This window comes from Jaculus jaculus, chromosome 5 (genome assembly GCF_020740685.1).
Source record: "Jaculus jaculus isolate mJacJac1 chromosome 5, mJacJac1.mat.Y.cur, whole genome shotgun sequence".
NCBI classification, from domain to species: Eukaryota; Metazoa; Chordata; class Mammalia; order Rodentia; family Dipodidae; genus Jaculus; species Jaculus jaculus.
In genome coordinates this window covers 83,262,816-83,542,805 of record NC_059106.1, presented here as the reverse complement: position 1 = coordinate 83,542,805, position 279,990 = coordinate 83,262,816, and the positions used below count along the sequence as shown (strand labels likewise).

Genomic DNA, 279,990 nt, shown 5'->3' with positions numbered 1-279,990 from the left:
GCAAGTGCCTTAATGGCTAATCCATCTCCCCATCCTGCAAAAGCAATTTTAGTATGAGAACACCCTCAGATCTGGCCTAAGCATCTCATCCACATTAGCCTTAGATGCTTTTGCAAGAACTTGGAGAGAAACTTCTACCTTGGGTCCCCATCCTTCATTTAACCTCTTCACCAGTGTCAGGCCCTGGACTGGTGGAATTCCCCAGTAGCCCAAATGGCACTATCTCCCCCAGCCCGTGTCCTCAAGCTCAGACAGCTACTTTCTCATTACTGGAGAGTATGTTTGGAGGCAGCTGTGGGGGGTGGAGGATGGTGATGTCGGGCCTTGAAGCTTCTGGTCTGATTCTAGCTGAGATGTGTTTTTATTTTATTTTTTGAGGTAGGGTCTCACTCTAGCTCAGGCTGACCTGGAATTCACTATGTAGTCTCAGGGTGGCCTTGAACTCACAACAATCCTCCTACCTCTGCCTCCTGAGTGCTGGGATTAAAGGCGTGTGCCACCACACTCTGCTGGACTCCTTTATTTATTTATTTATTTTTGAGGTAGGGTCTCACTCTGGTCCATGGTCCAGGCTGGCCTGGAATTAACTATGTAGTCTCAGGGTGGCTTCAAACTTTTGGCAATCCTCCTACCTCTGTCTCCTGACTCCTGGGATTAAAGGTGTGTGCCACCATGCCTGGTTTGGACTCCTGTTTTGCAATGCAAGAGTGTGTGAGAGAGAATTGGCACACTAGGGCCTCCAGTCATTGCAATCGAATCCCAGATGCGTGTGCCCCCTTGTGTGCATGTGCTACCTTGCACGCTTACATCACCGTGCATTTGGTTACATTGGACCTGGAGAGTCGAACATGAGTCAAGATTTTCAGGCAAGTGCTTTAACTGCTAAACAATCTCTCCAGCCCATGAATTCTTGTTAGCTACCATAAATTTAAATTGTTCAAAGGAATCTTCCCTGTTGCAGTTTCAGAAGAGGGAAATGTAACATCGATTATTTCACTGAAAAAGGTCCTAGGTACATTTATATTTGTTGTAGATACAGTGATTATAGTTCATCTAAACTAGAAACTTGAAACATTATAAATATGTATTTCTTCAATACACCTAGGTGGTATGCTGTACTATGGCCAGCAGGGGGCACTGTGGCTGTTGTGTATAAATCTAGATCAGACACATTCCTGCCAAGAGTTTCATTCCAGCCAAGGTGGAAAGGCATCTTCTGGTTTTCTTTGGGCTCCTGTTCCTAACTGAAACTTCCTCAAAGAAGCTACCTTTCTCCAGAGTCTCTTACACTGAAATTAAAGGTGTGCACCAGCATGACTGGCTTGAATATTACTTTTGAAGGGGGAAACAAATGGGGTCCTTACAGTGTATCTGTGCAGGAATAACAGTGACAGGTGGCCCATAGCTTCTGTTACTCAAGGATCTACATTGTCTTCTATCAAAGAAAAACACAGATCACCCGGTGGAGGTAAAAATCATATCTACTTAGCATTTAAAAGGTTTTATTTAGGGCTGGAGAGATGGCTTAGCGGTTAAGCGCTTGCCTGTGAAGCCTAAGGACCCCGGTTCGAGGTTCGGTTCCCCAGGTCCCACGTTAGCCAGATGCACAAGGGGGCGCACGCGTCTGGAGTTCGTTTGCAGAGGCTGGAAGCCCTGGCGCGCCCATTCTCTCTCTCTCCCTCTATCTGTCTTTCTCTCTGTGTCTGTCGTTCTCAAATAAATAAATAAATAAATAAATAAAATTAAAATTAAAATTAAAATTAAAAAAAAAAAGGTTTTATTTAGAGAGAGAGAGAGAGAGAATATGGGCATGCCAAGGCCTTTTGCCACTGTAAATGAACTCCAGACACATTTACAACTTTGTGCATCTGGCTTTATGTGAATCAAACCCAGATTGTCAGGTTCTAGAAGCAAGTGCCTTTAACCACTTAACCATCCCTTCAGCTTCTGAGAAAGGAGATTTGTTCAGTGGGGCCACACTGGGAAGAGGAGCAAATAAAGGTGTTCAGTAACTGTCTTCACCCCCCTACCCCCACCCAAGTCCATATATTTTATTTTATTATTATTATTATTATTAACTTTTTTTGTTTTTAGTTTTTGAGGAAGGTTTCACTCTAGTCCCGGCTGACCTGGAATTCACTATGTACTCTCAGGGTAGCCTCAAACTCATGGTGATCCTCCTACCTCTGCCTCCTGAGCGCTGGGATTAAAGGTGTAAGATAACATGCCTGGCTCCAAGTCCATCTAAAGATGTGCTGACCTAAAGTATTGTTCTATGAAACTTATTTCCTGGGATATGCAAACACATTTCTATTCATCCCAGATAAGATTCAGATGACAGACCAAAACACAATTGCACCAAAGTCAAATTTGGGTGAATTGACTTCAGGTTAAGATGGTGGCAAAGAAACCACGCCAAAGCAGCCTAAGGGTGAAAAAGCCAAAAAAAAAAAAAAAACAAAAAAAACCCCCACAACCATATACTCTTCTACTAAAAAGTGAGGTGTATAAGAAATTACCAAATGCAGCAGAGAAGTAGGAGAGATCCAGAGTGTCTAGAGCCCACCGAGGCAGGCAGAAGCGGCTCCAGCAGTGGTGGCACCAGGTCTGTGTGGCTCCAGTCCTAAGGCTTGGCCTGAGCTGCAGGAAAAGCCAGATGAGGAGACTCTCAGTCACACAGGAGCTCCTCACAAACTCAAGAGATGTGAAGGGAGGACGGCAGGGAAGAATGGAGGAGTAGCTCATGAGGAAGACGATTGCGAGGACCAGCAGGAAAACATCAGCCACCATCCTCAGCCTTCCCTCCCCCACCGCCAGCATATGCGTTAGCAAGCACCAGAGACCTGGGGAAGGAAGCTCACCTACAAAGCACCCAACAGGCGATCAGAGCAGCGATCCAGTGACCCAGCCAGCCTATGTGAACCCACAGCATAACAAAGAGGGACCCAAGTAGGAGCGCAGCATAATTGAGACCAGAATCATCCCAAAAGGTAAAGGATTACACCAGGGAAGGGTCTTACATGGTCAAAAGCTGGCTTGGAACCTTCAACAGACTAGAAATCTTAGCTTCCTAGTTGACAGGATTAAGGATGTGAGGCAACACACATCATAAGGGACTATGATTTTGTTTAAGGATCTGGTAGTCATAATATCTACTTTTGCATAAATACTCTATGCTGTTTTTCATTGAATGTGTACATTGTTTAGTTAAATTTTAGAATCTACTTGTATTTTGTTCCACTCAGCCTTCTTGAATACTCTCATAGCAGGCAAACCCAACACCTAAGGTCATTTTGTAGTCACTCTGAGAGTCTTGAGAGCAACACCTAGCACCTAAAGCTCCTACCCTGAAGATATATAACATCAGATTGATTGTTACATCTAATAATACTGCAGCTAACTAGAAAATCCAAGCATTAAATTAACCCAAGAAGCAAAAATATGTACATTATAACACAAGAAACACAAAAAATCAAGACAGTATAAATCCACCAAAAACTATTAATGCATCAGAAATGACTTCCAGTGAGACTGATTTAGAGGAAATGCCTGAGAAAGATTTCAAAAGAATGATTATAAATATGTTCAAAGAAATTAAGGAGGAAATCAAAGGAATGAAAGAAGACACAGGAAACCAATTTAAGGAAATGAAAAAGTCAATACAAGACATAAATATGGAAATGGAAATAATAAAAAAAAAATTAGTCAGAATTACTAGCAATGAAGAACACAGTCTGTTGGGCTCTGAAAGGCCCAGGCACGAGGCCTAGTGGAACTTCCTGAGCCTACCTAAAGTTTGGCGACCTGTCTCTGGCCAGCTAGGACTCAGCAAGATGCCTAATGGTTTCTTGCCTACCACCTCCATGTGGAAGTTGAAAATTATCATTTCAATAGTTACAGTTTACTATTGGCCCTTACCTCTCCCCCTCATCCTAGAATCCCCGCCTTTGTCCCCAACATTACATAGGTAGCTGCTCAGAGCAATAAAGCAAGTTCCTGCATTGACAAGACTCCTGACTGTGGTTTTACTCTAGTAGCCAGGAGAGGTCTGGATCGTCTAACGCTCATCATCCCCTCAACCTCTAGGGAGGAACCAGCAGGCCTGGTCCTTCCCTCAGCATTACCTGCCCCTGCCGTTGGGGCCCAGCAACAGTCAATGAAGTAAAAAAACTCTGTAGAAAGCCAGGCGTGGTGGCCCATGCCTTTAATCCCAGCACTTGGGAGGCAGAGGTAGGAGGATTGCTGTGAGTTTGAGGCCACCTTGATACTACATAGTTAATTTAATTTCAGAGTGAGACCCTACCTTGAAAAACAAAAAACAAAACAAAACAAAAAAACAAACAAAAATCAAAAAACTGTACAATATCTCACTGGTAGAATGGATGAAGGAGAGGACAGAATATCTAAACTTAAAGATCAGGTGGCAGATCTAATACAGCCCAAAAAGAGAAAGACAAACTAATAGGAAAGTATTAATGGGAATTTCAATATATTTGGGACTTTATGAAAAGATCAAACATAAGGCTTTAGTGTATAGTAGAAGGAGAAGAATTTCACTCCAAAGGCATAGTAGGTGTTTCAACAAAATAGAAGAAAACTTGCCCCAAATTGGGAAAGAGATGCCAATGCAGATACAGGAAGCCTTTAGGACACCAAACAGACAAACACTGGAAAACCCTGGAAAGAACCTCTCCTTGCCATATTATAATTGAACTATCAAACATACAAACCAGAGAAAACATATTAAGAGAAGTTAGACAGAAAAATCAAGTCACATGCAAAGGCTGGCCCATCAGAATCACAGTAGATTACTCTACACAAATTTTCAAAAGCCAGAAGGGCTTGGAATGATGTATTCAAGTTCTGAAAGATAACAACTGTCAACCAAGGTTACTTTATTCTGCAAAGCTATCCATCCAAATAGATGGAGAAACAAGGACATTCCACAACAAAAGCAGGCTAAAGGGATATTTGAAGAGAAAACCAGCTCTACAGAAAATACTTGAAGGATCCTCCACGCTGAAGGGAAAGAAAAATACACATATAAGGAACCTGGAAAAAAAAACCCATACTCAAATACTAGTTAATACAAGAAAGCAAAGGTAAAACTGGAAGAACAAACAAACAAAAAACAAGAAAAATGGCAAAAATAAATACACCTTTCAATAATAACACTTCTTTTTTTTAAATTAGGGGAGATCTAAGATAGCCAGGGTGTGACACCAGACCAGTAACCAGGTGACCTGGGAGACTGGGGTGGGGGGAGGAAAGATACACCTGGAGGCATTGTTAGGCAAGGAAGGGATAATGACTGGGAGGTTCATTGAAGAATGTGGATGATCCACTCCCTGCTGTGTCTTTCCTGACTTCATTTTGGGGAAGCCCATCTTGACCTAATATTCTAGCCTTTTGCTAATGACAAGGGACCATGGTTTTTCTTCTGTAGTGTCTTCATGCTGACCATAGGGGACAAGGAGCTTTCATGGGGAGGCTGGATAATGTAGTCAATAGGTGTTCCTTCAGGGCAGGTGATAAGGAGTCTGTTTTTTGGTGGCTGGAGGCTGGTAGGAGATAGAGAAGGGACAGGTCAGTGAAAGTTGGTTGAATTTTTGGTGGGTGAATTGGTCCACCTGATTTTGGATGCATCTCAGAAGACAGGGGGCTGGAGCAAGAAGCAAGAATAGTCCAGATATAGGCCCTAAGAGTGGCAAAAGCCAGGACCAGACTATCCCAAAGATGTTCCATGACTCAGAGGGAACTGGTGTTTGTACCTGAAGTTGGTCAGCCAGATATTTTAGTTTTTTTTTTTTTATGCTTGTTTGTTAATTTTTTTTAAAATTTATTTATTTTGAGAGCGACAGACACAGAGAGAATGACAGATAGAGGGAGAGAGAGAGAATGGGTGCGCCAGGGCTTCCAGCCTCTGCAAACGAACTCCAGACGCGTGCGCCCCCTTGTGCATCTGGCTAACGTGGGGCCTGGGGAATCGAGCCTCGAACCGGAGTCCTTAGGCTTCACAGGCAAGCGCTTAACTGCTAAGCCATCTCTCCAGCCCATATTTTAGTTTTTTTAATTTCAACCTCTACTTTGCCTGACTGGTTAATGTAGTTATAGCATTCCTCATTCAGAAAAAGGCAGGTCTCTCCTTTGTCCACTGTCAAGAGGTCTAGGGCTCAGCGGTTCTGTAGCACAACTAAGGCCAGAGAAGTAAGCTGCTCATGTAGTAGTTGCAAGTTGCAGGGCCTCAGTGGATCCCCAGACTGTGATGCTCAGTTCTGAAGAAAGCCTTTCATAGGAGATTAGGCTGTGTCTCAGGCCTCCTGTAGCCTGTCCTGTGGCAGCTATAGAGGCTGCCAGGCTTACCCCTACCATCACAGGCAAGTGGACAGCTCGTTTGTAATGATGAGACCGCTTAGGAAGAAGGACTATGAGCTCTCCCTCTGTATACAAAGTGAGACTATGTACAAAAGTGACAAGGGCCCAAGTGTGTTCTCAAAGAGATGCAAGTATACAGCATGGAGTCACACCAAAAGTAAATTTCCTTAGGTAAGGTGGAGCAATAATAACTCTTCATATCAATGGCCTCAATACCCCAACCAAAAGACATAGCTCTGCAGACTGGGTTAAAAACCAGGATCCTTCATTTTGTTGTCTCCAAGTAACTCACCTTTCTACAAAGGATGGACACTATGTTTGGATGTAAGGTTGGAAAATGGTGTTTCAAGCAAATGGGCCTAGAAACCAAGCAGGGGATGCTATCCTAATAACTGACAAGGTAGACTTCAGTCCAACATTAATTAGGAAAGATAAGGAAGGTCACTTTATATTCATTAAGGGCACACTCCAACAGGAGGACATTACAATCCAAAACATATATACACCAACATGGGGCTACCAGCTTCATCAAACAAACACTATTAGAACTAAGGTCACAGATAACACCAAACACAGTGGTAGTGGGGGACTTCAACACCCCACTCTCATCAATTGACAAGTCATCCTGGCAAAAATTAAACAGAGATGTATCTGGATTAAATGAGATCATAGAAAAAGTGGACCTAACAGATATCTACATTCCATCCAAATGCTGCAGAATGCATATTCTTTTCAGCAGCACATGGAACATTCTCTAAAATAGACCATATATTAGGACACAAAACAAATCCTAGCAAATGTAGGAAAATTGAAATAATTCCTTGCACTCTATCTGATCACAATGGGATCAAACTACAAATCAATAGCAAGGAAAGCTATAGAGCATAACAAAGTCATAGAAACTAAATAATACACTACTAAATGATGAATGGGTCAATGAAGGAAATCAAAAAATTCATAGAGTCAAATAATAATGAGAACACAACATACCAAAACCTTTGGGACACAATGAAGGCAGTCCTAAGAGTGAAATTTATAACTTTAAGTGCCTATATTAAGAAATTAGAAAGGCTGCAAGTAAACAATTTAATACTTCACCTTAAAGCCTTGGAAAAAGAAGAACAAGGGAAACTGAAAATTAGTAGACTGGAAGAAATAATAAAGATTAGGACAGAAATTAATGAAATAGAAACCAGCTGGGTGTGGTGGCACATGCCTTTAATCCCAGCACTTGGGAGGCAGAGTGGGAGGATTGTCATGAGTTCGAGGCCACCCTGAGACTCTATTGTGAATTCCAGGTCAGCCTGGGTTAGAGTGAGGCCCTACCTCGAAAAACAAAACAAAACAAAAAACAAACAAACAAACAAACAAACAAACAAACAAAAAAACAAAGAATCAATGAAACAAAGAGTTGATCCTTAGAAAGGATAAACAAGATTGATAAACCTTTTGTCAATCTGACCAAAAGAAAGAGAGAAGAGACACAAATTAATAAAATTATAGATGAAAAAGGCACTATTACAATAGATACCAGAGACCTATAACAAGTATGGAGATCCAAGTGGTTATCAAAAATCTCCCAACTAGGGCTGGAGAGATGGCTTGGTGGTTAAGCACTTGCTTGTGAAGCCTAAGGACCCCGGTTTGAGGCTCAATTCCCCAGGACCCACGTTAGCCAGATGCACGAGGGGGTGTACGCGTCTGGAGTTTGTTCGCAGTGGCTGGAGGCCCTGGCGTGCCCATTCTCTCTCTCTCTCTCTGCCTCTTTCTCTGTCATTCTAAAATAAATAAATAAACATTAACAAAAAAATGTTTTTAAAAAAAATCTCCCAACTAGTCAGGTGTGGTGGCACACACCTTTAATCCCAGCACTTGGGAGGCAGAGGTATGAGGATTGCTGTGAGTTTGAGGCTACCCTGAGACTCCATAGTGAATTACAGGTCGGCCTGACCTATAGTGAGACCCTACCTCAAAAAACCAAAAGAAATCTCCCAACTAAAAAAAGTCCAGGCCCAGATAGATTCATTGGTGAATTTTGCCAGACCTTCAGGGAAGAACTGACACCAATGCTTCTTAAACTTGTCCATATAATAGAAAAAGAAGGAATCCTACCAAACCCCTTCTATGAAGCCAGCAACACCCTGATACCAAAACCAGACAAATATAAAACAAAAAGAGAAAATTACAGACAAATCTCCTTCATGAACAAAGATGCAAAAATTCTCAACAAAATATTGGCAGAATACAAGAATATATCAAAAAGATCATTCACCCTGACCAAGTAGGCCTTATCCTAGATCTGCAAGGATGGTTCAACATATGCAAATCGATAAATGTAATACATTATATAAATGGGCTGAAGGACAAAAATCACATGATCATCTCATTAGATGCAGAGAAAGCATTTGACAAAATCCAACATCCCTTCATGATAAAAGTACTACAGAGACTGGGAATAGAAAAAACGTATCTCAATATAATAAAGGCTATTTATGACAAGCCTACAGCCAACATAATACTAAATGGAGAAAACTTGAAGCTTTTCCACTAAAATCAGGAATAAGACAAGGGTGTCCATTGTCCCCACTTTTATTTACTATAATACTAGAAGTCTTAGCCATAGCAATAAGGCAAGAGACACACATAAAAGGGAAACAGATTGGACAGGAAGAGGTCAAGTTATCATTATTTGCAGATTATATGGTTCTATATACAAAGGACCCTAAAGACTCTACCAGCAAACTGTTAGAGCTGATAAACACTTATAGTCATGTAGTAGGATACAAAATAAGCATATAGAAATCAGTAGCCTTCCTATATGCTAACAACAAACACATAGAGGATGAAATCAGAGAATCACTCCCATTCACAATTGCATCAAAAAATATAAAGTACCTTGGAATAAATCTAACCAAAGAAGTGAAGGAGCTCTACAATGAAAACTTTAAAACACTCAAGCAAGAAATTGCAGAAGACCCTAGGAAATGGAAAGACAACCCTTGTTCTTGGGTTGGAAGAATCAATATTGTGAAAATGGCAATTTTGCCAAAAGCAATCTGCACATTTAATGCAATCCCCATCAAAATTCCAATGGCATTCTTCACACAAACAGAAAAAAAAAAATCCAAAAATTCATTTGGAAGCATAAAAAACCTTTAATATCTAAAACAATTTTGAGCAACAAAAATAAACCTGATGGTATCACCATACTTGATTTTAACCTCTACTACATAGCCATAGTAACAAAAACAGCATGGTACTGGCACAAAAGCAGACATGTAGATCAATGGAACAGAATAGAGGACCCAGATGTAAGTCCAGGTAGCTATAGCCACCTGATCTTTGACAAAAATGCCAAATATATTCACTGGAGAAAAGACAGCCTCTTCAGCAAATGGTGCTGGGAAAACTGGATATGTATCTGTAAAAGGATGAAAATAGATTCTTATCTTTCTCCATGCATAAGAACTAAGTCCAAAAGGATCAAAGACCTAATATCAGACCTGAAACTCTGAAACTGCTAGAGGAAGAAGTTGGCATAACCCTTCAACATATTGGTCTTGGTAAGAATTTTCTGAATATAACCCCAATTGCTCAGGCAATAAAACCACAGATTAATTGCTGGGGCCCAAAGAAATTACAAAGCTTTTGTATGGCAAAATACACTGTGAATAGAGGAAAGAGGCACCTACAGAATGGGAAAAAATCTTTGCCAGGGGCTGGAGAGATGGCTTAGCGGTTAAGCGCTTGCCTGTGAAGCCTAAGGACCTCGGTTCGAGGCTCGGTTCCCCAGGTCCCACGTTAGGCAGATACACAAGGGGGCGCACGCGTCTGGAGTTCGTTTGCAGAGGCTGGAAGCCCTGGTGCGCCCATTCTCTCTCTCTCCCTCTATCTGTCTTTCTCTCTGTGTCTGTCGCTCTCAAATAAATAAATAAAAAATTAAAAAAAAAATCTTTGCCAGCTATATATCTGATAGAGGATTAATATCTAGGATATATAAAGAAGCCAAAATATTAAATAAGAAGAAATAAAACAAGCCAATTAAAAATGGGGTATGGAACTAAATAGAAAGTTCTCAAAAGAAAAAACACAGATGACATATAAAAATCTAAAGAAATATTCTACATCCTTAGTCATCAGGGAAATGCAGGTTAAAACTATGCTGAGATTCCATCTCACTCCTGTCAGATTGGCTACCATCATGAAAACAAATGACCATGAATGCTGGTGAGGATGCATAAAGAGGAACACTGTTGGTGGGAATGCAATCTGGTCCAGCCATTGTGGAAGTCAGTGTGGAGGTTCCTAAGACAGCTAAAAATAGATCCACCACATGACCAAGCTATAGCACTCCTAGGCATGTATCCTAAGGACTTGTCTCACTACCTTAGAGATACTTGCTCAACCATGTTTATTGCTGCTCTATTCACAATAGCTAGGAAATGAAACCAGCCTAGATGTCTTGCAACTGATGAGTGGATAATGAAGATGTGGCACATTTATACAATGGAGTTCTACTCAGTGGTAAAGAAAAATGAAGTTATGAAATTTTCAGGAAAATGGATGGATCTGGAAAGGATTATACTAAGTGAGGGAATCCAGGCCCAGAGAACCAAACATCACATGTTCTCTCTCATATGTGGATCCTAGCTACAAATAACTGGAGCTCTGTGTAAATTGGAAGAAAATTCAGTAGCACAGGCCACTAAGCTAGAAAGGACATATAAAGGGAATACAAAGGGAGGGAGGGGGACCTAATAGGATGGTATTGTATGTATGTAGGTAGAATGGGGGTGAAAAGGTCTAAGTGAGGTCAGGGGAAGAGATTGAATAAGGAAAGGTGGGAGGAGGGCTAAACAAAATCTAAGAAGATATAAATAAGTCATATGGAAACCTATTTTTTTTTTGACAATGGAACCCACAGGAGCCATAGATTGTTACTAGAAAATTTTTAGTGGCAGGGATAGGATACCTTCCAGTGAGTTGTTGGCCAGGGAGGTCCTTAATGCCCCCAAACATTACAGGCCATTGCTGATGCCCTTGGTTTCCTACCAGGAATAGATGGTAAGACCCTATTTCTGAAGACTCCACATACTTGGGCTTCAAGGTCACTGAGAAACCCTGCTGGAGCTGAGCTGAAAACCTCCTCCATGTAGACCAGCTGACAGCTGGAAAAAAGGCATGCTGCATGCAGTTCAATGTGAGACAGAGAAATCGCCAGTGAAGAAACACAACACTGGACACTGCAAGCCTTATATTTTGCCAGCCAGGACAAATGAGCTAGTGGGTACAATAGTGGCAAGTCTGTTATGGGAAAAACAATGGCCCTCTAATTTGACTGGAGGCCCACTCCATGGGAGGGAATATATCTCTGATACTGGAAACCTACAACAGAGGTAGTCATGAGCCCTAGGAGTGTAATATCTGCTGCTGTCTGGCTAAATGTATATACTATGTTCACCAAACTGCCCAGTAAGCACTTCTCTTAACCCATATATTAATGTTACTCTCACTCTTGGTTAGAGAAGCTTTTCTTTTCAGATGGCAGTGACCTTGGGATGACTCACAAGGCACCATGGTGCTGAGAAGAAGTGACAGAAGAGTGCTCAGTACTGAAATATCTCAATCACACCTTCCATCGCTCAGGGTCCATTGTAGAAGAGGTGGCAGAAAGAATATAAGAGCCAAAGGAAGGGTAGGACTCCCCACAGTGTGCTCCTCTAGACACAAAATGGCCTGGATATTTATGACCTCACAGTGCCTGACACTACCTACATAAGACCATCATAATAGCAGGAAAAGATCATGACATCAAAATTAAAGAGAGAGTGATTGGAGGAGGAGGGGATATGATGGAGAGTAGAGTTTCAAAGGGGAAAGTGGGAGAGGGAGGGAATTACTATGGGATATTGTTTGTAAGTATGGAATTTGTCAATAAAAATTATTAAAAATAATAAAAAATTAAAATTAAAAATAAAAAAAGGGTGAATCAATGAGTTTTATTGGAGTTACTTACAGAGCATGGATACAGCTGCATCACCACAAAGTCCCATGCTATGATGGATGGTGAGTCATGGAAATGGAATCATGGAGTTACCATTCATATTAACTTTCTACTTCCTACATAATCAAGATTCTCCTAAGATCACTTGCATCTGGGGAGGGCAGGAGGGAAGAATAGCTGGAATTCCAGGTGTGGATCTTGTGATCTACTAAGGAGTTGTCAATAGCTTCATTGCCATTAACATAGACCTGGTAGCATGGTGTTTGACTCTAAAGTTGCCATGGTTACCTGAGCAAAGCATGTTTTACTTTAAGATGGCATCAACTTAACCCTGGAAGAAAACAAGGCGGGAACTTCTGGGTAAGATGGCAGCATACTAGCCACACCAAAGTAGGCTAGGGAGGAAAATAAACAGAAACACAGCAAAATACACTCTTCTACTGAAAAGTGAAGATGAACAAGTTATTATCAACCACAGCAGAGAAGCAGGAGAGACCAAGATCTTCCAGAAAGGAGAAAACTGGCCAGAATTCTGCCAAGGCTCCAGCAGCCCCAATCTTTGTGCCAGCCTGCCGGCCTGGTCAGCTGGTGGCACAATGAAGTAGGAGTAGAAATAAGGTAAGAGGATTTTCCACTCGCCTCAGCCTTCTCACAAAGACAAGAAACCTGAAGACGTCAGCAGAGGCAAACTGATCAACTGCTGAAGGAGATACAAATGTGACCAGCTGAGCAGCTCTGGTATGACTCCAAGCACACTGCAAAGTCTCCCATCCTCCGACTGTTAGGGCTGTGAACATCCAGATAATTCATTCACCCCTGGTTCCCTAGCATCGAGTGGGGTCAAGGTGAGCACTCAGCTTTGGTCAGATTGGCAGCCATCCCAAAAGTTGAATTTTAGAATTTGCCAGTAATTTGCTTCATCCAGTCTACTACAATACTTGATTCACAGGCAAAGTCAATACCTAGGTCACTTCTGCTAAGCCATCTCTCCAGCCTTATTTTTTAAAAAAATTATAAATCCATCAGAAATGACCTCCAGTGAGATTGCTTTAGATAAAATGCCTGACAAAGATTTAAAAAAAAAATGATTATATCTATTCTCAAAGGAATCAAAGAAAACCAACTCCTGAAGGAATCCCAAGGTAACACAGGAAATCAACCATAAGTAGGTCAATTCAAAACATGAGTAAGGAAATAGGAATAATGAAAAAAATACCAGTCAGAAATATTAGAAATGAAAAAGAGAGTAAGTTAAATAAAAAAAAAAAACAAAACTGTAGAGTCTCACCAATAGAATGGATCAAGGAGAGGGCAAAATATCTAAACTAGACCAGTTGGCAGATCTAATACAGTCCAACAAAGAGAAAGACAAACTAATAGGAAGGCATGAATGGGAATTTCGAGATATTTGGGACACTATGAATAGATCAAACATAAGAACTTAGGGCATAGTAGAAGGAGAAGAAGTTCACTCCAAAGGAATTACAGGTATTTTCAACAAAATCATAGAAGAAAACTTCCCTCAAGTAGGGAAAATGATACCAATACAGATACCGGAAGTCTATAGAATGCCAAACAAACAAAATCAAGAAAGAGCTTCTCATCGTCATATAATTAAACTATAAAACACACAAAGCAAAGAAAATATATTGAAAGCAGTTGGAGAGAGAAATCAAATCACATACAAAGGCAAGCCCATCAGGATAACAACAGATTATTAAACACAAACTTTAAAAGCCAGAAAGGCTTGGAATGGTGGATTCAAGGTTCTGAAAGATAACACCTGTCAACCAAGATTACTTTCTCCTGCAAAGCTGTCCATTCAAATAGACATAGAAATAAGAAAATTCCACAACAAAAGCAGGCTAACTGGATATCCATGACCTCACAGTGCCTGACACTACCTACACATAACCATCATAATAGGAGGAAAAGTTCATGACATCAAAATAAAAGGAAGATTGATTGAGAGGGGGAAGGGATATGATGGAGAATGCAGTTTCAAAGGGAAAAGTGGGGTGAGGGAGAGCATTACCATGGGATATTTTTTTTTTTCCCATGGGATATTTTTTATAATCATGGAAGTTAATAATAATAATCATAATAATAATAAAGCAGGCTATAGCTGGGCATGGTGGTGCACACCTTTCATCCCAGCATTCAGGAGGCAGAGGTAGAAGGATCGTCATGAGTTCAAGGCCACCTTGAGACTCCACAGTGAATTCCAGGTCAGCCTGGATTAGAGTGAGACCCCACCTCGAAAAAGAAAAAACAAAAAACAAACAACAAAAAAAAAAAAACAGGCTAAAAGAATATATGAAGATCAAACCAGCTCTACAGAAAATATTTGAAAGGATCCTCCATGCTGAAGAGAAAGAAAAGCTCACACATAAGGAACCTGGAAAAAAACAAACCATACTCAAGGCAAAAATAAATACACACTTTTTTTTTTTTTGGTAAGGTCTCACTCTAGTCCAGGCTGACCTGGAATTCACTCTTAGGGTGGCTTCAAATTCATGGAGATCCTCTTACCACTGCCTCCTGAGTGCTGGGATTAAAGGTGTGTACCAACACACCCAATAACTTTTCTTTCTTTCTTTCTTTTTTTTTTTTTGTTTTTTTGAGGTAGGGTCTCACTTTAGCCCAGGCTGACCTGGAATTCACTATCGAGTCTCAGGGTGGTCTTGAACTCATGGCAATCCTCCTACCTCTGCCTCCCAAGTGCTGGGATTAAAGGAGTGCGCCACCATGCCTAGCTAATAATAACTCTTAACATCAATGGCCTCAATGCCCCAACCAAAAGACACAAGTTTGCAGACTGGATATAAAAGCAGGGTTCTTCACTTTGTTGCCTCCAAGGAACTCACCTTTCCACAAAAGATGATCTTAATTTGAAAGTTTGGAAAATGGTATTTCAAGCAAGTGGGCCTAGTAAGCAATCAGGTGTCCCTATCCTAATATCTGACAGGGTAGACTTCAGACCAACATTAGTTAGGAAAGATAAGGAAGGTCACTTTATATTGATTAAAGGAACACTTCAAAAGGAGGACATTGCAATCCTAAACATATATGCATCTAACACGGGGGCTCCCAACTTCATCAAACAAACATAGTTGTAGTGGGTGACTTCAGCAACACCCCCCCTTCTCTTTTTTCAAGGTAGTATCTCACTCTAGCCCAGGCTGACCTGTAATTCACTATGTAATCTCAGGGTGGCCTCGAACTCACAGTGATTCTCCTACCTCTGCCTCCAGAGTGCTGGGATTAAAGGTGTGCACCACCACTCCTGGCGCCCACTCTCATCAAGTGACAGGTCGTCTCAACAAAAAATAAACAGTGATGCATCTGGAGTAAATGAGGTCAACAAATGGACCTAACAAAGATCTACAGAACATTTCGCCCAAATGCTGCAGAATACACATTCTTTTCAGCAGCACAGAAAACATTCTCTAAAATCAGCCATATTGGACTGGAGGGACGGCTTAGCCACCCTGAGATTACAGTGAATTCCAGGTCAGCCTAAGATAGAGTAAGACCCTACCTTGAAAAACAAAAACAAACAAACAAAATATTCCCAACTAAAAATGTCCAGGACCAGAAAGATTCACTGGTGAATTTTACCAGAGCTTCATGGAAAAACTAAACCAATGCTTTTCAAACTTTTCCATAAAATAGAAAAGAAAGGGATCCTACCAAACTCCTACTACAAAGCCAGCATTACCCTGATACTCAAACCAAAAAGACAGGACAAAAAAGAAAGAAAGAAGGAAAGAAAGGAAGGAAGGATGCAAAAGTTGTCAACAAAATATTGGAGATAGGGCTGGAGAGATGGCTTAGTGATTAAGGCCTGTAAAGCTAAAGGATCCCGGTTCAAAGAGATGTATGTGTTTGGAGTTCGTTTGCAGTGACTGGAGGCCCAGATGCACCCATTCTTTCTTCCTTTCTCTGCCTCTTTCTCTCTTTTTCTCAAATAAATAAATAAAAATAATTTTTTTAAAAGGAAAACAAATAAGTAAACTATAGCTTGGCATGGTGGCACACACCTTTAATCCCAGCACTCAGGAAGCAGAAAACTTCAATAATTGTAAATAATACCCCATGGTAATTCCCTCCCCCACCCCACCCCCAACTTTCCCCTTTGAAATTCCACTTTCTATCATATCCCCTCCCCCTCTCAATCACTTTCTCTTTTATTTTGATGTCATGATCTTTTCCTCTTATTATGATGGTCTTATGCAGGTAGTGTCAGGTACTGTGAGGTCATGGATATCCAGGCCATTTTGTTTCTGGAGGAGCCCATTGTAAGGAGTCCTACCCTTCCTTTGGCTCTTACATTCTTGACGCCAGCTCTTCCACAATGGACCCTGAGCCATGGAAGGTGTGATTGAGATATTTCAGTACTGAGCACTCCTCTGTCACTTCTTCTCAACACCATGGTGCCTTCTGAGTCATCCCAAGGTCACTGCCGCCTGAAAAGAGAAGATTGTCTAACCAAAAGTGAAAGTAGTGTTAAAATATGGGTATGAACATTAAGAAAAGTGCTTACTGGGAAGTTTGGTGAGCATAGTACATACATTTAGCCAAATAGCAGCAGACGTTACACCCCTAGGGCTCGTGACTACCCTTGTTGTAGGTTTTCAGTAACAGGGATATATTCCCTCCCATGGAGCAGGCCTCCAGTCCAATTAGAGGGCAGTTGGTTTCCCCCATAACAGATGTGCCCCTATTGCACCCATTGGCTCATTTGTCCTGGCTGGCCAAATATAAGGCTTGCAGTGTACACTACTGGGTATCTTCACTGTTGATTTTTTTTTCCCCTGGTGATTTCTCTCTCTCCCACTGAATGGTATGCATGCAGCATGGCTTTTTATAGCTTTCTGTCAGCTGGTCTACATGGAGGAGGTTTTCAGCTCAGCTCTTGCAGTGTTTCTCAAAGAACTTGCAGCTCAAGTATGTGGAGTCTTTAGCAATAGAGTATTGCCATCTATTCCTGGTGGGAAACCAAGGGTCTCGGCAATGGACTGTAATGTTTTGGGGGTATCAGGGATCTCCCTGGCCAACAACTCACTGGAAGATATCCCATCCCTGGCACTGGAAATTTTCTAGCAACAATCTATGGCTCCTGTGTGTTCTATTGTCCAAAGAGCAAGTTTCCATATGATTTATTTATATCCTCTTAGATTTTTATTTATTTATTTTTATTTTTTTTAGGTAGGGTCTCACTCTAGCCTAGGCTGACCTGGAATTCACTATGTATTCTCAGGGTAGCCTCAAACTCATGGCGATCCTCCTACCTCTGCCTCCTGAGTGCTGGGATTAAAGGCGTGTGCCACCACATCTGGCTTCCTCTTAGATTTTGATTAGGCCTCCTTCCACCTTTCCTTACTCCATCTCTTCCCCTGACCTCACTTAGGCCTTCCCCTGCCCCATAAATCTGTTTTTCTACTTACATATATACAATACCATCCTATTAAGTCTCCCCTCCCTCCCTTTCTATTATCTTATTGGCCTATGCTACTGAGTTTTCTTCCTACTCACACCGAAGTTCAGTCATTTGTAGCTAGGATCCACACATGAAAGAGAATGTGTGACATTTGGCTGGTGCACGCCTTTAATTCCAGCACTCAGGAGCCAAAGGTAGAAGGATGGCCCTGAGTTTGAGGCCAACCTGAGACTACATAGTGAATTCCAGGTCAGCCTGAGCTATAGTGAGACCCTACCTTGGAAAAAAAAAAAAAAAAAAAAGAATACATCAGAAAGATCATTCACCCCGACCAATTAGGCTTTATCCCACAGATGCAGGGATGGTTCAACATATGCAAATTGATAAATGTACTACATTATATAAATGGACTGAAGGACAAAAATCACATGATCTTCAGATGCAGAAAAGCATGTGACAAAATCCAACATCCCTTCATGATAAAAATCCTACAGAAAGCCAGGTGTAGTGGCACATGCCTTTATTCTCAGCACTTGGGAGGCAGAGAGGTAGGAGAATTGCCATGAGCTTGAGGCCATCCTGAGACTACATAGTGAGTTCCAGGTCAGCCTGGGCTAGTGTGAAACCCCACCTCGAAAAACCAAAAAAAGGGCTGGAGGGGTTTGCCTGCAAAGCCAAAGGATCCTAGTTTGATTCTCCAGGACCCACAGAAGCCAGATGCACAAGGGGCAACATATATCTGGAGTTCATTTGCAGTGGCTGGAGGCCCTCACATGCTGCCCATTCTCTCTCTCTCTCTGTCTGTTTGCCTCTTTTCCTCTTTCACCCTCTCAAAACTTAATAAATAAATAAAAATAATTTAAAATATATTTTAAAAGACCCCCCCCAAAAAAAAATGTCCTACAGAAACTGGGAATAGAAGGAACATATCTCAACATAATAAAGGCTATTTATGGCAAGCCTATAGCCAACACAATACTAACTGGACAAAAACTTGAAGCTTTTCCACTAAAATCAGGAGCCAGACAAGGGTGTCCACTATCCCCACTTTTATTTAACTCACACTTTTTTTTTTTTTGGTTTTTCAAGGTAGAATTTCACTGTAGTCCAGGCTGACCTGGAATTCACTATGTAATCTCAGGGTGGCCTCGAACTCACGGTGATCCTCCTACCTCTGCTTCCTGAGTGCTGGGATTAAAGGCTTGCACCACCATGCCCAGCTCCCACTATTTTAAAAAAATATATTTAATATTTCATGAAAATTGTTTCAGATACCTTATCTTACAAATTTCCAGGAGCTCTTTGTTAGGATGTGTCCTGGAAGGGTGTAATTTTAGCACACTCCTGACTTTCTTTCTGTTCTCTCTTGGCTTGGTGTAGTACTCCAAGTATGGATTTCAAGTTTCAGGGCTTGCAATTTGTGCTAACGGGACCATAATGAACATGAAATTGGAAAGCAGCTTTTACTATGTGGAAGATAGAGCTTATTGAGGAAATCCACCAGTCCTGGACTAGTGTGCACTGAGTCACAAAGAAAAGCAGCTTGGTTTTTCTGAAAACTCAGCAGATTTTAAAGATGGGAGGGAGGGAGGGTCATAAGGACATCCCCAGCACACACAAGAGGGATGTGCTTGGCTTAGCGGGGACACAGTGACTCACCTCACTGTGGTGCTTGCCCAGCTTAGCAATGTACACAGTTGTCTCAGTTTGCTTCTAAATGAAAACTCTTTTTTTTTTAATTTTTTTTAATTTATTTATTTGAGAGCGACAGACACAGAGAGAAAGACAGATAGAGGAATAGAGAGAGAATGGGCGTGCCAGGGCTACCATCCTCTGCCAACGAACTCCAGATGCGTGAGCCCCCTTGTGCATCTGGCTAACGTGGGACCTGGGGAACTGAGCCTCGAACTGGGGTCCTTAGGCTTCACAGGCAAGCGCTTAACCGCTAAGCCATCTCTCCAGCCCTGTTTTTGTTTTTTGAGGTATGGTCTCACTCTAGCTCAGGCTGACCTAGAACTCACTATGGAGTTTCAGGGTGGCCTTAAGCTCATGGCAATCCTCCTACCTCTGCCCCCAAGTGCTGGGATTAACAGTGTGCTCCACCACCCCAGCAATGAAAACATTTTTGTCTTTTCTCAATTTTTATTAACACCTTCCATGATTATAAAAAATATCCCATGGTAATACCCTCCCTCCCAAAACTTTTGGTATCAAGTAGATATGACCTGTTTTTCATAAATTTCTCCAACAGAAACTTTAAATTCAACAATTTGAGAAAATGCTGTTCTCCTTTGTCTGAACACAGTATATCACCACACACACATTGCATGTGAACACACACAAAATGCAGCACTGTAACTGTACAGAAGGGTTGGCCTGGTATGGATCCTGACTTGGGTGCAGCCACAGAGCAAGTGGTCATGGTTTTGATTCAGTGGACTGAGCCGGGGAACCATCCCAACAACTACTTATAACTTACACATGACCACTATACCGTGTTACATCAACCCTTCTTCCATGGAGAACCTGCTTGTGAGTTCTGGGTGTTGTACAGGTAGCATTTGTGAGTCAGTGGTGTGTAGTGGTATATGCAAATGTAACCAAAGCCTGAGGAACACGAGGAAAAAGAAGAGCTTCACCACTCAGCACTTGTTCCCATCTCGCGGCACCACAGAGCACAGAGAATCCAGAGAGACTTGAAAACCATGGTTTAAAAAAGTGAGTGTGCAAGCTGGGCATGTTGGTGTATGCCTTTAATCCATGCACTGGGGAGGCAGAGGCAGAGGCAGGAGGATCTCCATGAGTTCAAGGCACACTGAGATTACATAGTGGAATCTAGGTCAGCCTGGGCTAGAGCAGGACCCTACCTTGAAAAACCAAAAAAAAAAAAAAAAAAAAAAACAAGTGAGTGTACATATGGCCTGTAAGGCAAAGTCTAAGTCACAAGTGTGCTTATTGGCAACTGTGCTATGGGAGGTAATCCAGGTACACACACACACACACACACACACACAGCCCACCACAGCTTACCACACTGTGCAGGCTCAGGGTTTCTCCCTTAGCTCAAAGTCTAATGGCAGTTCTATAACATGCTTTTGGTTTTTTAAAGGAAATTTTAAAATGTAATTTGCAATGAATGTGGCCGTTTCTATGAGTGAAAACCACCCTTTCTAAAGAGGCTTCATGCAGTACAAGGGTGACCTTCAGTCAGGTTTCCACGTGTATAACAAAACTCCTCCTGCTTCAAACAAAGCATTAGAAAGTCTCCCAGTTCACCACTTCTCACACTGCCACCTTAGTGAGACCATTTAATGTGGATAATTATTTGCTGATGAGCAACACATCTGCAGAAAAATATGCTTTTCTATCTCTATGAATCTTCATTTAACAGGATCTGAGGAAATTAAAACTAAAAAATACAATCAGCATAACGGTCTTCAATGGGCTATGAAAAGTGACCCCTGTAGATAGGTAGATAGGCACAGGCTCTAACCACCAGCCTGTCAATCCGTGTGAAAATGCTCTGTGTGACAGCAATGTCAAGAGTTTGGAGTCCTGAGGCTCTTCTGCAGAACAGTGCTGAACCAAGAGAGTCTCACAGCACTTTCTGGTGCCCATTTGCAGAAGGTTTTGTAGTTTCTGAATCTCTTGGAGTAGCTGATAAGTGAAGTTTATGAAGCCCTAGAGCCTTGAAAAGTTCTCGTGCAGCAGAGGTGAAGTTTCTGACCAAACACAATGTTGTCACAGTGGCAAAGAGCAGGTTGTAGGATAACACAGTGTAGAAATTCCCCAGCCAATTAAACCTTCCAAAATCTCCCAGTAGATGGAATCTAGTGATTCCCACAGTTCTGGACATTATAGGCAGAGCAGAGCTCAGGACAAAGATTGACACACAATTTCCAACGATCTTTGTCATAGTTGTGTCATCCTTCTTAGGAGTAAAGTTTCCAAAAAAACAAAAAATATCTGAGGCTATAGAACTAACAACAGATGATACCATGAGATAGAAAAATCAAAATGATTTCAAGTGCAGCTCCCACAAAACTAAATGTGGAGAGAGAGGCATTTCCTATTCCAGGCCTCCTTGTTCCCTTGGGCATTGCCATCTCATCAACCAGCAGACATAGACTATTACAAGCCACCAAGAGTACCGAGATGGATGTCTCAATAAAAAGTAGAACCATTATAGCAGGATACACCAAGTTTCTTTCCCATGCCGAAGCCCTTTTTTTTTTTTTTTTTTGCTTCTCTAATTTTGTCTTAAGAATCTTCATATTTTCAAGTTCTTGCTCTAATTCCATTACATTGTACCCCACTGATGAAGATAGTCCACTTAGTTGTCTCTGGAGGGCTTCTTCTTCTAGCATATTTATGTAAATTTGTTCATCCACTTTTTCAAGAAGTGTTGCTTCATCAGCAAGTGGCCCATCACTGTGAACATACGGGAGAGGCCAGCTGGGGTGCACAAGAGAAGCAGCAAGCATCCCATCAGTGAGATGCAGGAATATAGTAGGGTAGGTAGAGCTCCCAGAGGCCGGCATCATTGCGGATCAGGGCTGAAGCCACCTACACCATGCTGAGGATCAGCAGCACAAAGAGCAGCAGCATGACCAGTTTCTAACACATGGGCCAGATTCCCTTTTTCAGGCCAGCAAAGCCTTCTGATTCCAGAAAGAAAAAAAGCAAAGGGCATCAACACAAATAAGCAAAGGTTGGGAAAAAAGAGAAGCGAGGTTCCACAAACTTTAAAGAAAACCCAAGACCGAATTGCCAGGTCACCATAGCATTCACTGGCTTCTAGCTCCACCTGCACGAATGAGGGAGCCATTCAGCCCCTGGAGTTTTGAGGGAAAGCAAGCAGGATTGCATTGCTGATGATTGAGAAGGGTAAAATCAAAACAGCCCCAGCTGAAGCAGCTAGAGTGAACGTGCTCAGAAACGACGAAATCCTGTTGACTATGCCGTCTTCATCTTGTTATCTGATTTCCTCTTGTATCTTGTGATGATGAAGTAGGAGACAATGTAGAGGACCGCAAAAAGAAGAAAACGAACATATCATGGACTCCCGCACTTGGCTATGGAAGTGCTGCTCCTGGTCCGACACTTCCTCCTGCCCTTCCATCCAACTTCATGCCCATCACCAGGCCGCCAACTGCGCGCACCACTCCACCATGGCCCGCTGACGCTGGGCTGCACCGCTGCTCTGGGGCCGCTGCTCAGGAGCCCCACCTTTACCACAGCGAGATGGGGAACCCCCACTTCTATTTAATATAGTGCTAGAAGTCTTAGCCATAGCAATAAGGCAAGAGATGCACATAAAAGGGATACAAATTGGAAAGGAAGAGATCAAGTTATCATTATTTGCAAATGATATGATTCTATATACATAAAAACTCTAAAGACTCTACCAGCAAACTGTTTGAGCTGATAAACACTTATACCAATGTAGCAAGATACAAAATAAACACAATTAGTAGCCTTCCTATATGCTAATAACAAACACACAGAGGATGAAATCAGAGAATCGAATCACTTCCATTCACAAATGCATCAAAAAAAAAAAAAAAAAAGTACCTCAGAATAGACCTAACCTAGGATGTGAAGGATCTCTACAATGGACTTTAAAACACTCAAACAAATTGCAGAAGACACTAGGAAATGGAAAGACATCCCTTATTTTTGGATTGGAAGAATCAATATTGTGAAAATGGCAATCTTACCAAAAACAATCTACACATTTAATATAATCCCCATCAAAATTCCAATGGCATTCCTCATGGAACTAATTATTGGAGTTGTCAATAAAAAATAAAATTAAAAATTAAAAAAAATAATAAATTAAAAGTCATGCCTGGAGGAAAAATAGCATTAGAATAGGTTAATTTTTTTTTTTTTTTTTTTGAGGCAGGCTCTCATCCTAGCCCAGACTAACCTGAAACTCACTCTGTAGTTCCAGACAGGCCTCAAAATCACAGCAATCCTCCTACCTCTGCCTCCAGAGTGATGAGGTTAAAGGTTTGTACCATTATGCCTTTCTTCTACCTTCTTTTGAGACATGTTTTCTCTCTCTGCTTCTCCTTTTCCAGCTTCCAGGTCCTCATGCTCTGTCTTCTATGGCCACAGGCACACAGGAACTATAGACACATATGCCATGTTGTGTCATTTACAGGGGCTGGAGGCCCTGGTGCACCCATTTTCTTTCTTTCTTCTCTCTCTGCTTGAAAATAAATAAATGAAAAATATTTTTTAAAAAGAAGGGCCAAGCGTGGTTGCACATGCCTTTAATCCCAGCACTCAGGAGGCAGAGGTAGGAGGATTGCCCAGAGTTCAAGGCCACCCTGAGACTACATAGTGAATTCCAGGTCATCCTGGGCCAGAGTAAGACCCTACTTGGAAAAACCAAAAAAAAAAGAAAAGAAAAGAAAAGAAAAGAAAAGAAAAGAAAAGAAAGAAAGAAGGGGCTGGAGAGATGGCTTAGCAGTTGTAGGAAAAAACCCCTGTAGGGGCCCCCCACTCTCTGCCCGGATAAGGCAACACCCCAAATCACTCACGAGAAGCGGTCTTGATGCAAACTGCAAGAGGATTTTATTCCAAGCGCGCTGGGGCCCACAGTCGTACACCTCACAGGGGTAGAGGACTGCAGAGCCCCGAATGCAAGAACGGGGCAGTTTTTATAGGGTTTCTAACAAAGCCTGTGCATTAGATCAATCATTATTTAATATCAGGAGCCCCGCAGGGTGTTAGCCAGTCAGTTTGTGCCACCCCATAGTTTCTAAGCCAATTAGTTTACTTTGTTTAAGCCCCTCATGGACCAATCATTCTCTTGTGACCTTGGTGGTCAGCATTTGCGCAGGTCCTTGGGTGGGAGTAGCAGAGTGTGGTACCAGTCTCCTATGACCTTGGAGGTCAGCATTTGCGCAGGTCCTTAGGTGGGGGTAGCAGAGTGTGGTATCAGCCTCCTATGACCTTGGTGGTCTGAGGCAGGCTGCTACAGCTTATGGTGCGAGCTACTAAGGCTTACAGTGTGGGCTATTAAGGCTTATGGTGTGGGCTATTTACAGAAACCAAATAAGTGGTTCACTTCATTACTCATTTCCCATCCTTGAGGGCTATCTCATGCCCTTTTTACCTAGTTTTATATTAGGAGCGGGCTCTGATATAATGAGAAGAGGGATTCTTTACTTGCTTCTAACAGAGAGTAAAGCCTGGAGTTTGAGGTATGCAGGGGGCCCGCTTAAGCTCCCTTTGGAGCGTGGTAGTATTTCTGAGCTTCTGAATTCTTGGGCCTTTCACAGTTAGGGTGTATTGTGAAGCCTAAGGACCTAGGTTTGATTTTCCAGGTCCTATGTAAACCAGATGCACATGGTGGTGCATGTGTCTTGGAGTAGTTTGCTTGCAGTGGCTAGAGGCCCTGGCATGCCCATTCTATATCTCTCTCTCTCCCTCTCTCTGTCTCTAATAAATAAATTAAATAAAAAAATTTTTTTTTATTTATTTATTTGAGAGTGACAGACACAGAGAGAAGGACAGATAGAGGGAGAGAGAGAGAATGGGCGCGCCAGGGCCTCCAGCCTCTGCAAACGAACTCCAGACGTGTGCGCCCCCTTGTGCATCTGGCTAACGTGGGACCTGGGGAACCGAGCCTCGAACCGGGGTCCTTAGGCTTCACAGGCAAGCGTTTAAACGCTAAACCATCTCTCCAGCCCAAATTAAATAAATAAATTTTTTTAAAAAAAGAAAGATAGAAGATGAAAAGAAAGAAAGAAGGAAAGAAGTTGGGTTTGGTGCTGCATGTCTTTAATCCCAGCACTTGGGAGGCAGAGGTAGGAGGATCCCTGTGAGTTTGAGTCCACCCTGAGACTACATAGTGAATTCCAGACCACTCCCTGGACTAGAGCAAGACTCTACATTAAAAAATAAACAAACAGAAATAAATAAATAAAAGGAAGGAAATGTTGGGTTTGCTGGCCCAGTTTTTAATCCCAACACTCAGGAGGCAGAGGTCAGAGTATCACCTTGAATTTGAGGCTAGCCTGGACTAGAATAAGACCCTACCTGGACAAAGAAAAAGGAAGGAAGAAAGACAAAACTCTTTCCAAGGAGTTAAAAGGGGGGTTGAGAAGCCAATTTAAGATTCAGATTGGAAGCTGGGTGTGGTGGTGCATGCATTAATCCCAGCACTCAGGAGGCAGAGGTAGGAGGAATGGTGTGAGTTTGAGGCCACCCTGAGACTACGTAGGGAATTCCAGGTCAGCCTGGGCTAGAGTGAGACCCTACCTCGAAAAACTAAAAACAAACAAACAACAACAACAAAAAACTCAGATTGAGGACTTTTCTCTCTCTCTCTTTTTTTTTTTTTTTTGAGGTAGGGTCTCACTGTAGCTCAAGCTAACCTAGAATTCACTCTGTAGTCCCAGGCTGGCGTCAAACTCACAGAGATCCTCCTACCTCTGCCTCCCAAGTGCGGACACTAAAAGTGTGCTCTACCATGCTCAGCCTCAGGTTGAGGTCCTTTATGTGAGTCTCCTGGATATCCTGGATAGGTGGCTAGTCTAGTCAGTCTAGTGTTTTTTTTTTTTTCGAGACAGGGTCTCACTCTGGCCCAGGCTGACTTGGAATTCACTATGTAGTCTAAGGGTGGCCTTGAACTCATGGTAATCCTCCTGCCTGTGCCTCCTGAGTGCTGGGATTAAAGGCATGGGCCACCATGCCTGGCAAGATTTAATTTTATATTGAGAGCAAGGTCCCAGTCAAGGAATGATCCTGCCCATTGCTGACTCATCATTAGCTCAGCTCAAGTTTGATCTATCTTGTAAGGTGAACTCATAAGTTGTCAGAACTGTGTGAAATCTCTTCTTGGGAGCAAGTCCTTTTCTGGCTGCCACCAGGGATTCCACCTTCCTCTTCTCTAAGCATTACTTCAGGGTTTCTTTTCTTTTTCTTTTTCTTTTTTTTTTTTTTTTTTTTGAGGTAAGGTCTCACTGTAGCTCAGGCTGACCTGAAAATCACTCTGTAGTCTCAGGGTGGCTTCGAACTCATGGCCATCCTCCTACCTCTGCCTTCCAAGTGCTGGGATTAAAGGTGTGTGCCACGACGTCCGGCTACTTCAGGGTTTCTTGAGGTAGTTTCAATTTTTTTGTTTCAACAGTCCGACAGCCAAAGGGGGAGGCACAAGTATCTCACTTTAAAATCTCTCAGTTCCAGGGACAGCAAGGCATTTCCCTGCAACTGGGCAAACCAGTGAAGAAGTCAGATCCCCTGTCTGAATACCCTCTGTGTCCGCCAACATCCTGGAACCAAAGCAACTAGTTCCTTAACTATAGTTACATAGTTACAATGTATTTCTCCACTGGAACCCACCAATCCTGTTAAAGGTCACCCCACTCCTCCCCTGGCTGTACATTGTTAGCCTAGTACCTGGTTGTGATTTTTCTTTTAAAAAGCCTGTAAGCCACTCCTTTGGGGGTCGTAGTACCAGCTCCCCAGTCTGGCTGCGTCCCTGATGGATCAGCTGTGTCTTGCCTTGGTTGTAATAAACTTTTTCTGTTTTTGAGCTGGAGCAGTCCCTGCCTCATTATTTGTGTGGTGGGCAGAGGTAGGAGGATCACTGAGTTTGAGGCCAGCCTGGGCTAGAGAGAAACAACCAAAATAAATAAATTTCCCAGAGGGAGAAAAAAAAAAGCCTTTAGCAGCAGAGTGCGGTGGTGCATGCCCTTAATTTTAGCATTTGGGATGCATAGGTAGGAGGAGCACCATGAGTTCAAAAGGATCACCATGAGTTCAAAGCCTGACAGTGAATTCCAGGTAAGCCTGAGCTAGAGTGAGACCTTACCTTGAAATAAAGCCTAAATAAATAAATAAGTAAATAAATAAAATTGAGGCAGCTGGAGAGATGGCTCAACAGTTTAGGTGCTTACTTACAAAGCCTAAGGACCCAAATTCAATTCTCCATCCACATAAAACCAGATTCACAAAGCTGTGCATGCATCTGGAGTTTGTTTGCAGCAGCTGGAGGCCCTGGTGTGCCCATTCTCTCTATCTGTCTCTTTTCTATCTTTCTGTTTGCAAATGAATGAATAAATAATAATGATATATAAAGTAGAAAAAAAGGAAAAAATAATGCTGCAGTGAGGTGTTGGAAAGGAGACTGTAGTCAAATGAAACCACTGGACTGGGGCTGGAAAGTGCAGGGAAAGGAGAGGGGATGGCTGGGGAGAGCTGGCAAATCAAGGAAAAAATCACAGAAGGAAGCTGACAGCCTCAGTCATGTGGCAGTACTGACTTCCCCTGTCATAACTTCACTCTCTAATTTTAGATCCTTCTATTGTGTATGTCACCCATAGACATTGCTCTGTTAAAAGTGGGTAGAAGTGGGCTGGAGGGATGGCTTAGCAGTTAAGGCATTTGTCTGCAAAGCCAAAGGACCCAGGACTCACGTAAGTCAGATGGATAATGTGGCGCATGGGTCTGAAGTTTGTTTGCAGTGGCTGGAGGTCCTGGCATGCCCGTTCTTTCTCTCCTTCTATCTCTTTATCAAGTAAATAAAAATAAAATATTTTTAAAAATGGTGGTGCCTGACGTGGTGGCACATGCCTTTTAATCCCAGCACTCAGGAGACACAAGTAGGAAGATTATTATAAGTTTGAGGCCACCCTGAGACTGCATAATGAATTCTAGGTCAGCCTGAGCTAGAGTGAAATCCTACCTCCATAAACCAAAAAAAGAAAAAGAAAAAAAAAAAGTGAGTAGTAGTGATAGTTAGCCAGGCATGGTGGCACATGCTTGTAATCCCAGGAAATAATCTTGAGGATTGTAAAGGCAAATCCAGGGTGGGCTATATAGCCAGACCCTGAAGACCCTGTCAAACACAAGAAAGAGAAGGAGGAGGAGAGGAAGAGAAGAAGATTGATTTATTCAGTTCACATAGGGCTCTTCCTTAATTGCTGTGTTTCACTGTTTATGCCATCCAGTAATATTTGTATAAATGTGAAATGAACACATGTGGTGGTTTGATTCAGGTGTCCTCCATAAATTTAGGTGTTCTGCATGTTAGGTCACCAGCTGGTGCCATTGTTTCTCCCCTTTGGGTCTGTAAACCAAAATAAACTCCTTTTTACCCCACAAGCTGCTCTTGGTTGGGTGTTTTAGGCCAGCAATGCGAACCTAACTGCAACAATACACAACACATAAAATATGATTTAAAGGAGGGTCAAGGGGTTTCCTAGAGAGAGAACACATACTGACTGTACTCACAGCTTTTATTTGGGATTCATCAATAGAAAACTAGAGGAGCTATAGCCAAATTGAAAGAATGTTTGTAATTACTGACATATGACAAATCACCAGTTGACTGACTCCTGTATGTCCTCATAGACCAAGAGTTGCTTGTCTCATTCTTTTTTGTTGTTGTTGTTTACATTTTATTTTTATTCATTTACTTATTTGGTAGAGAAAGAGAGAGAGAAAATGGGTGCGCCAGGGCCTCCAGCACTGCAAATGAACTCCAGACACGTGCACTCCTTTGTGTATCTGGTTAACATGGGTCCTGGGGAATCGCATCTGGGTCCTCCAGCCCACTTGTCTCATTCTTATCACTTCATATCACAAGTACAAGTTGTTTGGTTCGTGATCATTTCATCAGAAAATCTTTGGAAAAGCTGTGAGCTCCTGCCTTCAAGGTATTCCACCCAAGGTGCCCAGCCCTCCATGTCCTCAGGTGCCTTGCACAAAGATTACCCTATTGTGAGTTACTTGGTGTCCACATCGCCCCAAGTTAGCTTGATATACACATTGCAGCTAGCTAGCTTTTTTTTTTTTTTTTTTTTTTAAATTTTCTTCAAAGTAGGGTTTCACTGTAGTCCAGGCTGACCTGGAACTCACTCTATAGTCCCAGACTAGCCTAGATCCTCCTATCTCTACCCCTGAGTGCTGGGAGCCTTGTACTTGGCTTTTTTTTTTTTTCTTTTTTTTTTTTGAGGTAGGATCCCACTCTAGCGCAGGCTGACCTGGAATTCACCATATAGTCTCAGGGTGGCCTCCTACTCACAATGATCCTCCAACCTCTCCCTCCCAAGTGCTAGGATTAAAGGTGTGTGCCACCATGCCCGGCTGTACTTGGCTTTTATATGGGTACTGGGGATCCAAACTCCGGTCCTCTTGTGTGTGCAAGTCTTTTACCAATTGAGCCATATCCCCAGCCAGCCCAGGTTTTGTTTGGATGGTCTTGAACTCCTGATCCTCCTGCCTTTCCACCTGTTGGGATTAAAGGAATGCACCACTTGGTCATACAACTTATTAATATGTTTTAGCATCTTAGCATCTTTCTTTTTTTCCCCCCCATGTTAGGGTTTCACTCTAGCCCAGGCTAACCTGGAATTCATGGCCTTGAATTCACATTGATCCTCTTGGGATAAAGGCATGCCTTGGTTATTAATATGTTTAAACTTTTTGTTTATTTTTATTTATTTCTTTGAGAGAGACAGACAGAGAGAAAGAGGCAGATAGACAGAAAGCATAGGTGTGCCAGGGCCTCCAGTCACTGCAAACAAACTCCAGATGCATACGCCCCGTTGTCCATCTGGCTTACATGGGTCCTGGGGAATTGAGCCTCGAACTGAGGTCCTTAGGTTTCATAGGCAAGTGCTTAACCACTAAGCCATTTCTCCAGCCCTGGTTATTAATATGTTTAAATAACTGATTTAGAGGGGAGAGAACTATCTACTTTCTCATACAACTGTGGAAGTTATTAGAATGAAAATGGAGTTATGACAAATTGGAATACACACACAAATAAAGATAAGCACTTGGGAGGCTTGGCTGGGTGTGGGGGCTTAGGCCATTAATCCCAGCACTTGGGAGGCCAAGGTAAAAGGATTGCTATGAGCTCAAGGCCAGCCCGAGACTACATAGTGATTTCAGGTTAGCCTGAGCTAGAGTGAGACCTTACCTCAAAAAGGGAGGGGGGAGCTGAAGAGATGACATACCAGTTAAGGCACTTGCCTACAAAGCCAAAGTACCTTGGTTCCATTCCCCAGGACCTATGTAAGCCTGATGCACAAGGTGGCACATGTGTCTGGAGTTCGTTTGCAGTTGCTGGAGGACCTGGTGTGCCCACTCTCTCTCTCTCATCCTATGTCTTTCTCTCTCTCTCAAATAAATAAATAAAAATAATAAAACAAGATGGAGCCGGGAGTGGTGAGACACACTTTTAATCTCAGCACTTGGGAGGCAGAGGTAGGAGGATTGCCTTGAGTTTGAGGCCTCCTTGAAACTACATAGTAAATTCCAGATCAGTCTGGAGTAGAGTGAGACCCTACCTCGAAAAACCATAACAACAACAACAACAAAAATAAACCATATCAAGATAATGAAGCTGGGAGGTTATGAGGAAGTAGGTATCATGCTTTCATGCTTATACTTGATAGTGATGCAGGACTTTGGGGTTCTGGAGGGGTGTCCCAAACTGACAAACTCCAATTTTGGGTCCTTATCCTATTAATAGAGAATGGATAAAAAAATGGGCTCAAGGAGGATAAATTATGAATTAATGAGTTTATTTAGGGAGAAATCATAAACTGTGAAGTACATTTAAGGGAAATTGGGGTCTAAGAAAAGGCTGGAACAGAGTCACAAGCATGTGGAGGGCAGGATCTAGGAGCTCATGTAAAGAGATTTAGAAGAAATACACTTGTGTGGAAGGTCCATGGAAGAAAGTTAAGAGAGTAAGTGGTGATGACTTAAGGAAAGATGGCAGAGGGAAAGTATCAAAACAAAGAACAGGAAATTCAGATGAGAAATGAGTAGTAAAGAGAGTTACACCCATGGTTACCCCAAGTGTAGAGAAAGTGCACATGTAGCAGGCCCAGACTGAGAAAATATAAGTGGTAGGTTCACAGATTGGGATTACTTGAGCAGAGCGTGGTGTAAATCTCAAGTCAGCCTGAGCTAGAGTGAAGAGTGAAACCCTACCTCAAAAAAAAAAAAAAAAGGATTCCTCCAGAGGATATCCAGGAAAGTCATCCCAGGGTTGGAAGAAACTTCCTAAATTGAGAGTGGGCAGTTCTTGTCATGAAGTGCTGGGATTAAAGGCATGTGCCACCACACCTGGCTTCTTCTTACCCCCCCCTTTTTTTTTTTGAGGTAGGGTCTCACTGTAGCCCAGGCTGACCTGGAATTCACTATGTCTTCCAGGGTGGTCTTGAACTCACAGTGACCCTCCTGCCTCTGCCTCTGCCTCCTGAGTGCTCAGATTAAAGGCATGTACCACCACATTCAATATTAAATATTTTATTTATTTATTTTAGTTTTTCAGAGTAGGGTCTCACTCTAGCCCAAGTTGACCTGGAATTCACTATGTTGTTTCAGGCTGGCCTTGAACTCATGGTGATCCTCCTACCTCTGCCTATGGAGTGTTGGAATTAAAGGTATGTGTCACCATGCCCTACCTAAATATTTTATTTTTATTTATTTATTTGAGAAAAAAAAAAAAGGAAAGAGAGAGAGAGGGAGAGGGACAGTGGCCAATACAGAATGAGATGCTAGGGTCTCCAGCCACTGCAAACAAGCTCCAGATGCATGTGCTACTTTGTGCATCTGGGTTATGTGGGACCTGGGGAAGGGAACCTAGGTCCAAGGAAGGAAGAAAGGAAAGAGGAGGAAGAGAGGAAGGCAAAGAGGGAGGGAGGAAGGAAAGGAAGGAAAGAAGGAAGGAAGAAAGGAAAAGAATGATGTTGGGTTGCCAGGTGTGGTGGCACACGCCTTTAATCCCAGCACATGGGAGGCAGAGGTAGGAGGATTGCCATGAGGTCAAGGCCACCCTGAGACTACATAGCGAATTCCAGGTCAGCCTGGGCTAGAGTGAGACCCTATCTTGAAAAAAACAAAAAACAGAACAAAGCAAACAAACAAAAAGAATGATGTTGGGGGCTATGGAGATGGCTCAGTGGTTAAAGGTGCTTGTTTGCAAAGTCTGTCTGCTAGGGTTTAATTGCCTATCTTCTCATATAGAGCTGGACAGGCTTTGTTTGCCACTCCGAGAATGCACACACACATGTGTAAATATTTTTTTTTTTAAGTGAATAGTCTGGCATGACACACACTAATCCCAGTACTTGGGATGCTGAGGTAGGACGATCACTGTGAGTTCAAGGCCAACCTGGTATTACAGAGTGAGTTCAAGGCCAGCAAAAGGCAAAATATTGTGCATCTATATGATAAGAACCATAAAGAAACAAAGACTGAGAATAACATCCATAATAAAGTGCAGAGGAAAAAAAAATTATGGGGTTACCAAAGGTAGGTAGATTTGTTATTATCTATTCAGGTTATTCAGCTCCAGAGATCAAAGTCCTTAAGTTTCAAAAGGCCAGGGTTTCAGTTTTTGCCTCTGGATTGTTGTGCAAGATGTGGGAGGAGGCTTGCTCTGAGCTGGAGAGTAAGTGTGGGGATTTCTTCTCTAGCTCTGATTGGGAAATCAGCGTAAAACCCAGAAGCCTGCATTTCCTCCATCAGAAAGATTGTGGGTAAAATTAGTTAAAGCCCCACTCCCGACCTATTGTGTGTGTGTGTGTGTTTTAAATTTTGCAAGCAGAGAAGAGAAGAGAGATTCAAAATTTGAGGAACATTAAATTAAATTTATTTATTTAAGAGAGAGAGAGAGAGAGGCTGATAGAGTTAGCATGCCAGGGCATCTAGCCATTGCAAAAGAACTCCAAATGGATGCACCTCCTTGTGCATCTGGCTTTATGTGAGTACGATGGGATTGAACCTGGGTCTTTTAGCTTTGCAGCACAGGTGCCTTAACCGCTAAGCCATTTCTTCAGCCCAGGAGTTTTTTTTTTTGTTTTTTTTTTTTTGAGGTAGGGTTTCCCTCTAGCCTAGGCCGACCTGGAATTCACTATGTAGTCTCAGGGTGGTCTTGAACCTGCAGCTATGCTCCTACCTAGGTCTCCCAAGTGCTGTGATTAAAGGTGTGTGCCACGATGCTCAGCCCTGTTATTTTATTTATTTATTTGTATTTTTTTTTTAATTTTAATTTTAATTTTTATTTTTTTGTGGGATTTCATATCGTACTTGCTACACATGTACACATGCAATGATGACAAAATATTACTTACCTACACTATGCAATGGCCTCTGACATTTTCTACCTTATTCTACTTAACTTATTTTAAATTTCCTGGCTATATTCCATCAAAAGATTCCCACCTACAGCTTGAAAAATACTTCTTTAGGGGCACAAGAAAGTATAATGGGCAGGACATATGATCAAAACACATTATAAAATTTGTTTTCAAAATATCAGGGCTGTCCTATCACTTGGAACGCAGAGATAGAAGGATCACTGAGTTTGAGGCCAGACTGGGGCTACAGGGTCAGTTCCAAGTTATCCTGGACAAGAGTGAGACCTTACCCTGGAAAAGCCAAAAAAATAAAAAAATAATAGCCACTCTGAAACTACATAGTGAATCCCAGGTCAGCCTGGGCCACAGTGAGGCCCTACCTTGAACCCCCCCCCAAAATAATAATAATAAAAATAAAAATAAAGAAAATAATAATAAAGAAAGAAAATAAAAGTCAGGGCAGGCTGCTCAGTAGGAACAGGGCTTACCTAGCACACACAAAGCCCAGAGTTTGATTCCCAGCACTGTATTAAGCTGGGTGTGGCAGTCCTTGCCTGTAATCTTAGCACTCAGTAGGGGTGCGTGCCTCTGGAGCCCGTTTGCAGTGGCTGGAGGCCCTGGTGCGTCAATTCTCCCTGTCTTAAGTACATAAACTAAAATGTTAAGAAAATCTTTTGGGGGCTTTACCTTCTTCCACCTTCTGACAGGCAGCTCTCTCCACTTTCTCATCTTTCCTTCTCTTAACCTAAGAAAGTTTCTCTAAGCCTTAAGTACAGCTGGCATTCTGTTCCTGAAATAATTACCGTGTCAATGGCCAGGCATGGTAGGGGGAAGAGGGCATTCAGCATGCGGGAAGCCCTTACCTCTGAGGCTCCCTCATGCCTGAAGCCTGGTCTGCTTACAGGAGCTGGGCCATATGCAAAACATCTGTCACTTGTTCCACAACCAAGTGATAGGCAAGGCATAGGGCCTGGGTGATCAGCAGTACGGCTTGAACCTTGTGAACCCAGTAAGGTCCATGAGGCAATGGGCAGAGGGTCAACTAATCTCTTCATTCACCCAAGACCCGAGGTCTGTAAGATCATGGTCACCCAAGGGTCACCACCACACCTGTACACTCAGAATTAAGCCCTGCCTCTCTAACGGACATTCCCTGTCTTGCCAAAAGCATGAGTCCCGCAGGGTAGGGAGAGGGCTGAGAAGGATCCTTCACCAGCTAAGGAGCCGAGCCAGCTAGGTGGGGTCCTGGAGGCTCGAGGGAGCACAGTGTGGCGGCTGATCCGGACGGTAGAGAGTCTGATGCAGCAGGGCACAGGCTGCGGGGAGATCATCAGGATCTGAGGGCCAAAGAGGGGCTGGTGAGAAGCTGCGGGACCCGGGCCCTAGGTGGCTGGCTCTGCGGGACTCACCCAGGCCCAGCTCCTGCAGCAGGCTGCGGTACTCCGGCTCGTCCTGCAGCAGTTTCAGCAGGTTCGTGGACTCCATCCGCTCCAGCTGCACCTCCCAGTACACGTAGATTTTCTGGTTGAAAGTGATGTACACGAGGCAGGGGCTGTTGCGGCCCTCTTTGCAGGCATACAGGCCTGCACAGAAGGCGCGGATATTTTCATCCACTTGGAAGCGGACAACAGTGCGGTTGTGATTGATAATGTAGGTTTGTCCGTCCCAGGCACATGCAACCACCTCTTTGTGTCCATTGCCCGTGACATCTAACTTCTCCAGAGCAAACAGTTGGTGATCCACCTGCTCCGACCATAGCAGCTTGTCTGCTTCCTCCATAAGCTTCAGGGTCCCATCCAGCGTGCACAGGGCAAAGAGGCCTGAGCCACCACTCTCAGGGTTGTGGCCTTGCTTGATGTTGCCAATGAGGTGAGTGGACACGTTCTTGTTGTGGATCCTCCCGGACGTCTGGTGGAGCACCACGTCTCGGGCAGCAGGGCTTTCCCTGCTGCCCGCCGTGGCCTCCTCAGAGGCAGGAGGGGGGCTAGTGTCCTTGTTCCAGGCGCACAAGAGAACAGCATAAGCACACCCTGGCTGAGACACCACCAACTCAGGCCTGCCCAGTGGCCCCGGGGTCACTGAGAGACTGTCCACCTGACCCTCCAGCATCCACTTCTTGAGGGAGACCAGCTGCCCTGTCAGGTGATCTGTGCCCTCTGCCTCTCCCAGCGGAAGGTCCTCACCACACGGTCTGTGTATCCCACCACCAGTTCACAACAGCCATCTCCATTTTTCCTTTGCTGCACACATCTCCAACCCCAACACAAGTCAACATTCCTTGGCAGGTGCAGGTGAGCCATGGCCGGCTGTCATCGTTCTTGTACACAGATAGCTTCCCGCTGGTCTCTCCCACCACCAGCTCGTTTAAGGCGTCGTTGTCAACGTCCCCGAGGCAGATGGCGTGTGGGAACAGGCTCCCGGTAAAGTCCAGCGCCACGCGCTGCACGTAGCTCACCGACCGCAAGGCCCTGCCCGGGGCTGGGGGACCTATTTATTTGTATTTTAGAGAGAGACAAAGTTGGCCTCAGCCACTGAAATCAAACTCCAAGTGCTTACATAGCTTAGTGGGCATGTGCAACCTTGCACTTGCCTCACCTTTGTGTGGTTTACATGGGATCTGGAGAGTCAAATACGGATCCTTGGGCTTTGCAGGCAAGCATTTTAACCACCAATCCAACTCTCCAGGTCTGTTTTTGTTTTAAATTATTATTTATTTAACTTAAAAATTTATTTAGTTTATAGAGAGAGAATATGAGTGTGCCAGGGCTTCTTGCCATTACAGATGACCTCCAGATGTGCCACTTTGTGCATCTGGCTTTACATGGATACTGGGGAATCAAACCCTGGGGCCTTAGGCTTTGCAAGCAAGCACCTTTAACTGAGTCATCTCTCCAGCCCTAAAGCTGTTCTTTTAAAGAACAACCAACTATAGCCAAGCTTCTGTGTTCTTGTCCAATTGAATTTCCTTCCAACATTTGAGTCCATAAAATTTCAGAGACCCAAAAAGTAAAACAGTAGCTATTTGGTAAACATTAATTGAGTTTCACATAAGCCTGGGCCTCCAGTAACATTTTCAATATCTAAATAGCTTCTTCATTAGATTAAACCTTTGGGGATCTGAGTTTTGGACAGAAAAGATATTGCTACTAAATGGCCAATTAGTAGCTAATTAGAGCTCTGGAACTCCCTGGTCAGGTCCTGCTCAGAAACCCTTTGGATATTAAAACAGTAATCCAAGGGGAAGGAAGCGGTGCACACCTGTACCCTCAGCCCTTGGAAAATTGAGGCAGAAGAATCATGAGTTTTAGGGCAGCTGTAGTCCCTGTCTTAAAGAAATAAATTAAAAAAAAAAAAAACAAAAAACAATTAAGGAGGGAGGGAAAGGTGGGAGAGAGGGAGGGAAGGAAAAAGAAAGAGAGGGAAGAATAAGGATTACGAGTAAACTAGCCCCTATTTTATAGGTAGTTAGTCAAGGTTCTAGGCCCAAAAAGAATAAGCAGATATGTATCAGCAGAGATTTTATAAGAAGTCCCGAAAGAAGGATTTGGAAACTAAAATCCAAGAAGCTTGACTTCCAGAAGTCAAAAGCCCTGATTTATGCTGACTCACCAGGAGGTCAGCTGACCCATAAATACAAAGTAAATAATCCTTTGTCTAACTCATCTGCCTCATTGGGAGCCCTTCCACATTCATTCACAGTAACTGGTACAATGTATTCCAATTTGATAATTTATATTCTCAAGGGTATAAAAAGCCCAATCCTAAACACTGGGTGGCTACCAGCTTGGAACCTTCCCAGCTCTGCAGCTTTCTTGCTGTATTTTCATTTCCTGCCTGCCATTCACTTTCTCCTTCTCCTCTTCTTCCTCCTTTTCCTTCTTTTTACCTATTCTTTTGTTGTTGTTTTCGAGGTAGAGTCTAATTGTAGCCCAGGCTGACATGAAACTCACTCTGTAGTCCCAGGCTGGCTTTTAAACACACATCTATCCTTCCCAACTTTGTCTCCTGAGTGCTGGGATCAAAATTGTGAGCCACCAAGCTTGGCTATCTTTTTTTAAAATATTTTATTTATTTATGCCATTGATGCCCCCAAAACATTACAGGCCATTGCCAATGCCCTTGGTTTCCCACCAGGAATAGATGGTAAGACCCTATTGCTGAAGACTCCACATACTTGGGCTGCAAGGTCACTGAGAAATCCTGCTGGAGCTGAGCTAAAAACCTCCTCCATGCAGACCAGCTGACAGAAAACTGGAAAAAGCCACGTGATATGCAGTTCAATGGGAGAGAGAGATATCACCAGTGAAGATACCCAACAGTGGACACTGCAAGCCTGGCCAGCCAGGCTGAATGAGCCAATGGGTGCAATAGTGGCATGTCTGTTATGTGGGAAACAAACTGCCCTCTAATTTGACTGGCGGCCGGCTCCATGAGAGGGAATATATCCCTGATACTGCCAACCTACAACAGGGGTAGTCATGAGCCCTAAGGGTGTAAGGTCTGCTGTTGTCTGGCTAAATGAATATACCATGCTCACCAAACTGCCCAGTAAGCACTTCTCTTAATGTTCATATGCATGTATTTTAATCCCAGCACTTGGAAGGCAGAGGTAGGTGGATCGCTGTGAGTTCGAGGCTACCCTGAGACTACAGAAAGTCATGTTGAGCTAGAGTGAGACCCTAACTTGTTAGTTTTCAGGGAAGGCTATTTTAACTCTTCAGTGACAGAGGCTGGTGTAGTGGTAGGAGGATTACCATGAGTTCGAGGCCAGCCTGAGACAACACAGCCTGGTAGTGTAGTGTAGTGAGATCAGCCTGGGCTAGAGCAAAACCCTACCTCAAAAAAAAAAAAAAAAAAAATTGACAGAGGACAGAATAGCATGCTCTGTCATGTTCTGTTCCACCTCCAGATTCTGCCAGCAAGAAGGTCATCTTCTGTATATGATACAGCTGAGGGAGATTCTCACAGGAGTGTGCACCAAAATGGTAAATTAAATAAATCTGTTGTTAATTGAGCTGGATGTGGTGTCACACACCTTTAATCCCAGTACGTGGGAGGCAGAGGTAGGAGGATTATCATAAATTCAAGGTCACCCTGAGACTACATAGTGAAGTCCAGTTCAGCCTGGGCTCGAGCAAGACCCTACCTCGAAGAACAAAAAACAAACAAACAAAGAAACAAAGAAATGATAATTACAGGATGATGGGATAAGTGCTATGTTATAGATATATATAGGACAAATACAGAAAATGCTCTACAAGGCAGAATGGGAAAGGTGGGGCTATCAGTAAAGGTGTTCAAGAACTGAATGTCACTTAGTTCAGTTTTGAGAGATAAGCAAGAGTTAAGCACAGGGCTGAAGGGATGACTTAGCAGTTATGGCACTTGCCTACAAAGCCAAAGGTCCCAGCTTTGATTCCCCAGGACACATGTAAGCCAGATACAGAAGGTGGCTCATGCATTTGGAGCTTGTTCGCAGCAGCTGGAAGCCCTGGCCCACCCATTCTCTCTCTCTCTCTCTCTTGCTCTTAAATAAATAAAATATTTTAAAAAGTCGGGCATGGTGGTTTTACCTTTAATCCCAGCACTTAGGAGGCAGAGGTAGGAGGATTGCTGTGAGTTTGAGGCCCGCCTGAGACTACACAGTGAATTCCAGGTCAGCCGAGACTACAGCAAAATCCTATCTTGAAAAACCAAAATAATGGGCTGGAGAGTTGGCTTAGCAGTTAAGCGCTTGCCTGTGAAGCCTAAGGACCCCGGTTCGAGGCTCAATTACTCAGGACCCACGTTGGCCAGATGCACAAGGGGGCGCACATGTCTGGAGTTCGTTTGCAGTGGCTGGAAGCCCTGGTGCGCCCATTCTCTCTCTATCTGCCTCTTTCTCTCTCTCTGTCTGTTGCTCTCAAATAAATAAATAAAAGTAAATAAACATAATAATAAAGGCGTGTGCCACCAGGCCTGGCCAATTTAAAAACAAAAAACAAAATAATAAGTAAATAAATAAAGAGTTAAGCATAGTGAGTGAACAGGATGTGGGAAAGCAGAGAGGTCTACAGCATCACAGCATACTGTGGGAATTGCCTATAGTGCTTTATGGCCATAACTGCATGAGGTGTACATGAGGGCACAGAGACAAGGGGTCAGTGGAGTGAGGGCCTGGTGTGTCAAGCTGAGGAAGAAGTTTGAACTTTATGCTAAGTTAAATACCATAAGGAATTATCAGCAGGGATTTGTATATCATGTCCCAGAGTTGGGGCATTGAAGGGTTAATAGCCTTGTCTGAAAACTAAAGGGAACTAAAGAGTTAATAACTATCCCTAAGGCTTGCAGGCAATAAAGAAGTTTGGCACCTTTCCCTGACTGATATACTCCCCTTAGCCTAGATGGCCTTGAAGGACCAGACACCATCTGAGTATCCTCCCTTAGACATTCCTGCACCTGGTCCAGGGTGTTTTTCTTAGGATCCTCCTTGTAAGCATACACCCCAATCTGGTCCAGTGCTTCAGCCCTCATCCTGCAGGAAAGCTGAAGCCCCTTGCTATTTTCTCTAATAAACAGCAGTCTATCTGTAGAGATCAAGTCCAGTATTTTCAATTTTTTTTTTATTAACAACTTCCATGATTATAAAAAATATCCCATGGTAATGCCTCACCCCCACTTTCCCCTTTGAAGCTCCATTCTCCATCATATCCCCTCCCCATATCAATCAGTCTCTCTCTCTCTCTCTCTTTTTTTTTTTTTTTGGTTTTTCAAGGTAGGGTCTCACTCTAGCCCAGGCTGACCTGAAATTCACTATGTTGTTTCAGGGTGGCCTCGAACTCACTGCAATCTTCCTACCTCCGCCTCCCAAGTGCTGAGATTAAAGGCATGTGCCACCATTCCCAGCTAACCAGTCTCTTTTTTATTTTTTATTTTGATGTCATGATCTTTTCCTCCTCTTATGATGGTCTTGTGTAGGTAGTGTCAGGCACTGTGAGGTCATGGATATCCAGGCCATTTTGTGTCTGGAGGAGCACATTCTAAGGAGTCCTACCTGTCCTTTGGTTCTTACATTCTTTCTGCCACCTCTTCTGCAATAGACCCTGAGCCTTGGAAGGTGTGATACAGATATTGCAGTGCTGAGCACTCCTGTCATTTCTTTCTACCACCATGATGCCTTCTGAGTCATCCCAAGGTCACTGCCATCTGAAAAGAGAAGATTCTCTACCAAAAATGAGAGTAGCATTAATATATGGGTATGAACATTAAGAGAAGTGCTTACTGGGCAGTTTGATAAGCATAGTGTATACATTTAGCCAGACAACAGCAGACATTACACCCCTAGGGCTCATAACTACCCCTGTTTTAAGTTTTCAGTATCAGGGATGTATTCCCTCCAAGTCCTAGTAGAGGGCAGTTGGTTTCCACCATGACAGACATGCCCCTATTGCACCTGTTAGCTCATTTGGCCTGGCTAGCCAAATATAAGACTTGTAGTGTCCACTGTTGAGTACCTTCACTGGTGATTTCTCTCTCTACCATTGAACTGCATGCAGCATGGCTTCTTCCAGCTTTCTGTCAGCTGGTCTACATGGAGGAGGTTATCAGCTCAGTTCCAGCAGGATTTCTCAGTGGCCTTGAGGCCCAAGTATATAGAGTCTTCAGCAATAGGGTCTTACCATCTATTCCTGGTGGGAAACCAGGGGCCTCAGCAAAGGCCTATGTTTTGGGGGCATCAGGGACCTCCCTGGCCAACAACTCACTGGAAGGTATCGCATCCCTGGCACTAAAAATTTTCTTGCAACAATCTATGGCTCCTGAGTGGTTCATTCTCCAAAAAAGTAGGTTTCCATATGATTTATTTATATCCTCTTAGATTTTGATTAGCCCTCCCTCCACCTTTCTTTTATTCAATCTCTTCCCCTGACCTTACTTTTGGCCTTTCACCCCCATTAATCTATTCTTCTAATTACATATATACAATACCATCCTATTAAGTACCCCTTCCCTTCCTTTCTCTTCCCTTTATATTTCTTTTCTAGCTTACTGGCCTTTGCTACTGAGTTTTCTTCCTACTTACACAGAATCATCTGTAGCTAGGATCCACATATGGGAGAGAACACATCACACTTGGCTTTCTGGGCCTGGGTTCCCTCACTTAGTATAATCCTTTCCAGATCCATCTATTTTCCTGCAAATTTCATAACTTCATTTTTCTTTACTGCTGAGTAGAACTCCATTGTATAAATGTGCCATATTTTCATTATCCACTCATCAGTTGAGGGACATCTAGGCTGGTTCCATTTCCCAGCTATTGCGAATTGAGCAGCAATAAGCCTGGTTGAGCAAGTATCTGTAAGGTAATGAGATCAGTCCTTAGAATATATGATTTGCAGTGCTATAGATGGGTCATATGGTAGATCTATTTTTAGCTGTTTTAGGAACCTCCACACTGATTTCCACAATGGCTGGACCAGATTGCATTCCCACCAACAGTGTAGAAAGGTTTCTCTTTTTCTACATCCTCTCCAGCATTTATGGTCATTTGTTTGCATGATGGTAGCCAATCTGACAGGAGTGAGATGGAATCTCAACGTATGCATTTCCTTGATGATTAGGGATGTAGATCATTTTTTAGATGTAATATGCCATCTGTATTTCTTCTTTTGAGAATTCGCTATTTAGTTCCATAGCCCATTTTATAATTGGCTTCCTTGATTTCTTGTTATTTAATTTTTTGAGTTCGTTGTATATCCTAGATATTAATCCTCTATTTAATGTAGAGCTGGCAAAGATTTTTTTTCCCCATTCTGTAGGTTGCCTCTTTGCTTTATTCATAGTGTCCTTTGCTGTACAAAATCTTTGTAATTTCTTTGGGTCCCAGCAATTAATCTGTGGCTTTATTGCCTGAGCAATTGAGGTTTATATTCAGAAAGTCTTAGTCAAGACCAATATGTTGAAGGCTTTCCCCTACTTTTTCTTCTAGCAGTTTCAGAGTTTCAGGTCAGATACTAAGGTTCTTAATCCACTTGGACTTTATTCTTGTGCATGGAGAGAGAGAAGAGTCTATTTTCATCCTTCTACAGATACATATCCAGTTTTCCCAGCACCATGTGCTGAAGAGGCTGTCTTTTCTCCAGTGAGTATTTTTGGCATTTTTATCAAATATCAGGTGGCTATAGGGTCCTCTATTCTGTTCCATTGATCTACATGTCTGCTTTTGTGGCAGTACCATGCTGCTTTTTTTTTTTTTTTTTTACTATGGCTCTGTAGTATAGGTTAAAATCAGGTATGGTGATACCACCAGCCTTATGTTTGTTGCTCAGTATTATTTTAGATATTCGAGACTTTTTGTGATTCCAAATGAATTTTTGGATTGTTTTTTCTATATCTGTGAAGAATGCCATTGGAATTTTGATGGGAATTGCATTAAATGTGTAGATTGCTTTTGGTAAGATTGCTAATTTCACAATATTGATTCTTTTGATCCAGGAACAAGGGATGTTTTCCCATTCCTAGTGTCTTCTGCAATTTCTTGCTTGAGTGTTTTAAAGTTTTCTTTGTAGAGATTCTTCTCTTCTTTGGTTAGGTTTATTCCAAGGTACTTTATTATTATTATTTTTTTGATGCAATTTTGAATGGGAGTGATTCTATGATTTCATCTTCTGTGTGTTTTTTGTTATTATATATGAAGGCTACTGATTTGTGTGTATTTATTTTGTACCCTGCTACATGGCTATAGGTGTTTATCAGCTCTAACAGTTTGCTGGTATAGTCTTTAGAGTTTTTTATGTATAGAATCTGTGGTGGTTTGATTCAGGTGTCCCCCATAAACTTAGGTGTTCTGAATGCTAGGTTCCCAGCTGATGGAGATTTGGGAATTAATGCCTCCTGGAGGGAGTGTATTGTTGGGGGTGGGCTTATGGGCTTTATAGCCAGTTTCCCCATGCCAGTGTTTGGCACACCCTCCTGTTGCTGTGTTCCACCTTATGTTGGCCAGGGGGTGATGTCCACCCTCTGCTCATGCCATCGTTTTCCCCTGCCATCGTGAAGCTTCCCCTTGAGCCTGTAAGCCAAATAAACCTCTTTTTCCCAGAAGATGCTCTTGGTTAGGTGATTTCTAACAGCAATGCGACCCAGACTGCAACAGAATCATATCATTTGCAAATAATGATAAATTTTCCTTTCCAATTTGTATCCCTTTTATGTATGTCTCTTGCCTTATTGCTATGGCTAAGACTTTCAGTACTATATTAAATAAAAGTGCAGACAGTGGACACCCTTGTCTTGCTTCTGATTTTAGTGGAAAAGATTCCAGTTTTACCCCATTTAGTAATATGTTGGGTGTAGGCTTATCATAAATAGCCTTTATTATATTGAGATATGTTCCTTCTATTCCTAGTCTCCGTAGGACTTTATCATGGAGATGTTGGATTTTGTCAAATGCTTTCTCTGCATCTAATGAGATGTTCATGTGATTTTTGTCCTTCAGTCCATTCATATAATGTATTAAATTTATCGATTTGCATATGTTGAACCATCCCTGCATCTCTGGGATAAAGCCTACTTGGTTGGGATGAATGATCCTTCTGATATATTCTTGTATTCTGTTTGCCAGTATTTTGTTGAGAATTTTTGCATCTATGTTCATGAGGGAGATTGGTCTGTAATTTTCTTTTTCTGGTCTTTCTTTGCCTGGTTTTGGTATTAGGGTGATGCTCACTTTGTAGAAGCAGTTTGGTAGGATTCCTTCTTTTTCTGTTATATGGACAAGTTTAAGAAGTAATGGTGTTAGTTTTTCCCTGAAGGTCTGGTAAAATTCACCAGTGTATCCATCTGGGCCGGGACATTTTTTAGTTGGGAGATTTTTGATTACTGCTTTGATCTCCATACTTGTTACAGGTCTATTTAAGTGATTAATCTCATCTTGATTTAATTTAGGTAGATCATATAAATCAAGGAAATCATCCATTTCTTTCAGATTTTCATACTTAGTGAAGTATATGTTTTTAGAGTATGTCCCTGTGATTTTTTGACTTTCTCTGGTATCTGTTGTGATGTTGCCTTATTCATCTCCAATTTTATTAATTTGTGTCTCTTTTCTCTTTCTTTTGGTCAGATTTGCTAAGGGTTTATCAATCTTATTTATCCTTTCAAAGAACCAACTCTTTTTTTCACTGATTCTTTGGATTTTTTTTTTTTCTTGGTTTCTATTTCATTAGTTTCTACCTTAATTTTTATTATTTCTTCCCATCTACTGATTTTTGGTTTGCCTTATTCTTCTTTTACCAAGGCTTTAATGTGAAGCATTTTACTTGAGATCTTTCTAATTTCTTAATATAGACACTTAAAGCTATAAATTTACCTCTTAGGACTGCCTTCATTGTGTCTTAAGGTTTGGTATGTTGTGTTCTCATTATCAGTTGACTCTATGAATTTTTTTATTTCCTTCTTGATTTCTTTATTGACCTATTCATCATTTTCTAATGTATTGTTTAGTTTCCTTTATTTTATGTATGCTCTATAGCTTTTCTTGCTATTGTTTTGTAGTTTGATCCCATTGTGGTCAGATAGAATGCAAGGAATTATTTCAATTTTCCTTTAGTTGTTAAGATTTGTTTTGTGTCCTAATATATGGTCTATTTTAGAGAATGTTCCATATGCTGCTGAAAAGAATGTATATTTTGCAGCATTTAGATGAAATGTCCTAATATATATATATATATATATATATATGGACACATATATATTAGGTCCATTTCTTCTATGACATCATTTAATCCAGATGCCTCTCTGTTTATTTTTTTGCCAGGAAATTGATGAGAGTGGGGTGTTGAAGTCACCCACTACCACTGTGTTTGGTGTTATCTATGACCTTAGTCAAATAGTATTTGTTTGATAAAATTGGGAGCCCCCATGTTAGATGCATATATGTTTAAGATTGCAATGTCCTCCTGTTGGAGTGTGCCTTTAATCAATATAAAGTGACCTTCCTTATCTTTCCTAACTAATGGACAGAAGTCTACCTTGTCAGATATTAGGGCAATAACCCCTGCTTGTGTTCTAGGCCCATTTTCTAGCCTTTTACCCTAAGATAGTGTCCATCCTTTGTAGAAAGGTGAGTTTCTTGGAGGCAACAAATTGAAGGATCCTGCTTTTTAAAAAATATTTATTTATTTATTTATTTGAGAAGGAGGGTGAGGGGGAGAGAGAGAATGGGCATGCCAGGGCCTCTAGCCATTGCAAACGAACTCCACATGCATGTGCCCCCTTGTGCATCTGGCTTGAGTCCAGTCACTGCAAAGAAACTCCAGACAGGATCCTGCTTTTTAACCCAGTCTGCAAATCTATGTTTTTTGGTTGGGGCATTGAGGCCGTTGATATTATTGAAAGGTGTGCATTTATTTTTGCCATTTTTTTTTGTAGTTCTTCTGGTTTAACCTTTGCTCTCTTGTGTTAACTAGTATTTAAGTATTGTTTGTTTTTTTCAGGTTCCTATATGTGTGTTTCTCTTTCTCTTTAGCATGGAGGATTCTTTCAAGTATTTTCTGTAGAGCTGATTTTTGTCTTCAAATATTCCTTTAGCCTGCTTTTGTTGTGGAATGTCCTTATTTCTCTGTATTTGGATAGATAGCTTTGCAGGATAAAGTAACCTTGGTTGGCAGTTGTTATCTTTCAGAACTTGGAATACATCACTTCAAGCCCTTCTGGCTTTTGAATTTTGTGTTGAGTAATCTGATGTGATCCTGTTGGGCTTGCCTTTGTAGGTAACCTGATTTTTCTTTCTAACTGTCTTCAATATATTTTCTTTGGTTTGTATGTTTGGTAGTTTAATTATAATATGGTGAGCAGTGGTCCTTTCCAGGGAAGTTTTCTTCTATGATTTTGTTGAAAATACCTACTATGCCTTTGGAGTGAAATTCTTCTCCTTCTACTATACACTGAATTCTCTTTTTTTTTTTTTTTTTTTTTTCGAGGTAAGGTCTCACTCTGGTCCAGGCTGACCTGGAATTAACTCTGTAGTCTCAGGGTGGCCTTGAACTCACGGCGTCCTCCTACCTCTGCCTCCCGAGTGCTGGGATTAAAGGCGTGCGCCACCACGCCCGGCTTATACCCTGAATTCTTATGTTTGATTTTTTCATAGTGTTCTGAATATCTTGAAATTCCCATTTATACTTTCCTATTAGTTTGTCTTTCTCTTTGTTGGACTGTATTAGATCTGCCACCTGGTCTTCTAGTTTAGATATCCTGTCCTCTCCTTCATCCATTCTACTGGTAAGATTTTCTACAGAGCTTTTTATTTCATTGACTTATATTGCTAGTAATTCTGACTGGTTTTTCTTTATTATTTCTATTTCCTTATTTATGTCTTGTATTGGCCTCTTTATTTCATTAAATTGTTTTCCTGTGTCTTCTTTGAGTCCTTTGATTTCCTCTTTCATTCCTTTGATTTCCTCTTTGACTTCTTTGAGCATATTTATAAACATTCTTTGGAAATCTTTCTCAGGCATTTCCTCTAACTCATTCTCACCGGTGGTCATTTCTGATGCATTAATACTTTTTGGTGGATCTATATTGTCTTGATTTTTAGTGTTTCTTGTGTTATAATGTCTGTATATATTTTTGCATGTTGGATTAATTTAATTCTTGGATTTTCTACTTAGCTGCAGTGTTATTAGTTGTATCAATCAAGCTGATGTTATATATCTTCAGGGTAGGAAATTAAGGTGTTAGGTGTGGTTCCCAAGATTCTCAGAGTATCTACAAAAATGACCCAAGGTATTGGGTTTGCCTGCTATGAGAGCAAGTAGGCTGAGTGGAACAAAATACAGGCAGATTCTAATATTTAACTAAATAATGTACATATTCAATGAAAAACAGCAGAGAGTATTTATGCAAGAGTAGGTTTTATGACAACCAGATTTTCTAACAAAGTCACTGTCCCTTAGGGTGTGTGGTTCCCTGCACCATTAATCCTGTCAACAAGGAGGTTAAGATTTCTGGTCTGTTGAGGGTTCCAAGTGAGCTTGTGACCAAGTGAGACCCTTCCCTAATGTACAACAGAAGAGGAAACAAAGCCACTATAAATCAGGAAGAAACAAATAACAAGCCCAAATATAGCTTATTTAAGAATGGCCAATCCGCCCTTGGTTTCCCACCAGGAATCAATGGTAAGACCCTATTGCTGCAAGGCCACTGAGAAATCCTGCTGGAACTGAGCTGATAACCTCCTCCACATAGACCAGCTGACAGAAAGCTGGAAGAAGCCATTCTGCATGCTGTTCAATGGGAGAAAGAGATACCACCAGTGAAGATACTCAACAGTGGACACTGCAAGCCTTATAATTGGCCAGCCAGGCCAAATGAGCTAACAGATGCAATAGTGGCATGTCTGTCATGGTGGAAACCAACTGCTCTCCAATTGGATTGGAGGTCCACTCCAAGGGAGGGAATACGTCCGTGATACTGAAAATTTAAAACAGGGGTAGTCATGAGCCCTAGGGGTGTAACATCTACTGATGTCTGGATAAGTGTATATACTATACTTATCAAACTGCCCAGTAAGCACCCTTATGTTAATGCTACTCTCACTTTTGGTAGAGAATCTTCTCTTTTCAGATGGCAGCGACCTTGGGATGACTTAGAAGGCATCATGGTGCTGGAAAGAAGTGACCAGAGTACTGAGTAACATCTAGATCACACCTTCCAAGGCTCAGGGTAGCAGAAAGAATGTAAGAGCCAAAGGAGGGGTTGGACTACTTACAACATGCTCCCTCCAGACACAAAATGGCCTTTGAGATCCATGACCTCATAGTGCCTGACACTACCTACACAAGGCCATTATAAGAGGAGGGAAAGATCATGACATCAAAATAAAAGAGAGACTTATTGATATGGGGAGGGGATATGATGGAGAATGGAATTTCAAAGGGGAATGTAGGGGGAGGGAGTGTATTACCATGGGATATTTTTTATAATCATGGAAAATGTTTTAAAAAATTGAGAAAAAAATAAAATAAGATTAAACAAAAAGAATGGCCAATCCGACCATCCATCAGATTTAACATATAATTTATCCTCATATGGAAGGTGCAATTAGCGCTTCTGGTTCAGGCATATATACCAGTCTTATCTGGTGGGTACTGACCTGGTATAATCCCAGTTACCTTTTGGGATGATTTTGGTCTCAGTTATGCTGCGCTCATGCTTCGGGCTCTCTTTGGTGCACTGTGGGTTCAAGTAGGCTGGTCAGGTCTTTGGATTGCTGCTCTGGTTGCCAGTGTTGGGTGTGTGATCTCCCTTCCCCTAGTCTCTGGTGCTTGCTGGCATTTGTGCTGGTGGTCAGGGAGGGGAGGCTGTGGATGGTGGCTCTAGTTCTCCTGCTGGTCCACATGATGCTCTACCTTGTGATCTGCTCCTCTGTTGTTCACTGTGGTTCTCCACATTTCTTGAGTTTGTGAAGAGCTCCGGTGTGAGTGGAAAATCCCCTCACCTGGCTTCTCCTGTGGCTCAAGCCAAGCCTGGCAGCTGTGGTCCCATGGACCAGGTGCTGCCACCATTAGAGCCACTTCTGCCTGCCTATGCGGGCTCTGAATGCTCTGGATCTCTCCTACTTCTCTGCTGCCTTTGATAATTTCTTATACACCTCACTTTTTAGTAGAAGAGTCTATTTTTCTGGTTTTTGTTTTTTGTTTTTTTTTTTTGGCTTTTTCTCCCTTAGGCTGCTGTGGTGTGGTTCCTATGCCTGCCACCATTTTAACTGGAAATCCTCCAGTGTTTTCTTTTGCTTTTCTCTTACACTTTCCTTACAAGCAATGGGAATGTTTATTTGAGAGGGAGAGAGAGAAGCAGAGAGAGAGAGAGAGAGAGAGAGAGAGAGAGAGAGAGACAGACAGAGAGAGAGAGACAGACAGAGAGACATAGAGAGACGGAGAGAGAATGGGCACACCAGGGCCTCTAGATACTACAGACAAACTAACTCCAGACACATGTGCCACCTGGTTTATGTCGGTACTGGAGAATTGAACCTGGGTCCTTAAGATTTGCAGGTAAGTTCTTTCTTTCTTTCTTTCTTTCTTTCTTTCTTTCTTTCTTTCTTTCTTTCTTTCTTTCTTTTGAAATAGGGTCTCACTCTAGCCCAGGCTGACTTCGAATTCACTATGTAGTCTCAGGCTGACCTTGAACTCACAGAGGTCCTTCTACCTCTGCCTCTTGAGTGCTGGGATTAAAGGCATAAATCATCACACTGGGGAAGAGAGAAAGAGAGAGAGAAAGAAACTGAGAATGGGCATGACACAGCCTCTAGCCACTGCAAATGATCTCCAGATGCCTGTGTCACTTTGTGCATCTTGCTTTACTGAGGGTACTGGAGATCAAACTCAGGCCATTAGGCTTTGCAGGCAAGTGTCTTGACCACTGCATCATCTCTCCAGTCCTTCTAGCCTACTTCAGAACTAGAAATGGTGAATCTCTTTCCTGATGAGCAGGTTACCAGACAGAAACAGGGTATCAGATTTCCACTAGCCTCTTGTGAGTTATCCCAACTGTTCCCATGAGATGATTCTGCTTTGAGCCCTCTCTGATTTTAGAGTTCTCAGATTAAGATCTTCATAGATAAAAGAAGAGAAAGGGGAGCTGGAGAGATGGTTGAGCAGATAAAGATAAATTTGCAAAGCCTAATAGTCGGGGTTCAATTCCCAAGTACCCAAGTAACGCCAGATACACAAAGTAGTGTATACATCTGATGTTTATTTGCAGTGGCAAGAGGTCCTGGCACACCCATTCTCTCTCTCTCTCTCTCTCTCTCTCCTTACAAGGAAATAAAAGTTTTAAAAAAGAAGGGGGCTGGAGAGATGGCTGAGTGGTTAAGGTGCTTGCCTGTGAAGCCTAAGGATACAGGTTTGATTTCCCAGTACTCAGTTGCACAAAGTGGCACATGTGTCTGGAGTTCATTTGCAGAGGCATCTATTTGGAGTTTATCTGCAGTGGCTGTAGGCACTGGCACATCCATTTTGTCCCTCTCTTTCTGCCTCCTTCTCTCTCTCTCTCTCTCTCAAATAAAAAAAATATTAAAAACAACAACAATAAAATAAGAACAACAAAGAAGTCTTCTAGTCCTTCAAGGTCTCTAAAGTGGGTATTGGTTGTGTGTAGAGGGTTGGGTTAATCCACCTGGTTTGTTCTCAAGCAGTAGAGTGACTCTTAAGGTGACTACCTTTATGTCCTAACTAGTCTGTGATAGTGAATCTTGTCAACTTGATGGGATTTAGAATCACCATGGAGGCAAACCTCTGGGCTTGTCTGTGAGGTGATTTCTAGATCATGTTAATTGTGGTGGAGCACCTACCTTACTGTGAGTGGCACCATCCCATGGGCTGGGGTCCCTGGATTGTACAAAAAGGATAAAGTGAGCTGAACAGCAACATTCATCACTGTGCTTCCTGATACCTGACATGGTTTATCCAACTACCTCAAGCTGCCATGATGAACTATAACCTTGAACTAATTATAAGCTGAAATAAGCCCTCTAGTTGCTTCTTATGTAGGTATTTGGTCAAAGCAATAAGAAAGGAACTTAAACTACGGTAATTTGTCAACCCTGATATTCCTTGGGGTAGGTAGGAGAGGAAAATACAGAGATGACTTTAGATGCAGAATTATGGCCTGCAGTATACCATGGGACACTAAGGGTGTCAAGAAAGGTGGGCAGGGATCCTAGCTTATGGTTAGAGGTGTGGTGGGGCGAAGGATGAATCAGAGTGAAGGCTTTTTTGCCCAAAGGTAAAGGTCTCTGCTCAACCGTATGCTTTCTCAGTCTTGTGATTTTTCTGGTCCCTCCCTCTCCCATCTGTCAATGGCAGAGTGGTTGGCCTTTAATAGCAGGCCAAAGAGACATCACAGTGAGTATGACACTAGTTTCAACAACATCATTTTCCTAATTGCAATGTTTTCCATTGATGAGTCAGATTACTGTCTCCTTAGCAAATTAGGGCCTGAGGCAACTACTCACTGGTCATATGAAGACCTAGTGGTGTCAAGGAACACTATGAACAAAGCTTTTATGTTTCTTTACACAGAAAAAAAAAAAAATGGTAGGAAAACTGAGTCACCATCCCAGGTATAGGCAAAAATAGGTATGCAGAGCTCCAAGGAGTCCCACTTTAGCATTCAGAATAATTTTCATGGAGCATATTGTAATGGAGTGCTAGGGGTTCAGGGAAGTCTTTGCACCCCAACCCCTAGATTCATGTCTAATTTTAATCAAATAATTGAATAAAACAAGACTGTGAAGGGGGAAAAAAAGACTGAGGAGCTGGAGGGATGGCTCAGCAGTTAAGGCATTATCCTGCAAAGCCAAAGGACCCAGGTCCGATTCCCCAGGACCCATGTAAGCCAGAAGCACAAGATGATACATGTATTTGGAGTTCGTTTGAGAGAAAAAAGCAGAGAGAGAGAATAGGCACGCTAGGGCCTTTAGCCACTGTAAATGAACTCCAGACACAAGTACCACCATGCGCATCTGGCTTACGTGGGTCCTGGAGAATCAAACCTGAGTCCTTTGGCTTCACAGGCAAACACCTTAACTGCTAAGTCATCTCTCCAGCCCCTGATCAGACTTTTTATTTCTTCTCTAGCTGTTTTCCACAAACAACCTTAGCTCCAGGGCATGGTGGCACACTCTAACCCCAGCACTCAGGAGGCTGAAGATCTCTGTGAGTTTTAGACCACCCTGAGACTACATAGTGAATTCCAGGTCAGTCTGGGCTAGAGTGAGACCCTACCTCGGAAAAAAAAAAAAAAAGACATATTAGCCAGGCATGGTGGCACATGCTTTTCATCCTAGCATTCAGGAGGTAGAGGTAGGAGGATCACCATTAGTTTGAGTCCACCCTGAGACTCCATAGTGAAATCCAGGTCAGCCTGAGCTAGAGTGAGACCCTACCTCAAAAAGAAAAAGAAAGAAAGAAAGAAAAGAAAAAAAAACACATTATGCAAACTGGACAATGATAACAATAAAGCTCTTATTTATTGTAGAAAGCACTGATTACTGATTCCCAGCCCAGTTCTACAAAGCCATATATATAGAGAGAGTGTGCCACAACCACCTGCTCTCTTTTCTTCCTATTATGAGGGTCTTGCGTAGGTAGAGTAAGGCACTGTGAGGCCATGAATATCAAGGCCATTTTATGTCTGGAAGATTGCATTGTAAACAGTCCTACCTTCCCTTTGGCTCTTACATTCTTTTTTGGGGTGGGGTGGGGTGGGTAGAGTCTCTGACTTGGATGGGATTCACTGTGTAGCCTCAGGGTGCAGTAATCCTACCTCAGCCTCTTGAGTGCTGGGATTAAAGGTGTGCACCACCACCTCCATTTTGGCCCTTACATTCTTTCTACCATCTCCTCCACAATGGACCCTGAGCCTTGGAAGGTGTCAGAGTGATGTCTCAGTGCTGAACACTCCACTGTCACTTCTCAGCACTATGGTAACTTATTATTAAGTGAGCATGGTTGGTAAGGTATGAGCAGCAGAAGCCCTCATGAGTGCAGAGCTCGCCACTTGTCCGGGGTCCCACGACAGGGGTATATTTGACCCCACAGCCATCAGGAATGATCAGCTTCTCATATCTTTAAATTCATCTGAATTAAACTTGGTGAAGCCCTACTTCTTTGAGATGTGGATATTCTAGTGGCCAGGAAACTTGAACTTGGCTCTGTGCAGGTTCTTAATCACATGCTCTTTTTAAAAATAAATATATATTTTTAAAATTTTTATGGGAAGGTAATATGATGGAGAATGGAATTTCAAAGGGGAAAGTGTGGAGGGGGAGAGGGAGGGAATTACCATGGGATTTTTTTAATAATCATGGAAAATGCTAATAAAAACTAAAAAAAAACAAAAATAAATAAAAATAAAATTTTTATTTATTTGAGGGAGAGAGAGAGGCAGATAGAGAGAATGGCATGCCAGGGCCTCCAGCCACTGCAAATGGACTTCAGGCATATGTACCACCTTGTGCATCTGGCTTACATGGGTCCTGGGGAATTGAATCTGGGTCCTTTGGCTTTGCAGGCAAGTGTCTTAGCTGCTAAGCCATCTCTCCAGCCCTCACATGCTCTTTATTCTTCAGCTTGGTGTGGATGGACATGATAAACTGGCCGATATGAACCCTGTCCACCATGCCCTAGGGCTTCCCAAAAGCTCCCCACATACCTGTCTGGAGCATAGATTGGAATAGAATAGACCAGAAATATGGATATCCACCAGAAAACTGTCTCCAAGGTCCTTTTCAGCAACCTGTACAAGCAACAGGTTATGTATACTACCAAGGAGGCTGCTATGTGCAGCCATGGCACACCAGGACCCCATGAGGAAATGAACCTGATCAGCTTAAGTGGCTACAGAGAGAACAGACAGAATTTTAAATAGAGGCATATATTATACAAAATTATAATTTCTTCTCAAATATTCTTTGATATGTGTTTTTTTCTTTTCTTCTTTATTATTTTTTTTCATTTTTTCAAGGTAGTATCTTGTCTCCCTTTAGTCCAGACTGACCTGGGATTCACTAGGTAGTCTCAAGGTGGCACCCATTCTCTCCCTCTTTCTCTGTAACTCTCTGCTTATAAATAAATAAATAAATAAATAAAATATTTAAAATTTATTTATTATTTGAGAGAGAGAAGGAGAATGGAAGTGCCAGGGCCTCTAGCCACTGCAAACAAACTCCACACACATACACCACCTTGTGCAGCTGGCTTTATGTGGGTATTGGGGAACTGAACCTAGGTCCTTTGGCTTTGCTGGCAAGTGCCTTAATTGCTAAGCCATTTCTCCAGTCCTTAAATCTGTTTTTTAAAATATTTTTATTCATTTATTTGCAAGCAGAGAGAGACAAAAGAGAAACAGAGAATTGGTGTGCTAGGACTGCAAACTCCAGATGCATGCCATCTGTGTGCCACCATGCCCAGCCAAAAGATCTCTATTATCAGGACAGATAAAAGCAGAAAAAAAGCTGGGTGTGGTGGTACATGCCTTTAATTCCAGCCTTCTAAAAGCAGAAGTATGAGGATCTCCATTAGTTCATGGCCACCCTGAGAATTTATTTATTTGTTTATTTGAGAAAGAAAGAGAGAGAGGGAGGGAGAGAGAGAGGCAGTTAGAGAGAGACTGGGCGCTCCACGGGCCTTTAGCCACTGCAAATGAACTCCAGATGCATGTGCCACCTTGTGCATCTGGCTTACGTGTGTACTAGGGAATTAAACCTGGGTCCTTTGCTTTGTAGGCAAGTGCCTTAACCACAAAGCCATTCTCCAGCCCCCTTATTTTATTTTATTTTTTATTTTATTTTATTTTATTTTATTTTATTTTATTTTTAAGGAGAGAATGAAAGGGAGCAATAGAATTGGCACTCCAGGGCCTCCAGCCACCGTAATCGAAGTCCAGATGCATGTGCCACCTAGTTTCCATGTGCAACCTTGCACTTGAATCAACTTCTGTGTCTGGCTTATGGGGGATCTGAAGAGTTGAACATGGGTTCTTAGGCTTCACAGGCAAGTGCCTTAACGGTTAAGCCATCTCTCCAGCCTGAGTTTCTGTTTTAAAATATATATTTTTCGGGGCTGGAGTGATAGCTCAGTGGCTAAGGCACTTGTCTGCAAAGACTTATGACCTGGGTTCGATTCCCCAGTATCTGTGTAAAGCCAGATACACAGGGTGGTATATGCATCTGCAGTTTGTTTGCAACAGCTTAAGGCCCTGGCATGACCATTTTCTCTGTTTCACTTCTTTTTATGCTTCCAAATAAACAAATAAAAATTCTTCTTCTTCTTTTTCTTTTTTTTTTTTTTTTTTTTGGTTATTCAAAGTAGGGTCTCACTCTAGCCCAGGCTGACCTGGAATTCACTATGTAGCCTCAGAGTGGCCTCTAACTCTCAGCAATTCTCCTACCTCTGCCTCCCAAATACTGGAATCAAAGACGTGTGCCACTACGCCCGGCTAATAAAAACTTTTTTGTGTATGAATTTGTTTTTATTGGGGTTAGGACATGGGAGGTAAAAGGTCACTTTTGGGGCATGCCTCTTACCCCCACGGAATGTCCAGTCTGCTCCGGGGATGCTTTCTGTGGCTTTTTCTTCTTTTGGGCGCTGCTCTTGCTGCCAGGAGCCTCTTCAGGCCCACTGCTGACGAGTTCCTCTGTGGAAGAGAATTTTCTCTTCTTGGAGACACTCTTTTTTTTAAAAAATTATTTTTATTATTTATTTATTTGTGTGTGTGTGAGAGAGAGAGAGAGAGAGAAAGAATAGGCATGCCAGAATCTCTAGCCACTGAAAATGAACTCCAGACACATGTACCACCTGTGTATCTGGCTTATGTGGGTCATGGAGAATTGAACTGGGTCCTTTGGCTTTGCAGGCAAGCATCTTAACCGCTAAGCCATCTCTAGCCCTGGAGACACTCTTTTTGCCTACCTTCTGGTTCATCTACCATTTCCTCCTTAGATGACCTTTTCCTCTTGGGAAGACTGGTGTTGCCACTAGCCTCCTCCACAAGGTCACTAACCAACTCCTCCTTGGAAAACCCTTTTATTTTTCTTGGGTTTAGGGAGAGCGACAGGTGAGGCTTCCATTCCATTTTCCTGAGGAAACTCCTGGGGTTTTTGTTTCTTTTTCTTTCTGGGTTTTTCACATGTCTCCTCACACTCTTTTGGAGTACTACTGTTGTTTTCTGAAGATGCCAGGGCCAGCACAGCCAATCACTTTTTTTCCCTTCTTTAAGTGTTTCTTCTCCCATTTCTCCAGTTTCCTTGTGATTTCAGCAGCTGCTTCCTCTTTTTTTTGTTGTTTTGTTTGTTTGTTTGCTTTTTAGGTAGGGTTTCACTGTAGTCCAGGCTGACCTGGAATTCACTATGTAGTCTCAAGGTGGCCTCGGACTCACAATAATAAATGCAAACAAAACCCCACTAAACTAAGAATGAAGATTTCAATGGAAACAAATAAGTAAAATATGGAATAGAAATTAATTTAATGTTGGACACTGAAAGGCCCAGGCGTGAGGCCTAGTGGAACTTCCTGAGCCTAGCTAAAGTTTGGCGACCTGTCTCTGGCCAGCTAGGACTCAGCAAGATGCCTAATGGCTTCTGGCCTGCTACCTCCTTGGCAATTGTAATTACCATTTCAATAGTTAAAGTTTACTATTGGCCCTTACCTCTTCCCCCATCCTAAAATCCCCGCCTTCGTCCCCAACATGATATAGGCAACTGCTCAGAGTAATAAAGCGAGTTGTTTCTGAGTGCCTGCATTGAAAAGACTCCCGACTCAGTGTGGTTTCTCCAGTGGCCAGGAGAGGTTTCTGACCCTAGGGAGAAACCAGCAGGCCTGGTTCTTCCCTCGGCACTACCTGACCAGGAAGGAGCCCTGCAATTAAAGGGCTGGAGAGATGGCTTAGCAATTAAGCGCTTGCCTGTGAAGCCTAAGGACCCCGGTTCGAGGCTGGATTCCCCAGGACCCACGTTAGCCAGATGCACAAGGGTCGCATGTGTCTGGAATTCATCTGCAGTGGCTGGAGGCCCTGGCGCGCCCATTCTCTCTCTCTCTCTGCCTCTTTCTCTGTCTGTTGCTCTCAAATAAATAAATAAAAATAAACCAAAAAAAAATTTTTTAAAAGTAATTAATTTAAGAAGACAAAACAAAAATATTCACAAACATGTGGCAAAACTGATTCAAGAGATACAGGAAATTCTATGACACTAGAGCCTGATTCTTGGATAACTCATCAATCTTTTTTGGAGTGGGGGTTTCGAGGTAGGGTCTCTAGCTCAGGCTGATCTGGAATTCACTATGTAGTCTCGGGGTGGCCTTGAACTCATGGCAATCCTCCTACCTCTGCCTCTCAAGTGCTGGGATTAAAGGCGTGCACCACTGTGTGAGGCTCAATAAAAACATTTTTTAAAAAAAGTATTAAGCTGGAGCTGGGGAAATGGCTTAGGGGCTAAGGCATTTGTCTCCGAAGCCTAAGGACATGGTTCAATTCCCCAGGACTCACCTAAACCAGATGCACAAGGGGGCGCATGTGTCTGGAGTTTGTTTCCAGTGGCTGGAGGCCCTGGCATTCCCATTCTCTCTCTCTCTCTCTCTCTCTCTCTCTCTCTGTCAAATAAATAGATAAAATATTTCAAAATATATTTTAAAAAGAAGTTAAAAAAAAAGTATTAAGCTAGGTGTGATGGCTATCACCTTTAATCTCAGCATTTGGGAGGCAGAGGTACACTGAAATGGATGTGATTCAAATCTTGTCCTCCAGAAAGTCATTCTAGCAGGCAGAATCAAATAAGCCATACCTCAAAGACTTTTTTTTTTTTGGCTATACAGGTTATTATGTGGGCATAAAGGCCTGTAATGTAAATCAAGGGATGAATAGAAGTCTGGAAATAAGAGGGATTTTGAGTGTAAACCAAGGCCAGTCATTAGCAGTTTTACAGACAATAATGCTTAGCTGAGTCTTTGTTTTCTCAAGGACAACTAGAGGTAGGGATGGTTTCCTTGGTTCCAACAATAAAACAGACTTTAAGCAGTTCAAAATCTTATTAGGTGAGGAAGATGGAAAAATTAAAATAATAATAATAGTTAACATCTCTAGTGAATTTTATAAGAGCTAGGTATTATGTGCTAGGAGTGGTGGTATATGGCTGTAATCCTAGCACTCAAGAGGCTGAGGAAAGAGCATCATGAGTTGGAGACCAGTTTGGGCTACAAAGGGAGACTGATGCTATATCTCAAAAAACAGAAACAATGGCTGGAGAGATGATTTAGCAGTTAAGGCACTTGCCTGTGAAGCCTAAGGACCTAGGTTTGACTCCCCAGAACCCACATAAGCCAGCTGCATATGGTGGTGCATGTAGAGAGGAGTTCATTTGCAGTGGCTGGAGGCCCTGGTGCACCCATTCTCTCTGTCTAATAAATAAATAATTTTAAAAAATTGTTAAAAAAAAAAAAACCCAGAAACTGCCAGGAGTGGTGGTTTACACCTTTAATCCCGGCACTCAGGAAGCAGAGGTAGGAGGATCGCTGTGAGTTCGAGGCCACCCTGAGACGATATAGTGAATTCCAGGTCAGCCTGAGCTAGAGTGAGGCCCTACCTCGAAAAAAACAAACAGAAAAAAACCCAGAAACTAACCTACCAGCACCAAACCCAGGTCTTGTGCTCAATAAACCACAAACTTATTTCAATGTGATATTAGGATTATTTCCCCTTCACAGGGAGAAATGTAAATTTTAATGGGATTAATATTTACCTAAAGTTATGTATAAGATGATCCTGAGAAGTTCTAACTCAGGAAGCTGACTACAGAGCCCTAGTTTTTAAAACCACAAATCAGAGAAGTGACAAGATCAGATTCAGAAAGATTTCTTTTAAGATACTGGAAGAAAAAACGGGGGTAGGGGACAAAATGGTTCTGGAAATCAAAGACCAAGGGAGGTGGCTGCCTGGGCAGGGAAGGTCACTGAGAAGCAGTCTGTTGCAGGGCCCACGGGTCCAGGGTGGGCTTGAGACATACTTGGGTGAGCAGTTACAACGTGGTGTAACTGAAACTAGAGGTGCTCTTTCGTGGGCAGCAGCGAGGGTCGTTTTCCTGTGGTCAGGGTCTTGAAGGGACAGCACAGAGCAGTCCTGGAAGTAGAGGCCAGGTTCCCAGCAGGGATCCCAGATTAATGGAGGGGGCGGTCAAGAGGAAGGAATCCTCCCTGCAACCTCTGCCAACAGCAGTTTGGAAGTTGGAAGTCCTTTTGGGACCACTGAGCCCCAGCAAAGGAAAGCGCTGAGTCATCGGCGCGGGGCGGCCAGGGTTAGGCGGGGCTTGGCCAGAACCCCCCCTGCCCCCCCTTCCCTCCTCCGCCCCCCAGGTCGCCCGTGAGTCTCGCGAGAGCCTCGCGGGCTATAAAGGCAGCGCCACACGCGCCCGCGCCTGTCGTCTTCCTGCCTCGCTGCCCCGTGTTTCGTCTGGGGAAGTTTTCCCTCCGGGTGAGTGTGTGGCGCGGGAACGAGGTGCCACGCAGCGCCTTGCGCCCCGGGCTCCCCTCTTCCTCCTCCTGGCGCGGACCCGCCCGCGCTCCGCTGGGGGCTGAGGCGGCGGGGCGAAGCCTGCCCCCCACGAGTGCTCCGGGGTCTCCCGTGCGCCCTGCGCGCTCCCCGGGGACAGCTCGAGGCCAACGACGAGTTCCCGGTCGCGCAGTCGGAGCGGAGCGCGTAGTTGGGACGCGCACTCGGGAGCTCGGGTCTCGGGCGAGCGCGGCCGTCGAGCACCTGGAGCGGGCCTTGGGGCGTGGCTCTGGCGCGCCGTCCGCTCGGGTCCCCTGAGCTCGCAGCCGCGGCCCGCCGGAGGTGGACTTTTCTGGGACTGGTTTTGGGCTCGGGACGTGCCGGCCCACCTTGCAAAACAAGTTTGGACCAGGAGGCCTTGCGTGCTGGAGCCATCACTGTAGTGGCCGCTAATTTCCTGTACGATTTCTTATTTATTTATTTATTTTTATGTTTTTTTTTATTTTTTATGTTTTATTATTCATTTATTTATTTGAGAGCGACAGACACAGAGAGAAAGACAGATAGAGGGAGAGAGAGAGAATGGGCGCGCCAGGGCTTCCAGCCTCTGCAAACGAACTCCAGACGCGTGAGCCCCCTTGTGCATCTGGCTAACGTGGGACCTGGGGAACCGAGCCTCGAACCGGGGTCCTTAGGCTTCACAGGCAAGCGCTTAACCGCTAAGCCATCTCTCCAGCCCCTGCACGATTTCTTTTAAACCGTAAAAAAATTGTGATGATCGATGCTTCAAACGTTTCACGAAGAACTGAAGCATTAACTTAAGTGTTTTAATTTTGTTTTGTTTTTTAGAGCTAGTGTCTGGCTACGCCATCCTTTTTTTTTCCCCCATTTTTGCGAGATAGGGTCTCACTCTAGGTCATGTTGACCTGGAATTCACTATGTAGTCTCAGGTGGCCTCAAACTCATGGCGATCCTCCTACCGCCGCCTCCCGAGTGCTGGGATTAAAGGCGTGCGCCACCACGTCCTGCTTAATTATTATTTATTTGAGAGAGAGAATGGGTGCACCAGGTCCTCCAGCCACTGCAAACTCCAGACATATGTGCCACATTGTGCGTCTGGCTTACTTGGGTCCCGGGGAATCGAACCGAGTTCCTTTGGCTTTGCAGGCAAGTACCTTAACCGCTAAGCCATCTCTCCATCCCCTTCCTTCCTTCCTTCCTTCCTTCCTTCCTTCCTTCCTTCCTTCCTTCCTTCCTTCCTTCCTTCCTTCCTTCCTTCCTTCCTTCCTTTTCTGTCTTTCTGTCTGTCTTTCTTTCTGTCTTTCTTTCTTTCTTTGAGACAAGTCTTTCTCTTTCATCTTGACCTAGGCTGGCTACACTTTGTAGCCAACACATCACTATCCCTTTCCTTCTCAGCCTCCCAAGTGTTTTTTCCATGTGTGTGTTTACTTGCTGAAGCCAAGTCTTCCTCAGTTGCTTTCCACTTTATTTTTTGCGACAGTCGTTGAGCCCCAGGTGGATCTCTGTTCTGATTGCCTGAGAAATAGGCAGGCTGGCATTATATGAGGGTACTGCAGTCTGAACTCACATCTCTTCACTCACTAGCTGCAAGCATTTTACCCACTGAACCATCTCCCATCCCTTAGAAACCGATTTATTTTCTTTCTGTTTTTGTTTGTTTCTTGTCGCTCTAGCCCAGGCAGAGCTGGAATTCTCTATGTAGTCTCAGGCTGGCCTTAAACTCACAGCGATTCTCCTACCTCGGCCTCATAAAATGCTAGGACTAAAAGCTTGCACCATCACACTCGCTGGGTTGCATACTTTTTAATACCTGCCCTGGGGAGGCCAAGGTAGGCCTCTTGAGCTCGAGGCCAGCCTGAGACTATATAGTAAATTCCAGCTCTGCCTAGGCTAGAGCGACAAGAAACAAAACAAATCTAATTCAGCCTGGCCTTAAATTCTATGTATCTCAGGCTGGCCTCAAGTTCACACCAGGGGTTGGGGCGGGGAACCCTAAGTTTTGAACTGAGTAGATGCCAAATTGGCATAGTTTCGCTAGTATTCATGAGTCTCCATCCCCTGCCTTTTCTGCTTCTATTTAATATGCAAAATAGAATGCCATTGCACAGACTGGTTCAGAAATGGTTATGGGGTGACATCACTTCAAAAACTGGATCCATTTATAAGTGAAAACAAAGGTTGATATTCAGAAGTTTTTTTGGTCTAAAAGTTGGATAGCTTGGATTGTGACTGTTGACTGACAGCTTGTTTTTCAATTTCCTACTATAAAACCTTTGGCGGGGGTTGGGGGGGGGGGAACCTTTCAGGCCAGAGAGATGGCTTAATGGTTAAGATAAGACATTTGCCCACAAAGCCAATGGACCCAGGTTCAGTTCTCCAGGACCTACATTAGTCAACAAGGTTGCTCATGTGTTTGGAGTTTGCAATGGCTGAAGGCCCTGGCACATCCATTCTCTTTCAAATAAATAAAATATTTAAAAAAACAAAGCACAAAACCTTTGGTTTTCAGGGCCAGCAGACAAGTCCTTGATTCCTAAAAAGAAGTTGTTCCCAATTCTGTTATGTTACTTTTCTAGCTGATAGCAAGATGTCTTCAGGAAATGCCAAAATTGGGCATCCTGCCCCCAGCTTCAAAGCCACAGCTGTTATGCCAGATGGTCAGTTCAAAGATATCAGCCTGGCTGACTACAAAGGTAAGAATAATTACATTACTCTGTTGTCTTCATGTTGAAATGATGATTACTAACAGTGATCATAGAAAAATAGGTACCCAAGGTATGAACCATTTTAGAGAGAGCATGCTTTATTATGTCTGATATAATAGTCCAGTTACCTTTTTTCTTTTTTCAAGTTTTAGTAGTACTTCCCAATTATGTTACTGGAGAAATTCTCATTGCTTGTTTTCAGTTTTTAGTTTTAAGTTTGTGTGCATCTGTGTGTATGGGTGCACCAGGTTCTCCGACTGCATTCCTACCGGATGGTTTATGTGAAAAGCTGGGGAGTTAAACTAGAGTCTTCAAGCTTTGCAAGCTATCACCTCCATCTCCAGCCCCAGTTTGGTTCCCCCACCCCAGGTTGGCCTGGAATTCACTATGTTGTCTCTTGAACTCATGGCAATCCTCCTATCTCTGCCTCCTGAGTGCTGGGATTAAAGGCATGTGCCACCACGCCTGGCTTTTTTTTTTTTTAATATATTTTATTTGTTTGAGAAAGGAACAGAGGGAGAGTGGGCATGCCAGCGCCTCCAGCCACTGCAGATGAACCCCAGATGAATGTGCCCCCTTGTGTATCTGGCTTATGTGGGTTTTGAAGAATCAAACCAGGATTCTTTGGCTTTGCAGACAAGCTGGCCTTAGACTAATAGAGACCCTCCTACCTCTGCCTCTTCTGCTGGGATTTAAGGCAGGTGTCTCTATGTTTGCTCCAGTTTTTTTTTCTTGTTATGTTATGCATCTTTTTAATTAAAGGTTAAAAATTTTTTTTTTTGTTGTCCATTTTTATTCATTTAGTTGAGAGTGACAGAAAAAGGCAGAGAGATTGAGAGAGAAAATGCACGCCAGGGCCTTCAGCCACTGTAAACAAACTCCAGACGCATGTGCCCTCTTGTGCATCTGGCTAACGTGGGTCCTGGGGAATCAAGCCTCAAACTGGGGTCCTTAGGCTTCACAGGCAAGTGCTTAACTGCTAAGCCATCTCTCCAGCCCTAAAGTTTTTTTTTTTTATTAACAACTTCCATGATTATAAACAATGTCCCATGGTAATGCCCTCCCTCCCCCTACTTTCCCCTTTGAAACTCCCATTCTCCATCATATCCCCTCCTCATCTCAGTCTCTCTTTTAATATGATGTCATGATCTTTTCCTCCTCTTGTGATGGTCTTGTGTACGTAGTGTCAGGCACTGTGAGGTCATTTTGTGTCTGGAGGATCACATTGGAAGGTGTGATAGAGATATTGCAGTGCTGAGCACTCCTGTCACTTCTTCCTAGCACTATGATGCCTTCTGAGTCATCCCAAGGTCACTGCCCTCTGAAAAGAGAAGGTTCTTAACCAAAAGTGAGAGTATTGCTCCCAGTTTTATTTTATTTTATTTTTTTGTGGTATTGGAAATTGAACCCAGGGCCTCACATGCTAGGTAAACACTACCTCTCCAGCCTCATCTCTTATTGTATGGAGAATCCAGTCCAGTCTTTAGGGCTGTTGCTTTAATTGGTTTGTGAGATCACAGTTCTTACATCTTTATGTAAAGTTGCTTAGGCACATTTTCTTTGCTCTTTTTTTCTAGAGTAGTGTTGATACAATTCCCTGTTAACACTGTCATCATTTCCAAGCAGACACTTGGCAAGTTCTTTTTTATTTATTTGTTTTTTGTTTTGTTTTCCAAGGTAAGGTCCCACTCTAGCCCAGGCTGACCTGGAATTCACTATGTGTCTAAGGATGGCCTTGAACTCTCAGTGATCTTCCTACCTCTGACTCCCAAGTGCTGGGATTAAAGGTATGTGCCACCACGCCCAGTTTTTTTTTTAAGCCAGGTGTGGTAGTGCATGCCTTTAATCCCAGCACTTTTTATTTTATTTGCAAGCACAGAGATAGAAGAGAGACAGAGAGAGTGGGTGCTCCAGGGCTTCTAGCCACTGCAAAGGAACTCCAGATGCATGTGCCCTCTTGTGCATCTGGCTTACATGGGTCCTGGGGAGTCGAACCTGGGTCTTCTGGCTTTGCAGGAAAGTGCCTTAACCACTAAGACATCTCTATCCCATGGGAAGTTCTATTCTTATTTTCTCCTCTTAATATTCCCAGAGTAGCTAAGTATCTTGGAATAATTGGGAATAAGTTTCCTTAGAAACTTAGAAATTCAGGTGTTGGTGTACATTTTTTAGTGGTGTAATACTGCTTTCTGGAGTTATATTTTGGGGGGGGGGCAATGCAGGGTCTCACTCTAACCCAGGCTGACCTTGAACTCATGGCTATCCTCTTACCTCTGCTTCCCTAGTGCTGGCATTAAGGTTATGTGCCACAATGCCTGGCTTGGAGTTAACTTTTAGGTAAAACATTCAATAAGGTTTCACACTTGGAGTGAGAGCAGATATTATGGCCTATATGGAGAGACTTTCTTATTGGCAAACAATTGAGGTAGCACCCCTAGGGAGTTAACCTTGGCCCAAAAGTTTAGACACATGATTCAGGAGTAGCTGCTCTCTGCCCTCTAGGGCTTAACCTGTTGAGGCTTCTAAGTACTTGCTAGGCAAAGATTAGAGATTATTTAAATTAGTTGAGGGGTGCTTTTGAATTTGAAACATTGCTGTTACTAGAAGTAAGTGGATATGTGGAAGTTTTCCAGTTAGCATAACCATTTGGTGAGAGTCTGTGTGCCAGTTTGAAGATCTGCTTGAGAGCTAATTGGAGTGACTAATAAAAAGTTGGAGCTAGAAATCCTTTTATATACCAGTACTTTGAGAACCTTTTGCTACATTTTTCTTGTCCTGTCCTGTCAGGTTTGTTAGGAACATACTGTGATTCACAAAGTTATTTAGTCCCTATGAGGTCACTTAAATATTTTACTGTGCAAGGGCTCTGATTTCTTTCTAAATTTTCTTTTTTGTTTTGGTTTTTACTCACTTTAGCCCTGGCTGACCTATATCTCCCTCTGTAGTGCTAGGGTGGCCTCAGACTCAGTAGGCTTACCTGGAACTCAGTCTATACTCCCAGTTAGGACTTGAACTCAAAGCAGTCCTCCTACCTCTGCCCCCAAAGTGCTGGGATTAAAGGTGTATATCACCACATCCAGCTCTGACTTATTCTGTATGAAGCAAAAGGAAAAAATGGGGTTTTCTTTATTATTATTTGATTGAGAGAATGAATGAATACGTATGGGCATCCTAGGGCCTCTTGCTGCACACAAACTTTAGACACGTGCACCACTTTGTGCATCTGGTTTTAAGTGGGTGCTGGAGAATTGTACCTGAGCCATTAGACTTTGCAAAGCAAGTGCCTTTAACCATTTAGCCCTCTCTCTAGCCCCTTCATTGATTTTTGTTTATTTTAAGACAAGTTCTCTTTCTAACTTTGGCTGGCCTGGCAATTGCAAGCTTGGCCTAAAGTTACCACTACCTCTGGCTCCGCATATACTAGTTTAGAAGTCTGTTTCAAGCCTAACCTGACTGCTGTTTTCCTTTCCAGGAAAATACGTTGTATTCTTCTTTTACCCTCTTGACTTCACTTTTGTGTGCCCCACGGAAATCATTGCTTTCAGTGATAGGGCAGAAGAATTTAAGAAACTCAACTGCCAAGTGATTGGTGCTTCTGTGGATTCTCACTTCTGTCATCTGGCATGGTAAAGTTCTTGGTCCATTTGACATGAATTTTTTTAAACTTGCAAAAAAAATTTATTTATTTATTTTATATATGAAATGAATGAATGAGAATGGGTGGGCCCCATTAGCCTCTTAATTATTTGATGGACAGAATGGGCATGCCAGAGCCTCCAGCTACTGCAAACTCCAAATGCATGCCCCACCTTGTGCATCTGGTTTATGTGGGTAATGGGGAATTGAACCTGGGTTCTTAGGCTTCACAGGTGAACACCTTAACCACACTAAGTCATATCTTTGGCCCCAACCTTAGCCTCTTGAGTAGGTGGGATAACACTTGGCAGTGTGTTGTAATTTTATTTTTTTTCCGGGTGTAGGGTTTCACACTATTTCAGACTGACTGGAAACCCTGGCCTCAAACTCCTGAGAGATCCTCCTACTTCTGCCTCCCAAGTGCTGGGGTTAAAGCGCATGTGTCTGGAGTGGTTTTGAGAGTTTGTCACCACACATGGCATAAGACTTTTTTCTTGTTCTTTTTTTTTTTTTTTTTTTTGGTTGACCTGGAATTCACTGTAGTCTCAGGGTGGCCTTGAACTCATAGTGAATGAACTTACTGCCTCTGCCTCTCAAGTACTGGGATTAAAGGTGTGTGCCACCACACCTGGCAGCATAGGGTTGTTTTGGGGTCGCATTAAAAATATATTTCCCCTGCTTTATGTCTTGGCACTAGTAATACAGCAGCATAGATTTCTTAAGCAGTAATTTGGGAGGCTTTTTTTAAAGGTGTGTATGTGGGGGGTGCCACATATGCGGAGGCCATAGAAAGATGGGTGTCCTCTGTCCCTCTTCTGCCTTATTTCCTGAGACAGAGTCCATCACTAAACCTAGAGCTCCTAATATTTTGGTTTGACTAGCTGACCAGGGTGCCCCAGCTATCGTCCTGGCTTCACATCTGTCAGAAGTTTGGCAGTTGACTTTATTGGTTTTCAGGCCTTGACTTCCTCTTGCTCTCATTACTTGGCAGCAGAGGAGAAACAGTTTGAATTACAGTTAAGTTAAAAAAATTATTTATTTGTTTATTTGAGAGCAACAGAGGGAGAGGGAATGAGAATAAGAATATGGGCGTGACAGGACCTCCAGCAACTGCAAATGAACTCCAGATGCGTGCATCCCCTTGTGCATCTGGCTAACGTGGGGCCTGGGGAATCGAGCCTCGAACCGGGGTCCTTAGGCTTCACAGGGAAATGCTTAACCACTAAGCCATTTCTCCAGCCTAAGTATTCTGATTTAATCATTACTTTGTTGGAAAACCTTTGAAGTTTCTGGGAGAAATTAGATAACACATACAGGGAAAGTTGGTAGGTGCAGCAATCTTGCTACACAGGAATTTGAATGAATCTGATTATAAGAATGTCTTGCTGTAGGATCAACACTCCCAAGAAACAAGGAGGATTGGGACCCATGAACATTCCCTTGATATCTGATCCCAAGCGAACCATTGCTCAGGATTATGGCGTCTTGAAGGCTGATGAAGGTATCTCCTTCAGGTATGTATTTCAGGATCAGAGGTAGCATTTCATTGTGAGAACTTTCCTGGTTGCTGAAAACCATGTATGTATTTATCTTTTTTTTTTTTTTTTTTTGAGGTAGAGTGTTCTATCCCAGGCTGACCTGGAATTCACTAGGTAGTCCCAGGGTGCCCTCGAACTCACAGTCAGCCTGGACTAGAGTAAGACCCTACTTTAAAAAATAAATTCCCCCTGTCCCCTCATAGGACTTCACTCTACTCTGGGCTGACCTGGAATTCACTGTGTAATTTCAGGGTGGCCTTGAACTCATGGCGATCCTCCTACCTTTGCCTCCCAAGTGCTAGGATTAAAGGTGTGCACCACCACGCCCGGCTAAATTTTTATATTTTAACAAAGCAAAAATATAATTTCTCTTCATCCTTGATCTCTTCTTCCCAGGGGCCTCTTTATCATTGATGATAAAGGTATTCTTCGGCAGATCACTATTAATGACCTTCCTGTTGGCCGCTCTGTGGATGAAATTCTGAGACTAGTTCAGGCCTTCCAATTCACTGACAAACATGGGGAAGGTAAGCCATTTGTCTACTAAAGGGATGATGTGGTGATGGGTGGGAAAGAGGGTAAGAACATTAGGCTATGAAACAGGTCTAGAAATTATAAGCCTAAAGTAAGCCCTTTTATTTATTTTGCCCCCCTCCCCCCCGTTTGTTTTTCTAGGTAGGGTCTCTCTTTAGTCCTCACTGACCTGGAATTCACTATGTAGTCTCAGGGTGGCCTCGAACTCACAGCAGTCCTCCTACCTCTGCCTCCCAAGTGCTGGGATTAAAGGTGTGTGCCACCACACCCAGCTAAAGTTGTTGTTGCTGGTTTTTTTTTTTTTTTTTTTTTTTTTTTTTTAAGATCAAGGGCTAGAGAGATGGCTTTACTGGTTAAGGTACTTGCCTGCAAAGCCAAAGGCCCTAGGTTTGATGACCTAGGACGCATGTAAGCCAGATGAACAAGGTGTGCTGCATGTGTCCAGAGTTGGTTGGCAGTGATTTTTTAAATGAACTTTTAAAAATTTTATTTTTTTATTTTTCTTGTTTATTTGAAAGCTACAGAGAAAGAGGCAGAAAGGGAATGGATGTGCCAAGGCTTCAGCTACTGCAAGTGAACTCCAGATGTGTGCATCTGGCTAATGTGGGTCCTGGGGAATAGAGCCAAGAACTGGGGTCCTTAGGCTTCACAGGCAAGCACTTAACCACTGAGCTCTCTCTCCAGCCCTAGTCCCCCTATTTTATGTAGAACTTATTCTGTAGCCTATGCTGGCCTTGAACTCCATGGCCATCTTCCTACCTCAGCCTTCTGAGTGCTGGGATTTAATATATGCACTACCACACCTGGCTTCCAGCACTCTTTTTATACTCAGTTTCCCAAATAGGGACTTAAGTTTTTTTTGTTTTTGCTTTTTTTTTAATTTTCATTAACATTTTCCATGATTATAAAATATATCCCATGGTAAGCTTTTTTTTTTTTTTTTTTTGAGGCAGGGTCTCTAGTCCAGACTGGCCTTGGATTTGTAGTAGTCCTGCTGCCTCTGCCTCCTGTGTGCTGCAGTCAAAGGTTAAGCCACTGCATAGTTTAAATCTAGTTTTGAGACGATGTCTTATGCAAGGGGGAGGAGAGTACATGCTATCAAGCAGATTATTAATTAGTGGTTCTTTTCTCTTGCAGTGTGCCCGGCTGGTTGGAAACCTGGCAGTGATACCATCAAGCCTGATGTCCAAAAGAGCAAGGAATATTTTTCTAAGCAGAAGTGAGCACTGGGCCATTTTAGTGCTCTTTTTTTTTTCTTTTTTAGTACTCCCCCTCCCAGGTTAAAAACAACAAGAATGTGGTGTGGTTGGAGAAAAGCCTTCTCTGATGGGTTGGTGAGGTCAGTTTGTTCTTCCACTGGTGGGAATGGCCTGAGCTGTGTTGTAGGGCAGACTGTCTAATGTATATTATGTATCAGCAGTCCCAGTGACTTTTGTAGTGTTTATTAAAGTTGAATTGAGATCTTGGTGATTCTTCATTTAATTATGTTTTTTAAATTTTATATTTATTTATTTAATTGACAGAGAAAGGGGGAGAGAGAGAATGGGTACACCAGGGCCTCCAGTCACTGCAAACAAACTCCAGGCTAACATGTCCTGGGAAATTGAACCTGGGTCCTTTGGCCTTGCAGACAAATGCCTTAATCCCTCCAGCCTGATTCTTCATTTTAGATAACATTAATCTTTGAAAGGAATTTACTTTTCTTTTTTCCTAAAATATCTTATTTTTATTTGTTTTTATTATTTATTTGAGGGGGGGGGAGAAGGGAGAGGATAGGAATGCCAGGGCCTCCAGCTGGCTTTGCAGGCAAGTGTCAATTACCACTAAGCCATCACTCTAGCCCAGGCTGCAGGTTGACCTGGGATTCACTATGGAGTCTCAGGGTGGCCTTGAACTCACCTCACGGTGATCCTCCTGCCTTTGCCTCCCAAGTGCTGGGGTTAAAGGCCACTAAGCCTGGCTACTTTTCTTAAGGAGAAAAATGAGATTATAAAGAACTGCCTCAAAATCTGGTACAATGAAGAAGGGAAATACATGTACACACAGGCAACAGACAAAGTTCAAGGCAAATGCCTTAACCACTAAGCCATCCTTCCAGCCTCCCCCTTTTTTTCAGTTTTGGTTTTTTTAAGATAGAGTCTCACTCTAGGCTAGGCTGTCCTGGAATTCACTCAGGCTGGCCTCAAACTCAGGGTGGTTCTCCTACCTCTTCCTCTCAAGTGCTGGGATTAAAGGTGTGTGCCACCATGCCCAGTCCCCTTTTTTTCTTAAAGATTTTTACTTTATTAGAGAGAATGGGAGCGCCAGGGCCTCTAGCCACTGCAAACGAACTCCAGATGCATGTACCACCTTGTGCATCTGGCTTAGGTGGGACCTGGAAAATTGAACTTGGATCCTTAGGCTTTGCTGGCAAGTGCTGTAACTGCTAAGCAATCTCTCCAGCCCTATTTCTCTCTCTCTCTCTCTTTTTTTTTTTTTTCAAGGTAGAGTCTCATTCTAGTCCAAGGTGACCTGGAATGCACTATGTAGTCTTAGGGTGGCCTCGAACTTAGGATCCTCCTACCTCTGCCTCCCAAGTGTTGGGATTAAAAGCGTGTGCCACCATGTCCGGCCCTATTTCTTTATTTTTAAAAAAAGACTTATTTTTGACATTTTCTTTAGCAGTTGTTTGAGTCATGTTCCCAGCTAATGGAGATTTGGAAATTAAATGCCTCCTGGAGGCAGTGTATTGTTGGGGTGGGCTTATGGGTGTTAAAGCCAGTTTTCCTTTGCTAGTGTTTGGCACATTCTCCTGTTGGCTATGGCCCACCTTATGTTGGCCAGGGTCCAACCCTTTGCTCATGTCATCATTTACCCTGCCACAGTGTAGCTTCTTCCTTGAGCCTGTAAGCCAAAATAAGCCTCTTTTTTTTTCCCCCCACAAGCTGCTCATGGTAAATTGATTTCTACCAGCAACGCAAATTTGACTGCAACAGTGGTACAGCATGAAACACATGGGGTCATCCCCCCAAAAAAAGGAACTGCCCCATGAATGTATTAGGGAGCACTGGAGATGGCTTGGTGTTAAACGTGCTTGCTTACATGGCCTGCTAGCCCAGATCTGATTCCCCAGTACCCACATAGAGCTATATGTATAGTGTACATACTGAGTTTTAGGCTAAATTTAACTACAGAGCAAGACGTTATGCAAAAATACCAAACGGAGCTGGGCATGGTCGTACACGCCCTAATCTCAGCACTTGGGAGGCAGAAGTGGGAGGATCATGAGTTTGAGGCCATCCTGAGAATACAGAGTGAATTCTATGTCAGCCTGGACTAGAATGAGACTCTACCTTCAAAAACAAAACAAAAATGGCTTAACGGTAAAGGCGCTTGCCTGCAAAGACAAAGTACCCATGTTCAGTTCCCCAGGACCCATGTAAGCCACATTCACGAGGTGGCACATGCATCTAAAGTTAATTGGTAGTGGCCGGATGCCCTGGTATACCCATTCTCTGTGCCTTTCCCTCTTTAAAACAACAACAACAAAAAAACAGCCTCCCACCAAATGACTTGTTAGTCACAGTTCTGTATTAGAAAGTAGGGAATGCCAGGGCCTCTTGTTGCTACAAATGAACTCCACACAGATGTGTTCAAGTCTGGCTATATGAAGTTACAGGGGAGTCAGATCTGGCCCAGCATAAGTGCTGAGCCATCTTCCCAGCCCTGTTTTGAGATGAGGTCTCTTGTAGATCAGGATAGTGATCCTCTGCTTCTCAAGTGTTGAGATAGGCATGTACCACCATGTCCAGCTCATCACTTAAAAAAAAAAAAAAAGATTCTTTAAATTCTATTTATTTGTAAGCAGAGAGATAGAAGAGAGACAGAATGGGCAGGCTAGGGCCTCTAGCCACTGCAGAAGAACTCCAGATGATTCCCCCCTCCCCAAGGTAGAGTCTGACTCTAACCCAGGCTGACCTGGAATTCACTATGTAGTCTCAGGGTGGCCTCAAACCACACCTGGCTTCTCTCAGTGTCATTTTAAAATTAATCTTTTCCAATAACTGTTGACCTCATTACACTGTAACAATGGATGAGATGACCAAAAACAATGTAAATCAAAAGATAGTTTGCAATTTGAATTGCACAAATACATGACATACATGTGACTATAGAAATGATTCAAAAGCTTATTCTCATAAGCAGATACTATCTACTCCAGCTGGGGAGAGGAGAGGAGAGGAGAAGTTACTTGAGCCAGGTGTGGAAATAGATAACCTTGAATCAAAACCCTGCTTCATGTGGGATGTGGTGGCACATGCCTTTAATCCTAGCACAGGAGAGGCAGAGGTAGGTGGATCACTATGCGTTTGGATCCATCTTGAGACTACATAGTGGCTTCCAGGTCAGCTTTGGCTAGAGAGTGAGATCCTGTCTCAGAAAGTTACTTGGTCATTGCTATTTTCTGGGAGGGTTGCATGGGACCAGAATTTTGGCATCTTAGGATAATCTAGTTTCTGTAAAAGAACTGAAATGTCTAGTTGTAATGGTGCATCAGTAATAAAACACTACAAGTGGCCATTCCAGTTCTATGAGCAGTATGATCCTTAGACATTCAGTAGGAAGTACATAGTATCACCTAAGTATTAGGTATTTCAGCCTTATGTGGTGGGCACTACTTCTGGTCCTCTAATAAATAGTACCTTAGAGTACTTCAAATGCTAACAGGCAAGAAGTCCAATATTCTACTGGGCGTGGCACATGCCTTTAATCCCAGCATTTGGGAGGCTAAGGTAAAAGGATCTACTGTGAGTTCAAGGCCAGAAAAGTCTAATATGCCAAGACAAATGATGATTTCTGGATCTTCCTTTGTATTTGACTTGTCTTGACAAATGCAATATAAGACTTATGCTCATAGAAGATCTTAGTTTTGGGCTTTTTTTTTTTTGAGGGTAGGGTCTCACTCTAGCCCAGGCTGACCTGGAATTCACTATGGAGTCTCAGGGTGGTCTCGAATTCACGGTGATCCTCCTATCTCTTCCTCCCGATTGCTGGGATTAAAGGCGTGTGCCACCGCCCGGCTTCATTGAAGATCTATTATCAAGGAGTTGTACCCAAAATAAAACTTGCTTTGTCAAAACCAGTTATTCCTACCACCATAAGTTGGATTCCATAAGGATGAGAAGGTATCAAGGGCTAGGGGACACAGGTGGTGAGACACTGGGGCTGAGCCAGCCTTGTGCTTTGCTGGGATTCTCAGGGTTGTTGAGTGTGGTAAGAGGATGCTCAGAGGATGTGCTTGGTGTGTCTGAGGGTTGGGTTAAGCCTAACAGGGCCAAACGTTGGGCAGGTGGTGTGGAAAAATAGGCCTTCTGTTCCTCTGAGTAACGCTCCTCAGCTGTCACAGCATCCCTGTAGGTCCAGTCACGCCAATGGAAATTGAAGCCTTCGAGCAGAGTGATGCGATCAGCTCTTGTAGGTACACAGTCAGGGGGCTTTCTTTGTGGCAGATCTGGCACTTCAATTCCTGGCAGCAACATCACTCCTCGAATGGCAAACCAGCCCCCAAATCGGGGATGTATGCATACACCTGCTATGCGCTGGGATAAAGAAAAGCAAGGTCACGTAGGATCTTTGGGCACTAGGTCCAACTGTTGTCATTGCAGGCAAGCTGCCTTTGTTCACTGATTTACCATTCAGTGTATACAGGCTCCACACAGAAACCTGCCCCTTTTTTCTGTACCTTTTTCTTTTTTGGTTTTTGAGGCAGAGTTTCACTCTAGCTCAGGCTGACCTGGAATTCACTATGTAGTCTTAGGGTAGCCTCAAACTCGTGATCCACCTACCTCTGCCTTCCAAGCACTAGAATTAAAGGTGTGAGCCACCATTACCCGCTTGGACCTTTTCTTTCATAAACTCAATCTGAGCATGAGGAAAGGGCTAACTTGAGCCTTGCCCTCAGGCACCTAACTGGTATCAATACTGGTCTGCTTTCACAAATCCTTCAGCCTGTAACAGTGTTTTTAAGAACAGGACAGGGGGCTGGAGAGATGGCTTAGCGGTTAAGCGCTTGCCTGTGAAGCCTAAGGACCCCGGTTCGAGGCTCGATTCCCCAGGACCCATGTTAGCCAAATGCACAAGGGGGCGCACGCAACTGGAGTTTGTTGCAGTGGCTTGAAGCCCTGGCATGCCCATTCTCTCTCACTCTCTGTCTGTTGCTCTCAAATAAAAAAAAAAAAGAACAGGATAGGGCTGGAGAGATAGCTTAGCTTAGAGGTTAAGGTGCTTGCCTGCAAAGCCTACAGACCCAGGTTAGATTCTCCAGGTCCAAGATAGTGGCACATGCATCTGGAGTCTGTTTGCACTGGCTAGAGACCATGGTGTGCCCATTCTCACTCCTCCCTCTCTGTCTCTAATTTTATTTTTTTAAGGGCTGGAAAGCTGGTGGTGGTAGAACTCACCTTTAGTCCCAGCACTTAGGAGACAGAGGTAGGAGGATTGCTATGAGTTTGAGGCCACCCTAAGAATACAAAATGAATTCCAGGTCAGACTGGGCTAGAGTGAGACCTTACCTTAAAAATCAAAACAAAAGAGCTGGAGAGATGGCTTAGTGACTAAGGCACTTGCCTACAAAGCCAAAGGACTCAGGTTGATTCCCCAGGACCCACGTAGGCTAGATGCACAAGGTAGTGCATGCGTCTACAGTTCATTTGCAGTGGCTGAAGGCTCTGGCACACCGATTCTCTCTGCCTTTCTGTCTCTCTGAAAAAAAGGGGGGACTGGAGAGATGACTCGGTGGTTAAGGTGCTTGCCTTCAAAGCCTAATGACCTGAGTTCAGCCCCCCAGTACCCATATAAAGGCAGATGCAAAAAATGGTGCATTGTATCTGGAGTCCATTTGCAGTGGCTAGAGGTCTTGGCATTCCTATTCTCTCTGTATTTCTTCTTTTTGTCTCTCTCTGCTTGCAAATAAATAAATTAGTTAAAAAAAAAAAAAAAAAAAAAAAGAACAGACCAGTTGTTTTGTTTTGAGGTAGGGTCTCACTCTAGCCTAGGTTGACCTGGCACTTACTCTACTCCTAGCCTGTCCTTGAAATCACAGTACTCCTTCTATCTTGGTTTCCTGATTGCTGTAGGAAAACTAGAAAACAGACTGTAGAGGTCCAGAGGTTTTTGTTTCACCATTTTTCCCCCCTAACAATCCCCATTCATTCATTCACATTTGTCCTCTGACCTGGGTTCCCCATGGGTCAGCCTCCACATCTTTTCGTTGATAGTAGTAAGCAGCCCCTGCCACATGGGCTGCAGTCTGGGCAAGTATCTTAGGGCGCCGGTTGGGGTGTACCTCATAGTCAGCAATGAATTCAATTTGCAGCTCTGGAAACTTCTGGAATGAAAGAAGTACATATTAGCTTGAGGGGAGTTAAGACTTTGTTCTTAGGAGGCCTAATTTGTGTGTTTAACATGGACCTATCCGCAGATGTCCTCCCCTCATCCCAAATTCAGAATGGTTAATGTAGCTTAGGCTGTCCAGGAACTTATATTTACCCAGAAATGAGTTTTTGAACTCTTATTTTATTTTTTTTAATTGACAACTTACATAATTGTAGACAATAATGCATGCTAATTCCCTCCCCGCACTTTCCCCTTTGAAATTCCACTCTCCATCATTTCCCCTTCCCAGCTCAATCAGTCTCTCTTATTTTGATGTCATGATCTTTTCCTCTTATTATGATAGTCTTGTGTAGGTAGTGTCAGGCACTGTGAGGTCATGGATACCCAGGCCATTTTGTGTCTGGAGGAGCACATCGTAAGGAGTCCTACCCTTCCTTTGGCTCTTACATTCTTTCCCCCACCTCTCCCACAATGGACCCTGAGCCTTGGAAGATGTGATAGAGGTATTTCAGTGCAAAGCACTCTTCTGTCTCTTCTCAGCACTATGGTGCTTTCTGAGTCATACCAAGGTCATTGCCATCTAAAAAGAGAAGCTTCTCTAACCAAGAGTGAGAGTAGCATTAATATATAGGTATGAACATTAAGAGAAGTGCTTACTGGGCAGTTTGATAAGCATAGTATATATGTTTAGCCAGACAGCAGCAGATATTATACCCCTAGGGCTCATGACTACCCCTGTTGTAGGTTTCCAGTATCAGGGGTGGATGTTATCTCTCCCATGAAGTGGGCCTCCAGTCCAATTAGAGAGTGGTTGGTTTCCCCTATAACAGACATGCCACTATTGCACCCATTGGTTCATTTGGCATGGCTGGCCAAATTTAAGTCTTGTAGTGTTGAATATCTCCACTGGTAATTTCTTTCTCTCCCATTGAACTGTATGCAGTGTGGCTTTTTATAGCTTTCTGTCAGCTGGTCTACATGGAGGAGGCTTTCAGCTCAGTATAAGCAGGATTTCTCAGTGACCCTGCATCTCAAGTATGTGGAGTCTTCAGCAAAAAGGTCTTACCATCTATTTCTGGTAGGAAACCAAGGGCCTCAGCATTGGCCTGTAATGTTTTGGGGGTATAAATGACCTCCCTGGCCAACAACTCACTGGAAGGAATCCCATCCCTGGCACTGCAAATTTTCTAGTAACAATCTATGGCTTCTGAGTGTTTCATTGTCCAAAAAAGTAGGTTTCAATATGATTTATTCATATCCTCTTAGATTTTGATTAGCCCTCCCCTCACCTTTCCTTTACTCAGTCTCTTCTGCTGACCTCTCTTAGGCCTTTTCACCCCTATTAATCTGTTCTTCTACTTACATATATACAATACCATCCTATTAAGTCCCCCCTCCCTCCCTTTCTATTTCCTTTATATCCCCTTTCTAGCTTATGGGCCTCTGGTACTGAGTTGTATTCCTGCCTACATGGAAGTCCAATCATTTGTAGCTAGGATCCACATATGAAAGAGAACATGCGACATTGGGCTTTCTGGGCCTGGGTTACCTCACGAAGATGTATTATTATCCTTTCTAGATTCATCCATTTTTCTGCAAATTTCATACTTTTAATTCTTTACCGCTGAGTAGAACTCATTGTGTAGATGTACCACATCTTCATTTTATCCGCTCATCTGTGGATGGATATCTAAGCTTGTTCCATTTCCCAGCTACTGTGTATATACAGTGGCAGTAAACATGGTTGAGACAAGTCCTTAGGATATATGCCTAGGAGTGGTATAGCTGGGTCCTATGTTAAATCTTTCTTTAGCTGTCTCAGGAACCTCCACACTGATTTCCACAATGGCTAGACCAGATTGCATTCCCCCCAACAGTGTAGAAGGGTTCCTCTTTTTCCGCATCCTCACCAGCATTTATGGTCATTTGTTTTCATGATGGTAGCCAATTTGATAGGAGTGAGATGGAATCTCAATGTAGTTTTAATCTGCATTTCCCTGGTGGCTAGGGATGTAGAACATTTTTTAAGATGTTTATATGCCATCTGTATTTCTTCTTTTGAGAACTCTATTTAGTTGTGTGTGTGTGTGTGTGTGTGTGTATAATTTTATTTTAGTTTTGTTTTTTTGAGGTAGGGTTTCAGTCTAGTTCAGGCTGACCTGGAATTCACTGATCCTCCTACCTCTGCCTCCCGAGTACTAGGATTAATGGCATGCACCATCATGCCCAAACCATAGCCCATTTTTTAATTGGATTGTTTGATTTCTTATTATATAGTTTTCTGAGTTCTTCATATATCTGAGATATTAATCCTTTGTCAGTCAATATAATTGGCAAAGATTTTCTCCCCTTCTGTAGGTTGCCTCTTTGCTCTATTCAGTGTCCTTTGCTGTACAAAAGCTTTATAATTTTATGAGGTCCCAGCAGTTGATCTGTGGTTTTATTTCCTGAGCAATTGGGGTTATATTCAAAAAGTCTTTGCCAGACCAATATGTTGAATGATTTCTCCCACTGTTTCCTCTAGCAGTTTCAGAGTCTCAGGTCTGATATTAAGGTCTTTGATCCATTTGGCCTTAATTCTTTTTTTTTTTTAATTTTATTTATTTATTTATTTGAGAGCAACAGACACAGAGAGAAAGACAGACAGAGGGAGAGAGAGAGAATGGGCGCGCCAGGGCTTCCAGCCTCTGCAAACGAACTCCAGACGCGTGCGCCCCCTTGTGCATCTGGCTAACGTGGGACCTGGGGAACCGAGCCTCGAACTGGGGTCCTTAGGCTTCACAGGCAAGCGCTTAACCGCTAAGCCATCTCTCCAGCCCATTTGGCCTTAATTCTTATGCATGGAGAGAGATAAGGATCTATTTTCCTCCTTCTACAGATACATATCCAGTTTTCCCAGCACCATTTGCTGAAGAGGATATCTTCTCCCTCACACACTCTCTCTCTTTTTTTTTTTTTTCAAGGTAGGGTCTCACTCTAGCTCAGGCTGATCTGGAGTTCACTATGTAGTCTCAGGGTGGCCTCAAACTCACTGTGATCCTCCTACCTCTGCCTCTCAAGTGCTGGGATTAAAGGCATGCGCCACCACACTGGACTCAAGGCTTTTTTCTCTAATGAGTAATTTTACCATTTTTGTGGAAGATCAGGTGGCTATAGCTTCCAGGACTTACATCTGGGTCCTCTATTCTGTTCCATTGATCTACATGTATGTTTTTGTGTCAGTACCATGCTGTTTTTGTTACTATGGCTCTGTAATATAGGTTAAAATCATGTATGTTGATACCAGCAGCCTTATTTTTGTTGCTCAAAAATGTTTTAGATGGGCTGGAAATATAGCTTAGTGGTTAAGTGCTTGCCTGTGAAGCCTAAGGACCCTGGTTCGAGGCTTGATTCCTCAGGACCCATGTTAGCCAGATGCACAAGGGGGCGTATGTGTCTGGAGTTCATTTGCAGTGGCTGGAAGCCCTGGCGCGTCCATTCTCTCTCTCTCTCTGCCTCTTTCTCTCTCTGTCACTCTCAAATAAATAAGAATAAGCAAAAAAAATGTTTTAGATATTTGAGGTTTTTTGTGCTTCCAAATGAATTTTGGATTTATCTTTTCTTTTGAGGTAGAGTTTCTGGTAGAATTCACTATGTTGTCTCAGGTTGGCCTTGAACTCATGGGGATCCTCCTACCCTGCCTCTTGAGTGCTGGGATTAAAGGCATGCTTGGTAAGATTGCCATTTTCACAATATTGATTCTTCCAATCCAAGAACAAGGGATATCTTTCCATTTTCTAGTGTCTTCTGCAATTTATTGTTTTTTTTTTTTTTTTTTTTTTTTTGAGGTAGGATCTCACTATAGCCCAAGCTGACCTAGAATTCACTACATACTGTCAGAGTAGCCTTGAACTCCTGGGAGTTCTCCTACTTCTGCCTTCCAGGTGCTGGGATTAAAGACATGTGCCACCATGCCTGGCCTGACTCTGAATCTGATCATTTGGGCCTCAACCTCCCAAGTGCTTAGATTTACAGGTATGTGCCACCATGCCCAGCTTAGAACCCAACTTTGAAAAGAAAACATAACTTTAACTTGAGAGGCTCCAAAGTGAAGAAATTTATAGTTTTCTTCCCCTCCCCCCCTTACCAAAAGGGCCTATGCTTGCAGGGAAATCTCTATTATAGGGTGATTTAATCTTGCCCTTTACAATTCTAGGGTGGGAAGACCTAGTTTATGTGACTCTGTCATTGGTGGCTGGAGAGATGGCTTAGCGGTTAAGGCAACTAATTGCCTGCAAAGCTTAAGAACCCAGATTCAATTCCCCAGTACCCATGCTCAAGGTAGTGCATATATCTGGAGTTTGCAAAGACTACAGGCCCTGGCGTGCTCATTCTCTCTCTCAAATAAATAAAATTTTTAAAAAGGAAAGCAAAAGAATCTGTCATTGGGAAATATTCTGTCATCAAAAGGCAACAAAGACTCACAAATAATTCTAAGTCTAGGGCAGAGGCTAATGAGAAATGCCGGGAGGATGTTGGGCTCACCCTATTTCACTTGGAGACCAAGACTGGCTTGAGGTTCATATAGTTGTCTATCAGTGTTGGGTGAGAGAATGATTTTTCACTGGCAGTGTGCCTAATGAAAGTGGTAAAGCCTGGGTGTGAGAAGGCTGAATACAGAGAAGTCACACAATGTCAAGGTTGGCTTTAGAGTACCATTTCACTTGCAAAGTGGGTCCTCGCCCTAGGTCTAGATCCTGCAGTGAGTTTAGGACAAGGAATCAGATGTAGGTTTAGGAGCTGAAAGTTGAGCCATACTCACCTCTGTAACACGCTTCAGGTGGTAGGACACACATTGATCCACAGGGTCTGTCAGAGGTTGTATGTGGCAGCTCTGCAAGAAGGGCTTGAGGGCTTGGTCAAACATGGCAGGTGTACTAAGTACAAGGAAGGCCAGGGTAGGTCCTGGGAGGGGCAAATGGAAGGCTGGAGGCACGAGTTCATTGTACCATGCCACCTGGAACACAGACGAAGTTTGGGTCAGGCTGTAAAGCAGGTTAGGTCTTGGCTGGGCTTATACCTTAGCCCAGTATTTAAAGCTTTATACATTTGCCTCAGCTTTCCAACTCATTCGTTAAATGAATTTTCTATGATGCTAAATAATGTATGCATATTATGTTGTATGGGCAACTGATCTGCATTTTACAGAAATTTAGAGCAGTGAAATAAGCTAATGGCATATACCACCACACTTGGCTTATTCCTTTAAAAAGCTTAAAACATGTATATTGATGGGCTGGAGGGATGGCTTAGCAGTTAAGGCATTTCTCTCAAAGCCAAAGGATCCAGGTTCAATTCCCCAGGACCCATGTAAGCCAGATTCACAAGGGGGCACACACATGTAGAGTTCATTTGCAGTAGCTGGAGGCCCTGGCACACATTCCCCCTCTCTCTTTCTCTGTCAAATAAAATAAAATAATTGTTTATTTATTTATGGGCTGGAGAGATGGCTTAGTGGTTAAGGTGTTTGTCTGCAAAGCCAAAAGACCTCGGTTTGATTCCCCAGGACCCACATAAGCCAGATGTACAAGGTGACACTGAATCTGGAGTTCTTTTGCCATGGCTGGAGGCCCTGGTGTGCCCATTCTCTCTCTGTCTCTATCTTCCTCTTTCTCTAACATCAATAAATAAAAATAAAATATAAAAAATATTAAAAGGAATGGAATTTCAAAGGGGAAAGTGTGTTGGGGAGGGGAAGGAGGGTATTACCATGGGATATTTTTTTATAATCATGGAAAATGTTAATAAAAATTGAATAAATTTAAAAAATTAAAATAAAAAAATATTAAAAGGCCAGGTATAGTGGCTCATTCTTTCTCTCAGCATTCAGGAGGCAGAGGTAGGATAGCCATAAATTCGAGACCACCCTGAGACTACATAGTGAATTCCAGGTCAGCCTGGGCTAGAGTGAGAGCCTACCTTGAAAAACCAAGTAAAATAAAAGAAATAAATGTATATGTATGTATACACATATATATACATATATATACATACATACATACATATATATATATATATATATATATATATATATATATATATATATATATAATGTATTTATTTATTTGGTGGGCATGGTGACACATGCCTTTAATCCCAGCACTCTGGAGGCAGAGGTAGGAGGATTACTTTGAGTGTGAGGCCACCCTGAGACTACATAGTGAATTCCAGGTCAGCCTGGATGAGACCCTGCCTTGAAAAAACTAAAAATCAAACAAACAACAAACATGTATTTATTTGAGGGGTGGAGGAAGAGATTGACTCCAGATACATGTGCTACTTCAGGCATCTGGCTTTACATGAATACTGGGGAACTGAACCTGGGCTGGCAGGCTTTGTAAGCCACTGCCTTTACTGAATTATCTCTCTAGCAACCCCCCTCCCTTTTTTTTTTCTTCGATTTTTTGAGGTAGGGATTCACTGTAGCCCAGGCTGACCTGAATTCACTATGTAGTCTCAGGCTGGCCTCAAACTCAAGAGTGATCCTCCTATCTCTGCCTCCCAGGTGCTAGGATTAAAGGCATATGCCACCATGCTTGGCCCAGCCCTAATTTTTCATCCATTATTATTACTATTTTGGGCCTGGATAGATGCCTCGGTGTTTAAAGCACATGCCTATGAAGCCTAAGGATCTAGGTTCTATTCTCCAGTATCCACATAAGCCAGATGCACAAGGTGGCTCATGCATGTGGAGTTTGGCCCTGGCATTCCTATTCTCTCTATATATATCTGCCTCTTTGCCTCCCTCTCTCTCAAATAAAATAAATATTACTTTTTTTTTTTCCCCAAGGTAGGGTCTTGCTCTAGCCCATGCTGACCTGGAATTCACTATGTAGTCTCAGGGTGGCCTTGCACTCATGGAGATTCTTCTACCTCTGCCTCCCAAGTGATGAGATTAAAGGTGTGTGCCATCATGTCCAGCTATATATATGTTTGTTTGTTTGCTTTTTCGTTTGTTTTTTGATGTAGGGGCTCACTCTAGTGCAGGGTGACCTGGAATTCATTCTATATGTAGTCTCAGGGTGGCCTTGAACTCACAGTGATCCTCCTACTTCTGCCTCCCAAGTGCTGGGATTGAAGGTATGTACCACCACACCTGGCTTTCAGCCCTAATGAAATAAATTTTTTTAAGTTTATTTATTTATTTGAGAGAGTGTATGAGAGAGAGAGAGAATGGGTGCACCAGGGCCCCCAGCCACTGCAAACGAACTCCAGACACATGTGCTATCTTGTGCATCTGGCTTATGTGGGTCCGAGGAATCGAACCTGGGTCCTTTGGCTTTGCAGGCAAATGCCTTTACTGCTAAGCCCTTTTAAAATGTTTTTTAAAAAATTTTATTCATTTTATTTATCTGATAGACAGAAGGAAAATAAAATTTTTTAAACTGTTTATTTATTTGTGTATGTATATGGGCATAGTAGGGCTTTATGTGGGTACTAGGGAATCCTAGGACAACAAGCTTTTCAAGCAAGTACCTTTTTAACCACTGTGCAATCTCCCTAGTTGTCTCTCTTATTTTTTATTTTTATTTTTCAAGGTAGGGTCTCACTGTAGCTCAGGCTGACCTGGAATTCACTATGTAGTCTCACGGTGGCCTCCAACTCACGGTGATCCTCCTACCTCTGCATCCCAAGTGCTGGGATTAAAGGTGCGTGCCACAACACCCGGCCCTCTCTCTCTCTTTTTTTAATTTAATTTTTATTTATTTATTTGACAGAGGAAGAGAGAGAGAAAGAGAATGAGCACGCCAGGGCCTCCAGCCACTACAAACGACCTCCTTATGTGTGCTCCCCCTTGTACATCTGGCTAACATGGGTCCTGGGGAATTGAACCTGGGTCCTTTGTTTTTGCAGGTAAATGCCTAAAGTGCTAAGTCACCCCTCCAGCCCCCTCTGTCTGTTTTTAAAAATTATTTTATTTCCGGGCTGGAGAGATGACTCAGTGGTTAAGGCGCTTGCCTGCAAAATCAAAGGACCCAGGTTAGATTCCCCAGGACCCACATAAGCCAGATGCACAAGGGGGCACACACGTCTAGAATTTGTTTGCAGTGGCTGGAGGCCCTCAGGCACCTATTCTCCCTCTCTTTCTCTCTACCTGCCTACTTCTGAATCTCTCTTAATAAATAAAAATAAAATATTAAAAAATATTTTCTGCTGGGCGTGGTGGCGCACGCCTTTAATCCCAGCACTCGGGAGGCAGAGGTAGGAGGCTTGCTGTGAGTTCGAGGCCACCCTAAGACTACATAGTTAATTCCAGGTCAGCCTGAGCTAGAGTGAGACTCTACCTTGAAAAACCAAAAAAAGGGCTGGAGAGATGGCTTAGCGGTAAAGCGCTTGCCTGTGAAGCCTAAGGACCCCGGTTCGAGGCTCGATTCCCCAGGATCCACGTTAGCCAGATGCACAAGGGGGCACACGCGCCTGGAGTTCGTTTGCAGTGGCTAGAAGCCCTGGCACGCCTATTCTCTCTCTCTCTCCCCCTCTTTCTCTCTGTCTGTTGTTCTCAAATAAAAAATAATAAATTATTTAAAAAAATTATTTTTTTGAGAAGGAGAAAGAAGGGGAGGGAGAGAGGGAGAATGTGCTTGCCAGGGCCTTCAGCCACTGCAAACTCCAGATGCATGCACCACCTTGTGCATCTGCCTTCCATGGGTCCTGGGGAATCAAATCTGGGTTCTTAGGCTTTGTAGACAAGTGCCTCAACTGCTATGCCATCTCTCCAACCCTGGTTTTTTGTTGTTTTTTTTTTCCCCTGGGTAGAGTTTCATTGTAGCTCAGGCTTATCAGGAATTTACTATGCAGTCTCAGGCTGGCCTGGAACTCATAGTGATCCTCCTACCTCTGCTTCCTTTGTACTGGGATTAAAGGTGTTTGCCACTATGCCTGGCCTCTCCAATCCTCCTGTTTTGAGGGCTAGAGCAAGATCCTACCTTGAAAAGCCACAACAAGAGAGTAAACTGATGGGCTGGAGAGATGGCTTAGTGCTCTTGCCTGCAAAGCTAAAGGACCCAGGTTCAATTCCCAAGGATCCACGGAAGCAGGTCTGTCTGGAGTTTGTTTGTGGCGGCTGAAGAACTTACATGCCCATTTTCTGTATCTGCTTCTTTCTCTGTCTCTCTGTCAAATTAAAAAAAAAAAAAATCCGGGTGTGGTGGCACATGCCTTTAATCCTGGCACTTGGGAGGCAGAGGTAGGAGGATTGCCTTGAGTTTGAGGCCATCCTGAGACTACAGAGTGAATTCAGGCCAGCCTGAGCTACAGTGAGACCTTACCTCAAAAAATAAAATAAAAAATAAAAAAAGTAAATGAAATGAAGGAGTAAACTGATAGGATAGTTTTTGGAAAGATCTGTCTACAATGAAGAAAATGGATTGAAAAATCAGGAATGGTGACATATGCCCTTAACTCCACATGGCAGGATTGTTGTGAGTTTGAGGCCAGCCTGAGCTAGAAGGAGACCTTGCCTTAAGCCCCTTCTCCCTCCCAAAAAAGAAAAATGGATTGGAGGCAAGAGGGCAGTAAGGAGGTTATTATAGTAATCCTAATGAGAAATTGTCTGGATTAGAGCTTAGATTGGTGGGCTGGAAAACAATGGAGTTGGGAGATGTCAGGAGATAGTTTTGATGGTGGACAGGATATAGGACTGGGAAGCTTAGTGGTAGGACCTTAAGATTACTGGTAGAGCTATAGCTAGTTCAGTACATAGTTCCCATTACCCAGATATGCCACATAGGCATTCTCCCTTTCTCAAACACCTGCCATCCATCACTACCTCTACACTACTCAGGCTGATTTTTGTGATGTACATAATCCTCCTCCCAATCTTTTTGTATACAGCTGTATTTTTGGGGGGGGCGTGTCCTTGAGATTGAACCAGAGTATTACATTGACTAGACTCTACTACTGTAATATCCTTTGATCTCAATTTTAATTTAATTTATTTATTTGAAAGAAAGGCAGATATATAGAGAGAATAGGCACATCAGGGCCTCCAGTCACCGCAAATGACCACCAGACACATGTGCCACCTTCTGCATCTGGGTTACATGGGACTGGGGAATCAAACCTCAGTCCTTAGGCTCCTCAGGCAAGTGCTTTAATCGCTAAGCCATCTCTACAGCCCTTCAATTTTAATTTTAATTTTCCTGTAAGTGCTCTTAAGAGTGATTTCTATTTTCCCAAAATGCTTCCCTCTTCATTGCTGTGGGCCTTTCAGTGGCATGAATAGGATGTAAGCTGTTGTTTAAACATAGGCAAAGGGCTCAAAGCTGAATTTGATTGTTTTTTTTTTTTCGAGGTAGGTTCTCACTCTAGCTCAGGCTGACCTGGAATTCACTATGTAGTCTCAGGGTGGTCTCGAACTCACGATTATCCTACTTTTGCCTCCCGATTGCTGGCATTAAAGGTGTGCGCCACCACGTCTGGCTAGCTTTGTGTTTTAAACATATCCTGTTGCACTCAGTACTGATGTGGGAGAAACATAAAAGTGGCGAAGGGTGGGATGGATAGGGAAGGTGTTACAGAGACTTTAGCACCAGGCCGGTGCACAGAATTTCTGTATCCAGCTCTGTATTACGTTAGCAGCAGCATGAATAATCATTCTGTGGAAGATGTAACAAACTAAGCAATTGTTTCTTGTTTAACACAGGAATGAATGCTCTTCTCTCCTCAGCTGACCTAAATTATAACCAGGCCAACCTTCCACGCTTTGCCCATTTCTAAACTATTTCGGAAGCTTTCAAGGTGAGCCGGGAGTGGTGGCACTCACCAAGGTGATTCCTTTTCTTCCGGTCAGTTATGTAGAAGGCAGAGCCACACAGCTTAAGTTGTATCCTGTCCACTAACTTAACATAACAGAAGAGTGAAAAGACAAACGGGACCGTTTGGACCCCAGCCCCAGCTAACACACTGTCCCAGCAGTTAGGTGGCCACCGGGAGGTAGAAGCTTGGGGGGTGGGGGTGACAAAGCACCTGGGGCCTCACACCGGTGTCACGGAGGCCAATCATACAGGTCGCCCTAGGACCACAGGAGGGACAAACCAACCTGGAAGGGGTAAACTTCGAAACCAAAAGGACACAATGCGTCCTCAATCTTCTCCTTCAGCTCTGCGACGTGAAGCTCCATAGTACACGCTGAACACCGAGCCTGCTGGGAAACAGAGTGTCAGGGATAACTGGGCTGGTAGAGGGCAAGATGATCTGGACTACATTTCCCCGGAGGCCCTGCGACCAGCACGCGACACAGTGGGCCCCGCGCGGTGCATCTTGGTACAAGTAGTTCGTTTGGTCCTTGGAAGCCCAAGCGTAACGGAACCTGAAAGACTCCGTTATCCCGACAAGCTTCACGGCCGGGGTGTGGCCCCAAGACTCTTCCCGAGAAACGCACTTCCTGCGGGCTGTTCCCGGGAGGGATGGACTGCGTTTCCCGGGTGGCGCCGCGGCACGCCGTCGGAGGTCGTACAGGCTCCTGCCAGGGAAGGGCTTGAACGTCGCGGCGGCGCTCGCTCGCTCGCGCGGTCTGGCGTGATGGTGCCGGCGGCCTGCGGGTGCGGCGGTCTCCGCTACGATTCCGCGTGTTCTCCTCTCCCTGATAACCGCATATAAGAGGAAACACAGGCTTCAGCCGGGTCACCCGCTTCCCCAGTTCACCGAGAACGTCCTTCCCGTGACCCACATTCACAGTTTTGGTCTGCATCCCTACCTCTAGTATTCCTTCATCCCCACTTCCACTTTCCTCTGTCCATCTGGGCTGTTCCTCGGGTAGCTAGGCCAGTGAGGGAGCCACACCCCACAGCCACAGGACATGAGTAGAAGCCCGAGCTGGTCTGAGCAGCTCGATGAGCTTCTTAATGCAACTGATGGAAATATGGCCCGGATTAAGGTGACAAGGCGCCAGAGCCGCCCAGCTTTTTTTTTTTTTTTTTTTTTTTTGAGGAGATGGGTAGGTTGGGGTGGTTGGTTAGGATATTCGGAGCTCATTGGCTTGTGGAACTGTTTGTTTTGTAGCAGAGTTTGTATCCTCTTGGAGTTTCCAGTACAGGTTAGTATTGTTCCTTTCTTCTCCCATCTTTTCGTCTTTCCAAGGTCAGCTTTCTTCTAGTGCTTACTGTTTCGTCTAAAGTCCTATTCTTTTCTATCTGGAACTCTTTTCTCTCACACAGGCAGACTCTGTTCTTGTCCCTTCCTTATTTTCTCTGCAGGGGACCTAGCTGAAAAGTGCATTTCCTCTCACCACTTGCCTCCCAAATCATGCCACCAAGCTGAACAGCCTTGGGCCCCAAAGACTCCCACGTCCAGAGAGAAACTGAGCTGCAATGAGACCTACAGCCTATCCTCTCTGTGGGTCGAAGTTACTAATCTCCAGTCCTATCTTAAATCTCAGGCTCAGGTGAGGCATGGTATCTAAGGTGTGTATGTGAGATTGGAATAGTAGGGTTTAGAAAGCCTGTTAGAAAGTAGCTTCAGTTTTTTTGTTTTTTTTTCCTGTCTGGGTAGGTTACTGAGACTCTAAGGCAAGTTGTGCAGGGCTTGCTGGAGGAACGAGAGGAGCAGATGCACAAGATCAGTACCCTGGAAGGTATTAGGCCATTTCTTCTCTCCGTATGTACAGAATTATTTTATCATTATTATTCTCTTTGTGCGTGTGTGTGTGTGGCACATGCATGTATATGTGTCCGTCTAGGGAGTACTTGTCTGCTCCATAGGTCTTTGGCCCATGCTACCATGCCAGGCCCGTTCCAGCCTATTTTTATTTTTCTTTTTTTTGGTTTTTCGAGGTAGGGTCTCACTCTAGCCCAGGGTGACCTGTAATTCACTATGGAGTCTCAGGGTGGCCTCGAACTCATGGCAATCCTCCTACCTCTGCCTCCTGAGTGCTGGGATTAAAGGCATGCACCACCACACCCGGCTTCCAGCCTATTTTTAATATATTTTATGTATTTAGTTATTTGAGAGAGAGAGAGAGAATGGGTGTGTCAGGGCCTCTAGCCACAGCAAACAAACTCCAGATGCATGTGCCACCTTGTGCATCTGGCTTATGTGGGTCCTGGGATATCGAATCTGAATCCTTAGGCTTTGCAGGCAAGCGACCTAACTGCTAAGCTTCTCTCCAGCTCATCCAACCCATTTTAAAAATTAAAACTGGAGGCCTGGAGAGATGGCTTAGTGGTTAAGTGCTTGCCTGTGAAGCCTAAGGACCCCGGTTCGAGGCTCGGTTCCCCAGGTCCCACGTTAGCCAGATGCACAAGGGGGCGCACGCATCTGGAGTTCGTTTGCAGAGGCTGGAAGCCCTGGCGCGCCCATTCTCTCTATCTATCTGTCTTTCTCTCTGTGTCTGTCGCTCTCAAATAAATAAATAAATAATTTAAAAAAAATTAAAACTGGAGTTAGGCATACTAAGATGTGTGCTACTACTGAGCTACACCCTCTTCCCTCACTCATTTAACACACACACACTCACAAATACGTTACATAACTTTATATATGTTTATAGATACCTGCTGCTGTGTGCATGTGTTTTAATTTGTGAAAAGTATCTGGGCTCATGTGAACCTTTTTTTGGTCTAGCTCAGTCTGACCTGGAATTCACTTTGTAGTCTCAGGGTGGCCTCATACTTATGGTGATCCTCCTACCTCTGCCTCCCAAGTGCTGGGATTAAAGGAGTGTGCCACTATACCTGGCTTCATGTGAAACTTTTGGAGAGGCTGATTTTCACTTTGTCTTATTACAGCATCACTAAGATTGCTGCAGAGGACTCCAGAAATGGGAGCCCTTCTGGAGCAATGCCTGGAGGGGCTGAAAAAAGAAATTCAGGGCCTTCGGAGCCAAGTGCAGGATCTAGCCCAAGGCCAAATGGAAAGGAGACCAGGAAAGTACAGTAGTACTAGTGGCTTTCACCAGAAGCTAGAAACTGAGTAAGTGATGGACAAGACCTCATCATGTGGAGGCTTCTCATCAACCATTGCCATTCTGGAAGGCAGATGACCTCTTTGCTTTGTGTGTGTGTGGGGGGGGTGGGGGCTGGGGGATTGTACCTAGAGCTTTGTGTATGCTAGGCTTACACTTTACCATTGAGCTGTATTCCCCAGCTTCTTTGAGTTTGCTGTTTGACTCCAAAGTAACATTGCTGTCACTTGTGTAGGCCCCAGCTCTTGTGGGAAGAGTTAGAAAACCAGCGGGAGGAACTGAAGTTCCTACAGGATCAGCTAAGTAAGTAAAAGATTGAGAGTATGTGTTCCCTTCTTCCATTTTTGGGAACACCTTCTTTGTAAAAAATATTTCTTAGCTGGGTATGGTGGCACATGCCTTTAATCCCAGCACTTGGGAGACAAGATAGGAGGATCACCATGAGTTCAAGGCCACCCTGAGACTTCATAGTGAATGCCAGGTCAGCCTGGACTTTAGCAAGGCCCTACTTTGAAAAACAAACAAAAAAAAGTTCTTCAGGTGGGTGTGTGGTGGTACATGCCTTTAATCACTAGCACACCCTAGCTCTTGTGAGGCTGAGGTAGGAGGATAGCTATGAGTTCCAGGCCAACCTGAGAGAGACTACATAGTGAATTCTGGGTTAGCCTGGGCTAAAGCAAAACCCTACCTAAAAAAAAAAAAAAAAGCCGGGCCTAGTGGCCCATGCCTTTAGTCAGCCCTTGGGTGGCAGAGGTAGGAGGAATGCCATGAGTTCGAGTCTTCCCTGAGACTTCATAGTGAATTCCAGGTCAGCTTGGGCTATAGTGAGACCCTATCTTGAAAAACTAAAAACAAACAAACAAAAAAAGCCTGGCCTGGTGATATACACCGTGAATCCCAGAACTGGGAAGGCAGAGACAGGAGGATCACCATGAGTTTGAGGCCACCCTGAGAACAACAACAAAATAAGTAAATAGAGAATTAATTACAAAGCCTGAAGGCCCAGGTTTGATTCCATAACCGCCAGATGCACAAAGTGATACATATATCTGAAGTTTGTTTACAGTGGCAGGAGGCTTTCGTATGCCTGTTCTCATTCTCTCTCTCACGCACACATAAAGAAAAAAAAATTTTTTTGATGTAGTGTCTCACTCTAGCCCAGGCTGACCTGGAATTCTCTATGTATTCTCAAGGTGGCCTCGAACTCATGGTGATCCTCCTACCTCTGCCTCCCAGGTGCTGGGATTAAAGGTGTGGCCACCACGCTCCGCTTTTTTTTTTTTTTTCCAAGTTAGGGTCTCACTCTAGCCCAGGCTGACCTGGAATTCACTATATAGGCTCAGGGTGGCCCCAAACTCATGTGTTCCTACCTTTGCTTCCCAAGTGCTGGGATTAAAGGCGTGCCTCCGTTTCTGGCCTAATTCTTTAACTGATGAGCAGTCTCTTCAGCCCCAGGAATATCTTTTTGTTTCCCCCCAAGGTAGGTAGCCCAGGCTGACCTGGAACTCACTTTGTAGTTCCTGGTTGACTTCTGACTCAGTGATCCTTTTACCTCTGCTTCCTGAGTGCTGGGATTAAGGAGGTGCATCACCACACCTGGCCAGAAATAACTTCTTGCACTCCTAGTAAGTGGTCATACCTCTATCTGTTGGAGCTATTGAGATATTGGGCAATGTATCATTATATTATTTGTGCTGGGGATCAAATCCAGGACCTTGCACATGTTAAGCACATGCTCTACCACTAACCTATACCCCAACCTTTGAGAAAGCATTTTATCTCTTTGTTCTTGCTGTGTGAGTTTAGTCTCCTGTCAGGTTAGAAGCATTCTAACAGCTGAACCAGGATGTGCATGTCTTAGTTTTTAGCACCAGGCTGGTCCCATGGTGAGGAAGGAGAAGGAATGAAGCTGGAGAATAGCCCATTCATATTCTGTCTCATCTTTAGGCCAGCACCAGGAGTTGCTGAAACAAAAGGCTCAGGGGCCCCAGGCTCAGGCCTGCAGCTGGAAGGTAGGATGGAATTAGATTTGTCTCCACATATTTCCTCATGGAGTCCCTATCCCTTCTTTTGCCTTTCTTACCTGTGCTCAGTTCACCTTCCTCCAAAGCCTTTTCCCAAACTCTTTGCTGTAGGCCATGAGTCATTGTCCTTTCCAATATGAAGATTCCAAATGTGCTTTGGAGACCCATTTTGGGGAGAGGGTTTCTTTCCACTTGGGAAGGGGGAGAGATTTGATCCTACCTGGGTCCCATGGTCTGGCAGGTGTTGGAGCACCCACAAGAGGGCAAGGTTCACATCCCGGAGGTTGCCAGGACAGAGGCCCAGGATGCCCAGCAGGAGGAGCACAACCTCCTCAGGTCAGAAGGTGTGGACAACTGTTCTAATGGAAGGGATTTGGGTCACAGAGGTCAGACACTGAGGACCAAAGCCCATGTATCCTAAATATGGCTACAGCTGGTAGGGGCAGCTCATGAGAACAGAATCGTTTCTGTCATTCATACCCCCACCCCTGCCCAGGTAAGATCCCACTATATTCCAGGCTGACCTGGGACTCACTATGTAGCCCCTGGTTAGCCTTGAACTCACAGCAATTGTCCTACCTCTGCCTCTTTTTTTTTTTTCCTGGTGGTTTTTAAATTTTTTATTGACAACTTCCATAATTGTATACAATAACCCAAGGTAATTTTCTCTCTTTCCCCACGTTCCCCTTTGCAACTCTACTCAGTCTCTCTTTTATTTTGATGTCATCGTCTTTTCCTATTATTATGGTCTTGTGTAGGTAGTATCAGGCACTGTAAAGTTGTTGATATCTAGGCCATTTTGTGTCTGTCTGGAGGAGCATGTTGTAAGGAGTCCTACCCTTCCTTTAGCATATACTTACTTACTTACTTACATACATACATATATATATATAATTTATTACTTTTGGTTTTTCAAGGTAGGGTCTCACTCTAGCCCAGGCTGACCTGGAATTCACTATGTAATATCAGGGTGGCCTTGAACTCATAGCAATCCACCTATCTCTGCCTCCCAAGTGCAGGGATTAAAGGTGTGCACCACCACGCCTGGCTTAGCTCTTACATTTTTTCCACCACCTCTTCTGCAATGGACCTTGGAAGGTGTGATAGAGATATTTCAGTGTTGAGCACTCTTCTGTCATTTCTTCTCAGCACCATGGTACCTTTTGAGTCATCCTAAGGTCACTGCTATCTGAAATCCAATGTCATGGCTTTGATCACCTTGAGGAGGAACATTTATCACTTATCTGATGTCTGGATACCTGGAGCCATGGCTACCTTGAAGAAACAGCCTACTAGTTACATCCACAAGGTAGCCATAGATCATCTGTCTCCTTGGTTTATTTCTCTACGACCTGAGCCATTCAAGATCAGATTCCATCATGAATGTTGTAAAAACTTCCACTCAGAAAATGGAAATGTTCTTCATCCAGTTGGTGAACAGTATTATCTCAAGTACATGACTGGAACTGGCTTGAACAAAGCTTTCAGAAGGAGAGTGAGCAGGTATTTTGCAGGAGACTGAACGATTTCACCTCATCTGAAGAAGTGTTAAGTTTGCTTTCAATTTGAACAAACATGGGTTTGGTGACTGCTCTGCAGGCTCTGAGTATGCTGCACCTGGATCTTCAGCCCAATGCCAGAATTGTCTCAAAAGAGGAGGCCTATGAGTCCATCATCTTTGTGTTTTTGGGGAAAGTCTGGTGAGACTACAGGTTCCAGGTTGTATGACATTAGAACTGATTATACATCAGTTGTAAAGTGCAAGGCCGGAAACACTCCAGAGGACATTGTGGCCCTTTATAAAATTCTCTAGGCATGCCCTGAAAAAGTAGACCAACACCAATCATTTTGAAATAGGATAAACAACATTTCCCTACCTCAGTCCTAACTCGATCAGCAAAGTGCTCAGTGCATTAGTGGTTCTGGATCAAACTCAGGTACTTCCTCTTGTCTTAAAACTGGGCAGATATGCTGTGAGGCATGTTCCTCATTTTACTAGTGAAGAGCTCAGGAATGTTCTGGAAGCTTTCATGTATTTTGGATATAATGATAGGTTTCTCACAAAAGCCCTGGAGCAGCACATAGCTGGGCACCGTCTCACCTTGGACTCAGAAGTGACCAGCAGATTGTAGCAAGAGATTCTTTTGAAGCCCATCCTTGATGTAGCAGCAGAGACTTTTGTTTGCCACTTGGAAAAATTTTCACCTGGTCAGATTTATGAATTAATTGAACCATTTAGAAAACTCATTTATTTGCCACCAAATGCCCCTGCTGTATTTAGGAAGCTAGGAAATGTGCTATTCACTTATTTCAATTATTTCCCACCCAAAACACTATTGAGACTTCTCCATACATGATCACTTATTGGATACCATCCAGTCAACTTCATGGCAAAAATATTCAGCCCTTTTTCCTTCAGCAGTTGCAAGGTGAAGAGCCATATTTGGACAGATTGAGTCTGGCACAACTGACCCAACTTTTCCTAACCTCGGTTCTAGAATGCCCTTTGTACAAGGGCCCAAAACTTCCTATAAATACCAAGTGAAATCATTTTTAACTCCATGCTGTTTTTCTGGAGATTCCTGTGGATTTTTGCCTTTATAGGTTTCTGGTGGTTGGACTGCTTGACCTTTTAGGAGCAAGATGGTTGTTTTTTTTTTTCCAAGGTAGGGTTTCACTCTAGCCCAGGCTGACCTGGAATTCACTCTGTCATCTCAGGGTGGCCTTGAACTCACAGTGATCCTCCTAGCTCTGCTGGTATTTTGCTTCTAAAGTGCTAACGCCCTATTGTTACACCATCAATACTGAGATTAAGTTAGATGAAGAAGGATTTGTATTGCCATTTACAGCAGAGGATGTCCATAGAAGGGTAGCACTGTGCATTGGTGGCCCCAAAAGGTTTTGCTATGAGAGCAACCACTTACTTGGGAAAGAAGCAGTTAAACGAAGACACCTCCAGTTACTGGATTATCAAGTTGTTCAGGTGCCCTATCATGAGATCATGGTGCTTCAGTCAAGACTCGAATTGGTGGAATATCTAGAGAGAAATCTTTTCTCAAAACTCCATTGTTTGTTGGTAACAAGAAGGAAAACTGGCTTCAGGATTTGAATAGTGACAGAACTGGTTCAAAGGGACACAGTTTAACCTGCAAGTTTGCCACTATATGGTATTGTGCTTATAGACTTAAAGACTTAGGGTCTGAAAAGGGCATAATATATACTGAATAAAATGTTAATTAAAAAAGAAAAAAGATTTAATAGAAGTATGTTTTTATTCTTTGGGGGGTAGAGTTTTGAGGTAGGGTCTCACTCTATAGCCCAGGCTGACCTGGAATTCACTATGTAGTCTCAGGGTGGCATTGAACTCACAGTGATCCTCATATAGCCTCTTGAGTTCTGGGATTAAAGGTGCGGGCCATCATACCTGGCTTTTCTTTATATTTTTAAAAATATTTATTTGATAGAGAGCAAGAGAGAAAAGAAGCAGATAGAGAGAGAATGGGTGCTCCAGGGCCTCCAGCTGCTGCAAACAAACTTCAGATGCATGGGCTACCTTGTGCATCTGGCTTATGTGGATACTGGAGAATCAAACCTGTTTCCTTAGGCTTTGTAGGCAAGTGCCTTAACTGCTAAGTTGTTTCTCTGGCCCTTATTTATTTATTTTTTCTTCTTCTTTTGGTTTTTCGAGGTAGGGTCTCACTCTAGCCCAGGCTGACCTGGAATTCACTATGTAGTTTCAGGGTGGCCTCAAACTCATGGCAATCCTCCTACCTCTGCCTTCCAAGTGCTGGGATTAAAGGCATGCGCCACCACACCTGGCCTATTTATTTATTTTCAAGGAAAGACGGAGTGAGTATGGGTGGGCCAGGGCCTCCAGCTGCTGCAAATGTATTCCAGATGCATGTGCCACTTTGTGCATTTGGCTTTATGTTGGTACTGGACAACTGAACTTGGGTCGTTAAGCTTTGCAAGCAAGTACCTTAACTGCTAAGCCATCTTTCTAGCCCAATATTGCCTTTTTCTTAAAAAAAAATTTGTTCATATTTATTTATTTATTTCAGAGAGAGAGAATGGGTATAGCAGGGCTCCAGCTACTGAAAATTAACTGCAGATGCATGCACCACCTTGTACATCTGGCTTATGTGGTCCTGGGGAATCAAACCTGGGTCCTTTGGCTTTGTGAGCAAGCACCTTAACTGCTAAGCCATCCCTCCAGCCCTTTTTTTCCCCTTTGGTTTTTCAAGGCAGCGTTTTGCTCTAATCCAGGTGACCTGGAATTCACTATATAATCTCAGGCAGCAATCCTCCTACTTCTGCCTCCTAAATGCAGGGGCCACCAAGACTGGCCTTTATTTTTAAAACTTTTTTAAGACAGGTGTGGTGGTGCACATCTTTGATCCAAACATTTGGGAGGCAGAGGTAGGAGGATCACTGTGAGTTTAAGGGGAGCCCGGGACTAAAGAGTGAATTCCAGGTTAGTCTGGGCTACAGTGAGACCCTACCTTGGGGGAAAAAAAAAAAACCACAAAAAAACTTTTTTAGCTGGGTGTTGTGGTGCATGCCTTTAATTCCAGCGTTCAGGAGGCAGAGGTAGGAGGATTCCTGTGAGTTCAGTTGCCTGTGACTCTGGGTCAGCCTGACCTAGAGTGAGACCCTACTTTGAAAAAAATAAAATATAAAAAATAGTGACTGGAGAGATGGCTTAGCAGTTAAGGCACTTGCTTGTGAAGCCTAATGACCCAGGTTTGATTCCCCAGTACCCATGTAAGCCAGATGCACAAGGTGACTCATGTGTCTGGAGTACATTTGTATCAGCTGGTGCACCCATTCTCTGTAGATCTCTCTCTCAAATAAATAACTTAAAAACAACTTTAAAAGTTTGTTCATTTTTATTTATTTATTTGAGAGCAACAGACAGAGAAAGAAACAGGCAGAGAGAGAGAGAGAATGTGAATGTGAATGTGCATGGGCATGCCAAGGTCTCCAGCCACTGCAAACGAACCTTGGATGCATGCGCCCCCTTGTCCATCTGGCTAACGTGGGTCCTGGGGAATCAAGCCTCAAATTGGGGTCCTTAGGCTTCACAGGCAAGTGCTTAACCGTTAAGCCATCTCTTCAGCCCCCCAATTTTTTTTGTTTCTTTTTTTGTTTTTTGAGGTAGGATCTCACTCTAGCCCAGGCTGAGACACAACTGCACACTCTCCTGTTGCTATGGTCCACCTTATGTGGGCCATGGGTTGATGTCCACCCTCTGCTCATGCCATTTTTTCCCCTTGCCATCATGGAGCTCCCCCTTAAGCCTGTAAGCCAAAATAGGCTTCTTTTTCCCACAAGCTGCTCTTGGTTGGGGATTTCTACCAGCAATGTGAACCTGACTGCAACAAGGCAGTGTAGAGGGGGCTTTGAGGGGTCCTAGCTTTAGTTCCAGCTGTGTAGCCTCTCAGGACATGTGGAGGCTGAAACAGTAACAGATCCTATGCAATTCCTGATGGTTTTTTCCTGGTCTGATATTTGCTCTCTACTGAGCTTGCATATTAATCTGTTGGCTAGTAGTTTTTTTCTTTTTTAATTTTGAGGGATGTTGAAGACATTTTTGTTACTACTTTTGTTGCCATTTGGAGAAAACTACTTCTCATTTTAGTTTAACATAGAAAGATCTTATGACTATAACTGTGTCTGAATCTTTGCTTGGCATTGAATGTATAATACAAAATAAAAAAAATATATATTTATTGAGGGAAGTAGAACCAAGGAAAGGTACCCCCATGGCTAGAGATCTTATGTGGAGGGCCTGGAAAAAAGCGTGGAAAGAGAGAAAAAAGAATGTTCAAGGAGTGCCTGCCATGTGGGGAGCTGGAGGGGATGGATAAAGAACCCATGGGGAGAGTAAGGGCTGGGGGGCCTCCTGGCCAGGGAAGAGCCAGGCCCAGCTGAGGGAAAAATTCACCCATAGCTGCAAGTTTCCAAGTGATCGGAGAGCCTACCCTGCCCTTGCAAAGGTATTTATAACCTTATAGTGCTGGGCCGTCTTCTGGCTCAGGTGAACCAGAGGGCCAGCTGGTTGGTTAGGGCTAGGGGCTGTCTCAGGAAGAGATTAGCTGTGATACCCAGTTCTGGGAGTAGAATTTGACCAGCCACAATATTTAAGTCCTATGAAAGACCTCCCTTCTGGGAGGGGTCCTGACTGTTTGTAGAAAAATAGGTCTGGGGCACTAGGCAAGAGATAAGAAGTCAGGTCATCTTGGATTTCTAGCAAGTGTAAACTTAACTGTCTTTCACCTTCAGGGGTCCAGTCACCCTAACTCTACCCCCTTCTCATTATGATTTTCTGAATTTCATTGGTATCTGTTGGAATGGTGCCTTTTTCTTTTTTCAATCATGTATTCATCTGTATGAACAACTTTAATGTTTAAAACAGTTTTACTCGGGCTGGAGAGATGGCTTAGCGGTTAAGCGCTTGCCTGTGAAACCTAAGAACCCCGGTTCGAGGCTCGGTTCCCCAGGTCCCACGTTAGCCAGATGCACAAGGGGGCGCACGCGTCTGGAGTTCGTTTGCAGAGGCTGGAAGCCCTGGCGCGCCCATTCTCTCTCTCTCCCTCTATCTGTCTTTCTCTCTGTCGCTCTCAAGTAAATAAATAAAAAATTAAAAAAAAACAAAACAGTTTTAATCTGAAATTACTATTTACAGAATATTTCTGTTTCTACACAATCCATACAGACCTACTTCTTATTTCACACTATACAGAATCCCATAATAGGATTTTTTCTGCCGTCTATCATCCATAATTTATATTATTTGACCTCTTGGCAATCAACTTTTTACCTAAACATCTTTGGGTAAGTGACCTAACTTTGCAATATCCATTCACAGAAGTAAAATTATTGGCATTACCTCCCCATCAACAGCAAGAATGTGGACTGAGCATACCCTAGGCTCTAGGTTCAATGTCCATAAAGGGGTGTGGCGTAGTCCATTTGCTATTGGTTGGGGAAATGCAGTAGGGAACAAGGCATTTTTCTACCCTTCAAATCAAACAGAAGAGAAGAAAGTTTTCCATTAATTTTATATTTTGCTAATTTTGACTTTTATCCTGAACTTTCTACTCACAGTTTCAGCAGAAAACAAAACAAAACAAAACAAAACAAAACAAAACAAAACAAAACAAAACAGAAGCTGGTTTGTACTCTAATGACATGCTGGCTGTACTTTAAACAAGAGGATGCATATACAGTACTTAGAGCACTAGACAACAAATGTTGTCACTTTGAGTTAGATACTATTTATCATTTCTCCATATTTTAGATTTAATATCAACAAAATATAATATAGTGACAAGTTATTCAGTAACAAAGCCAACATTCTGGATGCAGTACAAAAATTAAATTAGTCATTGATACGTAACTCAAACACAAATTGTTACTTTATTTTTTCTCATTTTTAAAAAAATTTTTATTTATTTATTTGAGAGTGACAGAGAGAGAAAGAGGCAGAGAGAAAGAGAGAGAGAGAATGGGCATGCCAGGGCTTCCAGCCACTGCAAACGAATTCCAGACGCGTGCACCCCCTTGGGCATCTGGCTAATGTGGGTCCTGGATAATCGAACCTTGAACCGGGGTCCTTGGGCTTCACAGGCAAGCGCTTAACCGCTAAGCCATCTCTCCAACCTATTTACTTTATTTTTAACAACAAAATATTAGCAGTACCAAGTTTAGCCATCAGCAGAGCAAAACAAGAACAAAACTAATGAACAGGCATTAATCAGCTCAAATTAGTCATCACCTTTTTTTTTTGTTTGTTTATTTATTTGAGAGCGACAGACAGAGAAAGAGGGGGAGAGACAGAGAGAGAGAGAGAGAATGGGTGCGCCAGGGCTTCCAGCCACTGCAAATGAACTCCAGATGCCTGCGCACCCTTATGAATTTGCTAACATGGGTCCTGGGGAATTGAGCCTCGAACCTGGGTCCTTTGGCTTCACAGGCAAGCACTTAACCGCTAAGCTATCTCTCCAGCCCTAGTCATCACCTTTAAGTAGGAAAAGCTATCATTGTGCTAGTGGTTCTCAACCCTGTCTGCACATTAAAGAAATGAAGGGGAGGACTGGTGTGTAAAGTATCAACATGTAAGGCCCACTTCCAAAAGATTAAAGGAAATGTCTTGAATGGGGCTCATGTAAAGACTTCTAAAGTGCTGTCAGTGTTGAGAACTACAGTTCTAAAGTAATAACAAAAATGCCCTCAAAGTAATTAAAGTCAATAAACTGACTATAAAATAGATTATTTTCCTTTTATCTTAGATGGGGGAGGGGCAGGCACCCACTTCCCATTGTTTTGATTGCCATAGCAGTTTAACAGACATCAAATATCAAAAGTTAAATTGCTCCCCAAATTGAAATTCTCACGAGTTCAATTTACAAAGTTCTTTTAGAACATTATCATCTTTCAGAAAGTATCTCCCACATGTAATTTTGCATAGATATTCAAGTCACCGATTTGTTCAGCTGAGTCAGTAGATGTACTAGAAAATATTTTAATACTAGTTCTATAAAATGATATTCACTACATATTCCACAAACTTTTTTTTTTAAATTTTTTATTTATTTATTTGAGAGCGATAGACACAGAGAGAAAGACAGATAGAGGGGGAGAGAGAGAATGGGCGCGCCAGGGCTTCCAGCCTCTGTAAATGAACTCCAGATGCGTGCGCCCCTTGTGCATCTGGCTAACGTGGGACCTGGGGAACCGAGCCTCGAACCAGGGTTCTTAGGCTTCACAGGCAAGCGCTTAACCGCTAAGCCATCTCTCCAGCCCTACATATTCCACAAACTTTTATCAGTGCAAAGATTTGACAGAGGGAGACAGGTGTGCTTCCCATCTATTTCTACAACTGCCAGACTTCTTTCTGTAAGACTAGTGTATCTTCACAGTTAGATCCTGAACAAAACCATCTTCATTAAAAAACATGTACAGAAAATATTTCACCTATAACTCTAACATGTCCTTGATAAATCCCCGCTGGGAGTTCCATAGTAACTATAGTTACTTATTGTCAAAATAGTTTTTCCTTATTTTTCAGGTCCAGAAACAATGTCAAGTATGGAAAGTCACTTTTTCTTTAGGTCTCTGCAAATTTAGTGAATTCTATTTCCTCAGCTGTTCTTGTCAAGACTCCATGTCAATCTCAGCCACTCCATTCTTGTCCTGAAGTGTCTCTGTCAGGCTGTCTTCACTCACTCCTTGGATATCTGCTGGGTCTATAGGTGGTAAAGGATTCCTCCAGTACTGGAATGTATTACACTACCAAAACTCTTCATTGTACTGGCACGCCAGGCTTTCTGGCGGGAAGGGGGGCGGGGGAGACCTGCCCCCCATCGTGGACCCCACCTGTGGGCGGCAGAGTGCAGAGCAGCGGCGGCTCTAGGAAGCTGCAGAGGAGAAGCTGCTTCCAGAGCATGTGGAGCACCAGCGGCTCGGCCATGGGCCTGGAGCTCAGGCCGGCTGAGCTTGCGGATGCCTGCCTTTTTCTTTATTTTATTATTTATTTATTTATTTGAGAAAGGGAGAGAGAATAAGTACACCAGGGTCTCTAGCTCTAGCCACTGCAAATAAACTCCAGACGCATGTGCCCCTTGTGTATCTGGCTTTACATGGGTACTGGGGAGTCAAACGTGGATCACTAGACTCTGTAGGCAAACACCACTAAGTCCCAATGAGAAGTTTTTTGTTTTGAGGTATGATTTTACACTAGCCCAGACTGACCTGGATTTCACTATGTAGTCTCAGGGTGGTCCTGAACTCATGGCGATCTTCCTACTTCTACTTCCCAAGCGCTGGGATTAAAGATGTGCACCACTATGCCTGACCTTAATGAGAATTTTGTTTTGTTTTTTTTCTCAGTAAGGTCTTACTGTAGCTCAGGCTAACCTGGAGTTCACTATGTTGTCTCATGTGGCCTTAAACTCACAGTAGATAGAAAATGGGCGTCTCAGGGCCTCTAGCCACTGCAAAGGCACTCCAGATATGTGTTCCCCCTTGTGCACCTTGGCTTAGGTGGGTCTTGGGGAGTCAAACCTGTGTCCTTTGACTTTGCAGGCAAGTGTCTTAACTGCTAAGCTATCTCTCTAGTCCCCTCCCCCTTTTTTTAATTTGCAAGGGGAGGGAGGGAGAGCGAGCGAGCTATTAGGCACACCAGAGCCTCCAGCTGTACATGTGCCACTCTGTGTATCTGGCTTACGTGGGTACTGGAGAATGGACCCTGGGTCCTTAGGCTTTGCAGGCAAACTCCTTAGTCACTAAGCTGTCTCTCCAGCCTTTTTGTTTGATTTTGTTTAGTGTTTTGTCTTTTATGGAGAGGTGAGTTTTTTGGAGGCAAGGAACAGAAGGATTTTTTTTTTTTTTTTTTTTTTGTGGTAGGTTTTCACATTAGCTTAGGCTGACCTGGAATTCACTATATAGTCTCAGAGTAACCCTAAACTCATGATGGTCCTCCTTCCTCTTCCTCCACGTCTGGCTGGATCCTGCCTTTTAATCCAGTCTACAAGTCTGTATCTTTTGGTTGGAGTCTTGAGGCGATTGATGTTGAGTTATTAATAAAAGGTGTGTAGCCAGGTATGATGGTACACACCTTTAATCCCAGCACCCGGGAAGCAGAGATAGGAGGCTCAACGCTCTCCTGAGACTTCATAGTGAAGTTCAGGTCAGCTTGGGCTAGAATGAGACTCTACTTAAAAAAAAAAAAGGTATATATATATATATATATATATATATATATACATACATACATACACACACACACACACACACATACACACACACACACACACATACATATATATTTATTCTTGACATTCTTTTTGATTTACTTGAGAGCAAGCTAGAGAGAGAATGGGCATGCCAGGGATTCTAGCCATTGCAAGCCTTGTACATCTGGCTTACATGGGTACTGGAGAATTGGACCTGTGTCCTTAGGCTTTGCAGGCAAGTACCTTAACCGGTAAGCTATCTCTTCAGCCCTCTATTCCTCTTTTGCACTATTATTTGAACATTATTATTTCCCCCATTTTCTCATGTATGTGCTTTTCTTTCTCTCTAGTCTGAAGGATCCCTTCAAGTATTTTCTCTTGAGCTAGCTTAGGGGTCATATATTCTTTTAACTTGTTTTTATTAAGGAAAGATTTTGTTCTGCAATTATGATGCATGGCTTTGCTGGATATACTCATCCTGGTTGGCAGTTGTTGTCTTTCAGAACTTGTAATACATCATACAAGCCCTAGGGCAGTTTTCATAGTGTAGAGGTTATCACGTTTGCCTCACACATCATACAAGCCCTTCTGGCTTTAAAAGTTTCTGCTGAGTAATCTGCTGTTACCTGATGGATCTGCCTTAATGGGTGACTAGGTGCTTCTGTTATTGCTGTCAATATATCTTCTTTGATCTCTGTGTTTAGGAGTTTTATTATAATATGGTAAGGGAGGTTCTTTTCTCATCTTGTCTGTTTAGTGTTCTAAATACCTCCTGTATCGGCATCTCTTTCCCTATTTGGGGAAAATCTATGATTTTGTTGAAAATATTTACTATGTCTGTAGATTGAAATTCTTTTCCTTCTATATTTTGAATTCTTAATTTTGATCTCTCTATAGTGTTCTGAATGTCTTGAGATTTTCACTTATATCTTCCTATTAGTTTGTTTGTCTTTGTTGGAATGTTGTAGATCTACCACCTTGTTTTCTAGTCAGATATTCTTTTTTTTTTGTTTTTGAGGAGGGGTGGTCTCAAGATAGTATCTTGCTGTAGCGCAGGCTGACCTGGAATCCACTATGTAGTGTCAGGGTGGCCATGTCTTCATGGTAATCCTCCTACCTCAGCCTTCTGTACAGCACCACATACAGCTGTAGCTCAAATATTCTGGCCTCTCCTTGATCCATTCTATTGGTGAGGCTTTCTAGAATTTATTTGACTTACTGTGTTTTTCATTTGTAGTATTTCTGATTGGTGTTTCTTCAGAATTTCTATTTACTCATATCTTGTTTTGGCCCTCCCTCCCTTCTCTCCTTCTTGCCTGCCTTCCTTCCCACCCTCCCGCCCTCCCGCCCTCCTTCCTTCCTGTAGCCCAGGCTGCTGTAACCCAGTCTCTCTATCCCAGGCTGACCCAGAAAATTCACTATGTAGTCTCAGGGTATCCTTGAGCTCACAGAAATCCTCCTACCTCTGCCTTCCAAGTGCTGGGATTAAAGGCTTGGCCCACCACACCCTGTTTTCTCTCTCTCTCTCTCTCTCTCTCTCCCCCTCTACACACACACACACACACACACACACACACACACACACACATTCATTTATATAAGAGAGATTGGGTGCACCAGGGCCTCCTGTCACTGCAAATGAACTCCATATGCATGTGCAACCTTGTACATCTGACTTATGTAGGTACTGGGGAATTGAACCTGGATCTTTAGGTTTGTGGGCAGGTGCTTTAACCGTTAAGCCATCTCTCCAGCCCTACTTCAATTTTTAATCTTTATTTATTTAGAATCAGGTCTTTGCTTTTGAACTTAGGCTATCCCAGGAGCCCAGGCTGACCTCAAACTCATGATCCTCCTGTCTCAGTTGCCTGAGTACTGGGATTGTAGGCATGTGCCACTATGTCCTATATTAAGCCACTTTATTCAGGGATAGTGATAAGCAGGCAGTAAGAACCCTCAGTAGAGAGGGCACATACAGGGGCTGGGGAGATGGCTCAATGGTTAATGGTGCTTGCTTGCAAAACTTGGTGGCTTGGGTCTGATTCCCCAGCACTCATATAAAGCTGGACCCAAAGTAGCATACACATCTGTTATTTATCTGCAGTAGACCCTTGCATGTTCATATGCACACACCCATACACACACATACATGCACTGTCTCCTTCTGCATAAAAACAAATAATTTTTTAAAAAGGGGGGAGGGAGGGAATTACCATGGGTTATTGTCTATAATTATGGAAATTGCCAATAAAAAAATAAATAAATGTGTGCACTAAAAACAAATTAAAGGAGGATGTGGTGGCATACTCCTTTAATCCCAGCACTTGGGAGGCAGAGGTAGAAGGATCAGTAGGGGTTTGAGACCACCCTGAGACTACATAGTGAGTTCCAGGTCAGCCTGGGCTAGAGTGAAAACCTACCTCAAAATAAATAAACAAACAAACAAACAAACAAACAAACATTAAGAAAAAGAGGGCTGGCAGGCACGGTGACACTTGCCTTTAATCTCAGCACTTGGGAGGCAGAGGTAGGAGGATCTCCATGAGTTCAAGGTCCCCTGAGACTACAAAGTTAATTCCAGGTCAGCCTGTGCTAGAGTGAGACCCTACCTCATAAAACAAACAAAAAGGCTGGAGAGATGGTTTAGTGGTTAAGGTGCTTGCCTACAAAGCCTAAGAACTCTTGTACATATCTCATGTTCCAATCTCCAGGTCCCATGTAGCCAGATGCACAAGGGGTGCACACATTTGGAGTTCGTTCACATAGGCTGAAGGTCCTGGTGGACCCATTCTTTCTCTTTCTCTCTTCCTGTCTCTCAAAAATAAAAGTAATTTTAAAAAGAGGGCTGGAGGGATGGTCTAGTGGTTAAGGCACTTGCCTGTAAAGCCAAAGGACCTAGGTTTGGTTCCCTAGGACTCATGTAAGCCAGATGCACAAGGTGGCACATGCCTTTGGAGTTTGTTTGCAGTGGCTGGAGGCCCTGGCATACCCAATCTCTGTCTCTCTCTCAAATAAATACGTAAAAATTAAGAAAAAGATCCAGGCATCCCTTTAATCTCAGCACCTGGGAGGCAGAGGTAGGATTGCCTTGAGTTTGAGGCCACCCTGAGACTACATAGTGAATTCCAGATCAGCCTGGAATAGAGCAAGAAACTACCCCAAAAAAAACAAAAAAGGAAAAAAAAAAAAAAAAAACAGGGTGGGGGGGTAGTGTGCATGCGCACATATAAGACAGACTTGATTGTCCTTTCCCATCAGATAGGCCCAAGGGCTGTACATAGCACAGCGTTTGCTGATGATTTGTTTTCTTTCACCTTTCCTTCCTCCTAGATCTCCAGAGGAAGATCAAGTCTAACCTTGAATCCAGTAGTTCTCAGCTCCATGCCCAAAGTTTTGAGCAAGAGGACCTGTTCCTTTAGGACCTCAAGATGTTTCTAAGTGACTTGGAAGACACAGAAGGATAAAGCCTTCTTAGCCTACACTCTCCTCCAAGGCCTGTTTCTGGGGAGCCTTCTCATTCCTGGTCTTTTCTACAGGAGCATCGTACTGCTCTCCCACCCCTACCCCTCAAATAAAATAAAATAAAATAAAGTAAAATAAAATATAACGTGGTTTTACTCTCAAATATGAGAGACTGAGCTAAAGCTTTTTTTTTTTTTTTTTGAGGTAGAGTCTCACTTTAGCCCAGGCTGATCTGGAATTTACTATGTTTTCTCATGGTGCCCTCAAACTCATGGTAATCCTCCTACCTCTGCCTCCTGAGTGCTGGGATTAAAGGTGTGCATCACAATGCCCAGCTTCATAGACATTTTTGCCTATACCTTTGAATATAAGCTCAGATAAGCTTGCAAGTTTTGAATCTGGGCTGTGGAGATAGCCCAGCAGTTCAAGGCCCTTGCTAGCAAAGGTTGTTGGTTCCAGTTCAACTTCCCAATAGCCATGTAAAGTTAGATTCACAAAGTGGCACATGCATCTAGAGTTTATTTGCAGCGGGAAGAGGACCTGGCATACATGCTCATATTCTCTTGTCTGTGAAATAAAAATATTAAGAAAAGAGGGCCGGGTGTGGTGGTGCATGCTTTTAATCCCAGCATTTGGGAGGCAGAGGTAGGAGGATTGCTGTGAGTTTGAGGCCACCCTGAGACTACATAGTGAATTCCAGGTCAGCCTGAGCTAGAGTGAGACCCTACCTTGAAGAACCAAAAAAAAAAAAAAGAGAGAGAGAGAGAGAGAGCTGAGGTGATGGCTTAGCAGTTAAGGTGCTTGCTTTCTTGTAAAGCCAAAGGACCCAAATTCAATTTCCCAGAACCCACCTAAGTCAGATGCACAGGTGGTGCATGTGTCTGGAGTTCATTTGCAGAGGCTAGAGGCTCTGGCATGCCCATTCTTCTCTCTCTGCCTCTCTCTCTCTCATATAAATAAATCTTAAAAAAGAAATAGAACTTTCCAATCTGATGAGTAGAATGAATTAGTTTACTGCTTAGGCATTAGTGCTATCAGGTTGCAGAGGTGTGTGAGATATTTTGTGGACTGCACCTGTGCAGTCATGTGCTTTTCTTCATCTCCAGCTTCATTTATTTATCTTTGTTGTTGTTGTTGTTGTTTTGAGGTAGGGTCTCACTCTAGCACGGGCTGACCTGGAATTCACTGTGTAGTTTCAGGGTGGCCTGGAACTCATGGCCATCCTCCTACCTCTCCTGTTCAACTGCTGGGATTAAAGGTGTGTGCCACCATGCCCGGCTATTATCTTTTGTTTGAGAGAGAGAGAGAATTGTCATACCAGGGCCTCAGCCACTGAAATCGAACTCCAGACACATGTGCCACCTTGTGTGCATGTGTGACTTTGTGCTTGTGTAACCTTATGTATCTGGCTTACATGGGATCTGGAGAGTTGAACATGGGTCTTAAGCTTCACAGGCAAATACTTTAACCACTAGCCCATCTCTCTAGCCATTAAAAAAATTATATATATGTAATATTATATATAATATTAATATATGTATATAAATATAAAAAATTATGAAAGAGGCAGAGAGAGAGAGAGTGTGTGTGTGAGAATTGAATGGGTATACCAGGGCCTCTAGCCACTGCAAACCCCAGACACACATGCCACCATTTGCATCTGGCTTACGTGGGTCCTGGTTATTTGAACCTGGGTCCTTTGGCTTTGCAGGCAAGCACCTACACCATTAAGCCATCGCTCCAGCTTCTTAATTTTAATTAAAAATATATATCTCATTTAGGTCTGGAGTGATGGCTTAGCAGTTAAGGTGCTTGCCTACAAAGCCTAAGGACCCATGTTTGACTCTCTAGATCCCCCGTAAGCCAAACACACAAAGGTGAGGCAAGCGCAAGGTGGCACATTTCCACTATTTGGCACAACATCTGGAGATTGATTTCAGTGGCTGAGGCCCTGGTGTGCCAATTCTCTCTCCCTCTTTCTCTAAAATAAAAAAATTTGGCCTGGTGTGGTGGTGCACACTTTTAATCCCAGCACTTGGGAGGCAGAGGTAGGAGGATCACCCTGAGACTACATATGAGTTCCAGGTCAACCTGAGCTAGAGTGAGACCATACCTTGAAAAACAAAAAGAAATAATAATTATTCTAAATAAATAAAATTATTTGCAAGGAGAGAGAATGGGCATACCAGATCCTCTAGTGCTTCACACAAACCAGGTGAATGCACCATTTTGTGCATCTGCCCCTATGTGGGTACTGGGGAATTGAATCTGATATATTAAGGCTTTGTAGGCAAGGGCCATAACTTGAGTTATCTTTCCAGCCCCTTTTTCCTTTTCTTTCTTTTTAGACGTAAACCCAACAGACTGTTTTTTTTTTTTTTAATGCGAAAGAGTGAGAATTGGTGTGCCATAGCCTCCAGCCATTATAATCGAACTCTATAGACATGTGAGCCTCCTTGTGCACGTGTGTGATCTTGCATGCTTGTTTTGTGTGTCTGGCTTGAGTGGGACCTGGAGATTTGAACATGAGTCTTTAAGCCTTGCAGGTGAGCGCTTTAACTGCTGAGCCTTCTCTCCAGTCCTGTTTTTTTTTTTTTTGTCACAGCTGAATATTTATTCTATAAAGACTTTTTTTTTCTATAAAGAATATAGAAAAAGTAGGTTTCACAAATACAAAAATACTGTACTAATTAATCCCAGGTAAAGGCAGATGTACACATTGTACAGTCAGCCCTCCATGCATTCAGGGAAGCAGTCAGTTCTAAGTATAAACTTCAAAACTGTACAAAAATAAGGTTTTGATTTTATTTTATTCTTCATACATTCAATACAATTGCAAGTCCGGAAGCCTGAGTAATAATAGGTGTCTGAAGTCAGGATCAGTCACCACTCTAAGGGGCACACGTGGACACTTTATTGTGCTCAGCATATGGTGCAGACATAGAAGCAGAGCCAGGAATATTAAATGTCAGATATAAGGTAACTCTTATTTGACTTTTTTCAACTATTTATTTATTTTGTTTTTTTGAGGTAGGGTCTTGCTGTAGCCCAAGCTGACCTGGAATTTACTATGTTTTCTCAGGATGGTTTTGAACTCACTGCGATCCTCCTACCTCTGCCTCCCAAGTGCTGGGATTAAAGTTGTGGGACACCACACCTGGCTTTTTTTTTTTTTTTTTAGGGAGAGAATTGCATCAGGCCCTCAGCCATTGAAATCGAACTTCAGATGCTTGTACCACCTAGGGCACGTGTACGACCTTGTGCTTGCATTTCCTTTGGGTCTGCCTTACTTGGGATCTGGAGAGAGATTGAGCACGTATCTTTAGGCTTTGCAGACAAGCACCTTAAACGCTCAGCCATCTCCATCTCCTCAGCCCCTGGCTCCTATTTTGTAAAAAAAAAAAAAAAAATTTGCAAGCATAGAAGACAGAAACAGTTGGTGCACCAGGGCCTCTAAGAAGCTGAAATCCAACTATAGGCACATGTGCCACTTTGTGCATCTGGCTTTCTATGGGTACTGGAGAATTTGAGCCAGGGTTGTTAGGCTTTGCAGGCAAGTGCCTTAACTGAGCCATCTCTCTTTTTTTTTTTTCTTTAGGATCTTGCTCTACCCAGACTGACCTGGAATTCACTATGTAGTCTCAGGGTGGCCTGATATGGTGATCCTACTATCTCAGCCTCCCAAATGTTGGGATTAAAGGCTTGTGCCATGGGCTGGAGGGATGGCTTAGTGATTAAGGCATTTGCCTGCCAAGTCAAAGGACCCAGTTTTGATTCCAAGGACCCACTTTAGCCAGATGCACAAGGTGGCACATGCATCTTGTGGTGGTTTGAATAGAATAGATGGTCCCCAATATATTCAGTTTTTTGTTTGTAGTTTGCATTTGCAGCCACCTGGCTGGAGGCAGTGTCACTGGGTGGATCTTAAGGTGTGGTGATGGGTTTCAGATTTTAATCTAAAGATATGCAAAGTGTGCCTAGCCTAGCTGAAGTGTGCTGTGGCTTTTGGCTTTTGGCTTGTGCTTCTTTCTCTCTGGTTGGTCCTGTGAAGGCAGGCCAGCTTCTTCTGCCATTTATGAAACTTCCCCTGGATCTGTAGGCTTCAATAAATATCCCTTCCTCCCTAACTGTGCCTGGTCTGGAAGTCCATCTCAATGAACCTGAAGCTGTCTGCTACACATCTGGAGTTCATTTGCAGTGGCTGGAGGCCCTGGTGCCCCCATTGTGTTTCTTTCTCCTTTCTCCTTTCTCTCTTCTCTTTCTCAAACAAATGTGAATAAAAAAAGAAAAAGGATCATATGCAGTCACTTTGAGAAATACTAATAAGCTTGCTTTCCTTGACACAACTTTGGAATTCAGCCCCAAGAATTCACACCGTTTTCCAAGAGCAAGCCCATAACCTATGCAAGGAGTTGGAGAATCATCAATCAGTACAGTGAATGAGTTGTTGAACTCATGAGTTATGAAATCAGAACCCTTGAAGAGCAGCGATGCTGCTGTGGAGAGTTTTACACTTCAGAGAGCTATTAATTACTATCCAGTATGCATCCCTTGGGGCACTCCAGTTTAATCTTCGCAAAGACACTGCTCCCCTGCAACGAATTAATACCTTTTGGATATCAGTGTTGATCTCTGTATTTCTTCTGCTTCATCTTACCCTCTGGCTGAGATGGTGGTGGCTTTTCCTGACAACATGCGAGTATATCATCAAGTAGATAACCCTCATGTTATGAGGAAGTAGAATGACAGTCATGATGGTAATGTTCCAGAATAGTGCTACCATGTGATGTGAGAATTGACAGGGCATAACATGTTGTCTTCACCTTCTAGCCACCAGCAGATTTGCTTGAGGCCTTTTCTCTCCCAGCTTTTGCTGCCTGAGGTTCATTCCACCCTCTTCACACGTCTTCATTCTCAGCATCCAACGTTATATTTCTATACCAGTTTTTCTAAATAATCTAGTGGGCTTTTTTTAAAATACATATTTGCATGTTTTTGTTTTTGGCTTTTTCAAGATAGGGTCTTGCTCTTTAGCCCAGGCTGACCTGGAATTCACTCTGTAGTCTGTGTTGGTCTGAACTCAGTGGTCTCTTACCTGTTCCTTCCAAGTGCTGAGATTACAGGCATGAGCCACCAAGCAAGCATGCCAAACTTAAACCCAGTTTTGCAAAAAACCACCTTTCCCACTGATGTAGGTACTAAGAACCTTTTTATTTTACATCTTTTACAGGGCAGGTGACTCACCTGACATGGTGGTGTAACTCTGACTGCAAATAGTACTGTACTTGCTTATGAAATCTTGTAGACACTTGCAGATGTTCAATCCTTTTTCAAAAAAAAATTATCCATTTTGAGCGTGGGAGAGAGGCAGAGAGAGAGAATGGGCACAACAGGGCACCTAGCCACTGCAAATGAACTCCAGACGCATGCACCCCCATGTGCATTTGGCTTACGTGGGTCCTGGGGAATTGAACCTGGGTCCTTAGGTTTTGCAGGCAGTCATCTTAACTGCTAAGCCATCCCTCCAGCCCAGAAATTTTTTTTTTGTTGTTGTTATTTATTTGAGTGAGAGAAGCTGTGTGTGTTGACACACGCCTTAAATCTCAGTATTCAAGAGGCAGAGGTAGGTGGATTGTCATGAGTTGGAGGCTACCCTGAGACTACATAGTGAATTCTAGGTCAGCCTGGGATAGAGCAAGGCCCTACCTCGAAAAACCAAAAAAAGAGAGAGAAAATGCACATGAGAGAGAGAATGGGCACACCAGGGCCTCCTGACACTACAAATGAATTCCAGACACATATGCTACTTTGTGCATCTGGCTTTACAAGGGCACTGAGAAATCAGATCAAGGCCATCAGGCTTTGTAAGAAAGTACCTTTAACTGCTGAGCCATCCCTCCAGCCCCTTAAATAGAAATATTAAAGAGGAGTTGGGGATATGACTGTGGTTAAATTAGGTAATGTCCTGGTTCTATTCCCCAGTACCTACATAAAAGCCAAGAGCACAAAGTAGCACCTACAGTAGCAGAAGTTCCTGGCATACATGTACTTCTCCCTCTGTCTCTTAGATAATAATAAATAAATATATAAAAAATATATTTTAATAAATAAAATATAAAGAAATACTAAAGACTGAAGTGGTGCTTGAACTGTCACCAGGTGGCAGCACGTGATTTGTTGCCTTCATAGTTCTGGAAAGACTTTGGGCCAGAGAACTGTACTAGAAGTGATACCCTTTTCTTTCTCTTTTTAGCGATTCTATAAGCTCCTAACTAATCTTCCTTAAACAGTGCCTTGTTTAGATTATGCTACTGTTCAAAAACAACTCACAGCATAAAAAACTAGATTTCAGCCAGCCACGGTGGCACACACCTTTTATCCCAGCACTTAAGAGGCAGAGGTAGGAGGATCACTGTGAGTTCGAGGCCACCCTGAGAGTACATAATGAATTCCAGGCCAGCCTGAGCTAGAGTGATACCCTACCTCGAAAAAACAAAACAGAACAAAACCAGAACTAGATTTGGCATTTAAGTGAAAACCACATTCAGCCTCTTCTGTCCCCAATTTCCTCCTCTCATTTCCTTCCATACTTTCTCTTTTTTCTTTCTGTGTAGTTTTTTAATTTTAATTTTTACTTTTTACTCCTACCTCTGCCTTCCAAGTGCTGGGATTAAAGGCATATGCCACCATGCCCAGCTCCATTTTTACTTCTTTTTTTAATTTTTAAAATTTTTATTAGCATTTCCATGATTATATATATAAAAAAAATCCCATGGTAATTCCCTCCCTCCCCACCCCCCCCACTTTCCCCTTTGAAATTCCATTCTCCATCATATTACCTCCCCATCACAATCATTGTACTTACATATATACAATATCAACCTATTAAGTACCCTCCTCCCTTCCTTTCATTTTTACTTTTTTGAAGCAGGGTTTCACTCTAGCCCAGGTTGATAAGGAACTCATTCTGTAGCCCTGCCTGGCCTCTAACTCATGGTGATCCTCTTACTTCAGCCTCCTCAGTGCTACGATTATAGGCATGAACCACCACACCTAGCTTCATAATCTTTCTTTTTAAAAATATTTATTATTTATTTATTTTGTTTTTTGAGGTAGGGTCTCACTGTAGCCCAGGCTGATCTGGAATTCACTACGTAGTCTCAGGGTGGCCTCAAACTCACAGGTGATCCTCCTACCTCTGTCTCCCAAAGGCATGTGTCCAGCTTAAAATATTTTATTTATTTATTTGAGAGAGAAAGAGGCTGACAGAAAAGAATATGGGCATGCTAGACCCTCCTGCTATTGCACATGAACTCCAGACACATGCGTCACTTTGTGTATCTGTCGTTATGTGGGTACTGGGGAATTGTACCCTGGCTGTCATGCTTTGCAAGCAAGTGTTTGAGGTGTGTGGGGGGGGGGTGGAGGGAGAACTGGCAAACCAGGGCCTCTAAGCCACGGCAAACTTCAGACACATGCACCACTTTGTGCAGCTAGCTTTATGTGGGTACTGAGGAGTCATGGCTTTGCTGGCATGCACCTTAGCCACTAAACCATCTCTCCAGCCTTCCCATGTCTTTTTTTTTTTCCCGAGGTAGGGTCTCACTCTAGCCCAGGCTGACCTGGAATTCACTATGTAGTCTCAGGGTGGCCTCGAACTCACGGCGACCTCCTACCTCTGTCTCCCGAGTGCTGGGATTAAAGGCGTGCGCCACCACGCCTGGCTCCATGTCTTTTTTTTTTTTTAATATTTATTTGAGAGAGAGGTAAATAGAGAATGGGCAGGTCAGGGCCTCTAGCCACTGCAAACGAACTCCAGACACATGTGCCACCTTGTGCATCTGGCTTAGTGGGTACTGGGGAATCAAATCTGGGTCCTTAGCTTTTGCAGGCAAGTGCCTTAACTGTTAAGTCATCTCTCCAGCCCATCCATACGTCGTTTTTAAACATCACTGCCATCAGAATCACCTATATTCAATTGTTATTTGCACTGCTGGGGATGGAACCCACGTTGACACATGGCACGTGCTCTACCACGAGCCAATATCTCTAGTCCTATTCCAATTGTGTACCATACATCTGCCAAGATTCCCTGCTTCCAGAAGGAACAAAGTCTAAAGATTTCTGAAGTCAGCTCTCTCTACCCAGGGAGTAAGGTCCATATTCCAGTGTATCTGCCTGCTACTGTTGCAGTCCGCCTAGGCATGATTGTGAACTCCAAGGATCCACGCATGACGAAATAAGTACTCGAGGAACAGTTGGGTAGAATTCGTACTACCCCACAGTCCTTTGAAAATCTCCTTTTCAAATCAGCGCGGCTTTTGAACGAAATCTTCACGGAATCCAATGTCCTAGCCTACTTAACGCTTTATCAAGTCGCTAGCAATTATGAGTCATTTTCCCCTCTGGCTATGTCAGAGATCTGCAGCTTTCAAAAGCCGCGCCAGTTTAATCCATTTCCAATTGGTATTATCAATTACCAAATACTTATGTTTAAGGCATTTTTGATTGGTCCACGGTGTGTTTACCGTCCCGCTCTCGGCGCGGCTCCCTGTGCTAGGATCTCCCACAGGTGTATTCTCCGCCTAGGTTCCGCTTTTCCAGCACACTGCCTACTCTGTTTTTACCTCCGCCTCCTTCCTATTGGTTGCCTTCATGTTCCAAAGGTTGGCGCCCTACGTTGTTGATTGGCTTCTCTGGACGCCTATTGTGCCCACCCTCACACCACGTGGCCTTGCCGACGCTCATTGGGCAATCCTACTGGCTCCCTTATCAAAGCCTGGCGATTGATTGGCTGCTCTGAGGGAGGGGGAGAGGGGCGTGGCCTGAGGCGGCCCCTCCCCACCCCTGACCCCCCCCCCCCAGGCGTTTCAGGCTGTGGCCGCTGGGGATCCCAGAGTTTCCAGCTGCCCGCTGGGTCTGGTCCGTGGTCGTGCTCTCCTGGCCCCTCCAGACCGTCGGCCGGGGGCGGGGGAGCAGCCCCGACGGCAGGGCCATGGCAGTAGCCTCCCGGTCGCCCGTCGCCGCCAGCCGAGCTGAGCCGCCGCCTTCTGCTCCAGGGACCCACACCTCCGCAGGCTAGAGAGTCGCTGCGGCCCCGACGCGGCCACTGCTACTATGCTCGCGGTGGGCCGCCGCGTCTCTAGCCCTCCAGCCGGCCCGCGCCCACAGCCCGCCGGCGGCTCCGTCCCGCCTCAGGTAACGTCAAGGAGAGGGAGAGCTCGCGGGCTGCGAACCCGGGGCATCCCGGCCGCGCGCGCGCGCGCAGCTGCTACATCTCCACGGTCCCCAAGCGCTTGGGTCGTTTAGCACTAGACGGTCCTGTGGCTTCCCAGCCAGCGGCCGGGGACAGTTCCTCCAGGTCCTTTTCCACTTCCCTTCTCACTTGCCTCAGGGTCCTGGGACACTAACCCAACCCCCTCTCCCCCCAGCCTTGTCTTAAAAGTCTGGAAACACAGTAGAAAGTTACCTAGTATCAGGGATCTGGTATCTGACTGCCGTCAAAGGGACCTTCCTCATTTAAGAGATTCTAGAATTCTTCGTTTCTTTGGAAAACTTGTTTCATAAATCTCCAGCTCCCCAGTGAGTGGACGTCTGTCGTCTCAGTACCCTTCCGTACCTGCACCTCGCTCAGAAATCTGGATTCTTCCACTCCCATCAGCCCTTCAGAACACCTTGAAAGAAACTTCTTTCTTCCCTTTCCTCTTCGTTTGCCCTTCGTTTTGAATACTCTGGATTATTCATTTAGCCAGAAATGAAACCCAGAATTGTCTGATTTGAAGATTTTCGTCGGAGAAAAACTTGCTAAAGAATTTGGACTTAATTCTCTGGGCATGGGAATCCATTGAGGGCTTGTAAGCAGGAGCTTGACATAATTGGATTATTTCTGGTGAAAATGTGGAGGCAGAAGGCCTAGGTAGGCATAAAACTAGTATGCTAATAGAATGAACTAGGATAGTTGTAGGAAAAGAGAAGAGAATGGCAGGCAATTCCAAGTTTTCAAAATAGAGAGGGCGTTTTGTTAAAGTAAGGGATTTCTGACTTAAAATATTATTGGTTGTTGGTGTTAATGGAAACAATGTAAAGAAACAGTTTTTTTTGAGGTAGGGTCTCACTATAGCCCAGGCTGACCTGGCATTTATTATGTAGTGTCAGGGTGGCCTTGAACTCACAGCGATCCTCCTACCTCTGCCTCCCAAGTGCTGGGATTAAAGGCGTGCGCCACCACACCCGGTTTAAAGAAGTAGGTTTTTTTTTTTTTTTTTTTCAAGGTAGGGTTTCACTCTGGCCCAGGCTGACCTTTAATTCACTATATAATCTCAGGGTGGCCTCAAACTCATGGTAATCCTCCTACCTCTCTCTGCCTCCTGAGTACTAGTATTAAAGGAGTGCACCACCACGCCCGGCAAGTAGTAGTTTTTAAGGATGATAATAAATTTGGTTTTGGACATGTTCAGTTGCAGGTTTTCTTTTTCAGATACAACTGGGAAATGCGGTATAAAAGTTAAGAGAAAAAAATGGAACTGAACACATAAATTTGAGAGTCAAATATATGGGGGATATTTGAAATCCTGGTGTGGAATGGTAATACTGAAAGAAGAGAAAAGAGCTTTGGAATAGAAGCAGCATCATTGAAGAACCACAGACATTGAAAAAGAGAGGTTAAAGGAATGGGACAAGAACTAGAACAGAATGGCATTATTTTATTGTTCATTTTTATTTATTTATTTATTTGAGAGCGACAGACATAGAGAGAAAGACAGATAGAGGGAGAGAGAGAGAATGGGCGCGCCAGGGCTTCCAGCCTCTGCAAATGAACTCCAGACGCGTGCGCCCCCTTGTGCATCTGGCTAACGTGGGACCTGGGGAACCGAGCCTCGAACCGGGATCCTTAGGCTTCACAGGCAAGTGCTTAACCACTAAGCCATCTCTTCAGCCCCAGAATGGCATTATTTTAAAAGCCAAAGGAATTTTCCAGGGGGATGGGAGTCACTATCAGTGTCAGGTGCTCCAGAAGTCTATTAGAATTAGAAAGAAGCCTGTGAAATTTGCAATTAAGAAGTTAATCACCTCCCAAGGTAGTTTTGATAATCTGATGGCAAGGAAGATAGGAGTAAATGGAAGTCAGTAATGTAAAATTTTTCTTTTTTGGGAGGGGGGTTGGAGGTAGCGGCTCACTCTAGTCCAGGTTGACCTGGAATTCACCCTGAGCTGCCTACCTCTGCCTCCCAAGTGCTGGGATTAAAGACATGCACCACCACTCCAACAAAATTTTTCTTTATTTACTTTGTCTTGCCACCAGCAAAGTTTTCCTGTCTTTTTTTTTTTTTTTTTTTTTGAGGTAGGGTCTCACTCTAGCCCAGGCTGACCTGGAATTCACTATATAGTCTCAGGGTGGCCTTGAACTCAAGGCAGTTCTCCTACCTCTGCCTCCTGAGTGCTGGGATTAAAGGCGTGTGCCACCACACCCGGCTCCTTTCTCTTTTTTTAAAAAAAATTTTATTTTATTTTTAATTATTTGTGAGCGACAGAGGCAGATAGAATGTGCCTCTACCCATTGCAAATGAACTCCAGACGCATGCATGTGCCACTTGTATATCTGGCTTTAGCTGGGTTCTGGGGAATTGAACCTGAGTCCTTTGGCTTTGCTGGCAAGCACCTTTACAGCTAAGCCATTTCTCCAGCTCTGTGTGTGTGTGTGTGTGTGTGTGTACACGCATGCCTGCCTCATGTAGCACACACAGGCTGTCTGTGAACTCTGATCATTCTGCCGTGGCCTCCCAAGTATGGAGTTACAAGTATGTACCACCACACCTGGCTGGTCTTTTTAAAAAAATATTTTGTCTATTTATTTTTTTATTTGAGAGGAGGGGGAAAAAACAGAGAGAGGGGGAGAATGTCTGTGCCAGTGCCTCCAGCCACTGCAAAGGAACTCTAGATGTGTGCACCTTGTGTGTCTGGTTTATGTGGGTCCTGGAGAATTGAACCTGGGTCCTTAGGCTTTGTAGGGAAGTGCTTTAACTGCTGAACTATCTCTCTAGCCCTTTAAAATATTTTTATTTATTTGTAAGCAGAGAGAGAAGAGGTAGGCAGAGAGTATGGGTGCGCTTGCTAGGGCCTCCAGCCACGGCATGTCAGCCTTTACATGGGTTTTGGAGAATTGAACCAGAGTTGGTTAGGCTTTGTAGGCAAGCCTTAACTGCTAAGCCATCTCTCCAGCCCTTCTTTTTTTTTTTTTTTTTTTTTGTTTGTTTGTTTGGCTTTTCATGGTAGGATCTCCTGCTCTAGGCTGACCTGGAATTCACTATGCAATCTCAAACTGGTCTCAAACTCACAGTGATCCTCCTACTTCTGCCTCCCAAGTGTTGGGAGTAAAGACGCCACCACGCCCAGTTTAGCTCTTTTTTAAAATGTAAATAGTTTAGCCGGGCGTGGTGGCGCACGCCTTTAATCCCAGCACAGGCAGAGGTAGGAGGTAGGAGGATCGCCATGAGTTCAAGGCCACCCTGAGATGACAGAGTTAATTCCAGGTCAGCCTGGACCAGAGTGAGACCCTACCTCAAAAAACCAAAAAAAAAAAAAAAAAAAAAAAGAGAATAAAATGTAAATAGTTTAAAAAAATGTAAATACTTAAGATTTTTCTGGGAATTGGAACTATGGTGAATTTCTGACTTGAATATTATTGCCATGGGAACGATCAGTGGAAAATGAAAGAGAAATTGATTAAGGATTTTTTAAAAAAGTTATTGCTGTTGGGGTCCAGTGAGTTAGTAATAGTTTACTTGCAAGGGATCCCAATAACATGGGTTTAACATTTTTTTAAAATTTTTTGTTTTTTTTGAGGTAGGGTCTCTCTCTAGCCCAGGCTGACCTGGAATTCACTATGTAGTCTCAGAGTGGTCTTGAACTTCTGGTGATCCTCTTACCTCTGCCTCCTGGGTGCTGGGAATAAAAGCGTGCTCCATGCCCAGCTGTGTTTTATGTTTTCTTTTTTCGTTTTTAAATGTTCACAATAGGGCCTCTAGCCACTGCAAACAAACTCAGATGCATGTGACACCTTGTGCATCCGGTTTATGTGGGTCCTGGGGAATCACACCTCGGCCCTTGGCTTTCCAGGCAGGTGTTTTAACCACTAAGCCATCTCTCTAGTCTCCCATTTTATGTTTTTCCCAACAGCCTAAGTGGAGGGCAAAAAAGATGTTTGGGTTGATTCAGATTGGAATTTGCAAAACATTTTACAGTGCTAATGATTGTGTGGGAGATATGATTGGCTCTGAGGGTCTAATTTTTTAAATTATTATTTATTTATAATCAGTGGGGGGAACGGGGGGGGGGGAGACAGAGAGAAAGAGAATGGGCATGCCAGGGCTTCCAGTCCCTGCAAACGAACTCCAGATGCATGTGCCACTGTGCATCTGACTTTATGTGGGTATTGGGGAGTTGGACTCTGGTTTTTAGGCTTTGGAGGCAAGTGCCTTAACTGAGTTCGAGCCCCTAGCATCTGCATAAATGCTGGGAGGACATGACCTGTCTAGAATTCTAGTGTTTAGGGTAAACTGTAACTAGACTGGTGAGTTGTGGGGGGGGGGGCCCTGGGTTCAAATAAAAACCCTGTGTCGTAAATATGATGGAATTAAATTGAGGAAGACATCTGATGTCACCCTCTGGCCTCCATATACACACACACACACATGCCTGCACATATATGAACATGTATACATACTTAAACACTCAAAGAAATACACAGTTGCAAAGCTCAGAGAACAATAGTTTAAGGCAAAGACAAAAATGGTATGTTTCAGTGATGTTGATGGGAAATAGAATTGTAAGTAATTGAAGTAGTGAGAAGCTAAGGACTAGTGAATAGTAATCCGTATGGATGTCATAGTTACCCAGTATGAGTATGGATATCTCATACCCAGTATGAGATATTAGGGCCCATAGGTGCAAAGGAGGGACTTGGGTTTGCATGGGAGTTTGCTTGGCACTTGTTAAAAAGCAATACCTGGGGCTGGAGAGATGGCTTAGTGGTTAGGCACTTGCCTGTGAAGCCTAAGGACCCCAGTTTGAGGCTCGATTCCCCAGGACCCATGTAAGCCAGGTGCACAAGGTGGTTCATGGATCCAGAGTTCATTTGCAGTGGCTGGAGGCCCTGGAGTGCCCATTCTCTGTCTATCTGCCTCTTTCTCTGTCACTCTCAAATAAATAAATTACAAAAAAAAAGTAGTACCTGCTAGGTGTGGTGGCACACATCTTTATCCCAGCACTTGGGAGGCAGAGGTAGTAGAATTTCTGTGGGTTTGAGGTCAGCCTGGGTTAGAGTGAGAGACCTTAGCTTGCAAAAAACAAAAAACAAAAAACAACAAAACAGTGGTGGTGGTAGTATCTTACACTTTATTTCATTCTGCAAAATGAACATTATAATGGAACTTGAAATCTATGATAAGGGTTCTTATGGGAATTCTCTTTCTTTCTGGTAGATGAAGCCCAATTATTACATTGTACTGTGTGGGTGATGGTTAAAGTTTTGGACTAACAATGGGTATTATGCTATTTTCCAAGTCATCAAATGGGGATGACTTCAGTCTGGTCTCATTAGTGTTATTTTGCTGAGCACTCAGAGGGGTGGTTGTTAAAGAGAAAAAAGGCCTGCTTGTGATGATCTGTGAGCCTTCTATTCCTGAACATTTCAGAAAGAGAGTGTGATAAAAGAAAAAAATAAGCCAAGCACAGTGGCACATGTCTTTAATCTCAGCACTTGGGAGGCAGAGGTAGTAGGAAGAGAATCTACATGAGTTCAAGACCACTCTGAGACTATATAGTGTATTCCAGGTCAAAAAAAAAAAAAGGTCAGGTGTGGTGGTGCATGCCTTTAATTCTAGCACTAGGGAGGTGAGGTTAAGAGGATTCCCATGAGTTTGAGGCTACCTTGAGACTACATAGCAAATTCCAGGACAGCCTGGGCTAGAGTAAGATCCTACTTAAAAAAAAAAAAAAAAATTGGGCTTGGTGGTGCATGCCTTTAATCCTAGCACTTGGGAGACAGAGGTGGAAGGCTCCCTGTGACTTAGAGGCCACCCTGAGACTACTTAGGGAATTCAAGGTCAGCCTGGGCTAGAGTAAGACCCTATGGGAGGGGTGGGTGGGAGTGCGGGGAGGAGAAAGGGTGAAGAAAAAACAAAACAAAAAACCTTTAAGTACTCAAGGAATTCAAAGCAAGAGGATCAGGAGATCAAGGACATCCTTGGCTACATAGAATTCCAGGCCTGGGGTATATGAGAGTCTATAAATATATATATATATATATATATATATATCCATAGAGTCAGGCGTAATAGTGTGTGCTTTTAATCCCAGCACTCACTTAGGGAGGCAGAGGTAGGAGGATCACTTTGAGTTTAAGACCAGTCTGAGACTACAAAATGAGTCCCAGGTTAGCCTGGGCTAGAGTGAGACCCTGCATTGAAACAAACAAACAAACAATATATATATATGTATATGTTTTCTTCTTTTTTTTCCCCTTTAATGTGTGTGCCAGGGCCTCTAGCCACTACAAATGAACTCCAGACACTTGCAACCCATGTATATCTGGCTTACATGGGGAATCGAACCTGGGTCCTTAGAATTTACAAGCAAGTGCCTTAACTGCTAAGCCATCTCTCCATCCCTGGTTTCTTTTTTCTAAATTAAATTAAATTTTTTTAAATTTGTGTGTGTGAGTGAGAGAGAGAGAGGGATGGAAACAGAGGGAGAGAATGAGCACGCCAGAGCCTCCAGCCACTGTAAACAAATTCAAGATGCATGTACCACTTTGTGCATCTGGCTTATGTGGGTCCTGGGGAATTGAACCTGGGTCCTTTGGCTTTGAAGGCAAGCACCTTAACCACTGTAGCAGACAGCTTCAGGTTCACTGAGATGAACTTCCATACCAGGTACAGTTATGGAGGAAGGGATTTATTGAAGCTTACAGATCCAGGGGAAGTTCCATAATGGCAGAAGAAGCTGGCCTGCCTTCACAAGATCAAGCAGAGAGTGAAGCACAAGCTTTAAAGTATAGCACACTTCATTGCATATGGTTAGGTTGACATCTCAAACCCACTACCACACCTTAAGATCCACCCAGTGACACTGCCTCAGCCAGGTGGCTGCAGATGCAAACTACAAACTAACAAAACACTGAATATATTGGGGGCCATCTATTCAAACTACCACATTCTGCCCCTGGCCCTCAATAGATTCATAACCATCACACATGGTAAATTGTACTCAGTTCAATTTCAAAGGTCCTCACAGTATTGACTAATTTAAGATAGTAAGTCCTATAAAATCAAACAAGTTCAATACTTCCAACATATAAAGGCGCAGAGTAAACATTTTTAACTGGTATAATGCATAGCAAGGAGAAACTAAAACAATGCAAACTCAACCACCATCAAACTTCTGCAGTTCAAGTTCAATATAACCACAGACTGCCAGTCTCCAGATTTTCCAATTCTGCCCCTCCAGCTGGGCAAAGTAGCCAGGGAACACTTCCATCCTAGGCTAACATTGCACTCCTTTGGCTTTGAAGGCAAGCACCTTAACCACCAAGCCATATCTCTAGCCCTGTTTTCTTTTTTAAAAAAATATTTATTTGCAAGGAAAGAGAGAGAGAGCAAATGGATGCACCAGGGCCTCTAGCTGCTGCAAATTGAACTCAGGTCACTACGTTTTTGCAGACAAGAGCTTTAACCATGAGCTCTCTACAGCTCAGATTTTTTCTAAATAATATAAACCTTTGCACCTTTTTAAACTTTTATAAACAATATCTCAATCCTATACTAGTCCTTTATCTACCTAGCTGTATGCCCTCCCAGTCATACTTTTTACTTTTTTGTCAGCATCAGAGATGAACCCAGACCTTCATGTATGCTAGGCAAGTGCTTTTTTATTTTTTTACAGGGAGACATGGGGAGAGAGAGAGGGAGGGAGGGAGAGAGAATTGGCACACCAGGGCCTCAGTCACTGAAATTGAACTCCAGGCACTTGTGCCATGTAGTGGGCATGTGCGATCTTGTGCTTGCCTCACCTTTGTGGCTTAAGTGGGATCTGGAGAGTTGAATGTGGGTCCTTAGGCTTTGCAGGCAAATGCCTTAAGTGCTAAGCCATCTCACCAGATCATGCTTGTGCTCTCTCTCTCTCTCTCTTTTTCTTTCTTTCTTTCTTTCTTTCTTTCTTTCTTTCTTTCTATCTATCTATCTATCTATCTATCTATCTATCTATCTATCTATCTATTTATCTACCTACCTACCTACCTACCTACCTACTTATTTATTTATTTTAAGCTGGGCATGGTGGCACATGCCTGTAATCCCAGTATTCAGGAGGCACAGGTAGGAGGATCACCATGAGTTCGAGCTACCCAATATATATATTTGCAAGGAGAGAGAGAGAAAAAAAAGTGAATGAGCATGCCAGGGCCTCCTGTACCTACAAATGAACTGCAGATGTATGCACCATTTTGTGCATCTGACTTTACATGGGTACTGGGGATTCAAACCTGGTCCACTGGGCTTTGCAAGCAAGCACCTTTAACCACTGACCATCTCTTCAGCCTTTTTTTTTTTTCGAAGTAGGGTTTCACTCTGGTCCAGGCTGACCTGGAATTCACTATGTAGTCTCAAGGTGGTCTCAACTCACAGCGATCTATCTACCTCTGCCTCCTGAGTACTGGGATTAAAGGTGAGCACCACCATGATGCCTGGCATGATTTTTTTGGGGGGGGGCTTTTTAAATGTGTAATTAAAAATATATTTAATTTATTTATTTATGAGAGAGAAAGAGATAGTTAGAGAGAATGGGCACGCCAGGACCTTTCAGCCACTGCATACGAACTCCAGACACATGCACCTCCTTGTGCATTTGGCTTATGTGGGTTCTGGAGTATTGAACCTCCGTCCTTAGGCTTCACAGGCAAATTCTGTAACCACAAAGACATTTCCCTAGTCCTCAATGTATAATTTTTTTTATTGACAACTTCCATACTTACAAACAAAAAACCATGATACACAGCCAGGTGTGGTGGTGCACGCCTTTAATCCCAGCACTTGGGAGGCAGAAGTAGGAGGATCACTATGAGTTCGAGGCCACCCTGAGACTCCATAGTGAATTCCAGGTCAGCCTGTGCTAGAGTGAGACCCTACCTTGAAAGATCCCCCCCAAAAAAACAAACCCCAAAACCCATGATAACTCCCTCCCCAACTTTCCCCCTTTTCTTTGAGGGGGGTTTGATGTAGAGTATTGCTCTAGCCCTGGCTGATTTGAAATCACTGTGTAGTCTCAGGGTAGCCTCCAACTCAAGGTGATTCTCCTAGCTCTGCTTCCCAAGTGCTGGGATTAAAGGTGTACACCACCACGCCCAGCTCAATAGCAGGATTTCTAAGTTACATTTATCCCTATGAGTTGCAAAATTTGCCTTTCTTAGGAGTTGTTCCCATATACATTCCCTATTTCCTCATTAGCATTGGCTGTATCAAACTTATATTATGTACTAGGAGTGTTATTCTGAATGCTTCCTATACATTGTCTCATTTAATTTTAGTAAACTTCTCGAGGTAGTTTCTTATGGTATGTTTTTCAGATGAATACATTAAGGAATGATTTAATGTCTTTCCCAAATCAATTGGTAATAAGTTGTAGATATTCAGGTGAAGTATTCCAACTCTAGTATCAGTATTGTTAATAAGCCTTGCTGTTGTCAGTCTTGGATTTTTGCCAATATGATAGTGAGAATTGATATATCACAGGAGTTTTACCTATTTTTCAAATTAATGCTGAGGTTAAGTGGCTTCTTTTCTTTCTCTCTTCTTATCCTAGTCCAGGCTGACCTGAAATTACCTGTGTAGTCTCTCAGGGTGGCCTCTGAGTCATTGTGATCCTCCTACCTCTGCCTTCCTGAGTGCTAGGATTAAAGGTGTGAGCCACCATGACCAGCTAAGTGTGTTTTTATTGCATGTTTGAATCACTCTTTCTGTTCTATAAAAAGTTTTTTTTTTTAATAGGATTTTTAAATTTATTTACTGTGAGAGTGAGAGTGAACATGAATGGGTGCATCAGGGCTTCTTGCCATTGTAAATAAACTCCAGACACTTGTGGATCTGGCTTTTATGTGGGTCTCACTCTAACCCAGGCTGACCTGGAATTCACTGTGTATTCTCAGGGTGGCCTCGAACTCACGGTGATCCTCCTACCTCTGCCTCCTGAGTACTGGGATTAAAGGTGTGCACCACCACATCCAGCTTTTTCTTTTTTCTTTTTTTTATTTTGTTTTATGATGCTGGGTATTGAATCTAGTACTCATGCATGCTAAACAACTGATTTTCCCATTGAATCCCACTCAGACCCATTTTGATACTTGTCTTCTGACTTTTTAAGTTATTCCCATGTAGAAGTTGTAGACTTTTATGCAGGTAAACTTCTCAATCTTTTTTTATGGCTTTTGGATTTTGAATTATAGTAAGAAAGGTCTTCTGAATTACTATCCTTAGTTTTTTTTTTTTTTTCTCCAGTTGCCACAGGCCACACCTCTGGCCTGTGGCTTACAATAAATCCTTAGTTTTAAAAATCAATCTGGTGGGAACAACAAGAATATACCTTTAATCTCAGCACTCAGACAGATGTAGGAAGATCATTGTGAATTTGAGGCCAGTATGGGGCCATGGAGTGAGATCCAGGTCAGCCTGGGCTAGAGCAAGACCCTATCCCAGAAAAAAAAAAAAAAAAAGAATATTAAATTATTGTGAAGGTCAAAGTGCTTTGTGAACTGTAAACTGTAAATCATTATACAGGTGAAATTCAGTGTTATTTATTAATTTGTCTTCTGAACAATGTGTACAGACTGTTATCTCTTCCCCTGCGTTAAGTACAATAGAGGGACATAATTTTCTTTCTACAATGAAGAAAACTAGAATGATATTTATCTTGTATTAATGTTTTCCTAGAGTAATTTACATGAGATCTTTTGGTTTTTCAAGGTAGAGTCTCGCTGTAGCCCAGGCTGACCTGGAATTCACAGTGTAGACTCAAGGTGTCCTTAAACTCATAGCAATCTTCCTACCTCTGCCACCTGACTGCTGGGATTAAAGGCATGTGCCACCACGCCTGGCTGTGTGGGATCTTGAAATAATTTTGCATATTTTCTTCATGTCAGTTCTTGTATTAGAATCAGACTAAAAGTTCTAAGTTGTTTTGGTCCCATATTAACTATGATGCACAAATTTATATGCTATTGACTTTGAGTACCATACTGATTGGTCAGAATTTATAATTTGGGGAGACTCAAAAATTGTGACTATTGGGCTGAAGAGATGGCTTAGCTGTTAAGTGCTTGCCTGTGAAACCTAAGGACCCCGGTTCAGGCTTGATTCCCCAGGACCCATGTTAGCCAGATGCACAAGGGGGCGCATGTATCTGGAGTTCGTTTGCAGTGGCTAGAAGCCCTGGCGCGCCCACTCTGCTCTCTCTCTGCCTCTTTCTCTATCTGTCGCTCTCAAATAAATAAAATTAAACAAAAAAATTTGTGACTATTAGTTTTTCAAGGTAGGGTCTCACTCTAGCCCAGGGATAGAGTGAGATCCTACCTTGGAAAAGAAAAACGAAGAAGAAGAAAACACCAAAAAGAAGAAAAAGAATGTCAGATGGCCGGGCGTGGTGGCGCACGCCTTTAATCCCAGCACTCAGGAGGCAGAGGTAGGAGGATCGCCATGAGTTCGAGGCCACCCTGAGACTACATAGTGAATTCCAGGTCAGCCTGAGCTAGAGTGAGACTCTACCTTGAAAAAACCAAAAAAGAAAAAAAAAAAAAGAATGTCAGATGCATAGGCACTGAAGTGTGAACAGGGCTCTAGAAATAATTTTCTGTGTCTGGAAGAGATTGTGTCTGAGTAGAAGAATAAAGATAGGTGGGGCTTCAGAGGTGGACAGGGACAAGTAAAGAAGGGTCATACATATTAAGGATTTTCAAATTCTTTATTTTTTTATGTCTATGTTAAAACAAAATGTTTTTATGTGGATGCTGGGAATCCAGTCCACATCTTTGGGCTTGCAAAACAAATGCTCTTACACATTGAACCATCATTCTAATCTCTTGTATTTATTTATTTATTTATAAGAGTTGGGGGGAGGGAGAGAAAATGAATGAGAATGGGCATGCCAGGGCTTCCAGCCACTGCAAACGAACTCCAGACGCAGGTGTACCCCCTTGTGCATCTGGCTAATGTGGGTCCTGGAGAATTGAACCTGGGTCCTCTGGCTTTGCAGGCAAGCACCTTAACTGCTAAGCCATCCCTCTAGCCCTCTAATCCCTCTTTTTTATTTTATTGTGTATAGTATATAGTGTGTGTGTGGTCCTGGAATTTCTTAATCCCAGATAACTACTTAACTACTGGTATGGCAAAGCTCTTAATATTTTGAGGCCTCACAAGTTCAGGGCAGTCACATTAAAAACTTGCTCCAAGGTCCATAATTAGGGCCCAACATGGTGATGTAGATCTATAATATAATCATAATATAATGGTAGTAACACTTAGGAGGCAGATGTGAAGGATAAGGAGTTTGGGATCTTGTTGAGTTATATAATAAATTCAAGGCCAGCTTGAGCTAAGTAAGACCCTGTTTAAAAAATAAACAGAAGCTCTGTGCAATGGTACATGCCTTTAATCCTAGAACTTGGAAGGTAGAGGTAGGAAGATTGTAGTGAGTTCAAGACCAGCCTGAGACTACATAGTGAATTCCAGGTCAGCCTGGGCTACAGCAAGAGCCTACCTTGAAAAACCAATAAATAAATAAAAATAAATAAAAACCAAACCAAACAAGCATAGTCAGGGAAGGAGTTATAGCTCAGTGGTAGTGTGTGCTTTCCTCACATTTTCCTAGCACCACAAACAGAAGCAATCCTCCATAATTATATTATGCCTAATTTGGAACTGTGTTTTCCTAGAACTTGTTTTTGTTGTTTTCAAGGTTGAGTCTCACTCTAGCCTAGGCTGACTGGGAACTCACTCTGCAGCCCCAAGCTGGCCTTGAAGTTATGGTGATCCTCCTGCCTCAGCCTCCTAAGTGCTGAGATTAAAGGTATGTGCTGTCATGCTCTTCCTGAAAATTTTTTTATTATTAAAATATTTTGGGGGCTAGAGACATGGCTTAGCATTTAAGACATTGGCCTGGAAAGCCAAAGGATCCCTGTTGGTCTCTCCAGGACCCACGTAAGCCAGATACACAAGGGGGTGCATGCATCTGGAGTTTGTTTGCAGTGGCTGGAGGCTCTGGCCTGCCATTCTCTCTCTTTTTTTTCTCTCTCTCTCCCTCATTCTTTGTCAAATAAGTAAATAAAAATAAAGTATTAAAAATATTTTGTATGGGTGCATCATGTGTTGGTACCCCTTTTTTCCCTCATCCCTGACCCTATTCCACTGGTGATCCTCCTCAGTGGGCTTGCGGGTGTTCCCCATGGGGTGATGGGTTATGTGTTGTGGGAGCAGCAGTCAGTTTTGTGGGGGAGGGAATGCCTCTGGGCAGGATGTTTCAACCTGTGGCTCTTATAATCTTTCTGCCCCCTCTTCCACAAAATTTCCTGAGCCATGTTGGGTGAGTTTTAAGTCTACTTCAGTGATGAGCTCTTAGGAGCCTCTGGACCTCTGCTTTGGTAGGTGTTGAGTATCTTCAGTATCCTCTGTCTCCTTCACCCTGTCACTGATTGTCAGGTTTGCCATGGAAGCAGCATTCTTTATCTCTCCAATTTCTTTGTGGTTTCAGCTACAGCTTGGCTGAAGTATGAGGGGTTTATCTCCTTATGTCTTGCTTCCCTCTGAAAAAGAAAAAAAAAATCTTTAACAGGGAGTGAAGTCAGCATAGTTTAAATTATTAATTTAGGGAGAAGTTGTTTTTTTTTTTTTCAAGGTAGGGTCTTACTCTAGCTCAGGCTGACCTGGAATTCACTATGTAGTCTCAGGGTGTCCTTGAACTCATGGTGATCCTCCTACCTCTGCCTCCTGAGTGCTGGGGTTAAAGGTGTGCGCCACCATGCCTGGCAGGAGAATTTGATGTATGAAACCCCTCTTTTAGCCAAAGACTACTGAGAACTTGACACTGGAGAATATAATCTTTGTCTCCATAGGATTCTGATCTAGTTCCCAATTCCAGAAATGAGTTCCTATACTGAGCAAATCTCTTAACCATTCAGAAGCTATTGGTTATCCATCACGGCTGTGTGCCACTATTGTCAGGGTGTTTGCTTCTGACTAGCTTAGACCTCTGGTGGCTCAGGCCATTGTTGGCCACTCCCCCAGTAGCTCATGTAGTATTTTTCAGCACTAGACAGGCTAACTGTCTGGGGACTGGCTCTCTTTTCCAGGTTCCAGCCAGGTGTCTGCATGTTTTGTGTTGGCAGCATATGGTGTCTTCAGCAGTAAGGTCTGACCTTTTGCCTCAGGTGAGAGTAATCAAGTGCTTTGACAAAAGCCTGTTTTGTTTTGGGGACCTCATAGGACTCTCCAGTCAACAACTCATTGTGGGTAGCAACTGATGTCTAGTGCTGGGAATTACAAACCAAAGACAAAAAAAAAAAAATTTTTAAGGTTAGGCTTCATCTCACGCTTTCCAGGGTCCTTTTTTTTCAGGTGCTCCCCCCTTATTCCTGTTGAGGGTTATATCTTTTAGTCTGTCTTCAAGGATAAAAGTTTCTATGGTACCAGTTCATTTTGGATTTAGTTTTGTTTGTTTTCCCCCACCCTCCCTTCTCCTCTCCCCAAACCTTTCTTTTCTTTTTTAACTTTTTTTTTTTTTTTTTTGATTTTTTTGAGAGGGTTTTACTCTATCTCAGGCTGACCTGGATTTCACTATGTAGTTTCAGGATGGTCTTGAACTCATGGCGATCCTACTACCTCTGCCTCCTAAATGCTGGGATTAAAGGCATGCGCCACCATGCCAGGTTTCCCCAAACCTTTCTATCCCTGTTGTCTGAGCCTTGAATTGCCTATCAGGTGTGTTAACAACATGAGCTGGTCCAGGTTAGGAACGATAAATGAGTGAGACCATGTGTTGTTTGTCTTTCTGTGATTGTGAGTTCACTAATTATGATCTAAGTCTGTTCATTTTTCTACAAATCATTTTTTTCTTATTGCTGAGTAGAATTCCATTCTGTAAATGTACCACAACTGCAATCAACCTAGGTGCCTATCATTGGATAAATGGATAAAGAAGTTGTGTTACATTTACTTTCTATGAAAAATTGAGCAGTAAGCTGGGCGTGGTGGTGCATGCTTTTAATCCCAGCACTCAGCACTGGGGAGGCAGAAGTAGGAGGATTTCCGTGAGTTCGAGGCCACCCTGAGCCTACATAGTAAATCCCACGTCAGTCTTGGCTAGAGTGAGACCTTACCTTGAAGGAAAAAAAAAAAAAAAAAAAAGAAAAAAGAAAAAAGAAAAAGAAAAGGATTGAGCAGCTATAAACACAGTTGAACAAATATCTCTGTAGTGAAGCATGGAGCATTTAGGATAAATGCCCAGTAAGGGAATAACTGGGTTTGTTGGTAGCTCTATATTCATCCTTTTTAGGAATCTTCATATTGATTTCCATAGTGGTTGTACAAGTTTACATTTCCACCAACAGTGAATGAGGGTTCTTCTTTGCATCCTGCCAACATTTATTGTTGCTTGATTTTTTTTTTTAATTATTTATTTATTTATTTGTTTATTTATTTATTTGAGAGTGACAGACACAGAGAGAAAGACAGATAGAGGGAGAGAGAGAGAATGGGCGCTCCAGGGCTTCCAGCCTCTGCAAACGAACTCCAGACGCGTGCGCCCCCTTGTGCATCTGGCTAACGTGGGACCTGGGGAACCGAGCCTCGAACCAGGGTCCTTAGGCTTCACAGGCAAGCGCTTAACCACTAAGCCATCTCTCCAGCCCTTGATTTTTTTTTTGTCTTGGTTTTTTAGTGTTGTTTGAATTATTTTTTCTAAATTTATTTACAAGAGAGAGAAAGAGAGAGAGAGAGAGAGGGAGAATGGGTGTGCCAGAACCTCTAGCCACTGCAGATGAACTACAGATGCATGGGATAGAGTGAAACCCTACATTGAAAAACCAAAAGAAGCCGGGCGTGGTGGCGCACGCCTTTAATCCCAGCACTCGGGAGGCAGAGGTAGGAGGATCGCCGTGAGTTCAAGGCCACCCTGAGACTACAGAGTTAATTCCAGGTCAGCCTGGACCAGAGTGAGACCCTACCTCGAAAAACCAAAGAAAAAAAGAAAAACCAAAAGAGAGCAAAACAAAACACAGAAATATAGACCAATGGAACAGAATTGAAGACCCAGACCTTAGGTCAAGTAACTACAGCTACTTGATTTTTGACAAAGGTACCAATAACATAGACTGGAGAAAAGAAAGTATCTTCAATAAATGGTGCTGGACAAATTGGATAACCATATGTAGAAACATGAAACTAAGCCAGGCATGGTGGCGCACACCTTTAATCCCAGCACTTGGGAGGCAGAGGTAGGAGGATCACCCTAAGATTACGTAGTGAATTCCATGTCAGCCTGAGCTAGAGTGAGACCCTACCTCAAAAAACAGTTTAAAAAAAAGGGGGCTGGAGAGATGGCTTAGTGGTTAAGCTCTTGCCTGTGAAGCCTAAGGACCCCGGCTTGAGGCTTGATTCCCCAGGACCCACGTTAGCCAGATGCACAAGGGGGCACATGCATCTGGAGTTTGTTTGCAGTGGCTGGAGGCCCTGGCGTGCCCATTTTCTCTTTCTCTCCCTCTTTCTCTCTCTGATGCTCTCAAATAAATAAATAAAAATAAAAAAATTAAAAAGAAAGAAAGAAAGAAAAAAAAGACAAAACTAGACCCACTCATCTCACTCTACATAGAAATCAAATCCAAGGGTGTGGTGGCACATGCCTTTAATCCCAGCATTTAGGATGCAGAGATAGAATGATCGCCATGATTTTGAGACCACCCTGAGATTACATAGTGAATTCCAGGTAAGTCTAGACTAGAGTGAGATCCTACCCCGAAAAAAAAAAAAAATCAGTATATTGCTTTTGGTAGAATTGCCATCTTCACAATATTAATTCTACCTATCCAGGAGCATGGGAGGTCTTTCCATCTTCTCAAGTCCTCCTCAATTTTGTTCTTGACTTTTTTTTTTTCTCCTTTTCCTTTTTCTCTTATGTTTTCATTATATAGGTCTTTCACATCCTTGGTTAGTGTTATTCCAAGGTATTTAATTTATTTTTGTTGCTATTGAAAATGGGACAGCCTTGCTGATTTCTTTCTCTGTATATCTGTCCTTTGCATATAGAAAGGCTACTGATTTTTGTATGTTGATTTTGTACCCTGCCACTTTACTGAAGGAATTAATCGCCTTTAGAAATTTTGAGATGGAGACTTTCAGATCACTTATGTATAGGATCATGTCATATGCAAATAGAGCTACTTGAATTCTTCTTTTCCAGTTTGTATCTCTTTTATTTCTTTCTCCTGTCTTATTGCTTGGGCTAGGGCTTTTAGTACTATGTTGAAGAGCAGTGGTAAGAGAGGACACCCCTGTTTTGTTCTCAGTCTCAATGGGAACTCCTTGAGTCTTTCTCCAATAAATATTATTTGGGCTTTAGATGCTTTATATGTAGCCTTTATTGTGTTGAGATATAAGTCCTTCATGCCTATTCTCTCCAATGTTTTGATCATGAAGTGATGTTATATTTTGTCAGAGGCCTTCTCTGCATCAATTGAGATGATCATTTTTTAATTTATTGCATTTAAATATTATTTATGTGGTATATTACATTGACCAATTTCCATATATTGAACCATCCCCTGCATCCCTGGGATTAAGCCTTAAGTTTTATTTTTTTATTATTATTATTGTTTGTTTGTTTTCCTCTGTAGGGTTTTGTTTTAGCTCAGGCTGACCTGAAATTCACTGTGTAGTCTCAGGATGGTCTCAAACTTATGATGACCCTCCTACCTCTGCCTCCCAAGTCCTGGGATTAAAGGCGTGCACCACTATACCCAGCAAGTTTTATTTATTTGAGAGAGTCAGAGAGAGAGAAAGAGACAGAGACAGATAGAAAGAATGAGCGCACTAGGGCCTCCAGCCACTGCCAGGATTAAACCGTTTTGATCAAGGTGGATAATGTGTTTGATGTATTGTTGAATTTGGTTAGTGGGGATTTTGTTCAGGAACTTTGCATCTAAATTTGTCAGGGATGTAGGCCTAAAGTTCTCTTTTCTTGTTTATCTCTGTCTTGTTTTGGGATCAGGGTGATGCTAATAAAAGGAAGTGTCATAAAAGGAGTTGGGGAATATTGGTTTCAGTTCTTTCATGACGGTTTGATAGAATTTGGCTGAGAAGGGCTGGAGAGATGGCTTAGTGGTTAAGGCCTTTGCCTGCGAAGCCAAAGGACCTCTGTTCAATTCCCCAGGACCCACATAAGCCATATGCACAAGGGGGCACATGTGTTGAGTTCACTTGCAGTGGCTGGAGGCCCTAGCGCACCCATTCTCTCTCTCCCTCGCTCTGCCTCTTTCTCTCTTTGTCAAATAAATAAATAAAAACAAATTCTTTAAAGAAAGCTAAAGCAAAAATAAAATGAAGCAAAAATAACTTACAGGGCTGGAGAGATAGATGGCTCAGTGGTTAAGGTGCTTGCCTCAAAGTCTAAAGACTCGAATTTGATTCTCCAGTTCCTAAAGCCAGGTTCACAAAGCGACACATGCATCTGGAGTCCCTTTGCAGCTGCAGTTGGCCCTGGTGTGCCCATTCTCTCTGCCTCTCTTCTATCTCTCTTCACTTGCAAATAAGGAATGAATTTCCACTATATAAGTTTGAGCCCAGCCTTGGTTACATGAGACTGTGCCTTTAAAAACAAAACAAAACAACAACAAAACTCTAAACAACAGGCGATTCTGAGTTATTCAAGAGATTGAACTAGTTCACCTCTAAATGCACTTTCACCCCAAATTCTCCTATATTGTGATCCAATCTGTGTCCTGGCCTAGTGTTCTAGATACTTAGCTAATATGATGGTTATGCAAAAGAGCTAATGCACTATCTTTTGATCTGTCTGGCTAATTAAGTAGAGGAGGCCAGTTTTTATGCTTGAATGCCCTTGGTTTGAATGGAAATCACAATTTACTGTTTTGCAGCAGGATGGCTAGCTCAGCAATGTTGCTTTTATTTAGAATTAGGCAGTCATCCTGAAGTGTGCCTGTATTTGCTGTGTGGGTTCATAGAAAGGATAACAGCTGAGCAGATTTGTCATGCCTTTGGTCTTCATGCCCTGCTAATCTACTTGTCAGTATTCTTCTTGAAAATTAATGGCCGGAGCCAGGTGTGGTGGCACATGCCTTTAATCCCAGCACTTGGGAGGCAATGGTAGGAGGATCACTGTGAGTTTGAGGCCACCCTGAGACTACATAGTGAATTCCAGGTCAGCCTGGGCCAGAATAAGACCCTACCTTGAAACCCCTACCCCCCAAAAAATTAATGGCCGATTTTCTGGGTTACAGATCACTCATAATGAATCTTTACTTTGTTTTTGAGTCAATTGGAGAAGTTTAAAATTTTTTTTTTTGTTGGGCTGGAGAGATGGCTAAGTGCTTAAGGTACCTGCCTGCAAAGCCAAAGAACCTCAGTTTGATTCCCCAGGACCCACGTAAGCCAGATGCACAAGGAGGCCCATGCCTCTGGAATTCGTTTACAGTAGCTGGAGGCCCTGGCATGCCTATTCTCTCTCTCTCTCTCTCTCTCTGTCTCTTTCTCTCAAATAAATAAATAAATAAAAAGAAATAAAATAAAAAAGTTAAAAATTTATTTATTTGCATGTGTTTGTGCCTATGAGCATTTCAGGGTCTCTTCTTCAAATGAACAACAGATACCTATGCTGCCTTTTGTGCCTGGCTGTTTGTGGGTGCTGGGGAATTGAACCCAGTCTGGCAGGGTTTGCAAACAAGTGTCTTTAACTGTTGAGTTATCTCCCCAGCCAGTCATTAGGGAATTTTTTTATGATTATAGAAAGAAAAAAATTATTAGCATATTTGCATTTTCTATTCTTTTAGTTTTTTTTAAATTATTTATTTTATTTTGACACAGAGAGAGAGAGAGAAGAGAGAGAAAAGGAGAGGGAAAGAGGGAGAGTATGGGTGTGCCAGGGCCTCTAGTCACTGCAAAGGAACTCCAGATGCATACAGCACCTTGTGCATCTGGCTTACATGGGACCTGAAGAATCAACCCTGGGTCCTTTGGCTTCATAGGCAAGTGCCTTAACTGCTAAGCCATTTATTGGGTCCCCCCTTTTTTTTTTTGATGTAAGGTCTCACTGTAGCCCAGGCAGACCAGAAGCTTGCTCTATAGTCCTAGGCTGGCCTGAAACTCATAGTGATCCTCTGCCTTCCAAGTGCTGGGATTAAAGGCAAGCACAACTATACTTAACTTTTTTTTTTAATTCTTTTAAAAAAATATTTCATTAGCTGGGCATGGTGGTACACGCCTTTAATACCAGCACTCAGGAGGCAGAGGTAGGAGGATTGTGAGAGTTCGAGGCCACCCTGAGACTACGTAGTAAATTCCAGGTCAGTCTGGGCTACAGCAAGACCCTACCTCCAAAAACCAAAAAAAAAAAATTTTTTTTATTTGCCGGGTGTGGTGGCGCTCACCTTTAATCCCAGTACTCAGGAGGCAGAGGTTGGAGGATCACCATGAGTTTGAGGCCACCCTGAGACGACATAGTGAGTTCCAGGTCAGCCTGGGCTAGAGTGAGAACCTACCTCGAAAACAACAGCAACAAAATAATAATAATAATAATAATAATAATAATAATTATTTATTTAGAGAGAGAGAAAGAGGCAGATAGATTGTGTGTGTCAGGGTTTCTAGCCACTGCAAACAAATTCCAGATGCTTATGTGGGTACCGGGGAACTGAACCTGGGTCTTTAGGCTTCATAAGCAAGCGCCTTGACCACAAAGACATCTCTCCAGCCCTCTATTCTTTATATATCTAGATTGTGAAAGTCTCGTGTTCTCCTCACTATTGTGATGTTTCAGCTACCTTACCTTTGTGAAGCCAATGGGTAAGAAAATGGGTCTGGGGAAGTAGCTTCCTTTGTAGAGTATTAGCCAAGCACTCCACAAGGCCCAGATTCAAATCCCACCACTGTATAAACCAAATAGTGGCACATTCTTTTTTTTTCCCCCCCATAGTGGCACATTCCTGTAATCCAAGCAGTTGAGAGGATTTTTTCTGTCTGCCTGTCTCTCTGTCTCAATTCAAATAAGAAAGATAAATCTGGTAGGGGCTAGCAAGACTCTATCTTGAAAATCCACGAAACAAAAATCTTATTAATTTATTATTATTATTAATCTTGTGAAGCAGTAATTTGAAAATGTTGGCTTGATTAATTTTCATACTTTTGCCAGTCATGGTGGCACACATCGTTAATCCTAGCATTTGGGATACAGAGGTAGAAGGATCCGAGATTTTGGATCCAGCCTGGGGCTATACAGTGAGTCCTAGGTCAGCTTGGAACTGCTAGAAGGAGATGTGTTACAGTGGGAAATGGTTTGGGAACTACCAGATTTGAACCTGTCTGTCACTCATTGTTTGCATTTGAACAAATCTTAATTCCCCCGAGCTTCTTTTTACTTTTTTTTTAAACATTGTTTTATTTATTTATTTGAGAATGACAGAGAGAGAGAAAGAGGCAGATAGAGAGAGAGAATGGGCATGCCAGGGCCTCCAGCTACTGCAAATGAACTCCAGACACGTGCGCCCCCTTGTGCATCTGGCTTATGTGGGTCCTGGGGAATTGAGCCTTGAACCAGGGTCCTTAGGCTTCACAGGCAAGTGCTAAACTGCTAAGCAATCTCTCCAGCCCTCTTTTTACTTCTTTACATTAGAGATAGTACCTACTTTGCAAAGTTGTCACAAAGACTATAGGAACTGATATTAAACAATTGGTAGGGCTGGAGAGGTAGCTTCCTTGGTGGAGTGGTTCCTTCCATGATGTCCTAGGTTCAGTTCCCAGCACTACATAAACTGGTTTTGGTGATGCATGTCTGTAATCCCAGCACTCAAGAGCTGAGGCAGGATCAGAAGTTGTAGGAGTTATTAGAGCGTGTGGACTCAGATAAGCGTATGATCTTAGTCTTAAATGTTTCCTTGATTCTCTAGAGAATGCTTTATAGAATTCCCACCTTGGAAAGATAAAATACATAATATTGAGAAGAGATTTAGACTAGCTTGTTTTGTTTGTTTTGTTTTTCCAGGTAGGATCTCACTCTCACCCAGGCTGACCTGGAATTTGCTATGTCATCTCAGGGTGGCCTTGAACTCATGGCACTCCTCCTACCTGTGCCTCCTGTGTGCTGGGATTAAAGTTGTGAGCCACCATGTCCAGCGCACAAAGCTTTTTCCAGCTTTCTTTCAGCTGGTCTACATGGAGGAGCTTTTCAGCTCAGTTCCAACAGGATTTCTCAGTGACCTTGCAACCCAAGTCTATGGAGTCTTCAGCAATAGGCTCTTACCATTTATTCCTGGTGGGAAACCAAGGACCTCAGCAATGGCCTGTAATGTTTTGAGAGTATCACGGACCTGTTTTGGTCAAACAGGACTGTAACCAGTGAGAAGCAGAGACTGGAGAGTCACTGAGGCTCTGTGACCTGTGGGGTAGAGTGAGAGACTCATCTCATGGAAGTAAGCCTTGAGCAATAGAGAAGGGTTCTCAGTGGGTGGTGTCTTGCCCACAAGGCACCTTACTTACTGTCCTAGTACAAAGTCTGAAGTTTCTTCTTAATGGTACTAATCTCTAAATGTTGGAGCCACTTTGTCTGAAACCACCCAGTCTTCATCTTTAAGTAGGTCCAAACTCCTTTCTTCTCTAAACTGTATATTTCTGTTTATAACTTTTTGGTTTTATAAATCTTAATGGCTTTGTTTTGAGTACTTTAAATTTTTGGTATGGTGGTCCTGATATTGTTTTTAGGCAATCCTCCTTCCTCTGCTTCTTGAGTGCTGGGATTAAAGGTGTGTGCTACCATACCTGGGTCTTCTTTTTTTTAATGTATAGTTTTTTTTTTTGTTTGTTTGTTTTGTTTTTTGCTTTTTTGAGGGAGTGTCTTGCTCTAGCTCAGGCTGACCTGGAATTCGCTCTGTACTCTCAGGGTAGCCTCGAACTCACGGCAGTTCTACCTCTGCTTCCCGAGTGCTGGGATTAAAGGCATGTGCCACCACACCCGGCTTTATGTATAGTTTTTTTTTTTTTTTTAACTGACAACTTCTATATTTATGGGCAATAAATCATAATAATTTCCTTCCCTCCCCCACTTTCCCCTTAGCAACTTCACTCTCCATCTTATCCCCCCTCCATTAGTCTCTCCTTTATTTTGATGTCATTGCCTTTTTCTCCTATTATTAGGATCTTGTGAAGGTGTTGCTAGGCACTGTGATGTCATGGATATCAAGGCTAATTTCTGTCTAGACAGTTGTGTTGTAAGGAGTGGTACCCTTCCTGTGGTTCTCTCTGCCACCTCTTTCACAATGAACCCTGAGCCTTGGAGGGTATGATAGAGATATCTCACTGCTGAGCACTCCTCCATCACTTCTCAGCACTATGTTGCCTTTGGGTCATCCCAGTGGCTACCACCATCTGTAAAGAGAACCTTTTCTGACCAAAAGTGAGAGTAGCATTAATATATGAATATGAACATTAAGGGTAGTGCTTACAGGGCAGTTTGGTGAGAGTAATATATGCATTTATCCAGACAAGAGCAGGCTTTATACCCCTAAGGCTCATGACCTCCCCTGCCATAGGCTTTTGCTTTGGTGTTCAGTTCCAGGCATATATTCCCTCCCATAGAGTGGGCCTCAAGTCCAATTAGAGAGCAGTTGGTTCCCCCAGAGCAGACATGCCGCTATTGCACCCATTTGATCATTTGGCCTGTCTGGCCAAACTTGAGGATTCCAGTGTCCACTGTTTTCAGCTGATGACTTCTGTCTCCCATAGGGCTGCATGCAGTGCAGCTTTTTCCATCTTACAGTCAGTTGGTCTACAAGGAGGTTTTCAGCTGAGCAGCAGCTTGATTTCTCAGTGACCTTACTGTCAAGACATGTGAAGTCTCCAGCAATAGGGTCTTACCATCTGTTTTTCATGGGAAACCAAGGGCCTTGGCAAAAGCCTGTAATATTTTGGAGGCAACAGGGACCTCCCTGGCCAACAACTCATTAGAAGGTATCCCATTCCTGTTACTGAAATTTTTCTCATAATAATATATGGCTTCTGGATATGCCATTATCCAAAAAAGTAGGCTTTCATATGTCTTATTCAGAATATCTTGAATTTTTATTCATCTTCCTCCCATCATTCTTTTACCCAATCTCTTCCCCTGGCCTCACTTAGGACATTTCATTCCCTGTAATCTGTTCTTCTACTTACATATATACAATACCATCCTCATATGTCCTTTCCTCTCCCTCCCTTATAACCTTTTTCTAGTTTACTGACCTCTGCTACTGATTTTTGGTTCCAGCTCACATACAAGTCTAAACATTTGTAACTAGGATCCACATATGAGAGAGCATATGTGACATTTGGCTTTCTGGGCCTGAATTACCTCAGCTAGTATAATCCTTTTTAGATGCATCCATTTCCCTGCAAATTTCATAATTTCATTTTTCTTTACCACTGAATAGAACTCCATTGTGTAAATGTACCACATCTTTATTATCCATTCATCTGTTGAGGGACATCTAGGCTGGTTCCATTTCCTAGCTATTGTGGATAGAGCAGCAATAAATATGGTTGTTCAAGTATCTCTAAGGTAGTGAGAAGAGTCATTAGGATATGTGCCTAAGAGTGCTATAGCTGGATCATATAGTAAATCCATTTTTAGCTGTCTCAAGAATCTCCACACTGGGCTGGAGAGATGGCTTAGTGGGTAAGGTGTTTGTCTGCAAAGCCAAAGGATCCAGATTCGATTCTCCAGGAACCATGTAAGACAGATGCACAAGGGGGCACATGCATCTGGAGTTTATTCGCAGTGGCTGGAGGCCCTGACAAGCACATTCTCTCTCTCTCTCTCTCTCAACTAACTAAATCATATGTATGTGTGTGTGTGTGTGTGTGTGTGTGTGTGTGTGTGTGTGTGTATGTATGTATGTATGTATATATATATAAAAATTTTTTACTTATTTTATTTATTTGAGAGAGAGAGGGAGGGAGTCAGATAGAGAATGGGTGCTCTAGGACCTCCAGCCACTCCAGGACCCACGTTAGCCAGGTGCGCAAGGGGCGCATGCATCTGGAGTTCGTTTGCAGTGGCTGGAGGCCCTGGTGTGCCCATTCCCTCTCTCTCCAGCTTTCTCTGTCAAATAAATAAATAAAAATAAAATATTAAAAAAAACACCTAACCCTAACCTCCATGCGGATTTCCACAACAGCAATAACAGACTGCATTCCCACCAACATAGAAGGGTTCCCCTTTTTCCGTATCCTTGCCAACATTTATTGTCATTTGTTTTCTTGATGATTGCTATTCTGACAGGAGTGAGATAGAATCTCAAAGTACTTTTAATTTGCATTTCCCTGATGGCTAAGGATGTAGAACATTTTTTTAGATGTTTGTATGCCATCTGCATTTCTTCTTTAGAGAACTCTCTATTTAATTCCATAGGCCATTTTTTACTTGGGTTGTTTTATTTCTTATTATTTAATTTTTTGAGTTTTTTATATATCCTAGATATTAATCCTCTGTCATATGTATAGCTGGCAAAAATTTTCTTCCATTCTGTAGGTTGTCTCTTTTTTCTAATCACAGCGTCATTTTCTGTACAAAAGCTTTGTAATTTCATGAGGTCCCAGTGGTTGACCAGTGGTTTTATTTCCTGAGCAATTGGGTTATATTCAGAAAGTCATTGCCTATGCCAGTATGTTGAAGGGTTTCCTTTACTTTTTTTCTCTAGCAGTTTCAGAGTTTCAGGTCTGATATTAAGGACCCTGATCCATTTGGACTTGATTCTTATGCATGGAGAAAGACAAGGATCTATTTTTATCCTTCAGCATATAGTATCCAGTTTTCCCAGAACTACTTGTTGAAGAGGCTCTCTTTTTTCCATTGAATGATTTTGCCATTTTTGTCAAAAATCAGATGGCTGGGCTGGAGAGATGGCTTAGTGGTTAAGGCACTTGCCTGCAAAGTCTAAGAACCCTGGTTTGATTCCCCAGTACCCATGTAAGCCAGATGCACAAGGTGGCGCATGCATCTGGAGTTCATTTGCAATGGCTAGAGACTTTGGCATGCCCATTCTCTCTCTCTCTCTGTCTCTAATAATTGAATAAAATATTTAAAAAAAATTAGATGGCTGTAGCTGCCTGGATTAACATCTGGGTCCTCTATTCTGTTCCATTGATCTACATGTCTGTCCTTGTGCCAGTACCATGCTGTTTTTGTTACTATTGCTTTGCAATATAGCTTAAAATTGGGTTTGATGATACCATCAGGCTTGTTTTTGTTTGGATTTGAGGTTTTATGTGCTTCCAAATGAATTTTAGGATTTTTTTTTTCCTATTTCCATGAAGAATGCCATTGGAATTTTAATGGGGATTACATTCAGGGTATAGATTGCTTTTGGTAAGATTGACATTTTCGGAATATTGATTCTTCTAATCCAAGAACATAGGATGTCTTTTCATTTCCTAGTGTCTTCTTGTGGTGGTTTGATTCAGGTGTCCTCCATAAGTTTAGGTGTTCTGAATGCTAGGTTCCCAGCTGATAGAGATTTGGGAATTAACACCTCTTAGAGGCAGTGTATTGTTGGGGGTGGGCTTATGGGTATTATAGCCAGTTTCCCCTTGCCATTGTTTGGCACACTCTTCTGTTTCTGTTGTACAACTTATGTTGGCCAGGGTGTGATATCCACCCTCTGCTTATGCCATCGTTTTCCCCTGCCATCATGGAGCTTCCCCTCGAGTTTGTAAGTCAAAATAAATCTTTTTTTTTCCCCAAAAGCTTCTCTTGGTTAGATAATTTCTGCCAGCAATGTGAACCTGACTGCAACACTTCTACAATTTCTTGCTGGAGTGTTTTATAGTTCTCATTGTAGAGATCCTTCACTTCCTTGGTTAGGTTTATTCCAAGGTACTTTATTTACTTATTTATTTTGAGGCAATTGTGAGTGGAAGAGATTCCCTCATTTCATACTCTGGATGTTTGTTGTTAGTATATAGGAAGGCCACTGATTTCTTTGTGTTTATTTTGTATCCTGCTAAATTGCTAAAAGAGGTTGTCAGCTCTAACAGTTTGCTGGTAGAGACTTTAAGGTTTTTTATGAATGGAATCATATCAGCTGCAAATAAGGATAATTTGATCTCTTCCTTTCCATTGTGTGTCCCTTTTATTTATTGCCTTATTGCTATAGCTAAGACTTCCAGAACTATATTAAATAAAAGTTGGAACAGTGGATACCCTTGTCTTGTTCCTGAATTTAGTGGAAGTGCTTCAAGTTTTTCCCCATTTAGTATTATGTTGGCTATAAGTTTATTATAAGTAACCTTCATTATGTTGAGATATGTTCCTTCTATTCCTGATTTCTGAAGGACTTTTACCATGAGGGAATGTTGGATTTTGTTGAATGCCTCTTCTGCATCTAATGAGATGATCATATGATTTTTGATCTTCAGACCATTCATATAATGTATTACATTTATTGATTTGCATATGTTGAACCATCCCTGCATCTCTGGGATAAAGCCTACTTGGTTGGGGTGAATGATCTTTCTGATATATTCTTGTATTTTTTGCCAATATTTTGTTCAGAATTTTTGCATCTGTTCATGAGGTAGATTGGTCTATAATTTTCTATTTTTGCTCCGTCTTTGTCTGGTTTTGGTATCAGGGTGACGCTGGCTTTGTAGAAGTAGTTTGGTAAGATTCCTTCCTTTTCTATTTTATGGAAAAGCTTGAGAAGCAGTAGTATTCTTTCATGAAGGTTTGGTAAAGTTCACCAGTGAATCCATCTGGGCCTGGACTTTTCTTAGTTGGGAGAGTTTTTATAACTGCTTGAATCTCCATACTTTTTATAAGTCTAATTAAATGGTTTATCTCATCTTGATTTAATTTTGGTAGGTCATGTGAATCAAGAAAATCATCCATTTCTTTCAGATTTTCCAACTTAGAGGCATATATATTCCTAAAGTATGTCCTTATGATTTTCTGAATTTCTTTGGTATCTGTTGTAATGGTGCCTTTTTCATCTCTAATATTATTAATTTTTGTGCCTTCTCTCTTCTGATCAGATTTGCTAAGGGTTTATCAATCTTGTTTATCCTTATAAAGAACAAACTCTTTGTTTCATTGATTCTTTGGATTGCCTTTTTGGTTTCTATTTCATCAATTCTGCCCTAAGCTTTATTATTTCTTCCTATCTTCCTATTTTTTGGTTTGTCTTGTTCTTCTTTTTCCAAGACCTTAAGGTGAAGCATTAAATTATTTACTTGAAAACTCTCTAATTTCTTTTTTTTTTTTAAAGAAAACGCATATTCAAGTATGGACATTCTTTCTTTTAAAATTTTTTGTTTTTTATTTATTTATTTGAGAGTGACAGACACAGAGAGAAAGAGGCAGATAGATAGATAGAGAATGGGCATGCCAGGGCCTCTAGCCACTGCAAAGGACCTCCAGACGCGTGTGCCACTTGTGCATCTGGCTAACGTGGGTCCTGGGGAATTGAGCCTCGAACCGGGGTCCACTAAGCCATCTCTCCAGCCCTCTAATTTCTTAATGTAGGTACTTAGAGCTATAAAATTCCTTCTTAGGACTGCCTTCATTGTGTCCCAAAGGTTTTGGTATGTTGTATTTTCATCATCATTTGATTTCCATGAATTTATTGATTTCCTTTTTGATTTCTTCAGTGACCTGTTCATCATTCAGTAGTGTACTGTTTAAGGGGCTGGAGAGATGGCTTAGCAGTTAAGGTGTTTGCCTACAAGCCAAAGGATCCAGATGTGACTCTTCTGGTTCCACATAAGCCAGATGCACAAGAGGGCGCATACATCTGGAGTTTGTTTGCAGTGGCTGGAGGCCCTGGCATCCCATTATTTTTATCTCACTCTCTCAAATAAATAAATAAAAGATATTTTAAAAAATAGTGTACTGTTTAGTCTCCATGAATTTCTGTATGCTCTGTAGTTTTTCTTGTTGCTGATTTGTAATTTAATCCCATTGTGGTCAGATAGATTACAAGGGATTATTTCAATTTTCCTGTATTTGTTAAGATTTGCTTTGTGTCTTAATATATGGTCTATTTTGGAGGATGTTCCATGTGCTGTTGAGAAAAATGTATATTTTGCATCATTTGGATGGAATGTTCTGTAGATAAATGTTAAATTCATTTGTTCCATGACATCATTTAATCCAGATGTTTCTCTGTTTATTTTTTGCCACAATGATCTGTCAGTTGATGAGAGTGGGGTATTGGAAGTCACCCACTACAATTGTGCTTGGTGTTATCTGTGACCTTAAGTTTAACAGTGTGTGTTTGATAAAATTGGGAGCCCCCATGATAGGCACATATACATTTGGGATTGTTATGTACCCCTGTTGGAGTGTTCCTTTAATTAGTATAAGGTCATCATTACTTTATCTTTCCTCACTAATGTTGGTTTGAAGTCTATCCTGTCAGAATTAGGCTAGCAATCCCTGCTTGTTTCCTAGGTCCATTTGCTTGAAATACCATTTTCTATCCTTTCACCCTAAGACAGTGTCTAGCTTTTATTGAGGGAAGTTTTTCCTGCAGGCAACAAACAGCAGGATCCTGCCTTTTAATGAAGTCTGCAAACCTGTGTCTTTTGGTTGGGGCATTGAGGCCATTGATATTAAGAGTTGCTATTGAAAGGTATGTGTTTATTTTCGCTATTCTTCTGGTTTTGTAGTGCTTCCTGAATTCCCTTTACTCTCTTGTTTTTTATTTTTTATTTTTATTTATTTATTTGAGAGCGACAGACAGAGAAAGAGGCAGAGAGAGAGAGAGAGAGAGAGAATGGGAGCACCAGGGCCTCCAGCCACTGCAGAGGAATTCCAGACGCATGCACCCCCTTGTGCATCTGGCTAACATGGGTCCTGGGGAATCGAGCCTTGAACTGGGGTCCTTAGGCTTCACAGGCAAGCGCTTAACCGCAAAACCATCTCTCCAGCCCATCTCTCTTGTTTTTAATTTAATTTAATTTATTTATTTGACAGAGAGAGAGAGAAAGAGAGAGACAGACAGACAGAAATGGGTGTGATGGGTATGTCAGGGTCTCCAGCCACTGAAAACAAACTCCAGACTTATGTTCCACCTTGTGCATCTGGCTAATGTGAGTCCTGGGGAATTGAACCTGGTTCTTTGGCTTTGGAGGCAAGTGCCTTAACTGCTAAGCCATCCCCCAGCCTTCTTCTCTTGTTTTAACTATAATTTGAGTATTGTTTACTTTTTCCTGTTTCCTCATGTGTGTGCTTTGCTTTCTCTTCAGTGTGAAGGATTCCTACAAGGTATTTTCTGTAGATCTGGCTTAGTTGTCATAAATTCCTTTAGCCTGTTTTTGTTGTGGAATGTCCTTATTTCTCCTTCAATTTAGATACATAGCTTTGCAAAATAAAATAATCTAGGTTGATAGTTGTTATCTTTCATAACTTGGGATACATCATTCCAAGCCCTTCTGGCTTTTAAAGTTTGTGTTGAGTATCTGCAGTTATCCTGATGGGCTTGCCTTTATAGGTGACTTGCTTTTTCTCTCTATCTGCTTTTAATATATTTTATTTAGTTTGCATGTTTAGTAGTTTTAATTATTACATGGCAAGAAGAGGTTATTTTCAGGTTTTGTCTGGTGTTCTAATAGCTTCTGTATCTGCATTGGCATTTCTTTCCCAATTTGGGAAAATTTTTCTTCTATGATTTTGTTGAAAACACCTACCATGCCTTTGGATTGAAATTCTTCTTCTATTGTACCCTGAATTATTATTATTATTATTTTTTTGAGGTAGGGTTTCACTCTAGCACAGGCTGACCTGGAATTTGCTATGTAGTCTCAGGGTGGCCTTGAACTCATGGCGATCCTCCTACCTCTGCCTTCCAAGTCCTGGGATTAAAGGTGCATGCCACCACACCCAGCTACCCTGAATTTTTATATTTGATCTTTTCATAGTGTCCTGAATATCTTGACATTCCCATTCATACCTTCCTATTAGTTTGTCTTTCTCTTTGTTGGACTGTATTAGTTCTGCTACCGGGTCTTCTAGTTTAGATATTCTGTTCTCTCCTTCATCCATACTACTGATGAGATTTTTCACAGAGTTTTTTATTTGACTTATATTTTTCAGTGCTAGTATTTCTGCCTGGTTTTTCTTCATTATTTCTATTTCCTTACTCATGTCTTGTAATGTCCTTATTTCATTAAGCTGGTTTTCTGTGTTCTTTTTTAATTCCTTCAGGAGTCTGTTTTCTTCTTTGATTCCTTTGATTTCTTTGAGTATAAATAAAATCATTTTTTGAACTCTCTGTCAGGTATTTCATCTAAACAGTCTCATTGGGGGTCATTTCTGATGGATTTATTATTTTTTGGTGGGATTGTATTGTCTTGATTCTTTGTGTTTCATGTATTGTAATGTAGCTATTTATGTATACTGAGTTGATTTGATGCTTGGGTTTTCTCATTATCTGAGGTGTTTTTAGAGTTGGAAATCCAACTAGGTACCTTCAGAGTAGGAGTTAAAGGTGCCAAGTATAGATCTTGTACTCCAATCCAATCACAGAAGTAGTCCTAGGTGTTGAGTTTGCCTGCTGCTCAAGTAGTCTAGTGGCCTGGGTGGAGCAACTTACTAGAAAAATTCTAAAATTCAACTGAGCAATGTGCACATTCAATAAAAAGCAGCACAGAGTATGTAAGTGTGGGGTTTGAAACAGATAAGCCAAAATCCCTAAGGGTGTGTGTTGCTCTACACCCTTAATCCTGTCAGTGGGGGAAGTTGAGATTTCTGTTCTGAAATGGCTTCCAGGTCAGCCTGGGTCTGAATCAGACCTTGCCCCCAATAATGACAGAAGAAAAGACAAAGGCCCTATGAATCTGAAAGCAGCAAAGGCAAAAATAGTCACCCCCAAATACAGTTTACTTGAGGATGGTAAAGCCAATCTTGAATATGGAACCTATAACTTGTCCTGACATGTAAGGGGCGATTAGCATATCCAATGCAGGCCTATATGTACCTGCTTTTTTGTCATTCAGCCTCGTTACCTTTTGGGATGGCTTCCAATCTCATCAGTGCTGGGTGCTCACTTGGATCCTTCTGTGTTGCTCTGTGGATCTGGTGTTCTGATCATCTGTGCTGGGTGCCCTGCCACTGGGATCTGAGTATGTTCTTAGGAGGTTTGTGGTTTTGACGGTTGGGGGATGGGAGAGATTGCAGGAAGCCTGGAGTTGTACTGGAATTGCTCATCTGATCCTATCCGAATCCCCTTCAGCTGGTCTCTGCTGTCTCTCCTAGAGGTTTTTTGATTTTGCGAGGAAGCTAATGAGGTTGGAGAATCCCCTTGTTTGTTCTCTGCTCCTGCAGCTCAGCGCTACAAGCGTCTCTGTGGGATTCTGCCATTTTCCTCCTTTCTAGTAGATCTTGGTCTCTCCTGTTTCTCCACTGGGGCTGACAAAAACCTTATACACGTTCACTTTTCAGAAGAAGAGTGTATTTTGCTGTGATTTTGCTTAAATCCCTCCCTTAGCTGGTTTGATGCGACGCCTATGCTGCCATTTCACCCAGAAGTCCAGAACTTACTCCTTAGTTCCAGGTTGGCCTTGAACTCACAGAGATTCTCCTACCTCTGCCTCCTATAGTGCTGGGATTAAAAGTTTATATCATCATGCCTGTCTTAAATCTCATTTACTATTTATTTATTTTCTTTTTTAAAAAAAGAGATTGTTACTAAGTTGTCCAAAGTGTTCTTGAACTCACTTTGTAGCCAAGGCTGGTATGGAATTTATCATTTTTCTGCATCAGTCCCCTGATCTGGCATTGCAGTCCTCCACTTCCAGCTGGATTTTAAGTCTTTAATCTTTTTAAATTTATTTTTATTTGAAACAGAGAGAAAGAAAGAGAGAGAAACAGAGAGAGAATGGGTGCGCCAGGGCCTCTAGTCATTGCAAACGAACTCCAGATGCATGTGTTTCCTTGTGCATCTGGACTACTGGGGATCTAGAGAATCAAACTTTGGTCCTTAGGCTTCGCAGACAAGCACCTTAACTGCTCGCTCCAACCCTATTTTTATTTTTATTTTATTTTAGTTTTTTTGAGGTAGGGTCTCACTCTAGCTCAGGCTGACCTGGAATTCACTGTGTCGTCTCAGGGTGGCCTGGAACTCATGGTGATCCTCTTACCTCTGCTTCCTGAGTGCTGGGATTAAAGGCGTGTGCCACCATGTGTGGATTCCAAAACTAATTTTTAATTTTGGATATTTAAAAAATTATTTTGGTAGGTTATTCAGTGTAGAGTCTTGCCCTAGCCCAGGTTGACCAGGAATTCACTATGTAGTCTCCGGCTGGCCTCGAACTCATGGCAGTCCTCCTACCTCTGGTTCCCATGTGCTGGGATTAAAGGTGTGCACCACCATGCTGGGCTTCACTTAATTTTTATCTGAGCAACATTCTCAAAATAAGAAAAAAAAAAAATCAATGGTCTTTTTATTGTATTGTCTTCTTTATTAAAAAAAAAAAAAAAAGCTTTTTTTTTTTTTTTTTTTTTTTGGTTTTTTGAGGTAGGGTCTCACTCTGGTCCAGGCTGACCTGGAATTAACTCTGTAGTCTCAGGGTGGCCTTGAACTCACGGCGATCCTCCTACCTCTACCTCCCGAGTGCTAGGATTAAAGGCGTGCGCCACCACACCCGGCAAAACAAGCTATTTTTAAGCAAGGTATCTTAGCATATCTTTAAACTCAGGACTCTGGAGACAGAGGTTAGGAGGATCACTTTGAATTCTAGACCAGCCTGGTACTACAGAGTGAGTTGTAGTTCAGAGTGAGTTGTAGTTCAGCCTGAGTTAGGGTGACAGTATACCTTGAAAAATAAAACATCTTAAATAATATTCCTAAACTATCCAGGGTCCCTAAGCCTTGGAGGATGTGAGAGAGATGTTTCACTTAGTGCTGAATGCTCCACTTTTTAAAAAATGTTTTTTGTTTATTTTTATTTATTTATTTGTGAGTGACAGACAAAGAGGCAGATAGATAGAGAATGGGTGTGCCAGGGCCTCCATCCACTGCAAACTTACTCCATATGCATGTGCCACCTTGTGCATCTGGCTTATGTGGGTCCTGGGGAATTGAGCCTTGAACCGGGATCCTTAGGCTTCACAGGCAAGTGCTTAATCGCTAAACCATCTCTCCAGCCCTGAACATTCCACTTTTACTTTTCAGCACTATTGTGACTTTTGAGTTACCCCATGGTCACTGACATCTGATAACAGGGGAATAAAAGTGAGAGCAGCATTAATATATGAGCATCATGGATAGAGAGATGGCTTAGTGGTTAAGGTGCTTTCCTGCAAAACCTAAGGACCCAGGTTAGATTCCCCAGTACTCACATAAAGCCAGATGCACAAAGTGGTGCATGCATCCGAAGTTCATTTTCAGTGGCTAGAGGCCCTGGTGTGCCCACTCTCTATCTCTCTCTCCCACCCCTCTGCTTGTAAATAAATTAAAAAAATATATATAAGCTGGGCTGGAGAGATGGCTTAGTGTTTAAGCGCTTGCCTGTGAAGCCCAAGGACCCCAGTTCAAGGCTTGATTCCCCAGGACCCACGTTAGCCAGATGCACAAGGGGGCACACGCGTCTGGAGTTCCTTTGCAGTGGCTGGAGGCCCTAGCATGCCCATTCTCTCTCTCTCTCTAACTGCCTCTTTCTCTCTCTGTCACTCTCAAATAAATAAATGAAAATAAACAAAAAAAATTATATATATATATGCATAAGTGCCTAGGGGGCAGTTTAATGGGCATAATGTATGAATTTAGCCAGACAACAGTAGTGATTTCTCTCCTAGGGTTTATGATCTCGCCAGCCATAGACATTTGACTATATTTTCAGCACCAGGCATATATTTCTTCCCATGGAGAGGTCCTCTAGTCTGGTCAGTGCAGTTAGTTTCCCCCATAGCAGACATGCCACTATTGTACCTGTTGGCACATTTAGCATGGCTGGCCAGGGCTGACCTGGAATTCACTATGCAGTCTCAGGGTGGCCTCAAACTCATGGCAATCCTATCTCTGCCTCCCAAGTGCTGGGATTAAAGGCTTGCACTACCATGCCCTACTTTTAAGCGTATGTATGTGTGTGTGTGTGTGTGTGTGTATATATATATATATATATATATATATATATATATATATATATATATATATATATAATTTTTTTTTTGAGACAAGTCCAAAGGACTGGCTTGCTTTATTCATTTATTTATTTTTTTAATGAGAGAAAGTATGGGTGAGAGAGGAGGAATGGGCATGTCAGGGGTTCCAGTCACTGTAATTGAACTCCAGATGCTTGTGCTTATGTGTGACCTTGCACGTGTGTCACATTGTGCATCTGGCTTATGTGGGAGAGTCGAACATGGGTCCTTAGGCTTTGTTGGCAAGTGCCTTAACTGCTAACCCTCTCCAGCCCCTGCCAATTTTTGGATATTTTTCTTCATTTGCAAGCATAGAGAGAGGGAGGGAGAGGGAATGAATGCACCACGGTCTCTTGCCTTTGCAAATGAAACTCCATAGACCTATACCACTTGTGTATCTGGGTTTATGTAGGTACTGGGGAATTAAACCCGTCTTGACAGGTTTTCCAAGAAACTCCCTGTCCCCGCCCCCCCCCCCCCCCCCCCCGTAGGGTTTCACTCTAGCCCAGGCTGACCTAGAATTCACTATGTAGTCTCAGGCAGGGTAGTCTTGAACTCATAGCAATCCTCCTACCTCTGCCTCCCAAGTGCTGGGGTTAAAGGCATGTGCCACCACGCCCGGCTAAGCTAGCACCTGTAACTGCTGAGCCATCTCTTTAGCCCCATGAAGTTTCTCTTAAAACTGCCTGAAGCAATAAACAATTTAGGGCTGTGGGTGGTGTTACCCACTTCTAATTCCAACACTTGGGAGGGAGAGGTAGGAGGATTGCTGTGAGTGCAAGGCCAGCCTGGGACTACAGAATGAGTTCCAGATCAGCCTGGGCTAGAGTGAAACCCTTTCTCAAAAAAAAAAAAAAAAAAAAAAGAAAAAGAAAAGAAAAAAGAAAAAGAAAAAGAGAGAGAGAAAGAAAAGAAAAGTAAAAATCAGGTGTAGGTAGCTCATACCTTTAATCTCAGTACTCTCAGAGGTAGAGGTAGGAGGATTGTTGTGAGTTTAAGACCATCCTGAGAGTACAAAGTGAATTCAGATCAGCCTGGGCTACAGTGAGACTGTATTTCTCAGGAAAAAAGGGGGAACACATTGGGTCTTCCAGCTGCTGCAAATGAACTCCAGATGTATGAACCACTTTGTGCTTTTGGCTTTATGTGGGTACTGGGGAGTTAAGCTAGGGGTTTACAGGGAAGCACCCTAACTGCTGAGCCATCCTTATCATGGATGATTTGAGAATCATAAGACTAAGAACATTATCTGCTACTGAGCTTATGTTTTCAAATTATGTTTCCTAAAAAGTTGGTGGTGGTGCTGGAGAGATGGCTTAGCATTTAAGGTGCTTGCTTGCCTTGATTTCCCCAAGACCCATAGAAGCCAGATGTACAAGGCGACAGATGTGTTTGGGTGTTTGGAGTTTGTTTGCAGAGGCTAAGGCCCTGGCGTGCCCATTCTCTCTCTCTTCACCTTTCTCTCCCTCTCAAGTAAATAAATCAATAAATAAAAGTTGGGGGGAAAAAGTAGGTGGTGAATGAATTATGGATACTATCATTGTTATTTTGTTATTTCAAATATAATTAATGATCTTCCTTATGGTCTCGTTATATTAAAGATGGACTACCTTTTGGATTTTGTGTATATCACTATTTTTTGAATGTGAAGACATAAAAATATCATTTAGATCTGGAAATCAGAGGTAAAACATGAAAGGAAATATTTTTACTTTGATTGTTCATTAATTTACATGTATTTGTTCATTAATGGTTTTGATGACATGTATTTTTTGTCTCTTTAGTGAACAATTGGAAGAGAAAATTCAACAAAATTTATTATGTGTGGAGTTCCTTCTTAAAGGAAGAATTGATTTGTTAAGATGGATCGGAGCAAACGGAATTCAATTGCAGGATTTCCCCCTCGTGTAGAGCGTCTGGAAGAATTTGAAGGAGGTGGTGGAGGGGATGGGAACATAACCCAGACTGGAAGAGTGTGGCCATCTTCATATCGAGCTCTTATAAGTGCCTTTTCCAGGCTGACACGTTTGGATGACTTCACCTGTGAAAAAATAGGGTCTGGTTTCTTCTCTGAAGTATTCAAGGTGAGTGATGCTTTAATTAACTTCATATTGTGTTGCTGATGGTTAGATTCACTGCAGGGTTAGCCAGGTGGCTACAGATGCAGTATAAAGTACTGAATATATTGGGGGCCATCTATTCAAACGACCACACTGATGGTTAGATTCACTGCAGGGTTAATAGTTGTGTCCCGCCCTGGCACGAGGTAGGATCTCCCTGTAGCCCAGGCTGACCTGGAATTCACTATGTAGTTAAAGGGTGGCCTAGAACTCACAGCTATCTTCCTATCTCAGCCTAATAGTTGTGGTTAAGAAGGACATAGGTGGGCTGGAGAGATGGCTTAGTGGTTAAAGTGTTTGCTTGCAAAGCTTGATGGCCCTAGTCTGATTCCCCAGTAAACATACATGTAAAGCCGGATGCACAAAGTTGCATGCATCTGGAGTCGTTTACAGTGGCAGGGGGGCATGGTATGCCTATACTTACTCTCTTTCTGCCTCTTTCTCTTTTCTGTTTTTAAAATAAATAATTTTTTTTGGTTTTTCAAATATGACTTGAAATTCAGCTCCAGAAATTACAATTTCTTGAGGTCCACTGTCTCAGTAGTCTGATAGCCAAAGGGATGGGCACAAGTGTGTCTTTAGAATATCTCAGGCTGGACTCAAACTCATAGCAATCCTACCTTTGCTGGAATTAAAGGCCTGTACCACCATGTCCTGCTGACCTTCAACTCTTTATTCTGAGGTCTCCCATCTCCCAAATGCTGGGATTGCAGGTATGCAGCACCACACCCAGCTTATTTTTTTTTTAAACAATCATTTATGAGGCACTTGTTCATTATTTATATATACATAAAAGAAACATTGCACACTTGTGTTTTCTGTTTTCTCTTTCATAACATGATTATAAAGAGAGAGTCTAAACATTTATAAATGAAAACACAACTGAGTCACACATGAAATATAAAGAGAAATAAATCGATATATTATTCTGCTATAACAGTAAAGGTAATATTAGCTCATATTTTGATTGTCAAAGCAATTTAACCCATCTCACAGGAAACAAAAGTCAGTGCTGAATCATGAAAACCTCAGTGAGTTATTTTTAGCATGTCCCTTAGTTTTTTTTCCCCCTGGTTTCTTATGTGTAATTGTGCTTGAGTCTTGAAGATATAGCTACTTGAGTGGATGTTGGCAATATGTGGGCCACAGAGAAAGTATCACTGCATTAAAAAAGAATAAGAGGGCTGGACAGATGACTTAGCAAGTTAAAGTGCTTGCCTAGAAAGCCTAAGGACCCAGGTTAAATTCCCTAGGACTCACATAAGCCAGATGAACAAGGTGGCACATGTATCTGGAGTTTGTTTGCAGTGGTTGGAGGCCCTTGTGCACTTATTCTCTCTCTGCTTCTCTCTCTCTCCCCAATTAAAAAAAAAAAAAAAGATTCCTATCCAGGTGTGGTGGCATACACCTTTAATCCCCCACCTGGGAGGTGGGTGGTAGTGACCTGGACATTCGAACATGAGTTCTTAGGCTTCCCAGGCAAGCCAATAAGTCATCTCTCCAGCCATTTTTTTTGTTTTGTTTTGTTTTGAGTGCTGGGGTTAAAGGCGTGCTCTAATTTTATTTACTTATTTATTTTGTTTTTTTGTTTTTTTTTCTTTTTTGTTTTTCAAGGTAGGGTCTCACTCTGGCCCATACTGATTTGGAACTCATTATGGAGTCTCAGGGTGGCCTTGAACTCATGGTGATCCTCCTACCTCTGCCTCCCGAGTGCTGGGATTAAAGGAGTGCCCCACCACGCCTGGCTTAATGGTTTTGGTTTTTTGAGGTAGTGTCTTACTTTTACTTAGGCTGACCTGGAATTCATTGTATAGTCTCAAAGTGGCCTTGAACTCAAGGTGATTCTCCTATTTCTGCCTCCTGAGTGCTGGAATTAAAGGCGTGCACCATCAAGCCTGGCTATTTCATTTTTTTTTTTTTTAAATAAGGTCTCACTCTATCCCAGGCTGACCTGGAATTCACTGTGTGGTCTCAGGTTGGCCTTTGAATTCATAGCTTCTTGAGTGCTTGGATTAAAGGCATGCGCCACCACACCTGGCTCATTTATTTATTTATTTATTATGGGTGTGTCAGGGTCTCTAGCCATTGCTAACGAATTCCAAGTGTGTATGCCACCTTGTGTACCTGGCTTTTGTGGGTCGTTATGCTTGGTGAGCAAGCACCTTAACCACTAAGCAGCTCTTCAGCTCCAGAAATTACAGTTTCTTGAGGTCCACTATCTCAATAGTCTGATAGCCAAAGGGATGGGCACAAGTGTGTCTTTAGAATATCTCCATTCCTACCAGGACAGTTACAATATGAGGAGCTAGAAAAGCACATGCATGCATAGTTTATTGTTCATGGGTATTAACAAAGATCTCTTTCCCTCTCTCTGTTTTGTGTGTGTGTGTGTGTGTGTGTGTGTGTGTACAGAAGTTGTTATTTTCTTTTTAGGTGGGCAGGTCAGGATCTCACTCTAGGCCAGGTTGACTTGGAACTCATTCTGTAATCTGGGCTGTGCTCAAGTTCACGGAGATCCTCCTTCCTTAGCCTCCTGAGTAATGGATTAGCTACCATTATGGCTTGGAAATGCCAACTTTTAAAAGACATTAAACCTGTCAACTAAAAGAGAACAGTATTTGCCATCTGTTTGATACTGAAAAATTGATCTATTCATGCCCCTAGTTATACATGTATTATTTAGTACAAATGCTGTTTTTCATGCAAGGCCTAAATCCATAGCAGTATCAACAGTTATGGTTAAAGGAAAATAAGGGGAACATATGAGCAAGCAAATATTATTTTTGTTATAGGATGTTTACTTATGTGCTTGGGGAAGTGAAGCTGGAGGTTTTATATTCCTATTTAGTAGGTTTGATAATTTAGATGCTGGATTTTTAGAAGCGCTAGTGTTAGAATAGGGATGTAGCTCAGTTAGTAAGCAGAGTGTCTATACAAGACCTTGGATTTGATTACCAGCACATGCAGATTGGACGTTTTGGCACATTTCTGTAATCTCAGGATTTGGGAGGAAGGAGGATTAGAAATTGAAGGTCATTTTTTGGTTACATATTGAATTTAAGGCCAGACTTGGCTACAAACATTCTGGGCTGGTGAAATAAATCAGTGGAGAGAGCATGAGTACTTGAGTTCAGATCCCCAGCACCCATGTAGTGCTAGACACTCTAGTGCTGAGCCTGTGATCCCAGCAGGTCTTAGATAAGAAGGGAGGCAGAGACAGGAGAAGCTCGTGGGCTACCTATCTTGGCCTTGGAAGTAGTGAGAGACCCTGCCTCAAATAAGGTAGAAAGTGAGAACTGACACCTCACGTAGTCCTTTGACCTCTTTGCATGTCATGGCCCACATGTTTATATTCACACATATGAACATGCACACATATGTATATATCATACACATATACCAGCCCCTTATGCCCCCCCCCCGCCAAAAAAGTACTGCTGCATTGTCCCCTTTGTACCCAAACCTCATTGCCCAGGCTGGCCTGGAATTCTTGCCCTAAAGTGATCCTCTTGTTTCAGCCTCCCATGTAGCTGGAAGTAAGGTGTGTTCCACCACATCTTGCATCAATAATATATATTGTTTACTGTAACTTAAGTAATTTGCAAGAGACTAAATCTTTGTGTTTTTTTTATTTTTAAAATATTATTTATTTTGGGTTTTCCAAGATAGTGTTTTGCTGTAGCCCAGGCTGACCTGGAGTTCCCTATGTGATCTCAGGGTGGCCTCGAACTCATGGCAATCCTCCTACCTCTGCCTCCCAAATTCTGGGATAACAAATCTTTCTTTTAAATGTGATCATTGTTGCAAACTGAATATTCAAATATGGAAGGATTTTTCTTAATTTGTGATTAATTGCAAGCTTGTATTTTGCTTCTTTATGTGTTTTCCTAAGTGCTGTAATCAACAATGTATGTACTAGTATTCTGTCGAGATGAAGTGCTTTCATGTTTTATTTATTTATTTTTACTTTTTTGGTTTTTTTTTTTTTTTGAGCTAGGGTCTCACTCTAGCCCAGGCTTACCTGGAATTTACTATGGAGTCTCAGAGCAGCCTCAAACTCATGGAGATTCTCCTACCTCTGCCTCCCGAGTGCTGGGATTAAAGGCTTGCGCCACCATGCCTGGCTATGTTTTATTTTTAATTAAAAAAGTTAATTTATTGACAACTTCTATAATTATAGACAATAACCCATGGTAATTCCTTCCCTCCTCCCACTGTCCCCTTTGCAACTCCACTCTCCATCATACATTCTCCCCTCTCAATCAGTCTATCATTTATTTATTTTATTATTATTATTTTTGGTTTTTTAAGGCAGGGTCTCACTCTAGCTCAGGCTGACCTAGAATTTACTATGTAGTCTCTGGCTGACCTTGAACTCACTGCCATCCTCCTACTTCTGCCTCCCAAGTGCTGGGATTAAAAGTGTGTGCCGCCATGCCTGGCCTCTCTCTTTTATTTTAATATCATCTTTTCCTATTATGATGGTCTTGTGTAGGTAGTGTATGATATGGTGAGATCATGGATATCCAGGCCATTTTCTGTCTGGAGGAGTGCCTTGGAAAGTATGATAGAGATATTTCAGTGCTGAGCACTCCTTTGTCACTTCTTCTCAGCACTATGGTGCCTTCTGAGTCATCCCAAGCTCATTACCATCTGAAAAGAGAAGCTTCTCTAACCAAAAGTGAGAGTTGCATTAATATATGGATATGAACATTAAAAGAAGTGCTTCCTGGGCAGTTTGGTGAGCATAGTATATACATTTAGCCAGACACCGGCAGACTTTACACTTCTAGAACTCATGACTGCCCCTGTCATAGGTTTTTAGTATCAAGCATGTATTCCCTCCCATGGAGTGAACCTCCAGTCCAATGAGAGAGCAGTTGGTTTCCCCTATATCAGACATGCCACTATTGCACCTGTTGGCTCATTTGGCCTGGCTGGCCAAATTTATGGCTTGCAGTGTCCACTGTTGAGTATCTCTACTGGTGATTCTCTCTCTCCCCCACCGAGCTGCATGCAGTGTAACTTTTTCCAGCTTTCTGTCAGCTGGTCTACATGGAGGAGGTTTTCAGCTCAGCTCCCGCAGGATTTCTCAGTGACCTTGCAGCCCAACTATATGGAGTCTTCAGCAGTAGGGTTTTACCATCTATTCCTGGTGGGAAACTAAAAGCCTCAGCAATAACCTGTAATGTTTTGGGGGCATCAGGGACCTCCCTGGTCAACAACTCACTGAAAGGTATACTATCTGTGGTTTCTGGGTATTCCATTGTCAAAAAAATTTGGTTTTGGCCAGGCGTGGTGGTACATGCCTTTAATCCCACCACTTGGAAGGCAGAGGTAGGAGGATCACCATGAGTTTGAGCCCTCCCTGAGCTACATAGTGAATTGAAGCTAGAATGGAACCCTACCTCAAAAAAAAAATAGTTTTCCATATGACTTATTCATAAGATTTTATTTGGTCTCGCTCTAGCTCAGGCTGACCTGGAATTCATTCTGTAGTCTCAGGGTAGCCTCAAACTCACGGCGATCCTCCTACCTATGCTTCCCGAGTGCTGGGATTAAGGGCTACCATGCCTGGCATTAAAAAATATTTTTTTTTTTAATTTATTTATTTATTTATTTGAGAGCGACAGACACAGAGAGAAAGACAGATAGAGGGAGAGAGAGAGAATGGGCGCGCCAGGGCTTCCAGCCTCTGCAAACGAACTCCAGACGCGTGCGCCCCCTTGTGCATCTGGCTAACGTGGGACCTGGGGAACCGAGCCTCGAACCGGGGTCCTTAGGCTTCACAGGCAAGCGCTTAACCGCTAAGCCATCTCTCCAGCCCAAAAAATATTTTTATTAATAGAGAAAGAGGGGGAGAGAGAGAGAGAGCATGAATGGGCTTCCAGACAGTGCAAACGAACTCCAGATGTGTGCGCCCCTTGTGCATCTGGCTAACTTGGGTCCTGGGGAGTCGAACCTGGGTCCTTTGGCTTGGCAGGCAAACACCTTAACCACTAAGCTATCCCTCCAGACCCCTCTTAGAGTTTTATTAACCCTCCCCCATCTTTCCTTTATTCAGTCTCTTCCCCTGACCTCACTTAGGTCATTCCTCCCCCCCCATTAAGCTTGTTTTCTATTTCCATATATACAATAGCATCTCCCTTAGTTCCCTACCTCTCCCCCTTCCCTTATATCCCCTTTCTAGCTTACTGGTCTCTGCTACTGAGTTATATTCCAACTCACATACAAGTCCAAACATTTGTAGCTAGGATTTACATGAGAGAGAACATGCAGCACTTGGCTTTCTGGGCCAGGGTTGCCTTACTAAGTGTTTTTTGGTCTTTCAAGGTAGGGTTTCACTCTAACCCAGGCTGACCTGGAATTCACTGTGTGGTCTCAGGGTGGCCTTGAACTCACGATGATACTCCTCTCTCTCTCTAGCCCCAGTAAGATAATAAAGAGGAAAGAACAAAAAGAATTTACCTGCCCCCCCCCCCCATTCCCCTCTTTTCTCATCAGCCATGCTCAGACTAGGCCTGTTAAGGATTGTTGACTACATCTGAGCTGAGAAGAGAGAATGCCACCCTCACCCCTTCCCACTTCAGTCACATCATGTAAGGCCCCTCCCTTCCTCCGGTAGTCCTTAAAACTCCCTCTCTCTCCCTCCTTAACCAGTAGTCTAGATTCTTTATCTTTCTTCCTTCAGATCCTGCCTCTATCTCCTGTCTAAATAAAAGTCTGAGGCCCTGCTGGGCTTGGTGGCTCATGGCTTTTAATCTCAGATGAGACAGGAAGGTCAGCCTGGCCTGCAAAATGAGTTTTAAGTCCGCCTGGGCTGAGTAAGACCCTGCTTCAAACAAAAACAAAGCAAATAGGGCTGGAGAGATGGCTTAATGGCTAAGATGTTTTCCTGCTCCCCAGAACCCATGTGAGCCAGATGCACATGGCGGCACATGTGTCTGAAGTTGATTTGCAGTGCACACCTTTAATCCCAGCACTTGGGAGGCAGAGGTAGGAGGATTGCTGTGAATTTAAGGCCAGCCTGGAACTACAGTGTGAGTTCCAGGTCAACTTGGGCTGGAAAGATGACTAAGTGGTTAAGGTACTTGCCTGGATAGCCTAAGGACCCAGGTTTAATTCCTCAGTATATACATAAGCCAGATACATAAGGTAGTACATGTGTCTGGAGTTTGTTTGCAGTGGTTGGAGGTCCTGGTGTGCCCATTCTCTTTCTCTCTCCCTCCTCCTCCTCTTTCTCTCTCTATGCTTGCAATAAATAAATAAAATACTAAAAAAAAAAAAAAAAAAAAAAGAAAGAAAATACCAAAAAAAAAAAAAAAAAGAAATAATTGGGTGGGAAGGATGGCTTAGCAGTTTGCCTGCAAAGTCAAAGGACTCAAGTTCGATTCCCCAGGACCCATGTTAGCCAGATGCACAAGGGGGCACATGTGGCTGGAGTTTGTTTGCAGTGGCTGTAGGCCTTAGCATGCCCATTCTCTCTCTCTCTCCCTCTTTTTCTGTCAAATAATTAAATCTTTCTCTGTCAGATAAATAAATAAAAATAAAATATTTAAAGAAAAAGAAATAATCTTTGTTGGGCTGGAGAGATGACTTAGTGGCTAAGTTACTTTGAAGGACTCATGTTCAACGCTCTAGGTCCCATGTAAACCAGATGCACAGTGACACAAGTGCACAGTGTTGCACATGCGGATAAGTTGCTCATGCATCTGGAGTTCGATTGCAGTGGCTGGAGGCCCTGGTGCACCAATCCCTGCTCTCTCTCTTTGATTAAAAATAAAAGGGCCAAGGCCAGGTGTGGTGGCACACACCTTTAATCCCAGCAGAGGTAGGAGGATCACCGTGAGTTCGAGGTCACCCTGAGACTACATAGTGAATTTCAGGTCAGCCTGTGCTAGAGTGAGACCCTGCCTTGAAAAAACAAAAACAAAACAAAAATAAAAGAGTCAAAGCCAGGTGCATGCCTTTAATCTCAGCACTTGGGAAGCAGAGGTAGGAAGATTGCCAAGAGTTTGAGGCTACCCTGAGGCTACATAGTAAATTCCATCCAGGTCAGCCTGAGCTAGAATGATAGAATGAGACCCTAACTTGGAAAACCAAAAAACAAAACAAAAACAAACAAACAAAAAACTTTGTTGCAAGTTCTTCTTTTTTTTTTTCTTTTGGTTTTTTCAAGGTAGGGTCTCACTCTAGCTCAGGCTGATCTGGAAATAACTCTGTAGCCTCAGGGTGGCCTCAAACTCATGGCAATCCTCCTACCTCTGCCTCCGGAGTGCTGGGATTAAAGGCGTGTGCTGCCATGCCTGGGTCAAGTTCTTATTTTTTAAAATTTATTTATGAACACACACAAAGCACAGGTGTGCCAGGGCCTCTTGCCACTTAAAATGAACTTGAGATGCATGTGCTACTTTGTATATCTGGCTTTATATAGGTACTGGGGAATTTAGCCTAGGCTGGCAGGCTTTGCAAGTAAGCACATTTAACAGCTGAGCCATCTCCCCTAGCCCTATTGCAAATTATTACTTCTCAAAGCTGCTTGTTGCTAAATTTCCTATGGTTTCTCCTAGTGTATTTATTGTGTTTTGCAACTCCTTTTTGGGTATGTAGGTTTCTGAGAGAGAACTCTCCTGTGGAAAACAGTGTACTAGGGTATGTAAATTGAGGTGTTTGAAATAAGACCTCTGTATTTGTAGCCACAGATATTTAAAGGTTTTCATGTCATGGTGTGTAGTTCTAGCTTTTTGTGATCTTCACTGCATTGAACATTAGCTTCATTTTTGATGTGGAATGCAGCAGCCAAGGATGGTGGCACTTGGGAGGCTGAGATAGGCTGGCCCTCTGAGTTTGAAGCCAGCTTGGACTAGAATGAGAGCATGCTTCAAAATAAAGCCAAATGTAAACTAACAAGGAAGTGTAGGTGATATGAAGGGGTAGTTTATCTGGCAGCTAAGTTTATTGTGTGTATTTTGTTTCCATCTTACTAAATATTTAGCTAGAAGAACAAAACTCTGAGCACACCAAGTTCTATGTAAATTCCGATGCTGTCAATGCATTGAAAAAAAATACATACATAAAATTTGTTTTTGTGGTACCGGAGCCCCAGGGCCCTGCTAATGTTAAGCAAGTGCTCTACCACTGAACCACACCCCAGCTTCTAGAGTAAAGTGTTTTGAAGTGAGAACAGTTAAAAAGTCGGTTACTTTCCCGTGTGGTCTCATAGCACTGTGCTTCTGTTTCAGTGTGTAGTACACATTGTCATATTTGCTCTGCTATTCTTTTGTTTACTCAGTATCTATATTTAGTCAATGCTCATTAGGTATACTATATTGAAGTAACATGCTAGGGAAATAAATAAGATAAAATCTTACCCTGAGCTGGGTGTGGTGGCACATGCCTTTAATACCAGCACTCAGGAGGCAGAGGTAGGAGGATCTCTGTGAGTTCTAGGCCAGGCTGAGACTACATAGTGAGTTCCAGGTCAGCCTGGGCTAGAGTGAGACCCTACCTCAAAAAAAAAAACAAAAAAACACAAAAAATCTTACTCTGAAAAAGTACCTTGCTAGGGTAAAGTAGGAAATATATTTAAAATGCAGTATGTGCTAGAACAGCATTTAGCAAGGACTTGAAATCTCTCAGTATGTGGTTGTGAAGTATGTGAATATATGCATAGTGTGCTAGGGACTGCAGCTCTGATCACCAGTACAGATCTTGTTATAGAGGTTGGAGGAGGCTTCCCAGAGATCACCCTTCTTTCTTGAGCTTAAGATGAGAGCGCTTGTCTGGCAGAACATGCAGGGAAAGGAGCATACCAAGTAGGTGTTAGGACGTGTGCAGAAGCATAGAACAGTAAGAGCATGGAAGATTCTAGGTATTTGGGAAACTGGATTTGGGTCAAGTCTGATGAGTGGTGTCCAACCTTTTGGCTCATGGGAGAATTAGACAAGAGGCTACTCAGGGTATGTTGGCTAGCTATACTGGCAGAATCAGTGGCTCCATGTTCAGTGAGAGACCCTTTTTCAACTAAGATTGAGAGTGATTGAGGAAGATACCTGACATCAACCTTTGTCTCCACATGTATGCTCACACATGTGCACATATACCCACACACATAGAAAAACACAACAAGAAATGTGGGCATGATGGCACACTTTTTTTTTTTTTTTTTTTTTTTTTTTTACGTAGGGTCTTGCTCTAGTCCAGGCTGACCTAGGATTAACTATGTAGTCTCAGAGTGACCTTGAACTGGCAATCCTCCTACCTCTGCCTCCTGAGTGCTGGGATTAAAGGTGAGCGCCACTATGCCCAGCAATGGTACACATTTGTTTTTTTTTTTTTTTAATTTTATTTATTTATTTGAGAGCGACAGACACAGAGAGAAAGACAGGTAGAGGGAGAGAGAGAGAATGGGTGCGCCAGGGCTTCCAGCCTCTGCAAACGAACTCCAGACGCGTGTGCCCCCTTGTGCATCTGGCTAACGTGGGACCTGGGAAACCGAGCCTCGAACCGGGGTCCTTAGGCTTCACAGGCAAGCGCTTAACCGCTACGCCATCTCTCCAGCCCAATGGTACACATTTGTAATGCTAGCACTGAGGAAAGGCAGAAGGATTGTCATAATATCAAGGCCATCTGGGCTGCAAAATGGGTGCCAGGCCATCCAGGGCTGTGTAACAAGACCCTATCTCAAAAACAAACAAACAGGACTAGAGAGATGGCCTAGCGATTAAGGTGCTTGCCTGTAAAGCCAAAAGACTCAGGTTCAAGTTCCCAGTATCCATGTAAGCCAGATGCACATGGTAGTGCATGCATCTAGAGTTTATTTACAGTGGCTAGAGTCCCTGGCATGCCCATTCTCTTTCTCTCTCTTAAATAAATAAGTAAAAATAAAATATTAAAACAAAACAAATGGGCTGGAGAGATGGCTCAGCAGCAGTTCAAGGGTGGTTACAATCCTGGTGACCCAGGTTGAAAACCCTAGAATCCACGTAAAGCATTTGGAGTTTATGTGCAGTGGTGGGAGACCCTGACACACCCATTCCCTACTCCTCTGCTTACAAATAAATAAAATATGTAAAAGCAAACAACAACCACCACAAAAACAGAAAAATTAAGCAAATCTCAGAATGATAGTCCTAAGATGATGGATGAGGAAAAAATGATGACTTTCAATTGGAGAATGCTACTAAAACACGGATGCTCTCTGGAAGTGAAATTGGAAAAATACTATGAGTTCTTTGTACATAAATTTTTTTTTTAGCCTTTAATCCCAGCACTCTTGGGAAGCAGAGGTAGGAGGAACAATGTGAGTGCCAGGTCATCCTGTGCTACAGTGAGACCCTATCTTGAATACACAAACACACACACACACACACACACACAAAAAATTGCACTTATCCATGCAAGATCTGAAAGAAAAGCCACTTCTCTTTCATCAATCATGACACTGATGCTTTGAGCAGAGAATGTGTTCCATATCTCTTGCAGTGATCTAGAAGGGGAAGAGGCTGCCAGGGTTCTGCCTCAGCTCTCCTGACTTGGATTCTGTGACTCTAAGTGTTTTATTGCTAACTTTCCTCTTCTCATTGGCACTATGAAATGCCAGAATGACAACCCTTTAAAATTTTAAAAAATATTTTATTTTTATTTATTTATTTGACAGAGGGAGAGAGAGTGAGAAAATGGGTGCACCAGGGCCTACAGCCACTGCAAACGAACTCGACACGTGTACCCTGTTCTGCATCTGGCTAACGTGGGTCCTGGGGAATCGAACCTGGGTCCTTTGGCTTTGCAGGCAAATGCCTTAATCGCTAAGCCATCCCTCCAGCCCTATTTTTTTTTGAGGTAGGGTCTCACTCTAGAACCAGGATGACCTAGAACTCACTCTATAGCCCCAGGATGGCTTTAAACTCACAGTGATCCTCCTACATTAGCCTCCTTAGTGGGGGGAGGGGCAGGCTAGAATGACAATACTTTTGCCAGGTAGGAATTACAATACTTTTGCATAGTAAGTCTGTTTTTTCAAGTTCTGAAATGAATTTTTAAAAAATATTTATTTATTAGAGAGAGAGAGACAGAGACAGAGACACACATACAAAGAGAGAGAATGGGTGTGCCAGGGCCTCCAGCACTTCAAACAAATTCCAGATGCATGTGCCACCTTGTGCATCTGATGTATGTGGGTCCTGGGGAATCGAACCAAGGTCCTTTGACTTTGCAGGCAAGTGCCTTAACTGCTAAGCCATTTCTGCAGCCCCTGAAATGAATTTTTATTATTTATTTATTTATTTATTTTTGAGGTAGGGTCTTGCTCTAGCCCAGGCTTACATGGAATTTACTATGCAGTCTCAGGCTGTCCTTGAACTCACAGTAACCCTCCTACCCCTGCCTTCCAAGTGCTGGGATTAAAGGCATGTGCTACCATGCTTGACTTTGAAATTAATTTTTTTCAAGCAGATAATTTGGAGGTCTTTGGGACTTTATGATTTTTTTTAAATTAAAAATTTTTATTAACATTTTCCTTTTTTTTTTTTTTTTTTTGAGGTAGGGTCTTGATCTAGCCCAGGCTGACCTGGAATTCACTATGTAGTCTTGAGGTGGCCTCAAACTCATGGTAATCCTTTTACCTCTGCCTTCCCAAATGCTGGGATTAAAGGTGTGCACCACCATGCCCAGCTTAACCTTATGATTTTTTTTTTTTAAAGAAATCAGCTTTTTTTTTAAAATTTTTTTTGTTCATTTTTTATTTATTTATTTGAGAGCGGCAGACATAGAGAGAAAGACAGATAGAGGGAGAGAGAGAGAATGGGCATGCCAGGGCTTCCAGCCACTGCAAACGAACTCCAGACGCGTGCACCCCCTTGTGCATCTGGCTAACGTGGGACCTGGGGAACCGAGCCTCGAACCGGGGTTCTTAGGCTTCACAGGCAAGCGCTTAACCGCTAAGCCATCTCTCCAGCCCAACCTTATGATTTTTGTGCTTCCTTATTCGTAACTCCTCAGCAGGAAACTCAGAAATCTTTGGCTACAAATATGGTATTACTTTGTTTTTTTGAAGTAAGGTCTTGCACTAACCCTGGCTGACCTGGAATTCACTGTGTAGTTTCAGGGTGGCTTTAAACTCCTGGCAGCCCTTCTACCTCTGCCTACCAAGTGCTGGGATTAAAGGTGTGCACCACCCCTGGTTTATGGTATTACTTTAAAAAATAGTTTTATTTATTTATTTATTGGACAGAGAAAGAGGGAGGGAGGGAGGGAGGGGAGGAATGAGTGGGTGTGCCAGGGCCTCCAGCCCAGTATTACTTTTTTTTTTTTAATTATTTATTTATTTATTTATTTGAGAGCGACAGACACAGAGAGAAAGACAGATAGAGGGAGAGAGAGAGAATGGGCGTGCCAGGGCTTCCAGCCTCTGCAAACGAACTCCAGACGCGTGTGCCCCCTTGTGCATCTGGCTAACGTGGGACCTGGGGAACCGAGCCTCGAACCGGGGTCCTTAGGCTTCACAGGCAAGCGCTTAACTGCTAAGCCATCTCTCCAGCCCCAGTATTACTTTTTAAAAAAAGTTTTTTTTTTTTTTGTTGTTGTTAGTTTTATTTATTTGAGAGTGACAGCAGAGAGAGAAAGAGGCAGAGACAGAGAGAGAGAAAGAGAGAGAGAGAGAGAAAATGGGCATGCCAGGGCCTCCAGCCACTGCAAACAAACTCCAGACGCGTGCGCCCCCTTGTGCATCTGGCTAACATGGGTCCTGGGGAATCGAGCCTCGAACTGGGGTCCTTAGGCAAGCGCTTAACCACTAAGCCATTTCTCCAGCCCCCACTATTACTTTTTTTTAAATTTTTTTTATTTTTTGTTCATTTTTTATTTATTTATTTGAGAGTGACAGACACAGGGAGAAAGACAGATAGAGGGAGAGAGAGAGGATGGGCGCGCCAGGGCTTCCAGCCACTGCAAACAAACTCCAGACGCGTGCGCCCCCTTGTGCATCTGGCTAACGTGGGACCTGGGGAACCGAGCCTTGAACCGGGGTCCTTAGGCTTCATAGGCAAGCGCTTAACAGCTAAGCCATCTCTCCAGCCCTTACTTTTTAAGTAAAGTTTGTAAAGCTTACTTTGAAATGAGAAAATATCTACATGAGTCAAATAGATTGAAATCTATAGAAGGTGAATAATGCTAGAAATAGATTATGTAGACCCATGAATTGTATTCAACTTGAGTGTGTTTAAATAAAGTGGTTTATGGGCTGAGGATGTAGCTCAGTTGGTAGAGTGTTTGCCTAGCATGTAGGAAGTTCTGGATTTGATTCCCAGCACCACATAAACTAGACATGATGGCCAGTGCCTGTAGTCCCAGCACTTGTGATACATAGCCAGGAGGATCAAAAGTTATCCTCTGCTACATAGTGAAGTTGGCCTGTGCTACATGAGACTCTGCCTTCAAAAAATGAAATAAATAGCTGGGCATGGTAGCACACGCCTTTAATCCCAGCACTCGGGAGGCAGAGGTAGGAAGATCACCGTGAGGTCAAGGCCACCCTGAGACTCCATAGTGAAATCCAGGTCAGCCTGGGTTAGAGTGAGACCCCTAACTCGAAAAACCAAAAAAAATTTTAAAAAATGAAATAAATGAGCCAGGCGTGGTGGCATATGCCGTTCATCCCAGTACTTGAGAGGCAGAGGTAGGAGGATAACTGTAAGTCTGAAGTCAGCCTGAAACTACATAGTGAATTCTGGGTCTGCCAGGGCTAGAGTGAGAGCCTACCTTGAAAAATAAAAATAATAAAAAAAAATAAAGTGCTTTGGTTTGGGTCACTACAGTATAAGCTGTTAAAGATTCATTGACCTCTATGTTTAATGTATGTTATTTTCCTCCCCCTCTACCCTGTACTTGGGATGGAACCTAAGCTTTTGTGCATGACAGGCAAATATTTTACTACTGATCTATACTTCAACTCCTTTCTGTTTCTTAGAGACATACTTTTATGGTGCTTAGTAGAAGCTACAAGCATTTGTATTTAGTACCTTATAAAGACAGTTCATTGTTCCATAAGGCTGTTCCATAAGGCTTATGTGTATATCATTTTTACATACTTAAATTCCACAGAAGGTACTTTTTACTCCAAGTATCCTGACTCACCAATGTTGGTCATAAGGAACTAGCCAAAATATTTCCCTCATTAGCCAGGTGTGGTGGCTCACACCTGCAATCTTAGATTTTAGAAAGCTGAGTCATGAGGATTTATATGGATTTAAGGCCTGCTTAGGGGACTTCATAGTATGTTTCAGACCAGCCAGAAATACATAGCAAGACCCTATCTCAAACAAACAAACAAACAACAACAAAAAAAAAAAAAAAAACAGAAGAAAATTTCACTCATTTAGGATATTAGAAAAAGAAAGGCCATGTCTAGGGGTACACACTTATAATTTCAGTACTCTAGATGCAGAGGGAGAAGGACCTCCAATTTGAGGTCAGCTTAGGCTACATAATGAGATAAGCTACATAATGAGATCCTGTAACAAACAACTTGGAGAGGCTGAAGCAGAGGGACAAGAAGGAGTTCAAAGTCATCCTCAGCAGCACAGCAAGTTCAAGACCAGCCTGGGATATATGAGACTCTGTCTCAACCTCATCCTTAGAAAAACTGGGCTGGAGAGATGGCTTAGCAGTTAAACCGCTTGCCTGTGAAGCGTTAAGGACCCATGTTTGATTCTCCAGGTCCCATGTAAGTCAGACACACAAGGTGATGTAAGTATGCAAGGTCACACATGCACACAAGGTGGTGCATGTGTCTGGAGTTTGCTTACAGTAGCTGGAGGCCCTGGCATGCCAATTCTGACTCATCGAAAAGTTGAGAAAAAAAAACCCAAAGATATAATTTCTTAAATACTATTAACATTGTTTTCCTCTGGCTAGCTCAAAGCGGAATAGTTTAGTCTTGAATGAAATAAAGCCATGTTTACTAATGAAAGTGGGACTAATATTACTGGATATTTATTTGTGGGTTTTTTTTTTTGTTTGTTTGTTTGTTTTTTTGAGATAAGGTCTTTCTCTAGCCCAGGCTGACCTGAAGTTTACTATGTAGTCTTAGGGTGGCCTTGAACTCACAGGAATCCTCCTACCTCTGCCTCCCAAGTGCTGGGATTAAAGGCGTGTGCCACCATGCCCTGCTATTTGGTTTTTTTGAGGCAAGGTCTCACTGTAGCCCAGGCTGACTCTGGAACTCACTGTGTAGGCCAAGGCTGGCCTCGAGTGCACAGCCTCCTTAAGTGCTGGGACTAAAGAAATGCACCAACCAATACACCTAGCTTTAGCTTGCTTTTAAAATATTTTATTTTTATTTAGTTAGTTAGTTGACAGAGAAAGAGGGAGACACAGAGAGAGAATGGGCATGCCAGGTCCTCCAGCCACTGTAAACAAACTCCAGACATATGTGCCCCTTTATGCATCTGGTTAACGTGGGTCCTGGGAAATCCAACCAGGGTCCTTTGGCTTTGCAGACAAATGCCTTAACTGCTAAGCCATCCCTCCAGCCCTGCAATGTTTATTTTATTTAAACTGGGACTGACGCACTGTGGTATGTTCTACGTGAGGAGACTTTGATCTCATATAAGCTGCTGCCCTTGACCCTGTATTCAATTTTCTAGGTCCGGCACCGAGCTTCTGGTCAGGTGATGGCTCTTAAGATGAACACGTTGAGCAGTAACCGGGCAAACATGCTGAAAGAAGTGCAGCTCATGAATAGACTCTCCCATCCCAACATCCTTAGGTAATGGGTTCTCCTACCATTAGAGATCACTGAGAAATGGGAATCATTATTAGTGGCTTGCTAGAATAACCATGACAGCTAAAAAGAGAGATTCTGGATTTATGTTGCAGAATCTGTCTTAGCCATGTGCCAGGTATTTTTCACCTCATTGAGGTTTAACTTCCTGCTAATTACCAGTATTTAATAAGGCAGCTTCTTATCTCATGTTGCTTTATTCTCATTAGAACATTAATAGTAGCTTATTAGAATAGTTGTCTCCTGTGATTAATTTGTCAAAGATGAAAGACTGGTCCTTATGTGGTTAATTTTCCTAATTATTTGTGAGGTATTATAATGAAATCAGTGAACAAAAATAAATGTACAATTATGTCCTAAAGCTGTCCACCCTAATCATGAGTAGTCACTTGAGGGGAGGTAGTTTCTTGTTGAGAATTATTTTTATATATGGTAAGGATATGTAATTACAACTTTGTAACTAATATCTGAATATTTCTCACTTGAATTATCTTAATATTTCAGTAAATATATTTCCAAATGAAACCAAGCAAGGCCATTTAGGTTTTTTTATTTTTTTTTTTTTTATTTTTGTTTATTTTCATTTATTTGAAAGTGACAGAGAGACAAAGAGGCAGATAGAAAGAGAGAGAATGGGCGCGCCAGGGCTTCCAGCCACTGCAAACGAACTCCAGACACGTGCGCCCCCTTGCACATCTGGCTAACGTGGGTCCTGGGGAATAGAGCCTCGAACCGGGGTCCTTAGGCTTCACAGGCAAGCGCTTAACCGCTAAGCCACCTCTCCAGCCCAGGTTTTTTTTTTTTTTTTTTTTTTGTTTATTAGAGAGAGAGAGAATGGCAGATAGAGGGAGACTGGGTGTACCAGGCCTCCAGCCACTGCAAACAAACTCAAGACCCATATGCCACTATTTGCATCTAGCTTATGTGAGTTGTGGGAAATCAAATGTGCATCCTTAGGCTTCGCAGGCATGTGCCTTAACTGCTAAGCCATCTCTCTAGCCCAGCAAGACCATTTAATTCAAAATGTATATGTATGTGTGTATGTATGTATGCATGCATGTATGTATATGTGTGTATACATATATATATAAATATATATATGTATATATATATATTTATATATATATATGTATGTATATATAGAGAGAGTGAGAGAGCTTCTTTATTTAAATTTTTATTTATTTGAGGGACAGAAAGAGAAAGAGGAAGATAGAGAATGGGTGTGCCGGGGCCTTCAGTTGCTGCAGAAGAACTCCAGACCTTGTACATACGGCTTACATGGGTCCTGGGGAATCAAAACTGGGTCCTTTGGTTTTGAAAGAAGTGCTTTAACTGCTAAGCTATCTCTCCAGCCATATATATATAATTTTAAAAATATTTATTTGCAAGAGAGAGAATGGCATGCTAGGAACTCTAGCCACTGCAACTGAACTCCAGATACATGTATCACCTTGTGCATCTGGCTTTATGTGGGTACTAGGGAATCAAACCCTGGTCCTTAGGTTTTGTAGGCAATTGTCTTACCTGCTAAGCCATCTCTTCAGCCCAACTTTTTATTTCATAATTAAAAAAATATATATTTACTTGAGAGAGAGGAAGAAGCAAATAGATAGAGAGTGGGCATGCCAGGGTCTTTAGCCACTGCAAACGAATTTCAGACACATGTGCCATCTTGTGTATCTGGCTTACGTGGATTCTAGGGAATCGAACCTAGGTCCTTTGGCTTTGCAGGCAAGCGCCTTAACTGTTAAGCCATCTCTCCAACCCCTGATTTTTATTTATTTTTATTCATTTGCAAGGAGAGAGTGAGAGAGAGAGAGAATGGGCATGCCAGGGCCTCTTGCCATTGCAAAGGATCTTCAGATTCATGTGCCAATTTGTGCATCTGTCTTATGTGGGTATTGGGGATTTGAACCCAGGTCATCAGAATTTTCAAGCATGTGGTTTAACTGTTGGGTCATCTCTACAGTCTTCCCTCCCTGCCCTTTTTTTTTTTTTTTTTGAGGAAGAATCTCACTCTAGCTGACTGACCTGGAATTCACTATGTAGTCTCAGGATGGCCTCAAACTCAAAGTGATCCTCCTACCTCTGCCTCCCGAATGATGGGATTGAAGGCGTGCGCCACCATGCTGGCTCTCCAGCTCCCCACTTTTTAAAAAATTATTCATTTATTTATAAGCAGAGAGCGATAGACAAAAGAGAGACAGAATGGGCATGCCAGGGCATCTAGCTGTTGCAAATAAATTCCACATGCATGTGTCACTTTGTGCATCTGGCTTTACATGAGTACTAGGGGATCAAACCTGGGTCATTAGGATTTGTAGGAAAGTACCTCAACCTTGGAGCCATCTCTCTAGTGCCCCTCATTTTTTTAGGAGAGAAGAAGAGAGAGAATTGGCATACTAGGGCCTTGAGCCACTACTGCATTTGAATTCCAGATGCATACGCCACCTTGTGTGCATGTGTCACCTTGTTTGTCTTGCTAACAAGCGTTCTGGGGAGTCAAATTTGGGTCCTTAGGCTTTGCAGGCAAGCACCTTAAGGCTAATGCATTTCTCCAGCCCTGTTTTGGATTTTACTCATCCCAGGCAGACCTTGAATTCACTGTATAATCTCAGGGTGGCCTCCAACTCACAGGGATTCTCCTACCTCTTCCTCTGTGCACCACCATACCTGGCTAGATTGAAAGATTGAAGTGTTTATTTACTTATTTTTTTCTTCAAGGCAGGGTCTCAACTCAAGCCCAGGCTGACCTGGAACTCATTCTGTAGCCCCAAGCTGCCTTCAACTTGTGGTGATCCTCTTAGTTCAGCATCCCTAGTGCAATCCTGCCAGGTGTAAACCCTAGCTTTCTTTTTCTTTACATTTTGTTCTCTTTGGAATGAGAAGAAAAAAATCATTGTGAGAGTGTTTTGTTTTTTTCCCCCCCAGAAGTATGCTCACATAAATAGAAGGCACACCCTTAATCCCAGCACTTGAGAGGCAGAGGTGGGAGGATTGCCAAGAGTTTGAGGCCAGCCTGAGAGTACATAGTGAACTTCAGGTCAGCCTGGGCTACAGCAAGACCCTACCCTCCACCCCCGGGGGAAAAAACAAAAAAAACAAAAAAACCTCAAAACAAAAATAGTGGGCTGAAGAGATGGCTTAGAGGTTAAGGTGCTTGCCTTCAAAGCCTAAGGACCCTTGTTCGACTCTACAGGTCCCAGGTAAACCAGACACACGAGGTGATGTAAATGTGTACATGTGTTTAAGGTGGCAAAGTGTTTGGGGTTCAATTGCAATGGCTGGAGGCCCTGATGTGCCAATTCTCCCTTGCCCATTAAAAAATAAAATAGGGCTGGAGAGATGGCTTAGCGGTTAAGCGCTTGCCTGTGAAGCCTAAGGACCCCAGTTCGAGGCTCGGTTCCCCAGATCCCACGTTAGCCAGATGTGCAAGGGGGCGCACGTGTCTGGATTTCGTTTGCAGAGGCTGGAAGCCCTGGCCCGCCCATTCTCTCTCTCCCTCTATCTGTCTTTCTCTCTGTGTCTGTCGCTCTCAAATAAATAAATAAAAAATTAAAAAAATAAAATAAACCTGAAAACAATTTTGAGGTAGAAGCAGGAGTGTCAAAAACAAAAACAGGCCAGGTATGGTGGTGCATGCCTTTAATCCCAGCACTCAGGAGGCAGAGGTAGGAGGATCACCATGAATTAGAGACCACCCTGGGACTCCATAGTGAATTCCTGGTCAGCCTGGACTAGAGTGAGACCCTACCTCGAAAATAAAACAAAACAAAAAATTTTTTAAAAAATTAAAAAATAAATTAATAAAACCAAAAAAATCCACCAGTGGTGGTTCACAACTTTAATTTCAACACTCAGGAGATAGCGGTAGAAGGACCACTGTGAGTTTGAGGTGAGCCTTGGACTAGAATGAGTACTAGATCAGCCTGGGCTAGTGAGACCTGGTAAAAACAAAAACAACAACAAGAAGAACAAAAATTGCTGCTTGAGAGATGGCTCAGCAATTTAAGGCATTTGCTTGCAAAGCCTAAAGTCCTGGGTTTGATTCCTCACTACCCATGTAAAGCTAGATGCACAGTGACCCATGCATCTGGTGTTTGTTTGGAACAGCTAGAGGTCCTGGTATGCCCATATTCATATTCTTTCTCTCCTTACAAATAAAACTATAAGAGAAAAAAATTGAGGTAGTGATTTCTCACTGTGTAGTCAAGGATGGCCTTGAATTTGTGATCTTGCTGCCTTTGCCTCCAGACTGTTGAGATTATAGGCAAGGAGCCAGTTGTGGTGGTGCATGCCTTTAATCCCAGCACTTGGGAAGCAGAGGTAGGAAGATTGCCTTGAGTTGGAGGCCACCCTGAGACTGCATATTGAATTATAGGTCAGCCTGGGCTAGATAGAGTTAGACCCTACCTTGAAAAAAACGAAACAAACAAACAATCACAAACAGGGCTGGAGGGATGGTTTATAGATTAAGGCGCTAGCCTGCAAAGCTAAAAGACCCCGGTTTGATTCCTTAGTACCCACATAAGCCAGATGCACAAGGTGGCACGTGCTTCTGGAGTTCATTTGCAGCAGCTGAAGGCCCTGGTGTACCCTTTCTTCTCTTCCTGTCTATCTGCCTCTCTCTTTGCCTCTTCCTCAAATATGAATTAAAAAAACAAAAACGACAACTACAACAAAAAACAGCCTGGGCATGGTGGCACACACACCGTTAACCCCAGCACCAGGACCGCTGTGGCGAGAGTGAGATTCTACCTTGAAAAACCAAAGAGAGATAGAGAAAGAGATTACGGGCATGCACCGTGCACCAACCATGCCTGGCTGTGTAACTTTAATTCATTCTCCTTGCTTTGTAACATTTACAGTTTCTAGGGATTAGGGCCTGGATATCTCTTGAGGCACCATTAGTCATCCTACCACAGTATCTCATTAGGAAAACATTTTGAGCATGTCTTAGTGTGATACTGTTAACTTATAATTAAATATTAGTGAAGCCAAAGTATTCTCTCTTTTCTCTTTCTCTCTCTTTTTTTTTGTATTGTCTCCCTCTAGCCCAGGCTGACCTGGAATTATTATCTCAGGGTGGCCTTGAACTCTCAGTGATCCTAAATCTGCCTCCCAAGTGCTGAGATTAAAGGTGTGTACCACCAGGTCTCCCTTTCTCCTCTCTTATTATGTAAAATTTCTCTCTTTCTTTCTTTCTTTCTTTCTTTCTTTCTTTCTTTCTTTCTTTCTTTCTTTCTTTCTTTCTTTTTTTTTTTTTTTTTGCTTTTTTGAGGTAGGGTTTCACTGTAGTCCAGGTTGACCTGTAATTCACTATGTAGTCTCAGGGTGGCCTCCAACTCATGGTGCTTCTCCTACCTTTGCCTCCCCAGTGCTGGGATTAAAGGTATGCATCATCACGCCCAGCTAAAATCTCTAATTTTTTTCTTAAACTCCAGCAGAAAATCTTAGGCACTTCCCGTCTTGGAGGCTTGTAGGGCTTAGGAAAGGTCTGTCTTAGAACAAGAATTTTTTATGTGTATGTGTGTGTATGGGTGGGAGTGAATTTCAAGATAGGGTTTTGCTCTCACCCAGGCTGACCTGGAATTAATTATGTTGTCTCAGGCTGGCTTCAAACTCACTATGATCCTCCTCCCTATCTCTCTGGAGTGATGGGATTAAAGCCGTGTGCCACCGTGGCCTGCATCATGCTTTTTTTTTTTAATGTTTAAATTTTTTTTAAAAAATTTATTTGAGAGAATGAGAGGGAAAGAAGTAGAGAGAGGAAGAGGGCATGCCCGGGCCTCCAGCTGCTATAAATGAACTGTAGACCATGTGCTACTTGGTGCATTTGGTTTACGTGGGTCCTGGGGAATTGAACTAATGTTCTTTGGCTTTGCAGGCAAATGGCTTAACCACTAAACCAGCCCCATCAGCCTTTCTTCTTCTTTTTTTTTTTTTGTAGTTAAAACAAAAAAACAAAAAAACAAAAAAAAAAACAACAAACTTGAGCCAGGTGTGGTGGTGCACGCCTTTAATCCCAGCACTGGGGAGGCAGAGGTATGAGGATTGCCATGAGTTCGAGGCCACCCTGAGACTCTATAGTGAATTCCAGGTCAGCCTGGGCTAGAGTGAGACCCTACCTCGAAATACCAAAAAACAAAACAAAACAAAAAACACAAAAAAAACTTATTTATTTATTTATTTATTTATTTGACAGAGAGAGGGAGGGAGGGAGGGGGAGAGAACATGAATGAATGGGCACACCAGGGCCTCCAGCTGCTGCAAATGAACTCCAGATGTGTGTGCTTCCTTGTGCATCTGGCTAATGTGGGTCCTGGGGAATCGAATATGGGTCCTTTGGCTTTTCAGGGAAATGCCTTAACCACTAAGCCATCCCCCCAGCCCCTTTTTTGTAGTTTTTTTGAGGTAGGGTTTCACTCTAGCCCAGGCTGACCTGGAATTCACTACGTAGCCTCAAACTCTCTGCCATCTTCCTACTTCTGTCTCCTGAGTGCTAGGATTAAAGGGCGTACCACCAAGTCTGGCCCCCATCATGCTATTTATTTATTTAACAGAGAAAGAGGGAGGGACAGGGAGAGAGAGAGAATGGGCATGCCAGGGCTTCCAGCCACTGCAGATGAACTCCAGATGTGTGCGCCCCCTTGTGCATCTAGCTAATGTGGGTCCTGGGAAACTGAAGGCAAATGCCTTTACTGCTAAGCATCCCTCCAGCACCCCCCCCCTTTTTTTTTTCTGAGGTAGGATTTCACTCTAGTTCAGTCCGACCTGGAATTCACTATGTAATCTCGGGGTGGTCTCGAACTCAACGAGATCCTTCTTCTTCTGCTTCCCAAGTGCTGGGATTAAGGGCGTGTGCCACTATAGTTACTGCTATTTTTTTAAATTATTTATTTTATTTATTTGAGAGTGACAGACAGAAAGAGAGAGAGGCAGATAGAGATAGATAATGGGCGCACCAGGGCTTCCAGCCACTCCAAATGAACTGCAGATGCTTGCGCCCCCCTGTTCATCTGGTAAATGTGGGTCTTGGGGAGTCCAGCCTCAAATCGGGGTCCTTAGGCTTCACAGGCAAACGCTTAACCACTAAGCCATCTCTCCAGCCCCATCACTGCTATTTTTAAGGCTTACTATTCCCCTTCTTTTTTCACCATTGTTTGTGCCATTGCTTTTACCACTAGGTATGGCTACAATCAGATGCTTCATGGGTAATTTAGAAATTTATCAGTCTTAATAAAAAAAGAAATGTATCAGTCCTGTATCATAGTCAAGATTAATAAGGTACATATTTGTATAGGAATCCCAGGTTCTCACAAGTATTCCATTATTTCTAATGCCTGGGTACCTTAACTAGCTGCCTTATATGGAATTATATTTATGTCCTATTGATTTTAATTTTTTGTTTGTTTGTTTTTTCAGGTTTATGGGGGTGTGTGTACATCAAGGACAATTGCATGCCCTTACAGAGGTAAGCCTTCAGTAGGATGATTTGCCTTAGTTTCAGCACTTACGATTCCATTGTGTTACTTTTGTAAGTAAAATATATATGCATTTATATTTATACCAAAGGGATAGTGTTAGTAATGCTTTTTTCTGTTACCCTGGGACAATAGCCGTAACATTTTGTTCAGTTTATTGTATTTTCCTTTTTTTTTTTTTTTTTTTGAGGTAGGGTCTCACTCTAGTCCATACTGACCGACCTGGAATTCACTATGTCGTCTCAGGGTGGCCTTGAACTCACAGTGATCCTCCTGCCTCTGCCTCCAAGTGCTGGGATTAAAGGCATGCGCCACCACGCCCGGCCTTACTGTATTTGTCTTAAGCAGAGTCTCACTCTGTAGCTAAGGCTGGCCAGCAGTGCACAGTGATTCTTCTACGTAAGCCTTCTGAATGCTGGTAGTAAAGGCATGTGCCTCCACACCCAATATCATATCTTATGTACTCTGAGAATATGAGTGTAGAAGTGTAAAGCTGGTTCTGGCTCTCTGAATTTCTCCCTTCCAATTGAGATGGTATAATTTAACTGTAAGCTCTCTCCTGGTAGTAAATTCTCAGATCACCTGGGAATTGTTTGGTGTCCTGATCTAGAATTCCACACTCACTGTTCTAGTTTCCTAATTGGCCTTATTACTTATTGGAATCAGTTTACATGTTCCTTCTCACTTCATTTCCATCCTCTGCTAGGCAGATAGATATGTGATAGGCTCTAGTCAGGCATAGTGGCACACACATTTAATACCAGTAGAGATAGCTGGGTGTGGTGGCACATACCTTCAATCCCAGCACTCGGGAGGCAGTGGTAGGAGGATTGCTGTGAGTTTGAGGCTACCCTGAGACTCCATAGTGAATTCTAGGTCAGCCTGGGCTAGAGTGAGACCCTACCTCGACCCCCCACCCCCATAAAATGTGATAGGCTGTGAGAACCAAATAATTCTCTCCTAAGGCCTCCCCAGTTCAGGTACCAAATAATAAACTTCAGAACCCACTTGAGTTCTTCCTGGAAATAGATTCCTGGAAGGTAGGGTTAACTGGTTTGCGTTTGGTTTGGTTTGGTTGAAACAGGGTCTGGCTGTGTAGCTCAGGCTAGCGTTGAACTGCAGATCTTTCTGCTTCAGCCTCCTGAGTGCTTGGATTGCAGGTATCCACCATCGCACCTACTCCACCTTTCCTATTCTAAAAACTCCCTGATGAGAGATGGAGAGATGGCTCAGCAGTTAAGGTGCTTGCTTGCAAAGTCTAAGGACCCAAGTTCAACAGAGAGAGAATGGGTGCATCAGGGCCTCCTGCCACTGCAAATGAGCACCAGACTCATGTGCCACTTTGTGCATCTGGCTTTACGTGGGTACTGAAGAATGGAACCCAGGCTGCCAGGCTTTGTAAGCAAGTATTTTTAACCACTGAGTCATCTCTCCACCCCATGATTCACTTTTCCAATGTAGGCTTCACTACATTAAATTAATTAATTGATTGATTGATTGATTTTTCATTTTTTTAAAAGATTTTTATTTATTTATTTGATTATTTGAGAGTGACAGAGAGAGAAAGAGGCAGATAGAGAGGGAGAGAGAGAATGGGCACGCCAGGGCTTCCAGCCACTGCAAACGAACTCCAGACGCGTGCGCCCCCTTGTGCATCTGGCTAACGTGGGACCTGGGGAACCGAGCCTCGAACCAGGGTCCATAGGCTTCACAGGCAAGCGCTTAACCGCTATGCCATTTCTCCAGCCCTGATTTTTCATTTTTAAAGGTAGGGTCTCGCTCTAGCCCAGTCTGACCTGTAATTCACTATGTAGTCTCAGGGTGGCCTAGAACTCATGGTGAGTCTCCTGCCTCTGCCTGCTGAGTGATGGGATTCAAGGCGTGCACTACCATGCCTGGCTGGCTACATTTTAATTCCCTATAGATAGATGGAGGAGTGGATGGTAGAAGAAAACCAGGAGATCTTGCTGGTGTGGAATGGAAAAGGAAGAGGTGAGAGTAATTAAGTGATAAAATGGATGACCAAACAAGGATGTGGTGAGCGTGCAATGTAAAAATACTCTCCAAGCACAGTGCCTGGCATATAGGAATTGCTTAATACATGTTAACTGTTGCAACTTTCATTGTGACTAGTCCCTTTGAATTTTGATCTGTCAGTATTTCCCCATACTGTAGTTAAAATCATTAATTTTATTTTATTTATTTATTTATTTGAGAGAGAAAGAGGCAGAGAGTGAGAGAGAGAATGGGCATGCCAGGGCCTCCAGCCATTGCAAACAAACCCCAGATGCATGTGCCCCCTTGTGCATCTGGCTCATGTGGGTCCTGGAGAATCGAACTGGAATCCTTTGGCTTTGCAGGCAAATGCCTTAACTGCTAAGCCATCTTTCCAGCCCAGAATCATTACATTTTTAAAACATTTCTTAAATGTTTTATTTATTTATTATTTAAGTGAGAGAGAGAGAGAAAAATGGGTGTCTGCCAGGGCTTCTAGCCACTGTAAACATAGCCCATGTGCATGCACCACCTTGTGTATCTGGCTTGGGTCCTGGGGAATTGAACCTGGGTTCTTAGGCTTCACTTGCTAGTGCCTTAACTGTTAAGCCATCTCTCCAGCCTCCCCCACATCATTAATTTTTTAAAAAAGCTTTTCACTCAACCATACCAGAAAATACACATCTGTAATTAACACCCTAGATCTGGAAAGATTTTTTGTATATTTCGGTTCTGAAAAGTAAACCTACAAATCTTTACTTATTTAATTAATGTATTTATCTTTGATTTTTTTTGAGGGAGGGTCTTACTCTAGCTCAGGCTAACCTGGAATTTACTATGTATTCTCAGGGTGGCCTTGAACTCATGGTGATTCTCCTACCTCTGCCTCCCGATTGCTGTGCACCACCACACCTGGCTAATTTTTTTTTAAATTTGTTAATTTTATTTATTTATTTGAGAGTGACAGACAGAAAGAAAGAGGCAGATAGGGAGAGAGAATGTGTATGCCAGGACCACCAGCCACTGCAAACGAACTCCAGATGCATGCACCCTCTTGTGCATCTGGCTAACGTGGATCTTGGGGAATTGAGCCTCGAACTGGGTCCTTAGACTTCACAGGCAAGTGCTTAACCGCTAAGCCACCTCTCCAGCCCCCCCTTTTTTTTTTTTACTGTATTGATTAGAGAGTTAGAGAGAGAGAGAATAGGTGAGCTAGGGCATCCAGCCACTGCAAATGAACTCCAGATGCATGTGCCATTTTGTGTATCTGGCTACCTGGAGAATCTTACCTGAGTCCATAGGTTTCACAGGCAAGCAAGTGCCTTAACTGCCAAGCCCTTGGCTAAATCTTTTAAAGAAAAAAATTCATCAAGCATAGTGGGGCATATACTTGTAAGCACAGCACTTAGGAAGTACAGGTGGGAGGATTAGGAGTTAGAGGTTATTTTCAGGTAAACCACAAATTTGAGGCCAGCTCAAAAAAAAGGGGGGTGGGGAGGGAAGCTGGGCATTTTGGCGTATGCCTTTAATCCCAGCACTTGGGAGGCAGAAGTAGGAGGATCACTGTGAGTTAGAGGGCATCCTGTGACTACAAAGTGAATTCCAGGTCAGCCTGGGCTAGAGTAAGATCCTACTTTGAACCCCGCCCCTTGCAAAAAAAAAAAAAGAAAGAAAGAAAATACATGGTAAAGGAACACAAAACATTTTTTCTCTCGCACCAAGAAATGGGTGGCTCATGCTTTTAATCCTAATACTGGGGAGGCTTGGGTAGGAGGATCACTATGAGTTTCTATAGAATGAATTCCAGGTCTGCCTGGAGCAAAATGAGACCCTACCTAAAAAAAAAAAAAAAAAAAAAAAGTAAGGCTGGAGAGGTGGCTTAGGCTAAGGCAGTGACCCAAATAAGCCAAATGCACAAGGTGGTGCATGTGTCTGGAGTTTATTTGCAGTGAGTGGAGGCCTTGGTGCGCTCAGTCTCTTTTTCTTTGTCTGCCTCTTTCTCTCTCTCTCAACTAAATAACTAACTAAATATTTTTAAAAAGTGGAAATGAATAATCATAATGCAATGTTCTCTTACCACATTGTACAATAAATAATATGTATGTCTACTGCATATTTGCTTGTCAATGGCCATATACAAAATGCAGTATGTTCTTTGTGAAAGAGTGTTTATTGCTAGTGTTTCCAGTATCATTAATCAGATGTCTGCTTAGTTTATGACATTACTAAGTTTATTTATTAAAAAAATCAGTTTACAGCAGGCGTGGTGGCACATGCCTTTAATTCTAGCACTTGGGAAGCAGAGGTAGGAGGATTACTGTAAGTTTGAGGCCAGCCTGAGACTACGTAGTGAATTCCAGGTCAGTCTGGTCTAGAGCGAGACCCTACCTTGAACCCCCCCACAAAATAAAAAACCCAAAAAACAAAAAAATCAGTTTACATGGGTCCTGGGGAACTGAACCTGGTCCTTGGGCTTCACATAGCACCTTAACTGCTAAACCATCTCTCCAGCCCTGTTATAGCCTTTGATTATATTCTCTTTGGAAACAATCAACAGCATGTAAATATTTGGATTTCACCACAATCACCCTATTAAATTAAAAAAACTAGGCTGGTGAGATGGCTAAGAAGTTAAAGGTGGTTGCTGGCAAAACCTGTAGGCTTGGGTTCCCCAGTATCCATGATGTAAAGTCAGGTGCACAAAGTGGCACATGCTTCTGGAATTTGCAGCATGCAAAGATTGTAGCAGGTCCATACTTTTTCATTCTCTCTTTGCTAATATATGTATAATTTTGAGTTTTCCAAGGTAAAATCTTGCTTCAGCCCAGGCTGACCTGGAATTCACTGTGTAGTTTCAGGGTGGTCTCAGCTCACAGTGATCCTCCTACCTCTGCCTCCCTAGTGCTGGAATTAGTGAGACCCAACCTTAAAAAACCAAACCAAAACAAAACAAAATAAAAACAAACAAACTAAAAAAAACAAGTGTTGGGATTAAAGGTGGGTGTCACCACGCCTGGCTGGCTGAATTCCTTCCTCCCTCCCTCCTGTTTTGTTTTGTTTTCAAGGCAGCATCTCAGATCTCCTTCTAGCTCAGGCTGACCTGAAACCCACTCTGTAGCCCGGTTGGTCTCGAACTCACTGTTTTCCTTCTACCTGAGCAGAGTTTTCCTTTCTTTCTATTCTGCTTCAGGTTATTTTGAGGGAGGAAGGTAAGTAGGGAGGGAGGAGGTTTCTTGCCTTTTTTGTCACTGAGGAACTATTTTTTCTACTGTGGCTATGAAAGTCAGTCTGCTAATTCTGACATTGCAGAATATTCCTTTGGTCTGATGAGGTTTTTCCATCTCTTTATAGGAAAACTACCTTAGTCAAGCAGATATTTGATACTGAAAGAAATGCTTTTAGTTCATGAGGGAAGAAATCAACTCTGTTGGCTGCTGCACTACAGAGGTTTCTTTTATATTTTTTATTTTCACATAGGCTCATCCTCCTCTTAATGCCCATTTGTACCCCACCATATACCTTTCTTTATTAGGGTAGATACTTTGGGATTGTTTATTTATGCAGGTTGCTTCTGAGGTGGTTTTGTCAGACTTATAAGAAGCCTTATAAAACCAGAGGGCTTACAGTGAAAGGAAACTCTATGGATTGGGTGACCAAACTCATGCATTATTTATAAAACTGAGCAGCCAGACCTCGATTCTAGTTTCTTGGTGTGCTGTGATATTGCCAGTTGTTGTGTCTCTTACAAAATATGCTTCTGGCCTAATTTACTTTGAGGTGGCAACAAAGTTACCTGGTTGCCCTGTGTTGGGTTTGTTTATCTATTTATTTGAGAGAGAGGGAATGAGGCCGATACAGAGAGAGAGAATGGGCACAGCAGGGCCTCTAGCCACTGCAGATGAGCTCCAGATGCATGTGCCATTATTTGCATCTGGCTTACATGTGCATCTGGCTTACGTGGGTACTGGGGAATCAAATCTAGGTCCTCCGGCTTTTCAGGAAAGTGCCTTAATTGTTTAGCCATCTCTCTAGCACCCACAAGAAATTTCTCGCTGTGTTCCTCTTTAGAATCTTGTTTTTGAGATGAGGGGGAATAAGTTCTATATCTCAGGCTGGCCCAAACCCTTGGAAGTCTTCCTTTTTGAGCTTTCCCACCTGGGACTGCAGACATATGCCACCACCCTGCTTTAGAAACTAACTATTCTTTGGAGGCTGGAAAATGGCTCCAAGGCAAGGTGGAAGCAGAGGTAGGAGGATTACTGTGGTTCTAGGCCAGCCTGGGACTATAGAGGGAATACCAGTTCAGGCTGGGCTAGAGTGAAACCTGTAAGGTTCAGGAGTGACCAAGACCACGGAGACCACTCTGAGGCAAAGATGAAAGCTTTTATTTGGGAAAAACACGAGCTGCAAGGACTGACTCTTTAGAGCAGTTGATTTGGGATTACAGATTAGAGTTCTTCAGTTGGGGAAAGGTGAGGAAAGGGGAAATAAAGAAAAGGTTTCTTTAGGGGGGATCTAAGATAGCCAAGGTGGGACACCAGAATAGTAACCTGGAGTCCTGAGAGATAGGGGGGCAAGGAAGGAATAATGGCTGGATGGTTCCTTGAGGAATGTGGATGACCCACTTCCTTGTGTCTCTGTTGCCCTCCTGCTGTCCTTGGTGACTCCATTTTGTCCTGATCTAACAAAACCCTACCTCAGAAAAACAACAATGAGGAAAAAAAACAAAAACAAAAACCTGGGCTGGAGAGATGCCTTAGTGGTTATGGCACTTACCTGCAAAGCCTAGTGAGTTTGATTTCCCATTGCTTACCATAATGCCAGATGCACAAGGTGGTACCTGTATCCTGAGTTCATCTGCAATAGCTGGAGGCTTTGGCATGCCCATTCTTTTTGTCTGTCTCTCTTCTATCTCTCTCTATAATTAGGGGCTGGAGAGATGGCTTAGCTCTTAAGGCATTTGCCTGCAAAGCCAAAGGATCCTGGTTCAATTCTCTAGAACCCACATAAGCCAGGTGCACAAGGGGGAACATGCATGTGGAGTTCTTTTGTAGTGGCTGGAGGCCCTGGCTACCCATTTTCTCTGTCTCTTTGTCTTTCTGTCTCTCTGCCTCTTTCTCTCTCTCAAATAAATAAATAAATTTTTAAAAAATCACAAGCACTGCCGGGTGTGGTGGCTTATGCCTTTAATCCCAGTGCTTGGGAGACAGAGGAAGAAGAGTTGCTGTGAGTTCAAGGCCACTCTGATTCCATAGTGAATTCCAGGTCAGCCTGGGCTAGAGTGAGAACCTACCTCAAAAAAACCAAAAAACAAACAACAACAAAAAAAATCATAAGCAATGTGATATATCAAAAGTAGTGCATCAGTAATCAACTTTAAGAGAAAGAAATCAGTAAAAATATACCATTCATAATAGTTGCAACAACAAAAAAATCAAATAACTAGGAAATAAACCTTAGCCAACAATGTGAAAGACCTTTACAATGAAGATTTCAAGACACTATTAAAGAGAAATCAAAGTGGATGCTAAGATAATGGGAAGACCTTCTGTTCTCCTGGATTAACAACTGTGAAAACAAGGAGGCTATATCACTGTTTTAGTTTGAATAGATGACCCATAATATATTCAGTGTTTTATTACAGTTTGTAATTTAGATCTGCAGCCACCTGGCTGGAAGAGGTATCACTGGGCTGGATCCAGTCCTAAGGGGTGGTGGTGGATTTGAAATTCCAGTCTAAAGATATGCAAAGTGTGCCTAGCTGGAGCTCCTGAAGTGTGTGCTGTGTGGCTTGTGGCTTCTCTTTTTCTGCTTGGACCTGTGAAAGAAAGCAGCTCTACTTCTACTGCCATTATGGAACTTCCCCTGGATCTGTAAACTTCAATAAATCCCTTCCTCCATAGAGGTTCAATTCTCCAGTACCCACATAGAGCCAGATGCAAAGTAGCACATGTATCTGGCATTTATTTGCAGCAAGAATCCCTGTTGTGCCCTCCCAACACAAGTGTGTGCGCACACACAACTAAATTAATTAATTTTAATTTTAAAAGACTAGTATTACAAAGCAGTCTGTGAGCCCTGTAAAATCAAAACACAAGTGGTAGCTGGGCGTGGTGGTGCATGCCTTTAATCCCAGCTCTGGGGAGGGGAACCAAAACCAAAACAAAACAAAAATAACCTTCTCAAATGGTGTACTTCCAAAATACAGTGGCACAAAATAAACATTTCTATTCCAAAAGGAAGGAATGAGGGCTTAGCAAGGAAAGATTGGACCAAAGCAAGACTGAAACCCAGCAGGGCAAATATTCAGTCCTACAGCAGCTCTGTCTCAGGTATCTGGGCTCATGATATCCTTAGGGCTCCAAAAGGTTTGTGTAGCTCTGCCCTTTCAGCTGTGCTGCCAGTACCTCTCATGGTCGGGATGTGCCTGAGGCCACAGCTTTTCTTGGCGGATCTCTGGCATCCTAAGGTGTCCATTGCTGTGTAGGGTTCACCCTCACAGCTTTGTGCAGTACCCTCACAGGAGGGACTTTGACCCTGCCTCACACAGCTTAGTCTCAGTGGCTGCCTGAACTGTGATGCGACCTTCCATGACCTCCATTTTGCACCTTTATTTTTTTTGTTTTTTTTGAAGGTAGGGCCTTTCATCCCAATACCCAGGAGGCTGAGGTAGGAGGATCACTGAGTTTGAACTCATGGAGTGAGTTCCAGGTCAGACAGAGCTAGAGTGAGACCTTGCCTCAAAAAATGAAAAATCTAAGCCGGGTGTAGTGGTGCCTCTGCCTCCAAGGTTTGGGGTGTGCTACCATGCCTGGCTTTGCAATAAGTAATAAAAAAAACAAAACAAAACAAAACCACCTTTATGGAATCCCAGCAAGGGGTGGGTGGGGGTTGGGGGTGAGGTAGAAGGATCATTGTGAGTTCAAGGCCACCCTGAGACTACATAGTGAATTCCAGGTCAGCCTGAGCTAGAGTGAGACCCTACCTGGCAGGGGTGGGGGGGACAAAACAAAACAACAAAAAACTTAAAAAGAGCAGGGGTGTGATAGCGCACCACTTCTTTCCTCCTTATAAAGCTACTCTGGGTAATAAAAGCTGTTTTACTTGGGATGAGGTTTAAGATAGGGCTTTCCAGGCTGTTAAAAAGCACTTTCTCTTTAAAAAAAAAAAAAGGGCGTGATGACACATGCCTTTAATCCCAGCACTCAGGAGGCAGAGGTAGGAGGATCACTGTGAGTTTGAGGCCACCCTGAGACTACATAGTAAATACCTGGGCTAGAGTGAGACCCTACCTTGAAAAACCAAAAATATATAAAATAAAAATACTTCTAGTATTTCAGGTATGTTATACAAACATGGTAAATGGGTTTTTATACTCAGTATCCATGTGTGAGAATAAACAGTAAAGGGGAAGTGTCACTATGTCTGTCTTCCACTTAGCTTTTAGGGGGTAATAAAAGAAAGAAATGCCTTCTGTAGTTTAGGAGATCTCAGTTATATTATCTGGAAAAGTCCATACAATTCTGATTATAGCGGGAGAGTAGGAACTGGAAAGAGGCATCAAGGTTAACATAGGTAATAAGCCAACTGGGATAGGATCTGTAAAACTCACTAGGCCACATACAGCATTTGGGAATGCAGAGGAGGCAGACACGACGTAAAGGTTCCAGACTCTCCTGACAGCGGGCTCACTGGCTCACTTCTGTTCTTGGGAGTGACTTTCTCTTCTTCATGAACTGTCTCCATTCCTGCTTACTAACTATGTGTCACTAGTCCAGTTTATTATTCTGGAAAACAAGAATCTGGAAATCTCAGCAGTTATGCCCTGGACTCTGATCCCAACCTATAATATGACCATTTTGAGGAATCTGCTGATAGGATGATAATAAAAGTGTCTTTCAGAGCCTTATATCGGGGAGTGGCCAAACAGTGTTTTGATTATCACTTTATAGATAATGCTTACCATAGTGTTTGTCATATTGTAAGTATTATTAAGTATTTTTGTGTGATTATTTATCAGAATATTGCTTAAAGAGCATACCTTTTTTTTTTTGCTTTTTCAAGGTAGGGTTTCACTCTAGTCCAGGCTGACCTGGAACTCACTATGTAGTCTCAGGGTGGCCTCAAACTCACAGTGATCCTCCTTCCTCTGCCATCCGAGTGCTGGGATTAAAGGCATTTGCCACCACACCCTGGACTTTGTCTCTTTTTTAAAATCTTAATTGTTTTGTTTTGTTTTTGAGACAGTGTGTTTATGTAGCCTAGATTAGCCCAAATTAATATGTAGCCCAGGCTGGCCTTGAATTTATAGCAGCCCTTCATATTCAGCCTCCCAGGTATGTAGCACCACATCTAGTTTGTTTTGTTTTCAGGAGGCGTCTAACTCTAACACAGGCTAACCTGGGTCTTGCTCTGTAGTCCCCCATTGGCTTTGAACCATGGCAATCTTTTTACGTTTGCCTCTTGAGTTTTAGGATTAAAGCTGCGCACGACCAGCTTTTTATTTTATTTTATTTTATTATTATTATTTTTTTCTTCAAATTTTTATTAGCATTTTCCATGATTATAAAAAAAATCCCATGTTAATTCCCTCCCCCTCCACTTTCTCCTTTGAAATTCCATTCTCCATCATATTACCTCTCCATCACAATCATTGTACTTACATATATATAATATCAACCTATTAAGTACCCTCCTCCCTTCCTTTCTGTTCCCTTTATGTCTCCTTTTTAACTTACTGGCCTCTGCTACCAAGTATTTTCCTTCTCACGCCGAAGCCCAATCATCTGTAGCTAGGATCCACATATGAGGGAGAACATGTGGCGCTTGGCTTTCTGGGCCTGGGTTACCTCACTTAGTATAATCCTTTCCAGGTCCATCCATTTTTCTGCAAATTTCATAACTTCATTTTTCTTTACCGCTGAGTAGAACTCCATTGTATAAATGTGCCACATCTTCATTATCCACTCATCAGTTGAGGGACATCTAGGCTGGTTCCATTTCCCAGCTATTATAAATTGAGCAGCAATAAACATGGTTGAGCACGTACTTCTAAGGAAATGAGATGATTCCTTTGGATATATGCCTAGGAGTGCTATAGCTGGGTCATATGGTAGATCAATCTTTAGCTGTTTTAGGAACCTCCACACTGATTTTCACAATTGCTGGACCAGATTGCATTCCCACCAGCAGTGTAGAAGGGTTCCTCTTTTTCCACATCCCCGTCAACATTTATGATCATTTGTTTTCATGATGGTGGCCAATCTGACAGGAGTGAGATGGAATCTCAATGTAGTTTTAATCTGCATTTCCCTGATTACTAGTGATGTAGAACATTTTTTTAGATGCTTATATGCCATTTGTATTTCTTCCTTTGAGAATGCTCTATTTAGCTCCATAGCCCATTTTTTGATTGGCTTGTTTGATTCCTTATTATTTAACTTTTTGAGTTCTTTGTATATCCTAGATATTAATCCTCTATCAGATATATAGCTGGCGAAGACTTTTTCCCATTCTGTAGGTTGCCTCTGCTTTTTTCACTGTGTCCTTTGCAGTGCGAAATCTTTATAATTTCATGAGGTCCCAGTGATTAATCTGTGGTTTTATTGCCTGAGCAATTGGGGTTGTATTCAGAAAGTCTTTGCGAAGACCTATATGTTGGAGGGTTTCCCCTACTTTTTCCTCTAGCACTTTCAGAGTTTCAGGTCTGATGTTAAGGTCTTTAATCCATTTGGACTTAATTCTTGTGCATGGAGAGAGAGAAGAATCTATTTTCATCCTTCTGCAGATATCTATCCAGTTTTCCCAACACCATTTGCTGAAGAGGTTGTCTTTTCTCCAATGAGTATTTTTGGCATTTTTATCGAATATCAGGTGGCTATAGCTACTTGGGCTTACATCTGGGTCCTTTATTCTGTTCCACTGATTTACATGTCTGTTTTTGTGCCAGTACCACGCTGTTTTTGTTACTGTCGCTCTGTAGTATAGGTTAAAATCAGGTATGGTGATACCACCAGCCTTATTTTTGTTGCTCAGTATTATTTTAGAAATTCGAGGGTTTTTGTGATTCCAAATGAAGTTTTGGATTGTTTTTTATATTTTCATGAAGAATGCTTTTGGAATTTTGATAGGGATTGCATTAAATGTGTAGATTGCTTTTGGTAAGATTGCCATTTTCACAATATTGATTCTTCCAATCCAGGAACAGGGGATGTTTCTCCACTTTCTAGTGTCTTCTGCAATTTCTCGCTTGAGTGTTTTAAAGTTCTCATTGTAGAGATTCTTTACTTCCTTGGTTAGGTTTATTCCAAGGTACTTTATTTATTTATTTTTTTTTTGTTGCAATTGTGAATGGGAGAGATTTTCTGATTTCATCTTCTGTGTGTTTGTTGTTAGCATATATGAAGGCTACTGATTTCTGTGTATTTATTTTGTATCCTGCTACATGGCTGTAGGTTTTGATCAGCTCTAACAGTTTGCTAGTAGAGTTTTTAGGGTCCTTTATGTATAGAACCATGTCATCTGCAAATAATGATAACTTGATCTCTTCCTTTCCAATTTGTATCCCTTTTATGTGTGTCTCTTGCCTTATTGCTATGGCTAAGACTTCCAAAACTATATTAAATAAAAGTGGGGACAGTGGACACCCTTGTCTTGTTCCTGATTTTATTGGAAAAGCTTCCAGTTTTTCCCCATTCAGTAATATGTTGGCTGTAGGCTTGTCATAAATAGCTTTTATTATTTTGAGACATGTTCCTTCTATTTCTAGTCTCTGAAGGGATATTGGATTTTGTCAAATGCTTTCTCTGCGTCTAAGGAGATGATCATGTGACTTTTGTCCTTCAACCCGTTTATGTAATGTATTACATTTATAGATTTGCGTATGTTGAACCATCCCTGCATCTCTGGTCATATCTTGGTCAGGGTGAATGATCTTTCTGATATACTCTTGTATTCTGTTTGTCAATATTTTGTTGAGAATTTTAGCATCTATGTTCATGAGGGAGATTTGGTCTGTAATTTTCTTTTTTTGTTCTATCTTTACCTGCTTTTGGTATCAGGGTGATGCTGGCCTCATAGAAGGAGTTTGGTAGAATTCCTTCTTTTTCTATTTCCTGTAGAAGCTTAAGAAGCAATGGTGTTAGCTCTTCCTTGAAGGTCTGATAAAATTCAGCAGTGAATCCATCTGGGCCTGGGCTTTTTTTAGTTGGGAGATGATAGATAACTGTGGATCTCCATGTTTGTTAAGTGATTAATCTCATTTTGATTTAATTTAGGTAGGTCATATAAATCAAGGAAATCATCCATTTCTTTCAGATTTTCATACTTTGTGGAGTATATGCTTTTATAGTATGTCCCTATGATTTTTTGAATTTCTCTGGAATCTGTTGTGATGTTACCTTTTTTCATCTCTGATTTTATTAATTTGTGTTTCTTCTCTCTTTTGGTCAGATTTGCTAAGGGTTTATCAATCTTGTTTATCTTTTCAAAGAACCAACTCTTTGTTTCATTAATTCTTTGGATTTTTTTTTTTTTTTGTATCTGTTTCATTAATTTCTGCCCTAATCTTTATTATTTCTTCCTGCCTACTGATTTTTGGTTTGCCTTGTTCTTCTTTTTCCAAGGCTTTAAGGTGAAGCATTAGGTCATTTACTTGCGACCTTTCTAATTTTTTAATATAGGCACTTAAGGCTATAAATTTACCTCTTAGAACTGCCTTCATTGTGTCCCAGAGATTTTGATATGTTGTATTCTCATTATCGTTTGACTCTATAAATTTTTTGATTTCCTTCTTGATTTCTTCATTGACCCATTCATCATTTAGTAGTGTATTGTTTAGTTTCCATGATTTTGTGTATGCTCTATAGCCTTTCTTGCTACTGCTTTGTAGTTTAATTCCATTGTGGTCAGATAGAATGCAAGGAATTATTTCAATTTTCCTGAATTTGTTAAGATTTGTTTTGTGTCCTAATACATGGTCTATTTTAGAGAATGTTCCATGTGCTGCTGAAAAGCATGTATATTCTGCAGCCTTTGGATGAAATGTCCTGTATATATCTGTTAGGTCCATTCCTTCTATGACTTCATTTAGTCCAGATGCCTCTCTGTATTTTATTTTTTATTTTAAATAGTTTTTTTTGGTAGTGGTAACTTTTTGCAGTTTTCAGTATTGAGTCCAGGGTCTTGTGGATGCTAGGCCAGAGCTACACTACTGAGCTTTATACCTCCAGCCCTTGTTTTATTTTTATATTTCTTTATTTTTTGTTTTTTTTGAGGCAGGGTCTCACTCTAGTACAGACTGACCTGGAATTCACTATGGAGTCTCTGGGTGCCCTCAAACTCATGGCAGTCCTCCTGCCTTTGCCTCCCGAATGCCGGGATTAAAGGCGTGTGCCACCACGCCCAGCTTATTTTTTTAAATATATTTTTTATTGACAACTTCCATAATTGTAAGCAATATACCATGATAATCTCCCCCCCTTTCCCCTTGTAACTCTACTCTCTATCATATCCCTTCCCCCTCTCTATCAGTCTCTCTTTTATTTTGATGTCATCATCTTTTCCTCCTATTATGATGGTCTTGTGTAGGTAGTGTCAGGCACTGTGAGGTCATGAATATCCAGGCCATTTTGTGTCTGGAAGAGCACAATGAAAGTAGTTCTGCTCACCCTTTGGCTCTTATTCTTTCTGCCACCTCTTCTGCAATCAGCCCTTGTTTTATAAATGTATGTTTTCTGGGGGGAAGGCAATTTCAAGGTAGTGTCTTGCTCTATTCTAGGCTGACCTGGAGTTCACTATGTAGTCCCAGAGTGGCTTCAAACTCATGGCAATCCTCCTATCTTGCCTCCTGAGTGCTGGGTTAAAGGCATGTGTCACCATACCCAACTTCTGTGTGAGGGCAATCTGGTTGGCTAGGTGGGTGTCCCCTTCCTTCCTCACCGCTCCATGTGCGTCCTTCCAGAAGCTGTGCGCTCGGTCAAAGGGGACGCCCTTCCCAGAATAGAGGAGGACTGGTCTTCTGTCAAGGCTATACAAGTAGCTGTGTTCCTCTGTTAGAACGGCCAAACAAGCTCTCAAGGTCCGTTTGTAGAACATAGGGTAGTCAAGCTTCCAAGACTCCAGGCACATCCAAATGAGGGGCTGCACGTGACAGTCTGCCTTTCTAGAAAAAAAAAAAAAAGTATAAGTTTTGTGTCAAGATATAATTGAGGGCTGGGTGTGGTGACGCACACCTTTAATCCCAGCACTCTGGAGGCAGAGGTAGGAGGATCGCCATGAGTTCAAGGCCATCGTGAGACTACATAGGTGAATTCTAGGTTAGCCTGGGCTAGAGCAAAACCCTACCTTGAAAAACAAAAACAAAACAACAACAAAAATATAATTGAGGGGTCATTGGACCTCTTCCCAGTGTGGCCATGTTGTATACATTTCCTTTCCCTTCTTTTTATTGTGATTTGTCTCTTATAATTGGCCTGTTGAGGCTAGATGACTGGGCCTAGGTAGCTAAGATTGCCAGGATCCAGGTTCTGATACTAATATCTCTATGAGTTAAGAGGCCAGCCTGGGTAGGTTGTGAATTCTAGGCCAGCCGAGGCTCTAGAATGAGATTTTGTTTCAAAAACAATGACTGGTGTACTAGTTCCCACCTTAATCCCAGAACCCCAGAGGCTGAAGTAGGAGGATTGCTGTGAATTCGAGGAGCTACACATTGAGTTCTAGGTCACCCTGGCTACAGTGAGACCCTGCCTCAAGAAGCAAAAATTACAATAAAAATGCATTGTTCACTTGCCCAAATACTGGGCTTACAAAGTTGAGAAAGACCTACCTGGTCCCTACCATCAGGCACTGTACAGTGTGGCACAGCAACAGTTGCAGTATGTGCAGAATACAAAATTGGCACAAAAGTATGGGATATAATGTCAGAAAATGATTCCCAAAATAAAAGGTTCTGGTTGGGTTCAGAAGAATGAATAAGAATTAGCTAAACTGTGAAGGAGAATAAGAGTAAACTGGGCAGTAGGTAAGCAGTTGAGAAAACAGTATATGAAACATTTAAACAGTCTGAAATGTATTTCAGGTTAGTGAAAGTCTTATTTTGTAACCAGGACTAGAGCCCCCTCTTTTTTTTTTTTTTTGTAAAATTATCATTTTATTAGCAAAATGTTCACACCTTTTTAAAAATTTTGTTCATTTTTATTTAGTTGAGAGTAACAGAGAAGAAAGAGGCAGATAGAGAGAGAGAATGGGTGCGCCAGGGCTTCCAGCCACTGCAAACGAACTCCAGATGCGTGTGCCCCCTTCTGCATCTGGCTAATGTGGGTCCTGGGGAATCGAGCCTCGAACCGGGGTCTTTTGGTTTCACACGCAAGAGCTTAACCGCTAAGCCATCTTTCCAGCCCTAAAATGTTCACACCTTTACCATAAACTTTATATATAGTGACTTTGCATGTTATACTCTATAAAAAGTGTATGTTAGAATGCTCAAGCTAAAACAGTATTGTTGAAGAGTATGCCAGACCTACTTCTACTTGCAACAATCTACAGCCAGCATCAGTACACAAACAAAATCGAAACAAAAAACTGAAGGTCTAGTTTTCTTTTGTCAGCATCTACAAACAAGACAGACAGCATGATTCGGTTTACATAAATTTAGGTCCAGCCTAAGGTCATGACTGCAAAAATAAAGTCTTTAGACATCCACAGAAGCTTGGCAAATCATTACAGAATTTCATGACAGGTAACCAGGCCATATGTCATGCACCGTGAAGCCACAGCTATAAATTTGGGCTGTTTATAGGGCTATAAAAGTGAGCCCCCTCTTTTCTGACTCAGCTCAAGCAGCCCCAGTGAATCTCCTGGAGGAGAGGCTGTACTATGGCAAACTTGAGCCTTGGCGGATGTACAGATGCACGCTTGCAATGGCTGTGGACCCTGGAGCTGAGAACAGGAGGCTCCTTTGGAGCACAAGCCTCCCACAGGGCGCTCTTGGGATGCCTGTCCTGGAATTACCCAGAGCAGTAACAAAGCTTTCTTTTCTTCTTCAAGTCAAGCCAGCAGGATGGGGTGTCTGCTAGCCTTTGTGTTTAGCGCTGACCAACAAACATACACTGGCCAGCACAAAGGCATTGTTGGACTAATGTGAAAAGTAGGACAGGACCCAGGCCTGTTTCTTTAGAGATTCAACCAAAGAGCAGGGATCCAACAAGCCATTGCTTTGGCTGTTTGACATTGATACTGTTTTCTGACTTACTGATTACGGTAAGTCTGATGAGATTCTGGGATCTCGTCTCATTGCTGCTCTGAACATCTCAATTTGGAGATTTCCAAGTTGCCATTGACTCTTTTTCCTCACTCAGTAGCCATGTGGCTTGGGCCAGAAAGACCCAGCTAAATGCTGAGCCTATAGCAGCCTGAGTTCTTTTCTGAGACTTCCACTCATGTGACGCTGGGATTCTTTTTTTTTTAATTTTTAATTTAAATTTATTTGAGAGTGACAGAGAAGGAGGCAGAGAGAGAAAGGGGGGGAGATAGAGAGAGAGGGAGGGAGAGAGAGAGGGAATATGGGTGCACCAGGGCCTTCAGCCACTGCAAACAAACTCCAGATGCATGTGCAACCTTGTTCATCTATCTTACGCAGGTACTGGGGAATCAAGCCTCGAACCGGGGTCCTTAGGCTTCACAAACAGGTGCTTAACCGCTAAGCCATCTCTACAGCCCTAACGCTGGTATTCTTTTTTTTTTTTTTTTTGGTTTTTCAAGGTAAGGTCTCACTCTAGCTCAGGCTGACCTGGAATTCACTATGTAGTCTCAGGGTGGCCGTGAACTCATGGCAATCCTCCTACCTCCCTGCCTCCTGAGTGCTGGGATTAAAGGCATGCACACACCCAGCTTGAATTTGTAATCTTTCTATCTCAGCCTCTTTAGTGCTATGATTTACAGGTATGGGCCACCCCATCCAGCCCAGAATAATCTTTATAAAATGCACCTTGGGTCATGTATTAGTTTCCTAGGACTGCCATAACAAAGCACTACAATGTGAGTGATGTATAACATAGTTCTGAAGGCTAGAATTGTAAAATCAAATTGCTGGCAAGGCCATTTTATTTCTTAGCAAGTCTGAGGCCAGTCTGGTCCAAATGAAACACTGTAGCAAATATTTGTGTATCAAGTATTTGGTGCATGCCTTTAATCCCAGCATAGGTAGGAGGATTGCCGAGAGTTCGAGGCCACCCTGAGACTACATAGGGAATTCCAAGTCAGCCTGAGCTAGAATGAGATTCTACCTCGGGAAACAAAAAATAAAGTAAAATAACAATAAGAGCTAAAATTTCTTTGTTTCTTAAATATATTGCCATTACTTACATAGTGAATTCCAGGTCAGCCTGAGCTAGAGTGAGACCCTACCTCCAAAAACAAAACAACAATAATGCCTATATATATATATATGGTGCCACTACTTAAGTTTACATTGTTTCATAAGGCTATTCAAGGGAATATTCTGGAAGAAACTGAAAGCAAAGCATCTGTTACTCCTATCCAGGAAAGCTAAGTGTGCTAGCGCCATTCCTTGTTCCCTTTCTCCTTGCAGAGGTTTTCGTTTAGAGGCCGCAATAGTGAGTCTGCACTGGGAATTGCTTATGTGGAAGTAAATGTCAGTTAATGGGCACACAGTGTGTAGCAACCTGGAGATCTTCCTTGTTGGCAGATCTCGAACTTCTTTTTCTCAAACATGCATGCACAGGTCTTGAGACGTTAAAAAAAGTATGGTTTCTGAAGGTCCAGAGGCTTATCAGCCCCATCAGTGTATTCACTGAAATCAGGCCAGAGAAACAGATTGGGAGGGTGGGGGGAAGGAATGCCAGGGGCTGGGGAGTTTAGTGGTTAAAGACACTTGCCTGCAAGCCTGCCAGCTGAGTCAATTTCCAGCAACCACGTAAAGCTGATACAAAGTGGTATACATGTCTGTGATCCCTCCAGCAAAGGGAGGCAGAGTCAGGAGAATTGGGAAGCTTGCAGGCCAGCCAGACTGGTGCATATGCAACAGTAAAATTAAGACTGCCTAAAACAAAACAAAACAAAAAGGTGGAATGAGAGGACAAACACACTAATTTCCACATGTGTACCACGGCACATGTGCACATAACCTCTGTACCATCCCACAACAAATTAAAAAAAAAAATTCCTTTTGGTTTTCCTCTCTGGAGCTTGTTTGTACTTTTCCATCTTGCCTAGAAAAGCCAGAGACTGCCAAGTATGGTGGTTGGTGGTGCACTCCTTTAATCCTAGCACTTGGAAGGCTGAGAAAGGAGGATTGCTGTGAGTTTGAGGCCAGCCTGAGACTACATAGTGAATTCCAGGTCAGCCTGGCTAGAGTGAGCCCGGCAATCTCTCTTTATTTATTTATTATTTGTTGAGGTAGGCTGTTGTTCTCTAGCCCAGGCTGACTTGGAATTCACTGTGCTGTCTCAGGGTGGCCTCAAACTCACAGTGATCCATTTACCTCTGCCTGGAATGCTGGGATTCAAGGTGTGATCCACCACGCCCAGCAATGGATTTTTTTTTTCCCCTCCTCCTTCCCTCTCTTCCTTTCCATTAGTTATTTTTGTTTTGAGGTAGGGTCTCATTCCAGCCTTGAACTCATGGCAATTCTCTACCATTACCTCCTGAGTACTAGGATTATAGGCATTAGCCACTTGTCCAGCTCTTTCTTTTTTATTTTTGCTTGTTGTTGTTTTGAGGCAGGATTTCACTATGTACTCAGGCTGTCCTTGAACTTGAAGCCTCAGTCTGTAGTCTCCCAAGTGTTAGGATTACGAGTGTGAGCCACCATGCCTGGGTAAGGGTCTGTAGATTTCTTCTGTGTGTGTGCAACAGCACATGTGTAGAGGTCATAGGATAATCTTTGATGTTGGACTTTGCCTCCCACTTTGAGAAAAGATGTCCTTGTTCACTGCTTTCTTTGTCAGGCTAGGCAGCCACAGGTTTTTAGGGATGCCCGTCTCCACCTTTAGTCTCCTGAGGTGTGTGAATGATTACACATGTTCTTGCTACTGTGTCCCGATTTACATGGGTTCTAGGGATCTAAACTAAGGTACTCCTGCTTGAGTGGCAAGTACTTTTATCCACTGAATCATTTTCCTGTCTCTAGGCCTATGGATTACTTACGCCTTCAGAAATTTGTGACCAGCTATGTGTTTCTCTAAACCAAGACCAAGATTCTTGGCATTTGATTTGCCTGGCCCTCAGTTGGAAATTTGATTCCTGAAGTCTAGTTTTCCATGTCACATTATCATGTCCAAAGAAGCAGGCCTTTGTCTCTTTAAAGGTTCTGACTCTGAAAGCTAAGGAAATTTGCCTACATGACTAGATATCGTTTCATTGCCTCATGTTGAGTTGAGTTTACCAGCTCAGTTTCTTTGTAGCAAATGAATACCTTAACTATGAACTTGGGCAGATTCAACTAGACTGAAGAAGACATTGTGCTAATTAGCCTTCATTCCACATTGTTTTCAGATTTTCAAAGATAGGGTATTAAGCAGGATTAGGCAGATTAACAGGTTACCCTTTAAAGAAGTTAGAAGGTGTATTTTTAGTTATTCTGTCTGCCAAACCTGATCTGCCTCATCCTGCAAGGATCTTACTGCGTGGTGCTGCCACCAACTGGTTCTTTTTTTGTGCTTATATTACTGTGGTATATTACTACACCATAAAACCTCAGATCTGAGTATTTTCATATAGTTTATTAGATTCTCATAGAAACATTAAGAGTTAGGTGGATCACTTGATAGCATGGGAAGGGTAGATATAGCCTGATTATGTTTGTCCAAAATTAAGTGCCTAGAGGAGGCATAATTGGTATAATTCAAATCTCTTGCCTCTCATACTATTAGGTCCCCTGTTCCTTTATAAATTCAGTATCATAGTACCCAAAGTATAAGGTATTCATTGTATACTTACAGGAGTTTGTTCCTTTTTCTCCCTTTGAAGGAGGAGGGAGATATCACATAAGGTCTGAGTAAATTCATTTTTGAGTTTCTGTCCAGAGTGAAACTCTCTGACTCAGATGCTACTAGGGTCTCTAATTCTGTACTAGAGTTTAATTGTTAAAAACATTCTCGGGCTGGAGAGATGGCTTAGCGGTTAAGCGCTTGCCTGTGAAGCCTAAGGACCCCGGTTCGAGGCTTGGTTCCCCAGGTCCCACGTTAGCCAGATGCACAAGGGGGCGCACGCGTCTGGAGTTCGTTTGCAGAGGCTGGAAGCCCTGGCGCGCCCATTCTCTCTCTCTCCCTCTGTCTTTCTCTCTGTGTCTGTCATTCTCAAATAAATAAATAAAATTAAAAAAAAAAAAAGCATTCTCTCTGGGCCAGGTGTAGTGGCACACACCTTTAATCCCAGCACTCTGAAGGCAGAGGTAGGAGGATTGCCATGAGTTTGAGGCCACCCTGAGACTACATAGTGAATTCCAGATCAGCCTGAGCTAGAGTGAGATCCTACGTAAACAACAACAACAACAAAAAACCCAAAGCATTGTCTCTGGAGCTAGACTGTATTGTCTGCCTGTCTTTACCACTTCATAAGGGTAACATTGAGCAAGTTGCTTAACCTTTGAATGTCCTTTGTAAAGTGAGAGTAATGCAGATAAAGCTATGCACATGTTTCGAAATTAGAAAATCTTGAAACCTGAAACACTTCTGGGCCTGGGTTTCAGATAAAGCAGATCAAGGAGACTTAGTATCACAGTATCCTTACCTTATAGGGCTACTGTATAAGGTAAGTTAGATGATAATGTGTAAAATAATAGATAATATGAATTGTGCCTTGTACATTATAACACTATAAATATTCACTGAAAAATATTAGTTGTAGCTGTGAGTGGTGGTGTTGCACACTTTCAATCCCAGCACTCAGGAGGCAGAGGTAGGAGGATCACTGTGAGTTCAAGGCCAGCCTGGGCTAGAGTGAGACCTTACCTCAGAAAAAAAAAATGCTATAGTTATTGTTACCGTGTTTACATATACTTATTTTTATATATTTATTTGAGAGAGAGAGAGAGGGAGAGAGAGAGAGAATGGGCATGCCAAGGGCCTACAGCCACTACACATCAATTCCAGATGCATGCTTCACCTTGTGCATCTGGCTTACATGGGTCCTGAGGAATCAAACCTAAGTCTTTTGGCTTTGTAGGCAAATGCCTTAACTGCTAAGCCATCTCTCCAGCCCTACATATACTTATTTACTTTTGTTTTGTTTTTGTTTTTGTTTTTTGTTTTTTGAGGTAGGTTCTCACTCTAACATAGGCTGACCTGGAATTCACTAATGTAGTCTTGGGTGGACTTGAACTCACAGTGATCCTCCTACCTCTGCGTCCTGAGTGTTGGGATTAAAGGTGTGCGCCACTATGCCTGGCCCTTATTAATTTTTGAACAAAACTCACAAAGTTGGGTATAGTGGCACACAACTGTAATCCTGGCATTTGGGAAGCTGGAGCAGGAGGATCCCGAGTTCAGGGCCTGCTGGGGCAACATTAAGAGACCCTATCTCCAAACAAAGAAAAAAAATCAAACAAAAATCAAAATATGGGCTGTAGGCATGGCTTAGCGGTTAAGGCACTTGCCTGCAAAGTAAAGGACATAGGTTTGATTCCTCAGGACCCTCATAAACCAGATGCACAAGGTGGTACAAGGTGCATCTGGAGCTCGTTTGCTGTGGCTGGAGGCCCTGGCGTAACCATTCTCTCTTTCTCTGTCTCTCTCTGAAATAAATAAATTAATTAAATATTTAAAATAAATCCAAGGAAGGGTAGGACTCCTTACAATGTACTCCTCCAGACACAAAATGGCCTGGATATCCATGACCTCACAGTGCCTGACACTACCTACACAAGACCATCATAACAGAGGAAAAGATGATGACATCAAAATAAAAGAGACTGGTTGACAGGGGGAGGGGATATGATGGACAGTGGAGTTTCAAAGGGGAAAGTGGGGGAAAAGAGGGAATTACCATGGGATATTGTTTACAATCATGGAAGTTGTCAATAAAAAAATAAATTAAAAAAACTAAAACGCCATTTATTTTAGTCTAACTCTAGTCTTAAGTATTCTATTGAAACCTTAACTGTTCTGCCATGGATTCCAAAATCTGTGGATACCTTAAAAGTGACTCTTACATGATCTATGTATATATAGCATTTGCTACTGATGGTCATTTCCTGTTTGGAACATTTGCCTTCTTTAGTATCTATGGTGATTGATATGCCATTATATTTTTTAAATATATTTATTTATTGGCAAATAGAGTGAGGGAGGGGGGAGGGAAGGAGGAAGAGGAAGAAAGGAAGAGAGACAGAAAATGTGAAAGCAAGAAAGAAGCTGGGCATACTGGTACATGCCTTTACCCCCAGCACTTGGGAGGCAGATGTAGATGGATTGCCATGAGTTCAAGACTACATAGTGAATTCCAGGTCAACCTGGGCTATACCTATACCCTACCCCTACCTCCAAAAAATAAATAAAAGAAGAAGGCAGACATGAGTATGCTAGGGTTTCTTGCCACTGCAAATGAATTCCAGATGCATGTTCCACTTTGTGCATCTGGCTTTATATGGGTACTGGGGAAATGAATCCAGGTCCTCAGGCTCTGTAAGCAAGTACCTTTAACCACTGAGCACCACCACTTTGTTTCTTTTTGAGGTAGGGTTTTGCTTTAGCCCTGGCTGACCTAGAATGCACTATGTAGTCTCAGGGTAGCCTTGACCTCAGGTGATCCATCTACTTTTGCCTCCCAAGTGCTGCTGGGATTAAAGGCTTACGCCACCATGCCCAGCTCCCACAACTATTTTTCTTTTTAGTGGAGTATCATTTAGCTCAGACTAGTCTTGATCTTGCTGGCCTTGAACTCCATGATCCCCCTGCCACTATTTTCCAAATGCCAGGATTATGGGCATGTGCCAAAACTCTTATTTACTTTATTGCTTCATTTTTCTTCCCTGCCTTTTCCTTTAAATTTTACCATTCACTGGGATTCTAATTTCTCACTTTATGAAGGGCATGTTGGTGTATGCTTTTAATCCTAGCACTCTAGAGGCAGATAGGAGGATCACTATGGGTTCAAGGCTACCCTGAGACTATAGAGTGAATTACAGGTCAGCCTGGGCAACGGTGAAACCCTATCTTGAAAAACCAAAGAAAAAAAATCCTAAGTTCTGGTTTTATAGGTGTGAGCCATCATGCTTGTCATAAAATAGCTTAAATATATTTTCTAGGTGTTTACTGTTTAGTGGTTTAACCACCAGCCTAAAGTATTTCTGATAAAACAATAGTTGGGCTTTCATTGTGTTTTTCAGTACATCAACTCTGGGAACCTGGAACAGTTGTTAGATAGTAACCTGCATTTACCCTGGACTGTGAGGGTGAAACTAGCCTATGACATAGCAGTGGGTCTCAGCTACCTTCACTTCAAAGGCATTTTCCATCGTGATCTCACATCAAAGGTAAGAAGATTTACTTTTGTAACCTTTTGAGAGTCTTTTTCCTTTTACCACCAAGAAAGCTATGTTAAAAAATTATTAAGGAGCTTAGAAATGTGGAGATCTCAATTATAGATTTAGCCTTTAATCAGAATGACTGACTATTCATTATTAATTCTTAGAAGGCATTTACTCACAGCAGGCACCTTTCAGAGTTCAGCCAGGCAACATGTACCTCCTAAATCTTCACATTGGGCCAGGCATGGTGGTGCACATCTTTAATCCTAGCACTCGGGAGGCTGAGGCAGGAGGATTGTCATGAGTTCGAGGTCACCTTGAGACTACATAGTGAATTCCAGGTCTGCCTGGGGTAGAAAGAGCAAGACCCTACCTTGAAAAAAAAAAGTCTTCTCATTGTACTTCAGTCTCCTGAATGTGTGTTGCAGGAACACATGGGGAGGAATAAGAGAGTTTTGATCTGTGAAGACCTTTCAATTTTCTCTCCCATGGCCACCAAGAAGCAACTCTTGGGTTGGAGAGATGGCTTAGTGGCTGAGGTGCTTGTCTGCAAAGGCAAAGGACTCAGGATTGATTCCCTAGTACCCACGTAAGCCAGATGCACAAGGTGGTGCATGAGTCTAGAGTTAATTTGCAGTGGCTGAATACTCTGGCATGCCCATTCTTTCTTATCTGCCTTTCTTCCTCTTTCTCTCTAAAACAAATAGAATAAAATTAAAAAAAAAAAAAAGGCCAGGTGTAGTGGCACACACCTTTAATCCCAGCACCTTTAATCCCAGCACTTGGGAGGGAGGCAGAGGTAGGAGGATCACCTTGAATGCGAGGCCACACTGAGACTGCATAGTGAATTCCAGGTCAGCCTGGGCCAAAGTGAGATCCTACCTTGAAACCCCCCTGCCAAAAAAAGGGAAAAGAAAAAGAAAACTCCTAGCTGAGAGTAGTTCTGTGATGTTTAGTCAATTGAATAACATGTTTTGAGCACTCAGTGGGTCATAATGTACTGACCCATTTTCTATTGTCATTGAGTTTCTGCCACCCTGCCAGGTCATCTTTGACGTCAGCTGGTCTCTGTAGTATTCTCTTGCTATCCAAATGACTGTGTGACCAGGTTAGAAAAGAGTTGCTTTCAGAGGAAGTTGGCCATGCTACAAAATCAGGCAGTTCAGAGCCAAAGTGACTCAGGATACTACCATCACAAGGCTTATAAATAGTATTATTTGGCTGGGTGTGGTGGCACATGCCTTTAATCCCAGCACTTGGGAATCAGAGGTAGGAGGATCACCATGAGTTCTCTCTATCTCTGCCTCTTTCTCTCTCTTAAATAAATAAAAATATTTTTTCTGACTTTATTTATTAGAGACAGAGGGAGAGAGAGAGTGAGTGAGTGCTGAGATCAAAGGTTTGTGCCACCACACCCTGCTCATAATATTTTTTTTTTGTTTGTTTGTTTTTGGAGGTAGGGTTTCACTCTAGACCAGGTTGACCTCAGGGTGGCCTAGAGCTCACAGCACTTTCCCTACTGGGATCAAAGGCGTGCACATCTACTCCTGGGCCTTTTGGTCTAGCTCCAGCTCAGGCTGACTTGGAATTCACTATCTAGTTTCAGAGTGACCTTGAACTCTCAGAGATCCTCCTACCTCTGCCTCCTGAGTGCTGGGATTAAAGAGAGCTGGGATGAAAGGCCTGTACCACCAAGCTAGGGTATGGGCTTCTTAAGGAAGGATTGCTGTTATTATTTTCTCAAGATTAGGATATTGCTATATATCCCTGGCTGGCCTCAAACTTGGCATAATCCTCCTGCCTCAGGATCCAGAGTACTGGCATCACAGTGCACCACTATGCATGACAGAGCTCCCTTTATTTCTAGCCTCAGGCTCTGGACTTTAAGGTGGAATTGAAGGTACCTGGAAGTGGTAAGAATAAATGACTTTTGTAAGCTCTGGTGTGGCAGCATAGGGAGCACACTAAAAGCAGTCTAAAGTTAAAACATATATTTAAAAAAATATTTTTATTTACTTACTTGAGAGAGGGAGAGAAAGAGAAAGAGAGAGAGATAGCCGGGTGTGGTGGCGCATGCCTTTAATCCCAGCAGAGGCAGAGGTAGGAGGATTGCCGTGAGTTCAAGGCCACCCTCAGACTCCATAGTGAATTCTGGGTCAGCCTGGGCTAGAGTGAGAGAGAGAATATGGGTGTGCCAAGGCTTCCAGCCACTGCGAATGAACTCCAGATGCATGTGCCAGCTTGTGTATCTGGCTTATGTGGGTTCTAGATGATTGAACCTGGGTCCATTGGCTTTCCAGACAAGTGCCTTAACTGCCAAGTATCTCTCCACCCCAAGACATATATATATATTTTTTAAAATTTTGAGGATTGAAATTAGGACCTTACTCTTGTGCTCAGCTATTCAACTAGCTTTTATCCCTCTCTCTCTTTTTATTTGAGGTGGGGCCTCAATTTAGTGCAGGCTGACCTGGAATTCACTCTGTAGTCTCAGTGTGGCCTTGAACTCATGGTGATCCTCCTACTTTGGTTTCCCTGCTGCTGGGATTAAAGATGTCATTGAAGGCCAAGAATGAGTGAGATCTACCATAACAAAACAGATAATCTCCTGAGAGACTTATACTTTAGCAGTCCTTGAGGTGTTGAGAGAAACAGTTCAGTCTTTGATTTCCCTCCCTCTAGCTGTGAAAAGAAGCTTTTAGCTTTTTTTTTTTCTTTTTGAGGTAGGGTCTCACTTTAGCCCAGGCTGACCTGGAATTCACTATGTAGTCTCAGGGTGGCCTCAAACTCATGCTGATCCTCCTGCCTCTACCTCCTGAGTGCTGGAATTAAAGGCGTGTGCCACCATGCCTGGCTTGCTCTTACCCTTTTTGAATGGCTTAGAACCTGTCCTTTCTTGCCTGTTCCTAACTGGGTTTCTGGAGTGAGTTTGTTGGGGTGAGAGAGGTCATGGCACACCGAAAGCTTTTCTGTCTGATTTTGAAACAGGGTCTCATGTAGCCCAGCCTGGCCTCAAGTTCAGTTTGGTATATAGCCTAAGCTGGCTTTGAACTCCTGATCCTTCTGCTTCTACCTACCAAGTCACAGAATTATGGATGTGTGTCACCACACTGTTTCTGCAGTGCTGTGGGGAGCAAGCCCGGAGCTTTGTACATGCTAGCCAAGTGCTCTACCAACTGAGCTCCAGCTTTAGCCAGAGTAACATGCATTTCCTTGCTCAGGTGGTCTTAGTGTCATAGTAATACCGCAGTGGTTCCAGGACATCTCAGGGATTTCTCAGGTGTCTACTCTGGCCGAGCTCCTAAAACAGTGCAGTCTCAGTGAAATGCATTCCTGACTTCCCTTTGAGTCTGGAAGTCTGACTCTAGGCAAGGCTGCTTCATTCAAGAAGTCCCCATCTTCTGTTTGAGTCCTTTGGTATCTCACTATGAATTGGGCTGCTGCTGGGTTTGCTTATTTGTTTATTTATTTATATTGATTTATTTGAACAGGGCCTCACTCTGTAGCCCAGGGCTGGCCTGAAACTCATTACATAGTCAATGCTAATCTCTAACTATAGCAATTGGCCTGCCTCAGTCTCCCGTGTGCTGGGATTCTAGTAATGAGCAGCCTGCCCAGCTTGAGTCACGTATTTGTATCTGATACATGCTTGTGAGAGTAGCTCAGTTGCTTCTGTCATCTGACTAAACTTTCACTTAGTGAACCTTTTTTTTTTGGTTCATTTTTATTTATTTGAGAGAGAGAAAGAGAGAGAGAGAGAGAGAATGAGAATGGGAATGGGTGCGCCAGGGCTTCCAGCCACTGCAAACAACCTCCAGACATGTACGCCCCCTTGTGCATCTGGCTAATGTGGGTCTTAGAGAATCAAGCCTTGAACCAGGGTCCTTAGGCTTCACAGGCAAGCACTTAACCACTAAGCCATCTCTCCAGCCCTGAACCTTTTTTTTAAAGTAGTGTTTCACACTAGCCCAGGCTGACCTGGAACTCATTCTGTAGTCCTAGACTGGCCTTGAACTCACAGTGATCCTCCTTTCTCTACCTCTGCCTCCCAAGTGCTGGGATTAAAGTTGTGGCCTGCCACACCTGGCTCATCTAGTGAACTTTCACATTATTCTTGTGAGCCTGTGCTGGACTTAGAGATGAATGGAGTCACTGCTATGCTTGAAGAGGCTCATTTATAATGCAGTGTATAACAATGCTAAGGGTCAGGTCAAAGAGGAACTGGCACCAGCCCACAGCATTGCCTGGGCTGGGTATTGAATCTCACAAGGTCACTCTTATCTCCGGAAGTCAGAAGTCTGACTCTAGGCAAGGCTGCCTTATTCAAGAATTCTCCATCTTCTGTGCAGTCAGCCTGGCATACCATATCAAACTGAAACCTGGAAATTGGTCTGGTTCTTTTAGACCAATTGAGGTCCATATTTTTTATGTATAATTTATTATTTATTTGAGAGAAGGAGGGAGGGAGAGGGGGAGAATATGGGCACGCCAGGGCCTCCAGCCACTGCAAACAAACTCCAGATGCATGCGCCCCCTTGTGCATGCATCTGGCTTACGTGGGTCCTGGAGAATGAACCAGGATTCTTTAGCTTTGCAAGCAAACGCCTTAACCGCTAAGCTGTCTCTCCAGCCCCTGAGCTTCATATTTTATACTCTGCACATAGTCTATTCTGGTGCTAAGTCCAAGTTGAATGAGAAATGTCGTTATATGTCATAGAATTAACCAACATTGGAAGTAGGAGCTAAGGTTCCAAAAACAGGGTCTCATGATAGTGCTTTTCCCACAGGGCCTGGCACCACTACTTTCAGAAATCTATTTTGTTCCTGCTATTGACTTGCTGTCAGATTGCTGAAGGCCTTTAATTTGGCCCCCCTGGAGAAGCCAAAACCTTTAGAATCAGGAGATTGGGGGCCAGGGAGATAACTCAGCAGCAAGAGGTCCTGGCAAGCCGATCCCATATTCATTCTCTCGCTCTCTCTTTTTTTTTTAAGGTAGGGTCTTGCTCTGGCCCAGGCTGACCTGGAATTCACTATGTAGTCTCAGGGTGGCCTCGAACACACGGCGATCCTCCTACCTCTGCCTCCCAAGTGCTGGGATTAAAGGCATGCGCCACGACACCAAGCTTATTAACTTAAGAGAAGTGCAGTGGTTACATTCCAGGCAAATGAGGCTAGGCAGACTTGCCCCATATTCATCCCAGCCTTAGCTGTTTTTTCATTACTTTGTGGAGATGTTACTTGAGTTTGTGGTGAGTAAACAGGCCTCCATAAATGTGAAGATGGGGCAGAATCTAAACAGAATGACAAAGGCAGTACTCCTTGGTCATGCTGTTCTTAGCCAGAGTTTATCAGTTTTTTTTTTCTTTTTTTCTTTTAGTTTTTTGAGGTAGGGTCTCACTCTGGCCCAGGCCGACCTGGAGTTAACTATGTAGTCTCAGGGTGGCCTTGAACTCATGGTGATCCTCCTACCTCTGCCTCCCGTCCCCCCCCCCCCCCCGAAAAGGTCTTGCTCTAGCCCATGCTGACCTGCAATTCACTATTGCCTCGAACTCAAGGCAATCCCTGCTTTTATCATTAATTTCTGAGAGCTGTAAAACTAAACAGTAAGGCTCTGTAGAGAGATATGGAGTAATTGTTGAACCAGGAAGGGGAGGGGAGTGAAAGTGACATGAATAGCCACTGCCTAACAGACTAGTGCTGCTGGCTTTGGCTAATAGGTAGATTTGACCTAGGACTCATCTTTTCACAAAGTCAGGGATCTAGTGTGCTGATTCAGCAGAACTGAAGGAAGAGCCAAAGTCAGTACAAGCACAAGGACTGTCCATTTTGGAAGCCATCCATTTCCCATCTCTGGCTCCTTCTAGCGGAGGGAAGAAGACTTGACCTCAAGGCCAGAATAAACAAAGTTCAGTAAGCAGGTGATTTGGCCAGACTGGCCAGAAAGAGGGAAGGTTGGGTTGGGTTAGAGAGGGCCTTGCTGGCCCCAGAAAATGCTTCTGTGAGCCGAGGATGCCTGCTCTCTACCACCTCCAGAGGATGGGGTGGGGTGAGGTGCTTTCTGAGCCAGAGTGGTGTAGGGTTATTTTGAATGCAGCTATTTGGGGAGAGCTGGCTATGGCTTTAAGTTTATTTATAGGCCATTTGGATTTGTCCTTTCTCTAGACCTCAGCTTTTGTTCACTGAGCATGTCACTGGCCCCTCTCATGAACTGAAGCCTAAGGAAAGGCCAAATCAGAACCTGCTCCTAAGGTACTGGTAGCCTCTCTGTGACTGTAAGAGGAAATGACATAGAGGAGGAGCTCAAGATGTTCAGACAAGTCTGGGTGGGAAAGATAGCTTGCCTAAAAGACATACATTTTTCTTAGGTAAGGAGAACTGGTGGAGCTGGAGCTATAGATCAGTGTTAAGAGTAGGTACTCTGCAGGTGTGGGCCTTGGGTTTAATAGTGCACAGCTGCATGCCCACAAAATATTCCAGTGGTCATGGCTGAGGGAAAAACTCACCCACAGCTGGAAGCTCCCAAGTGGTCAGAGAGCCTGCCCCCTCTTGCAAAGGCACTTATAACCTTATAGTGGTGGGTTGTCTCCCAGCTCAGGTGAACGAGAGAGACAGCCGGTTGATTAGGGCTAGAGGCTTTCTCAGGAAGAGGCCAGCCCTGACACCACGTTCTGGGTGTGGAACTTGATCAACCACAATGCTTAAATCCTTTGAAAGACCTCCCTCCCAGGAAGGGGTCCTGGTTGTTTGTGGAAAAACAGATCTAGGGAAGTAGGTAAGAGATAAGAAGTCAGTTCATCTTTGATTTTTAGCAAGTGCAAACTTTCTTGCCTTTTTTGCCTTCAGGGGTCCAGTCACCCTAACTGTACCTCTCTCTCAAAGGTAACCATACTTTCTTCCATAACCCTCATGTAAATCTGCTGACAGCCTGTGAAGATCAGAAAGAGAACCTCAGGCCTGACAACACAGTACTAGTTTGGACCAGTATTCTGCACATGGACCAAAAAAGTATATGGGACCTTAAGCTCACCTTTTCTTCTATTGCATCATACTGATCTTTCATCCTTTTGCTTGTGGGACAAGATGGTTTAATAGATAGAGTAACTTAATTTAGATTGCTTATAAGCAAACAAAAATACAAACAAAAAATTGTGTTTGGAACCTGAAGTGCTAGGGCAACCACTTAAGATCCAGGACTAACATGGATCATTTCACATGACCACTTGATTGAAAAATGTGGTTTACCAAGAAGCAAGACAAGATCCTCTGTGGTAGGAAGGGAGGTACAGTTGGTAACTCTGTGGCTGGCTAATCTCCTCTTCTGAGCCACCTTATTTTCTTTGGGACTCCTAGAACTGCCTGATAAAGAGAGATGAAAGTGGTTACTCTGCAGTGGTGGCTGACTTTGGTCTGGCTGAGAAGATTCCTGATGTTGGGTGAGTACCTCCTAGTAATGCCAAAGTCCCGTTGGATGTGATGGCACATCACATACATACATACATACATACATACATACATACATACATACATACAGCACTTGGGAGGCAGAGGTAGGAGGATCACTGTGTGTTCGAGGCCACCCTGAGACCTACAGTAAATTCCAGGTTAGTCTGGGCTAGAGCGAGACTCTACCTCAAAACACCAGAATAAACTAAGGAAAATCCAGCTTCTTTACAGAAGCCAGGACTTCAACACAGCTCAGTCAGTTTCACTCCCTGAATTGATGCATTTTAGTCTGTACCCATCCTTGGGTGAGAGGAATTCCCAAAAGCCAAAAGATCTGATTGTGTAGACAGGAGTGGTGGCACATGACTTTCATCCTAGCACATGGAGGTAGACAGCCTCAAGGACTGCTCCAAGTCTAGCCAGGGCTATACATCAAGCCCCCAACAAAAGCCCCCACAAAACAAGCAACAAACAAGCCAACAAAAATCCTTGGGTTAGAGATGTAGCTCAGTTTGGTAGAGTGCTTGTCTAGCATGCACGGAGTCCTGGGTTTGACCTGCAGCACTGCATAAACTGGGCATGGTGATACATTCCTGGGATCTCAGCACTCCACACGTGGTGATGGATCAGAATTTTGCCTACACTAAGGGGGCAGAGGTAGGAGCATCACTGTGAGTTCAAGGCCAGCCTGGGACTACAGAGTGAGTTCCAGGTCCATCTGTGCTAGAGTGACACCCTACCTTGAAAAACAAACAAAAGGATCAGAATTTTAGTCATTTCTGTTCTCTTAAAACAGCAGTCAGGAATGGTGGCTTAAGCCTGTAATCCAAGCATTTGGGAGGCTGAGGTAGGCAGACCATCATGAGTTCAAGGTCAGTTTGGTCTATGTAGTGAGTTCAGGACAGTCTGGGATTCATGAGACTCTGTCTCAAAAACAAAACAAATTGCTAGGTGTGGTGGTACACTTCTTTAATCCTAGCACTCAGGAGGCAGAGGTGGATCACCATGAGTTCAGGGTGGCCTGGGACTACAGAGTGAGTTCCAGGTCAGCCTGAGCTACAGACCCTACTGCCTCTCTCTCTCTCTCTCTCTCAAATAAATAAATAACTAATTAAAAAAATACAAAAAAAGAGGTAGGAGGATCGCCATGAGTTCAAGGCCACCCTGAGACTACAGAGTTAATTCCAGGTCAGCCTGGACCAGAGTGAGACCCTACCTCGAAAAACCAAAAAAAAAAAAAAATACAAAAGACCCCTGCCTGGCAGTGGTAAAGTCACTTTCCTTACCACTTCACTCCACAGCATGGGGAGTGAGAAGCTGGCTGTGGTGGGCTCACCCTTCTGGATGGCACCTGAGGTTCTTCGAGACGAGCCCTATAATGAGAAGGTAAGTGTGGATGGTCAAGGCCTGGCTTTCCTCAGGATCCATTTAGTAGAAGTGTCAAAGATCTGTGTGGTGGTCAGGATAAGGCCCTTCCTGCTAAATGTAGAGATGCCACTTAGCAGTTACCCAGTGAATAACTTGGGAGAAACATGGGTAATAAGGTTCAACCGTAGATTGTTAAGAGATCGGGGAGGGTCAGGTTTCCCACTCCACTGAGGGGTGTTGAAGTCTGACTACCCTCCAGGCAGACGTGTTCTCTTACGGTATCATCCTGTGTGAGATCATCGCCCGCATCCAGGCTGATCCAGACTATCTTCCTCGGACAGAGGTGAGCTGCAGGCAGGGGCTCATTGCCACCAGTGTGCAACTGTTTTGAATCTATGGTTTGTTCTTGGGGTGGGGTTGCTGGATCGCATTCTGCTTTGCAGAAGTAGCTTCCAGACTCTTCTGAGAGCTAGGCTGTGTGGGGCAGGGGGAGATACTACCAGTCTACCATGTCCTCTGTACCTTTCTACACTGTACCCATCCTCAGAATTTTGGACTGGACTACGATGCTTTCCAGCACATGGTGGGAGACTGCCCCCCAGACTTCCTGCAGCTCACCTTCAACTGCTGTAATGTGAGTAGTATCTTTCTTCCTCTAGCTTTGGTTAGGGATTGGCTGAATCTTTTTTACCTGCTTAGGTGTAGCAGGCAGAAACTGCAAAATAACCTCATAAGGGGCTTCATTAAAAAACAAAAACAAAAACAAAAAAACTTTACATGGGCATGCCAGGGCTTCCAGCCAACGCAAACAAACTCCAGAAGCATGGACCACCTTGTGCATCTAGCTTATGTGGGTCCTGGGGAATTGAATCGAGGTCCTTTGGTTTTGCAGGCAAGCACCTTAAATGCTAAGCCATCTCTACAGCCCAAGGGGCTTCATTTTACCTGGACGTGTAATACCGAGCACACTTCCTCCTTTGAGCCTATACAGGCTCTCCAGAGCAATGGACCAAAGAAAGAAATAGCTGTTTCATAGTATCTAGTCTTCACTCTGGAGGGGAGACCAACCACCTTGTGCTTTGGGTGTTGAGTTCTTCTCAGGTTTTGTTGAACTGTGGTTCCAGGCAGTCCTGAAGCACATGACAATCTTTTAGCCACACAGCTTGGATCTTAAAAGATGCCAAAGACAGACTCAAATTTCAGCTTTGGGGTGGGAGATGGAGGCAGGGCTCATGGCTGGTTTGGATGTCTACAGATGGACCCCAAGTTGCGCCCATCCTTTGTGGAGATTGGGAAGACCCTCGAGGAAATTATGAGCCACCTACAGGAAGAAGAGCTGGAGAAGGACAGGAAGCTGCAGCACACAGCTAAGGGTAAGATGCCAGACCAGAGACCCAAATGGAAGGAAATTAAGACTATGGGACTTTCTTTAGGACTGTGATTCTAGGTCTAGAAGCAGACGGATGGGGCAGACCATAGAAAAATGAGTACTAGGCACACTGCTTTCCTCCAGTCCACTTCCTCATTGAGATGGGTCTTTCACCTATTTTGCTTTCCTGAGAATAATCCTGTGATAAAGTGGTGCTTCTCTTTAAGACTGGTGAGAGTAACCCAGGCTTGGCTCACTGTTCTTCAGGACCGTTGGAGAAAGTGCCTGGAGGAAAGCGACTGAGCTCACTGGATGACAAGATTCCCTATAAGGCTCCACGTCCAAGACGTACTATCTGGCTATCTCGAAGCAGGTCAGACATTTTCTCTCGCAAGCCCCCACATACGGTGAGTGTCTTGGATCCCTACTACCGGCCACGAGATGGTGCTACTCGTACCCCAAAAGTCAACCCTTTCAGTGCTCGTCAGGATCTCAAAGGTGGCAAGATCAAGTTCTTTGACTTACCCAGCAAATCTGTCATCTCCCTGGTATTTGACCTGGATGCACCAGGACCTGGAACTTTGCCCCTGGCTGATTGGCAGGAGCCTCTGGCCATGTCTGCCCGTCGGTGGCGGTCTTTGCCTGGTTCACCTGAGTTCTTGAGTCAGGAGGCCTGTCCATTCGTGGGCTGTGAAGAATCTCTATCTGACAGGCCCCCACCACGACTCAGTAGTCTCAAGTACAGAGTAAGCGAGATCCCACCATTCAGGGCATCTGCCCTTCCAGCTGCTCCAGTCCATGAGGCCATGGACTGCTCCAACTCCCAGGAAGAAAACGGTTTTGGACACAGGCCCAAGGGGACCAGTCCATGTCTTGGAGGTGCCTCTGAGGAGATGGAGCTGGAAGAAAGGCCAAGAGGAGTGACTCCAGTCCTGTTCTCTGTCTCAGACACAGGCCTACAAACCCAGGGAGAGCAGGATGGGTAAGAAGGGGGTTGGAGGTTAGTCCTTGTCTTATCTTGGGAATGGACCTTCAGGAGAAGCTCCAAGGGTCCTCCTTGGTACACTGCCTGACTTCTCAGGACCCCACAGAGCCAGCGGGCTAAGGGAAAGCCCAGCTCTAAATTGGGCTTCCAATGCACAATGGCTGCATATGAGAAGGCAGGCAGCAACGAGAAGTGTTCCTTTAGTTGGGGCCAACATAATACTAAGTCTCTGCAATCCAGCAGGGAGCTGTAGCTCTCACTGACTGCAGTGCACTTCCAAGACAGGACCAGAGGATTGAGCTGGCAGGCAGTTGGTTTCCTGCCTCAGGTCTGTCTTGTCCATTCTGGGGCATCTGAGCTACTGGATGGAAACTGTAGCTGACCAGGAAGCCATTAAAGGGCATGGCTATTTCTCAGACCTGAAGACCAGGCTGTTTCTTGCCAGTGTCAGACACCTGAATAATTGCTGTTTGTGCTTACTGTATGGTCAGACCACATCACTACATTTCTATGCAAGGGGGACAAGGCAATGTGGTGGTTATGATCCTAGCTAACCTGTTCAAATGTCTTTTCCAGTTGATTAATCTATTTTCATATTTATAAAGGAGTCTTAATATTTTGCCTCATAGGCTTTCAACCTTGTGGTTGGGAGTGGGGCTGTAGGCCTTAGGGTCTGCTCTAAATGTATTTGTCAAGATGTGATGCAACTAGTTGGTCAAATTTATACTTGGACTGATTTTCTTCCCTTCCTGTTAGAGCTGGAATTTTGGGAACAGTCTGTTCTTACAGAGCCGCAATAAGAAATAACCAAAGAATGAAGTTGACGTCAAATATTTTCACAATTTGTTTCTGATTTTTTTTGTAAAAACTTTCCCAGACACTTTCAGATTAAAAAATAAAGTTGATGTTGCAGGTGTTGGTCAGCCTTATTTATACTCTGTACTAAGACTGGTGTAACAAAGGAGCGATGAAGCACTCTCTGCCAGGACCTGCTCCCCAACTCTGTAGTAGCATATAAAATGGCTCGAATATGTGTAGTAAAGTATGTGACATTCACAAGTTAGAGACACAAATGTGGATTTTAAGTTATTTTTGCAACAAAGACTTGCTATGTAGCCCAGGATGTCCTTGAACTTGTGGTAATCCTGTGTCAGCATCCTGAGTACTGGGATGACAGGTGTGAGTTTTGGCATACCTGGCCCTGGCCGAACATCGCTTGTATTCTCAGCTTCTCTTCTTGGACCCAGTGCCAGTAAAATGTTGGGTCAGCTACTGCCCCAAGCCAGCTTCATCTTCTGGTTGTGGGCTTTGGATGAACGGGAGAACTGGCTTTTGGCCACCGTGAGGGGTACAGCTTTGCCACTTAGATATACCTTATTGTGACATTCAGGGAGCCAGGGCCCAGAGCTGCAGGGCTGGAGTCCTTGGCTCAACCCCACATAGGCCATTACATAACCTGTCATAAAGGCATCAAAACCAGCCCTGTGCAGTCCATCCCCAGGCACTGGGTTAGGACCAGGTCGGCTCCCTGACAAGTCTGAGGTAGCTGTTTCAGCTGTTTCAGGACTTGTCACCTTAGGCCCCACTTCCAAGTCATTTCTGTGATCTTGCTCAGAATCAGGCTGATCCCTTGTTTCATCTTCTGCCACCTTGTGCTCAACCATCTCAGTGTTGAGGCCATCCTCACAGACCTGCTTCATGGGGGGACCATCTTCCGCTTCCCCAGGGCTCTGTGGATCAGGCTGGCTCAGCAAAGCCCTCTTTCGTTTCTCCCTCCGCCTCCGCCTCCGTCGCCGCTTGTCCTCTGCCACAGCTTCATCGGTGTCTATGATGAGGTCAATGTCGTGGGAACGAGGACACTGTGGCCCCAGAGGGCACCAGCCATAGGCCTGCAGGGAAGATGCTTAGAAAGAGCTCCAGACACCAGGACCTCCCCTCCCCAAGAAATGGCTGACTGCTCTCACCGAGAAGTTGTCACAGATGCTGGTGGCATGAGGACGGTGGACTGCAGGAGACATGCAGCAGCGGTAGTCAACATGGGCTCTCATGCGAGCGGGGTAGCTGCAGAACTCCAGGGTCAGGTGTGGGCTGCCGGCTGCCTGCTGCTTCCCATTTTCCCGCTCACTGCAACAAGAAGACAGTGCTCCACTAGGATATAAGCTCCATGACAACAGGGGGTTGTCTGTTTTGTTCACTGCTGAATCCTTAGCACCTGAAAACAGTGCCTGGCATATGGCAGGTATTCAATAAACATTTTTTTTTTCAAGGTAGGATCTCACTTTAGCCCAGACTCAAGGTGGCCTTGAACTCACAGTGATCCTCCCATCTCTGCCTCCCAAGTGCTGGGATTAAAGGCATGAGCCACCACACCTGGCTCAATAAACAATTTTAAGTGAATGAAATAGGTTCATACCAGGCCCACCCATTTCTCTTAGCTATCCCCTCACCATTTCCGGAAAGCATATTCTAAATAGGAAGCCACAAAGCGGGCATGAAACTCGGCAGCGTATTTGGTGTCGTAAATGCCTGCTGGGAACATCTCGCACAAGTCAGCAGTGAAGGTGCCTAGGCTCTCAGGCAGATGTGCGTAGAAGTTCTGGTACAGGAACACCAAGTCTATAAGGCCATTATGCAGCACCAGAGGCCGACGGGCCCGGATCAGCTCCAGGAATAGTGTCCGCACCGTCTGGCTCTGGCTCTCATTACCCTAGGAGGAAGAGTAGGGGTCAGCAGGAAGGAGAGAATGTCCCAAGGAGCCTTTTATGCAGCACACTTATCCCAGATTGCCCAAAAGGGAAAACACTCCTCTTGTATGGTTCCCCCTGCCCCAATCATGTCACTAGTGATTCCCCGTATTTCCAAAGTAGACCTCCCTCCCTCCAGCATCAAATCTACAGTAGAAAGAATGAACTCATAGAAGGGGCAGACTGAAGGTTAGGTAAGCTGGAGGCCTACCTTGTCATTGCCCTTATGGTAGGGGATGCCCTGGGCATACTGCCGATTGAAGTTGAAGCCATGTTGTACCAGGAACTGCACAGACTTTGGTTCTATAACATACTCTTCCATGCACAGGAGGGTGAGATTAAACACTTGGGCCAGGTAGGAGTGCTCACCCTGAAAAAAAAAAGGGGTCTGTTTTATCAAAATTTAGGGGGAAAAACCCCCTCTCATACCCAATGTTCCTCCTCCCCTCAAGACCTGGGATGAAGGTGACAGTTCATACCTTATCTGGCTGCTGCTTGAAGCACGCAAGGCCCAGGGACAGGACAGAACGGGACTTGGCAGCATGACACACAGCCTTGTAACGTTCTTCAATGCACCTTCGAGTTAGTTTGGGCAAGGATATGGCTGAATTAGCTTCAGAAAGGATCCAAACTACCCAGGACAGGGGGCCCCCTAACTCCAGGGTATACAACTAACTTGTGAGGGTCGGGACCAATGAGAAGGCTTATACTTACTGGTTCAGCAAACTCTTCCTGTCCCCAAGTCCACTCAGCTCCTATGGGAGGGTAAAAGGATTGTGATTTGCCCCTAACATCAGTTCCTTCACAATGACATACCCTCCATTTCCCATGCCTCACCGTGTCCACAGCCACAAAGCTAGCTGTCTTTAAAGCCAGCAGGAGGGATGGCCACATCTCTTTGAAGTTGTCACTTTGTACATCCACCACAGGAACGTGGAGTACATACTCCTCTCCAGATTTTGTGTTTTTGTTGCCATCACCTGGGGAATGTGATCAACGTTCATGCTTCAGCAAGGTACCAGGGGAACAGACACCAAGCTAGGTTGGGGGAGGGCTCATAGATTTTCCTTTAAGCTTTTGCACACATGCATTGAGTGTCCAGAATCTAGGAAGAAGACACCTCCGATTTCCAGTGATTTTATGTGAGAGTGGGAAACTACTTCCCCTTAGGCTTCATAATCAGTAGAAAGAAAATAAACTAGACGACCACCAGGCTCCTTTTTCCTTCGAGCCTCTAGTCCAAGCACTCACTCAGGATGCTGAGGCAGGAGGACTTTTGAGTTTGAGGCCAGCCTTGGTGTCTGACTCTATGGCCAGTTCCTGGGTAGCCTATGCTACACAGAAAGACCCTGTCTCTAACAAACAGATCTCGCAAGGCTCTGTTAACTCGCGGTGCCCCAGCCGCCACAAGCCAGTTTCCAGTGTGCCACAAAGTCACACGCAGGAGCGCCACTGCCCGAGGACTGTAACGCTCCGTGTGCCGCACGTTACCGACCAAGTTCTGAGCTCCGTCCAAGCCAGCTCCAACGCGCCTCCAGCTAAGGCCGTGCAGCTGCACGCTGGGACTTTCGTCTCCCTGGGGCCGGCGCAAGCAGAAGCCGCGGAGCCTGCAGACCCGTCTCCGGGACCACCGGCCCGAGGCCTTCCCTCTCCCTGACCGCTTAGGCTCGCGGGGTCACCCCTGAGAAGCCGCTCACCGTCGCAGGTGGGAGGCGCTGACGCTGCGGCCCCGTCACAGCCCGCGGCCATGTCGCCGCGCCCCGGGCCCGCGGAGCCGCGCGTAGGGAAGCCCGGACTTCCGCTTTGTTCCGGCGCGACGGGGCCGTCAGGAACGGGGCGGGGCCTCCCGGGTCCCGCAGCGCGCTGCGCTGATTGGCCGGAGCTCCGGCTCGGCCCGGATTGGCCGGAGCCCCCCCCCCCCCCCCCCCCGGGGATCGCCGGGAGCCGCGCGCGCAGGTAGGTTTTCTCTCCGCGCGGCCTGTGCGTGGCGCGGTGTCTCCGAGTTAGGTCCCGGTGGTCACCAGCACAGCCCGAGGTTGGCGTGGGCCACGTGGGCTTTCCAGAGGAGGGGCGCTGCCCGAGCTGAGCTGAAGCGGGCGCGATGGAGGGAGGGCGGAGCACGCCGCAGAAAGAAGGGCTTGGGCAAATCTGCAAGGACGGAGGGCTCCTCTTAGTGCAGGGAGTGAACGCGGCGGGGAGCGAACTTCCACAGGACTGGGCTGCAGAGGTGGCGAAGCGACCAACTAAGTGATAATGTGCACTTGAGTTAATGCTGTGGCAAGTGATGGTGAGGAAGAGATGATTACGTAATATCCAGTGGAGACATATGAGATAGTCGTTCTGGGGACTTGATTTCGACATTGAAGCCTTACACCTGAAAAATAATGTTAGGTAAGGTGTGCAAATGGACTGTGTGAGGTCTCATGGTGAACATACTACTTGGAGGTCAAACAGCTAGAGCTTAGCGGGATGGGTGAGACCGGAGCACCTCATCCATGGACCAAAGCTCTACGGACAGCAAGGGGCGTGACAGTCAAAGCTCTCCAAAAGGTACTTAGTGAGCCGAACCTCCCCATCGCCGCTGACCTCGTCCCTCCTTAACGTTCTAGCACACTGGCCTGCTTATTTTGCCACAAACATGCCAGGGATCCTCTTTAGGGCTCTTCTATCAGCTTTTTGGGATGATTTATATTTATTTATTTGGAGTTTTTCGAGCTAGGTCTCTCTCTCTCTAGTCCAGGCTGAACTGGAATTCACTCTAGTTTCCTGCTGGCCTCGAACTCACAGAAATACTAACTCTGTCTCCCGAGTGCTGGGATTAAAGGTGTGCACCACCACATCTGGCTCTTTATTTTATTTTATTTTATTTTATTTTTGTTTGAGTCACAACCTCACCATATATATATATATATATATATATATACACACATATACATATATATATATATATATATATACACATATACATACATACATATACATACATGAAAGGCGGTTTCCAATTTGTTAGATTTTTCTGCCTCCTGAGGTTTACAGGTGTGTGCAATGGCCTTTCCACAGGTATTTACATGACTAACTGCAACTCCTACAAGTTCTTGGTCCAATATCGCTTTTTTTTTTTTTTTTTTTTTTTTTTTTTTTGAGGTAAGGTCTTGTTCTAGCCCAGGTTGACTTGGAATGGAATTCACTAAGTAGTCCCAGGGTGGCCTCGAGCTCAGGGCAATCCGTATACCTCAGCCTCCCATGTACTGGGATTAAAGTTGTATGTCACCACACCCAGCCGGTAAGGGCTAGCTTCACCCTTTTAAAACTGAAAACTCTTTCTCTTTATGCCAGTAGTTACTGTCTTCTAATATCCTGTATAGCTTTTTGTGTGTATTAGTCATTGTCTGTCCTTTAGGAGGGTAGAAACCTTTGTATTTTATTTATTCAGGTAAATTGTTTGTCATAGTAAGCATTCATAAATATCTGCTCAAGGATTTAATGAAAAGCCATTCATTATTTCTTGTAAGGGAGAAACATGACATGTCTTTGGTGGTTGTTTTGAGACAGAAGTCCAGGCTGGTCTCAAGCTCAGTAAATACTGAGAATGACCTTGAACTCTTTGCTTCTAGGAATTGGGAACTACAGACATCCACTACCACACCTGGAAATGATCATGTTTTGAAAAGATTGCTGGGGCTGGAGAGATGGCTCAGTGGTCAAAGGCGTTTGTAAAGCCTGACAAGCCTGGGTTTGATTCCCCAGTAAAGCTAGATACACAAAGTGGAACTTGCATCTGAAGTTCATTTGCAGTGGCAGGAGGCCCCAGTGTGCCCATTCTCTAAATTACACATATATATTATACATTTTATGCAAGAGAGACAGAATGGGAGCACCAGGGCCTCCAGCCACTGCAATCAAACTCAAGACACGTGTGCCACCTTGTGCACATGTGCAACCTTGTGCCCTTGCATCACTTTGTGCATCTGGCTTATGTGGGTCCTGGAGAATTGAACTTGGATCCCTTGGCTTTGCAGGCAAGTGCTTTAACTGCTAAGCCATCTCTCCAACCCCAATATGTGTGTGTATGTATGTATGTATGTATGTATGTGTGTATACATTTTGGAGAATGAACTGCAGGATTGTGAAAGTAAGTGTGTCACAGAAATTTGGCTATGAATGGGAGAAGAATGTGTCTTGAGTGGAAGATTATAGGAATAGGACTCTTGGGGAAGAGGAGGGACTCTTCTTCCACATAAAAGTGCAAATAGAGGGAAATTTATACATTTTCCCTTAGGAGGGAGGATACTCATTTGATAAATGAGCTAAAGTAAATGTTTTTGAAAAATAGTTTAAAACAGGCTTAAGTAATTTCAGATGGCTGTGACCGTGGGGAGACTCAAAACTCACCTGCGTGCTGAGAATAAATGACAGTAGTGTATTTAGCACTGAAGCAGAAGTAAGAGGATCAATGTGAATTCAAGACCAGCCTAACACTACATAGTGAATTCCAGGTCTGCCTGGGCTAGAGTGAAACCCTACCTCCCCCCTCCCCCAAAAAAAGATTTAAAAAGGAGGGAGGCTGGAGAGATGGCTTAGCCTTTAAGGCACTTGCCTGCAAAGCCTTAGGACCCAGGTTCAATTCCCCAGTGCCCACATAAGCCAGATGCACAAGATGATGCATGTGTCTGGAGTTTGTTTTCAGTAGCTAGAGGCCCTCGTGCATCTGTTCTATCTGCTTCTCTCTTTCAAATAAATAAGATATTTTTTAAAAAGTAAAAAGAATATGAATCAAAGGAAGGGAAGGAGTACTTTGCAATACTGTCTTAAAGTCCAGATACAATGTGGCTGTTGTATTCATGACTTCACAGTGGCAGACTCTGACTACACAAAGACCTAAAATAATAGGAGGGAAAAGGGCTGGAGCAGTGACTTGCAAATCTTTATGGCCAGAGTTTGGTAAGTGGGGGAAAACAATGACATCAAAATACAAGAGAAAGTAGTTGGAAAGAAGGGATTCAAGGGAGAGGAAAAAGGGAGAGTGGTTGGAAGTATGATCATAGTATATTGTAAATATTTACAGAGGTTGTCAATAAAAAGTTAAGCAGAGAAAAAGGCTTAGTAGGGGCTGGAGAGATAGATGGCTTAGCGGTCAAGCGCTTGCCTGTGAAGCCTGAGGACCCGGGTTTGAGTCTCCATTCCCCAGGACCCACGTTAGCCAGAGGGGGTGCACAAGGGGGTGCACGTGTCTGGAGTTCGTTTGCAGTGGCTAGAGGCCCTCGCGTGCCCATTCTTTCTCTCTATCTGCCTCTTTCTTTGTGTTGCTGTCAAATAAATAAACAAAAATTAAAAAAAAAAAAAAGAAAAAGGCTTAGTAGGATTGCATCATAGCAGCATGAGAGATAAGTTGCTCAATCGCTTCCCAACCTGGCATGGAGTAATAGTGCCTGCCTCTTGGAGCCATCAGAGGCTCAGGAGGTTGGGTGGTAGGCCCAGTAAAGCATTCCCTGGGATTAGGCATATAGTAAGCCTTCAATAAATATTAGCTGTTTTTTTGCAATTCTAGAGAAACAGCCAGAAGAGCAGGCAGCACTGATGGTAAGCCAGATGTGTTTTCTCATTACTAGTGCCAGTTATAATTTACTAGATCAGGAAAAGATGAGGGATAAAAATAGATCTGTTCTCAGATCTTTCCCCCTCGAATTATCCTTTCTGTTTCTCCTTTCTCTCAAATGAAGGCTTTGGACTAGATAAATATTATAGGATGTATTTGTATAGCCATGTTATATCTGTAAACAGAGAGGTCTCCTACCACCCTGTGCTCTTAGAGATCTGAAAACAGCCCTGTGCACCACGTCCTTGACCCCCACCCTAACCCTGCCCTCTTATTCTTTGCATGCTAGTCCCTCTGAGGCCACTTGCACAGCAACTTTGACTGTACTTTGGTGCCACAGCTAGCCAAGAGCAAACCTGTGGGCATCCAGAGAGTGCATAGTGGTACACATCTATAATCCTAGATCTTAGGAGGATCATTAACTTGAATCCTGCCTGAGCTGCATGATGAAACCCTGTTTCAAAAAACAAGAGTAGCTGGCCTTGGTGGTTCATACCTTTTTTTTTTTTTTTAAATTTATTTATTTGAGAGCGACAGACACAGAGAGAAAGACAGATAGAGGGGGAGAGAGAGAATGGGCGCGCCAGGGCTTCCAGCCTCTGCAAACGAACTCCAGACGCATGTGTCCCCTTGTGCATCTGGCTAATGTGGGACCTGGGGAACCAAGCCTCGAACCGGGGTCCTTAGGCTTCACAGGCAAACGCTTAATCGCTAAGCCATCTCTCCAGCCCTTTTTTTTTTTTAATTTTTTATTGGTTCATACCTTTAATCCCAGCACTCAGGAGGTTGAGGTAAAATGATCACTGTGAGTTTGAGGCCCACTTGAGTCTACATTATGAATTCCAGGTCAGCCTGGACTAGAGCAAGGCCCTACCTCAAAAATAAAACAAAACAAAACAAAATAAAAAACAGTAGGCTAGGGATATAGTTCAGTGGGTAGAGCACTTGCCCGGCATGCACAAGGCCCTGGGATTCAATCTCCAATACTGAAAAAAACATACCAAAACAAGGGGCTTTAACTCAGTTGATGGAGTGCTTGTCTAGCATGCCAGAAACCTTCATAAACCAGGCATGCACACCTGTAATTCCAGCACTTGAGAGGAGGTGGGTGGATCAGAAGTTCATCTTCCACTGCATAGGAAGTTGGAGGACAGCCTGTGCTAAAGACCTTATCTCAGAATACATGATGGCCGGGTGTGGTGGCATACATCTTTTCTTTTCTTTTCTTTTTTTTTTTTTTTCGAGGTAGGGTCTCACTCTGGTCCAGGCTGACCTGCAGTTAACTCTGTCATCTCAGGGTGGCCTTGAACTCACGGCGATCCTCCTACCTCTGCCTCCCTAGTGCTGGGATTAAAGGCGTGCGTGGTGGCACACATCTTTAATCCTAGCACTCGGGAGGCAGAGGTAGGGGGATCACTGTGAGTTCAAGGCCAGCCTGAAACCCTACCTCAAAACAAACAAAAGTACATTATAGCTAAAACAAAAAATAGAAAAGAAAAGCTACATCCTATGAGTGACATAAGGAGAGAGGTGGCCACAATTCCTTCAGGACCTCAGTATTCAGGCTCATCGCGACTACTTTGGGTATATGTGTCTGTTCTAGACCATCATGAAAAAGTCACAAGCAACTTTGAGACGTGGCCACAGAAAGCGCACAGCCAGCCACGGGAGAAGGAAAGGTGCTGTTAGTAGCCGCCAGTCCAAACCTGCACCTGATGGTAAGGAACTCGGTACAAGGTAAAGTTCCAGGGGAGGGATTTCACTGGCCATGGAAAGGGAAGGGGAAGGAGGCAGATTAGGGCTGGGAAAGGAGCAGGGTGTGTACTGAGCCATTAGGAAACTGATTCTGACCGGGTGGGGTTACTTTGGGATAATTGCTCTGGCTGTTTAGCAGTAGAGGTGATGGAACAATAGTTTGTGTAGTTTTTCCTTGTGGCTTTCATAGGATCAAATGATTTTATAAGCCCAGGCTGACTTGGAATTAGCCTCAGGCTAGCCTTGAACTCACAGCAATCCTCCTACCTCAGCCTCTCAGTGCCACCATGCCTGGCGGTTTTTTTTTTTGGTCTTCTGAGTTAGGGTCTCACTCTAGCTCAGGCTGACCTAGAATTCACTATGTAGTCTTGGGTGTCCTCACACTCGTGGCAGTCCTCCTACCTCTGCCTCCCAAGTGCTGGGATTAAAGGTGTGTACCACCATACCCGGCTGTCTTGTTTTTTTCTAGCAGGGTCTCATTCTAGTCCAGGCTGACCTGGAACTCATTTTGTAGCCCAGATTAGCCTTGAACTCACAGCAACCCTCCTACTCAGCCTTTTGAGTGCTGGGATTAAAGGAGTGTTCCACTATTCCTTGAAAGTTTTTTAAACAGGGAAACTCTACACAGGTATATATTCTGCCTAGCTGAAATTGTTGAATTTTCATTTGTAGCCCAGAGACGACAGCAAACAGTGTCACCCTGAGCAAACTAAGACCAGAGATTTGGCCAAGGCCATAAACAACTAGAGATCTCTGGTCTGTGTGAGCTCCAAAGCTTAACAGAGAGGTTTGAGTCAGTGAAGCCCTAAGTGAGACCACACTACCACAGGCTGCTGTGTGCTGATCCACAGCCTATGCAAAGATGATCCCTGCGGGGCTAGGCATACTGCCTCATGCCGATATCTAGCACTCGGGAGGCTGAGGCAGGAGAATTTGTTCAAGGCCAGTCTTGGTTACATAGCAAGTTTGAGGCCTGCCTGTGTTACATGAGAGCCTGTCTTAAAAACTTGGGCTGGAGAGATGGCTCAGCAGTTAAGGCATTTGCCTGCAAAGCCTAAAGACCCAGGTACAATTCCCTAGTACTCATGTAAGCCAGACGCACAAGGTGATGCGTGTACCTGGAGTTTGTCTTTAGTGGCTAGAGGCCCTGGCACACCCATTCTCTCCCTTGTTCTCTCTCTGAAATAAATAATATAAAAATAAAAACCAGATGTGGTGACACATGCCTTTAATGCCAGCACTCGGGAAGCAGGGGTAAGAGGATTGCCATGAGTTCAAGGCCACCCTGAGACTACATAGTGAACTACATGTCAGCCTGGGCTAGAGCAAGACCCTACCTCGTAAAACGAAACTAAACAAAAAAAAAAATAAATAAATAAAAGTAGAAAATAAAAAAAGTGAATGGTCCCTGAATGTCTTGGGTCCTCTGCAGAACTGGCCCAGCAGAAGGAAGGCGGGTTACTGCAGGCTTCTGTCTCACCGTATCATCTCTTCGGAGACATGTCTGAAGTCATAGCCTTCCGGGAGAGCCTGCTGAGCTGGTACGGCCAAGAGAAGCAGGACCTGCCATGGAGAAGACGAGTAAGCAGTTCAGGAACAGGGACAGTGGGGCAGGAGGCTGGCACTCAGCCCTTCTCACACCACTTCCCCACCTGGGTTTGCACTGCCAGGTAGAAGAGGAAACCAACTTGGATAGGTGGGCATATGCTGGTCAGTACATCTCCTGAGAGCAGAGCTGCTTTTTTAAAAAATTTCTTTTTGTTTATTTTTATTTATTTATTTGAAAGTGACAGAGAGAGAGAGAGAGAGGCAGATAGCTAGCTAGAGAGAGAATGGGCGCGCCAGGGCCTCCAGCCACTGCAAATGAACTCCAGACATGTGCGCCCCCTTGTGCATCTGGCTTATGTGGGTCATGGGGAATCGATCCTTGAACCAGGGTCCTCAGGCTTCACTGGCAAGTGCTTAACCGCTAAGCCATCTCTTCAGCCCTCAGAGCTGCTTTGTCTGGAAGTTCTCGGATCTGGTGGGGGCTAGGAGCAGAGTAAGTTAACAGGGCCCTCATGCCAACCCCTTCCCCCCAGTGTGGGTGTCAGAGGTTATGCTGCAGCAGACCCACTGCCCTGTGCAGAGCCTGTGCCGGGCACACCAGTGGGTGAGCCTGCTAGCAAAGGGGCATTCAGGGGTCCTCGTGAATAACTGTAGCCCCATGACACCATGCCCTATGCCTCAGGTGGAGTGGGAGCAGCTCACAGACTCACAGAGTCTGCCAGGCAGTCCTGATGTGGAGGAGTGTGGTGAGCACCAACCTTGATTCCAGCCCAGCCCCTCCAGCCCTGCCCGGGAGCTGCCTGGGGAAGCCTCATTTCTAGTTCTTCCTATGACCTGAGTAGGACTGCAGACTGGGACCAAGCCTGTTGTCTTGGCTTGGCATCTAGGTCCTTGTGGCCTAGGCAGGACTGGGGAATCTGTTTCTAGCTCTCAACACTGAACAATGCCAGTTGTGCCCACCTCCCACATATCCTTGGGACCCTAACCTGGGAGTGACCAACTTTCCTCGAAAAGCCAGCCGCCGGCCTCCCAGGGAGGAGTGCTCTGCCATCTGTGTCCTGGAGCGTCCCGGAGCTGTTGGGGGTGCCCGCATCTTGTTGGTGCAGAGGCCCAACTCAGGTATTTGAATATTGGGATTGGAGGGCAGTGTCAGGAACAACAGGGAGACATGGAAGTGCCAGCTCCTGAGGTCTAACCCACACCTGGCTGCCTGTTTCCCCAGGTCTGCTGGCAGGACTGTGGGAGTTCCCTTCCGTGGCCTCGGAGTCCTCGGAGTCCTCGGAGCAGCAGCAGCACAAGGTCCTCTTGCAGGAACTGCAGAGTTGGGCTGGACCCGTCCCAGCTTCCCGCCTCCGCCACCTCGGAGAGGTAGGTTGGCAGTAAAGGTGCCAGGAATGATGATAGCTTTTGTGGCCATATTTACAGGCCTATTTCAGTTCCTTGTCCCTCTCCCCAGGTGATCCATACCTTCTCTCACATCAGACTGATGCTATGTATAAGTATATGGTCTGGCCCTGGAGAGGAAGACTCCAGTGACCACTGCACCACCTGGCGCTTGCTGGCTGACCCGGGAGGAATTTCACAATGCAGCTGTCTCCACTGCCATGAAAAAGGCACTACCTTTGTTGTCTTAATGGTCGTTTTTTGTTTTTATGTGAACATATTGCTGTATAAACAGACAAACAAAAAAATCCACAAATTTCTGGGACTGAACACAAGTCAAGGGCAAAGCTCAAGGGTTTGGCTTGTTTTGGAAAAGGTGCCAGCTCTGTCCTGCCCCCCCCTTATTATCTTGGCTAGGTGTTTTGCAAGTGTGAGGACCATCATTGAGGGGCATGCAAAGTGAGTCTTGTAATCTTCACCCAGCCTTCTCTCACCAGGCTCAACTCAATAGCTCTTTATTTTATTGTCCTTCTCTCACCAGGCTCAACTCAATAGCTCTTTATTTTATTGTTTTTTATTTATTTATTTGAGAGAGAAAGAGGCAGATAGAGAGAGAATGGGTGTTCCAGGGCCTCTAGTCACTACAAAACGTACTCCAGTTGCATGTGCCTCGTTGTGTATCAATCCTGGGTCCTCAGGTTTTGCAGGCAGGCGCCTTAACCGTTAAGCCATCTCTCTAGCAGCTTTTAAAGTCATTTACTGACACTTTTGGTGGATAGTGTCCATTCCAAACTTTATTGAGGACAGAAGAACAGTTTTTGATCTGGGGACCCTACAGTGTAGGCTACAAGGTAGGGACAAAAGGAACAAATAGTGAGGGCAGTGCAGTGTCACAGGTATGTGAAATGTTTGTTTTAGGTTCTGTAATATGAGGTGGGGAGCCATCATTTCTTTCTACAAGATGAGGATCTGAAAGGATTGCTTGGAGGAAATAATTGCTAATTCAGGTACTGGAAATTAGGTGGTGTTTCCAGGGTAGGGAGGGGAATAGCAGTGGCATGAGCAAAGGTGGGGCACAGTAGAGGGTCTGCAATCCCCAAGGACTGGAGAGGTCAGTTGGGCCTGCTCTGGTCAGCCAGGACTTGATGAAAACTGTGCTGCCAAAGCATTTTCAGAAATATTTTAAAAAATATATTTTTTTTTATTTGTTTGAGAGTGACAGACAGAGAAAGAGGCAGAGAGAGAGAGAGAGACAGACAGACAGACAGACAGACAGAGAGAATGGGCGTATCAGGGCCTCCAGCCACTGGAAACAAACTCCAGATGTGTATGCCCCCTTGTGCATCTGGCTAAGGTGGGTCCTGGGGAATGGAGCCTTGAACTGGGGTCCTTAGGCTTCATAGGCAAGCGTTTAACCGCTCAGCCTTTTGGAGAGCTGATTGAAGGCATGCCTGTGTGGAGGCAGGTGGAAAGCTCTAATATTTGAAGTTAGATCAATAGAGGCGAGAGGAGGTACAAGGTCCCTGATGTGCCCTCAGTACCTCTGTTTGGCTTCTGCATAGGATTCTAAAACATTCCAGATGTCTACCCCATCCAACTGGAAAAAGCCCAGCAAGGGCCAACAAGTGCTGGGTAGTTTCTTTGGGTCTTGTTTGATTTCCAAGGACAAACCTAACCCCAACAGTGTAGCCCAGTAAAACCTTTGGACACCCCCCCCCCAAGAATCCTGTTTATTAATAAAGTGCTTATTTTTGTAGTTCTTTCTATCCTCTTTAGCCCTTTTGCTCACCTCTGAGAGGCCCAGAAAGTGGCGAAGTCCTGTTTGGGCCTAATTTCCACTGGCTGAGGTCCCAGATAGCCCTGGGCAGATGGAGGAAGTGGATGTTCTGTGCAGTGATCTGTTCACCTCTTCCCAAGAGTGAAGGCAGCTGCGGGGAGCACCTGCCGGTGGTTGACACCCACGGCTCCCATCTGGGTCTCAGGTCAGCTCTGACTGGAGCAGTGATAGCACCCTGGAGCAGGTGGCTGGCCTAACCCTGACCCAGTCTTCACCAACAGCAGTTGCTCCCTAAGAAGAGGTCAGCACAGAGGAGGATTTGTTTTCCTAAATTCCCCCCTCAAAAACTAAGCCATTTATGTAGGGACACATTTCATATGTAGCGAAAAATACAGGGCTGGAGGGATGACTTAATGGTTAAGGTGTTTGTTTGCAAAACCAAAGGACCCAGGTTCGATTCCCCAGGACCCACGTTAGCCAGATGTACAAGGGGGCACATGGCGCCTGGAGTTCGTTTGCAGTGGCTGGAGGCCTTGGCGCACCCATTCATTGTCCCCCCTTCTCTCTCCCTCTTTCTCTGTCAAATAAATAAATACAAATTAAAGAAAAAAGAAAATACAGACAGCAAGGGGTTGATCACACAGCTGAAGGGGCGGTTGGGAAGGAAATGCAGAGGAACACAAAGGCTGTAGAGGCATTGGTTATCGCCTATGATTTCATTGTGAGATCCTTTTATTCTCTATATTGTCGACATGTGTGGATGTAAGAAATAGTCTATAGTTGAAAAAAATACCCCTTCTTTGGAGGTCAGTAAGAGAACTGCTGGGAGTTACTGCTGGGATAAAGACCACACCTGGCACCCCCAGGCCAAACCTTTTTTGCTTGGCTGGGTGTGTCTTAGTTCCAAAGGGCCCTGGGCTATACTCTCCAGAGCACCTGGATAGGTGGCTGCACCCAGCTCTGGCCGGTCTCAGGTTTCCTGGGTCCTGGCAGCTTCCTCTTGCACTGATTGCCATAGTGCCCGGATGTTGTCCTGGCCAAAGCCTGTGGCCCCCTGTCTCTGAATCAGCTCCAAGAAGAAGGTGTCCTCTGCAAAGAGGGACTTGGTGAAGACCTGTAGCAAAAACTTCTCTTTGTCGCCATCTAGCAGAATTCCCTGTCGGGCCAGAAGGCTAGGCTTGTGCCCTGCAGCTAAGATCTGCTTCTCTTTGCCTGGCTGCTGGTAGTAAGCCTCCGGAGGAGTCAGGAGCCGTCCTCCGGCCACCACCATCCCCTGGGCCGCGGCTATGATATTGGGAGTGTACAGCCCCACGTGCTGCAGGCCTGGCCCCTGGTGCCGGGCCAGGAACTGCTCCACCTGGTCTTGTCTGCTGGTGGTCCCGGGCAGGGATTCCGCAAGCACGAGGGTGGGGACCGCGTTGTCCGGCCCGGCCTGCAGGGCGGTGAGCCGCAGCCCCCCGCGCCCGGAGCCTGCCACCACTCGCAAGCCCAGCTCGGGATCCTCACCCGGGCTCAGTGGCAAGTGCTGGAAGCCTAGGCAGTCGTGGAACCAGCGCGTGAGCGCAGGGGAGCTGCCGGGGGTGCAGGCCAAGGTCAAGTGGTCCACGTGGCTGACCCAACCCGGGCCAGGCTCCGAGGGCACGGGTCTGAAGCCCGGCAGGAAGGGTCCGCGGTAGCCAGCCCGCTCCAGCAGCGTCAGGCTGAGGTTGCCCGCAGGGGAGCTGACCACTGCGTAGCTGGCTGCGCCCTGCGCGTCCCTCACGCGGACGGGCGGCACGGGCACGCGGCAGCTCCGAGCAGCCAGCGGCCGCTCCCGCGTCGTCCACGTCGAAGCACAGGTTCGCGGCGCTGGACACCGAGTGATGCGGGTCGAGGCCGTACAGTGGCTCCCTGGGGCCCGCGCCTTCGTTCACGAGGAAGACGGCGTCTCCGCTGCGCAGGGCCAGCTGCCGCCAGCCGCCGGCCTCCCGCACCGCCACGGGCTGGAAGCCGAAGAGGCGGTGCAGGTCCCGGGCCAGGGGCTGGCCCTCCGGCACATGGAAAGCGATGTGACACAGACGGCGGGCGGGCGCGGCCATGCCGGGACGGATGCCCTGTCCTCCTCCGGGGGCCGATCGCCCGTCCTTCGGAGCTCCAGAGCTCCCGCCCGGGGCCGGCGGTCAGAAGCTGGTGCTGCCCGCAGAGCGCGTGCCTCGCTCTTCTCCGGGCGGGGGTCGCAGGCACACTCCTTGGGGTCTCGGTCCTCCCTGCAGCGCCGCCGCCGCCCGAAGGGTCTTCAGTCCCACCGGCGAGCGGGGACAACCAGGCGGACGCCTCGCGACTCACACCGGGAGATGGGGTGGAGCCTAAGACTCCGCCTTTGCCTTTCACTAGGACAGTGTCGCCAAAGGTACCGTGGGGACACCGGGCAGTTCCTTCCCAGGGCCTTAGACCGGGTCACACCCCTGGGCACTCAGCCATCCTTGACCCGGGGCCCAGGAAATCACAAATGCCACCTTCACTCGGTTCCAGGCGCACTGTTCCCGCGACCTCAGAGCAAAGGACTCAGCTTGGGAGGGGTAGGAGCTAGAATTCTCCCTCCACAAGTACGGAATTTCTTACACTCCCGGTTTTTAATTTATATATATATATGTACACACACACACACACACACACACAAACACATATATATATATATGTGGCGTGGAGGCGCACTCTAATCCCAGCACTCGGGAGGCAGAGGTAGGAAGATGGCCATGATTTTGAGGCCACCCTGAGAAAACAGTGAATTACAGGTCAGCCTGGGCTAGAGGACAGTGAATGGGTGCGCCAGAACCCCCAGCTACTGAAAGCGAACTACAGGCGCATGCGCCACCTTGTGCACCTGGCTTACCTGGGTACTGGGGAATCGAATCTGAGTCCTTAGGCTTTGCAGGCAAGCGCCTTAACCGTGAAACCATCACTCCAGCCCTGACTTTTTTTTCTTTTTCTGTTTTTACAATTCAGGAGTTTGCCTTCAAGTTCTAATTCTCCTTTAAGGATTTCTTTTTAATACTAAAGTATTTAATATTTTAAAATGTATTTATGACAGAGAGAAAGGGCATTGCAGGGTCTCTTGCCACTGCAAATGAACTCCAGATATATGCACCACTACGTGCGTCTGGCGTCACATGGGTACTGAGGAACTGAACCCGTGTTGGCAGGCTTTGCAAGCAAGTGCCTTTAGCCACGCAGCCATCTCCCAACCCTGAAATGTTTTAAGTTACAGATTTTCATTCGGCAAAATTATCCACAGAAGGTGATACTACGGATTTATAGACCATCATTAGAGCACCTATGTATCCAGGACAAGCTCAGCCACACCTGTCTCTCAAGTCTTTTGTACCAAGCAAGATTTGGAGGGGGGTGGGAAGGTGCGGGGGTGGGGTGTGGATTAAAAGCCTGTTTGGTGTTTTTTTTATTTTCCTTGTTGATGTTGCTGTTTCTGAACAAAACAGCCATACTCCACTGTAATAAGCCTAGAACTCAAACGCAGGCCTCCTTGTTCTTTAAAATTTCCTAATTATTTAAGCCAGGCATGGTGGCACACGTCTTTAATCCCAGCACTTGGGAGGCACAGGTAGGATCGCTGTGAGTTTGAGGCCACTCTGAGACTACATGGTGAATTCCAGGTCAGCCTAGGTTAGAGTGAAACCCTACCTTGAAAACAAAACAAAACAAAACCAGAAACAAAGAAATTTCCTAATAACGTGAGCCGGACAAGCTTTTGGGATCCAAGATTGTCTGAGATTACTGGAATGAGGAAACTAGAAGCCTTCTGGGATTTCAGCTGGTAGGCTCTTAAAAGGTTAGGAAGGAACTTTGAAAAAAGGCAAAAGGCATAAGCAAAACCTTAGAAAAAAATGTGTGCCAACCCCTCAGAGGAGCAGATGAACACCGGGAAGACATTTGAGATGGACATCATTGTTTAAAGCATTGTAAGACTTTTCTTGTTGGGCTGAGAAGATGGCTCAGTAGTTCGAGTCTCTTGTCTGCAAAGCCTGTGAGCCTTTGCCAAACCACCCACGTGATCTCGATGCAGTGGCAGGAGGCACTGGTGTGTCGTCATCCCCCTCCCTCCCCATCACCACACACATGTGCCAATTTATTTTTGTTGTAATAAATTTATCTATTTATTTGAGAGACTGACAGAGAATGGGTACACCGGGGCCTCTAGCCACAGCAAACAAACTCCAGACACAACTGCCATTGTGTATATTTGGTTTAACTGGGTACTTGGGAATTAAATTTGGGTCCTTAAGCTTTGCAAGCAACTGCCTTAACTGTTGAGCCATCTCACCAGCACTTTTTTTGTTTTGTTTTTTGAGGTAGGGTCTCACTCTAGCCCAGGCTAACCTGGAATTCACTATGTAGTGAATGCAATGATCCTCCTACATCGCCTCTCGAGTGCTGGCATTAAAGGTGTGATCTAGCTATCAGTGGGGCAGCACAGACTGTATGGCAAAGGCAAGAGGGTCACAAGAGACTGTAGTAGGCTCAAATGTAACGCACAGTAGCGCTACTCCCTGAACACTAGGAAGGCTCTGGATTTGGCGGATTCTGAGTCCTCTCATTAGGGCTGTGAGAGCGGGACCGAATAGTCCAGCTTGACTCTCCTTAGTCTGGGCTCCAAGTGAGCAGCTCTACGAGCCTGGAGGCCGTTGGACTAGCCCTGTACTCAAGTGCCTGAAATACAAAACGGGCGAAAATGAACAAGACCCGTGGCCGTCCACTTCCCAGCGGCTCTGGAGGGAGAAGGCAAGGTCTGCGGAGCCTGAAAGACGAGGGTGATTTCGGCTGGGGTGTGGTGTGCGGAAGGGGCACTGCTCGACGGGACTCACGCCACGCTGGGCTTCCCAGGGAGGGGCGGCGGGCAGAGCTGGCAGAGCATGCTGTCGCCTCCACCTCCGCCGGCTAGAGCGTGGCTCGGCCAAGGACCCCTGTTCCCTTGGTCAGACCCGGTCCTGCGGGCACGGCCACGACTGCTCCTGCTGGGGCGACCCGGGCTCTGGGTCAGGGACGCAGGTCAACCCGAGGCGCGCAGGAAGGGGCAGGGTGGTGGCACTGTCTTCGGCAGCTCGGTGGGGGCAATCGCGGGCGCCCACAAGGGGAGCCACGTTTTCCCTGGAGCTCAGCCCCGGGCCCAGGGGGGCTCCGTCTCGAAGTCCCAGCTCCGGCCCCCGCAGCCCGCGCCGGAGGCACGCGCGACCAGCCCGGGCCACGCCGCCGGGAGCCCGGCGCGGCGCGGGCGGTGACCGTCCCTTCCGCCGGAAGCGGCCCCGGAAGCCCCGCCTTTCGCCTGGTTTCCTGCCTGTCCGTGAGAGGCGTCTCGTGTGTGAGGGCGTCTCGTGTGTGAGGGCGTCTCGTGTGCGAGGGCGTCTCGTGTGTGAGGGCGTCTCGTGTGTGAGGGCGTCACGTGTGTGAGGGCGTCTCGTGTGTGAGGGCGTCACGTGTGTGAGGGCGTCACGTGTGTGAGGGCGTCTCGTGTGTGAGGGCGTCTCGTGTGTGAGGGCGTCTCGTGTGTGAGGGCGTCTCGTGTGCGAGGGCTGGCCCAGGACGAGCTGAGAAAAGGTGGTTCTTTTAGTCCTAAAGTACATATGATTACTGATAACACCTCTTTTTTTGAGGCGAAATGGCCTGTGCCCCAGGCTGCCGTCCAGCCCGCTGTGTAGTATCCGAGGACGACCTTGAGCTCCCGGTCCTCCGGGCCCCTCCGCCCGCGCGCTGGGAAGAAGGACGCTCGAGCCTCACCTCGCCGTTCGTGCGGCGCTGGGGCTCGAACCCAAGGCCGTGCGTTCTAGGCAAGCAGTTAGCAGTAGCAACCACGTTACAGCCCCACCCTCTAACTTTGTACGTGTGTGCCCACTGCAAAGAAATGCCCACCTGGCTTTATGTGGCTGGCTAAGGAACTGAACCCCAGTTGGCTCTGAAGGAAGAGAAGGGTGACCTGAGGACCCAGGCTGACCTCTAACTCATGACCATCCTTTTACCTCAGTGTTGGGATTAAACGTGTGAGCCTTCGTGCCCTGCTGTAACTTATTTGAGAGCGACAGAGAGAGAAAGAGGCAGATAGAGAGAAAGAGAGCGAATGGACGCGCCAGGGCCTCCAGCCACTGCAAACGAACTCCAGACGCGTGCGCCCCCTTGTGCATCTGGCTAACGTGGGTCCTGGGGAATCGAGCCTCGAACCGGGATCCTCAGGCTTCACAGGCAAGCGCTTAACCGCTAAGCCATCTCTCCAGCCCTTAACTTTTGAAGTGTATATGTAATGAGGAAATTTAGGGTTTTGGGATGCTTCCTGGAACTCCAAGCCCTGAGTTCACATCTGCAAACCAAAGAATTGGCAATTCTAGATCCAAGAAAATGAGTGTTTGTTTGTTTTGTTTTCTGAGGTAGGGTCTCATGCTCTAGCCCTGGCTGACCTGAATTCAGTATGTAGTCTCAGGGTGGCCGTGAACTCACAGTGATCCACCTACCTCTGCTTCCCAAATGCTGGGATTAAAGGTGTGTGCCACCACGCCCTGCTTAAGAAAATGATTTTTTAATTAAATTTTAACATTTATATATTGCAAGCAGACAGATAGAAGAGAGACAGAGAATGGGTGTGCCAGATCCTCCAGCCACTGCCAATGAACTCCAGACGCATGCACCACTTTGTGCATCTAGCTTTACATGGGTATTGGGGAATCAAACCAGGGTCTTTAGGCTTTGCAGGCAAGTGCCTTAAGTGCAGAGCCATCTCTCTAGCCCAAGAAAATTATTATTATAATTATTTTGTTTTTTTTCGAGGTAGGGTCTCACTCTAGTCTAGGCTAACCTGGAATTGACGATGTCATCTCAGGGTGGCCTCGAACTCACAGCAATCCTCTTACCTCTGCCTCCTCCCCCGAGTGTTGGGATTAAAGGCGTGCGCCACCATGCCCAGCTAGAAAATTATTTTTAAAACAGCACATTTTATTCAGATATTACAAAGATGTGAGGAAGGGAGAAAATTGAGGGCTAAGAAAGGGAAGGTAAAGTGGTGAGAGGAGAGATATGCCACCTGTAGCCCAGGAGCCCACATAAGCAAATACGGATCTTAGATTAAAAAAAAAAAAAGATGGGCTAGAGAGATGGCTTAGAGGTTAAGCGCTTGCCTGTGAAACCTAAGGACCCCGGTTCGAGGCTTGGTTCCCCAGGTCCCACGTTAGCCAGATGCACAAGGGGGCTCACGCATCTGGAGTTCGTTTGCAGAGGCTGGAAGCCCTGGCGTGCCCATTCTCTCTCTCCCTCTATCTGTCTTTCTCTCTGTGTCTGTCGCTCTCAAATAAAAAAAATAAAAAAAAAAAAAGATGAAGTGCTCGCTTCTGCTGCACATATATTGAAATTGGAATGGTACAGAGATTAGCATGGCCCCTGTGCAAGGATGACATGAAAACTTGTAAAGCATTCCATAAAAAATAAATCATGAAAAAGATTTTTAGAAATGTGTGCTTCCAAAAGGAATAAAAGTGAAGGCAATCAAAGTGAAGGTAATCAAAGGTTAAACGTGTCTCTTCCCACCTGGCATGGCTCACTGCTTGAAAAAAATTTTGTTAATTTTTAATTATTTTTTCGAGGTATGGTCTCATTCTGGCCCAGGCTGACCTGGAATTCACTATGTAGTCTCAGGGTGGCCTCAAACTCAAAGCATCCTCCAACTTCTGCCTCCTGAGTGCTGGGATTAAAGGCATGTGCCACCATGCCCAGCTTAATTTTTAAAATGTTGACATAGGGTCTGTTCTTTTGGAACGATTCTTGCCTCAGTTTTTTTATAATGACTTTTTATTTTTTTAATTTTTTAAAATTTTTATTAGCATTTTCCATGATTATAAAAAAATATCCCATGGTAATTCCCTCCCTCCCCTCCTTTCCCCTTTGGTAGAATGACTTTTTAGTTTATAACAGCTAATAATTACTCAAAATTACCTTCTCTTTACTTCATAAAAATATCAGCTGGGCGTGGTGGTGCATACCTTTAATCCTAGCACTTTGGAGGCAGAGGTAGGAGGACAGCTGTGAGATTGAGGCCAGTCTAAGACTACATAGTGAATTCCAGGCTAGAGTGAGACCCTACCTAGAAAACCTCCCCACTCCTCAAAAATCAATCCATGCCACGTGTGGTGGTGTGCACCTTTATTTCAGCACTCTGAGGGCTGTGAGTTCAAGGCCAGCCCGAGACTACAAGAGTGAGTTCCAGGTCAGCCTGAGCTACAGTAAGACACTACCTGGAAAACAAACAAACAGAAAGATAGTGGTGGTGACTGGGACTCGTGTGTATGTGTGTATGTGTATGTATGGGGGGGGGGAGCAATGACGACACTGTAATAACCTTTTGTTTATTCATGGTAGGGCACTCTAGCCCAGGCTGACCTGGAATTCACTACTGTAGTGTCAGATAGGCTTTGAACTCACGTGATACTTCTACCTCTGCCTCCGAGTGCTGGGATTAAACACAAGACCTTTTAATTACTTGTACTCAGTGTCTACTACAAGGACTAGCATATGTTGAAAGCTCAGTAAATGAGTGCACTAAGAAGTAAACTATTAAGAGCCAATTAGTTCATTCCATTGTTGCAATTTTTCATATTACCTCTAAGTGTCATGCTTTGCCTTAGTCAAACAAGGCCTTGTCAGGGGACTTAGGTCAAGTGGTACCTAGCCTAACTCTGGGAAGGGTTATAGCAGCTCACAATCCTCTCCCAGGTCTGACATCTCCACCTGCCCTGGAAGATTGCTGGATAAGGTACCAATCATCCTGATTTCCTCTAGACTGAACTTTTGGCACTCCAAGTACAAGGAACTTTGAGTGCTAAAATAGAGATAATTCTAGATCATTGGGATGATTGGTTACCCAACCACAGATAAAAGGACCAAAATCCCTATGCTTACCCCAGACCAAGATCTAGATGCAGCCAGAGTTCTACCAAACCTCTCCCATCAAGAACACTGGTGGAGGCTGGGCATGGTGGTGCAGGCTTTTAATACCAGTACTGGGGAAGCTAAGGTAGGAGGATCTCCATGAGATTGAGGGCAGCCTGAGAGTACATAGTGAATTCCAAATCAGCCAATACTAGCTCAAAAAGTACCAGTAGGGGCCAGGTGTTGTGGCACATGCCTTTAATTCCAGCACTTGGGAGGCAGAGGTAAGAGGATCACGGAGCATTCAAGGTCACCCTGAGACTACATAGTGGATTCCAGGTCAGCCTGAGCTAGAGTGAGAACCTACCTTGGAAAACCAAAAAACAAACAAACAAACAAAAGACAAACAAACAAACAAAAGCACCAGTAGGGCTGGAGAAATGGCTTAGCAATTAAGGTGCTTGCCTGCAAAGCCTTTTTACTTATTGATTTGAGAGAGGGAGAGGGAGAATGGGCATACCAGGGCCTTCAGCCTCAGTAAACAAATTCCAGATATATGTGCCACCTTGTGTATCTTTCTTATGTGGTCCTGGGAATCAAACCTGAGTCCTTTGATTTTGCAGGCAAGCAAAATCATTAAGGTGCTAAACCATCTTTCCAGTTCAATAATATTTTAAAAAGAAAGAAGGAAAAGAAATGGAACCAGCCTAGATGTCCCTCAACTGATGAGTGGATAATGAAGATATGGCACATTTACACAATGGAGTGCTACCCAGTGGTAAAGAAAAATGAAGTTATGAAATTTGCAGGAAAATGGATGGATCTGGAGAGGATACTAAGTGAGGTAACCCAGGCCCAGAAAGCCAAGCATCACATGTTCTTTCTCATATGTGGATCCTAGCTACAGATGATTAGACTTCTGTGTGAGTAGGAAGAAAATTCAGTAGCAAAGGCCAGTAAGCTATGAAAGAGATATAAAGGGAAGAAAAAGGAAGGGAAGGGGGTACTTAATAGGATGGTATTGTATATGTATAAGTAGAATAGATTAATGGGAGTGAAAAGTCCCAAGTGAAGTCAGGGGAAGAGATTGAGTAAAGGAAAGATGGAGGGAGGGCTAATCAAAATCTAAGAGAATATAAATAGATCACATAGAAACCTACTTTTTTTGGACAATGGAACACTCAGGAGCTGTAGATTGTTGCTAGAAAAATTTCAGTGCCAGGGATGGGATACCTTCCAGTGAGTTGTTGGCCAGGGAGGTCCCTAATGCCCCCCAAACACTATAGGCCATTGCTGAGGCACTTGGTTTCCCACCAGGAATATATGGTAAGACCCTATTGCTAAAGACTCCACATACTTGGGCTGCAAGGCCGCTGAGAAATCCTGCTGGAACTGAACTGAATACCTCTTCCGTATAGACCAGCTGATAGAAAGCTGGAAGAAGCCATTCTGCATGCAGTTCAATGGGAGAAAGAGAAATCACCAGTGAAGATACTCAACAGTGGACACTTGCAAGACTTATATTTGGCCAGCCAGGCCAAATGAGCCAATTGGTGCAATAGTGGCATGTCTGTCATGGTGGAAGACAACTGCCCTCTAATTGGATTGGAGGCCCACTTCATGGGAGGGAATACATCCCTGATATTGAAAACTTAAAACAGGGTTAGTCATGAACCATAGGGGTATAATGTCTGCTGCTGTCTGGCTAGATGTATATACTATGCTTATCAAACTGCCCAGTAAGCACTTCTCTTAATGTTCATACCCTTATATTAATGCTAATATCATTTTTGGTAAAGAATCTTCTCTTTTCAGATGGCAGTGACCTTGGGACAACTCAGAAGGCATCATGTTGCTGGAAAGAAGTGACAGGAGTGCTCAGTACTGAAATATCTCTATTCCAAGGCTCAGAGCCTATTGTGGAAGAGGTGACAGAAAGAATGTCGGAGCCAAAGGAAGGGTAGGCCTCCTTCCAATGTGCTCCCCCCAGACACAAAATGGCCTGGATATCCATCACCTCACAGTGCCTGACACTACCTACACAAGACCATCATAATAGGAGGAAAAGGTGACATCAAAATAAGAAAGACTGATTGAAAGGGGGAGGAGATATGATGGAGAATGGAGTTTCAAAGGGGAAAGTGTGTGTGGGGTGGTATTACCATGGAATATTTTTTATAATCATGAAAGTTGTTAATAAAAAAATTTGAAGAAGGGCTGGAGAGATGGCTTAGTAGTTAAGAGCTTGCCTGTGAAGCCTAAAGACCCTGGTTCGAGGCTCGATTCCCCAGGACCCACGTTAGCCAGATGCACAAGGGGGCACACGTGTCTGAAGTTTGTTTGCAGTGGCTGGAGGCCCTGCTGCGCCCATTTTCTCTCTCTCTGGCTCTTTCTCTCTGTCTGTTGCTCTCAAACAAATAGATAGAAATAAACAAAAAATTAAAAAAATAAAAAATATTTGAAGAAAAATAAAGGAGGATAAGAAAAGAAAGAAACTGGACATGGTGGCACATGCCTTTAATCCCAGCACTTGGGAGGCAGAGGTAGGACTGCTGTGAGTTTGAGGCCAGCCTGGAACTAAACAGTGAGTTCAAGTTCCAGGTCAGCCTGGGTAGAGTGAGATCCTACCTGGAAAAAATATATTCTGACAACTACCCAGCAACATGTTATGTTTGTTCATCCACTGGTGCTTTTATATATATTATCTTTATTTATTTATTTGAGAGAGAAAGATTCAGAAATAGGCAGGTAGAGAGAGAGGGGGGGGGCAATGAGAATGGGCATCCCAGGGCCTCCAGCCACTGCAAATGAAGTCCAGGTGCATGCTCCCCCTTATGCATCTGGCTTACATGGGTCCTGGGGAGTCAGACCCAACCTCTGTGGTGCAGCCCTGGTACACCAGTTTCTTTTTCACCCAATAAAACTGAAAGCTGAAATTTTATGTAAACAAAGCCACATTTTGTTACATGATATCATAATTACTGAGTTTATGTTCTAGGTCAACTTCAATTTACATAGAGGATTATTAAAAACAACAGAATTCTCTCTGAGGTGGTGACTCAAAATTTGCCAAGTATTTTAGAAGATTGTAATGTCTTGTTACTTAAAAGGAGGAGGTAACTGGCCTGCATTCTAGGCCAGCCTGCCTCAAGATAGAAATAAAATTTTGCCTTAGTTACTCCTAATAAAAGAATTTCCAAGTGTGTTAGAGGTATTGATAAAGATTATCCCTCAAATGGGTGTCATGTTTTGCCTATATTCATAGAAGTCTATTTCATGGAGTTTATTAAGAGGAGCTATCTCAAATCAATGGGTTATATAAAATCTGAATGTATATATACTGGTATTATAAAGCAAGTCTTGTTGTCAGGTAGAGATTTTATGGTGACCTAAATACTAAGGAAGGCATTTTCTCTACAAATTACCAATAATAAAATGGTTAATTCTTTGAAGCCAGACTACTTGCTTCTTTGTTAGTGGGTAACAAGATTAATCAATTTGGTGTAGTTTTTCTTAATAGCCTCATAAGAAAGGTAGCTAGTTATGGGTTGAGATGAGATGATTGAAGGAACTGGGAAGATAGTTTTCAATGTTGGACATAGAATGCTTGTTAAAAGTGCTTTTTGAATAGAACTTAGATCAGAATGTTAAAGTACGTGGATGAAGATGTGCATATGTAAAAAGGGTGTAAGAGATCTAAAAAGACCAAATTTTGCCTATAATTAATTTTTTTTTTTACAAGGAACAGAAAGGTAATTTTTGGGCCAAACCTAAACACCATGCCTAAAGTTAAAGATTTTTCAACTGTTTACAAACTTTCAAGGATGCTTTAAAAGTTTTATGTAGGGACATAGACTTAATGTAAATTCAGCTTACATTAGACACAGGTGATGCCCTGTGCTAGGTGGGTCACAAAGTCATAAGCACAGATGTAATTCATATTATTTGGAGGCATAACCTGGTTAGACATAGACAAGACCCTATCACCTCATATATTACAAGTGGGTAAAATAAATTTCCTAGGTAAAAACAAACAACTTCAGAGTAAGACAAGGAATGTTAGGATACTTATCTCTCTGCTCTGTCATTTCTTTTTGCTCTTGCTTACTGTTATATGCTATTTAAAGTCATAGCAAGCTGGACTCTGGAAAAAGGGATAGTGCCCCCTTTATCTCAGACCCCATGCAAGTTTAAGCCATGTGTCCCTCTGATTCTGTCCAGAGACAAAATTGCTAATTGTCTCTGACAAGTTAAAGGGAACAACAAATGGAATATAACTTTGTTTCTCTTTATAGTTCTTCTCTTTTGAACACCTAAAGTCACATCTGTTAGATGAAGTTTCTCAGCAGACAAAAGGTTAAATAGGTAAACTAAGTCAAGTTCCTTGATCAAGTTATAAACTCCTTACATAAACAAATATTAGACTTATCTAAAATGTATATCAGGATATAAACAGGTGATTTAAAAAAAAAGGCATCAAGTAAACGATGGCCTAATGGTTAAGGTGCTTATCTGGGAAGCCTAAAGACCTAGGTTCAGTTCCCCAGCACCCTTGTTCTTTTTTTTTCAAAGTAGGGTCTCACTTTGGTCCAAGCTGGCCTGTAATTAGCTATGTAGTCTCAGGGTGGCCTTGAACTCTTGGCGATCCTCCTACTTCTGCCTTCCGAGTGCTGGGGTTAAAAGCCTGCACCACCACGCCCGGCCCCATTCTTTTGTTTTTTAATATATATATATTTAAATATTTTTTAAAAAATATTTTATTTACTTATTTGAGAGAGAGACCGAGGAAGAGAGAGAGAGGATGGGCATGCCAAGGCCTCCAGCCACTGCAAATGAACTCTAGATGTGTGTGCCCCCTTGTGCATCTGGCTAATGTGGGTCCTAGAGAATCGAGCCAGGGTCCTTAGGTTTCACAGGCAAACACCTTAACCGCTAAGCCATCTCCCTAGCCCACCCCCCATTCTTATTGCTAAACCAAAATTGGACTTAAAGCAGGTTCTCTGAGATCCCTTCTCGAGACAGTCTTCTATGCCCATCAGCCCACATGGAAGGACTGTCAGCAACTCTTGCAGACTCTCTTCACCATAGACGAACATGAAAGAATCAGAAGGGAAGCCAAGAAACTAGTGTTGGGAGCCGACAGCTGTCTCAAGGAGAACCCTAATGTTATTGACGAGGTCTTCCCTTCCACGTGGTTGGACTGGGTTCACAACACCACTGAAGGTAGGGCGTCCCTTAACCTCTTTTGCTGGACTCTGTTGGGTGGTCTCCAGGCAGCCACTCACTCAGTGCCCTAAAAATTTGCCTAATGTGAGTGAAGTGACCCAAGGGCCCACAGAATCCCCAGCTGCTTCCCTAGAAAGGCTGAAGGAAGCATATTGAACATACCCCTCCATAGATCCTGAGGCCCCTGAGAATAGGCAAGCTATTAACATTGCTTTTATAACTCAGTATGCACCAGATATTAGAAAGGAGATTCAGAAAATAGAAGGCTTTGCAGGTAAACTTTTTTCAGAGTTGATAGAGATTGCTGCCAGGGTATATAATAATAGGGACACTCCAGAGGATAGACAGGCTAAGAAAACAGCTAAGGTTATAGTGGCTACCTTCCAGAAGACAGAATGCCCCATGAGACAGCCCTTATACTTTGCTCAATATGATTCTACCTGAAAGGCAAATATATACTGCGCTGGACCTAAAAGATGCTGTCTTTAGTATCCCATTGACAAAGGAAAGTCAACCCATTTTTTGCCTTTGACTAGACAGACCCACAAACAAGGCAACATTGGGCACCTAACCTGAATTAGGCTTCCACAGGGATTTAAAAATTCCCCCACTTGGGCTGGAGAGATGGCTTAGCAGTTAAGCTCTTGCTTATGAAGCCTAAGGACCCCAGTTCGAGGCTCGATTCCCCAGGACCCAGGTTAGCCAGATGCACAAGGGGGCACACATGTCTGGAGTTCATTTGCAGTGGCTGGAGGCCCTGGTGCGCCCATTCTCCCTCTCTCTCTCTCTCTCTGCCTCTTTCTCTCTGTGTCTGTTGTTCTTAGATAAATAAATACAAACAAAAATTCCCCCACTCTCTTTGATGATGGTCTTCATAGAGACTTGCAAAGAGAGAGAATTGGCATGTCAGGGTGTGCAGCCACTACAATCTAACTCCAGACACATGTGCCACCTTGTGTGCATATGTATCTTTGCGTACTTGTGTCACCTTGTATGACATTAGAATGTAGAAAAGGAACCATCATAGCCTCCAAGGACCCTCTTACTCTCTGAGCCTATGCAGACCAGCACTGGCCAAGGTCTCTTGGTGCTGGACCACATCACTGGGCTGGCTGGGGAAAGCTCAGCTGGCAGGACACAAACATTATTGCTACTTGTCTCTAAACCAACACTGTGGCTTCTCAGCAAAATGGTTATTTTCCACATAGCACTGCCTAGCCAGGTGTCTGAATCTCAGCCCTGTGCTGTCCAGGAGACAAGGAGAAAGCACTCCACACAGGCTAATGGTCAAGTAACTGGATGTGTTTCACAACCTTGGTAAACATGGCTGGTTCACTTAAGAGGCACTGGGAAGCCCAGAGGTTATCTAGATGGCAGGGGAGGAATCACAACAAGGAGCCAGACTTGACTGGGTAAGATTCTAGCATCAGCATATTACTTTGGGACTTTGGATCAATTATGGAGCCAGTTGATGATTGAGTTTCCTTGTCATAAAATTCATGAGGTTGCTAGGAGTAGTAAAAGAGTTCATATCTATAAAGTGCCAACTGCAGTATGTGTAACATAGTTAAGTACTTCATACATATAGAATGCATGGGACATTTAAAAAATTATTTTATTTTGGGCTGGAGAGATGGCTTAGTGGTTAAGCGCTTGCCTGTGAAGCCTAAGGACCCAGGTTCGGGGCTTGATTCCCCAAGACCCACATTAGCCAGATGCACAAGGGGGTGCATGCATCTGGAGTTCATTTGCAGCAGCTGAATGCCCTGGCGTGCCCATTCTCTCTCTCTCTCTCTGTCACTCTCAGATAAATAAATAAAAAATGAACAAAAAATTTAAAAAATTATTTTATTTATTTTTACTTTACTGGGGGTGCAGATATATGGAGAGAGAGAGAGAAAGAGAATGGGTGCACCAGGGCATTCAGCTGCTGCAAACGAACCCCAGAAGCATGCGACACCTTGTGTATCTGGTTTATGTGCATCCTGGGGAATCAAACCTGGGTCCTTTGGCTTCGCAGGTGAGTGCCTTATCTGCTAAGCTATCTCTCCAGCCTTGCATGGGATATTTTGCTTTGAGAAACTTAATGGGATTTTTGCTAACACTGGATAGGGTAGGTATAAATAAGGAAATTCAAAATCAGGCCTAGCTGAAAAGACTTCCTGCTGGCTGAGTCACGTTTATTCAATGATAGATTTGATTCTTCTTTTTCTTTTTTCTCCTTCTCTTTCTTTCTTCTTCTTCTTTTTTTTTTTTTTTAGGTAGGGTCTCACCCTAGCCCAGGCTGACCTGGAATTCACTGTGTGGTCTCAGGGTGGCCTTGAACTCACAGTGATCCTCCTACCTCTGCCTCATGAGTGCTGGGATAATTAATGATGTGCTCCACTGTGCCTGGCATTCTTTTTTTTTTTTTTCTTTTCTTCAAATAATAAGGTCAGTTGTTAAGGAAAGAAGATGTGGGGCAAGTTAAAAATCATCCAACTTTCAGATTAAGCAACTGACTATAATATTACAAAGTTATTTAACTCATCATTTTACTTTTTTAGAGAGTAATTCTCTGGTCTTATTGTTAAAAATTATACATGTGGAAGTGCTGCATCTTTGACCTCAACACATGTAACAGGATGGATAAGTGTGGCTGGTCTATTCATGCTCTCTTCTCAGAACCTCTGGGCTTGCATATGAAAGACTGCATTATTTATTTATTTATTTATTTATTTATTTATTTATTTGAGAGCGACAGACACAGAGAGAAAGACAGATAGAGGGAGAGAGAGAGAATGGGCGCGCCAGGGCTACCAGCCTCTGCAAACGAACTCCAGACGCGTGCGCCCCCTTGTGCATCTGGCTAACGTGGGACCTGGGGAACCGAGCCTTGAACCGGGGTCCTTAGGCTTCACAGGCAAGCGCTTAACCGCTAAGCCATCTCTCCAGCCCGAAAGACTGCATTTTTAAAAATAACATGGGGTTTGCAAATACTCGATGCACTCATCTTTATGAACCCTTGGACAGTGTCACCAGATAGGACTGGTGTTAGTGTATGAAGTTACAGACCAAGAACATCTGATCCTGATGCTAGGAATCCATATTTGGTCATTAATCTGGAATTGTTTATTATTGTGCATTTTCTTCTCCAGGTGAACCCAGAACATCTTGATCACAGGCTGGGCTGCATCAGAGTGTGAAATGGCATCACTGTCCACAAGGCTACAATGTGGATATGTGGAAAAGAAGATCTCCACAAGTAGTATTCCAGTGGTGGGACCTGGCTTTGTCCTGAATACTAAGTATATCCCCTCTTAACAAAATCAATATTGCTTTAGTCATAAGCAAAACTAAAACATCTTCTCTGTTGACTTTGGAATTGGGCAGCACTCTAGACCAATCATATTCCATCATGTCCTGCTCCATCATATAGGCAGTTTTGTTCATATCTGGGGAATAGTAAGTGCCCTCTACAAAAAGGGACATGGGGTAAATATTCCAGATAAAGTTGGCATATAAAGATCTCCTCTGCCTTTCCAGGTGAATCTTTTATTTGTAAATAATGGTTGATAAATATACAAAATAAGGTATTATTCCACAGCGTGTAAGAGAATGGGAAGAAAACACCTACAACAAAGACCACTAAGGATACAGAAGATGTACAACTGATGGAGATGTATATGAGAACATACACATATCTCCCACACAGAATGTGTTTCTTTCTTTTTTTTTTTTTTTTTTTTTTTTTTTTACAGGTGAAGCTGTTCTTTATTTGGAAATAAAAAGCAAAGGTTTGAAAAAAGCCAGAACACTGAGATCACGGTCAACTGCAGGGGCAGGACTAACCACGGCGGTGTGAGGACGTCTGGGGGCTGTGCTGTGTTTTCCCAGGATGCTTCAGGTGATGCCATTCAAGATCATGACTAGAGGTGCAGGTGTAACTCAGTGGCTTAACATGTTGGTTTCAGCAAAAACAAAAAAAAACCCTTAGGACTCCCTCTAGTATCTTCCTAGGCATGGCTTCTGGCCACAGATTTCTACGGCAACAAGAATTTATAACTTGTAATTGGGAATTTCCAGCTCACTGGTAACTTGCTGGCAATGGCAACATCTTCGGTAGAAAACCATCTTCTATCATCTTTGACATGAGGGCTCCAGCCCTGAGTCAGTGTCCACAGGAGTGGACCTTTCCCTGTGGTCATTACCTCGCACTGGGTGTCAGTGGGGTTTTCACGCGAAGTTTCTTCCTGGGCTCCATGAAGACTGGAAGAGGGCCCATGGGAGCCTCACTGTCATCATCCAGTTCTGCCAATACTCGGTGAGCAGATTTCCTTCAGTTTCTTGAGGGTGGGGTACGTACGGCTCCCACTTCTCCAGGTGGGGTGGGACCAGGCAGGCTCTGTGGCTTAACCTCACTGTGGGAGAAGGTGAGGGGCTGGGGCCAGAGCTTGCTGAGGCTGCCAGTGGAATTGAGGATCAGTGTGGCCTTGGGGGCTGGGGAGAGGGTGCTGAGGGGCCGCTGAGGCACCCCCTGTGGGGGCAGCATAGGCTGAAAACCAGCCCCAGCTTCTCTAGATCTAGGGACAGTAATGGCAGTGAAGTCCTGAGGTTTGACCCGGACTTGTTGAAACATGAAGTAAAACTCTGAGGAGCTGGCTCCTGCAGGCCCTTCAGGGCCAAAGGTCAAGAGATCACCATCACTCAACTCCAGTCTGTGGCCCCTTGGGAGTCGGACATTATTGACCAAAGTCCCATGGCTGCTGTGGTCCTCCAGGCTGACCCTCCAGTCATCACCTTGGCGCTCAGCATGCAGCTCTGCATGGACCCCAGAGATGAAGCCAGGCTCCTGCTGAGGCCTTAGGGCTACATCGCACAAATCAGCCTGGCATCCCAACTGATAGGTGCAGCCAGCTCCAGTTGGGGGATGGAAGGTGTAGAGATCACCACCCCGGCCTCCCCCTATACGCAGCAGCTGGAAGCAGGGCAGCATGGGTTGTGGGGGGGAGGTCCCACCTCTTCGACTTCAAGGGCTCATCACTTTCCACTCCTGAGCCATGCACCTCTCTGGCTCTACTGTGTTCAATTACAGCTTTGAGCACCGCCCAAGTAGTCAAAATTCAGAATGCAGGCAGCCTCTACTAGAAATGGCAAGGTTGGCTGTTCAACAAATTTGCATCTAAAGTTTCTGGAAGGTCCTGAAGTGATGCAAAAACTGGAACACACCCTGTCTCAATTGAGCTGGACAGTCATGCCATGGAGCATCCTAGGAGCCTCCAATAATCTGGCCTTCTCCCTCCCAGTTTCAGATCTACCCTCTCAGCATCGTCTTTGAGAAGTCTCCCTCCCGGAAGGCTGCATCCTGGAGTTTCTCCGTCTGCACCTTCGCCTGCGCCACCGTTTGACAGCCAGCAAGCCTGGCCGGGAGGGCGCGTCCCAGAATGTGTTTCTTGATGAAATGAGAGAATAAAATTCGGAGGATCCCAAACCAGCGTAGTAGCGAGACTTGAGGTAAAAGTCATCAATGAAAATCTATTTAAAAAAGTTAATTTAGGCCCTGACCTATGTTTCACCCACACATATAGTGTCTTTTTACCCTTGGCTTGAAGCTGGCATGTCCCTCTTAAAAAAAACAAAACAGGTCTCCCCTCCTTTCCTAGGTTCTGTTTCACCCCCGTCCTGGCTTGGCAGTGTGTGGCCTCACCTGCTGCTTGTCCACAGTGACCCCACCCCATGCTTTGGGCTCTTGGTCTGTGGGACACACTTGGCATGGTCCAGAATGTCATCATCCAACCTGGGCTTCTAAAGAGCCCCTCCCACTGGAATATCAGTCCTCCTTGCTCCCTACTTGGGGTGAGCTCTCTAGCTCAAGTGGATGAGGAGGCTGCGCTGGAGCAGGCTGTGAGGTTCTGTCAAGTGCACCTGGGGCTGCTACCCAGAGACAGGCCTTGGGGTACACCCCCACCACTCCCAAACACCTCAAGGACAGTCGAGAGAACTTCTTTCCTACAGTGGTGACCCATATAGCACCTGACCCCATGCCAACCAATGCTCTGTGACCCCCATGTGAAGCCTTGAACTGTATCGGCTACTGCCACTGCTGTTACCAGCTGCTCTCCCTCAACATTAGTCTCCACCCAGACATGTCCACGGACCCTGGAACTCCCCAGCTACACAGGCCGGACACCATCCCCACCATGACCACTGTGGATTTAGAGGGAAAGAGCTGTCAGGAATGGCAGAGGGTGCCAGACTGCCATCCCAGGAGCCACGGTGCTGTCAGCAGGTGAAGGCAGAACCCACAGGTCCCCCAGTCGAGTCACACTGCTGGATGCCAGAGTCTGACCCCCAGACAGGTGCCGAGCCCACCTGCAGCCAAGCCAGTAGCAGCAGCACGGTCCCCAGCAGTGGAAGTGGCCCAGCTACCCGAGGGCACCAAGCAAGGCTGAGTCCAGCAAGGCCAAGTCTTGCCTGCTGTCCAACATGCCAAAGCCAGTGATCCCCTTGGCCACCACCAAGTTCCCCCCTGCCCCTGAGATCACTGTCACGCCACCCACTCCAACCCTGTTTTCCCCCAAAGACAGCATGTCCAAGACCACCAAGCAGAAGTTGAAGTTGGCTGTCCTTTTGGCCCAGTCGGCTGCCAATGTGAGGAAGGAGAGCTTGTGTCAGCCAGCCCTGGAGGTTCTGGAAACATCCATCCTCATTGGAAAGGGAGACAGATGAGGATGACAATGATATGGACATATGAAGAAGCCCATCCAGAGCCCCATCCTGGGGACCAACCTGGCCTGGAGGGACCCCTCTGCCCAGGCCCCTCCTCACAGCATCCTGCCCCACCCACAGCGTGGGAGTCCAGAGGGCAATGAGACTGTCTGAGCTGTGTGAGGATGGACTGGACATGGTCTGCACAGCAGAGCTGGCTCCCTTTTTTTCATAAAATGTTGACTTTTTAACAGGCCCATGCCCAGTCCAGCTGACCTGTCCAGTTTGGCTCTGGGGCAAGTCAGGTTCTGCTTGGGTCCTGGTGGAGTTCTGTCCTAGGGCCTGGCTCCTCCTCCACCCTTTTTACTTGCTTTCTTTTCTAATCAAGTTGGAGGAATTAAAAAGCAAAGCAAAGCAAAACAAAAACAATCCTAAAGAAAAGACCAATTTTGGAGCTTCCAAAGCACCAACATCATGCCCCAAACATTGCTCAGGACCCTCAGCCAGCTGAGCCCTGCTCCCCCTTTGCATGCCCAGCCTCCATGCGGACACAGGCCACAGGTCTCTGCAGGGTGAGCAGGAATCTGTGCCCCCACACTCTGCAATTCTGTACTTCCCCAAAGAGGGGTGGAAGGCATGAAGGCTGTAGTGCCCTGCTCCTCACAGAGCTAAGCGCAAGCAGCAGCAGAGGAATGACCAGAAAGTCAAGACGTCAGCCAGTCCCTCAGACAGAAGAACAAGTCTCTAAACTTCATACCTGTGTTTGCTGCCGGCTGACTACCTGAAGTGTTGATTGAAGAACAGCCAGCTCCCAATTTCCAGTGCCATGCCAGGATGATTTGAACATAGGGTATTCTTTCTTTTTAATTAATTTATTTATGAGAGAGAAAGAGGCTGAGAGAGAAAGAGTGGGCACGCCGGGTCCTCAAGTCACTGCAAATGAACTCCAGGCACATGTACCACCTTGTGCATCTGGCTTACGTGGGTCCTGTGGAATCGAACCAAGGTCCTTTGGCTTTGTAGGCAAATGCCTTAACCGCTAAGCCATCTCTGCAGCCTGAACAAAGGGTATTCTTGACCCACCTGATGAAAGTAAATAGGATCACAACTGTGGCTTTCAGATGCCTTGACTTAAATGAGAAATCTGTCCCCATTGGGAACTCAGATCTCTGATAACTGTGTTCATCATGAAATATATCAGTTCCATTGTCACCAAGGTCCTCCTAATTAAATTACCTCAGATAAAATGGGAAGAAAAGGTATTCAACCAGATTTAAGAGCAGAATGGTTAGAATCTAAAGTGTAACTGCTCCCCTCCCTCTTATACTTTCTTTTTGCCTTGCTGAGAATCAACCCAGTTCCTTGTGTAGGCTAGGCAAGCAGTTTACCCCTGAGCTGTACCTCAACCTGCCATTTTTAAAGAGTGCCCATCTCTATAAAGTAGCTACGCATTACTTATGCCTACTTGTTAATTCAGAACTAATTCAGTTCCTCAGTTCTCTGTTTGGCTAAGAACAGCCATTTTTTTTTTCAAATTTTTATTAACAACTTCCATGATTATAAAAAATATCCCATGGTAATACCCTCCCTCCTCCCACTTTCCCCTTTGAAACTACATTCTCCATCATATCCCCTCCCCATCTCAATCAGTATCTCTCTTATTTTGATGTCATGATCTTTTCCTCCTCTTATGATGGTCTTGTGTAGGTAGTGTCAGGCACTGTGAGGTCATGAATATCCAGGCCATTTTGTGCCTGGGGGGAGCACGTTGTAAGGACTCCTACCCTTCTTTTAGCTCTTACATTCTTTCTGCCACCTCTTCCGCATTAGACCCTGAGCCTTGGAAGGTGCGATAGAGATATTACAGTACTGAGCACTGCGGTCACTTCTTGCCAGCACGATGTTACCTTCTGAGTCGTCCCAAAGTCACTGCCATCTGAAAAGAGAAGATTCTCTACCAAAAGTGAGAGTAGCATTAATATAAGGTTATGAACATTAAGAGAAGTGCTTACTGGGCAGTTTGATAAGCATAGTATATACATTTAGCCAGACAGCAGCAGATGTTACATCCCTAGGGCTCACGACTACACCTGTTTTAAGTTTTCAATATCAGGGATGTATTCCCTCCCATGGAGTGGGCCTCCAGTCCAATTAGAGGGCAGTTGGTTTCCACCATGACAGACATGCCACTATTGCACCCAGGAACAACCATTTTTTTCTTTTTAAATTTTTTTTCTTTTTTAATTTTTATTAACATTTTCCATGATTATAAAATATATCCCATGGTAATTCCCTCCCTCCCCACCCCCACACTTTCCCATTTGAAATTCCATTCTCCATCATATTACCTCTCCATTACAATCATTGTAATTACATGTATACAATATCAACCTATTAAGTATCCTCCTCCCTTCCTTTCTCTTCCCTTTATGTCTCCTTTTTAACTTACTGGCCTCTGCTACTAAGTATTTTCCTTCTCACGCCAAGGCCCAATCATCTGTAGCTAGAATCCACATATAAGAGAGAACATGTGGCGCTTGGCTTTCTAGGCCTGGGTTACCTCACTTAGTATAATCCTTTCCAGGTCCATCCATTTTTCTGCAAATTTCATAACTTCATTTTTCTTTACCGCTGAGTAGAACTCCATTGTATAAATGTGCCACATCTTCATTATCCACTCATCTGTTGAGGGACATCTAGGCAGGTTCCATTTCCCAGCTATTATAAATTGAGCAGCAATAAACATGGGAACAACCATTTTTAATAGCTCACACTGTTTTCCAGAAATCATAATATGTACCGCCATTTAAAACCAGAGGTCTGGGCTGGAGAGATGGCTTAGTGGTTAAGCGCTTGCCTGTGAAGCCTAAGGACGCCGGTTCGAGGCTTGGTTCCCCAGGTCCCACGTTAGCCAGATGCACAAGGGGGCGCATGTGTCTGGAGTTCGTTTGCAGTGGCTGGAAGCCCTGGCGCGCCCATTCTCTCTCTCTCCCTCTATCTGTCTTTCTCTCTGTGTCTGTCGCTCTCAAATAAATAAATAAAAATTAAAAACAAAACAAAACCAGAGGTCTGAGCCGAGTGTGGTGGTACACGCCTTTAATCCCTGCACACGGGAGGCAAAGGTAGGAGGGCACTGTGAGTTCAAGGCCACTCTAAGACTACACAGAGAATTCCAGGTCAGCCTGAGCTAAAGTGAGACCCTACCTCAAAAAATCAAAAACCAAACCAAACCAAACCAAATAAAACAAAAAACCCAGAGATCTGGGCTGGAGGGATGGCTTAGTAGTTAAGGAGTTTGACTGCAAAGCCAAAGGACTCAGGTTCGATTCCCTAGGACCCATGTTAGCCAGATGCACAAGGGGGCACACACATCTGGAGTTGTACTTGGAGATATCCCTGACATGATAGAAATTTACAGCAGAGCTGAGCTGAAGACTCAGTCCTCCTGACTGCCATGTGGTCACCTCTGTCATCACTCATGGCCAATCCAAGCAAGCTTGAAAATCCTGCACAACAAACACATCCCCACTCGGCTCCCTGACTCCACTGTGCATGACTAGTTTCCCTCTGAAATCTCCTTACTAAATACAGAGCTGGTACATCATGAGACCAACACTGATTATACAATGGCCCACCTAGTAGGAAACACAAGGAAATGAGAACAAAAATAATGGACACTTACATTTTCTTTCTCTTCATCCTTTTCCCTGCTGTTCCCGAAAGGTCAAGAAAAAAAAACTTTGCCTTGCTAGTGGTCATGAACCTGTCAAAGAACCCAGGGCACAAGTCTATGAAGGAAGGGGTGAATTAGTTGGTGCTAAAAGGACTCTTTGTACGATTTCTCAGTGATATCAGTGATATCTCAGCCAATAGATAATGATAATTCTAATAATATCAGTTTTCTGTGTGTAATGCACTATAATCTGTGTTTTGCATTCATAATTTTTCTTTGACTGGGGCACTAGTTGAAAGACCTAATAATAAGCATGGGTACTTCCAATCACAATCAACCCCTACCTTATGAAACAGATAAGGCTGCACCTAGCATGTCTGCAAACTGAACAGGAACTCTGTGACATAGTCATTGTGACTACGACTGTTTAAAGATAGAAATAAATGATGCACTTTGCCATCAGTCAATACCCATGGCTACTATCTGGAGGAAATGGTTTCCTGGGTTGCAGGGACACTTTCTTCCTTTCTCCATCTTTCTTCCTTCTTTCCTTTCTTCCTAATTTCTTTCTCTTTATTATCTCTTCCTTCCTACCTTCTTTCCTCCTTCCTTCCTTTCTTTCTCTGTCTCCTTACTCTTTTCTTCTTTCTTTCCCTCCATCCATCCCTCCCTTTACTGTCTGTCCCTCCCCCCTCCCTCCCTCCCTCCCTCCCTTCTTTCCTTCCTTCCTTTCAGCTATAGACATGAAGAACCTGGAATCATATCTGCAAGATAGAATCAGTGGACAGAATGTACTTAGCTGACCTGCTTGAAAACAGATCCTCTCACCCTTCTCCACACTCTTCATCTCTACTTTCTCACTCAGATGTTGGATCTTACTTGCCTTTTCCAGTGTAAAAGTTGAATGAAAGGAGATGGAACAAAAGGAATTCATATACAAAAAGTAGGATGAAACCAGAACGGTAGCAGATCAGTCCTAGAAAATCTAATGAGGAGATGGTGAAAGCTTTATTTCTAGGTTGCTGGAGCTGCCTGGGCACTGAGGATGATGGCTATATGCTGCCCACACCCTCTTCTGTCCTATACCACATTCCATGTGCCATGGTCTCCTTCTACCTAAACAACTTGTCAGGGAAGAGGAATCCTGATGAAAGGCCAGAGGCCAGACAAGCTGGTCAGAGCTGGTCCTTCCCTAAATGTCCTCACCTGCCATATCCAGGCAGCACCAGGAATCCACAATACCATCTGGGAAGAGGAGAGAGGTGGACTAAGGGGCATGAAGGGAAATGAGGAGAATCTCTGGTATGGGCAGCATCAGGAGATAGATGGGGTATGAGCTTGGTGCCAGACAGAGATTCCTGAGAGACAATAAAAGTGATAGGGCTGGGGGGCCAAGAGAGAAAAGACCCCCACCTGAGGGAACCTAGAATTGGCTAGTTTGTGCGCCAGATACACAGACTCGACAGAAGTGAGACAGAGGCCAAGTAAGGAAGCATCAGTGTACACAGAGTGACAGAGGACGTGGAGCACCGCAGCGGCAGGAGAGAGCCTTCAAGGACTGGGAAGGGCAGGAAACGAGAAGACAGAATCCAAGGACCAGAAAGGAGACTGGACCCTGGCTCTCAGAAGCTGCTGCAGCTGCCCCCTACCCTTCCCCTCTCTCCAGGGACCCGTCTGACTGCAACCCACAGACTCTCGTAACACTGCAAGCAGAACCTGCCTTAGAGTAAGACCCAGCCTTGATCCTCTAGCCTTGGTTTTGACCACTACACTCGCTGTGTTCTAGGTTGCATCATCTCTCCACGCCCTCAGTGACACAAATCTCTGAACAACATCAGAGATTCACTGCCCTATGGAGCTGGAGGCAAGCCTGGAAATATGGCCCTGATAAGGAACCTATATTTTCTGTTGTTGCCAACGATGATCCCAGTTTTCAGAGACAGGAGGCTCATTCTTTCTCAAAGCAGCTGACATGACTGTAACTGACCTTCACAAATCCCTTCTTTGCACTGAGCAAAAAGCATGTGCTGGTGTTTTCTGATAGCAGTGATGAGTTCTCTAAAGCATGATGCTCCCCTATATCCTGTGCCTCTACCCTACAACTCCAGCCCTCTCTCCTCTCCCCCAGGACCCCAACCCTTCACTCTATGTGGTCATCCTTACCTGCCTTCACCTTTATTTAGGAGGATCTGTGTGGCTGTCTGAGTCTTCTCTCCTCTTAATGCTCTTCTTGTCTTGAGCCTGCCCATAAATTCCCAAGCTAGACTTCCACACAGCCTCTCTAATGCCAGGCAGCAGCCCCAGCAGACTCTTTTCTGGAAGCCACAGGGATCACCACGCCCTTCTGTTCCATGCCTAAGGGCTCCCAGAAATGTGCTCTGGGGAAGCAATTGCTGCAACTGATAAGCCAGAGGTTTGTAGTCATACATACACTTGGTCACTTTCAAGACTGTCAAGATGTGTCACAGGCAAGTCATTAGCTTTCCAGAGCCTCAGCATCCTCCATAAATATGAGCTATGTCCCCTACACCATAATCCTACCTCTACCCTTGGAGGATTCACTATGGGGCAGACATTTAATACATCCTAGGTCCTCGCAGTATGATTATCCACATTTTCCAGACGAGGAAATGGAAACTTGGATCATTAAGTGGCCTGTGGGGAGCTGGAACTATGAGTACAGTTTTGTTTCATCACACAAACTGGACTCCTGGCCAATACTCAACCCAGGAAGGTGATCAAGTGTCAGCAGGGCTGGGAACAGCAAGTCATGAGGACCCTTGGCTCATAGAGAAGGACTGAATCACATATGGAAGTGTCCAGGTGTGGGGAATGTTTGACAATGTACTGTATACTCAAGAGGTTGGGGACAAATAACTCTGCTGCTTCTGCTAAATATATACTTTCCAAGGAACACAAAAGGAAAAGAGGAAATTAAACTAACTGGTATTTATTGTTCACTAACTTACTATGTGACAAACCTTCCATGAATTATTTATTTATTTATTTATTTGAGAGCGACAGACACACAGAGAGAAAGAGGCAGATAGAGAGAGAGAAAGAGAGAGAGAGAGAGAGAGACAGAGAGAGAGAATGGGCGCACCAGGGCTTCCAGGCACTGCAAACGAACTCCAGATGCGTGCGCCCCCTTGTGCATCTGGCTAACGTGGGACATGGTGAACTGAGCCTCGAACCGGGGTCCTTAGGCTTCACAGGCAAGCGCTTAACCGCTAAGCCATCTCTCCAGCCCCCATGAATTATTTAATTAATTCGGCAACAGGTCTCAAGTTCATTTTCTGTGTAGATTTAGACCCTGATGATCAGAGACATAAAAGGGCTTTATCCAAGATGTCAGTCAGAGAGACCTATTAGGTCTACAAAAAAATTTGGTCTTTTTAAGTAAAAGGTAAGACCCTGTTGCTGAAGACAATGCAAATGGCTGAGGCACAACATCAAGAGATCTGACTGGAATCTGGAATGATGCTAGTTCCCAGAGGATTACCTGGGTAGTGGTGGAAAGCACTATATGAGCTGCTGGGGGAAAATGGCCAACATGTGAGTGAACAGGGGATACTGCTATCCCAAAGCAACTTGCCTGACAAGATGTACACTCTTATGCAGTAGTGGCACTAAGCCTAGATAGGAAACCAATGGCTCTCTGTTGGCTAAGAGATCCACTCAGTAAAAAGGAATCCACAGCTTGTACTGGGATCCAGGTCAGAAGCTTGTGGAGACTAGGATCATGGACTCCAACAAGAAGCCCCGCTAGTCTGTGGCCAAAAGAGAGACTACATCCATCAAAATATCTCTTAATTAACTATGCTCATTCCTTTAACCTATGCTGGTCTCACTCTCCATTGGAGAATCTTTTATATACCGACCTCCCTTCCAAAAACAATGACTGACTGCTGCTCTCCCAACTCATAACCCACAATCCCATGGCGAATACCAGCTACCCTACTGAGGAGAATGGGGGCAGAGAGGAGGAAAGTTGTATCAGCATACGATGATATATAGTTCCTACTTAATTAAAAAAACATGGGGCTGGAGAGATGGCTTAACAGTTAAGGCACTTGCATTTGAAGCCCAAGGGCCTAGGTTAGACCCAGTACCCATGTAAGCCAGATGCACAGGATAGAGCCTAGACACAGACTCTTTCACTTGGTGTATAGATTCATTTGTACTTTAATTCCTAGATACCACACTGTTGTAGTCAGCTTCATGTTTCTGGGATGAACCTCCAAACCAGACAAAGTTTATTGGAGCATGGGATTATTTTCAGGTGTACATATACAGGGGAAGTTCCATAATGGCAGAAGAAACTGGCCCCCTTCCACAGATCCATCCAAGCAGAACAAGCCACCACAGGCACCACAAGCAAGCACCAAAACCAAAGCAAACTAGTGCAGAACCTAGACAGAACTCACTCTGCACATCTTACTCTGGACACAGATCCATCTCCAGTAACACCTTAGGGCTGGACACCAGGAACCTCCCACAGTAACAGCTTTTCAAACCAAGCCACTGAAAATCCAAGTTACAAGCTGTAATAAAACGTATGAATCAATCAGGGGATGTAAATTGCCAACTACCACACACAGCAACCATCTACTGCTAATGCAAATCATATATTTCGTTTTTGTACCCAATTTTCTGTTGGTAGATTTCCAGTTCTGGTATTGGCTGAGAAGGAAAGACAATATTCCTACAGAAATTAGGAAAGTAGATGCAGCATTGTTTCTCACCTGTCTGGTGCTGCTCAATACATATTTTCTTTTTTTTTTTTTGAGCTCATAATTTATAAGTAGGTGCTATATTTCTTACAACTTACTGAGACACACACACACAAATTCTACTTGTTTATAAAGCAGAAAATAAAAGCCAACATCCAGAACTGCCGGATTAATTCACTGCCTTGTACATCCACCAAAAGGAAAATGAAAGCATCTCTTCAGTAGTTCACCCTTTTCAGGATGTTACTGTGCAGATCCTCAGAGGCTTGGGGTTAGTGCCAGTGTTGAAATAAGGCCAAAGCGCACCTTTCCTACAATCATTAAACGTACAGAGAAGAGACTGATCATTCAAATTGTAAAAGGAAACCTCACCAATTTCAGAGTCTAAAAAAATGCCAATCTTATTGGGTGTTACTTTGGGCAGAATATTCATTTTCTTAGGGCCCAATGCAGCATACACAGTCTGACTGTACTGCCCAATCCCCCGTATTTCATCCTGCACATGTCAGACATGACTCCTCCTGGGAAAAAACTCTATGCAGACCCCCAGGATCCACTCCAGCTTGCTGCTCACATCGACCTCCCAGTACTGTCTGCCACAGTGGTACCCCTGGGAACCCAGGACAGCTGGGAGGAATAGAATCTTCTGGGGCTATGAGACACTTTTCGCATCTTTCCATATCGCATGGTTTTTCTGTCTTCTGAGATGGTAAGTTTATGGTGCTCTGTTTTAGGATGTAGTGTCATGTCTACTTTAAATTGCTGGATAATTCTGTTCAGGCCACCAGAATATTGTGGAAGAAGCTGATGACCATAATCTTTGCTTTTGAATGAAAACGTTTCTGGGCATTTTAAGCTTTCATACCTGTGGTAGAGAGTCTTGACGTCATCTAGTAACTCCCATTCCGGCTTATCACTTCTGCCCTGCACCTCCCTCAGCAGGGCCTCCAATGCCGAAGCATGATCGGAAACCGTTGTTAATTTTCTGTTTAGTTTTGCTAAATTAGCTTCCCCTTCATCTTCCAGTTGCCTAAGGACCCTTTCGTGCTCATTTTGGAGAAACAGCCTGAGTTGGTCAAATTCAGACTCCATTTCTCCTCTTTTACGTTCTACCATTTTCTTGAGCTCCAGTGACTTTCTCTTTTGCGTGGTGATCGCCTTTTCAACGGGCTCCACTCTCTCCCTCCATAGCTCCACGTGGCGCTCGAACTGCTCGGACCACAGACGGTGCCCTCGCTATGGGCCGCCTGATGCTGCCTGCGCGTGGTGGGGAGGCTGCACTGCAGACAGAAAGCTTCTAGCTCCTTCTGACAGACTTCCCGCCTTTTCCTCTTGCTTCTCCTTATGGGGAGGAGCTTGGCAGCTTCTGTCAGATTAGCCAGTTGGTGATTACTTGAGAAGTCCTTTTCTGGACAGTGAAAGTGGCAAGAAGGGCAGGGAAAACTGCCCTGTAGGTCCTTCCAGGAGGCACTGATGCAGGACAGACAGAAGTTATGCCCACACTTGATGGTCACTAGGTTTGTGAAGTACTCGTGACAGACAGGGCAGCTGGCCTCTGCCTGGAGGTCTGCCAGGTCCGCTGCCAACTCCACTGAGGCTTCCACACCGGCTGTCTGCAGCTGCTGACGACCCAGCAAGCACTGGGTGTCCCCCCTGAACTATGACAACGGACTGGTTTGCAGTTTCGGCACCTTGATGTCAGCCTCTAAGGGTGTGGTTAGCTCTCTTCCCCTCAGCACCAGCGTCTGCTGCCAGGAACGCTGAGCTGGGGCCCAGCCGGCTGCCTATGGGGCGTCTTAGCTGAGCTGCTGCGCTTCCCACTCTAGGCTCTCTTCTTCAGCGAAGTTGCCGTGTCCAAGAAAACGAGCACTTCCTCTGCCTCCCGCGTGCTGGGATTCTCAATACATATTTTCTAAGCATGACAGAATGTCCTCCCCATTCATGAACATTAGACTGTAAAAGTTCAGCGATGGCCTGGAAGGACTCAAGGCAAGTACAAACCAGGTGCACTGTACTGGGCTGTCTTAGGCAGCTGGGATGCTTCTAGAGCACATGTTAGCACTCCAGGAACATAAGGTGGGAGTTGGGGCACAGAAAAAGGACTTTAAAAACCTCCAACCTATCTTTGTCTCTGAGCCCCTGCCCAGTGTGGCAATGACCTAGCTGCCCTGTTTGTGGACAATCCACTTGGTCTGGCTGGAGAAAGCTCAGTTGGCAAGGCCAAACAGCCTTGCAACTTGTCCCCAAGCTAACAGCAGAGCTTTTCAAAGGAAAGCAGGTTATTTCCCTCTTAGCAATGCCTAACCAGGTGTTTGAATCTCACGTACATTGCTGCTTAAGGGTCAAGGTAAGCACACAGAGACACAGACTCAAGGATAAAGCATCAGACAGGACTTACAGCTTTGATAAACATGGTGGCATCACTTAGAAGTCCAGAGGCACTCTCAGCGGTAGGGGAAGCATCAGGACAAGAAGCCAGACTTGAATGAGTTGAATTCTAGTTTAACCTTATTACTTTGGGAACTATGGGTCAGTTATTAAGTTATTTGATGACCAAGTTTCATTGTCAAAAATCTCATGAGGTCCCTTAGTAGTAATGAGGTCACACTTAAGAGTGTCCACTGCACTGTGTGGCCCACAACAAGTTCCTAGGAGTGTAGAGTTCATGGGGGATTCTTCTTAAATCAACATGATTGTCACTGAAACTGGATAAGGTGGACATGAATATGAAAATTAAAACTCAGGCATAAGGGGAACCACATTCAGGATGGCCTGGGTAGAGTGTATCCAAGGATGGATTTTTTTGTTTGTTTGTTTAAATAACAAGGAGGGGTATGAAGGGAAGAAGGTTGAGGGAGTAAAAGTCATCCAAGTTATAGAATTAAGTAAGTACAATAATGTTACAAAGCACAACTATTTAACTCACCATCTTTGACATTTTCTTTCAGGGTAAAAAAGTTGTTTATTGTGGGTCCAAAGTATAGATCGGAAGTAATGCATCCTTAGCCTTCTAGTATGTCTTGGGACATTTGCAGTGTGGTAAGAAAAGCCCGCCTAAACTTTAGGCTAAAGAAGGCATGTTTTCTAAATATGTTAGCGTTATTAAGAATGAGTCTAGTTAGAAAACGAGAAGATGACTCAGTGGTTAAGGGTGTTTTCATGCAAACTCTGCAGGCTGGAATTCAATTCCCAAGCCACCCAAGTAACCTGACACAAAAGTGGGACAAGTCTCTGGTGTTCATTTGCAGCAACAGGAATTCCTGGAATACCCATCTTCCCCGCCCCCACACACTACAACTTAAAATTAAGCCAATGGGGGGCTGGAGAGACGGCTTAACAGTTAAAGCACTTGTCTGAAAAGCCAAAGGACCTAGGTTCATTTCCCCAGGACCCACGTAAGCCAGATGCACAAGCTGGTGCATGCATCTGGAGTTTGTTTGCAGTGACTGGATGCCCTGGCGTACCCATTCTCTCTCTCTCCCCCTGTCTGACTCTGCCTCTCAGATAAATAAATAAAAATAAAAATAAGCCAAGCAGAGCAGGAGAGAGGGCTCAGCTGTTAAAGTATTAGGTTTCAAAGCCTAATGACCTGAATCAATTCCCTGTATCCACATAAAGCCAGATACATAGATTGATACATGCATCTGGAGTTAGTTTGCAGTGGCTAGAGATCCTGACATGTCCATTCCCTCTCTATTTTTTGCCAAATAAATATTTTCAAAATTGATTTATTAAAATAAACCAAATTATTAGCACAAGAACAACAGGAAAGATGCTTGAATGTACCTCAAGAATTGGCCAGACCTGACACATGCAGGCTCTAAAGTAGAAAAGAACAAATTCATTCATAAATAAAAATTAAAAAAAAAAGTCTTTCCCAGGAGAAGAGGGGCAACTTTGGAATATTTTGTTTGGACAGGGTCATCTATGCAAGTGCTCCTCTGAGTCCACTTGTCAATGCTCAACTCAACGGAGCTGCACTCATGGTAAAAGTGATCTGGCTACTGCCTGACCTGGTGGCAGACCTTAGTGTCATCCACACAATAGTAGATTTGCAGACAGAAACAACACAAGCATTATGGGGTCAGTGTGTGGCAAGGTCAGAACCCCTGCAGACAGCCCTTGAGAGGACTGTGTGTGAAGACTGTTTGTGCCCTGCCTGCCAACTGAGCTGCCCCTAGCCAAGCCCAGAGGATGGTCCATAACCAGGCCAGCAGGGCCAGTGCTGGGCTGGGTAGAGGCTCAGAGAAAAAGGACCACCAGAGTCCCAGTAGGTTCTCTTTTTCCACCCTATCCTGCCCTTATTATGTTTCTGGGGTGGCAACATGAGCTCTGGCAGCATGCTGTCAACTCAGTCAGAAAAGTGACTTTACAGCTGGTTTTTGCTTTTTTTGAGTCCTTCCAGGTTTTCACTCAGCTTTTACCATATCCTGTTTATAAATAAATAAATAAATAAATAAATATATATATATATATATATATATATATATATATGAGAGAGAGAGAGAGAGAGAGAGAGAGAGAGAGAGAGAGAGAGAGAGAGAGAGAAATGTGCATGACAGGGCTACCAGCCACTGCAAATGAACTCCAGGTGCTTTGCAGCAAACACCTTAACTGCTAAGCCATCTCTCCAGTCCCATATCCTGTTTCTTAAAGGGTTGAAACACATATATTCCAATGTTACTGTTGAGAAATACTGGAGATGAGAAACACTATGGGTCCATCCTTTACCTTCTCAGGCAGTTCCCTTAGCCAGACTATGTATGTCTCTGCAAATCTCTGAATGCCTGCTCAATCTAGGACACAAGCAGAGACCTAGCCAACAGAGAAATTAGTTACTAGAAACCCACATGTTGTTGAACACCTTTAATTCCAGCACTCAGGAGACTGAGGTGGGAGGATTAATAAAAGAACATGGCTAGTCCGGGGCAATAGGGTGAGTTCCAGGTCAGCCAGGGCTAGACTAAGACTCTGCCTCAAAAAATGAAAAGTAAAAGCAAAGAGAGAAATCAGCTACAAAATACAAGGTGATCTAACATAGCATTTGGTTTAGCCATACACTGTAGTGGCCAGGAATTGATCTAAGAATGTGTGGATACACTCAGTGTGAGCATCTCTTCTGGGCTCTGTTCTATGGCATTTTCTGTCTGTGCATGCACCATGCCCTTTCATTATAGTAACTGAATTATGATATGAGGAATCAACCTTCAAACTGGTAAGAAAGGATTTCCTTTTTTGAATCATGACTATTCTTAGTCTCCTGCATTTCTGAGGAAATTACACCAAGTTTTTAAGGTTCCTAGGTGTTTCTTGGGCAGCATGAATAAGCAGGAGTCCCTGCAAATTACACAAGCTAACAAGCAAAAAAGAAGCACACACCTGTGCAACAGTGGCACAGAGCATTTGTGGGTACCACACTGCACTCCAATTGGACACGAGGTCCACCCAGTGGGAGAGAGCTCTTAACTCCTGTTGAGAACCAAGTCAGCAACCCCCAGGAGGAAACTAAAAACCCCACAGAAGCCCCATTGTTCTCTGGCAAGTTGAGTGGGCATCCTCATCAAAATGACTCTCAAAAATCATACAAATACCTCCCTTATTCAAAGCTGCTCTCACTCTTCATTGGAGAATCTGTTTTATTTTCCAGATGGCAAAGAATACTGGAGAAATCCAATATCTGGAAAATCAACAAGAGAAGATGACAAACTACTCACAGAAACATGTGCCCCCTCTACCACATTTACCAGGTTGGAAATCACAGAGAAAGCAGTAACTTGAGTATTGCTTCAGATGATAGCCTGACAAGTGCCTCCACAGAAATAGCAAGAAACATAGAGGCAAACTGAAACATCACACATCATAACAGAAATACTGCCACCACCTCCAAGGAGATCTATGTGGATTTTTGCCTCATCCTAGCATGGGCAATGAAAAACTGATTTCAACTCAGATGTACGAAATGGATAATTTAAATTTGGGTGCATGGGGCTGGAGAGATGGCTTAGCAGCTAAGGCACTTGCCTGCAAAGCCAAAGGATCCAGGTTCAATTCCACAGCAACCACGTAAGCCAGATGCACAAGGGAGTGTAAGTATCTAGAGTTCTTTTGCAGTGGCTGGAGGCTTTAGCATGCCAATTCTTTCTCTCTACTGCCTATCTCTCTCTCTCAAATAAATTGAAAAATTGGAGGAAGAGCCTTTAAATGGAAACTAAATGAAGATTTTTGGAAAAATCTATGAAGCTTCTATGCCTATGATGTAGAAGTAAGATACTTTGTCATGGTTGTTAATGCCTATGTTATGTTGTATTATGATGTCATTATATGCTTTCACATTAAAAAGTAGGAAATCAGGGTTGGTGGGATGGCTTAGCAGTTAAGCGTTTGCCTGTGAAGCCTAAGGACCCTGGTTCAAGGCTCGATACCCCAGGACCCACGTTAGCCAGATGCACAAGGGAGAAAATGCATCTGGAGTTCGTTTGCTGTGGTTGGAGACCCTGGTGTGCCCATTCTGTATCTCTCTCTATCTGCCTCTTTCTCTCTCTGTATGTCACTTTCAAATAAATAAATGAAAATAAACAAAAAATTAAAAAAGTAGGAAATCATATTTCTATATGTTTACGGATGTTCAATGTTTAAATATATTTCTGAAAAGTCTAAAATAGACTTAAAGCTAGTATGGGAACTAGTATTAAAGGCAGAATCAATGATGCCTTTTACTTTTCTATATTTTTAAATGTTTATAATGATTGTTTTATCATTCACTTATATAGTTAGAGGAAAAGCTAAAAGGAATTATGATTAATAGCAATAAAAACTTCAGTGGTTTCTGGTATAGCCCTTTACTGGTCCCTGAACTGCCACTTAAGACCACATTTAGGGCTCCAGTGCCTGACTTCCACTTCATGGCTAGCTCAAGGGGAAGGAAGCCTCAGGCAGCAGTTATACTCTGAATTCAAGTCCCTGCCTTAGGACTATGTATGGTTTTGCAAGTGCAGTCATGGGCCCCATCCTGAACCTCTGAGACTCTCCCACAAGCTCCACATTAGCCTGACACTAGCCAGGAAGAGACAGAAACTGCCAATTACACAGAAATAACAATGCCTACATATGATAATAATTAATAATAATAATGTCTAAAATAATGTCTTGAGAATCTCCCTTCGTCCTCCCTCCTTCTGCTGCACATCTCAAAGTTTGCTTGCTGGCTCCTCAGGCACTCCAGAGTTCATCTGCCCCAGGAGACCTCTTTCCTGGCTCAGGACCAATTATGCCAAAGTTGAGTTGATCTTAAGTGGGAATTCCTGGGAGGCTTGTTTTCAGTGCTCTAGAAAGAAGGGGAAGGTTTCATTAAGAACATCCAGTTATTAGCAGCTAGCACACCAGCAGCTAAGCAGAAAAAAAGAGGCACATGAAGAAACTTTCTCCGAACTCTATCCCAAGTGTATACTACCAAGGAAGCACATTACATCACCATAAGCTCATCTTTCCATCCATGTTGTCTTCATCACCTCCATTCACCATGATCCCCAAACTGTCAGCCATTCCCTCTTGTGTTATCACCCTCCATGTTACCAGCCCATCCATCATCTCAGTACCATCATCATCATCATCATCATCATCAATCAGTGCTATCATCACAAATACAATCATGCAGGTTCACCATTCCATCTCCGCCATGGCCAGCACTCTAATGTCTATCTGTAGCTCATGAAGAGATAATAATATCCTGAAGACTCACAGGAAAAGCCTCATTTTGGATAAACAGATAAGAAAACTATTTTTAAATAGGTATTGTGTAATTCCAAAGCTGCAAGAGGACAAAACACACTATAATAATAAGAGTAACACAGTGAGGTAAGAAGAATGATCTAGGCAATAGCATAAAATTTGGCAATGGGAAATTGACCTATTGCAAAATTGAAATGTTCTCCAGGATAAAGACAAAAGAAAGAATATAATGATAATAACAGGTGAACAGTGATTTGTATAAACCTATCCTTCTAGTATTAAAATGTTCTAAAGAAGGGCTGAGGAGTTCAGTGGTTAAAGATGCTTGTTTGCAAAATTCCCCAGTACCCATGTGAAGCCAGACACACAAAGTGGTGCATGTGTCTGGAGTTCATTTCTGGTAGCAAGAGGCCCTGTGCTCATATCCATATTTTCTCTCTCTATGTCTTACCTTCCCTCCCTCCTTCCCTTTCTGTCTCCCTCTCCCTCACTCTTTTTCCATCCCTCCTCTTTCTCTTTCCTTGCAAATCAATAAAAATATTTTTAAAAAATTTTTTATTTATTTATTTGAGAGTGACAGACACAGAGAGAAAGATAGAGGGAGAGAGAGAGAATGGGCGCACCAGGGCTTCCAGCCTCTGCAAACGAACTCCAGATGCGTGTGCCCCCTTGTGCATCTGGCTAACGTGGGACCTGGGGAACCGAGTCTCGAACCAGGGTCCTTAGGCTTCACAGGCAAGCGCTTAACCGCTAAGCCATCTCTCTAGCCCGGTAAAAATATTTTTAATTTACTAATTTATTTCAGAGAGTGAAAGTGTGTGTGTGTGTGTGTGTGTGTGTGTGTGTGTGTGTGTGTGTGAGAGAGAGAGAGAGAGAGAGAGAGAGAGAGAGAGAGAGAGAGAGAGAGAGAGAGAAAGAGAGAATTGGGTGCACCAGGGCTTCTAGCCACTGCAAATGAATGCCAGACATACGTGCCACCTTGTGCACTTGAATTTATGTGGATACTGGGGAATTTAACTCAGGTCTTTAGGTTTTGCAGGCAAGCACCTTAACTGCCGAAACATCTCTTTAGCCCCATAAAAATATTTTTAAACATCTAAAACAGACAACAGTAAAAGAATCTGAGGCAATACACAAAGGTGTGCCATAGGAAAAGTGTGATATAGGAAACCTGAATCTCAGAAGAATATGCCGATGATCAGAATCACACCTACATCTCACAGAAGATGGAAGAGAGCTCCACTTGCATATATTCATCTGATAATCTGTCCTCCACACTACAGCTAGAATGATAAATTCAAATTACAAAGCTTACAACATCACTCCCAAGTTTAAAGATTTCAACTTTCCAAAGTATTTAGGGTAAAATGGAAAATTCCAGCATGATGTTCAAAGCTCAAACAAGGCTCTACCTCCCAAAGTCCCCCAACTTTTCTAAATTGCCACCAGCTGGGAACCAACATTTCAAAACACATGAACCTACTGGGGGCGTTTTACATTCAAACACCCCATTCTGCCCCTGGCCTCCATAGACTCATGGCCACCTCATGATCCAAAATTCATTCAGTCCAACATAAAAATCTCCAAAATCAATACCAGACCTAACACTATTCAAAAGTCCAGTCTCATCTGAGACTGCACAGAGTATCTCAACTGGGAGCCCTGTAAAATCAAAAGTTACACACTTCCAACATGGAATGGCACTAATTCAACATCCCACTCAAAATGGAGGAATGGGAGCACAGTGAGAAAAGACTGAGCCAATGCGAGATGGAAAACAAGCACCACACATGCTGTGTTTACAAACATGTACAGTTAAAATAACCGATGTAAGATGGGCGTGGTGGACCATGCTTATAGTCCCAGTAGTTGGCATGCCCAGGCATGGACACTGGAACTTCAAGGCCACCCTGAGCTGTAACTCAAGGAAAAGCCAGCAGCTGGGCCACAGCCAATATGATCACCTCTAAAGAAAGGTGAAGGCCTATAACAAGTATGGAGATCCAACTAGTTATAAAAATCTCCCAACTAAAATATGTCCATCCCCATATGGATTCACTGGTGACTTTTACCAGACCTTCATGGAAGAGCTAACACCAGTGCTTCTTAAACGTTTCCACAAAATAGAAAAAGAAAGAATCCTACCAAACTCCTTCTATGAAGCCAGCATTACCCTTATGCCAAAACCAGAGAAAGATAGAACAAAAAAAGAAAATTACAGACAATTTCCCTCATGAACATAGATGCAAAAGTTCTCCACAAAATATTGGCAAACAGAATGCAAGCATATGTCAGAAAGATCATTTACCCCGACCAAATAGGCTTTATCCCAGAGATGCAGGGATGGTTCAACATAAGCAAATTGATAAATGTAATACTTTATATAAATGGACTGAAGGACAGAAAAATCACATGATCATCTCATTAGATGCAAAAAAGCATTCAACAAAATCCAACATCCCTTCATGATAAAAGTCTTACAGAGACTGGGAATAGAAGGAACATATCGCAACATAATAAAGGCTAGTTATGATAAGCCTACAGCCAACATAATACTAAATGGGGAAAAACTGGAAGCTTTTCCACTAAAATCAGGAACAAGACAAGGGTGTCCACTGTCCCTACTTTTATTTAATATAAAACTGAAAATCTTATCCATAGCAATAAAGCAAGAGATACACATACAACGGATACAAATTTGAAAGGAAGAGGTCAAATTATCACTATTTGCAGATGACATGATTCTATACATAAAGGACTCTAAAGACTCCATCAGCAAACTGTTAGAGCTGATAAACACCTAGAGCCATGTAGCAGGATACCAAATAAACATACGGAAATCAGTAGTCTTCTTATATGCTAACAACAAACACACAGAGGATGAAGTCAGAGAATCACTCCCATTCACAATTGCATCAAAAAAATTACTTTGGAATAAACCTAACCAAGGAAGTAAAGAATCTCTACAATGAAAACTTTAAAACACTCAAGCAAGAAATTGCAGAAGACAATAGGAAATGGAAAGACATCCCTTGTTCTTGGATCAGAAAATAAATATTGTGAAAATGGCAATCTTACCAAAAGCAATCTATAACTTTAGTGCAATCCCCACCAAAATTCCAGTGGCATTCTTTTTTTTTTTTCTTTCTTTCTTCTTTCTTTTTTTTTTTTTGAGGTAGGGTCTCACTTTTCTCCAGTGGCATTCTTAATGGAAATAGAAAAAACAATCCAAAAATTCATTTGGAAGCATAAAAAAAAAATCTTGAATATCTAAAACAATTTTGAGCAACAAAAGTAAGGCTGGTGGTGGGCTGGAGAGATGGCTTAGCGGTTAAGTGCTTGCCTGTGAAGCCTAAGGACCCCAGTTCAAGGCTCAGTTCCCCAGGTCCCATGTTAGCCAGGTGCACAAGGGGGTGCACGCATCTGGAGTTCGTTTGCAGAGGCTGGAAGCCCTGGCGCGCCCATTCTCTCTCTCCCTCTATCTGTCTTTCTCTCTGTGTCTGTCGCTCTCAAATAAATAAAAATTAAAAAAAAAAAAAGTAAGGCTGGTGGTATCACCATACCTGATTTTAACCTGTACTACAGAGCCATAGTAACAAAAACAGCATGGTACTGGCACAAAAACAGACATGTAGATCAATGGAACAGAATAGAGGACCCAGATACAGTCTGGGTAGCTATAGCCACCTGGTCTTCGACAAAAATGCCAAAAATACTTATTGAAGAAAAGATAGCCTCTTCAGCAAATGGTGCTGGGAAAACTGGATATGTATCTGTAGAAGGATGAAAAAAGATCCTTATCTCTCTCCATGAACAAGAATGAAGCCCAAATGGATCAAAGATCTTAATATGAGACCTGAAACTATGAAAGTGCTAGAGGAAAAAGTAGGGGAAACCCTTAAACATATTGGTTATGGCAAAGACTTTCTGAATACAACCCCAATTGCTCAGGCAATAAAACCACAGATTAACTGCTGGGACCTCATGAAATTACCAAGATTTTGTATGACAAAAGACACTGTGAATAGTGCAAAGAGGTAGCCTACAGAATGCTACAAAATCTTTGCCAGCTGTACATCTGGTAGAGGATTAATATCTAGGATATGCAAAGAAATCAAAAGATTAAATAATTAGAAATCAAACAAGCCAATTAAAAAATGGGCTATGGAACTAAATACAGAGTTCTCAAAAGAAGAAATACAGATGGCATATAAACATCTAAAAAAAAGTTCTATATCCCTAGTCATCAGGGAAATGCAGATTAAAACTACGCTGAGATTCCATCTCACTCCTGTCAGATTGGCTACCATCATGAAAACAAATGATCATAAATGTTGGCAGGGATGTGGAAAAAGAGGAACACTTTTACACTGTTGGTGGGAATGCAATCTGGTTCAGTCATTGTGGAAATCAGTGTAGAGGTTCCTAAGACAGCTAAAAATAGATCTATCATATGACCCAGCTATAGTACTCCTAGGCATATATCCTAAGGACTTGTCTCACTGCCTTAGAGATACTTGCTCAACTATGTTTATTGCTGCTCTATTCACAACAGCTAGGAAATGGAACCAGCCTAGATGCCTCTCAACTGATGAGTGGATAATGAAGATGTGGCACTTTTATATAACGGAGTTCTACTCAGTGGTCAAGAAAAATGAAGTTATAAAATTTGCAGGACAATGGATGGATCTGGGAAGGATTATACTAAGTGAGGTAACCCAGGCCCAGACAGCCAAATAGCATGTTCTCTCTCATATGCGAATCCTAGCTATAAATGATTGGACTTCTGTGTGAATAGGAAGAAAACTCATTAGCAGAGGCCAGTACTAGAAAGGAGATATAAAAGGAACAGAAAGGGAAGGGGGAGGTCTAAATAGAATGGTATTGTATATTTGTAAATTGAAGAACAGATTAATGGGAGTGAAAAGGCCTAAGTGAGGTCAGGGAGAGAGACTGAGTAAAGGAAAGGTGGATGGAGGGCTAATCAAAATCTAAGAGGAGATATATATATATATATATATATATATATATATATATGCATACATACACACACACACATATATACATACATATATATATGTGTATATATATATATATATATATATTGCTATGAGTTCAAGGCCAGCCTGAGACTGCATAGTGAATTATTCCAGGTCGACGTAGACTAGAGCAAGTACCTAATTCAAAATACCAAAATAGAGCTGGAGAGGTGGCTTAGTGGTTAAGCACTTGCCTGTGAAGCTTAAGGACCCTGGTTCGAGGCTTGGTTCCCCAGGTCCCACGGTAGCCAGATGCACAAGGGGGTGCACGGGTCTGGAGTTCGTTTGCAGAGGCTGGAAGCCCTGGCGTGCCCATTCTCTCTCTCTCCCTCTATCTGTCTTTCTCTCTGTGTCTGTCGCTCTCAAATAAATAAATAATTAATTAAAAATAAATAAATAAATAAAATTTTAAAAAAATACCAAAATAAAATAAAATAAGATTAAATAAATAAATAAAAATGAAAGAGTTAAGACAATACTGCAGAAACCAACTACTTTGTTATTAGTACTGAGGCCTACGCCATAGAAGGAAATTCATATCTGGTGCTGTAACCTGGTCAAAAGACTGTGGATGGGGAGGCCATAGGTCATAATAGGAAGCTACTACTGTCATTTTGCTAAATGGACAAGTTGGATCTGTCAAACTACCTTCTAAATGTTATGTTTATGCCCATAGATCACTGTTGCTCTAGCTTTGCTCAGAGAAGCTTCTTCTTGCAGTGGGCAGTGCTTACTGCAGAGATTCATGTAGCTTAAAGACTGTTGAGTGTTCAGTCCTAAGTGGGACATCTACATCATTGCCTCTAAGATTTCAGAAGCATCACAGAAGAAGGGACAGGAAGAACATAAGAGCAGAGGAAGGGAAGGAGTGCTATGGAAGGCCATGTTCCATGCAGGGCATGGCTGTGGCACCCGTAAGCTCAATGCAGGCGTGATTATATCCACAAGACCTGACAAGATTGTATCCATCCACATTCTGCCATGGATGAGTGAGGGACTCACCGCCCCCACCCTTTCCTGAGGGGCTTTTTTTGTAAAGTTTGCTGATGTGAAAGGAGACATTTTCTTCAGTGATGTAGCAGCTTGGAAGTTGTTCACGTTCCTATATGTGATGCCTCACCCTGCTCATGTAAGCAACCCAAATGTAACTCTTGATCCCCAAGAATACAAAAAGAAAAGGAAGCTGGGTGTGGTGGCATGCTTGTTTAATCCCAGCACTCGGGAGGCAGAGGTAGGAGGATTGTCATGAGTTCAAGGCCACCCTGAGATTACATAGTGAATTCCAGGTCAGCCTGGACTAGAGTGAGACCCTACCTCAAAAGAAGAAAACAAAAAAGAAAGAAAGAAACAAAGTTGAAAAACAAAATGTTCTGAAAAGGGAGAGTCTCACCAGGAGAGGGAGGCAGATTAGACAGGATAATGGGGTTGGTATATATGATCAACATACATTAAATATATGATGAAAATAAAAATAATAAAACACTATTAGATATTAATGTATGCTCCTTTAAATTTTAATATTCCAAATTTGTTTAATTTATTTATTTGCAAGCAGAGAGAGAGAGGAGACAGAGAGAGGATGGGCATGCCAGAACCTCTGGCCACTGCAAACAAATTCTAGATGCATGCATGTCCACTCCCCTCTGGTGCATCTGGTTTACACGGGTACTCAAGAATTGAACCTGGGTCCTTTGGCTTTGCTGGCAAGCGCCTTAACTGTCTGGCCATCTCTCCAGCCCTCAAATTTGATTTATTTAAAAGCAAGAAAACAAGAGAAATCCCAACAAGAAACAAGGTTCAGAACATAAGATCCTCTTCCATGAGCACATGTTCACAATCCTGTGCACAAGCTGGCAGGGGCCACACTGCCCACAGGAGCTCCTGCCCTTTCTTGCTTTGTCCTACAGACCCCTCCTCGGGTCAAGTTCTAGTCCCACCTGCTTTGTGACCCACTGCCTGCTGTCTGTCCCTGATCTTCAGCATTCTTCAGTTGGTCAACTACATGTAACATCCATATATTTATTTATTTATTTATTTGAGAGCGACAGACACAGAGAGAAAGACAGAGGGAGAGAGAGAGAATGGGCACGCCAGGGCTTCCAGCCTCTGCAAATGGACTCCAGACGCGTGCGCCCCCTTGTGCATCTGGCTAACGTGGGACCTGGGGAACCGAGCCTCGAACCGGGGCCCTTAGGCTTCATAGGCAAGCGCTTAACCGCTAAGCCATCTCTCCAGCCCTCATCCATATATTTATATCTGAGGTAGAAACCTACTTCAACAGACCTGGACAATGACCTCCTTTTTAACCAGTTCTACTTAGGACTCTTCTCAGCTCTGGGTTTGATCCTAACTCCTTGTTCAGACTTTGCATATTAAGAGGTAAGACTGCATAATAGTTCAAGAACGGAGATGAAGGTGGGGGCCTCATTTCTTTTTTATTTTGCTGCCTCACATGATCGCTCAGACTTAGTTACTGGGACCATACTACTGGTCAGTGGGACCTCCTCACTGCATAAAAGGGCAAGGGGCAAGCTCATAGTGGGCACTGAGTCATGGAATGTTGCAAGTGGTGATTGTGAGGTGGACAGCTCTGGCACGAGCTCAGTCGCTCACTGACTTCTGCTGAAGTAGGAAGTCCGGAGCGTCTTCTGGGAAGATGACTCGAAAGCTTCCTCCGATTTTCCCGTCTGCTCCCGCTGCTCCTCCCGCGTCTCGCCGTCGTGCTGGTCCTCGGCCGCCGCGGCCTCTGGGCTCCATTCCGAGCTGGAACACTCAGGCGTCCACCTCTCAGCGCCTTCTCCAGCCCAGTCCTCCCCCTTCTGCGCCCCGCCGTCCTGCTTTCCCTCCTATCGCATCCCCTTCCCGACACCCCAACCAAGGTGTCTCCTTCCCCAAATATACCTTTTCTTGCAACCTTTACCATACGAACTCTCCTTGTGTTGTTCCCCTGCCCAGATTGTCCCCTGTCCCAGTCCCTACTCCTCCTAACTCCCCTGTGGGACGTGAATAGTCCCCTGCTTACCTGCAGTCCAGCCAACGCCACGTACCGCAGGTGAGTGACAACCTCGTCCTGGGCAGTGATTCTGTGGGTTGCGGTGCTCAGAACTGCCCGGCCTGGGACAGGTCCTGGCAGCCTGGCCTGGTCCACAGGGAATGCAGGACCACGGAGCGGGCACGCAGCTGGAGCTCCTCTCAGTGAGGCACAAGACCCCGCTATGTGCCCGAGCCTGGTGCTTACTACTGAGGCTCCCCTTCATGTCGCCTTCATCATCCTCCTCTTAAGATGCCAGGATGCCTCTGATAGACAGCTTCCTTTTCCAGTCCCCTGCTATCCCTTCCTGCCTGCCCAGGAGCCTGCATGAGTTCCCACAGAGGAAACGGACTTCTCCATGGAACCTGGGCTGGGTACACAGAGGGAACTGTGCCCCTGGAGTGAGGAGAAAAGCATGAGGAAATCGAGAGGGTTGGTGTGCCCTGAGTTCAACTGAGGACAGGAAAGGGAGACCCTGGAACTCAGAATGGTCCATCTCCTACTATAGATGGATGGGCATCCAGGGTTTGTTTTATTTTAGTCTAGTTTCTTTGATCCCCCGCCCAATATATGAATCTGGAGGCAGACCATAGACTTCCTGCTCTTGGCAAATACCTCCCTCCAGAAGGGAAGGAGCCTTTCTTGTGTTCTTATCAATGTCCCAAAGGCAGAACCACTGACAGCCGCCTGGTCTCTGGGTGCAGGACTAAGTGAGAAATTGCCATCTGATGGCATAAAAGAAACGAATGATACTGAGTGTAAGATTTTCCATAATCAAAACCCCAAGACAAATTTTTGAAACCTTAAAAAGTGAAAGTACACAGGGGATTAGTTGGATATAGGAAGGGAAACAGGAGCAGAAGGGGAATGAGGGGGCAACACAGGTGAATATGCCCGAAATGCATCATACACACTTCTGAAAACGGCATAATGAAACACATTATAATCTATAATTACAAGAAAGAATATTCTAGGAGCTTGTAGTTACAAAAAGTGAAAACAGTACCTACATTTTCAGAACAATAACAAAAAAGCCAGTAAAAGCTGGGCATGGTGGCGCATGCCTTTAATTTCAGCACTCGGGAGGCAGGGGTAGGAGGATCGCCATGAGTTCAAGGCCACACTGAGACTACAGAGTTAATTCCAGGTCAGCCTGGACCAGAGTGAGACCCTACCTCAAAAAACCAAAAAAAAAAAAAAGCCAGTAAAATTTAGAGACATTCCAAGGGCTAAGAGCATCTAAGGCTCTAAAGTTCTTCCTTACTAGCTATGAGGACTAATTCTCCAAAACACAATCTGCTTCCATAACAACTGTGGAGTGGCCCTGGTGCAGGCACAAGTCAGCAATGGTATAGGACAGAGCCTAGAGGGAGACTCTCTCACTTGGTGCATTTACTCATTTGTACCTTAATTCCTAGATGCCACAGTAACAGTCCACTGCTAAGGCAAATGCCATATTTCATTTTTCTATCAGATTTTCAGTTGGCAGATTTCTGCTTCTGGTAGTGACTGAGAATTAAACAAAAGATTTCTAGAGACATTAAGAAGGCACTTGAATATCTTGCCAACCCACATTCAATTTCCCCAGTACCCAGCTTATTTCAGATGTACACAGTGGTACATGCATCTGGAGTTCATTTAGAGTGGTAAGAGGTTCTGGCTTGTCCCATTCACTTTCTCTCTCTCTTTCTGTTTCACTGTCTTTGCAAATAATGCAAAAACCTACTAAAAGATGTAGGGGGTCGGGTATGGTGGCACATGCCTTTAATCCCAGTACTCAGGAGGCAGAAGTAGGAGGATCACTGTGAGTTTGAGGCCATCCTAAGTCACCATAGTGAATTTCCGGTCAGCCTGAGCCTTGAAAAACAAAACAAACAAACAAACAAACAAAAAACCCAAACAACAACAACAACAAGGAACAAGGGGTTAAGATTTTGATGGTCATCAAATAAATTAATAATGGTAGATAGGAAGCCAGAACACAGAGTGGCAAACACCAGACACTGGACACTTTGAAGTCCAAGAGGAGCAGCATTCTAAACCTGAGGAAGATGTGACCTTGCTCCTGCCTGTCTAAGCCTCTTGCTGTCCCCATTAGTGGCTCTGGGTATGAGACACTTGACCATCATTGCATAGGAAGGGTCTTGAGGATTTCCACCTTCTCCAGACCCATCCAGTGGACTGAATCCAGGGCACTGTTCTATCTGGGAGAGTGAGGAGCAGGTACTCAAGGCACCAGAGCAAGAGGTATCTCTGGACAGTGGCAGTATATGGAAGTTGGAACCATCAGAGAATATGAGAGAATTTTGGCACAAACAGGGCTGATGCATGGTAGAGAAATCCATGTCAAAGGAGAAGACCAGACCATGATTGGGGAGCCATTGAATTTCATCCACCTGCTTCATGTTGGCTTGGAGGAGATGGGGCTGGAGACAGACTAGCCATGACAGGTGCCATTCAGGAGCAAATGGAATCTAAGGAAAACCAAGACAGGCCCTGGAGCAATGCTAGGGGCATGTAGCTTCCATGGGAATGGATCAGAAGTCTTGGAGCCCCTACCTTATGCCCAGCCCAGAAGGAATGCCACCCCACCACAGCAGATCCCTCCTACAGCCAGTGATCCCTGAGCCTGAGGTTAAGAGGGAATAGCCTGAGGCACCATCCTCCAAGATCCATGCAAATCTAGATGTACAGGGTGACACATACATCTGGAATTTATTTCAGTGGTGAGAGACCCTGGCATATCAATTCTCTCTCTCTCACTATGTGTGACTTTCTCTCTCTCTCTCTCTGTCATGTGAACAAATAAAATAATTTTCAAAATTCATGTTAAGAAAAAAATGGGATGGGGTGAAATAAATAAGTGTAGGGCACCTAACATCCTGATAGCATGGGAGGGGGGAAAGGCTGTGGAACAAGGCTTTTTAACCAAAATACTTTGGACAATTTGGACAGATTAATTCTTTATAGTGGAGGGCTGTCTGTGCATTATGAAATATTTAGCAGCAACCATAACCCACTGAAGTTATGAAAACCAAAAACATCTTAGGAAACTTCCAAGTGTCTTCTAGGGACAAAACCACCCACAGAGGAGAACCACAGCTTGAGAGTGAGGACATGTTTCTCAGAGCAATCTCCATGCACACACCCTCCTCAAGTTAATCACCTGAAGCTTGAACCACTGAACTGGGACCCCTTGTTGAGCACCCTCAACAGAGCTGCACAGGACCTCATTCAGATGCATCACTTCTGCCTGCAGAGAGGTCCTTGTAAGATGCTTCTCCATTCTTTCTCAGGGATTCCTGCAATGTGGAGAATGAGGAACAGGGAATGCTGGGATTGGAGTAGGGGGAGATAAAAGAAGCAGAGACACTCTGGTTATCCTGTCAACATTGTAATATGGATGTTTGTTGATGATTAGGTCTCTCTCCACCTGGATGAAGAGTGACTTCAGATGGGAGAGCACTGTGTTTTATGCCCAAGTTTTTCTCAGGTAGTTTTTGTTCTGGCCCTTTCCCTGCAGGAAAGAGCTCTGGCCTGTTCCTAGACAAGAAGGCTGGGGGAGGGAGGGTCTCATTAACTCTGTAAGAAGAAGCCTGTTTTGTGGTGATGGGATCAGGATTACCAACTGATCCACTTACTGATTCCACCACCCATCTACTTTGCCCCTCCCTATAGTGGCAAGTTTTCAGTTTTTTTCAAATGTCAATGTATATGAAATTTTTCAGGTCAAAGATTTGCCATGAGCATACATGCCCGATTCACATTCAGTTCCATTCAAGCAAGTTGCTCTGAAAGTAGCCTGCCTTGGTGCCCTAAAGGAGCTCAATAGGTTGAGTTTAGACTGGAAATCTGAAGGGTTAACTGGATAGAGTAGAAAGGTGGGTGACTCCTGATCTGCAGTTTCATCATTAATTTCCTGGACACAGTCTTGTCTTTGGTGTGGTATTGTCTTGAGCTACCTCCTGCTCTGGTGTATATGCTACCATCATTCATCAGGGATTGAAGTGGGTTTTAGAGGCATAATTTATATTCAAATTTGTTGGATTAAAAAATTTTTTTCAGGTTGAAAAATTAAGCCAAAAAAAAAAAAAAAAAGGTATTGGGAGAGGGTTGTGCATGAGGCAAAAGAAGGGAAGGATGATTATATCCCTTGATTATCTACATGGAGATAAGCATCGTTGGGTGTGAGGCAGCACACATGTACTTACAAGGAGCCCAGGATGGGGAAATAGTCCTGCCAGCTTGTTCCTATGTTTCTTACTCTTCCTCACCCATGGTAGTTTCTCATTGTAACCCACTAAGTAGTCTCAGGTTAGCCTCAACATCACAGAGGTCCTCCAACCTCTGCCTACAAAGTGCTAGAATTAAAGGTATGTGCCACCACACCACACCCAGCTTACAGCTATGTTTCTAATTGCTTTGAAGAGTTAGGAGCAAGGTGTAGGAGTGCCTGCCTTTAACCCGAGCACTTAGAAGGCAAAGGTAGGAGTATTGCTGTATATTCAAGGCCAGCCTGAGACGACATAGTGAATTCCAGGTCAACCTGGGCTAGACCGAGATCCTACATCAAAATACAAAATACAAAAAAAAAAAAAAGAGAGAGAGAGATTTAAGACAATATTACAGAAGATAACCAACTACTTTGTTACTAGTAGTGAGACCTACTCTACTCTATAGAAGGGAATTCATATCTGGTGCTTTAACCTGGTCAAAGGACTATGGATGGGGAGGCCATAGGCCATAATGGGGAAACTATTTCTCTCATTTTGCTAAATAGACATGTTGTAAATGTCAAACTACCTTCTAAATATTATGTTTATGCCCGTAGATCACTGTTGCTCTAGCTTTGCTCCGAGAAGCTTCTTGCAGTGGGCAGTGCTTACTGCAGAGATTCATGATAGCTTAAAGACTTCTGGTTCAGATGGCGGTGTAGGAACCATGCTAAAGCAGCCTAGGGGAGAAAAAGGCAAAATAAAACAAAACAAAACAAACACAAAAACCCCAGCAAGATACACTCTTCTACTAAAAAGTGAGGTGTATAAGAAATTACCAACTATAGCAGAGAAGTAGGAGAGATCCAGAGCATCTGAGCCCACAGAAGCAGGCAGAAGCAGCTCCTGCAGCAGAGGCACCAGGTCCGTGTGGCCTGAGCTGCAGGAAAATCCAGGTGAGGGGATTCTCCACTCACAACTACCTGCTTGCAAACTCAAGAAACGAGATGGGAGGACGGTAGGGAAGAACGGAGGAGTGGCTGGTGAAGAAGAGGAACACGTGGACCAGCGTGAACACTGGAGCCACCAACCACAGCCTCCCCTCCCCCACCACCAGCGCAAGCACCAAGGAGCACCAGAGACCTGGGGAAGGGGGCTCACCTGCACATCACCCAGCACCCAGCACAGGTGACCACAGCAGCAATCCAGAAACCCAGCCAGCCTTCCTGAGCCCACAGTGCAGCAAAGAAGGACCCAAGCAGGAGCGCAGCAAAACTGAGATCAAAACAATCCCAAAAGGTAACTGGGATTACACCAGGTTAGTACCTGCTAAATAAGCCTGGTATAGAGGCTTGAATTGGAAGTGCTAATTATACCTTCCATGTCAGGATAAGTCATATGTTAAATCTGATGGATGGTCAGATTTGCCATTCTTAAATAAGCTACATCTGGGGCTTGCCATTTGTTGCTTCCTGATTTATAGTGCCTTTGTTTCCTCTTCTGTTGTTCATTAGGGAAGGGACTCAATTGGACACAAGCTGACTTGGAACCCTTAACAGAACAGAAATCTTAGCATTCTAGTTGACAGGGTTAAGGGTGTGGGGCAACACACACCCTAAGAGACTGTGACTTTGTTAGAGAATCTGGTTATCATAATGCCTATTCCTGCATAAATATTCTGTGCAGTTTTTGATTGAATGTGTACATTGTTTAGTTAAATTTTAGAACCTGCCTGTATTTTACTCCACTAAGCCTACTTGAATACTCTCATAATAGGCAAACCCAACATTTAGGGTCACTTTTGTAGATACTCTGTGAGTCTTAAGAGCCACACCTAGTGCCTTAAGCTCCTACCCTGAAGATATATAACATCAGATTGATTGATACATCTAATAGTACTGCAGCTAACAAGAAAATCCAGGCATTAAATTAATCCAAGATGCAATAATATGTACATTATAACACAAGAAACACCAAAAATCAAGACAATATATAGCCATAAAAAGTATTAATGCACCAGAAATGACCTCCAATGAGAATGAGTTAGAGGAAATGCCTGAGAAAGATTTCAAAAGAATGATTATAAATATGCTCAAAGAAGTCAAAGAGGAAATAAAAGGAATCAAAGAAGACACAGGAAACCAATTTGATGAAATAAGGAGGTCACTACATGACATAAATAAGGAAATAGAAATAATAAAGAAAAACCAGTCAGAATTACTAGCAGTGAAGAACACAGTCAATGAAATAAAAAACTCGGTAGAAAATCTCACCCGTAGAACGGATGAAGGAGAGGACTGAATATCAAAACTAAAAGACCAGGTGGCAGATCTCATACAGTCCAACAAAGAAAAAGACAGACTAATAGGGAAGTATGAATGGGAATTTCAAGATATTCTGGACACTATGAAAAGATCAAACATAAGAATTCAGTGTATAGCTGGGCATGGTGGTGCATGCCTTTAATCCTAGTACTTGGGAGGCAGAGAGGTAGGAGGATCACCATGAGTTTGAGACCACCCTGAGATTATGTAGTGAATTCCAGGTCAACCTGGGCCAGAGTGAGATCCTACCTCAAAAAAAACAAAAACAAAAACAAACAAACAAACAAACAAAAAAGAATTCAGGGTATAGTATAAGGAGAATTTCACTCCAAAGGCAGAGGAGGTGTTTTCAACAAAATCATAAAAGAAAACTTCCCCCAAATTGGGAAAGAGGTGCCAATGCAGATACAGGAATCCTTTAGAACACCAAACAGACAAAACCTGGAAAGAACCTCTCCTCACCATATTATAATTAAACTACCAAACATACAAATCAAAGAAAATATATTGATAGCAGTTAGAGAGAAAAATCAAGTCACAAACAAAGGCAAGTCCATCAGGATCACAGCAGATTACTCAACAAAAACTTTAAAAGCCAGAAGGGCTTGAAATGATGTATTCCAAGTTCTGAAAGATAACAACTGTTAACTAAAGTTACTTTATCCTGCAAAGCTATCCATTCAAATAGATGGAGAAATAAGGACATTCCAGAACAAAAGCAGGCTAAAGGAATATTTGAACACACAACCAGCTCTACAGAAAATACTTGACAGGATCCTCCATTCTGAGGAGAAAGAAAAGCACACATATAAGGAACCTAGGAAAAAGAAACCATACTCAAATACCAGTTACTACAAGAGAGCAAAGGTAAAACTGGAAAAACTACAAAACAAAAAAAAAAATGGCAGAAATACATACATATCTCACAATAATAACCCTGTGGTGGTTTGATTCAGGTGTCCCCCATAAACTTAGGTGTTCTGAATGCTAGCTCCCCAGCTGATGGAGATTTGGGAATTAATGCCTCCTGGAGGGAGTGTATTGTTGGGGGCGGGCTTATGGGCTTTATAGCCAGTTTCCCCATGCCAGTGTTTGGCACACCCTCCTGTTGCTGTGATCCATCTTCTGTTGGCCAGGGGGTGATGTCCACCCTCTGCTCATGCCATCGTTTTCCCCTGCCATCGTGGAGCTTCCCTTCGAGCCTGTAAGCCAAATAAACCTCTTTTTCCCAGAA

The 279,990-nt window shown here is 43.6% G+C and overlaps 6 protein-coding genes, 2 non-coding genes and 4 pseudogenes across 14 annotated transcripts; 5 read left to right on the top strand and 7 right to left on the bottom strand.

Annotated features, from left to right (window-relative positions):
* Nucleotides 1-21,366: 21,366 nt before the first annotated feature.
* Nucleotides 21,367-22,944, bottom strand: LOC101596884 (annotated as a pseudogene).
* A 12,232-nt stretch (nt 22,945-35,176) lies between these two features.
* On the bottom strand, nt 35,177-56,554 carry LOC101596589 (annotated as a pseudogene).
* On the bottom strand, nt 54,190-54,324 carry LOC123461269. The gene has a single exon (XR_006637556.1). It is a non-coding gene; the product is annotated as a small nucleolar RNA SNORA70 (small nucleolar RNA).
* A 3,272-nt stretch (nt 56,555-59,826) lies between the features above and the next one.
* On the top strand, nt 59,827-69,859 carry Prdx1 (peroxiredoxin 1). Its single transcript, XM_045150757.1, has 6 exons — nt 59,827-59,941; nt 62,557-62,673; nt 66,158-66,311; nt 67,713-67,835; nt 68,256-68,386; nt 69,531-69,859. Exons 2-6 carry the CDS (start codon nt 62,568-62,570, stop codon nt 69,614-69,616), a joined length of 600 nt encoding a protein of 199 aa, XP_045006692.1. The 5' UTR covers nt 59,827-59,941; nt 62,557-62,567; the 3' UTR covers nt 69,617-69,859.
* A 2,627-nt stretch (nt 69,860-72,486) lies between these two features.
* On the bottom strand, nt 72,487-86,991 carry Mmachc (metabolism of cobalamin associated C). Its single transcript, XM_004672142.3, has 4 exons — nt 86,848-86,991; nt 80,569-80,763; nt 75,607-75,759; nt 72,487-73,972 (listed from the first exon to the last, which is right to left on the bottom strand). The coding sequence occupies exons 1-4, from the start codon at nt 86,926-86,928 to the stop codon at nt 73,562-73,564; spliced, it is 840 nt and encodes a 279-aa protein (XP_004672199.1). The 5' UTR covers nt 86,929-86,991; the 3' UTR covers nt 72,487-73,561.
* Nucleotides 86,992-87,236: 245 nt separating this feature from the next.
* Nucleotides 87,237-106,099, top strand: Ccdc163 (coiled-coil domain containing 163). Of its 7 annotated transcripts, none has more exons than XM_045150994.1 (9): nt 87,237-87,684; nt 87,813-87,843; nt 88,004-88,191; nt 88,299-88,380; nt 89,534-89,717; nt 89,945-90,012; nt 91,657-91,721; nt 91,975-92,077; nt 105,803-106,099. In XM_045150994.1, the coding sequence occupies exons 1-9, from the start codon at nt 87,607-87,609 to the stop codon at nt 105,889-105,891; spliced, it is 888 nt and encodes a 295-aa protein (XP_045006929.1). In that variant the 5' UTR covers nt 87,237-87,606; the 3' UTR covers nt 105,892-106,099. The 7 variants fall into 7 exon arrangements, with proteins under 7 accessions (XP_045006929.1, XP_045006928.1, XP_045006930.1 ...); XM_045150993.1 differs by having other exon boundaries at nt 87,238-87,684; nt 87,810-87,843; XM_045150995.1 differs by lacking the exon at nt 105,803-106,099 and adding an exon at nt 92,883-94,975 and having other exon boundaries at nt 87,238-87,684; nt 87,810-87,843.
* An 8,913-nt stretch (nt 106,100-115,012) lies between these two features.
* On the top strand, nt 115,013-213,316 carry Tesk2 (testis associated actin remodelling kinase 2). Its single transcript, XM_045149431.1, has 11 exons — nt 115,013-115,132; nt 152,155-152,454; nt 169,134-169,255; nt 176,696-176,744; nt 201,095-201,241; nt 208,586-208,668; nt 209,980-210,064; nt 210,306-210,389; nt 210,594-210,680; nt 211,302-211,419; nt 211,683-213,316. The coding sequence occupies exons 2-11, from the start codon at nt 152,233-152,235 to the stop codon at nt 212,399-212,401; spliced, it is 1,716 nt and encodes a 571-aa protein (XP_045005366.1). The 5' UTR covers nt 115,013-115,132; nt 152,155-152,232; the 3' UTR covers nt 212,402-213,316.
* Nucleotides 213,221-216,910, bottom strand: Toe1 (target of EGR1, exonuclease). The gene is made up of 8 exons (XM_045149433.1): nt 216,842-216,910; nt 215,982-216,124; nt 215,859-215,899; nt 215,624-215,720; nt 215,356-215,514; nt 214,848-215,107; nt 214,365-214,524; nt 213,221-214,289 (listed from the first exon to the last, which is right to left on the bottom strand). Exons 1-8 carry the CDS (start codon nt 216,891-216,893, stop codon nt 213,666-213,668), a joined length of 1,536 nt encoding a protein of 511 aa, XP_045005368.1. The 5' UTR covers nt 216,894-216,910; the 3' UTR covers nt 213,221-213,665.
* An 11,038-nt stretch (nt 216,911-227,948) lies between these two features.
* Nucleotides 227,949-229,577, bottom strand: LOC123460850 (4-hydroxyphenylpyruvate dioxygenase-like protein). The gene is given in 2 exon segments (XM_045150803.1): nt 227,949-229,008; nt 229,010-229,577. Coding segments are annotated over 2 exon segments (1,107 nt in total). The 5' UTR covers nt 229,282-229,577; the 3' UTR covers nt 227,949-228,173.
* Nucleotides 229,578-234,557: 4,980 nt separating this feature from the next.
* LOC123461192 lies at nt 234,558-234,661 on the top strand. The gene has a single exon (XR_006637499.1). It is a non-coding gene; the product is annotated as a U6 spliceosomal RNA (small nuclear RNA).
* Nucleotides 234,662-245,359: 10,698 nt separating this feature from the next.
* Nucleotides 245,360-246,302, bottom strand: LOC123460862 (annotated as a pseudogene).
* A 28,211-nt stretch (nt 246,303-274,513) lies between these two features.
* On the top strand, nt 274,514-274,739 carry LOC101602779 (annotated as a pseudogene).
* Nucleotides 274,740-279,990: the final 5,251 nt, after the last annotated feature.

Excerpts from the sequence above, each read along its gene's own strand:
- Prdx1 (XM_045150757.1), top strand. The coding sequence starts at position 62,568 with ATGTCTTCAGGAAATGCCAAAATTGGGCATCCTGCCCCCAGCTTCAAA. Across the intron at positions 62,674-66,157 it reads CAGCCTGGCTGACTACAAAG|GAAAATACGTTGTATTCTTC; the intron begins GTAAGAATAATT and ends TTTCCTTTCCAG. Across the intron at positions 66,312-67,712 it reads CACTTCTGTCATCTGGCATG|GATCAACACTCCCAAGAAAC; the intron begins GTAAAGTTCTTG and ends GTCTTGCTGTAG.
- Mmachc (XM_004672142.3), bottom strand. The coding sequence starts at position 86,928 with ATGGAGCTTCACGTCGCAGAGCTGAAGGAGAAGATTGAGGACGCATTG. Across the intron at positions 80,764-86,847 it reads TCGAAGTTTACCCCTTCCAG|GTGGCATGGTACAATGAACT; the intron begins GTTGGTTTGTCC and ends TCTGTGTTCCAG. Across the intron at positions 73,973-75,606 it reads CTGACCCATGGGGAACCCAG|CGCATAGCAGGTGTATGCAT; the intron begins GTCAGAGGACAA and ends TCTTTATCCCAG.
- Ccdc163 (XM_045150993.1), top strand. The coding sequence starts at position 87,607 with ATGAGTAGAAGCCCGAGCTGGTCTGAGCAGCTCGATGAGCTTCTTAAT. Across the intron at positions 87,685-87,809 it reads GAAATATGGCCCGGATTAAG|CAGAGTTTGTATCCTCTTGG; the intron begins GTGACAAGGCGC and ends TTTGTTTTGTAG. Across the intron at positions 87,844-88,003 it reads TCTTGGAGTTTCCAGTACAG|GGGACCTAGCTGAAAAGTGC; the intron begins GTTAGTATTGTT and ends TTTTCTCTGCAG.
- Tesk2 (XM_045149431.1), top strand. The coding sequence starts at position 152,233 with ATGGATCGGAGCAAACGGAATTCAATTGCAGGATTTCCCCCTCGTGTA. Across the intron at positions 169,256-176,695 it reads TCCCATCCCAACATCCTTAG|GTTTATGGGGGTGTGTGTAC; the intron begins GTAATGGGTTCT and ends TTGTTTTTTCAG. Across the intron at positions 211,420-211,682 it reads GCTGCAGCACACAGCTAAGG|GACCGTTGGAGAAAGTGCCT; the intron begins GTAAGATGCCAG and ends ACTGTTCTTCAG.
- Toe1 (XM_045149433.1), bottom strand. The coding sequence starts at position 216,893 with ATGGCCGCGGGCTGTGACGGGGCCGCAGCGTCAGCGCCTCCCACCTGC. Across the intron at positions 216,125-216,841 it reads AGCGCCTCCCACCTGCGACG|GTGATGGCAACAAAAACACA; the intron begins GTGAGCGGCTTC and ends CACATTCCCCAG. Across the intron at positions 214,525-214,847 it reads GAATATGCTTTCCGGAAATG|TGAGCGGGAAAATGGGAAGC; the intron begins GTGAGGGGATAG and ends TTCTTGTTGCAG.